We start from the raw sequence: 288358 nt of genomic DNA on the forward strand, positions 1-288358 counted from the left end.
TTATGCATATCACTTGGGAAGACAGGTGAACTAATACCAGTTTACTGGAAGAAGCAAAGACCACCAGTTTCGAAGCAGTGATTCTTCAACATCAGCTTCGTTGGACTGGTCATGTTGTGCGGATGCCTGATTATTGTCTTCCAAAGCAACTACTCTATTCTGAACTTAAAAATGGAAAGTGTAATACTGGTGATCAACGAAAGAGATTAAAAGACTCTCAAGGCAAATCTTTTTTTAAATGTAGTATGAACACCAACAACTGGGAAACACTGGCCTGCGAGCACTCCAATTGGAGCACACCCTTAACCAAAGGTGTCATGGCCTTTGAAGACACTCAGACGCAGGACGAAAGGGAGAAATGTGCTAAGAGGAAGGCACGCTTGGCAAACCCTCACCGTGAACAACTCTCGCCCGGAAACCTATGTCCCCACTGTGGAAGGACGTGTGGATCCAGATTTCACTTCCACAGTCACTTACGGACTCACTGTTAAGACTGTGTTCATACTTGGGTGTGAGTGATCGCCAGAGGAGGAGGAAGAAGAAGAAGGAAGGAAGAAATGCTATAAACAGAGTTGACATGACAACAAATGCCTGGCCATAATGATCAGGATAGCTTTAGATGCAGCAGAAATCTGTATCCCATCTTGGATCACCTTACAAACCGCAGCTACATTACGCTACCTCCTAAACATTTATTTGCTGGCATAGTGGTTAAGTTGAGCTATAGTGTTACAATTAGAAATGACTTGGTTTGGAATGATGCTTCTAATTTCCACAATAATTTCCATGAAGCCCCGCTGTCAGTCAGTGTGGGCAGTGCTGAGCTAGATAGACCAATGGTCCGGCTCGATAGGCTGTTCCCTATGTTCCATTAAAAATCCAGGTAGCCTTGGAGCAGGGGTCAGCAAGGCTTACCTTGCCTGAGCCGGTTCACTGCTGTGGAGCCCCCTCCATGGGCTGGATTGCGGGTGCACGTGAGCGCACAACGCCCACGATTTTTGGCATCTGCGCAAACGTGATTTCTGGCACCGCTCTGTGAGTCCCCACACCACGCTGCACTGGTTTAGCGCAGCGCATGGGGACTCGCCGAGTGGGTGGCTCGGTTCAGGGGCCAGTAAAACGACCCCCCTGGGCAGCTTGTGGCCCATGGGCCTTAGGTTGCCGACCGCTGCCTTGGAGGCTTATGCCCAGCTCTGGCTGCTTTGCCAGTTTATGGCCTTTCTTAGATTGAATGGTTGTTCTCAAACAGATTTATAAACCACTGCACTTCATAAAGCTGTTGAAGCACTATACTGTACATGATTATAATAATAAGAAAGCACAAAAAAAACAACAACAAAAGCAATCCAACCAACTGCATAAACAATAAAAACCATCCCTACAGACTCCAAAAACGGCAAAACAATTCCATCAGATATAAAATAGTCCATAAATGATTGAGTTAACACCTCAGGAAAAACCTGCTTAACCCCCCCCCCCAAATGTCTTAAAGTAGGTGCTTAAGCATCATGACACTAGGCACCTGTCTGATTTTGGCTGCTAATTGATTCCAGAGAGGTGGAGTTGTAGCACTACCTGATTTCTAGTACAGGCTCAGCACACTGCTAGAGCAGATGGTGCTGTCAGAAGTGCCCCATCTGAAGAATACAGTTGCTGGAGAGGAATGTAGTGGGAGAGGCAGCCCCTTAAACAACTCAAGTTGTTTGGGATTTTAAATACTGAAAGCAAAACCTTGAACCCAGACAACAACCTAGCTGTTGCATTTTGCACCAGCTGCAGCTTCCAGGTTAAGCCAAATAAATGGTATATTAACAACCAGCTGATAGCTATCACAGACTAGGGGATCGAGGGTGGACATTGTTTTTTAGGGATGGACACACCACCGCCTCTTTCAAAATAGCGGGCACCACCCCATCACATAACAATGCATTTATGCTATTTTAAATTAACCATAAGTTTTCCATCCTCTGATTACCTCCATGTTAGGCTGTTGGAATGCATTCTACATGGGGCTGCGCTTGAAAACAGTCCAGAGGTTACAGATGCAGAATGTGACGACGAGGGTGCTAATGGGAGCTTCTGGTTGCTGGCTGCCAGTGACATTTCAGGCCTGATTTAAAGTGGTTATTATGACATATTGCTCCCAAATATGTCATACTTGTTTAAGACCTGCAGCGGAAGCCCTCTTGGTGGTTCCTCCATGGAGTGAGGTTCACATTATAGGGGCCTAGAGGTGTACTTTATTTATTATGGCCCTGCAGGTGTAGATGGCAGGTAAAATATCCACTTCTTTATCCAGGTTTTTGAGGAGGGATGAAGTGCATAGTGCATGGGTAGTCAAACTAAGGCCCAGGGGCTGGATCCGGCCCAGTCACCTTCTAAATCCTGCCTGTGGACAGTCTGGGAATCAGCGTGTTTTTACATGAGTAGAATGTGTGCTTTTATTTAAAATGCATCTCTGGGTTATTTGTGGGGCATAGGAATTCGTTCATTCCCCCCCCCCCCAAAAAAATATAGTCCGCCCCCCCCCCCAGGTCTGAGGGACAGTGGACCGGCCTCCTGCTGAAACAGTTTGCTGACCCCTGGCATAGTGTTTTGTTTTCACTTCTGCTGCCTGTTTTGTTTGGTGGTGGTTATAAATTGTGTGATGCTGATTGTTTTTGTTTTTTTATTGTTAGTTGTGATTCTATTTTAATGGTACAGTGGTACCTCGACTTACGAAGACGATCCGTTCCGCGGCCGTCTTCGTAAGTCGAGGTCTTCGGGTGTCGAAGCACCGCTTCTGCGCATGCGCTGACCACACGTGCTGCTTTGCACAGGTGCAGAACGCGCGCACGGCGAAAAAACTTCCGGGGTTGTCAACTTCGGAAGTCGAAGCATTAGGTTGTCGAGGTACCACTGTATTGATGTCCTGGGACACTTGAGTAAAGGGATGGACTACCTCAAATAAATAAAATTAAATAAAATTAAGTAATTTGACTTTGGTTGCATCACATCATGCCAGACAGCAGAATGCTCTAATTACAAGTTGTTGTTGTTGTTGTTGTTGTTGTTGTTGTTAATGCTCTTCTACTGTCAGGCTATCTGCTTATTCTGTATGATCTCACATTATTTGCTGGCTCTCAGGAAAGCCATTACCGGTAGAAGACTTTCTCTGAGGGTGCTTGCAGATGCTGGATCCTTTTTCTGTCATGTCTTTTCAGTTGTAAGCTTTAGGACAGGGGTTGTCTTACTCTTGATCTATGCAAGTCACCCTGGGAGCCCTTTTCAGCTTTAATATAAAATAAATGCATACATTTCCAGGGGTACTTTAAAAAAACAATAACCTATAGGGCACTTCAAGACCAGAATGTCGAACTACTCCAAATCAGGTGTCTATACTGTTACATTTCCCATACTGAAATCACTTCAGGCATACCTGCATTGTAAACAAACCAGTTTAACAATTATTTCTTCTCACCAGGTGATGCACAGAACTATAGCAAAGGAGAGTCCCTCACCTCTCCAGGCAGTCTCTGCCATTGCTGAGCAATTCTTACCATTGGGATGTACCCACCCCTCCATGTTAAGCTAAAATCTGCCTCTCAGAAATGTTCACCAACTATTTCCAGTCCCACTCTCTGGAGCAACAGACAGCTAAACTCTATCCCCAGTATTGCCTGCTGTAATGTTGTGTATTAGAGATTCAGTGTTATAAACTGAGATGTGAAAGCTTGGAGCTAAATGGTACCTTAAACCTAGGTTATGGGCACAACAACAGAATGTCAAGGCGTACTTTTTAAATAACAAGGATACAAAGCTGAAAATGAATGACCTGCAGCTAAAAGAATATGTTCATTTTTCACATGGTCTATTCCTTCCCCTGCCCACCCCCCTAATATTCTTAAGAGGGTCTCTTCTCCAGTCTTCAGAGAGTAGCTGGAAGTGGGGAGGCAGAGAAAGGTCCTCCTTTCCTTCTACTCTGCAGTTTTAATCTGAAATCCTAGGTGCAGTACTGCGCCCAGAGCTCAGAAACTGCTCATGTTAATGAAATTCCCTGTTGCAAAATGCACCTAGATGAACAATGGGAGTTTCGAACACTGCAGAGATTGTATTTCACTGCTTTTCCTAACAGTAGCAGACAGAGCCATCTGTCATGAATTAGTCTACTCTCTTTTCAAGCACCTAAGGTGGCAGCTAAGTTATTTATGCTGTCTTCCTGTTGCTTGCTCTGAATTGACTGTTGATAAATTTAATCAGTTTATGACCCTGAGTATCATGAGATACACTATATTTTTCATTCCCTCCATGTGCAACTATCAGGCGTAGGTATTTGCATTGAGATCAGGGTGCTGGGGAGGTAGAGATTAACCCTTTCCTTCTAGACAGCTTTCCTGATTAAAATTACCCCATCTCCCAGAAGCTGCTGTTTCCCCCTGAAGGATGAAACATGAAAAGTTTGTGTTACCTGAAGGCTGCAAATTTATACACATAGTACTAGGGTTAAGCCCATTTAAAATCAGTGGTATTTTACTTCTGAGTAAACATACTTGGATCCAAGCTGATTGTTGGGTCCCTTTGGAGCAATTGCTGCCTCTGAGACTGAGTGCCACTCCGATTAGAATTCCAGCATTTGCTGCAGAATGCTGAGCACCTAGCAAGCGCCTATCATGCTTCACTAACAAATTAAGCAGAAGTGCCATTCTACTCCCCCCCTCCTTTCAAACAATTATTTTTGTTTGTTCGTATGCATGTTTCCTTGAAATATTTTGTCACTCTTTGTGCTATAAACCGCGTTTGTGGTTACACAAAGCCTTTGCCAGCAACAGCCTGTTCTGTTGTGCACCACTGCAGTTTATTTCCAATTTGATGCCAGGGGCAATGAACTATTAAGAGGGTTAGAGAAAGCCCTAAGAAATGTGCTCTGGGTGATAAGGGTGATGTATTGTATTCACAGAAGGAGTGATGAATTGTGCAATGGCACAGCCTGCGCTCCTGTGTGCAGGGCTTAGTTCTGAGTAACAGAGAACACAACAGAGGCAGCAAAACTGAAAGGCAGCACTCATACTTCACAGCCGAGAGAAACATAATACCCCATTGCTTGCTTGCTTGTGTGTGTACTTTGGAGGGTATGGTTCCGTGCTAGAATTACATACAGGTCTTAATCACTTTAGGAGGTTTGGAGTAGGGGTCTCCAATGTGGCATTTATGACCACACATGCAGTAGTAGTAATTACTACTACTACTACTATTTGTACCCTACCTATCTGATTGGGTTGCCTCAACCACTCTGGGTAGCTTCCTGCATATAAATAATAATAATAAAACATTAAAAACTTTCCTATACAGGGCTGCCTTCAGATGTCTTCTAAAGGTTGTATTTGTCTCCTTGACATCTGATGGAAGGGTGTTCCACAGGGTGGGCACCACTACCGTTAAGCCCCTCTGCCTACTCTCTCCCTGCAACGTCACTTCTCGCAGTGAGGGAACTGCCAGAAGGCCCTTGGAGCTAGATCTCAAGTGTCCAGGCTGAATGACGGGGGTGGAGATGTTCCTTCCACTTTCCTCCATCCCTGCTACAGCAGCAAGTCTGGTTTGGCCTCATAGCAGTCAGACCAGCCCCGTCTCTTTTCATGATGTGGAGTTGGAGATATTACTACTATCCCTCTGCTGCAGAGGTGGGGAACCTCTGGCTCTCTAGCTGGTATTAAGATTACAACTCCCATCATCCCTGACCATTTGTCATAGACTAAAAGGATCATAGAGCTGTAGAGCTGGAAGGGACTTGAAGGGTTGTCTCATCCAACTCCCTGCAGTGCAGGAATTGTAACTAAAGGATCCTTGACAGATGACTATCCAACCTCCAATGAAGGGGAGTCCATCACCTTCCATGGTAGTCCATTCCACTAGTGGTTAGCGCTGATGGGAATTGGAGTCCAGTGATGTCTGGAGGATCCCCAGTCCCTGTTCTCTTTATTAGTACTTGGTGTAAGAAATGCTTGAGAGGTTAGGACGGACTGGATAAACCCAAGGACATATGTGGTCTCAATCTCTCCTTTGCAAAATTCACAGTAAGAACAGCAGGTGGTGCTGCTGGCTTAGCTGGAGTTCACATATGACAGACGTGAGTATTTTCTCTTGTATTCTGTGCCCACAGAGTACAAACAAGAAAGGACAGAGAGGAGCCCTTCCTGGCATCTTTTTGTTTTTCATCATCACAAAACCTGAGTTTTTCCGACTAGCTTCTAGCATTCGTATCCGCCTGAAGCCTATAGAAAGATACAGTTATCTTCTGCCACTGTAACGAAATATCTTGCTAGGAATACTGTATTTCAATGTGTTCTGAGCTTTGCTATTTAATATCTTCCTTGGGGATACTTGAGCAATTTGTAGGGAAAACTCATCATAGTTTGCAATAGCCTCCCTTTGCTCAAAAAGTTCTACGGGCATCTCTGTGTCCCCTCCCCTCCCTACAATAGACCGTATTGGGAGGGTTGCACTCTGTGGCAGCTGTTCACTGCCTCTTCCAGTTGGGATATTTAAGACTAGGGATTGCTGCAATGATTGACTGACAGCTGTAGGAGTAGATAGAGAGGAACAGTTGGAAGAGAGACATGGAGGGATTAAGGCTAGTTCGTATGCTACTGCAGTTGAGGTGGGCATATGTGTGTCTGGGGCAATTAATCCTAGCTGGTGCTTGTAATAAATATATATATTTGGGTACTGTTGGGATTACTAGAGAGTTGGGATCGTGTGCATACTTGTAGGGGTTTGTGAATAAGCATTATAATTTTTGCACAGTGGTGCAGTCTGAAACCAGCTACAGCCAGCCCAGTGCTGAACTATAAAAGGAAGAGAAAAATCAGTCTTCAACCTTGCCTACATACTGATTCAACCTTGAGTGTATGCTGGCACACAGCATGTTCTAGTGCTGATGCTTTAATTTAAGACTCTTGACAGAAAAGGGGGTTCCCACCCCCAACACCTTGCCAAACTCTCAGAAAACTTCACTGCAAATGTTTCAGGTTTTAGAACTAGACTGAGATTATGCATATCTTTGGCACCATGTGTTTTATCCACACTTTATTTTTCACTCTTGATATATATATGTGCTGCTGCTATGTGGTGCTGCCTGCAATTATCCAATGCCCATTTTTATTCTGGGCTCTCCTGGTCTACCTGGTCTCCTGGTCTACCACCACCACAACACTGGCCACATTAGGGGGTTGTTTCTAATTATCTTCTCCTTTGCAAAACATCATTTTAAAAAATCTGCACATGACATGTGTGACCCTGTGTACAAACAAATGTGTGCAGCATTATGACCTCTCAAACTCCTTTAATTATCCAGATAGCTGTACTACTCACTGGGGGGCGAGAAGACAAGGGAGCTGTGTGTAAAACGTAGTTTTGAAATAACAAAAACCAACAATTCTCACATAGACCATATCTGGTAACTATAGTTAATAAAGTGGTAGAACCTAGTAAAACTTGTTGATTTAGTGTGAGAGGGTAGGAAAGGGGCTTAGATGGAGAAATTCATGTCCTGTTTCCCATAGACATTTGATTGGCCATTGTCTTTGGTCTATTACACTTGTAAGGGGGGATGAAGAACACCCCCCCATTGAACAAAGCTATTAAAAACGTACAAATCAGGGCCATAGTGCAAACCCATTCTCTGGAACTGTACCTGTTTTTAATTCAGCAGAATGGTGATGAGGGCAAGCATGAAAATCTACCATCATACCACACAACAGAGGCAGTAATGAGTAGAGAACCATGCCATTTTCACTACCCACTTGACAGGAGCAAGCCCACAATAAATTACACTGAGCAAGTTGGAGTTAACTCTTTATTACCAAAAACAGAATCTGCACAGGAGTGTCAGGCCTAATGAACACAGCATCTCTTTTCTGGCAGGTCTTGCCCCCATGAAGCAGTTGCTGAGACTGAAGGCCCCTGCCTCCCCACAGCTGCCTAAGTCGTCTCCTTCCCAGGGTTTTCCCCAAGCAATCCAAGACTGCGCCTGTGTAAAGCTAACTTCTCTGCCCTCTTCATGCCTCTCCTGGTTCTGGGAGACTTGGAGGAGGGGAGCTTGTTGCAGCAGGAGGGGGAGACACTCATGCCTCTTTGCCTCCCTCCTGTCCTGCTTCAGCTTCTGCTTCTGAGTATGGACCTCTCTCTGCCCCAGACTCCTCCCGCTCACTAAGCCCTGTTACCTCTTCAGCTTCCAACACTTCCTTCCTCCCAGTCTTCTCCCTCTGACCACTCATTGTCGTCCTACCACCAATCTCTTGGCTCTGAGCCTTCTTCTTTTGCGGGTTCCCCAGCTGGTTACACCCACCATTCCTCTCCATCCAACCAATCCATGACACCACTCATAAACCCAACCCATCCTTAAAATTGATTTACTCTGCAAGACACAAATGCACAAATAGTATTTGCATTTACCACAAGATTCAGGTTTCTTTCATTTTAAAATATAAAAACCACACACAATGTTCTTATTCAAATAGATCAGATACAGAATAAAATCAAAAGCCATCAGAATAAAAATAAGTGAAACACAAATTAAGAACTATGCCCATCAATTCTAATATAATGAAAGGTAAATGTGCAAGACAGTTATTTTTTGCTTCAGTGGTTTCTATAAATGTATTTGTGATTGAAGTTGAAGAAAAGAGTATTATGCAAGACGAACACCTACACAAATCCATCCTTTCTGGTATTGGTAGCTATCGTGTTTGTTTCAATCCACAGCAAAGGTATGCAAAACTATTGTTTTGGCTTCCTCCCTTGTAAGCATGCAAAGGATTGCAGCCTTGGTTACATGTAATGCACACAGTGCTCAGTTACAAATGAGTAAAGGGTGATTGACAATTGCCCAATTGCGCAATCAAATCCCCAAATGGTAGTGACAATGGTGCATGATGTTATCTGTAACTAATTGGCTAGTACATAGTGTCTGTTACAGAGAGTTGTTTTCAGTTTAATAGTTCATTTCCTTCTTGCACACTCTTGTCTTTTTTCTAAAGTACGGTTCATCTTTTCTTTGTTTTTTATTCTGCCATTTATATTCCATCTTTCCTCCAAGGAATTTCATATGGTGTGTACATGGTTTTGCCGCCCCCCCCCAATCCTTTTTATCCTCACAAGAAGCCTATGAGAGTCAGGCTGAGACAGTGACTGGCTCAAGGTCACCTAGTAGGGAGTGGTAAACCTGTTGATGACTGTTAACGACTGCAATTGGTCTTGCAGGAAAAGGCAAGAGCTGAGGTGCTAAAGAAAGCTTTATTATGTATAATGAGATAAGAATCCAGTGTCCTTATTCAGACCAGGTCTCTCCATGGTTTCAGACCAGGTCTCTCCTATCAGCCAAACACCCATTCCCACCACCCTTCTGAGTAATACCCCTCCCCACCCTCTGACTATACATAAGGGTCTGGTGACTTCTGTTTCAGTGTATCTGAAGAAGTGTGCTACTGGAAGGAATTTTTTTATTTTGTTTTAGTAGAAAGGACCAACAGAGGAAGTCAGGACTGAAATACAAACTAGGAGCAAGTCAGGAATCAGGGTCAAGATAGAATCAGAACCAAACAATCCACAAACACACCAGAATTCATCACAAAGAGTTTGTGCTCAGTCAGATGCTGCCTGCTGAAGCTCCCAGCAGCTTCTGACACTCATCACTTGATTACTCAATGCTGCGTGACTCAAGCTAAATATGAGAATGCCTCTGCTGAAGAGTATCGAGCTTTAGGCTGCATCAGTTATTAAGCAATGAACTGTATGTGTGAATTCAGCCTCATAGAGCCAGCTCACGTGTTCTGCAGGGAGCCATAGAATGAGCAGACAAATGTTACTGAAGGATATGCATCTACAGCCATAACTTTGGAGAGACTCTCCACTGTGTGTGGTATGAAAGTCCATAGTCGATTCAGAGATTATGGTCCCTGCAGTGATGCTCCCGTGTGGTAGCTAACATTTGTAAATAATTCACTACAAGGCTGGTGCTGTCATGTGGAGCATCTCTATGCCAGTGCCAACAGCTTCCACATAAATATATATTGGGCAGGATAAGGAAAAGAAGCAGAAGAATTGAACCTGTCTTCAGTCTTCCTTGGAACTTACTGAACCCACTAATGAGCTTGAATGACAAATGCCTCCTCTTTATTTTCGGTGGATCATGGTTGCAGAAAAAGGCTACTTGGTGGACCATTTCCTGAGCACCCATTCACACACGGATCTGCATTTGATGACCAGAAACTTAATGGATGCACTGGCTCCTCTTAAAAAAAAAAAAAAGTCTTCTGAGAGGATAGGAAAGCAGTGGTGTTGAACCTGTGATTACAAAGTGTCACAAAGCGATTAAAATGCACGTGTGAACCGGAGCAGACGGCAGAACCGTGCCTGTAATTGTGGACTGAGCTTGCCGCAGGTTTCTCCATCGTGTCCGAAGACCGTGTAACTGGTGTCACTGGGCTTTCCGGAGGTAGGACAAGGTTTCCACCTCCCCATTATAAGACCATCCCCTCTCCTTTCAACTGAAGTGGGGTCTTGCCTTTGGGATGTTCGGCTAACCCAACTGTAAGCTCGAACACGAGGGTGTGTGAGTGTGTCCTGCTCTACAAGTCGCCCCTACAGTCCAGCGGCTTTCGGCAGGCGCTCTTCCTCACCCCCTCCTCGACCCCGGATTTCTACACGCGCCCGCCTGCCCGCACGCGTTTGCCTGCACGTGTCTGTCGCTAGGCTCCCCATCGCCCGCTTGCAGACTGTTGCCGGCGGCGCCCAGTCGCGCGAGCGCACGGCTCCTTTAACGGTGCTGCCATCATCTCCGCCCCTTCTCTTCCCTCGGCGGCACAGCAGCCCCCCTCTCTCCTCCAGGCCCGGGGAAAGGCAAACGGCGGCGAGAGCAGCCCCTGCTGCCTGCTGGAGCCGGCGGCCCGGTGGGGCGCGGCCAGTGCATGAGGGCAGCGGGCGGAGGCGCCGAAGAAGAAGGAGGGGAAGGAGGAGGCGGGGGCGGCGAGTCCCGCCCGCCTGCCCGCCCGGGCACTGGCAGCCCCTGCCGCCGCCGCCGCCTCTCCTTGCCGGGCCCGGGAGGCTGAGGCCGCCGCGTAGCGCCCGGGACATGCGGCCTCTCCAGCCGCAGCCATCGCCGAGGAGACGGAGGACATGAGGCTCCGCAATGGCACCTTCCTCACGCTGCTGCTCGGCTGCCTCTGCGCGCTCTTCTCGCTCTCTTGGTACGGGGCCTTCGGCGGGCACAAAGGTAAGGACGGGACTCGCTCGGAGCCTTGCGGGGAGGGAGCGAGGGAGGGTTCCCGCCTTACGCACTGCGCCTGGCCCGGGAGAAGAGAGGGAGCCCCCACCCCGGGCAGAACCGGAGGGTAAGAGGCAGCATCTCCCCCCGCCCCAGGGGACCCCAAAAGGCCGCCGCCACCTGCTGAGAAGGTCCCCTCCTCGTGCTGGATGAGGCCAGGAGACCCTGACAAGCAACTTAAATATTTTCGAGCTTTGTTGGGGTTGGAGAGGGGAGGCGTCCCCCGAAAACTACCCCCTCCTCCCAGATTCCTTGACACTTACCCAGCACTGCCTCCTCCTCTTCAGGTCTTTCCCACATCCCAAATTGTTGTCTGGTGACAGGTAGGTAGCCGTGTTGGTCTGGATCGAAGTAAAATAAAAAAATTCCTTCAGTAGCACCTTAAAGACCAACTAAGTTTTTATTTTGGTATGAGCTTTCGTGTGCATGCACACTTCTTCAGATACTGTATTGGAAAATGTTGTCTGGTGGTCATTTGTTTTTTCATCAATTCCTCTTCTCTTGCTTCTGACGCAAAAAGGTCCCCTCTTTCTGAGAAAGTGGTGGTCAAGGATTCCCACCTACCCACCACCATTTTTCTCTGTGCCCTCAGAGAGAGTGTGACAAAATCTGTTCTGTGGTTGCCTCCTTGGAACAGGTAGTTGTCTCTCACCCTAGCTCCCTTTGTTTTTGTTTTTTTTACCCTTGTTTTCTTTATGCTGCTCTTGATAGAACAGCTACGACTCCCAGCATTGCCCATTTATACAGGATGTTTTTATGCGTGCCCGTTTTTAACTCTGGGCTGTAGCCAAAGTGGCCAGGCAGGGCATGCAACCCTTGTGTTCAAAATGACCCTGAACTTTGTACTGCTCAAAGTGAACTGAAGGGGAGGAAATGGAGTTCTCCAGTCTTGACCTGTGCTCTTGAAGACTTTTTTGTGTGATATCTGTTAGCTTGCCTGTTGAGGGAAGGCAAGTGGGTTAGCTTGACATTGCATCACTGCTGTCAGTGATCGTTGTATTTATTTAAGGGCTGCCAAGCACTTATCAAATAAAGCAGTGATATGTCGGGTTTGTTCTTATGCTGCTAGTTTTATCCCCCCCCCTATTTACGCATTTAGTGCCTCTTTGCATCCCTCTCTCCACATTCTGCATTTTATCTGAATATTAAGCATTCTCCCCATATCTTCCTCTGTTGGTGTTTTAAATAAAATAAATATAGTTGTAATATTGAACCTCCCCAAAAGCAATCTACCTCTTCTTATGTTTTGGTAAAGTGATGGCTATGGCGCATTAAGGCATGTAAGTAGAACGAGGGACCACATTCGATGCAGGTAGAGCAAGAGACCATGTTGGAGGCATGTTATAAGGTCTTCGAGAACTGCTTCACATGCTACTTTTTGAGACTTGTAGCTTTGTGTTGGAAAGAACACAATAATGTGTTGAATGGTGGCTCAAGTGTTGTTTTTTCACTCTAAAGTGCATATGTTGGGTAGGTAATAGACTATCTGGCAGCTAACTTCATAATGTGAGAGGATGAAAAATATCTGCATCACCACTCACTTGTTTACTTTTCTTGAGGCTACTTCATACATTACTTTTTCATATACAGAAATTGGATCTCTGTATTGGAAAAGGTATTTTCCATATTAAGAAAAAGTGTTTTGTAAAATATAAAGGTCAGTGGCTGACCAGTCAGATATACGGAATTTAATTGGTCACAGTTAGTGTATTGCATATAAAAGTCTTCCCCTATAATCTCAGTGGAACAATAACCCTTGCTCCTTATGCACAATAGGAACAAAATCTATCTTGGAAATGTTGTGCATTGTTGGGGCAGGATGTGAATAAATAAAATAAAACTTATCCCAGACTTTCTTGCTGGGCACTTTGAGGTATGTATGGTATGTATGGTAGTGGCAGTGTTAATAATGACTTGCATGGATAATTACATTAAGAACTTGGGCAAGAATTTATACCTACGATTTTTATCATGGACTATTGCTGGGGTCATTGATAACAGGGAGCTAAGAATCACAATGGTGAACAAAAATAATAAAGGTAGTGCTAGCAATTTTTGTTCTGGAGTAGTAAAAATGGACTTTATGTTGGTGTCTGAGATTTGACCATTTCAGGCACAGTTCATTCTGGCACATCCTCTCATGTTCTTTTCTGTTTCACTTTATGACCTTATATTACACCACATCTGGCAGTAGTGGTTATTTCCAGTGTAACAGCATTAAAAATCAGGATTGCTATACTGTTGTAAACCCAGTCCCAATCCCTATCATAGTTGCAGTGCCACAGTTCTGCAATATTACAGTTGCAGAACAATCCTTGTCCTCAGTTATATGCACCACATTGCTGGCACAGTAGTTCAGACGAGTAGACACATTGCTTCCAAGATGTACCGGTAAGTTTAATGACTGAGGAGGAGGAGTTGTCTGTCAAGATGAAAGTTTAGTTACTGAGGTACACCTGCATCCTGATCCCATTATTAACTACTTATGCTATTGGAATAACAGAACAACATGTTTAAAGAGGTCTATTACGAATGGAGCTTTGGATTTTAGGGTTGGGCTATAACATTATCAGATTACTCACTTTTGTTTTTGTAGAAATATCTAGTTATCTACTTGTCAAAGGGCCTAAGGAATATTCTGTTATGGTCACAAGTATCCCCTTTCTTCTAGTGATCAAGTAGTTATAATTTTGCAACTTGTCTTATTTTCTTCACCACAGAAAACTATTTAAGTGCGGCATAAATCAAATCAACTTTCCTATCAAGTTACAGAGGGAATATCATGCTGGTTGTGCAGTTCACTCCCTTAGTCTTGTTAGCACCGCCACCCACAAGCTAATATATACACCCAGCTCCCATCAGTTATGCTGGAAGAGCAGCAAAAGCAAAACCCTGTTAATGGTTGTAGGACAAGTTTGCCTTGTGAAAGCAATCATTTCTAAAGTAGGTTCTCTCAAGACTAGTACATTTTTATCTATTAGAGAAGAACTGAGAGAGTTTTGTCTTCTTCCTTCACCTAATAATTGATATGATGGTACAGAATATTAACAGAGAGGTAAAAAAAAGAAAAGGTCCTGAAATTAATACATGCATGGAATGCATAAACCAGTGTCAAACAAAAAGGGTCATGATACCTTAAAGGGGGGGGGCACCTCATGAAAAAGAGTGGATTGCTATTGGATCTAGGACTGTATTCTGTCTTTACCTGTCAATAACTCACAGTGTAGACAGCTGCAGTCCTGAAGTAGTTTTGGTCATAAAGAATCCATTGTATATAATATATGGATTGATCAGTGCTTGGAATAGAAAGATTTTCCTTTAGATGCTGCTTAACTGAATAAGAGGCAACAGTTGCCTCTGTCTAGTAAACGTAGTGCTGTTTTGTTTTTTACTGTTAGGAATGTAGGCCACTGTTATGGAGTTAGACCACTGATCCATTTAGCTCAATAGTTGTCCACATTGATTGGCAATGACAGCCCTATCTGGACATGCCTGGGATTGAACCTGGAACCTTCGACATGCAAGTCAGATGCTCTGCCACTGAGCTATAGCCCTAATCTAGTTGTGTGGAATGTGTTTTGTAGAGCTCTGCCAAATCTCACCATCTTCAGTCATCTTACCTGGACTCAGTGTTTCTCTTTGCCACTTTACCCAGCTGTTTATACAACTTCTATTAGCTGGTTTCTCAGCTCTTCATCTCTCGGTAAGCTGAGTGCCCAAAGTATTTTGTTTTCATGAATTCTTCATAATATGGTTAACATTATTATTATTATTATTATTATTATTATTATTATTATTATTATTATTATACTGGCCTACCCAGGATTAGATTTTGCTATCATGTTGCACCTTACATCTCATAACAGCATAAGAGTATCATTTCCCATCACATCACTCATGTTTTCCTTTTTAATAGGATGAAGTATGAGCCTATAACAAGGAAGAGGAACATATGTGTTTAAAAGTGGATCTAGGTGTGCAGAGGATACAGTAGTGCAGTTAGGCAATTTTAGATTATGTTCTTATGGGGACTGTTTTGATAGTAATGGGTGCTCCTACTAGTACTGCTGAAGAGTGCTGTGGAATTTTGCCCCAGGGCCTGTCTAATGGCATCACTGGTGGTGGCATATGCTTAACATTTTAACTTGGTAAAACCTGTGGCTCTTAACCAGGGTGATTGATGTACGCAGCAGAGTACAAGTGCCAGTAAAATACTATGTTATTCCCTTTCCGCATTGATCACATTTGCACTGGGAATACATGCAAGGAAAGGGCATCTGCAAAATCGTTGCCAACAATAATGGGAGCCGCTGATTACGAGGCAGAGCGAATCCATCATGCCGTCAACATCATGTTATCTTTGTGACAGGGGTAGACTGGAAAAGGTGAGGGAAGGACACTCTGCACAATGATTTTCTTTAGCTTTGCCTCCTTTATGGAGCACTCTGCTTTCACAATGCCCCAAAACAAAAGGTGCATACTGTTAATGGACAGTTACAGGCATGAGCTGTTAGTGCTGCTTTGAGGGTAAAGGATGGGGGCAGCTTTGCTAAGCCTGGCCTCTGTCAAACTGCGCTCGGAAGCAACTGCTTAAAGGCATAGCCATTCATGGCTCTTGGTGTTAGTCTGGCAAAGCTAATGGATATTATGTGTTGCCCACTGCTTAGCCTCTTTATTAACTTAGTGTCTCTACTTTTGCTGCTAGTTTCTGCACTTTAAAAGTCATTAGGGCCACATCATCCATCTGTCTCAAGGCTACTTTACTTCCCCTTACCCATTTAAACAATGTGTCTTTGTTACTGCTGTATAATGGGTTTTGGCTTTGTGATGCTTTTGTTACTTGCTTCCTTTGCATTACTCATCAGCTAAAAGGTTCTTTCAGCTGTGGTTTAAATCTCATTAAAACCATTTCCCTACAGATCTTCAGCTAAAGAGATTTGGGGACTGATATCAGTGAAGAAATTCTTTATGGCAGCTATTGCTATTTGGATCCTTTTCTTGAAAATATTGCATACAATCTGTTTTGGCACTCAGCTCTTTTGGACACTTGAAAACATGGGCATGTGACTGTGTGTATGATGACTACAAAAGATAAATGAATATGATTTTCTATTTAAAAAAGAAATGTCACATAGGTAAGCTTACCTACTATACTGAGATGATCCTCCAGATTAAAGGGAGAGTCTTTTCTGCAGTTTATTTTTGTTGTTCACACTATTAATCATCTCCTCTTAACTTCATGTAGCAAAATAACAGCATTTTCTCCCTGCCTCATTATCTAAGGGGGTTAAACTTTCAAGTTTTTCTTTCTTCAAAATATGTGTCTATGGACTATGCTCATATTGACTATTTGCAAATAACAAACAGTGTCTTTATAGGGTTGTGTCTAATGCTTCCTGTGCATGAGCAGAATGGATTTCCACTCTCACAACGGAGACTTCACTTCCCTCTTTCTCCCCCTGCAGCCCTCCCCTGTTTTTTGTTTTAGTCCTTTAGTCGTGTCCGACTCTCCCTGACCCCATGGACCAGAGCACACCAGGCACTCCTGTCTTCCACTGTCTCCTGCAGTTTGGTCAGACTCATGTTGGTAGCTTCGAGAACACTTTCCAACCATCTCGTCCTCAGTCGTCTCATTCTCCTTGTGCCCTCAATCTTTCCCAAAATCAATGTCTTTTCCAGGGAGTCTTCTCTTCTCATGAGGTGGCCAAAGTATTGGAGCCTCAGCTTCAGGATCTGTCCTTCCAATGAGCACCCAGGGCTGATTTCCTTCAGAATGGATAGCAGCTCTCCCCTAAGCACCCTCAAAATATGCTGTGAATAGTTGGGGGACTCTGGAGCAGATTTAGGGGATGTGGGAAGGAGGAAGCCTTGACTTTATAGAAGAATGTAGGAAGTGCCTGCTGGATCAAGCCAATGGCCCATCTAGTCCAGCATCCTGTTCTCACAGTGGCCAACCAGATGCCTGGTATTCAGAAACATTGCCACCTGCAACTAGTAGCCATTATTAGCTCTCTCCTCCATGAATTTAAACACTATCTCGGTTGCATTCCATAGTTTATCTATGTGCTGTGGAGTACTGTCTTTTATCTGTGCTTGAATCTTCCAGCCTTCAGCTTCCGGAGTAGAGCCCCTAAGACAGTTGGATGGCATATAGGGTATGCCTCCTTCCAGCCTTGGAAGCTGCTGCCAAGCTGCTGCCAAACATATTGCTCTGCTTTCCTTTGGACCACATCAGCAAAGCTGAGAAAGTGGGTCTTGTTGTCTGGGCAGCCCAGGACCTCCATACACACTGCCCAGGCTTATGTTGCTAATGTAGTGCTACTAATGTAGTGGTTTGCCTTCACCCCTGGAGGCACTCTCTCCCTCCCTCTCTTTGCACACTGAATCTGTGAAGGAAGCAGAGTTGTTTTCAGCTGAAACCTGCTCATTAGGAAGTTGATGGAAGCCATTTATTTAATAGGCTACCAGGTAGCCTTGACTTCTTCCTGCTGGTTGTAGTGACGGGTATGACTGATGATCTGGAGGTGGGGAAATGCTCTGGTGGCCAAGTAGCAATTAAACCCTTGCACCATTATGTTCCAATGTGGCAGCTGCATTCCACAAAGGAGTGACTCCTTGTCACACCTTCGGAAAAATTTTCAGCAAATTATTTATCTGAATTAGCACCAAGTTCAAACAGAATTTGATCCACTTACCCAATGCAGGCTTATTACCAGCTGGTGATAACTTATACGTATGTCTGTGGCCGTATCTGCTTTTTGTTTAGGCTAACTGTTATACAGGATAACATGAGATTATCCCCCTCCCCCAGTATCCAGTAAAAGAAGGATTGACACAATTACACACAAAATTTAATGTGAAGTTGTTCTGTAAGGATGGTGAAAAATTAACAAATGATGAAGAGAAGGCAAAAATTCCTATTTTGCCCCTGTTTTATTTCCAAAAAGTACATAAGTAGCATAATTGGTATGGGGGTAGGAATTCATTTTAAGATTGATAAGGAGCTGGCCAGGAAGTGCCTAGCTTATTTAAATGAGTGCATATCTTTAAAGCCATATGACTTGTATTTTAAGGAACTTGTTGGTGTACTATCAGGGTCTTTTAAGAAATCCTGGAGAACAGGTACCATGGGGAAGTGTCCCAACTTTCAACGATCTGAGAAACTAACAGACAGGTCAGCCTGACTTTGATATCTAAAAAGGTAATAGAACAGATTATAGAGGAGTCAATTTGTAAGAAATATATAAGCAACTTTAGTGATTAGTAGGAGCCAGCATAACCTCCCTCCCTCCCTCCCTCCCTCCCTCCCTCCCTCCCTCCCTCCCTCCCTCCCTCCCTCCCTCCCTCCCTCCCTCCCTCCTTCTCTTCTTCTTCTTGCCAGCATGACTTTCTCAAGAATAAAGTCTGTCAGACTAATTTATTTTTATCATGTAGATTGTAGGAATGCAATGATTGTAATTTGACTTGATTTCAACATGGCATTTGACAAAGCCTCCTTTCGTTTGCAAACTGACTGCATGTGGGCCACATGATAGTACCATCAGGTAGATTCACAGCTGGCTGGAAAACCATACTCAAGAGTGCTCATCAATGGTTCCTCATCAAACAGGGGGGAGGTTGGGTCTAGTAACCTTTAAGCCTTTTACCAATAGGTTAGAAGGCATGTAGAAATCATCATCAAATTTACAGATGACACAAAACTGGGATGGATAGCTAACACCTCAGAAGAAAGTAATACAATGATCTTGATAGAAGGGAAGGCTGGGCTGCAACTAACAAGTTCTGCATCTAGGCAAATTGGATAGGTTGGGGTATATGTGACTTTGCAGTAGTATATGATTTCAGGATTGTAGCAGATGACAAAATTACCATGAGCCAGCCGTGTGATGCAGCTACAAAAATGACTAATGTGATTTTAGGCTGCATTAGTAGAACCTTAGTTTTCACACTAAGAAGGATATAGACAAATTGGAATGGGTTCAGAGATGAGAAACAAAGGTGATCAATAGTATGAAAAACAAATCCTGTGAGATGGTTGAAGGAACTATGTATAAAAATTCCTTCCAGCAGCACCTTAAAGACCAACTAAGTTTTTATTTTGGTCTTTAAGGTGCTGCTGGAAGGATTTTTTTTATTTTGTTTCGACTACGTCAGACCAACACGGCTACCTACCTGTAACTGGAACTAAGTATATTCAACGTGGAGAAGAGAAGACTGAGGGGGAAGATAGGATAGCGCTCTCCAAATATCTGAGAGGCAGTTGGTTAGAATAAGGTAAATACTTTTTCCTTTGATGCCTAAAAGGGGAAGACTTAATTGGCTGAAATTATGGAAAGGTAGATTTTGGTTGTCTTCATGCCAAGAGCAGTTCAACCAATTACCTAGTTGGGTGGTAAGATCTCTTGCTGGAAGCATTGAGACAGAAGCTAAACAGCCATCTGTTGGGGAAGAGGAGGCCAGAATAGATACCCCCTCAATTCTGTGATTCTAATAATTGGTGTTGGCCAGCTAGTTTTGTGCTTTCTTGGTTGGTTAAGCAACTACATTACCTGTACTTGAAAACACACTTTAATTTAAATCCATAGGAAATTAGGAAATTGAAATGATGACAGCATCTGCCCTACACTTCTCCTTTTATTTCTCACCTCATATACCAAAAATATGAAGAAGGCTTGCTTTGTTTTAAGATTTTAATTCAGTAACATTGCAAAGGTGTGTGCCTGCTATTTGGTTCCCTGTATTTTGGAGTGGCAGATTGGGTGACAGAGGTGTTGTCTACTCTTCTGCAGTAAAATTAGAGTTGCTGTATGCATAGAACTTGAGATTTTCTGTGGTGCATCATCACTGAAGGGAATACCTGTTGAATGATTTTTTAAAAAGTGTCTTACTGTTTCCATATTGCATTAACACCCCTCTTTTCTTTTTTTGCTAAGAGTAAAAGTATTTGCTTCTTTTTCCTCCATCTTTAGGTTAGCTAAGCCCGAGTAATCAGCCTTTGGGGTTTTTAAGACAGATTATGCTGAAGTCACTTGTTCCCTTTTAAAAAGTAAAGTTTGAAAACTTCTGGCTTTCTAATAATATAAATATAAAATTTTATCAAATCTCTTTTCCCTGTTAAATTTTTGCTTTGATTCCCTTTTAATTGTTAGTAAACTATTAAGGAGGTCAGGGGAACTGAAAGAACAGAACAAAAGCGGCAATGAAAAAATTATTGAAACCACTTCAAGATGGCATTTCTTATATGTAGTTAATTTTATCCTGCCCACACATATTTCATTGGCATGCTATTTTTCTAATAGAAGATAAATGTTAGTTATGAGATCTCAGCAAATGCTGTTGATTAGTGGTGCTCATCTAACCAAAATAAGGTGTGGGAGATTGTATCCTGGCTTGAAAAATAAGCAAGTGTAAGATGTACAGTGGTACCTCTACTTACGAACAACTCTACTTACGAATGTTTCTACTTACAAATGGAGCTCCGTCCACCATCTTGGATGTGGTTTAGATAGGATTTTTTATACTCACGAATCTTTAGATAGGGTTGCTTCTACTTACGAATATTTTCTCCCAATGCATTCCTATGGGATTCGACTTACAATTTTTTTCAACTTACAAATGTGCGTGCGGAACGCATTAACTTCGTAAGTAGAGGTACCCTGTAGTACCTAAGGAGAAAGGCACATTTCCCCCTCGTAGCAACAGGCATCTCTTGTTGTGATTCTGTTTTTAATTAAAGATCACAGGACATTTCCTTATAATAAGCATTTCAAGGTCCTCTGTTGCAAAATAGGTGTTCTGCTCTTCATCTTGACTATCCAGGAACAATTGTGGCACCCTTTCTTTTCTAGTTACTGTCGAGCCTTGTCTGGAGAGTTTAAAGTGAAATGGTTCTCCTGGGGCTAGCAGTTAACTGGATACCTTTTGGTATTTGTTACACTTTGGCTCAGCATTTGCCAGTATCACAAACATTGCTACTTATCCAACTACAGCTTTCTAAGGAACTTGTAGACTTGGAAGACTCGGAGGGGATGTTTTCTCAACCAAACCTCAACGTGTGCTATGAAGTGCCAACTTAATAAATGAGTATGTTCTGTGTCTCTTGCAAGCACAGGCAGCCACACAAAAAACCCACAAACCTGACAAGCTTAAGTCCCCTGCACACATTAAAGACAATATCTACCCACCTTCAAGAGGCATGCCTTAAGGTCCTTCTCCGCTGCCATTGGTTCCCACAAAATAAAAAATAATTCCTTCCAGTAGCACCTTAGAGACCAACTAAGTTTGTCATTGGTACGAGCTTTCGTGTGCATGCACACTGCAACTATCTAATATAAGTAAGACTTTGTCCCCATTATGTTGGAAAGGCTGTTGGTATTATGGTTCTTTTTTCATGCATGGTGGGCCTGCAATACAGTGCAAAACTCTGAGAAAAGATTTGTTTGCGTAATAAGCTTGGAATGAATGCCCAACCAATCCTTATGCCTATTATTGCTGGAAATTGACACAAACCCAGTGATCAAGCACGAGGACCTACTGTTATTTTGTTGACAGCAGCATGACTGGCTGAATCAGAACCACCAGTGGAGACCTGGGCTAATTATGTCTGAAGCATGGATTTCAGGCCAATCTTGGAGCCTCTTGCTCCTTAATTGGCTATGAATCAATTTTGATATGGTCATCTATTCTTTGGTTGCTACATCTTCCAAGTTAACTGGACAGCATGGTATCTGAAAAGCTTTCCTTTCCAAAATATGACATTGACCAGGGGTTGATCTACAAATATCCACCAAAATTAGGTTGGAAAGTCTTTGTGGTACTGTGCAATTTTGCAGTTTTAAATGGGGTGCGTGTGTTTGTGTCACATTTTGAACATTCCTCCATGTAAAATAAACCTTAGCTTTCTCCTTAATGTGCTAGTTTGGGCTGAGTGGGTGGTTTGATGGTGGTTGTTTCACATGGGTAAGCTTAAAAATTGCTGTCTCTCGGCTGCAGCAGTTTAGTCTTAGAATTACTAATTTTGCTGGGTGTCAAGCTTAACTGTTTGGTATGAAGACTTGCTGCAAACATTTTCACCATGGTGTTGGCTTACCAAAACCTGCATGTGAATGTTGACTTACGACATGTGCCAGATTGTCTTAGAGTCATGTTTCACTAATCCCGGCTTAAAACCAACCCTTTTATAACTCATTTTCCCACATCTCAGATGGAACTATCCCTTTCAGAAACAGGGGTGGGGAGCGACTAATGTTGTTTGCTCAGCCTGTTTGGAAGTTTTACTTTGGCATTTGGTATTATTTGTATAGCTTTTTGAACCAACAGCAACTACATACAGGATTACAAAAAATGTAGCCAATGGTTGCCCTGAATAAAAATAAAAAATAAAAAAATAAAAAACCTCATGGCATTTACAAAGGAGGCAAAGAAATAGCTGGGTATTATCTCCTTTTGGAATAATGGTATGACTTTCATAGTGAAATGTTTAATATCCAGTAGAAGAGACCATTGATTTCTGTGCCCATGAGGAAGAGAGTTTATTATTTATGCAGAGTCATTTATAATATAACAGCCTGTGATTTTAGCCCTATTAAAGCGTTCACCTGAAAATGTGTCGAGGGAGGAGCAGAGCAGCACACACTAGCCCTGCCGCCAACATCCCTATCCCCTCGGGGTAAAGAATCAGACCTTTGTGCTCATTGGGTGGAAGAACTGAAACAGGATTCTTTGTGTGCTCAGCTGAATGTGCTTAGAATCCTCCTTACACTTCGGAACTCCAACCATGCAATGTTCCTGATTGCAGGAAGGCTTCTAATAGCATTACACCAAATGTGGGAAGGTCCAGTGGAGCTGGCAGGGCAGGTGCACGTATGGATGTTGGGGGTGGAGGCCTTTCATGCTCACTGCATGCTTTATTCCATCCCCACCCCAATCTCCAAATAGGGCATTTGCTTTGTGAAAAGTGCTAGTATGTGATAAGCGTGCCTAAGGAAAGAACAGTGCAAAAACATAGTCTGATTCAAAATAAGACAGCTTCCTATTGGTCTGTCTGGATTAGTATTGTCCACGCTGACTGGCCACAGCTCTCTAGAGTTTTAGGCAGACAACATTTCCAGCCATGCTCAGAGATACTGGGTATTGAACCAGGGACTTTCTGCATGCAAAGCAGATGCTCTGTCACTGAGCTATGGCTCTTCTCCATGAGCATTAATATGTGCGGCCAAGGTGATGCACAGTGAGCACATATGTATATGTGAAACGAAAAACAACAACTCTGAAGGTCATCTCTGAAGGGAAGCAGCTTTTGGTATTTTCTAAATTGTAGGTCATTGTCTACAAGTTTTGAAATCTGGGTGGCTGTTAATTAATGCACAGATGAACGTGTTCTCCCAGAATACTGAGCTTTGTAGCCACCGTGCATTGAGCACCAAGTGGAACAAGTTTAAAGAGGCTGAGTGGAAAAATGAGTTTGTAACCACAGTCCTTTGGACAAGCTGCAAAAATGTACAATCAGCATGATGTATTGAACCCTTTAGATGAATTAATTCCACTTTGTTCTCAATGCATACCAACTGCAAAAGTCAGACAAATGTCCTTTTCTCCAAATTCCCATGGAAACATGCTTGGCCTGACATTGCACTGTTTACCCTCACCCCCCAAAAGGAGCTGTGGGGCGCCATGCCCAATTCCTTTTATTTTGGGCCTTTGAATATGCTGCAATGGTACATTATATATCTATCCATTGTGCCAAGCCCAGAATTCTTTAGGTGATGTTGAATACTTGACATTATTAATTCTTATTTACAGAGGAGCTGGTTCTATAGCATAAGCATGAATACAATACCAGACTGATGTTCCTGACCAACATACAATCCCTGTGTAAAAGGAACTCTGCAGAATGGAGAATTCTTGCTCCAATATTCTGTGTGATATTATCAGTGCAGCAAATTGATAGAAAAGAGGAGAAACAGTGATAAGCAATATTCACTTCTTCCTACAGTATTCTTATAGATTTCTTCTTGACACTCAGACAACAATTGAGAAAGAAGAATACAGTGGTACCTTGGGTTACAGACGCTTCAGGTTACAGACTCCACTAACCCAGAAAAAGTACCTCGGGTTAAGAACTTTGCTTCAGGATGAGAACAGAAATCGCGCTGCGCAGCGGCAGCAGGAGGCCCCATTAGCTAAAGTGGTACCTCAGGTTAAGAACGGACCTCTAGAACCAATTAAGTTCTCACTTCCGGTCCGTCGCGGCGGAGAGAAGGACGCAAGGATTTCGCGTGCCGAAGTCCCTGGCCTCGCGGAGGGGGGGGAAGTCCGCAGAGCGAGCGGACTCCCCGTAAAAACACCGGGTAGAGAGTCCCGGTGACTCACGCGCCCAGCGGCTGCTCCGTTTTGCGGATCCCCCGCTGCCCGAGAGCTCAGTAGAGCAATCGAGAGCCGGCGGGGTGGAACCGCGGGAGCCATTTTGGGCTATATCTTACCTCCGAGAAGCGAAGCTCCGAGTCCTGACCCGGCAAGCGGCGGATTCTTCCAAACAAAATTAAAGATTTCCATAAAGTAAGTGGAATTTTTGTATTTGGACTTTAAAATCATCAATTGGAAAAATAGGAGAGACTTTAAAGAAACGGAAGTCGGTCTCTTCCTAATGGCAAACCGGGAGGCGCTTTAAATAAACCTAAGCCGAAAGACGAAAAAGTTCCAGGGACGGTGGACCCGAGAGAAAGAAAGACTTTTTTGAACCTTCTCAGCCCCCGTGTCCGGCACCCCTTGAGGTACAGCATTGTTGGGGGGGAAGAGTGCTTTGACAGCTGTCAAAAGCTGTCAAACTGTTAAAAGACCGGGTGGACTTACTGCATTGCTGTGAACAGTAAAAATCGATTGAAAATGAGGTAGAACTATTTAAATTGAAATTAAGAATGGATTGGTGATGGAGTTAAAGACAAAGGGAAAGACCAACCAAGATGGAGCCGATCGTCTAAACAGGAAGGAATTTTCCAGCACCCTTTGCTCCCTACCTCCTGTTCGTCTGCGGTTAAAAGAGCTATGAAAACAAAGTATTCTCGAGCCTTCCAGGAGGCGGTGTTGAACTATCTACAAACATGGGAGGACATTTACAAGGAACGGCAACATCCTAATTTACCATCAGTAGAGGCTGAAGTCCAAGTTCAGGATTTAGAGGACAATTTGGACTTTGAGACTTTTGATTCTGAGTTTGTGTGTGAGGAGAAACAACCTGAGGAGAATTTTGAAGGCGACTTGGACTACAAAAAATATATTTTGGATGATGCAAAGTATGGATTTCAAAAGGAAGAAAAACAAGAAAAGCAAGAAAATGAGAAGCAAAGGGACATGAAGATTAATGGAATTGAAGATCCTGGAGGAGTTAATATGTGGAGCGGTGTTATTCAGGGATGGGAAGAACAGGAGCAGGGGGGAATAAAGGCCTGGAGATGGAATTGGGAAAGAACTGGTGTGGGGTGAAAACTTTAGTTAAAAGGTTTTTTTTTTGTTTTTGAACGACGGTCTTCGAAATCTTGGTTTGTTAACGGAAATGCTGAGCCAATTGGGGGAAAAGACATAGGGAGAGGGGAAGGAGAGTGTAATAAAGTATATGGTTAAGATTTAGTGTAGTGATTTGATGTTAAGGGGGGGGGAACTGAGTTTTCTGGAGGGAGTTAGAAGAATGGCTGAGGAAAGAATTTTTTTTTTAGTTTAATATTAAGTTTTGTGAGTTCAGATAGGTGTCTGGGCAGAGAGCTGCCTACCCTCCTCTCTTTACTTGGAGACACCCAGTGGCAGGGGGTGCTCGGAGAGGAGAGGAGGGGGTGGAAGGAAACCCAGGCACAAAAATGGAACCTTGGAAGTGCTGTGCCTTGCAGGTCCCTTTTGTGGCAGAGGGGGGGCCTGTGGGAGGGCAGCATGGAAAGGGAGGAGGATTGAGTTAATAGCATAAGAATAAGATTTTGAATTGGAATAGAAAACCCGCCACAATTAATTAGAGAAGTTAGGAAAACCAGGAGGAAGAGTATCGAGGAAGTCACAATTATAATGTTAAGATAATAAGAATTTGGGAATTTATTTTTTCCCTACTGTTGTGTGTGTTTGTTTAAATGTGTCTTTTTTTGAAAGAGCTGGGGGGAAGCCAACTCCTAGAGCTCCTCCATCCCTGTCCCTTCAGTGGCAGGGAGGGGATGAGGAGGGAGGGGGGAGGTCAAACCCAACTTATAATGGACCCCCTTTGATTCTCAACGCCCATGGGTCCTACTGGTGGCAGAAGTGGACGGGTGGGTGGAGGGAAATTGAAGGGACAGTGTTATATTGTATGTTTTGTGTGTCTTGTTTGTATAAAAAATTAATAAAATTGTTATATAAAAAAATAGAACCAATTAAGTTCTTAACCCGAGGTATTACTGTAACTCATCATCTGTTGTATGCTGACATCCCAAAAATATTATTTTGGACTGCGTCCAAAGGAGCAGTGCAACCACTGCAAGGATTTCTTCTTGCACAGTGAGATATGCACAGTGGAACTTACAGGAAGGGGTTAACTCCTTTTCAGAAGGGAGGGTCATGTGACAAGAAAATGATTTTTTTTCTCAGTTTCTAGGTGGAAGAGGAGAGAACTTCCCTGCAGGAGAGTCCCTCCTGTACTCTCCATTAGTGGGTACAAGTACTCTTCTCTTTTGAGAAGCATAGTTATTTTTTCTTATTTTCTCCCTCAGGGAAGCCACAGACCCCCTTCCATCAGCTCTTAGTTAGAATTAGGTGGGGAAAACTCACTTCCTTTTCCTCACATACTGAGAGGCAGGGAAGGTAGGCAGGGCCCTCCCTGCCCTGAAATAGATTGTACACAACAGCTGAGGTAGCTGGGACTCTCTTGGGTCTCCCAGGTGTTGTGCCTCTGTTTTCAGCTTCCTGTTCCTCCTGCTGCTTGGAAAGAAGCCTGAATGTCCCATAGGCTTCAGCTGGGGATCATTGGATTCCTGCCTCAACCCTCCCCCAACACACATATCATTGGGACACAGACCAGCAAGCCAAGGCTTATCCATCCATCATCTCTTTCACAGAATATAAACTGTAGATCCGACAGAGGCATCCCCATTTGCCCACCCTTCAAGTTGAACCTGCCCTGGGGTAGCTTTTCATTCTGCACATAGGGTGTATTGAATTTTTGTGGTTTACTCCAGTAATACAGTCAGGACTTCCCACTACTTTCTGTAGCCTTTTCTCATTCCCCCCCTCTTCTGTTGCTTAAAAAGGTAAAGGTAAAGGGACCCCTGACCATTAGGTCCAGTCGTGACCGACTCTGGGGTTGCGCGCTCATCTCGCATTATTGGCCGAGGGAGCCGGCGTATAGCTTCCAGGTCATGTGGCCAGCATGACAAAGCCGCTTCTGGCAAACCAGAGCAGCACATGGAAATGCCGTTTACCTTCCCGCTGTAGCGGTTCCTATTTATCTACTTGCATTTTGACATGCTTTCGAACTGCTAGGTTGGCAGGAGCTGGGACCGAGCAACGGGAGCTCACCCCGTCACAGGGATTCGAACCGCCTCTGATCAGCAAGCCCTAGGCTCAGTGGTTTAACCACAGTGCCACCTGGGTCCCTATTCTGTTGCTTAGGAGTTATCAATTTCCTCATTGCAAATACAGTAGTTATGTTTTTTCAGTTAAGTAAATACTGTATAGATATTCCTCTGGACAAGTTCTTACTGCTATTGTAGTGGCCAAGTCTGGTGACTGGAGGGAGTTTCCCCGTCTCTTCCTGCTAGACAGAGGGAAATATTCTTCTTCTTTTTGTTTGGTCATCTGACTCTATGTCTGCTGAAGAGGCGTTCACTCTTTCCTGTATGCTGCTCTCTCCACTGGCCAGAAGAACATTTCCACCACCCCCCTCTCCTACCCCAGCATGCCCCCTAAATCTGTTCTATGGGGTTTCTCCAACTATTCAGAGCAGATATGTAGAGGGTACAGGGCACATGTGGGAAGAGGGGGGGGGGAGTCCAGTTATTCAAGTGGAGATCTTTGTGCTGATGGGACATACTACCCTTTTACCTTACTACTTGGGTACCACCCTCTGGAATAAAACATTTCCTGTGTTTTCTAATTGCTTGTTCCTTATTTTGCTGTAATATCTATTACTGTAGTTAACATATAGTTCAGGGGAATGTTGCTCTGAGGCAGAGGTCTTCTCAGCCTCCCATTTGCTAAGTCAGACAAGCCTGTCCCCTTTGTGGCATCTTATTTTATCAACTGATAGCCTATTAATATATATTTGCAGGTGTTTTTTCCCCCCTAGTTTGAATTTTTTCTTCTTTTCACATGCTCTCTTCCTTACTATCCAGAATTCCCAGGTAGTTTCTGTGTTTTCCTGTAGATTATTTCTCTTTCAGAGTAGATCTCTACACTTTAATGCAATCATACAGCTCCCATCGACACCAGTCAGCATGAATCGAGATGCTGGAAAGCATCTAATTTTCAGCAGGCTATTGGAATGGGATGCATTATGGGTATAAACTTCCAAAATGTCCTCCCTATGCAACACAGCCTAACAATGAAGTCATAGCCTATAGCTATTCTCACTTGTTCAAATGTGCTCGCCCCCCCCCCACTCTGCTAAAGGAAAGGTCCTGCAGCCTCACCTCTTTTCTCCCTTCACAGGAAGAAACTGATTAAAGAATCCTCACGACCAGCGTCGCAAATGTAATAGAAATTGCACTGGTCAGAGATTAGATTCTTGCAACACTTTTTTTTCCTTGGGGAAAAATGTGAATTTGCAACCAAAAGACCCACAACAAAAATGAGAAAGTAAGCGCCATGGGAAAGGGCCTGACTCTCTTGCTTATGCTACTTGGTAAAGTGCCATGTGTATTGAAGGCACTAGAGTAAAATATATTTAATTTCATAACTGTATGAGTTATATAAATTTATTGCATGTAGGACAAACTCTTGGGTATTTTGGAGTGTATTTAAATTGCAAAGCCACACTCTTGTTGTACCTGAGTGAATTTTATGGAAGGGCATTATACCGTGTAAGTTCCTTCATATTCCCTATTTCTTTCATACAGTGCAGCTTTTTCATAACCTTGCAGTTCTGATACTTTGTGTGTGTGTTATAGCATGTTCTGTGTTGGAGATTATATCTTTTGCTTCCTCCCATGCCTCCCCAAGGAGGCAAATTGCTTACCTTTCTTGGTAACTTTGCTCTATGGTCTTTGACCATAATAAAGATCGATACATTTATATACCGTTTTTCTCTCCCAAGGATCTCAAGGTGTGGTATACAGTGGTACCTCGGGTTTCAGACGCTTTTCAGGTTACCGACTCTGCTAACCCAGAAATAGTACCTTGGGTTAAGAACTTTGCTTCAGGATGGGAACAGAAATTGCGTAGCGGCAGCAGCAGGAGGCCCCATTAGCTAAAGTGGTACCTCAGGTTAAGAACAGTTTCAGTTTAAGAACGGACCTCCAGAACGAATTAAGTTCTTAACCCGAGGTACCGCTGTACATTATTCTCCTCCCCACAACAACAGTGTGGGTAGGTTAGATCAGTGTTTCTCAACCTTTTTTGGGCCACGGCACACTTGTTCCGTGAAAAAAATCACGAGGCACACCACCATTAAAAAAGTTAAAAAATTTAACTCTGTGCCGCCCTATATTATAATTATGACTGTAAGAAACACTTGCCAAATATTGCTTTCCGGCGGGTCAGTGTTGTGTATTGGCGGCCGCCAGGCTCGTTTGCACTGAGCTTTGGGAAAGAGGAGGAGAAATATTGCTTTCCGGCGGGTCAGCGTTATGTATTGGCGGCTGCCAGGCTCGTTTGCACTGAGCTTTGGGAAAGAGGAGGAGAAATATTGCTTTCCGGCGGGTCAGTGTTGTGTATTGGCGGCCGCCAGGCACGTGACAATGCAAATCGCCCTTCTCGTCGCGGCACACCAGCCAGCGTCTCGCGGCACACTAGTGTGCCGCGGAACAGCGGTTGAGAAACGCTGGGTTAGATGGTGAGTTGCCCAAGGTCACCCAGTGAGTTTGTTAGGAACTGTGATTCTCTCACAGGTCTCCTAACAATTCTCAGCACCCTTAACGATCTGCTTATTTGCAAATTGCTTGCCTTTCTTGGTAACTTTGCTCTCTGGTCTTTGACCACAATATAGATTGATTTATACAATATACCATTTTTATCTTCCAAAGCAGTATTCTTTTACTGTTTTAAATGTGTGGTGGAGTTGTGAGCTGAGACTTTATATGTGATCCTGCTGGATCCTGGGTCTTGGCCACACATTATGATAACACTCTCTCCACCAGTTTTATCTACGGTATGGTGTTTATTATTTATTTATTATTATTTTTTGTTCTGCCCTGCTTTTAAGTAGCTCAGGGAGGTATTCATACAGTTTCACCCATCCATTTTATTTGCACAGCAATCCTGTGAGGATAGGCTAAGAGATTGTGAGTGGCTCAAGATCAGCCAGTGGCTGAGCTGAATAGTGAAGAAGAAATTTGAACCAGAGTCTCCCTGTTCTCAGCCTGATGCTGTAACTACTACACTGGTTCTCCCCCTTCCCTCTTATTTGCCAGCAGTAAGCCTATTTCCAGTTCTTCTGCCTTACATAATCCTGATTTTAAATTAAAGCATAACTGTGTAATCTACTGCCATCTTATGTGCTATTAAAACAGTTGTTGTAACAGGAATTAATTAAAGATATGAATGTCTTTAAAACCAGGGTTGGTATTTGCAGATTGATAAAGCCTGCCTTGTTATGTGCCATTCTGTTATGTACCTACTTCTTAGACCACCCACTTTTTTTTTTGGCATCATCTGAATGCAAGTCACTTGACTAAAAAAGAAAAGAAAATAGTGATAGCAAAGCCAATTTTAGCAAAAAGGTTGAGGTTTGTTGAATGAGAAAAATGAAGCCAGTTTAGTATGTGAATGACTTCTGTACGTATAAGGTATTTTTTGTGCCACTTAAATAAGACCTCTGAGGGATGTGCTTCCTATAATTAAATACTAAATTGTGTCATCACCAGGTTCCCCTCCATAAAGCCCTGCAGTTAAAATGAAACCCAGGGCATTTGCTGACACTTTGGTTAATAGGGATATCTAGGTTCTCTATACCTTTCAATATAGTGAAATATTTAAGTGTTTGTTGAATTACTAACACACCTTGAAGGTTATATTGATTTCAAGTTGACTTGTGGGCTGTTGTAGAGAAATCTATGGGAGGAATGCTTACACAGTGTCCATCAGAATTTTAGTGCTTATTTCAGGAGTGTCTAAAAAAACATTCACTGCTTCTGTGGGAGGGGGAGGAAAAGCTGTGCTAACAGTTTTACAAGTAATATTGCAGCTTTCTTTAGTGAAAGGTGAAAGGAACTCGTACTGGAGGATTTAAGGATAATTGGCACCTGTTATCACTCTCGCTCTCTCCTTTCTTTATAGGCTAGCGTAAATCCTGCTATGTAAGACAACTCTCCCACGGCTACAGTTACAGCGTTGTAACATATACTTGTTAAATGGCTTGCACATATTAACGTGAGATATCTTAGATGCACAATATACATGAAACACAAATGTGTGTGGTGTTTTTTTGTAATGGAAAGTAGCCTTGAAAGTTTGCGGTGATGGGTAGAAAAGTGGTGGTAAAAGGTGCTGTTTGCATTCAGTGCAATCCTGTGCATTCTTCTCTTTAGAGATAAGTATAAGTCAGGCATCCCCAAACTGCGGCCCTCCAGATGTTTTGGCCTACAACTCCCATGATCCCTAGCTAACAGGACCAGTGGTCAGGGATGATGGGAATTGTAGTCCAAAACATCTGGAGGGCCGAAGTTTGGGGATGACTGGTATAAGTCCTATTGTGTTTGTGGATAATCCTAGATAAATGGCAAAGTTGCAGCCAGAACCTCCCCACTTCCAAAACAGCAGCAGCAGCAACAACAACAACAAAAACCACCCCTGTGTTTTCATTATGAAGAAGTTCCAAAAGCATGTTTATAAGAATCCCAGAATTCTGGAATCCCGTGGGGGGGGGGGACATAAATGCACATTTAGGATTAAAATGATTAGTAGAAGAAAGTAAACAAATATCCCTTTCCTTACCAGTCTTCCACTCAAAACCTTTTATCTGCTTTTCATTTATCTGCTTTTCATTTTAAAATTTTTTTTGCATAGCTGCCAAGTTTTCCCTTTTCTCGCGAAGAAGCCTATTCAGCATAAGGGAAAATCCCTTTAAAAAAGGGATAACTTGGCAGCTATGATTTTTTTTGGGTTTCATCACCAGCATCTGTGTGTAACATATAACTTGGTCCTTAAATATATAACTTCTCTCCTTCCATGAGAGGCTCAACCAAGTATATTCTCCATTTTCCCACACTCTTTGGTGGTGTTGCTGTCCAAGCCCCACTTACATGAGCAGAGGTTGCATGGCAGCATATCTGGTGGGCTGCTTTCCTTTTCAGTAGTTGCTACATATTTGATAGGCTTGCAGGATTAAGCAAATAAAATGAGATTTGTTTTGCAGTTAATTAATAGATCATGTTACACGTTCCATGTAACAGGAGAGTGCAGTGGAATAAGCTTCTGATAAAATTCCTAGATGGGAAAAGAGAGGCATTCTCTTACTCTAGCCCCACTTTCCCGCTTAAGGGGCTTTAATTGGGATTTGAATTAAAATGAGCCAAACATTGTAAACATGACTATAGAACACCTGTGAGAGGGTCAAATGGTATGTGAGAGGGTCAAATGGTATGGCAAAATATATTTCTGACCCCAAACCATTGTCTGGAAAAATAATTCAGAGGTTGGCCATTCCAGACTTATACTGTAGTCCTTGCCTTAAAGTTTCACCATTTTTTTTCTCCTCCCTCTTGTATATGATGATGCTTGTAAATATTATAGAGCAGTTGTTATGCCCATTTTAATCATGGGCATACATTGAAGTTCGTAACTGGCCACTGTTTTATCTGTATTTATTTATTTATCTATCTGTTTTATCTGTATTTATTTATTCAGCTGTAGAGTCCTCTCATTATTTATTGGTAATAAATAAATACAGTGCTTTTCTTTGTCATGTGATAGGGAAGCTTTTGAGCAGAAGGCATTATAGCTAGCCCTAGAAAGTGTGTAATCTTCATTTGATACAACAGTATAGAGATAATTCCAATCGGGATTGAAGCTACAAGGACAAATAATGCTTGCGCAATCCGCTTATGGTATTCCCAGACATGGATGAAAACTACTAATGGAATAAAGAGGGATCCAGATAATTATCTCAGCTGCATTAACTATCCATCCTTTCAGTAGGTTACTCTTGCTTTTGACACAGTTTCCACAGTCTGGAGTGCTAAACCTGCCTAGATACTTTCAAAATGTAACTGGTTATCTCTTTTTTGAATCATGGAATGGTATTTCAGGAATGGTATTTCTCTTTTGGGTGTTCAGAAGCCTCCACGACTATCTGGCCCCTCTGCTGCTGTCGCCTACAAGCCACCCTGTCTCCTGCTGCTGTGTTAACCATTTATTTGCAGTTTTTTCCCTACTTCTGTGTGCTTATGTTGTTTGCCCCTTTTCTCTCTTTTAGAACTATAGACCATAGACTTGGAAGGGACGCTGAAGAACATATAGTCCAACCCCCTGCAATGCAATCTTGGCATTATCAGCAGCATGCTCTAACCAACTGAGCTATCTTGCTAGTTACGGTATGTCTCAGTTTGTAAGGAAAGGTAGAAGAGTAGGAAGTAGGAACTGCATGGTATTTTCTAAAGAGTGGCAGATTCAAGTTTACAAAATATATGAGTTCAAACCTCCCACTCAGCAATGAGCTCAGTTCAGTTAACACTAACTTGGTCTGCTCCAATCTTTTAGCCTAACCTACTGCACAAGCTAGGGACACAGGTGGTGCTGTGGGTTAAACCACAGAGCCTAGGGCTTGCTGATCAGAAGGTCGGCGGTTCGAATCCCTGCGATGGGGTGAGCTCCCGTTGCTCGGTCCCAGCTCCTGCCAACCTAGCAGTTCGAAAGCACGTCAAAGTGCAAGTGGATAAATAGGTACCACTCCAAGCGGGAAGGTAAACGGTGTTTCCGTGTGCTGCTCTGGTTCGCCAGAAGTGGCTTTGTCATGCTGGCCACATTTACGCCGGCTCCCTCAGCCAATAATGCGAGATGAGCGCGCAACCCCAGAGTCACGACTGGACCTAATGGTCAGGGGTCCCTTTACCTTTACCGCACAAGCTAGGCTATACACCATACATGCCATACAAGGAGTACACCATCCATGCTACCCTGTGTTCCTTTAGGGAAAGTTTAGTATAAAAAACAATAATAATAATATCTTTAAAACTGTGTACTAAGGGAATTGTCATGCATCTAATGTTGGACTTGCTAGCTAAGATTATAGTTTCCTGCTTTTCACCTAAGGTTCAAGTATTGGGATACACAAAGAGAGAAGCTGATAATGGCCTAGTTTGCACGGCATACTAAACCAAACTATAACTTATTGGTATTATGTGAATGTATGGGCTCTCAGAGAGGAGTGGCCGCACTTTGCTCCTCCCTTCTCTTTTCTGCTGTCATCCCGTGCTGAGACATGTAGGTTTGTTTTTGGCTACAGCTCATAGTTACTGAAGAGAGAGCTTAGCTGCAAGTCCTGGTGTACATAGCACACTAAGCCAAACCTTGGCTCAGCGCATTGCAGCATGGGAGCAAAAGGACCAGGGTTGCACACTTCTCTCCGGGAGTATGTGCAGTCCAGGAGAAGATTGTAGTTTGGTTTACCATGTGATATGAGCCAGGCCAATGTGACCCACAAATCATTTGATTATGCAGACAAAAGCTGATTTACACCCTTTAGCAATTTAAGGCTGCAGTCCTTTGAAAAGGTACATGAGAATAAGTCCCTTTGGAGAATACGTGCATGGAGTAGGCTGCATGGTGACGGGAATTCACAATGACTGAGAGTCTGTCTAATAATATGTCATTTCTGGCTTCTCTAGAGACTCAGCATCCCACAATCAATCCATGCACATTTACTCTTAAAAACCCTTTTTGTAGATATCTTTGGGTGCAGAAACCTATATTGGGCATCTCTAATTAAAATGTGACCTGGGAGAGATCTAAATACAGGTGCTGCATTAGAACTGCACACAGCAGAACTGTCATAAACCTTTATGAATATGACTTAATCCACAACTGTCCTTTAGGTTTGGAGACCTAGCATTCAGAAAAGAACAAATGGTTGTGAATGCATCAAAGGGATTCGTTTTAATCTTGTCCCACTTTGCAATGGGAAGCAAAGTTACAGCTGAGTTATGCTGGGCATGTATAGCCAGAAGTGACTCATTGTTGTAAGGGAAACAGAAGTCTGGCCTTCTTCCATGTGGCTCTGCTTCTCTATTCATGCTGGTGGGTTTGAGGGAGGTGGGTTTTTCTATGTGGAGGCAAAATTTCTACCCAGAACCACACATTACTGGCAGTGAGATCATTACAGAATATAAAACACAGGCAAGGAATCGTTTCAACCCACCAGTATGATATAATGGAAATAACGTTGGAGTTCAGATCCTCTGTTCACCCATGAAGCTGACACCTTTCTATCCCTCCCCTGCCACTCTGGTTGGTCTGCTCCCTGTTCTGTCCTAAGCTTACCAAAAGTTGTTGGAAAGGGTTTCCTTTTTATTGTTTGTGTTGTTTTTCAGCGCAGTACATTTGCTACCATGTTACTTACAAGGAAGAGTAATAAACCCATTCCTGACACTGCTTGGTGAGTGTGGAGGAGAAAACGGTGGGCAGATGCTGAGGTCACTCCATTCTCTCCCCACCGACCCACCCAACCTGTTAATGTTGGGAAGAGCAGGGGCTCTGTTTTTGTTCCTCTGATTTATTGGAAACGGTCAGTCCAGGAGTATTACTGGGAGCAGAGTAGCTGAGAGCCAGCTCCAGTCATGAGTTCTCACTCCCATCTTCATTTTCCAGAACATTGGTGGGCCCCAGATGGGAGTCCAGAGGCACCTTGGGCAAACACAGATGGTTGTGGCATCTTTGTCCTGGCTTCCTGCAACAAAGTGACTTCTCTCTCATTTTTAAATGGGATGTTGCCACCTGCCTTTCCTAGTCATTTGGGCGATGCTTGGGCTGGCATGGCCCTAGACCTCTGCCACAAAGCCCAGGGCTAACAGCATCACTGCTCTTCCCTCTTCCAACCCATCCCCACCCCCACTTACTGGATTTATGAATCTAATTGTTTTGTTTCTCTTTTGCTGCAACCAACACATGATTTTGACCTGAGGGTCAATCTCTGCATCCTCCTTACATGAGCAAAGAATGAATAAATATTTCCCTAACAAAAGCTATTTATCAAAAAGTGAGAGCATGGCACAAACACACTGGAGGACTGTGCCAATGTCCAAAATATTTCTGCTTAACAATTAATCTGAATGAGCTCTTGTATAAAACCAGAGAAAGCAATATAAAATACATCCAGATGGGATGAATAAAAAGGCTGGCAGAATTATGGTTGTGAATTCGTACAAGACAGCTTCCAGCAGAGATTCTATTTGTACTCAGTAAATCTCAGAAATATATTAGTAGACATACTAGCAGGGATAAAAAGACAAGGTACCTGGAATTTGGTATTAGTGGGATAGATATAGAAATGGTAGCGATGTCATTTACCTGGAGTGGCTTGTCAAAAACAACATGTAATTTTATTTCAGGCGTAGCTTCATTGGTTTCCTTGGCTATATTCCTGAGCTCATTTATGCATTCATGGTTCCATTTCCAGAGAAGTAGCCGTTTTAGTCAGTCGCAACAAGGACAAAAAAACCCATCTTTTGTCATCTTACAAATGTAATGATTCTATCATGGCATTAGCATTTGTGGACCAAAGCCCCCTTTATCAGACATACAAAGTGAAATTCTAAATTGGCCAGTTTATATTCATTCACGGTGGGATGCAGTGGATTGTTAATCTTTAAGATGCTGCAGGACTTTTGTCATTCTAATAGAAAACAAGAGAAAACAAGAGTTTATAATTGGACTGGAATACTTTTTTAAAATTAACGCTGAGCTTTCCTACACACTTGGTTGTGTGAAACACTTATCTTAAGCTTTTTTTTTTTTACTAGAAACTGTTCATATTTCGTCTGCTATTTTTCAGACTAAGAAAAGTAGGATTTTAGAAATGTTGGGGAGATTTTTCAAGCTATAGGAAAATTCTCATAAAGGTTGTCATAAAGCTGCACAAAACACAAGCTGTTCACTGAACAAAACATAGAAACAGAGTACCAGCATCTATACATGCTACCTGTTCGCCCTTTTTAAATAGTCTTGAGCTTAAACATTTTAAACATCTTATTATATAACATCTCTCTCGATGCAGCTAATCTGGATATACAGTTCGAGGCTTTTGGGGATATGTAGCATAGTCTGAAAGTGCGAATTTTAGTGTTATATAAAAGTGCTTCCTAATCTGTGGCAAAGAAACACTTGGCCTGACCACTTCCATGTGAGAATGGAAAGTATCAGTTTCTTTTCTAGTCATGTGGTTGGAATCGCATGTATGAAATCATGTGAATTCCTGCAGGGCTTCATAATTGGATGAAGTCTTAAAATACCTAAGATTCAAAGGGAATGGTTTGCATGGCTATGAGCTGGGAGATGGGTGGATTATTGTTCCTATTGTTGCTTTTGCTTCTAGGTCTGTCATAGGTGTGGCCTTGCTCTCTCACTTTATTAGAACAGAACAGAACCTTTTAATGTATCTTATCCAAATAGATGTGACCCTTATAAAGGAGCTGTGGGTTGTATCCAGTGATAACCCTACTCAGAGCAGACTCAGTGAAATGGATGGATATGATTAACTTAGGTCTATTAATTTTAATGGCTTTACTTTGTTGAACTTACTGTAATTGGAAACAGCCCATTGTGCTAAACTTGCCATCTGTTTTGAGACCCAGAATCCATCTTCTGTTTTAGGCAACTTTTAATAAAACCCCTTTTTCTAATGCATTGTTTTGATTACCTCATGCTGTTTGGCAGCAACAGGGTGGGTTGCTTGGTTGGTTGCTTGCTTGCTTTTCTTGCATTTACTGAAAGCGGGGCTGGGGAAATGCACCTAATTGTAGTACCCTGAATTCACCACAACACCTGCATAGGCTGGTCAGTTGCAGCAGCCAGATGTCTGCCTTTTAGACATATTTTTAGTGCACTGTTTGGTTAGGATTCATTCTATATCTGAAATAGCGATGACATTTACTGGATTAGAAGAAGCTGTGTGCTGAATATCATGGTGAGCAGAAACAACACAAGGCCTCTGGGGAAAGCAAATGGGGGGATATCCTCAGAGGAATGATAAAAGCTTATAGGATTCCCTAGAGGGAGGCATTAGTGTCTGGTTGTGGCATAGTTTTGCTGAGGCACTTTGACAGCAAGGACTCTTCATAGCCAACTAGATCTCCTCCAACAAGGCTATTGATTTTAGTTGCAGCCTGCTTTGTGGTAGCTGTCCTGTTGGACAGCTGTTACTTGAAAGCCTCTGTTAACTTTCAGTTCACCCCAAGGTTATGGTAAACAAGCTTATTATTGTGGCTTATTGTGGCTTTGTAAAACATAGAGGGATTAAGGAACACAAAGAGATAGTTATAGGTTGCAGAAAAACCTTCAGTTGGCAGAGGTACAGCATGTGAATTTGGCAGGATTTATTTGTTGTTTCTATTTACAACCTTACTGTTGCACTACTCACAAGTACAACCTTGCAGGTGTTTGTGGCCTGGCACTGTGAATGGACACCTCTTGTAGGGACTTAGCAGTGAACTGGCATCATGCATCTGACACTTGGAAGACAACACTATCAGCTTCATGCTCAATGAGGGCTCTTCCCATCTCTGTAATTATAACAGCATTTTTGTCCGCCCCTCCCCTTTTATTAATCACATTGTTTTCGGTTGCTTTTCTGTATGTGTAAGCAGAAGGTCTACAGAAACCATTAATTCAAAAGAGTAAAACCGATTCATTCCAGACAGCACTGTCAGATTTGCAGGGGAAACAAATTGGGAACACAAATAACTAGTTTTGCCTAGATTTAGTTTTTATAATAACAAGGGGGTGGGAGCTAAAAGTGGCGGAGCAAAAACCTCTATATAGGAGTTGTTATTTTTAAAAGAAAAGAAGATTATTTGTTCTTTTTTATTTTTTTATTTAATCTTTTTTTTCAATACAAACATCAACTGCAAAAGACACCTACAACAAAAACCATAATAACAATAATAACACAAGTTGACAATTCAGATTTGAATACACTGATATACCTATGGCTACACCTTTTTAAACAATATTTTCCCACCTCTCTCTCCTCCCCCTACTTCCCACCACTATCCACCTTATCGCTTAAATATTCGTTCCAGATTTCTTCATATTTATCCATTCTTATTTTGCATCGACATGCAATTTGTTCGTATGTAGCTAATCTATCCATATTATCAAACCATGTGCTCAATGGAATCTTTTTGTTGCTCTTCCAACTCATCAAAACAAGTTTTTTTTTTGCTTCTAATATACCAGGTTTTTTAAATCTCCCAGGTTTCCAGAATATAATTTAGAATTAACTTCAGTTCCCCTAAATAACAATTTCTTTTTATTACTCTTACTATAAATATCCTCACCTCACACCAAAATGATCTTATCATCAACATATCATCAATGATCTTATCATCAACATTGAAGAAATTTTTATATTGAAGAAAACAACAGGTAATCAACAGATCAAACATTCACATCATCATACACAAAGAAAAATAAAAAGAAAAGAATATATACAAAACCCAATTCATAACGACTTCTAAATTATTTCCCTTAGGGACTTCCCCGTGTCCCCTATTTAGCGGTTCATTGCCTATCTTTTACATGCAGATTCTATTCATATTTTATATCTATAGTTGCTATTTCTCAATTTTCATTAAACTATCCTTACATTTCAACCTGCAACATACATAATTGCTTATATTTCTCTTCATAATTCAATTTTACAATATTTTTTATAATATATTCTAAATTTGGTCCATTCCTCTTTTATCTTCTCTTCTCCCTGATCGCGCAATCTTCCGGTCAGGTCAGCGAGTTCCATATAGTCCAACATTTTCATTTGCCACTCCTCTAATGTCGGTATCTTTGGTGTCTTCCAATATTTTGCTAATAATATTCTGGCTGCCGTTGTGGCATATTAAAACAGATTGGTATCCTTAATCGGTAATTCTTTTCCCACCATGCCCAATAGAAAGGATTCTGGTTTTTTAATAAACGTGTTTTTCAACATCCTTTTCAATTCATTATAAATCATTTCCCAGAAAGCCTTTACCAATGGGCAGGTCCACCACATATGAAAAAAAGTTCCTTCCGCTTTTTTACATTTCCAACACTTATTATCCTGATTATGGTGTATCTTAGCAAGTTTTACAGGTGTTAAATACCATCTATAAAACATTTTCATCATATATTCTCTTAAGGCCGTACAGGCGGTAAATTTCATATTCTTCTTCCATAATCTTTCCCAATCATCCATCATAATATTGTGTCCCACATCCTTTGCCCAATCTATCATAACTTTCTTTGTCGATTCATCTTTCAATTGCCACTGAAGCAACAAATTATACATTCTTGAAAGATTCTTTGTCTTTGATTCTAATAACTCTGTCTGCAACTTGGACTTTTCTAAGGAAAAACCATTTTTCTTATCCACTTTATACAATTCATTTATCTGGTGGTATTGGAGCCAGTCATCTAACTTACTTTTTAATTGCTCATACGTCTTTAATTTTAATTGGTCTCCTTCCTCCACCAGAATATCTCTATATTTTGGCCATCTGGTCCCCATATTTACCCTCTTCCGGGCCTTAGCTTCCAATGGTGAAATCCAAAGGGGGTTTTTTTTTCTAACAAATCTTTATATTTATTCCATACGTTTATCAACGATTTCCTAATTATATGATTTTTAAATCCCTTATGACTTTTTGCCATGTCATACCACAAATACGCATGCCATCCACATACATTATTAAAGCCTTCCAGGTCTAATATCTCTGAATTTTCTAAAAGGCACCATTCTTTCAACCAGCAAAAAGTTGCTGCTTCATAATAAATCCTTAGATCTGGTAGGGAAAAGCCTCCTCTTTCTTTACTGTCTGTAAGATCAGAAAAGTATTGCTGTGGGATGAAAGGGTTAAAGAACTTCACCATAACAGCACTTTCTGCAGTCTTCAACTAAAAAAACAACAATATGAATAAATTATATTTACTTATCTGCTGCCCCATATTTAGCTTGACTCAGAGTTGGGCTCCATCCTGACGAAACACAATTTCCCCAACCTGCATTTGCTGAAATGTAGGGACTCATTTGCACAGGAGGGTTAGCAGAGATAGTGGTGCTTAACCTCTTCTATTCCTGTCAATTATCTATTGTAAATCCACCCATTAGACATTTCCCCTGCTGGACTTAATTCTGGTCTTGGAGCCTAGCTATTGATCAATACAGAAACCCAGGGTGCATTTGCAGGGAAGCATTGGTGGGTCTGTTGACTCTCCTTTACGAGGGAAACAAGTCTGGCTCCAGCATCAGGTTCATTGTGAGAGACACATAGAGATGTCCATCCCTTTTATGTCCTTGCTCTAAAGTCTCCGACTTGCAAGTAGCAAATTGTAGGGAAGAGGGCAGGGTTGGGGTTCACATACCTGAGCTGATCACAATGCAGAAATGGGCCCGTACTGCCTTCCTAGGCTATGGAAAGGTAGCACAGCGTCTCAGTATTTTGGATGGCACAGAAATGCAAATCCATGGCTAAATGGGAGCAATATAATACATATGTTACCTGAGCTGTTAGCATCTGTCTACAGCTGTCTGCACTCTGATTTGGGCAATGAAGCTCAGAATTGCAAGTTTAGGAAGATGTATTTTCGTCTCTTCTCCCCTAATCCTGGAATGCCTTTGGTCTCCAAAATTCCCCAGCCATTCGTATTTGCCAAGTGGATGGACAGGAAAGAAGGGAAGGCTTAAGTGCATGGAGTGTGAGCATCAGATGTGCTGCAGAAGTTTCCTTAGTTCCCACAATGAATGCCCCATTAATTCCCCACTCCACCCAGAAACACTTTCATGCTGTCTTTGGTTTCTAAACATACAACACTTATGCCAAAGAATTTAAAATAGTTCTCTCTACTTAAAAACCTTAAAATACTGACACACTGGCTCTTCCATTTAATGCCTCCTCCCTTAGGTTTTGTGGTCTGATTTGAGGTTGGGGTGGAGGCAGCGGCCATTAAAACTCTGATGGCGGTGTTTTGTTTTAAAGACCGTATTTTGAGACATCATGTTTTTGTTTGGCTGGGGGCTGAAATACCAGTTGAGGTTTTGGGTTTGTGAAGCAGGTTTGCATTTTGGGAGTTAATGTTCACAGAAAGCGGGCAAGAAGCAATTTCAGTGGGGGGTGGGGCTGACAGTGCTTTGGTGCTAGTGCAACCTGTTTATTTAGTGCATATAAGTCCTGCAATGCCTGTTGTCTTTGTCCATGGAGTTTTCTTGGCAGGGATACTGGAGTGGCTTGCCAGTTCCTTCTCCAGGTGGATCACATTTAGTCGAAACTCTCAGCTATGACCTGTCCATCTTGGGTGGCCCTGCATGGCATAGCTCATAGCTTCTCTGAGTTATTCAAGCCCCTTCGCCACGACAAGGCATTGATCCATCAAACCTAGACAGCATCTTAAAAAGCAGAGACATCACCTTGCCGACAAAGGTCCATATAGTTAAAGCTATGGTTTTCCCAGTAGTGATGTATGGAAGTGAGAGCTGGACCATGAAGAAGGCTGAACGCCGAAGAATTGATGCTTTTGAATGATGGTGCTGGAGGAAACTCTTGAGAGTCCCGTGGACTGCAAGAAGAGTTTCTGAAGGAAATCAGCCCTGAGTGCTCACTTTGGCCACCTCATGGGAAGAGAAGACTCCCTGGAAAAGACCCTGATGTTGGGAAAGATTGAGGGCACTAGGAGAAGGGGACGACAGAGGACGAGATGGTTGGACAGTGTTCTTGAAGCTACGAACATGAGTTTGACCAAACTGCGGGAGGCAGTGGAAGACAGGAGTGCCTGGCGTGCTATGGTCCATGGGGTCACGAAGAGTCGGACACGACTAAACGACTAAACGACAACAACAAGAAGAAGTCCTGCAAGTTTTCAGTGATTTATTTCCATGAGGAAACAGGTGTTCTCTTGAAATTGGGAAGATAAAACCATCCTTGCAGCTTCAGACTGCTTTTGGGACTTGCCTGCTGGTTTTGCTTATGTAGTTGTTCCCTTCCAAACGATCTCTTGCTGCACTGCCTCTGACACCACCTGTTAACATACCCCCAAGGTTCCTTGCAGCCTTCAATATATATATTGGAAATCCTTATTATAACATGTGGGTTACAGTGGTTACCCCACTGTAGTGCTGCCAATAAGCTTTCCTTTGCTGCAAAGGCATCTTATTGCACAATGACTTCAACACATTTTCCTATCTATGATTAATCTGTAACTGGAAAGTTTCACTCTCATGAAACTAATAGCAAATGTTCACAGATATTCTGTGAGTTGGCCTATTTGAGTTGACCTATTAATGAAAGCAAAGTGAAGAAGAGGCAGAAATGCATTCAGCTCCTCTAGCTTTGATTGGTAATAAGAGCCCGCATTTACTGCACCCATGCCATTATTTCCACTTGCTCTTGTTAATTTCCATAGAGTTCGTTTTTATTAGAAGGCCTGCTTTCATGCTTGTTTATAATCCCTTCCAACTGTTCTTCTCTCTTGTCTTCCCCCACCCCTTGTAAAATCCATTTCCATAATGCTACTGGGTATTACACAGATTTGCAGAAGCTCTTAATGCTGATGATGTGGGTGAGAATTTGCATGCCCACTTGGTACATATTTAGACTCAGAATTAACGCAAATGGCTATATTTCTTGCCAATAAAATATCCTGAACAAAGGAAAAATCAGAAATCATAATGGAGCTCATTTATTGATTTGCAAACTCTAAGCACCACAGAAACATTATGTCCCTGGACTTATTGGTGCAGAAATGTTAATAACTCCAAATCGCTAAGACTTTGATTATCTTGGCCACGTTCCAGGGAGCTACTTCTTTTAGGTGTGTCCTTGTGTACAACTAGAGGGGTTTTTGATTCTGTTTTAATTGGACAACAAACATTCATGTGCTTTTAAGGCTTTCCTGAGTTTCAAAAGCAGTTTGCTACACTATTGAGATAAAAGTCCTGTTTTTTTCTGATTTTAAGAAATACAGATTCAAAGCCATGTGGGCATGTGTAGCTTATTTTGTAGTTCTCTAGATTATGTGTGGTTTTTTCCCCTTATTCTGTAACATAAATTTACTCTTGCAAACTATTTAACAGATTTGGTTGGCTCAAACAGCTACAGCTTAAAAGGTGTTAGCACCAATCAGCTTGATAAGTTTTTTTTTGCCATATAACTTCAGTTATTTGTCCTGATGAAATATGTAAAGTGGGGTAAAGGAAGAGCAGGGTCAACGCTTGTTATTTTGCAGTACCCTCCACCCCCCCCCAAACCCGTCAAGATTGACCTTCAGAGCATTTGAACTTGGATTCCTCTAATCTTGATATTGAGCTTTTGAAGAAGCTTTTTCAAATGCTTCTCCAAATGCCCAAGGACTAAAAAAATGACTCATTTTACTGAAACCTTAACATTGCATAACTTTAGTGAGTTCTTTTTGGGGAGCAGAAAGTGCCAAATATTTGAGAAAAAGAAAAGTGTTACCTTAATTCTACCCTCAGTGTTTATACTTTCATATGAAAGTTTATTTCATTTTAAGCCTGGAATCTGAAAGCACAAATGATATGAGAAATGTTATAAAAAAAGTCTAGTTGGTTTTTTTAAAAAAATGTTTTATAAACACACACAGTTGCAGTCAATATTGATGCAAGTTTTGAAAAGACTATTGTAATCAGTTAGGAGTGCTCTTTGTTCAGATGAAGGAGTGCTTCACCTAATGAGACTGTCTGACTTCCTACATGACTTTTGCTTTTATATAGGAAATTTATGTGCATGCTGTCAGTATAATGAGCACACGTCTCTCTCACTTCAGTGCAACAGCAGAAAACCATTTGTGTGCTAATTGTATGTGACAGGGAATGTATAACTTCCTACACAAAAGTAATATCAGCATGCATATATGTGTGTGTGTTTGTACACACACACACACACACACACAAAATCTTATCTCCTGTCCTACTGCCTATGCACAACAATTAAAAATCACAATATCATGTTTAAAAGATACATTTACATAAAAAATACAATAAAATACAACAAAGGCAGGGACTGCCAATAAAACACAACCTCTGAATAAAACACCAGGCATTTAGCTGGCAAAAGCCTCCCAGAATAGAAGTGTCTTCACCAATCAGACAGTATAACAACTTCCGCCTTGTGCGAAATGGCCCTGAGATGGTGGCTCTGCAGTTACTTGCGCTACTAAATTCTAGCCAGAGGCATATGTGTCTGACGAGACAGATGTTCCCATAGAATAAATCCATAGTTGTACAAGAAACTTGGTTATATCAAGGTTCTGTGGTTTCTTTCCTCCTTGGGTATATTCAGATTCTGCCAAAACAATCTTTTAAAGTTGGCTGTGGCATCTACTGATCTTATTGGTGAAAAATTATATTGAAGAGTTGTATTCATTTTCCGTGCTTCCACATTTGTACATAATAAAAGTTAGCTAGCTTGCTAGCTTGAAACCTGTAAATTGTAAAATAATTTGTATTTGTATAGATGGGATTATTTGTCAATATTGCTGACCTGTCAATATTGCAGTTATTTATTTATTTTTTACAGAATTACCACCTTCTGAGGTAGTCCATTCCACTGTCAAACTGGTCTCACTGCCAGAAAGTTCTTCCTAATGATTCGTCAGAATCTCATTTTCCTGTAATTTAGATCCATGGGTTCAGTTCCTACTCTCTGGAGCAGTAGAAAAGCTTGCTTCATTTTCCATGTGACAGCCCTTCAGATATTTGAAGGTGGCTATCATGCTACCTCCCGGTCTTTTTCTTCTCCAGATATCCAACTCCCTCAACAGTTCCTCATATGGCTTGGTTTCCACACCCTTCACCATCTTGGTTGCCCTCCTCTGAGCATGTTCCAGCTTGTCAATATTCTTTTCAAATTGTGGTGCCCAGAGCTGGCCACAGACCTCCAGGTGGGGGTCTGACCAAGGTACTATTACTTCCACTGATATGGGCACTTTACTCATGTTGACTCATGTTGCAAGTTCACCGGAGTTTAAACAGGATTTGTGTAAGCAAGGAAAGTTCCTCTTGTGGCCATTCTGCAGTGAAGCAGGGCAATATGAGGACTTGTTTTGAGACAAGCTTCTAATAGTTCACCATCATATACTGGGACATGGAAACAGGACTCTTTTGCATGATTGTCACAGACAAAAAAGTGAAAGCAGGATTTATGGGCTTAACAAAATAGAACACAATGTACAGGATACTGTTCATAGAGGAACAAAGGGGGAAATGCAATTACGTGCTGGTGATGGTAACATAACTAACAGATGTTTGCCAGCTGAAAACAAAGCTTTGTTGTTGTTTAGTCGTGTCCGACTCTTCGTGACCCCATGGACCATAGCACGCCAGGCACTCCTGTCTTGCACTGCCTCCCTCAGTTTGGTCAAACTCATGTTCGTAGCTTTGAGAACACTGTCCAACCATCTCGTTCCTTAAGAATGGATAGGTTTGATCTTCTTGCAGTCCATGGGACTCTCAAGAGTCTCCTCCAGCACCATAATTCAAAAGCATCAATTCTTCGGCGATCAGCCTTCTTTATGGTCCAGCTCTCACTTCCATACATCACTACTGGGAAAACCATAGCTTTAACTATACGGACCTTTGTCGGCAAGGTGATGTCTCTGCTTTTTAAGATGCTGTCTAGGTTTGTCATTGCTTTTCTCCCAAGAAGCAGGCGTCTTTTAATTTCGTGACTGCTGTCACCATCTGCAGTGATCAAGGAGCCCAAGAAAGTAAAATCTCTCACTGCCTTCATTTCTTCCCCTTCTATTTGCCAGGAGGTGATGGGACCAGTGGCCATGATCTTGGTTTTTTTGATGTTGAGCTTCAGACCATATTTTGCGCTCTCCTCTTTCACCCTCATTAAAATGTTCTTTAATTCCTCCTCACTTTCTGCCATCAAGGTTGTGTCATCTGCATATCTGAGGTTGTTGATATTTCTTCCGGCAATCTTAATTCCGGCTTGGGATTCATCTAGTCCAGTCTTTCGCATGATGCAGCCTTTCGCATCATGCATCATGCGAAAACAAAGCTACCAGTCAATTATGCATGCAGTGCATAGTTGCCCACAAAGACCATCTGTGGATTGGCCAAATTTCAGTGAAGCATAGAAAACACAGTTCTTTTCTATCTCAAGCCCTTTGGGGATTTTAGCACCTTCTTATGCCTGTACTGGGTCGACTGTTTGGGCCAAATGTTTTTCTGTGTTAGTAAATTTTCAGGTACTGTAAAACGTAAAATTTTAAACTGTGTTTTGTATCCCAAATATCATTTCTTGATCATGCACCAACTGTAGTCTTCCAGCTGGCTTCAAGAGCAGTTTATACCAAGCAGGTTTGCACAGTCCATGCTTAAAGCATGGAAGGAGAAAGTAGGCAAACTGTCCCCAACCCCATTCCTACTGACCCCCCTGGCTCATCACCCACTATTCCATCACGCAGCCCAAAACTTCCAAATAAAAACTTGGCAAGCCAAAGGCCTATACCGCCTAACAGACCTCTATGAAAACAACAAACCCATATCAACACAAGAAATACAAGACAAACTAGGGGACACCCAAATACCCTAGCTAACACACCATCAACTACACGTCTACCTGAACAACCCAGCAGTAAAAACAGCAGCCACTAGGCTTTGACCACCTTTGAAAACCTTCTCTTGACAGCAGAGGGACACAGCAAGGGGATGGTATCCACAATAGACAAAATGTGCTCCACAATCCCACAACCCCCCTCAACACATTAAAAAAAACCAATGGGAGCATGACATAGGCTATGAAATAAATCCTACCCAATGGACTAAAATGTGGTCTAAACCTCCCTTTAAATCCATCTCAGCCAAATGTAGGGAACTCTCTTTGAATCTTACTTATAGATAGCACCTAACACCATGGAAATTGGCACTGATTGGTGCTGGTGTTCCTCATTTTGGTGAGGAACCTCACCAAAATCCTGGAGAGGCTGCACCTCCACAGGCATGTAGCTCCACATGTGATGGGATTGCCCCCAAATCCAACCCTTTTGGACGGCAGTCCTACAAGAAATATGCAAAATAGCAAGGCACCCCAGAACTAGCCCTATTGAATATTTTCCAAGTCGCTCACTCACACTATAAAGAGCTTATAACCCACCTACTCTCAGCAGCCAGAAGCATTGTAGCTAGACACTGGAGAGACCTGTCAGGAGTGAAGCTGGACCACTGGTACCAAATTGTATGTGAAACAGCATTACTAGAAAAGGTAACCGACAGACTGAAACTGACACAGAGACAAATAAAGGAGGAAGTTTTCACCCTGGTATGGCTCCCTTTTCTTACACACAAAGCCCAACAAAACAACAACTAGAATCCACTGACAGCATATGAATCAAAATGGCTAGCTTGGTCCAACAACCCCTCCCCCTCCTCACACACAAAAACACATCTCACTGCAGTCAACTAAAGGCAACCAAGCATGCCCTGAGCTCCCCGCTCAACATTCTATCACTGCCAATGAAAACTAATAAATGAATAGAAAGAGAACCTACCCAAGTGACACTGACACAAAAAACTTCACACATGCCCCAAGTAAAAGAATGCAAGTTTACCACCATCCCTCTCTCTACACCACTCTTGTACCCCAACCTTATGCTGCATGCAACATTTATGTTTCACATTGAATGAAACTGATCTGTAGAAAAGACTCTATGACCTGAAAATGGAGACAACGCATGTGCTTTTGTAACCCAAGAAAATCCTTAATAAAAAATTATTGATTGATTGATTGGGTTTAATTAACAAAAATAATATTATACAAACAAGTATACCAAGTTTTCTCATGTCATTTGTATATCACAAAAATAGCATAATAAATATGGGAAAATATCTACAATATATGTTTCGTTATTTGTCGTCAATGTACAGCTAGCTGTTTATACGGGATATGATATCCTTTGTGTCTTCCTGACACCACTGGTGGAGGAAGGGGTGTGTGGTGGGTGCGGTCCGGCCTGGGTGTCATCCCTGAGGGGGGTGACATCACCACGACTCCCCCCCTGGGATGCTTGCCTCGCCCCATGGGTGGCTTGTCCCACCCCCATGGATGGCTAGCCCTGTTCCTGGGTGCACAGCATGGGTTCCAGAGCAGCTAGATTCGCCTCTGTCTGACACTGGCCAGCTTTGCTTTGTTGCGAAATAATTGTGTTTTGCTATAGAAGCATTTCCATACTGTGTGCAAGTTGCTTCTAGCCAGGCCCGGCTCTAGGTGCAGTCCCGGTGGCGCTGGGCCGGCAAGGGGGGGCGTGCGGAAACCATGCTGCACGCTGCGAGGGCGGGGGCGCCGGAGCGATCTCCGCGCCTCAGCGCCAGGGCGCCCGACCTGCTTGAGAAGGCCCTGCTTCTAGCATCACTTATAAACTCAGAATAAGGCATAATTTACTGCCCATCCAGATTGGAATGGCTATGAAAATAAGAGAAAATATAAACTTGCAAACTTGTCTATGAATTTTGTCGGTTATGATTGTACATGTATGCCAAAGAACACTAATTTCAAATCGTTGTGTTTTCTCTTTCTGGCTAATTTGAAACTGCTTGGAAGACTCACTCAAGTATCTTAGATGCTCTAACTGATTGGTAGGATCCGTATAATTACCGAACTTTTAAATTTACCTCTGCATTACCAAGAATTCAGGTGGCACAGAATTATTAATCTGAGAGTATATACAAGTACTGAAATAATTTTTTGTGTGAGGAGGAATTATATCTGTTTAATACTTTCTAGTGTATGTTGATTAAGAGATCTTTTGAAATGATTGACTTGCACTTTTAAATAATGTATTTTTGCTCGTGGGAAATCGCAATTATAGATAAATTGCAAAGGGAAGAATTTTTGCTTCTTTGAAAACCTTCCTTCTATTTTTAATGGTTGTCTGGTGAATTCATTAGTCTGCAGGATGCCAAGTGGTGTGCAGTACTTTGCAAAAATAAAAATGCTTTCTGATGTGTATAGTAGCTTTTAAATAGAAGATTAACAAGAATGTTAGCTTTACATTAGTTAAGAAGCAGCTGAGAAGTGAGACTTTTAAACAAGTCACAAATGTCAGCTACTCATTTTAAAACTTTGCTCTAATTTGAAATTTGTGTAGAAAGTGGGATTTAAACCTTGCTGTTTCTCATATGTCTTTATGAAAAGACTTTTCCTATGGTGTTGGTTAACTATAGTTCATTGGGTTTAACCATCTTTTATATATCTCTGGACTGCTTAATTAGATCCTACACACCTTCCTTCACCTCCAGCCCAAAGTAGCACTGGGTCCTCATCAGATTCACAACTCCTCTCTTTTAGCAATTGCAGTGAGTCATGCTGAACACTTACTGTTTAAAATAGGACTATTACGATTGCACCATGCAGAATTGCTTATGTTCTCTTTTTTGGTAACCAACAGGCATTCATTAACTTAGGAATCCATCCTTTCTATTATGTTATTTTTAGATGTTGATTATCTGCCCCCCCTTCCCCATAATATGTTCTGTTGTTTATTCCCAGCATGTTTTATTCCCCAATCAAATGAGAACATAGAAACAAAAACAAAACTCCTGTTTTGTACAGAACAGAGAAAATTCTTAGGAAGCTTTATTTGTGCTGCACGCCTTGAATAATTAGTCTGTTAATGAAGTAGCTCTATCGTGGGGGGGGGGCTTAGAGCAAAAATCCACAATAAAAGGGAGGAGAGCCTTAAACCGTGTGGATCTGCTTTCCTAATATTGGCCTAGTGAAGGCTTAAAGCTGTCAAGACAATTGCTTAGGCTGGTGGTTGCCAAACTTCCCCCCACCCCACAGACCACTTGAACATTGCTGAGGGTCTTGGTGGAGCAGTTAATGGTTTTCCTAACTGTTGTAGCAATTGTAGTGTGCTGTGCTAGATGCTGTAAGATTTTTCATTGCTTTTTCCATACATGCTGTGGACCACCTGTATGAAGCTCATGGACCACAATTTGGGAACCCCTGGCTTAGGTTAGCCTTCTCCAGCCTGGTGTTGTTGGACTACAACTCCCATCAGCAAGCATAGCCCAATGGTCAGGGATGGTGGAAGTATTAATTGTATTTATTTCACAAAATTTTTATACCACTTGATTGCAAGAAAAGCCCTAAGCAGTTTATGAAAATAGGTAAACTAATCACCAAAACATCTGGATGACACCAGGTTGGGAAAAGCTGAATAGGCATCCCTGAGCTTGCACCGACTCCTTGCCGTCTCTCCCCTCTCCCTTGTATCGTGATGTTACAACTGCGCTAGTGTTTTGCTAATCATAGTTAGCACCAAATGACAGTTTGCAAACCAGGTTAGAAATAGGATGCTACAAAAAACACTTGTGCAGACACGATAGTAGCCATCATTAGCTCCAAGACTGAAATGGAGTGGAGTGGTGTGGTGCTGTGGATCGCCTCCCAAGGGTTAGGCAGTCAGCTGGCATCACATCTGTACTGAACTTCTTTGAATGTAAGCCATAATCGGTTTAAATTACTGATGGGGGGGGCAGCTGGGTGGTGCGGAGCGCCGGGTTGGTAGGAGGGCGCTGTGCGGCAAAGCCGCGCGTAAACCACCAGCCACAGGCAGAAACGGGGTGGGGTGGGGGCGCCGGAGCGATCGGCACACCATGGCGCCCAGGCGCCCGACCTGCTTAAGACGGCCCTGAGGAGAGGTCTACATCAGAACCGGGACACAGGTGGAGCTGTGGTCTAAACCACTGATCGGAAGGTTGGCGGTTCGAATCCCTGTGGTGGGGTGAGCTCCTGTTGCTCTGTCTGAGCTCCTGTCAACCTAGCATTTCGAAAGCATGCCAGTGCAAGTAGATAAATAGGTACCGCTGTGGTGGGAAGGTAAACAGCGTTTCCGTGCGCTCTGGTTTCTGTCACAGTGTCCCGTTGTGCCAGAAGCGGTTTAGTCATGCTGGCCACATGACCCAGAAAGCTGTCTGTGGACAAACTCCAGCTCCCTCAGCCTGAAAGTGAGATGAACGCTGCAACCCAATAGTTGCCTTTGATTGGACTTAACCATAACATCAGAACCAGCTGTAAAGGCCTCAGACACACTCTGACATTAGCTCAGGCATACTCCACTCTTTTGCGTTTACTCTTAAAAATTAAAAAAATAGCTGCCTTGTGAAGGCTTGCTTCACAAAAAGGCAGCGTGGAAACAACATATTCTCAGAGAAGAAGTCACGTTCATCTTGCTACGTAAGGGCTTTCTTCCCCCACCCCCACCCCCTTGTCTAAAAAAAAAAGGGCACTTGTGATAAGATTGCCCCCTTGTTTCTGTAAGCAGCAGGTCAGAGATGGCACAGATTATTATCCATCACAATGTTGCATCTGTCAGCTGTGCGCTCCAGCAAGCCTCTTCCTCCTGGCAACTGCCTTGGGCCCCAGACACAGGATGTTTCACTGCAGGAAGATTCCTGTTCCTCCCTTACCATATGGTATGGTGCTTTAGTGTTGGTCTTATGAGCGTTTCAAGAGACTGAGCTATGTGAATCAGCTGGTCTCTGAATGATCATGTGCAAAATTATTATTACATTTTCTCAATTTTTTTTAAAAAATCTGATGTGCAGCATTTACTTTTTAACTGTGAGCTTTGGGTGAACATGGTATGTAATGGGGAGGGGTGTCTTATGGCTAAGCTTTAATTTAGATATATATGAGAACTTTTAAAGGTGCATGCTGAGCCACAAGTGCCATTTGGATTATGAATGACATTGCAGCCTCGTGGAATTAACTGGACACAGGTTGCATTTTTTAAAAGTTCAGAAGGATTATATCATCATAATTCAGGTTGCAGGATGATTCAGGTAAATCATCGTGTCTTCAGGTTGCAAGAAATGAGATTCCTACTAAGATCTTTCTGGCAGTTTGAAAGCAGAACAGACTCCCTCGAGGGGTGGCGGACTCTCCTTCTATGGCTGCCTGTCATGTATGAGCTAGCTGAGATTCCTGCATTGCAGGGGATTGGACTAGATCAGGGGTCAGCAACCTTTTTCAGTCTTAGGCCGGTCCACCGTCCGTGTGGGGGGCCACACTATATTTTGAATGAGTAGCATAAATATTATTTAGATGCTGTGTGAGTAAATCTATATAGTTATAGTGGCTGCAGTCCCTATGCACATCTAAATATTATTCAAGGTCAAATCTTATTTTCAAATCCTAATTGTAAGGGAGCTTTTTTTTTTTAAGCTGGCAGGAGAAGGGTGCAAAAAAAAAATTGCAGCAAGAAGGGGAGAGTCCAGGGGATAAAAGAGGAAAAAATGAAGGGGTGCCTGCTGTTATAGTCAACTCTTGATATCTTAAGCACATGTGCTAACCCTTGGCCTCTTTCTTTAAAAAAAATAAATAGCAGCATGCAGTGGGTTTGGTAAAAATGGTCATCCCTTGTAAGTCACTGCTTTTGTCTCTTATTAAATGTTTCCCAGATATGTATTCCTATTTCATTTCAAGTTTTCAATTTATTTATACTAGTCTAGAAAGTTTTTAATAATTAGCTGAAATTCTTAGTATTTTCACAGGAGCCATTTCTTGATGGTAGCCATTAAGGTGCACCAGAACTAGCTAATTATTGGGATCTCTTCAGGTTGTTACATGAAGTGGAAAGGCACATTTATTGGATTTCAGGGCCCTAAAGCACTTATTTCAAGGGTATTTCTGTCATCTTAGGCAGGGTCTCTCCTTGATCCCACTGGTGCTATCCATCTAGGCTCTGCCGGATTGTTTTGTAAATGGTTCAGTGCAGTAATACATTTGCCAAGTGGTGCTGTGGCTGTAGATATTTTGGTCAGTGTTTGCTTTGAAATTCAAGGCAGTAAAAGCTGAGTAGCAAATGTGCCAGGTTGCAAAACTTGGCACAGACCCCAAAGTGTAGGTTTTCAAGTCAGTACAGTTTGTTCATTAGCTGGCAAAATACTTTGTCTGATGTGTTCCAGCATAGATCTGGCATGTATGAACTATTTCTCAAACTAGTTTATTTTATGGTTGTAGCATTGTGTTCTGGCATATCATTTACAGCATCAGGTTGGAAACTATTCCTGAAATCCCGCTCAACAACACATTTCCTCAAACTTTCTCCACATTTGGCCTCAGAACAATCCCATTCTGAGTTGCGCTGAGACTGATTTTCTGTTATTTACATTATGTCTACTAGGAAACATGCTTCCTGCCCCATATATTTGGTTAGTATTGTCATCTTACCTTTCACAAACAAAAGATAAATATTTGTATTAACTAAACAGACAGGCATCAATATGGTGAGTGTGTGGTTAAAAGTGGGAAACTGTCTTTCATGCATCTATCACTGCTATAAGTGGCATACGTAGCAAACAACTGAACCCCAAATGATTCAGTTTTGATCTCTTAATGTGTCTCTATAGTCTGCATCCTCGTGTGTACAGCATAGGGTGTTGGTACTTATTTCATCTCCCAACCTGGAAATGCCAGAGATTGAATTTGGGACCCTTCTACCGAGCTATGGCCCTTCACCAAAGTACTTGCATGCTTTTAATACCCTCATAGGGAGAGACCTAAGGAAGGCTAAAGATTGCTCCACATTTCAAAATTAGATTAGGGGAAACTAAGAGTATTTCATAAGAAGGCCTGCCTCTGACTATTAGAATGATGGTTTTAGCTGTTTCTTTGTTTCTTTCTGGCTTTTGTAGGTGGGGGAGACATTGTCTGAATCATATTTTTACAGCCTTTGTGCTAGCTTGAGAACTGATTGCGTTTAATGAAAGGGCTGGTGCTGTGCTGTTTTATTATTTAACAGGTTTTATTTATGTATCTGGTTTTAATTCTATTAATGTTTAATTGTTTTTAATGATTGCTTTCTCTATGTTTTAAGCGATTCTTGATTTTATCTGTAAGCAACCTTGAGTCCCATCAGGGGAAAAGGTGGGGGTATGCATAAATATAATGATCATCATCATCATCTTTCACAATTAAGGGACTACTTATAAATTGCTTGTTCTGTCTTCACAGGCTAAAATTGTTTGGGGTTTGGGGAGAGACAGAGACAGGAAATTGGGAGCAAAGTAGCTCTGAGTCTTACAAATCAGAAGCATTAAAACCAGATACAGTTTCACATTTGAAATTTCCAGCTAATGAAAGGGAATCTCTCCGATGTTGCCTCAGTTTTCTAGGTTAATGAGCAGTGCCACTTTCTGATGAAACAGGCAGATCATAAATGACCAATAATCAGTGACATTTCTCTTCCTACTGCACCTGTGGTGGGGGAATTGGCTTCTTTTTAAACCACTGAATAGTGACTTCTATTCATCTTCCAGGTTTTATGTAAAATATTTGGAAGCAAAAGTTAAATTGCACGTTGCTTTCCTTAACTGCGCTGGGCTGCTCCAGAATTATAACATGGGTATGTTTAGACCAGGCATCCCCAAACTCCGGCCCTCCAGATGTTTTGGACTACAATCCCCATCATCCCTGACCACTGGTCCTGTTAGCTAGGGATCATGGGAGTTGTAGGCCAAAACATCTGGAGGGCCGCAGTTTGGGGATGCCTGGTTTAGACAGTGCTTAAAGGCTTGACTTGCCACAATTTTTCCTCCCTTGGGATGAGCAAGACCTCCAACAGGCATACAGTACTACTGTTTTGAGCAAGATTTCCTCTTCAGACTCTAAATTGGATCAATTCGCTGAAAATGATGTGGAATAATATGGAGGCATCTTTCCACCTGCAATATGTGAATTCTTCCTATTTGTGTACATGCTGTGTATAATTATGAAATAGTGATAGTCAGAGATTTATTAATATGAGAACGCTATGTCAAATGGTTAATCACAAAACATTATATCTTATTGTTCAGGTGTGGGGAACATCCAGTCCTCAGGCTTAATTAGGCCCACTGCAGCATTTTAGCCAAACCACACTCACCTGACTTGATATTGTTGCAATTTATTACCCACTTTTCACCCAGAGGTCAGTGGGCAGGGGAAAAAGTGACTGGGCCAAAAGTGACTTCAGAAACATTGTGTACATGCCTTCTGGAGAGCCAGAGATCACCTGATTGGCAGGACCTCAAAGTACTGTGCAAGAAGCTGTCAAACTTGGCTTGTGGGGAGTAGGAGCGATATGGATCTGGCCCATCAGATGCATCCAACTCCCCTTCCACCTGGTATATCTGGTCCTTATTTTAAACTCTGAAAGCAGTGGTAGGTCTGTGGATATCCTCAGTTTTAAACTTATTTGGAACCTCAGTAAGCCTATTTTTTTCTCTGCATCAGGGTGGAGAGCCTGTACCCTTCTCCCACCCTTGGCCATTGGCCATACTTCCTGGGGCTGATGGCAGTTGGAGGCCAACCATGTATGGAGGGCCACAGGTCCCTCCCTCTTACTCTGTGCTGAGCACATCCTCTGGGATTGGACAGGAGGGCCATCAATAACATAAGCATTCAAGGAACCATTTCTTGTTGCACTCTGTTGAATCCTACTCACGTGTCTAGTTGTAGGTTCCTGCCCCCTACTTTGTGTTCTGGGTCTCTGCATCATATTGTGTGTTTGGCCTTTATTTTGGTAGTTAGCTTGAAAGTATTCTGGTTCTCTGAACAGGTTGAACCCATGTTCATTCTTACAACTAGTGTGGAGGTCAGTTTCACATCTTGCTCCTGGAAAGGCCTGTTCCCTTAAGCCTTGACCTTGGCACTTCTGAACAGTTGTTATCTGTTGCAGCTTGTAGGGTCCAAAGGAGGAAAGGGCTTGGCTTTACAGAGAGATTGTTGGATCATGTAAAGGCTGGCCTTTAGACAGCGCAAGAATGGGGTTTAAGAGATTTTCTGCAGAATATAAAAAGCCATTTGATGGTTCTGTACAGTATCTGTACTGTTGCACTCAGGTAACGAATACCTTGAAAATATGACTCTGTTGGTGAGTTTGTGAGTCGGCAATGGGCAAGCCAAGCATACATCTGCCGTGAAAAACCGCAACCTTTGCTACAGCTTTATTTCTGCCCAAGTGCCTTCTTATGCTCCATCAGTGTAAATTCTGTGGAGGAGCAATCTCTCTGATTTCTGTGCCAGCAGGATCTGAGCAGGGTCATCTTCCAGTCTTCACTCATTGCTGATTTTAAGACGGGGAGGGAGGGACTGAGCCAGAAGCCTTTTGTAGATAAAAGTCAGAGCTGGGGGAGCAGCTGCTTGTCCATCACTGCCTTCTGGGTATGTCCTGCTGAAAATAATATGAATTTGACTTTGCCTGCAGTGTACTTCTAGCTAATCAGAAGCATGGTTTACATATAGGACACTCAGGGAATTGCCTAACAGCCTGCTAATTAAATACTCGCTCCATCCATTGATTTTGTTTTCCCAAGAGCTGCCTTGTGCCATCTGTCTAAGGGGGCAGTCTGAGGTCCTGTATCCTTCCCTTAATTATTCATGCAGGTCTGTTCGGAAGCAGCTGGCAGTTCGGATGCAGCTGGAGAGAGGTGCCTTGCAGATCTGACATTTGAGCCTCTCCTGACCTGGCCATGAGGTGATGGTCGCAAGAATACTGGTTCTGTAGTCTTCATGCATTTTTTCCCCATTACAGATCCTTTGGCCTGGAATTTTAATTTAGCCCTTTTATTACTTTTCCATTCTCTTTAAATTGGTCGCTGCTGGAATTCCAGTTTGTACACAATACATCAGGAGTGTGGGAAACAATCCAGAGAGGGTTTTTTTCCCCTTCATGTTTTGTATGTGTGTGGAGAGGCTATTTTTGCGTCTTTCTGGTGGCTGGTCTCAGGAACACTGGTTGCTATAGTAATATTAATAATAACATCACTTAGCATTGTGAAATACCATTTGAATGTTTGAGATGAGGTTAAACTTAGGATTAATTTATCATTCCTGGTTTCAAATATAGCCCTGAGGCGGGCACACACACACTCCTACACAAAAAAACCCCTTTGGTTTAGCAAAGTGACGTTTCCTGTAATTGCTGGGTCTGAAAGGGCAAGCCAGAACAGTATTTCCATGACACAGTAAGTTCTCCCTGTTTCCTTAAATGGCATGTTTTAAAATGGTGTTCACTTCCTCAGGATAGGTAAAACATGAACTTAACACCTGGGAAATTAGGAATATCAAATTAGTTAGCATTGGTTATTTTCTGAAATGTTTTTGAGGTCTTATTCAAAATGCCAGGATGTGCTTGGCAGGGCACAGACCCACTAATGTGACCTTTACTCCAAACGAAGTAGATCAGCCCACACATGAAGACTCATAAGCAAACAAAACTCAAGACGATGGGGAGGGGGTTATAGATCTCTGTGGTATTTATCCACTTACTTGGAATGCTAAAAAAAATGACATGCTCATCCTGTTGTGTTTTCACTTGCAAATTCTCAGTGGACATGCCAGTAGGCTAACCCTCCCTCCCACCTTAGAGTGTGTGTGTATGAGCCAATTTCTGACACACTATACTACTTCTTCAAACAAATTACTCCCTTAGCTATTCTACATATATGATCACAGTGAAGCAGAAGAAACTACTGGTAGTCACTGCTTCCCTCTGTTTTCCTTAGTAGGTATTCTAACAAAATGGGCAATTCTATGTATTGCATAGCAAGCTTCCAGCTCAAGGTGACTTTCGAAGGAATCCAGTTTATATATAAACCATTTAACAGTGACTTTGCTCTCGGCTACTTCTAAATTTATCTGTACTCCTGCCCAAAGGCATTAACCATGAATGCAGGTGCGAATGTTTAGAGGTGTGTAGGACCCAAATGAGCGTATTGAACTGAGTAATATACTTCTAGTTAAATCAAAAGTGTTCCCCCCCTTCCAAACCAGTCAGAGGAGGAGGGTGCTCCCTCTTCCCTGCCTCCCCCTCTCCACATGGAACCAATTTGTCTGCGCTACAGAAATCCTTCCTTTTTCAGCAAAATAATAATAATCAGCATTTTTTCTTTTGTGCAGGTGATGTTGTGGATATCTATCAGCGAGAGTTCCTAGCGTTAAGAGACCGCTTGCATGCTGCAGAACAGGAGAGCCTCAAGCGATCGAAGGAGCTGAACCTAGTCCTGGATGAGATAAAGCGAGCCATCTCTGAGAAGCAGGCCCTGAGGGATATAAACCGGACGTGGAGCAGCTTATCTGGTAAATCTGGCTTTAACAAGGATGAGCTCATGATACACTGAAGCTGCAGAGAAGAAGCTTCTCCACAGATCATCAGATAGACAGGCATGCCTTTCCACAGGGAGCAGGTCACTTGGATGTTTTGTTGAGCATATATAGACTGAAACTATTATTGGTAGGGCCAGTGTGAGTGGCATTAAGACAGTTCCCTTCACCTATAACAGGCACGTCCAACAGGTAGATCGTGATCTACCGGTAGATCACTGGACGTCTGTGGTAGATCACTGGTAGATTACTGGCTCCCCCCAAAGAAGCTCAACAACTTTGGCTCCCTTAATAAAAGCTCAACATTTTTGCCCTGAACCCCAAAGAAACGGGGCTTTCTTCCCCCTAAAAAAAGCCTTTGACAAAAAAAACCTTTGACAACTTTGACATGAACCCCTAAAAAATGGGCCTTCCTCCTTCCTGAAAAAAGCTCAACAATTTTGACCTGAACACCCCAAAAAGGGGTAGATCACTGCCAGTTTTTAACTCTGTGAGTAGATCACAGTCTCTTGGGAGTTGGCCACCCCTGACCTATAATATCAAACCCTCACTATGTATGTGATGTGAATATGATGGGGGAAAGGTTGGAAATCCAGTAAAAACATATACTGTAGTAATCTTCAACTCACCAGCTACTGTCACATGGTATGTGAAATATCTGTGAAAGTTATACTTCTATGCGCTTAAACTTTGGCAACCGACTTACTTGTCTCCTCCTGCTTATGAGTCTGGTCCCTAATGAATTGCCTCAAATATCATTCCTCGCACCCACTTGCGCAGTTGTGCTTTCAAATGGCCTGACTGCCTGCTTCTTTCTTTTGCAATTATCCTAGCTTCCCATAGGCCAAGGACGGGGAACCTGAGACTCTCCAAGTATGTTGAATTACAGTTCCCACCTTCCCTGACCATTGGCTATGGTAGCTGGAGCCAGAGCCTGACAACATCTGGAGAGCCAAAGGTTCATCATTTCTGCTTTGGGCAACCTTGTAAATGTTGCTTCCTTCTGCTGTGAAAGCCCATTCTTGCCTTCATAGGCTACAATGGTAGCAGAGGCAGCCTGCAGAAGATGGCCTTCAGTGCTCCATAGTGGTGATTGCATAAGCACGTCAGAGGGGCTGAATGTGGAATTTTTTCCTTTTCATTATTTATAAAAATTCATGAATGTAATCAAGAGGGATGTATAATATAAATACCATTTCTAAAATAAAAGTTTCAATACAGCTGCTTTTAAACAACACTTTACTACCCTGAACAAAGTGGTTTTTTAATGACTTGTTGGAGTTTCTGATCACTAGTGTGTTCAGTCTCCACAAATAGCACAGATTTAGTACAAATGGGACAAAATTAGGTCCTTGAGATTTGGTAAGAGCGCAGAAATACCAGGTGCAAATTTAGGCCTTTTTGCCAAAGGTTTAAGTTTTATTCTTCTCTCAATTGACTTGGGTGTGTGCTTAACTGTCTTGAGCCTTAAATAATTCCTGCTAAACTTAATGGGATTATTGGGTACAAGTGAAAAAGATTGGACTGATTAACCCAAGTTAAGTGATCATCTCAGCTGGCCAGATGGTGCTATGAGTGGGCATGCCCCTCAAGCTTAACAATCTCCCTCCTTCCTCATTATAACATTGGGGGAAATGTCAGAACGTTCCTCTTTCATTCTCTCAAACAGATGAAACAAAGCTGAAACTCTGGAATATCACTAACAAGAATGTGCTGCATCTCCCCACCATCTTCCATCATTTGCCTCATTTGCTGTCCAAGGAGAACAGCCTGCAGCCGGCTGTCCATGTTGGACAGGGACGTACCGGAGGTAAGTGGATGCCATGGACTTCTTGTTGCTCTTTAGGCCACTTCCCTTCCAACTCTTCCCCCATGCCTACTGTTTCCCATACCTAACTGGGAATTATCAAATGACAAGCTAAGGATGCATAAGTTGGGACTGATTTACATGTTACAGCTGCTGCCATACCTAGGCCGCTTCCTGTGGTGGCCATTTTTGAGAAGCCGGACAGTTGTTTGGCCAGCTTCTGATACGGTTGAGATGGTGCTTCCATGGAAAATAGCTTCCTTTTAACCTGCCAAGGGTATGTATGGACATGAACTTCCCGTCCTTCTCATTCTGTTTGTGTGCACAAGCCAGCAGAGGCTGAAGGAAGCTCCTGAAAATGGTCTGGCAGGCAGTTTGCTTTGCTAGAGTCTCTCCTTCAGTTATGTGAACTGTTCCTTCTGCGCTTATCTCATTATACACCACTTTGTGGCACAGATGGCCAAGATGACCTGCACAGGCTGAGCACGAGTGCTGTGTACCTTCCATTCAGAAACTGTCTTAGGGGTATATTGCCAAGGCTATATTATTTTAAGAGACAATGCTTTACTGCATAAAGGAAGGATCCCCACATTGCACCTTCAGGTACCCCTGCTGGTGTCTGCAAAGCCCCCTCAATTTTCAAAATGTTTTAAATTTAGTTGTTTTATTTTAGGATGAGGTTGTTTCATCAGGAGTTACCTTTCTTTTGGAAGGAGGGTGTTGCCTGCCTTTATTATTATTATGTTGTTGTTGTTGTTGTTGTTGTTTTGACATTTAGGTATGTGCATCACCAGGTTTTCTTCTGTGAAATGGGTATTTTATGGTACCCACAACAGTTTCTTAGATTTGCAAGTGTGCCCACTGGCCTAAAAAGATTGTGGGGGCCCTGGTATAGTGTGTCTTTTGAGGATCTGGTTAAGCTAAGCCAGGCATCCCCAAACTTCGGCCCTCCAGATGTTTTGGACTACAATTCCCATCATCCCTGACCACTGGTCCTGTTAGCTAGGGATCATGGGAGTTGTAGGCCAAAACATCTGGAGGGCCGCAGTTTGGGGATGCCTGAGCGAAGCCTTTGTTAGAACAAACCCAATCCTCCAGAAGGTAAAATACTTGTTACATCTCTACTTTTGATTCCCTCAAGTCTTGTTCTAGCAATGTAGGGCAGATTCTGCTTCCTCAGTCAAAAGCAATATGGTGTAAGAGGACTCTCTGCCAGCTTACAATCCCTGGATAGCCACGGTGGCCACTGCTACACATCCATCTATACTGTGTTTGCGGGTATTAGTTCATTCTCCAGCAGAAACGGCTACTGGGTGGTGCAGAAGCGCTTTGCTAGCTTTCTGGAATGTGGGTCACTGTTGCTTACCGGGAGTGGGAGGGACAAGGTGGCCGGGAGGTTGGTTTGGTGCAAACGTAGTGGCAGGATTACCATATTTCACCCACTAGTGCATTTGCACTATGCCCATCTTCCTGCTGTCTTGCCCCTCCTGCCCCCCCCCACGTGAACAATGACGATCAGTGATCAGCCTGCCATAAAGCTCTTGATGTCCTGTTTGACAAGCTACCTTCATTATCCAGAATATATGGAGAACTTTGCTGAAAACAAGTAGAAAAGGAAATTGAGGTGTGAAGTATGACATGAGAAAGTGTTGTGTTTTTTTTAAGCAAGCTAACTTTAACTATATTTTTGTTCTGCTCACTTACAGTATCGATAGTGATGGGGATCCCTAGTGTCAAGCGGGAGGTGCATTCCTATCTTACAGATACCCTAAACTCTCTGATCTCAGAGCTCAACCAGCAGGAAAAGGAAGACACTGTCATTGTTGTCATGATTGCAGAGGTAAAGTTATCATCTCACCTCCGAATCCAGCTTTGATAACTCCGTATCCCTTTATTGTCCATCTGACAGGGACTTGATGCTGATCCAGGAGCCAGCATGTAGTCATGAAACAGCAGGATGTCTCTCTCCACATGGCTGCGGGCCAACCTCTCCTTTGGCACAGGGAGATAAGTCTAACCTCAGGCTGCTGTCCGACAAGGATCATCGGGCACATCCCGCCAATGGGGCCCAGCGGGCTGTTTCCAGTGTGAAACAATGCTTGGATGCACTCAGCTGTAGAGGGTCAATATGTTAGCAGAAGGCTGCATGGCTGTTGCCAAGAAGGCACTTGTGTATGTCTCTTTAATTTAAATTGCACTCAGCTTGTTGACCTTTGCTCCAGCAGAATGCTAGGCAGCTGTTCTAAAAAAAGGGGGCCTGGTTCAAAATTGCCTTAAGGGTGTTCTTTCAGGATCCTGTGCATTTGCTGCCAGCCCCTGCTAGAGATCCCAAAAAGAACCTTAACTGAAAAATGCATAGCGCAGCCTATGCATTTTGCTGTGCTAAATGCCTCTCACCATAACCAGCTTCTGGATTGAGAGCTAGGATGACCTTTGCACATTAATCCACTGTGGCCACTTTTTGTCTCAGGGTTTGTGTGTGTATATACAGTATTTCTTTCATGTAGCAGTCCCATTGGGAATATTTGTTTCAAGCTTGAAACAAATTAGTTTTTCTTTCTTTCCAGAAATCCTTTCTGCAAAAATAGCCTTCAGTAGCAAATTATTTCTAAAAGAACAGCAGCCCTTAATGACTCCTTTACTGATTCCCTTTTTCAGCATTTATTGATGGTATTTTTTGTATGTGGAATTCCTTCCCACTTTGCAATTAAGCAGAAGAAAATGGCTGCATTTGAGGAGCAAATGGCTTCTTATCCTAAAACGGGAGATACAGTACTTTGCTTAGCAGAAAGGAGAACTCAAGGGCTGCTTCACATCAGGCCCAGTACAGAATATACTCCAGCAAATGGTGAGGCTCTGGAGCCCAGGAGGAGGCACTGCTGGTGTTGTTGCCACCATACCTTATGTGGCTCAGCTGTATGGCAACAGGAACAGTGCTAGGGCAAATAAACTGAGTGGAGTGCCAGAACTGTGCAGCATGCTTTAACTCACTGACTGCTGCAGACATGGGCAGGCAGTCTACCCACAGTGGGGGAAGGGCAGCCACCAGTAGGGGACCATTGAGACCATCTTGCCCAAATTTCCCCCAAGACTGGAAGTTGGGCCTGCTTCACATATATATATATATTTTAACACTTAAGTTGATCTGTAATGTATCAAGGGGTGTCTGAGTCTCTCTTGCATTTCATGCGTGCACTGGAAAGCCTCTGTGTGCCTTTGTTTCTTGTTTTGGATAAGATACTCATGCTGTCCTTTTCTTACTGCCTGGATACATGTTTTTCTTCTTCAAAGAAAAAAAATGGCATGTCAAATAATTTTAAGGAGCTTGATTGGCACGCTTTGTTTGCCTGCAGACCACACATTTTAATGTCTCCATCTTAGCTTTTAGCCAATGTTTGTGCATCTTCTGAGAATTTTAAGGAGATAGTGAACTTGAAATAGCTAATGGGTTGTATTTCAGGTTGCCCAGAGTGGAACTCCACTAACTGCCCCATTAGGCATAAGAGGGGGATGCAATTTTTGCTGACTTCCCCATGCCTCTGCACCCCCTTTTTCTCCCCCAGTTCTGCTCTGGACAGTTAGAGAACACTCTGGAAAAGCATGGAAAGTGGCACTAGGGGCTGCCGGGAGGGGGTGCTTAAATTGGTGAACATCACCTCTACTCCCCCCCCCTTTTCTGCATGAGGCTCTGCTAAAACAAAGTCACTTCCACAAATGAAAGAAGAATATCATTATATATGTATTTTGAATGTGTGAGGAAATTTGAAGATATGTTGCTCACCAAGAGACCACGGTCACATCCACACCCTACACTCGCAGAGCTAACATTCCCAGCATTCTTGACAATCTAGGATTCTTTCTTTGGGGCAGGGGGAACCTATGGCTGCTAAAGTGGTGTCCGGGTGCTTTAAGGCACAACTGAAATGGAATAGGCAGAGTTCCTCTAAATTGGGTGTCTGATGAGGAAGTGCCTTACAGAGCAAGGCAAGGTGGCATTTCCTGAAGGCACATGTGCGCATCTCATTTTCTGGTGCCAAGTTCTGAGGCAGTTATTGGAGCAGATGCGTGTTGCACCCATTTATGAAGAACATAAAGCACCTTGTCTTCATTTTGCTTAGATCAGAAACCACTCCTTGTTTGGGAAACGGAAAGCATCCTTGGATTCTTCCCACCTCCCCTCCAAATGTACTTTTATTGTTCTCTTAACATTGTTTCCAAGATGGTTCTGATCTTGGGCATAAAATCCTGACCTTTCATTCATTCGTTATTTTGTTTTGTTGCCAGATCTCACTTTTCAAATTGCCTTATCTTGCTATTAGGAGTCCGTTGAGAATGTAAACGCATACTGCATCTTCTAGAGTAGGAAATGTAAAAATAAAGTGTATCTGGCAGCCCTTGGCAACAGGACAAGCATGTTGGCATAAGTAGGGCTAGTAAGCATGATCTCTGAGGTACAGAATATGCATATTGACAACTTCTTAAATCTGCCTGTGCTTATTGACTTATCCTCTTCAATTTTCCTTTGCAGACAGATCCACAGTATACAACAGGAGTGGCAGAAAATATCAAAGGCCTGTAAGCAGCATTCTTTCATCCTTTATTAATATTGCATTCACCTTAGGAAAAATACCAATTTTTACCTTTAATTAAAAAATGAGAACAAAAGTTGTTGTTTTTTTACATGTTATGTTTTCCTCCTGAGGAAGGTTTTTCTTTCTTTTTTTTGCTAAGCCTATGCATTGAGTTTGCATGCTGGTTAAGCTTTAATTTTCCCTCCCCTGTTAAAACCAGTTGTGAGTCTGCATCAGTCATGCCATCCATTTATTTCCCGTTTGTTTCTTAGACTATCAGGAGAGTCGTTATTTTGGAACAGCAGCATGTGCTATATGCTGCCTTTGGCCTGTATTTACGTTACTTGTGGGCTCCATGTCAGTTAACTGCTGCCTTAAGAGTTACAGTGGTCCTGGGCAGACAGTTCTTGTTATCTTCATTCTACAGCCTGTTCACAGCAGGAGAAGCGGCTGCTTGCCAGCAACACAGACCTCAAACCAAAATAAGGCTTAGTTCCAACATCAATATCCCTGCCATGATGTCCTTTGCTGCATTAGGGTTATATTCTGTCTCCCTGCTGCTCCTACCAGGTCTGCATCTGATTTCTCCAGAGCTCTATGTCAACCTAATAGTTATTTTCCATCTCAAAGCATTCTGTGGGTTTTCCTTTTGCAGTGTCAGGGTTTTCTCATCAATAAGTTGCTCAGGGCGTTTTCTGGGGTTTTTAAGGATTTGGATGGGAGGCTCTGCTGTATTTTTTATTTTACTGTTAATGATTAGCAAGTTTGTAGAAGACACTGGGCAGGAATTAGTAGCACCAGTGCTCAGAGGACAGAAGATTTAGAAGATAATAGTCCCCGACTTCATTACTACTTCTGCATTCTGCACGTTGCCTATTAATAACAGCAGCTAAGATCAAGACCTGGAAAAAAAGGATGTGACCTACTAGCTAAAGTTTTGCTCCCTGAGCTGCACAGGTGATGAGAGAAGGCTCTTGTAATAGCTAAGGTGGGAGTCATTGTGTTTCCAGTGCTGATGAAGAGTCCGTGGCTTATGTGGAGCCTGGCAAACTCCTTTCAGCTCTGGACAAGACCACACAATTAACAAGTCATTATAGGGTCGACTGTGTAATGGACCCTGTGATGAAATGGATGGACATTGTCTCTATCAAATGCCTCAAATGTTTCCCTTTTATCAGTTTAGCAGTTTGATTTCTAAACACATGCACACACACGCATGCACGCACACAAATGGCTTGCTTTATCTCCCTTAAACTGAACAGGCAGAACCATGTGGGGAGGGGAAACACAGTGGTGGCAAATGCTATCTTCAGTTCAGATGGCTTAGAGGAAAAAGCAATTGCTCCTGTATCAAGAGAACAGCATTCCCAATTAGAAGCCACAGTTCAGATATTGCAGAAAGAAGATTAATTGAAAGGAACACAAGGTTGTCAACAGGAAATGTTGAAGGAGCCCAGCCATCAGATACAGTAATAACAACACATTAAAAATAAAAACTAAATGCAGTTTTTAAACGTTCTAAAAACAGTTACAAACACTCTCAACCAGCTCCTACTCCAACACTGGCTGGTGGTCAGGGATGAGGGCAGTTGGGAGTCCCAACAACATCAGGAGGGCTACAGGCCCCACATCCATGAACTACTAGGGGGAGGAACTGGTACCCAGTTGTCGTTTGTAACAATCAGGACATTTAGCACGTAATACGTAAAAATTCACAGTAAATGAACAAGCAGAGAGACAAGCCCTCATACTGAGCAGCATTCAAAAGTAATGTTCGTGTAAGAATGGGGCACGAGTGTGGTAGGGAAATCTAACTTCACCTTCTACCAGCTGCTGTGAGGTACAGTATTTGAGAAATCCAAAGCAGGGGGTGAGCTTTTCAAAATGGCAACAATTCCCCCTGCTGCTGTTTCTTCTGTTTTAAAATAGAACCTGAAAGCACAGTAGCTCCTGTGGAGGTTTTCTTCCACAGACCTTTTAATGTTGTCCTGCCCTGTGGTGTGCCATGATTTTCAGGCTATTAATCGCTTGTGTTAGGTTGCATTCTCCTCTCTGCAGAAAGTGAAAGCTTCTTCCTTAACTCCCCCCCCCCCCGCCTCCTTCACAGGTTCCCCAATGAAATACATTCTGGTCTTCTAGAAGTTATTTCACCTTCTCCACACTTCTACCCAGACTTCTCTCGTCTCCGGGAATCCTTTGGCGACCCCAAGGAAAGGGTCAGGTAAGAGAGAAGCTGCTGGCACTCTGTGTTTGTCCAGTCCCCCCCCCCAAGCATGGCTTTGTAAGAGAAGAAAACAGGCATTTAAAGGGAGCAAGTAGAGGTTGTTGGCTGTTGAATGGCCTGTACTTCTTTTCAAAAATGTATTTGCCTAAGCAAGCTGCTCAAATTGTGTACAGCGCTGTTTCTTTTTTCTTGTGACTCCAATGCAATGCGTGCCTTAGAGCTAGTGCCATTATTCACACAATTGCTAATCATGTGACAGCTCTTTTCATTTAACATAAGCAGCAGCTGTGGCAAAGGGTGGGTGGGGGGACAACCTTTGCTCCCACTGCAGTTCTGATCCAGATGTTGTCCCCTCCCATGGCTATTTGCATCAGGAAGGAAACTCCCACTGGCACCCACAGGAAAAAAAATTCTTAATGCAAATAGCAGCCAGAAGAGGGGTGGATAGAAAGCTGCCTTATGCCGATTCAAGACTGTTGTTGGTCCATATTGCTTACACTGCGTGGCAGCAGCGCTCTGGGAATTCAGACCAAGGACATTCCCAGCCCTGCCTGGCTCCAGTGATTGAACCTGGAACTTTTTGCATGCAAAGCAGGTGCTCTGTCACTGAGCTATGGCCCTTCCACACGAAAGTAGGGACTGTGGCAAGGACAAAGGGTTAAATTTCTTACTCTCCCCTGTCTCCTCATGCTGCAGTTACAATCTGGACTGAACCGCCTCCCATGACTGCTGTGTTACTTAGATTTTTAAAACTACACGTTGTTCCCATGAATAACAACAGATGTCGTTTGGTCCTAAAATCACCTAGAGTCCAAGCTAGAATGATAGCTATGCACTCAGAATAGATCTGGAACTCATTATGGTCTCAGAATGAGAGTGTACCGGATTCTGAATTCCCTGCTGAACTTGTGTTTTTCTCCATTGAAAGCACCTGCTGCCTGCCAGCAATGGAACAACTTTCTGCCTTGTGTGCCATTATAGTCTTTCTCTATTTTATAGGTGGAGGACTAAACAGAACCTAGATTATTGCTTTCTAATGATGTATGCACAGTCCAAAGGCATCTATTATGTCCAGGTAAGTTAAACATTGGCTAAAGTATAGATTCTGTTGCTCCCAGCAAGGAACATTTTGTCTGGGTCCTTGATCAAACACAAAAGTATGTGTGGGAAGCCTGTGTTTTAGAAGGGGGGGAGGGTACATACAGTAGACCATGTTGTTCATTATTTTGATCTGGTTCTTATGCGTTGCATTGAAACTATTAATTTTAACTCTGTCTCGTTCTTGGGTAAGACCTTGGTGTTCTAAAAGCAGTTGGCCAGATGAATTTTGCTAAGATTTAGATGGGGAAATGATCACCTTAACCTCCACAAGATTTAAGGAAGGGCCATAGTTAAGGGGCAGAGCATTTGCTTTGAATGCAGAAGGTCCCGGGTTCAGTTCCTGGCAGGGACAGGCTCCTGGCTGCCGGTCTGTGTTGACAGCACTGAGCCCGATGGATCAGTGGTCTGACTCGGTATAAGATAGCTTCATATGTTCCTATATCCTGAGTTAGCTGGAGTGGTAGAATGGGGCATTTTGTTTTTGTTTTTTAAAAAAACAGCATTTCAGCTTTGACATTATGTGGTCTTGATTTGGTAGCCTAACTTTGGAATCAGCATATTGCTGCTGGTACTTTATTACGTAACATGACTTATGATAGCAGGGTCTATTTCTAATGTTTGCCTGCTTCCAATGGCTAGAAAAACAAGATCCGTGTTTGATTATGGGAACAGGTCTTTTCTTGTATAATGCTGGCATGCCTGGAGCTAATTGACCATTACTAATTGAGTATTATTCATTATTTTAGTTCGCTTAGGAAAAACAGGAAACTGCTGGAAGATTTTGTCTTCCTTATTAAAATCCTGTCCCTGGCTAGAGGTTTCTTCCTCCCATGTTTCTTCCTACATGTTGTAGGGTAAATAAATAAATAATAAATAAATAAATTTTTATTTATACCCCGCCCTCCCCAGTCAAAAACCGGGCTCAGGGCGGCTGACACCAACAGAACCACAATAAAACATAAAAACAATTAATTAAAATACAGATTAAAATACAGTATTAAAATTTAAAGTGCAGCCTCATAGAGTTTTTCTTCAGCAGAGTGCATGATCTGTCACGAGTACTGGCATCTCCCGCTGTTTGTCTTGTAGCTGGAAGATGATATTGTAGCCAAGCCAAACTATCTCAGCACAATGAAGAACTTTGCTCTGCAGCAGCCATCAGAGGAATGGATGATCCTGGAGTTCTCCCAGCTTGGGTTTATTGGTAAGGCTCCCTTCAACATAACACCAACAGCACCTTCAGGTGCATTTTGCTTAGGGGAGAAACCTCTCCCAGCGGCGTGTGCTTCAGTGTTGTGCCTAACTCTGCCTGCAGGAGAAAGAAAAGCACCACCCATGTTTTCAGTTGTGCTTCTTTTGGCACGAATGGAACACAGAGTTGTGACAGTTGCACTCTGGCTTCCTCCAAACTCAACGCAGAACAGAAAGATCATACAGCAAAGCCAGCCACCTCTAGTTTCACATTGCTTTTTTGTGTGACACAAATGTTTTATTGATGTGGATTGTTAAGCAGGCCAAGTGTCTTAAGAGGCTCTAATTACTAGTTGGGAGGAGCAGCTGGTTCATGTGCATGCTTGTCTTGTGGAGATGGAAAGAGAGAGGCGTTAAGCAGCCTTGTATAGGGAAGTTTTTAATGTTTGATGTCTTAAAGGTAAAGGGACCCCTGACCATTAGGTCCAGTCGTGACCGACTCTGGGGTTGCGCGCTCATCTCGCATTATTGGCCGAGGGAGCCGGCGTATCGCTTCCAGGTCATGTGGCCAGCATGACAAAGCCGCTTCTGGCAAACCAGAGCAGCACATGGAAACGCCGTTTCCCTTCCCGCTATAGCGGTTCCTATTTATCTACTTGCATTTTGACGTGCTTTCGAACTGCTAGGTTGGCAGGAGCTGGGACCAAGCAACGGGAGCTCACCCCGTCACAGGGATTCGAACCGCCGACCTTCTAGTCAGCAAGCCCTAGGCTCAGTGGTTTAACCACAGCGCCACCTGGGTCCTTACTGTGTTTTAATTTGTTGAAAGCCACCCAGAGTGGCTGGGGCAACCCAGTCAGATGGGTGGCATATAAATTTATTATTACTACTACTATGATGTTAAAACAGCAGAGATCTTTCGCTGTTTACAGGTGGAAAAAACCTAGTCTGTCCTACTACTCCTATTTGGGTGGCAACAATATTGGAAGGGATATGGGGGCACTGAATGCAACTCAATCAGGAACTGGAAAGGTGGCTTTGAATGAAGCCTAACAGGAAATGTTGCTTCAAACCTACATTCCATTTAAGGAGCAGAGCAGACATGGCTCATGGACAAACAAAATAATAATAATAATAATAATAATAATAATAATAATAATAATAGCATTAGTAGTCTACCTTTCCTTCAAGGAACTCAAGGTAGCTTACATAGTTGTCCTCCCCATTTTTTTCTCACAACAACTCTGTGAAGTAGGTTGGGCTGCGAGAATAAGTGGCCCAAGGTCACCCAGTAAGCTTTATGGCTGAGTAGGTATTTGAACCCTGGTCTCCCACGTCCTAGTTCAACACTCCAACTGGTACGCCACACTGGTTCTCTATAACTTAATCAAGGTTGGGTTAAGAAGTTTCCTCCTCATTCATTCATTTGCAGTGTTTCTGTCCCACTTTTCAATATCACCTGGGCCAGGGAGAGGGCTTTTCACTATACTGCTGCAGCAAGTGAGAACGCCCTGCTCTGAGTGGGTGCTTATCTTGAAACAACAAATGGTACCTCAAGCAGGATCTTATTGGCAGACCATTAAAGCACAAGGTGTGTGTTCGTTAGGTTCATTTGTAAGGAAAAATAAAAACTGTTTCCAAAAGTTGTAGGAAGCAGATCTATTGCACTCTTCAAATGCAGGAATGGCTGGCTGGCTGACCTCTGGTCCTGCAGATGTTGCTGAGCTACATCTCCAGCCCCAGGCAGTGAGTGTGGCCAATCATTAGGGATGATGGATGTCATAGTTCAGCAACATCTGTAGGGCCACAAGTTAGCCACCACTGCTTCGATACTACATTTCTCCCTAGAATAGCACATACTGATTTTTAGGCTGTGCCACAGCAAATACAGTCCACTCTTATAAAGCCCTCACTGATATGAGGCATTAACTTTATTTACACTGTCTGACCTCCTGTGAGGGGGGTCAGAACATGTAGCAAAATTTACTTCTGGCTCGCAGACCACTGTTTGGAGAATAGACTGGCCCCTGAGAGTTGGCCTGAAGTAACGGCCATATGTAAGGGGTTAGCAGTGTGCCAGTATTAGATTCTGCTAATTGGCTAAGCATCAGCAGGCTGAATGCCTTTTTAAAAAGAAGTTCACACCTGTAGAGAACACTTCAGGGCAGGCACCCCCAAACTCGGCCCACCAGATGTTTTGTGACTACAATTCCCACCATCCCTGACCACTGGTCCTGTTAGCTAGGGAAGATGGGAGTTGTAGTCCCAAAACATCTGGAGGGCCGAGGTTGGGGATGCCTGCTCCAGGGCAAGGAAAGGGTTGTTTCTCTGATCCAACATGCATTTCTATTTTTTTTCTCTTCTCCACACTTTCAGGGAAGATGTTCAAGTCTTTGGATCTCAGTCTTATTGTGGAATTCATACTCATGTTCTATAAGGACAAGCCCATAGACTGGCTCCTGGATCATATCCTCTGGGTAAAAGTCTGCAACCCAGAGAAAGATGCAGTAAGTTAACCCCAAATTAGTTCTAACTTATGCAGATGTGCCTTTTAATGAAATGATACTGAAATTATGCAGAGATTCTGCAGTGGGTCTTTTTTTTAAGTCTCTTGAGTCTCTTTTATATTCTCTTTTACATTAAATTAAAAACTGAATTCTGTAAAGGATGGAATCACTTGTGGAGATGTTAAGGAATACTGGGTGTTGGTATTGGCTGGAGGGGATACAATTTGTGGTTCCTAATAGCTATTACAAGTCACAGGACTCCTCCCTCTGGCATGCTGTGAGAGAGTTCCTGGCACTGGAGAGAGATGGGCTGGTTTGCATTGCTTTGATGCAAAATGCTCTCCAATAAAAACCACATCAAATAGTTTGGGTAATGAAGTAATTCTTGCAACTGGATGCAAGGTAGTCAGGAGAGAGCCATTTGCCTGTGACATCATACTTAATGGTTGCTTATTCTTAAGAGACATTTAGTACCCAGAGTAAGACTCGGCTACTGCCTATCTCCTTGCCTGGTTCCAATCCATCTTTAGCACCCACATGTAGCCTTTTCTGGAACAAAGCTTGTTCACTCACCCCCGAGCACTTAATGCTCAGGAAAGACCAGCAGTTGCCACAGAAAGAAATATCTACTTGCCAAAAGAGACACTTTGCTTCCCCTGCAGCTGAGGCTGACTAGCACCTGGTTTGCTGGGTGGATAGTGATTTTCCTTGGGCTGGGATTTGCCTTGTGGTTTGCTTTGTGTCAAAATAATGAGGTGTTGCTGGTGTTCATCTTGTTTACAAGGCCTTGAACTAGAACATAGTTTCAATGTCACTGTGCATCCACCTTTGCTTGCCTTCCCCTTCCAAATTCCCTCCTCCTGCCCCCTGGTATGCTTTCCAGGGGATCCTGAGAGCATCTAAATCACTGTCTATTTTAAAATGTAACCTAGTTCCAGCATAGATTTCTGGCTCCCACTCCTGCTGCTTGCCTGATTAACTCTGCACAACAGTCTTTTAAACCAGACTTGCTCTTGTAAATCCTGCTGTGTAGAATCAAATTGGTGACTTGTAGGATTTGTCTCCTTGATTGAAAGTTTGCCTGACCTGAGGTTTAGTGGTGAAATGCTTTGCCTGATCTGAATATCTCTTCCTTTTGTCTGAAAACCAACTTTTAGAGTTCCCCCGCTGTAGCTGCTTTCATTAGCTGCATTGGTAACAACAATAAGAAGGCACAAGGCAGAAAGTGGAACCGCTCTTGACTGCTGTGTCCCACTTAACATCAGGCAGGAATGAGCCCTTTGCTAGCTGCATTCAGGAATTCTCTCATGAATGGAGCCAGGTTTTTAATTTTCTAAAGTAATGAGAGCTGGATTAGGGATTATTTTAGAGCAGGGCTACAGGGAATATGCCTGCAATGCCAAGTGTTGCAGGTAGTACAAATGGTTTTGGAAAGCAACCTGTGTCCGTGAGAGAGGGCTGCCTCAAGGGGCCCCTTCTTACACATATTAGGTAGACTGCTGTATTGGCAGTGGAACCACAGGTGACTGCCATTCCAAAAACGTGCGAGTTCTCGGTTTTAAAAAGGCCTACCCAGTGGGATTTGTGAGTTCTGTTGTTGTTGTTTTCTGTTATATTTGTTTAATAATTTCCTAGCTAAAGATTTAGCACCTCACATTGATAAAAATGTACATCCAGACCACCACTTCTTGGGACCAGCCATAAAGTATGCCACGCCTCAAGAAACGAGGTGGGAATGCAAACATGTGACAGACAGGATTTTTGTAGGGGACAAAAATGGGACAGGGGTAGGTGATGCCTTTAAAAAAGATCAGAGAGTGACATGGTGGTTTGGGCACATTTCATTTTGCTTTGTCTTTTGCTGTCCTAGTCCTCCTAATGGTTGCACATTTTCCTTCACATAAAATTGCAGGCTAAGATTTTAAATATGTTTTCCTTAATAAATGCTGGCATCAGGCAATCACACCTTTTATAAACCCGTTTGCCATTTGCCTCATGAAAGGGAGGCAGGGCAGGGCAGTGGGGAATGACCTTGGGAAAAGATAATAAAATAGTATTCTTAAGTGGGCAGCTTTTACTTATTCTAAGAGAAATTAGCAACTTAAATTAACAAGGTGAATTGGCGCAAGGGTTCAGCGGCATACAGCTACAGACATTTAAAAGAGAAAAAAGCCTCTAGTGATGCAAGGAGGAGGGGTCGATAATGAGTAGACAAGAAGAGAAACAGCTTCAGACTTGCATCTAGACAAGTTTTGTGTTTCAGGAAGGTGGTGGTAGAAGTGAAAGTGGTATTGGGCACAGTTTATACCTCCTTTTCACAGTACTACAGTATAAGTAAAATAGTCTGTGCATGCACCAACTTCAAAAGCTTATTTGCTCAGCGCTCAGTTTCTCCTTCATGCCTGTGTGTCTCTATTCTTCATAAGTCTCCTATGTGCAGCATATTTTCATTCACAAATGTATTCTCAAACTCTCCCAGGTGACAGAGTTGGGTAGAGGATTTTTTTATTTTTTAAGAAAAAGTGCCACAGATTTGCTTGCTACCCATCTAGAGTTGTGCAGAATTTTATCTTTTACAAACTGGTGGTAGAAACAGGAAGTGGCTCAGTTTCCTCTTAGCTGTGTTGAGACAAAATGAGACAGTTGCAATGGACACCAGCAAAACAGTATTTTATGAACAGACAATACAAACATATGAAGTTGGGAGGAAGGCCCATGATTTATCCCGGCAGCTACTTAATTAATTTAACAGTGCTATGGTCCATGGGGTCACGAAGAGTCGGACACGACTAAACGACTAAACAACAACAACAAATGGCACATTCATGAGACTCCCTACACCAAGCAGAAGGTCATGGTGTCCAGATGCCCAAAGCTGCCTCCTTCCCGCCTCCTTCCCATTCCCTGACTCTAGCAGGTTGCTAGAGATCAACAATACATTGCTGTTCAGGCTCCATATAAACAACCAAGCATGTATCAACAAAACGAAAGGCAAACATGTGTGCACAAGTTTATATATTTATTCTAATCATTGTGTTCCTAGTGAGATCCTAACACATCCAACCTCTCTTAGAGTTGAGTCTAGCAGCCTGGCTCAGTTGAAATCCAATTAAAGAAAACATTCCTGAGCTGTACTTCATTCTGACTGGGGCAAATGGCTCACTAGTGGTGACACCAGAATTGAGCTGGACTGCTGGTCTCAATCCATATCCATCATCTTTTAAACATTTTTAAGAAGTTGAAATACCAGTCAAGGGAAGATAGTTGTCCACTTGGAACTAGACCTTCATACCAACTTTGATGTAGATGAAGGCATACCTAAGTGTTTTAAGTGTGGCAGAAACATTTTTATACACACATTTGCTTCATTCTGAGATATTTGTTTTCAGGGTAGTAAATATGTATTCAAAATACTTTCACAACACTTAGGCTGTGTACACACTATACCTTTAAAGCATGTTCAAAGCACATTCTATATCTCAAAGAATTCTGGGCATGGTTGTTTGTAATTCTGTGTAGGGTAAATCACAGGGCCAAGAATTCTTTGAGGGATAGAATGTGTTTTGAATGTGCTTTAAATGCAATAGGAGCACTTCAAAGTACAGTCGAACAGAATCCGTTCTGGAAGTCTGTTCGACTTCCAAAACATTTGGAAACCAAATTGCAGCTTCTGATTGGCTGCAGGAAGCTTCTGCAGCCATTTGAAGCCGCAGAAGCCCCATTGGACGTTCAGCTTCCAAAAATAGTTTGCAAACCGGAACAGTCACTTCTGGGTTTGTAGTGTTCGGGAGCCAGAACGTTTTGAGCATTTGAGTTTGTGGTGTTTGGGAGCCAGAACATTTGACAATTTTTCCGGGTCATGTGGCCAGCATTACTAAGCTGCTTCTGGCGAAACCAGAGCAGTGCATGGAAACGCCGTTTACCTTCCTGCTGGAGCGGTACCTATTTATCTACTTGCACTTTGATTTGCTTTCAGACTGCTAGGTTGGCAGGAGCTGGGACCGAGCAACGGAAGCTCACCCCGTCATGGGGATTTGAACCGCTGACCTTCCGATCGGCAAGCCCTAGGCTCAGTGGTTTAGACCACAGCGCCACCCGCGTGCCTACCCCTGCTCTAGTGGGAGTCATTAGCTGAATCCCACCCATTGTGTGTACACAGCCTTAGACTGAAGACGGAAATAGCAGCTTAAGTGTGGTTTGGACATGCCTTCTTGGAAGCCACTGCTTTCACACTTACAGTTGAAATGTAATTGTGTCCCTAATGGCAAACTTGACTGAAAGTGGTTAACCAACCTATTTCCTACTTTGTACTTTCTCCTAAGTGTGAAGCACAAATCTTGATTTATTATTATTATTATTATTATTATTTATTTTAGAAACATTGTGACAGACAGAAGGCAAACCTGAGGATACGCTTCAAGCCCTCACTCTTCCAGCACGTAGGAACCCACTCCTCCCTCGCTGGTAAAATACAGAAGCTGAAAGTGAGTATGTGAGGTCATAGGACTGGGAAACTGCATCTCTATGCATTGGGCAAATATATATGTAAAATGTGATAAGTTTTCAAATAAGTGTAGCAGTTTAGGCAGGGAAAGCAGGTGCTTTCAATGCAGGTGTCTTCCCTAGGGAAGAGAGGTCAGTTGTGCTTCTTCTGCAGAGTGGGAGTGGATGCTTCACTGACAGAGTATGAAAGAAATTGTTAATGGCTTGGAAGCAAAGGGGAGGCATCGGGGTCAGGAGCCAAGGGAACTGGAGCATGGCAGGTATCAACTCTGATTAATAGCTGCTAGCCAGCATTCAGTAGCTATGTGTTGCAGTAGCTTTAAAAGCCTCATATCAGCAGTGTTCTTTGGAAAGTGACTCTGGGCAGAGGACGGGAACTCCATGCAAATATTTGACTGTAAAACTTGGGCATCATGACACATTTGAGAGTTGTACTAGTTTCAGTGAGCTCTACTAAAACTAATCTAAAGGTCCAGTTCTAGGATTCTTAAGTTTATCTCTCTCGCTCTTACTTCACACAGATTTTGGTTCTCTTAAGTCCCCCCACCCCTCCCTCCCTCCCTCCCTCCCTCCCTTTTCCAAGGAGAGGACTCAGGAGAGAGGGGTATTGCCAGAGGGATCACAGAAATAGGGAGTTTTGAGGATAGATTTGAAGACAGAGTGAGAAGGGCAATGTTGCATAGATGTTCTTGGAAGGGCGTTCCAGGCATGTGGGGCAATGTGAGAGAAAGGGCAGACAGAAGTTGGGGTGGGGTGGGAGGAAGGGAGTTTGAAGAGCAACAGTTATGCAAACTAATATTTGCTTATTTGTCTGTTTCTCATTGTTTTATGTATACCCCTTATAGATTTATTGATTTTTGATTAAGAGTATTATATATATTTTTCTAAACAAAAATAATAATAAACAGTCTTAATCAGGAATATATTGACATCCAAGCGTGGAAAGAAAAGGGGAGCCAAGGCTATGGAGTGCTTTTGAAGATAAGAGTGAGGGCTTTGTGCTGGATCGCAGGGTGGACGGGAGGGCCATTGCTGACGTTTAAAGAGAGGCATGACATCATCTGAGAGACTGGAGGGATGAGAGAGGTGAATGATAGACATGAGGGGCCTGAGCAGTGGTACAACAGAAGCCAAGCAAGGAAAAGGTACAAAGGCAGGAGATGACTGGATTGTGAACCAGAGTTTCTTGCTGAGGTGTATTTTCACAATGTGCAGGCAGAAGTGACATGGCTTTGGTGATGGACTGAATACACAGAGGGAGAGAACAAGAGATAAAGCTAAGTTTTTGTGAAGCCCGAACAGCAGCCTGGATGGTGATGAGATGATGAAGAGTGAGGCTAGGGAGGAAAGATTTAAAGCCCCCTTAATTAAACCAGCCCCCCCCCCCCACTGCCCATGCATTAGTATAGCAGTATTTCCATAAAAGTGCAATGGGAGTAGGAAACACAGTTTTATATAGTTTAAATTGTTTTGCTTTTACCTTGCATGTTGAGGACAAAGATTTTGGAAAGCAAGCACTCCGAAAAGAACACGTCAACCCTCCTGCAGAAGTTAGCACCAGCCTGAAAACCTACCAGCACTTCTCCTTGGAGAAAGCGTATCTGAGGGAAGATTTCTTTTGGGCATTTACCCCCACGGCGGGTGACTTCATACGCTTTCGCTTCTTTAAGCCCCTACGCATTGAACGGTGAGTATGTGGGGATTTGTGGGGGGAGGTTAGCTTGACATTTAAAAGTCACTCATCCCCTCTCCCCTGTGGTAGAACAAGAGTTCATCTGAAAGGCAGGTTGCATCTCATCCACTCATCGCCCTGCTTCTCCCACATACGGCCTTTTAGCTTTCAGTTCTGCCTGCACAGCCTTACAGATAGTAAGCTAAAGCAAAGATGAAATTAATTGGCTTATTCAGTTACAAAGGGAATTCTACCCAAGTCTCAGTGGCGCCCAAGTCACCTAGAGCCCATCCTGCTTTCTAATAGGGTATGCTTAATTAGGTTTTGTTCCGATACCATTGTGAATCATGTGCAGTCAAGATTTGAGTGCTTTCATGAAAGTGTGTTTTGCCTCATTCTGATACCTCTAAGAAATATTCATCTGCAATAGGAATGTGGCTCTCCAGATGTAACTAGACTCCAAATCCCATCAGTCCCAGCCATTGATATGAGGCTCATGAGCGGGAGAATTCTGTTGCACTTATGTCTTGGTTGTGAGTTTCCCATAGGCACTGGGCATTGGGCTGGCCAATTATGAAAACATAATGATAGGCCAAGCAGGGCTTTTGTGGTCCCGCGGTCTCTAGAGGGCCACAAGTTGCCATTCCAGGGGAGGAATTTAACGTAGTGCTGAGTTTATTGCGTCAGCTTGCCAGACAGAATGATCTCCCCTCTCCTTCCCCCATGTGCTAGTCTAGGGGTTCCCCTAACACACACACCCCAGACAATTTAGGAAGGTGGTGGGAGGTGAGAGGGGGAAAAGTCCTATTGTGCTAGCAGAAGAATCTTGCACTGGCTTCTACTTGCAGAACTCATGAACTGAATCTGGCCCCTGGTTTGCAACTTAAATCATGTGCAGGAATTATGGGGAAAATTGAATGTGGTATGCAGAAGTCCATTTGTTTGTCTGTTAAATTTCCCTGAGCATTTAATGTCCGGGGTGGGTGGGTGGGTGTTCCCCCTCTCCCTCTTGATTTGTTAACATGGGAACATCTTGGGTGTGTGGCTTTATCCTTCCCAGAATCCGTTCAGGAAGCACAAGAAGTCACTTCTTACGTTTCCAGCATCATAGGAGAAGATAATTGCACTTCTTACTGATATTCATATGCGATGGAGTGCTTAATTTGCAAGCGCAATCAAACAATCAATCCATAATTAGTTGTTTGTGCACTTTGAGCCATCTTTCTCTCAAAGGAGGCTTTCTGTGGGAGGAGAGGCCCCTGTTGGGTGAGCTTATGCCTGGTGGGGTCCTTCTGTGTTCCATCCCCTATGAAGCTGTGCATTCATTGCTGGTTCCTGCCCCACAGGTTTTTCTTCCGCAGTGGCAATATTGAACACCCTGAAGACAAGCTCTTCAACACAACTGTGGAAGTGTTACCTTTTGACGTAAGTTTACTGAGCTTACCATAGGAGTTCGTGTGAGGTGGGAGACCAAGGTTTAGGAGATTATAACCCAGATTTTTGTTACTTTGTGGTTGGATTCCATGAGAAGAATATGTATGGGGTAGGGTTACCAGACGTCCCCGTTTCCTGGGGACAGCCCCCAGATTTGCAACTCTGTCCCCAGAAAAATTCCACCCCCAGAATGTCTCCGGATTTCATTAAATGTCCCCGGGAAATGTGGCAGGGGCAGCAGTGGCGGAGCAAGACGGGTGCAGCGCACTCCGGGTGCCATCCTGATGAGGCTGTGCAGGGCTTTGCCGGCACCACCAGGAAAGCGGAGCTCAACCCTCTTCCCCCAGGCTTGGGGTATGCTTGGGAGTTGGGGGGGTGCCGGCACTCCCAGCTGATGATCCCACCAAGCTTGATCTGAGCCAGGTGGAGCCTGGGAGTTCTCTCTTCACCATCAGAAGGCTCTTCTTTTTTTAAAAAAAAAATTGCCTCCTCCTCTTCTGCCTGCAGCAGCTGCCGATTGGAGCCTCCCGGGTCCCAAAGGCACAAGCATTCTTAATGGTTTCTGTCTTCCATGACTCTTTTTTTAAAAGTCAGGAGAGAGTAAACGGGGAGATTGGGTGGTGGGGTAAGCCCTGCACCCTCCGTGCAAGTTGCAGAAGGGAAACAGAAGTTGGCTGGCACTACTGCGTAAAGTCTTGGTTTGCTGGGAAGCATGCTGGCCTGCTGGAAATAAATAAAACTAATCTTGGATCCCGAAAAGGGCTTTGGAAACAGAGTGCATAGTAGTAGGTTAGAGGAAGTTGTCTGGGAATTCGGGGTTCTGGGGTTTCTCAAGAGTGGGGAGATACCTCTGCAGAGGACATGTGGCCTTGTGGTTAGAGCAAAGGCACCTTATTGTCCATTGTTCAGGAAGTAGCAGTGGGGTGAGAAGGGGAGAGCTCTGCAGAGCTGGAGCAGAACCCTGAATTCAGAAGGGCATTATGGGTAAGAATGGGCGCAGCATTAAAACTGCTGGCACGTTTGCAAAGCTAAGCAGGGTCTGGTATGGTTTCAGATTGAATGGGGAGCCTTGTATTGAGATTCCTGCATTGTATAACTGTATTCTGAGAAAACGCAGAATACCAATTAGAGGGCCTCTTGGGAAGGAGCTTGGGGCTCTGCTAGCAATTTATGTGGATGGATGTCAGTGTAATATCTGTGGGAGGAGGCATTTATGAATTTTAGCAATAAAAAAATAGTATACTTTTATATGTCAAATCAGCAGAATTTCCATTTCACAGCTATCCAGCAGGTACAAAAGCCAACTCAAGCTGAAATTGTTGTGTTGGTGGAAGCAGTGTCATAACTACTGGGGGAGAGGGGCTAGCTGGGTTTTTTGCCCCAGATGAAGCCTCCGAAGAGGGGGGTGGGCATTCAGGCCCCCTGCCTATGTGTGTATGTCATAGCTGCCAAGTTATCCCTTTTTTAAAGGGATGCTGAATAGGCTTCCTCGCGAGAAAAGGGAAAACTTGGCAGCTATGGTGTATGTACACAAATGTGTGTGCCAAACTGGGTCTTTGACCCAGGTGAAATAAAGTCTCCTTTCGCCCCTGGATGGAAGTGGTGCTTCTAAATGACAGGAATATAATACTACACCAGGGCAAAACTTCCTGTCCATAGCTCGGTTTAATGTGGATTGTGAACCCCTTGTGCCTCCTTTAATTATGGTTAATAAAGCATGAAATTAAAAAAAAAAAGTGTCCCCGGATTCACTGAAAAAAATCTGGTAACCACGGTATGGGGTCAAGGGGCTTAGCAATGGAAGCTTCTGAGAAGCCTGTGCCACCTAATCTGAATTCAAATTCTAATTCCTGAGGCATTATTCCAAAACCTAGCAGCAAGCCTGCTTATTCATTCTCTATTTAAAGTACAGTACCTGTGGCAGGAAAAAGGTAGTCCTTACAAGGTATATTTTAATAGACTTATTTTTTGGGGGGGGGGTCCTTGAAAGCATAGAGGAGGTCTTCCAGCAACCCAGTATGCTAGAGTAATTCTGTGTCTCTGAAAAAGTAAACATTGCCTGATGTTTTATGACCATAGTGGTTTAAACTGTACCCGCAGCAGGCTGCCTAAATCCTTCTTGCTGGCTTTTTGCAAAGATTGTTTCTTTTCCTGCACAGAGTCTCCAGTCAGATAAGGAAGCCCTGCAGGAGGGAAGAGCGACAGCATTCAAGTACCACAGGACATCTGACGGCTACATACAGATAGGTAAATTGCTGGTTCAAGGCAAACAGCAGCCTGCTGGTTGTGGATAATGCACTGTGGTATGTTGCTGTTCAGATAACACAATTACGCAGAGAGTGATTGCATGGAAGGTTTCAGGGGTGCGAGACAAACTTATCTTGAATTAATTAGCACACACCCCCACCCCACCCTTGACCTGGAATTTAGAGTGAAAGTCATTCACTCAGAACACACATGACATTTTTGTCATTTTTCCAAGGGTTAGAATTTGCATATGTCTTCGTTTTAAAGACTTTGCTGAGGTGGACTTTCCTGGCTAACACTGTGCAAATGCAAATGTTGACAACACTGCAGAGGTCAAGAAGTACGGATAAACCTGAAGGACGGAAAGAACAGCTTGATTATACAGTTAATCTCAAATTGTTCTTTGGGGCAGTAAAAAAAAGAAATGAAATGAAATGAAAAGTGTTTTTCTCTTTAGTTCTCTTCTTAAGCACATTGATGTGTGGAATCAGTGGAGCCTGTTCCCATGTGTTGTCTTTTTATGATTGGAGCTTTGGCGCTCTGTGGCAGAAACCATTTACTGATCCTGCTGCTCTTTCTGGGCAGCTTCCAGCATCATCTCCTTTGCCTACTTGCTTTCTGAAAACAATTGCAGGAACTAGGGGAACAAATGGTTACAGGTTTACATCTTCCTGCCTGTAGGAATGGTGTCTTGTTGGGTACTTGTGGGTCTGAAACCCTACTCTGAGCACTTTCCACATGTGCCAGCCAGTGGGTGTGTCTTGGTTGTTTGTTACCAGTTGTTGTTGGGGTTTTTTAACAAGTCGAAAACCATGCTAGGGGTTGGACTTAGATTACGCACTTCTGGCCCCAGTACGGTAACTTTCAGATCTCACTGAGTGTCTGTTTGTCTGGGATTGGGGGAAGGAGGACATGGAAGAGGGATGTTTTGTATTTGAAAAGTTGCAATACCTCCAATGAATAAGCAAAAGCAAAAGGGAGCAGAAACTGTAACATCAGAAGTGGTCCTCAGCCTATGCATTTATGTTGTGTGAATCAGAGAATTCCTTGATTGTTGAGAGGCACAAGCTATAGCTGAGGAAGTATCGTAGCTGCACCTTGTAAGCAATCTGCACATTCTTGTTGCTAGAATGGCTTAAGCCTCATTGAACACCAGGTCTGAGGCTGTGTACACATTAGTGGCTTAAAATGAAGCAAAGTCATTCTTCCTTGCCACTTTTCCAAGTCCTATTTGCATATTTCTGTACACACCAGAGGTATGTCTTCACCCAAAGTGCATTAGCTGTTTGGTTTTGCTGTGCCTTCAAACCCCATTTATGAAGCTGTGATCTGCACATGCCCAGCCCAGAGGGTTTGCAGTCCTCTTGAAAACAGGCTGTTTTGGAATTTGAATATGATTTATGAGTACAAAATACATATGCTATACAGTACATATCAATGGGAACTAAGTCCACAGGTATATTCAGTTGTCTCTCTCTCTAAAAATGTCCTTGAGTAGGTATCCAGTCATTTCCTGGCCACTGCTCACTTGTAATTTAAAGCCTCATTGAAGTGGCCTTTGGGGAACGTTAAGAGAAATAAGGTGAGTGGGAAGGGTTTAAGTCAGGCATCCCAAAACTGCGGCCCTCCAGATGTTTTGGCCTACAACTCCCATGATCCCTAGCTAACAGGACCAGTGGTCGGGGAAGATGGGAATTGTAGTCCAAAACATCTGGAGGGCCGAAGTTTGGGGATGCCTGGTTTAAGTGGTGGCAGGAAAAATGGAGACTCTAGCAGTGCAGGAAAGGCTTTGCAGAATTTGGTGGACTTTTGAAGGCAGAGGAGGTAACTAGCTGGATAAGACAGGAAGTGCTTTTCCAGGCCTAGGAAACTCCATGATAGCTGCAGCAGGAGAGGGCAGCCAAAGTTGTATGGTGTCACAATGTCCTTGTGCAAAACAGGGAAAGCAAGGAGAGAAGCAGAGGCAAATAAGAGTCTGCATTCCATGCCAGAGCTAGAAGCTTGGATTTGATATGCAAAACAGCAGGGTACCAGTGTTGACTTGAGGAGAGAGGTGACATGATTGCACAGGGTGTGACAGGTGGGTGGAGAAATTTTACCAAAGGTGTTTCTAGTTGACACGAGAAAGGAAAGACTGCAGGCATATTGATCAGGACAAAAAGTTACAGTAGACTTGGAGAGAGAGGAACTGATAGCAAATGATAATTGTAGCAGAGAAATTGTAGCAGAGAGAAAATAATTGATTTGGGAGATGTTGAAGAGGAAAAAAAGGCAATGCATGGTAATGGCTGGGATAGCAGAAAGAGAGGCAAGAAGATTTTTCCCAGCTGTTTTAAGATGGCGGCTCATTTCATGCAGGCATAGATTTCAAGAGTACATTATATCCATACATAGCTTCAGTTAGCAAGGGCAAATATGTGGATCAATAGCTATTTCCCCTTAAAATGTGCAGAAGTAGGGACAGTCCTTTACCAGATGCCAGGGGCGTAGAAAGGGGGGGCGGTGGGGACGGACCGCCCCGGACGCCCTCACTGAGGGGGGTGACATTTGGCGCACCGCCCACCCGCAACTCCCAAGCCTACCCCGAACCTTCAGGGTAAGGAGGGGAGCTGTGCCGCTTTACCGGCGGCATTCCACCCTTCCCCCTTCGTTTTGACAGCTTGGGGGAGGCTTGGATATCACGGGTGGGTGGCGCACCGAATGTCTGCCATGGGCAGCTTGCTCTGCCCCCAGCTGCAGGGTGCGCACACCGCTTCTGGCTCCTGAGCAGCTGTCCTGTGCCTGGGAGGGCACCCCCCTTGGGAGTGCGCCCACCCTGGGCAGCACAGCCATATACTCCGCCGCCAGATGCCACTTCTATGCAGTGTTAAGAACAATTTATTTAATAGTTTTGTAGAGTTACAGAAACATATGCAACTACACAAATGCCTGGAAGCAATAAAATAACATGCAGATGAAACTAACAAATTGATTGCATGAAAGTTTGTGTCCTTCACAATTGCCATTGGGGCAAACCAAAGCGCTGTGTTGTATGTACATACAAGCTTATGCCTTGCATGTAAAAGGCCCCAGGTTCAATCCTTCCATCACCAGTTAGCAAGGATCAGGTAGCAGGTAAAAGGCCTGTGATTCTGGAGAGTCACCATATATACGTGTGTGTGTGTGTGTGTGTGTGTGTGTGTGTGTGTGTGTGTGAAGGTTCACATGTATTTTTTATTCTCGTTTCTGTGCCAAAGTACAAGATGTGAGGAATAAAGTGGCTCTTACATTATGAACGGCAGGTAGCAGTGTCTATGAGGATTAGAGCCCTGCAAAAAAAGCATAACAACTAGGAAATTGTGCTACAAATTGAGAAATCCCTCCTTCAAATATCACCCCTGTCATTTTGGCGAACTGCTCTTCTCTCAGCCTCAGCCACATGGCACAAGACTGACTCTGATTTGCAGGCTTGTGGCAAGTATGGCAAGAGAGCATACACGAAGAACACGAAGTGTTAGAAAGTGCAAGTACAAGGGGACACGGTGAAGTTTGTAAAATTATGCATGGCATGGAGAAAGTGGATATAGAAAAGTGTTTCTCCCTCTCTCGTAACACCAGAACTCATGGGCATTTGATGATGCTGAATGTTGGAAGAGTCGGGACAGATGAAAGAAAGTCCTTGTTCACACAGTGCCTAGTAAACTATGGAACTCACTGCCACAGGAGGCAGTGATGGCCATCAACTTGGACATCTTTAAAAGATTAGACAAATTAATGGAGGGCAAGGCTATCAGTGGCTAACAGACATTCTACCTTCACTGTCAGAGGCAGCGTGCCTCTGATTACCAGTTTCTGGGTAATGCAGATGGGCAGAGTGCTGTTGCTCTCTCAAGTTCCACACAGGTATGTGATTGGCCCGTGAGAACAGGATGCTGGACTAGATGGGTCCTGGGTCCAGCAGGCTCTTCTGATTTTCCTAGGATTCCTAATGACCTTTCAGGATACTCCTTTCCTTTCCTTCCCCCTCCAGATTTCCATTTACATCAACAACAGGCAGTGCTTTTTTCAGCAGGAACTCTGCAGAACTCAGTTCTGGCACCTCTTTTTCTAGAAAAAAAAAGCACTGACAACTGGCACTCTCCATGTGCCATCTTAGATGGGAGGTTACATGTGTGTGTAGGGGCACCCCCTTTGTTATGGATAGTGCCATTTTCATTACATAAGGATCAGTACACAGAGAATGAATTCACTATTTGTGTGTGAGAGAGAATGAGAGTGAGAGATTATAATATATGATAAAGCAGTGCCACCTACTGGACAGCTGCAGCTTTGCAAAGCATAAAAACATGGAACTAAATATATATATAAAAATGGAACTAAGTACTTCGTCTAGCATCTGCCTTGTCAAGCGCCTGTTCCATCAAACATCCGCGGCAAACCCAGAAGTACTGGCATGGGTTACTGCCGGGTTCGCCGCATACGCAGAAGCACAAACCGCTCCATGCACAGCACTTTGTCCATTGTCCTGGGCTCCGGAACGGATCCCGGTCGCAAGACGAGGTACTACTGTAATCCTTTAAGTTTCTTCAGGGGAGGGAAGAATTGAAGTTTGCTGCCATTCACACCACAACCTAGTGTAGTGGTATTGTTTGGTGGTCTGTAACTGTCATGGTTATGTCTTGTTTGGATATTGCTTCCACCTCCAGAAAGCTATTATTTGGGGACCACTAGTATGGAGGTCAAACATTGTGCCCCCTCATCATGTAATGTATTAAGATTAAGATTTCTCAAGAACTCTTTTTAAAAGCAGATGTCAATAGCCACATCCTTCCTCTTGGGCAATATGGTATTTTCTTTCAGAAAAAAAAACTTTGTATGTCTACAGAGCATAACTCATTCACAAAGTCATTCTTACTACTACATGGTTGTTAGCTCTGTTAAAAAGGGAAGAGGCCAGTGTGTAAAAATTAGGCAGGAGCGGAAGCCAAACCCAGGAGGCTGCCTGCATTTGAAACATCTACACTGAGCTAGCAGGAGGTTCATCACTTGGTCATCACTAAATATTCAGGTGTGTGGCATTTTAATGTTAACATGACCACGCCAGGCTTGCTGTACATATTTTGGGTGATAAGCGGCCCATGACAGAGAGTAACCCTGCAGCAAGTAGGGCAATAATATTGTGTGACATGCTCATCACTTGAAAATCCAGTCATGCGAATTCACACAAGGCGTGGTTTTTATAAACCGGGTCAGCTTGTAGAACAGTGGGTAGGAAATGTTTCCTCGTGAGCACATTCCCCTACAGCCAGTCACGTAAACTGAAAAGAGGAGTTTGTTTTAGGTAGCTCCACTGACTTCTCTGAAAGAGGGAGATGGTGGCTTAGGAGCCACAGCAGTTACCATGACTGACTGCATTTCACATTGCAAGCAGCACCCCTTTGTTTGAGCACAGGGGCTCCAGTGCATGCCCTGACATTTCTAGGCATGACTGCATATGCTGGAGCCAGCCTGCAGAAATTACCCCCGTTTCACCATGGAGAGCTGAGCGTGCAGTGGTGGTGCTGCCACTAAGAGGAACTGAGAGTTGTCCTGAAGTTTATTTTCTTTGTCCATTGTGCAGGCTCTTTTTCAAAGGGCATTGCTGAAGGAGAAGTGGACCCTTCCTTTGGGCCTCTGGAAGCAATACGGCTAACCATCCAGACTGACTCTCCTGTATGGATCATCTTGAGCGAGGTAATATGTTTTCCTGGGAAAAACTCCTTTGTAAGGGTGGTGATTACAGCAGCTCCCACTTAACCTTTCCGCCAACTGATCTGTCTAGCCGGGACAGGGAAAGAAAGTTCTTGAAAGATACAGTGCCCGTTTAGGGCCATTGCCTGCAATGCCCCAGACAATTCTATCTGGGGCACAGTGGGGAATTTTAAAATTGCAGCTTGTAATTGCCAGGAGCTGAGCACAGATGCCAGTTGGCAATGCTACCTGCCGGGGATTCTCTGGGTCTTTCCCCAGGCATGCATTTGGTAAGTAACCACAGTAATTGACCACAGTCCTCCATAGAGACAGGCTTAGCTTCCTGACAACCACCTTCACAGGAGCAGTCCCCCACCCACCACAACTCAAGAGACCTACCTCCCAAAGCCAGAAAGGAGAATGTATGTTGCTTAGAAGATAAAACACACTTTGGTGCTCAGATGAACAGGAGTGGTTTGCTTATTTGGTTGTTGCATCGGGCTTGTGAGGTGATGCAAACGGATTTGATGAAGTAGAAGCTTGGTAATCAGATCCTCTAGACCAGGCTTCCTCAACCTCAGCCCTCCAGATGTTTTGAGACTACAATTCCCACCATCCCTGACCACTGGTCCTGTTAGCTAGGGATGATGGGAGTTGTAGTTCCAAAACATCTGGAGGGCCGAGTTTGCCTATGCCTGCTCTAGACAGCAGTTGCACCCGCCTGCAACTGTGATTTTATGTGTTAACTGTGAAATCCCCCCCCCTATTTCCAACAGAGATTTCATGCTGTGATTTGCTTCAGGTACAGTTGTCCAGAAGAGACAGAACTCTTTTCTCTTGCACTTGGCATTAATTAATAGGGCAATATTCTAGAGGAGAAAAAACAGATTTGCCAAGCTGTGACCTTTTTCTGTTGTTTTGCTAATCCATGTACTTTCAGATATTCCTGAAGAAAGCTGACTGAACTTCAAGACACAGGGATAATGCACAACATGGCTGTCAGCTCTTCCCCTCTTCTTCCTCTTGTCTATGAAACTGCAGACACAGCAGATTAGGAGCAGCCTAGTAAAAGGTGCCTGCTGAAGGGCACCTGCTGCTCCCAGAACAGGAAGAAAATGTTGGTGAAACTTGGCAGGGCCTTAAGGGATGCTGGACCACGTTTACTGGGAGAAGAGAAGCATTTTTTTATGCACAGGTGCTGGACTGAATTTAAAAAATGAAGCACTAGTGCTGGCCTATCTTGGATCCAGCTGCTGCAGCTGCAAAAAGAGGACCTTGGAGACTAACTTTCTGTGTAAAAGATTTGTTCTCCCCCCCCTTCCTTTGAGCAAGGACCACACACACTATTCCCATGCCTCTTCCTCTCTCCCCACCCCTCCCCCACCCCTGGCCCCTTGGGTGTTGATTCCTGAATGTATCACTAAAGGGTGCATTTAGAAATACGGGTTTAAGGACTATGAAGGCTAACTGCGAGGGCAGCTCAACTGTCAAGTGAAGCACTGGCGCATTTTGGGAGGAAAGCAGACTGCACCTCCGGCCCCATGTGTGTAAGTAAAAGCAGTTGCTCCAGACTAAAGCTGAGGATTAAATACGAGGGGTAACTGGTCTGAGGTGGGAGGGAAGGGAAGGGATGTATGGAGGGGACAGAATGGCAGGGAAATGAAAAACCACACTGTGCCTGCCAGGGTTGTACATGTGCCCTTCATACAATAAGAGTTCCTGTTGAAGTCTCCAGTGTCTTCATGCCTTGAGAATGAGTGCTAAAGTCCATCCTTTTAAATCCATATCTGTTATTTACTGGTTGGTGTGAATTTTGGAGAAAAATAAACCATGTAGGCCAGTCCTCAAATGGTAGGGATTAGAGTAATTTAAAAGAAGAAAAAAACCAATGTCTCTAGCTATACACTGGAATGCGTTATACTACTTTAATGTGCTGTATTTTTTATTATTGGATACATTTGATTTTTAAGTATATCTATATAAAATATATATATTAAAATGTGCACTGTAAAATTTTATTTTACTGGCTCTTTCATTAATTAGGAAAGTCAGAAAGGCAAAGTGTGATTTTATAGGGCTATTAAAAGTATGACATGTTTTCTGTACAGACATAGCTAAGACAGATTTTGCAATGGGGAAGATTTCTATTTAAACCAAAACCTACAGACACTTCCTCTACACAGCAACCTATTTAACACACTAGCCCTTAACATCATCAAACTGCATGTTCTCCTCCTTTATCACAGGTATTCTCCATGTGATGTGATGATCCATTAGTGAACTCACAATGGTAGTAGGTTCCCTTTGACGGATAGCACTATGCACAAATGAAAGCAAAAGGGTGCAAAATAGTTGTGACCAAATCAAAGACCACCTTCCCACAGGCACCGAAGCTCACCACTGAGGCGTAAATAAAAACTGTTGTGGTTTCCAAGAGGGGGGACTAACTGGAGCACAAAGTACAGCCATTTTGCATGGAGGAAGGTCCTACTTTGCCTGAGATATTGGAGAGTTGCAGCCACACCGAATACATAACTGAGTTAAATGTACCTATTGTATAAGGCAGCCACACGTAAGCAAAGGTAAAGGTTGATAGAACACCTCAAAGGGGGGGGGGCGGAAGAGAAGCTCCAAAACAATCTGAAATTCAACAACATCGGAAAGACCACAGGTTAGCCCTCACTCTTACCAGAGATACTGAGTTCTTGCTTTGGACAGGAATTCAGTATTGAGTTCACAGCTTGGTTATGATAGATACTGTTTAGAAACCATCATGTTGGAGCAGAGTTTCTGAGAAGCAAACCGGGCTGGCATCTCAGAGCTCACTGATGACTCCCAAAACTTGCCGTCACATATAAATGTTACTCTAAATCTCTTGCTCACTCCTACCAGTTGAAGTTGACCCAATGTCACTTTTAATGTAAAAGCTGTTGCAACCACAACACAGCTAAGAAAATGTACTGTCACAAACTTGCTTTTTTTTTTTAAAAAAAAGAAAGATGTACAATCATTTTAATTTAAAGAAATGAAATGAAATGAATGTTGGAATGAAAGTTGAAACCTATGGTGTCATAAGCAGGATAATTTACCAGCAGAAGGGCACTAGACGCTGACTCAGAAGCTCACTTCAGGAATAAAAAATGTGGGTGTGCCAATAGACAAGGAGCCCTGTGACAGACAGGCCGATAAGAATGCAAAGAACTCCAGCACTGAGGTACAAGGGTGTGAGTCTGTGGGGAGGAACAAGAACACAAGATGCTAGTTACTATTAGGATCGGGTAGTCAGTTGTGATACTTATTACAAGCTTCTCTTGCGTAATGATTTCCATGGTAATATGACAAATGGATATTAATATGCAATTAGTTTGAAAGTATAGAAAAGTTTTAGCTCATGTGTTCTATTTGTTAAATCTGGTTTTAAATCTTTTTCATATTTATTTGGACCATTCTGATGACAGACAACAAACAGAATTTCAACAAATAGAAAGTTTTCCATATAACCCAGGATCCTGTTGGAACTGGGAACCAAGCGGGACCAGTATGGGATGTAACCATACAGTTACTTACAGGACTTATGAAGCTCCTATCCTGTGACACCCTTCCTGTTCTCTCTCCTAAGAAAGTCATCAGTCAAGTCCAAGCCCCGCCCCCTATAATGATTGCAGGGCAATTATCTCCTGCCATGGGACATCCTTAAGCTGAGCTGCCAGTACTAGACCACATGCAATGATACACCTGTGGAACAGCAGGATTGTGGGGGTTTTCAAAGAGGTTTTTGTAAAAAGGAGATCAAGAATGTGAGCTACCTGTGGTTGCTAGAGCATTTTCTTTTACCTAGCTCTCAGTAAAGTGGTCAGTCTGTTTGTGGGGTGTAGTTGGAGCTCACAGGTTTAAATGCACCTCTGCATCAAGAAACAACAACACATGCCTACACATAGAAATCTAGATGCCAGGAAAACGGTAATGCCCCTGATACTTAGTTTTCTGTAAGTAAGGAATGTTTTTGGTATGGAAGAGCACTCAGTTCTGTATGCCTGCCCCCCTTCAGTAGCCTGAAGGGATACAAGGTTAGGCTGCCATCAAGACTGCAGATGCCAGCTAATATCCGGAGGTGGCAGAGAGGCACTTGCCTATTTGAGAGACTGGCACACTGAAAAACACAGAGCATTGTGCTTAAAACAACTCACCTTCCTTGAGCACATCGTGCATATCCACTAAAGTACTGATAGCGAGCAATCAGATAAAGAACCCCACAGCATGCAGCCAAAACTATAGGAAGAGACAATCAAAGTAGTTATTATGGAACAGGGGTCCCCAGACTTACCGGCGTTTGGGCCGGTTCCCACCGCGCCGATCGCGCGGCGGGCCGGAGGGCGGGGGAGCGCGTGCCTGTGCGGGCCGGCGGGCGGGGGAGTGTGCGCCCGTGCGCATGCGCATGGGCAGCGCGCTTCCAGGGTGGGAAAAGCGCCGAAAATCCGTTGTGCGCATGCGCGTGGGCCTCCCCCGACCCGGAAGTGCACCAGAAATGAGTTCTTCCGGGTCGGGAGAGGCCCATACGCATGCGCACAAAGGATTTTCGGCGCTTTTTTCCCAACCCGGAAGAGCGCTGCCGCGCTGCGCGCCGTAAGAGCGGGCGTCGTGCGTCGACGCAGGCCAGATTGGCAGACTAATTGGGCCGCATCCGGCCCCCGGGCCGTAGTCTGGGGACCCCTGTTATGTAAAGTCTCTGGAAGATTGACCCTACTTTCAAACAAAAAACCCATCAAAAGCTTACACTTACAGTTCCCGCTCTTAAGCACTATGCTACTGCAACTCACAAGATACATCCAAGCATCCAAAGTTATGCAGAAGTCCACATCCATCAGTTATTTGGACGAGGGAACCAAAGCAAAGCAGGAGGCCTTTAGTCTGAGGTCACAACAGCCCCTGCATTAGCCTTACCTTAATAGTGAAAACAACTATTTACCACACCATCACTACTTGAAAGCATTTTGTGCTATTGTGCCACAATAAATTTGTCAGTGTTTAAGTTGCCACAGGACTCGTTTTTGCTGTGACTTAAGCATTAAAATAAGCTTCCGAAGTCTTCCAAATGAATCAGCACCAACGTGGACGGTCATAGCACCTCCCAGCTAGAGGTCAGAGGAGAAGGATTCTACTTAGCCCTCCCCCTGACAGCATAGTGACTTTTCTGAAACTTTAAACATTTTCCCCCTAGGCTACCACAACCAAAGGGAATTTGGGGAGAAAGGACTTGCTACATGGATTGGGCCATTATGTCACATGCTACACAAAAAAGAAGTGGCTCAAATGAGCATTTGTTTTCACCCTAACTTTCACAAACTTGCAAGCAAAACTGAGGGTAAAAACATGTTAGAGTGGCTTCACACATTACATGTGGCAGACACAACTGCTGTACATTCACCACTGCTTCCTGCAGCAAGCAAGTCAAGTACAGACAGGATACTGACATCTTAAATCCCCTGTGTGCCTGTATCTCTGATTGGGCCATGACTTACAGGTTATATTAGCCACACTTTGCAGTGAAAGACACCTGCAGCAATCATGTTTACCATGAATGTGTGTGCAAGCGACAGAGTGTGCATGTGTGTGTGTGTGTGTGTGTATGTGTGTGTGTGTGAGAGAGAGAGAGAGAGAGCACATGTGTCTGCACATGAGAGACATAGAGCATCTGTGTGCAGCCAACATCATCCCAGTGGAATGAGGCCCTGAGTGGCCACCCATCACATCACGTGATCTTCAGAAGCAAAATAAGTTGCCCACTTCTAACCTGAAGCATGAAGCCACCTCATTTAAAGAGCAGAAGACTTGAACCCTTTGCTCAAAATATGCAATAATGTTAGCATAGGGTGAAATCCAACAGAACACTTCAATGTCTTGTTCCACCAGCACGATTTCTACTTGCCCAAGAGAAAGTTCTCCCTCTCTCCTACTCCCACACAGACAGGGAAGAGGGGTGGGGGGAAGTCCCATTGCACAAGCAGAACTCTTGGACTGACATGACACGGCAGCTGAGTGCCACCCTTTATGTAGCAACAAACATCATTTTGCAGCTGTGTAAGTAGCGCAGCGGCAGCAGCTTAGCTGACAAAAACGTTTTAGGCTTTTCACATTAAGAGTTTTATGAAGTAAGGTTTGCTTTTTACCTTGATGGGAAAAGACTCCAGCCACCCATAAGAGTGAAAGAAATATTGGGAAGTATTCAGTGCAGTTTGCTCTAAACAAAACAAAGAAGAAAATTAATTAATTTGTAGTTTGGGGATAGGGAGATGACACACAACGATCACAGAGACTTAGACCCTGGATAATATCCCACCTAACCAGCTTATTGAATGACTGGATTTATCATGAAGCACCCCACACACAATATCCTTATCTCCAACCCGCAACACTATGGTCTAGTTCACACTGCAGAGAATGGACCCGTGTCTGGGCTGTACCACTTTGTAAGACATTTTACATGACTGAATGTCCCTGCAAACAAAACTCTTCCCTGAGATGAGGATGTCAGAGAGAAGGCTGGAATAGAACCTTTCTCCCCTGACCTCTAGCTAGAAGGTGAAAGTCGGTACCAATTCATTTGGAATATCTAAAACAGGCATCCCCAAACTGCGGCCCTCCAGATGTTCTCGCCTACAACTCCCATGATCCCTAGCTAACAGGACCAGTGGTCAGGGAAGATGGGAATTGTAGTCCAAAACATATGGAGGGCCGAAGTTTGGGGATGCCTGATCTAAAAGGCTTATCTTAATGCTTCCTTGACATTTCATGAGGCAAATGCAAGGTTCTGACATGCTCAATCACTGCAATGAACATGACAAGGGAGAAGAATCCACGTACTATCTGATTGTGGCCATACTACTCTGGTACTTGGCGGGTGAGGAACGGCAGCAAGGTACTCCTGTTGAATGCAGAGAATCTAAGATTTTCGTTAAAAAGGAACAAAGAAGTTCTTTCTATTGCTGAGAGATACTGAAAATACAGGGGAAATTTTGTGCTATGTAATTCACTATGCTTATATACTGCCAAAAATGTGCCTTGTGTTACATTTAAGGGGAAAAAACATCAATGGGCTCACATTCAAAAATTCAACAAATGGGAGACAAGCGAAGAACTGGGTGGGGGGTAGCAAAGGAGACAGATATAGTCAACTATATACAGTCATACCTCGGTTTACGTACGCTTCGGTTTGAGTACTTTCAGTTTATGTACTCCACGGACCCGTCTGGAATGGATTAATCCACTTTCCATTACTTTCAATGGGAAAGCTCGCTTCAGGTTAAGTACAGACTTCCGGAACCAATTGTGTACTTAAACCGAGGTACCACTGTACAGTGATGCACATACTTAGGCTTAGATGCAGTTTGGTCAAAGGAGGTTGTGCCAAAGCATTCATGGAAAAGAAGAGGTGAAATTTGAAGGAACAGCTGGCACCCTACAGGGCAGCAAGGGGGAAAGGGTAGAGTCATTTGAGAGAAGAGCTTCAGAGGTAAGAAGAGTGGAGGTTGTGAACGGGGAACTTCAGAGCAGCCAAGAAAAAGCATAGGTCCCAATGCCTTTTTTGGGGGGGGGGGGGAGAGAGAGAGACTCTACTTCCTTCATTCCCAGAAGTGTGTACTGATGCATCCTCTCTGCTCTGTAACCAGTTACTGATCCAAAAGAGGAACTTGCTTATTGTTCTGTGAAGTCTTATGTATGCTGTGTTGACTGGATTACTTCTGCCTGCATGCTTGCCACTCTCAAGGAACTCTGAAAGGTTAGCGTGATGGGATGAAATAAAAGAGGCGGGGGCAAGGACTGCTTGGAGGCTTTCAAGAGAAAGGATGAAGAGGTCACGCTGGATGTAAGAGCAGACAGGAAGCCAAGAGGGAAGAGATCTAAGCAGTGGTATCACGGAACTGCAACATTAACAGAGGTGGATATAGTTGCCATTGGAGAGCTGAATAAAGAATAAGGGAACTGAGGTGGAGAAGAACACAAGGTTTATTTAATTGTTTTAAATCTCATACTGTGGCTCAATGGAGCCCATGGGACAAGGCACTGCAGAAATATGAAACAGTCCCAACAAAATATATATAAAACAGAACATATAATAAAATGAAATGGCTATTAAAATCCATTAGAAACCATTCAAAACAGCAGGACAAAAAAACCCAAAATCTGATTAGCCACCATCTCCAACCAGTGCTCTTAAGGTACATTACAGAGCAGGAATCTCAGCGTATAGGTGCCACCACACACTAGGCCCTGCACGCCCTGCCCCTTATTTCAGTCAGCCAGATCTTGGATAAGGTTGGCATGTGGGAATGGGCACTTGTTTCCCCAATGTATTCTAGAGTTTAGCTCATTTCATGTTTGAAATTGCCCAGAAAAAGATAGGGCGCCAAAGAATTTATATTGGCCCAGGTAGTATCTGCTTCCTCTGCACTGTATCCATCAGAGAGACATACTTTGAACTTACTGAAGTTTCTATTCAGTCTTCAGAAAGACAGGCTGATGTAAAGTTATGTTACAGTAGTCCAATCTGGTGATTGCCAATACACGCATCAATCATTAAAAATCTGAATAGGATACAGCTGGACACAGTAGAGCCCATTTAATTTTAAATGACACACGTGTGTCTGTTTATGAACAGATGTGGGTGGACTGATGCTTATTTTTAGAATGGTAAAGTCTGCAGGCGGCTACATTCAGCTGAGAGGCAAATTACATATTGTACTGCAGCTGTGTACAATAAAGGCCCATGGTCCTCTTTGCTCTCATAAAACTCCCACTGGAGAGAAAAAATTCATTGGAGAAGTGAAAGCTACTTTGCTTTTCCTCTGAAAATGGCGGGTAGCAGGTTTTGCCCACAACTGTGTTCCAGGTACATGTTTTCTTCACAAAAATGGGTCTGGAACCCAGAGGGAGGGTTTAGAGGGAAATGGAAACATTCAATAAGGGAAGCCGTCCATTTCTCCCTGTCCTTTCTTCAAAGCAAATTGTCCCCTCCTACCTTGAACTTTGAAGATACAGGGCTGTCTGTGTGAAGTACAGACTGCTCTTAAGTAGTTATCATTTCAGTATAAAAACAGCAGCATCTTCTCTGATAGAACTTACCCCCCCCCATATATTTTGTGACTTTCCATGGGAACACATGGGTTTATGACCATCACTGTTAGTCTATGGCAAGCTTTACTACCTTTAAAATGAATGTGTTAATTGGAACCCACAACAAGGTATTCACATTTCTGCAGAATTTAAAAGCTCTACTCCTGCAGTTGGAGCATCTCCTAAATGAAAAGCCGAGAGGTGGGAGTGAGGAGAAGAGAGAGAGAAAATGCATAATAATAATAATCCCTTTTTTAAATACAGTGGTACTTCAGGTTACAAATGCTTCGGGTTACAAATGCTTCAGGTTACAGACTCCACTAACCCGGAAGTAGTACCTCGGGTTAAGAACTTATTTCAGGATGAGAACAGAAATTGCGTGGCGGCGGCAGCGGGAGGCCCCATTAGCTAAAGTGGTACCTCAGGTTAAGAACAGTTTCAGATTAAGAACGGACCTCTGGAACGAATTAAGTTCTTAACCAGAGGTACCACTGTACATTGAATGCAGGCTGTCACGATGTCTTTGCGAAATTCTAAAAGCAATTTTAGCATCTTCTTTGAAAGTGTCAGTTAGAAACCAGAGTAGGTGGTCAAATGAGTTGTGCAAAGGTGAGTGGGTAGGAATCCTCTGCTAAACAATCCTCTGCCTCCCAGTCACAGAATTCAGAATTCCCTGCCATCAGAATTCAGCTGCATGCTGGCCAAAATGCTACCCAAGGAACAAAATAATAAGGGCCACAAAATCACTTCAATGCCAAACATTCACTGAACTGCAGAAAACTCAAGACTATTTGTTCCACAAATGTTGCAATATATGGAAGGTTTGGTGTTTAAACTCAGTGATCTTGTAGCCACATCACACAGACATGAAGCCAGTGAGTATAATACACGGTTGTCACACAACTACGGCAAGAAGTAGTATATGAAGAGTCTGAAGAGCAAAGTGTATGTGGTTGCACCTCATCGGTGCCAACAAGCATGTCAGTGTCTCTTAAACTGGTCAAAGGTTTCATCAAAATGTCTTTGCCTATTCTCACATTGGCCAACCACATGCCTGTGGAAAACCCCCAAACAATACAACAGCATCTCCTGTTGCTGCAACTCTCTTCTAAGAATTTTTTGAACACAATGTTTGGAGATGATGCTTTGCCAGTCTATGCAGCCCGCTGGAGAGACTGAAACGGGGATGGAGGAAGTATGTGGTTGGTTAACACCCTGATCACATAAAACATGTGTACACAGAATTACAGCTGCTGGTGCCAATAGAAGTTGGTTCTAAGTATAGTTTAGGAACTAAGTATACGACTGTAACGGTAACCAATGTCACCACGTGACTGGAAGTATGCCGTTGCCAGACATGCCTACTTGGAGTAATCTAGATTCACATCTCCAGGGGTGGGAAGCTGGGATAAAATTAAATTATAGAGAGGGGTGGCATGGAAGGGAAAGAGGAAGCAGGTGAACTTACTGAGCTCTAAAGATCCTTTCAAATTCTGGTGGACCTGAAGTCACAGGAGGAGAGACTTTGCACTTCCGCCGAACGTAGATCACCTGCATGGCAAAATAGGCTGGATGGGAAGTAAAACAAGGAGGAAAGAGAAGCCAGTTATTTCACCCAATGAAGCACAATGGGTTCTCTATTGTTTTTAAAATTATGTTTATTACACTCAACAACAACCAATAGCAGCTAGTTGCACGATGGATGATAAGCAGCATGCCCATAGTTTGCTCATCTGCACTGGCAAGCACCATTCATGTTTCACTTGCAAGAGTAATAAACAAAAGTCTCATTCATTACAGAATCATCCATTTGCAAACTATGGTAACCTTTAGTCTCTTCATCCTGGTCTCGCCTTCCTCTCAACAGCAATAAAGGTGCCTGCAAAATTCTAAAACTGTGCAGCCAAAAACCCACAATTCTCAGCAAGAGGCTTAAACTGTGCAATCTGAGCAGATTTATGTTGTTGATTAGTGTCCATACTTCATTTTGGGTGCACAGTTCTGCTTTGGGTTGCTTTAGAACACTTGATATCAAGGGAATAAGGGTAAAGGCGCTAAAACAGAAATGGGTATAGATCCCGCATGAAAACCCATAACTCAGAGGAAGAGCCATTATAGTCTGTGGCAGCAAACAAACAAGAGGGACAGACACCTTGTGGCTCCTAAAAATGATTCCTATCTTTTATGTACTTGTATATCACTTTTTATCAAAAGTGATGGCAAAGCGGGGTTGCATTAAAAAATAAAGTATAATTATAATTCACAATTAAGATAGCAGTAAAATATCAACAACCTCATTATCAATAGTAAAACCACAAAATCAGAACTATAAAACAAAAACAGACTCAAGGCTCAAAAACAGGCTAACCAGTGCCACCAAAAACTAGGAAAAGAAACAAGTAAAATTTCCACTGAACAGGGAGGTCCAACAGACAGGTGGCCAGGCATGCCTCCAGAAGGAGAGTCTCCAGAACTGGGGCACCACTACCAAACTGGAGCCATGTGGCTTTCCTCCCCCAACTCCATACACATCTTAACTGGAATGATGCTCTTTTAATAACCTCTCCATCTTATGCTCCAACTGCTCACCCTTGGCTGAGAGACACAAATGTTATTATGGCATGAGATTTCATGAAATAGGAGTCCACTTCTTCAGATGCATGCAGTTGTAAAAGGGGGACACTGTTGGAGTTCAATGGCAGTGAAATGCAAAAAGATAGCTTGCCAACTGAAGATTATGCTTCATGTACCTGACAAAGTGGATTCTAGGCTAGAAAAAGGTTATCCCAGGGATTGGGAACTTGTGGCCCTCCAGATGTTGCTGAACTACAACTCCCATCATTCCAGACCACTAGCCATGCCAAGTGAAGATGATGGGAGCTGGAGTCCAAGAACATCTTGGGCTACAGCTTCTCCATCCGGAGTTTGTGCCACAATTAATCTGTTAGACTTCAAGGGGCCACAAAACTGTTGTTTTTGTCCCTAATACCCAAACCATTTTCACATTTTTAAACATTTAATTGAAACATCCTGTACATTTTCTTTCCAAACAGTGAAAGCTACAAAAATGACAACATTTAAATTAACGTTTTGATTCCACTACACCTACCCTAATCAAGAGGTGAAAACTTGAGATATAAACTTGATTATTAAGAAAAATGGTTGACTGTATAACATCTCCCTCTCCCTTTTCATCTTCATAAATGGAATTAGCACCGTCATCAGATCAGTTCTTGAATGATAGTCTCTAGCAGGCTTCCTCAAGCTCGGCCCTCCAGATATTTTGAGACTACAATTCCCATCATCCCTGACCACTAGTCCTGCTAGCTAGGGATCATGGGAGTTGTGGGCCAAAAACATCTGGAGGGCTGAGGTTGAGGAAGCCTGGTCTCTAGTAAGGAGTGAAATTATAATTCAGCAGCCCCTCAAGGCCATTAAATTAAGCAAGGAATCAAGCCAATGAGGCCATCGCTTCTTAGAAACACAACCACACACATTTGCTCCTAGCTGCCCTTAGCCTAGCATTGTAGCTTATCCTAACACAAGAAGGCCAATAAAATCAAGACTTGAGTCCTGCACTGTGAAGTGACAGCCAGCCATGCTCTTTCCCAAGATACCCATTCCATCTCCTGCCCACCCCCCACACCCGCATTTTCCATTTCTCTACCAACTTATACACAGAATTGTATGGTCTCTGGGATTGCTCAGTCCACATTGCACTGTCAAGTGACAACCATGGAGGGCAGTCAAAACATAATGACTGGAGAACTAGGTGGCTAAAGGGCTGAATGTATTTAATAGTGAAAACTTTAACAGCAATTGCTATACACCCTGGTACTTCGCTTTTAGAAAAAGAGATGCCAGAGCTCAACCCTGCCCAGGAAAAGGATACACACACACACACACACACACACACACACAACTCTGAACTGGAAGGTCTTCTTTTTTTATTTGTACATTTAATTTGGCATGTGTATGGCCTGCACCAGAACCTCTAAGCAGCGTACGAAAACACAGAGAATCATTATTATATCTCAAAAACAACCACCAAACCCCTCTGTTAAACAAAACTATTCATAAAAGAAAATTCCTCATACCACAAGAAAAAGTAGTGAACCCAGCAAACAAAAACCATCAGTTAAAAGAGGTTAACTTTTAAGTTAACTTTTAAGACAAAACACATCCTGAAATTACTGAAAAATTTGGAGGGGGGGGGGACGCATTTCCCTGCTCTCAAAAAGACTTCACAAAAAGGACAGTCAGCCAGGTCTCCCAGGAGGGAGCATTTCATAGATATGGGAAGAGAAAGCCTTCATCCCTAACATATGGAGACCATGAAGGATGTTCCCTCTGCACCTGATCAAAGGTGAAGCCCAGGCACTATAAACATGGTCTTTAGCTCTCTGACTTAAAGATGCCAACATCAAGGTGACAAGGAGAAAGCAATACAGGTAAGAATTCAGCCCAGGTAGCAATGGTGGTTTGAAGAGAGCCTGGCAGAGGTTGCCAACGCCCAGGGAAAACTAACTTCCACCCTTGTTATGATTTTGCTCCATTTTCATCTCAGCAAAGATCTAACCGCAGAATCATGCATCGCGTAAAGAAAAATATTAAAGGTTTGCTCACTTATTAAAAACATGTTGTGGGAGAACTGAGTGAAAACTTGGTTTGTTTCTTAGCAAGTTGCTTCCTGTTGCACCCTGCTTTACTTTCTGAGAGGCATTTCTCGACATCACAACTGCCCCTTATCCCCCAATGATTTCGCTCCATTCTCCATCTCAGTGCTGACTGCTTTCTTTTAAGTGCTTAGGAACTGTGCCCTTGCAGCATAACACCTTGACAGCGGGGCGGGCATTGAATCTATTTCTCCTAGATTATATTAATTTTATGTCCTTTTTTTTTTATTCCAGCACTCTGCCTCTCTTACGTTGCCTTGTTCAGATTCAGTCTTCCTCTCCAAAACATCTCTTGGTAATGCTTAGCTCATTTCTCTGGCCACTTTCATCTCTTCCATTATCATCTCCTCAGGCTTTTAGTGTGACTTTTATTCATGCTCCAGCGTTTTTATCTTACTGCATGCTCTAGACCAGGGGTGTCAAACTCAAATTCATCGGGGGCCGCATCAGCAGTTTGGTCACCCTCAAAGGGCCGGATGTATCTGTAGGACTATGTGTCCACTCTTTATTAACATAAATTATTGTCACTGCATTCAATTATTACTGTTTTTGTAATAATGTAAGTAATAACTAGCTCTGAAAGCAGAAACATAGTCAGAATAATGGCAAGTAGATATTCAAATGTACAATTATTGTACAATTTATTGAAAAATGATTTTTGGTAACTGCACTGGGTGGTGGAGGCTCGCTAGGGTTTCATGCAGGACCTTTGCAGAGCTTGCAAGCAGCCCTGCAAAGGTCCTGCATGAAATGTTGGGGATCTTTCTGCATGCAGGACAGATGTTCTGCCAGTGAGCCACCACCCTTCACCAAAGGGACTGGCTGAGGTTGACTCACTGAAGCTGCTCTCCTGGTTCCAGGGTTTAAGGGCCAGAAGTATAAAGCAGCATCCTATGTTTCTGAGGAGAGGGAGAGGGAGGGGAGGAAGGAAGGAAGGAAGGAAGGAAGGAAGGAAGGAAGGAAGGAAGGAAGGAAGGAAGGAAGGAAGGAAGGAAGGAAGGAAGGAAGGAAAGAGGGAGTGGGAGGGAGAGGGGAAGGAAGTAAGGAAGGAAAGAGGGGAGAGAAAGAAGAGTAGGAAATAAGGAAGGGAATAAAGAAGGAAAGAAAAAGAAAGAGGGAGAAAAGACGGAAAGGGAGAAAGAAGGAAGGAAGTAGAGAGGGAAAGAAAGAATAAGAATGAGGGAGAGGAAGAAAGTTGGTAAGGACGGAAGGAAGAAAGGAAGGAAGAAAGGAAGAAAGGAAGAAAGAAAAGAGGGAGCAGGAGGGAGAGAGGAAGGAAAGAGGTGAGAGAAAGAAGAGTAGGAAAGAAGGAATAAAGAAGGAAAGAGAAAGAGGGAGAGAAGACAGAGATAAAGAAGGAAGGAAGGAAGGAAGGAGAGGGAAAGAAAGAATAAGAACGAGAGAGAGGAAGAAAGAAAGGGAAGGGGGGTGGGTCGCCGCCTTGATTCAGCGCCAGAAAAGAGCGCAAAGGGACCCAGGGGCAAAAAGCATTTCCCCGGCCCCAGCTGTTTGTCGGCGCTTTGTTGGCGCGGCGCTTCAGCAGCAAGGTCCCACTGCTGGGTCCCGCTGGCTGGGGCGCTCGGCGGGCCACATGATGAGGTCTGGCGGGCCGGATTTGGCCCCCGGGCCTTGTCTTTGACACCCGTGCTCTAGACTTTTTTTTACAAATTACTTCTTCACTTTGTGCCTACTCTCACTCTGTTTTCTCTACTATGTCTTTCAACTCCCCTTTCCCAATTTGACTCCTCAATCTCTCAGCTCTCTTATTTCTCCACATACCTTGCATCTCTCATTCATATGGCTGCATGCTGCCCTAATCTCTAAGCGGTGTGAAATTCCAGGGGTTAAAGGTGCTTACCTTTGTGTTTCCTTTGAAATGAGGGACTCGGGAGACTGTGGTGTCCTTATGATAAAAGGCTTATTTACACATACTGTATATACAACCTGAGCCTACGATGGAGGGGTTCACAGCATTATCACCCCAAGAGGATCTTGCTTCCCTCAAAGCCACAGCCTTGGATTCCAACAGAAATCAGGCATGGCTATGTCTCCCAGATGCCCAACCTGCAACCTGCCAGCATCTAGCTTCTAGCTCACATAATTCAACTCTCAACTCTGGCCTTTGTCTTTCTAACTCTGACTTCCTTTGTCACCTTAATGGCCCATGCTTAGAGGACCATTACTTTACCAGGAAACTAGCCTAGCTGTTTCAGGAATTGAATAAACCAATATTTACGGTATTAACTGTGAGTGCCTTTAAGGAATACCTACTTAAGTTGCTGCACAAAGCACTCTATAAGACCGGCATTCCTCAGCTGACTTTCATTTTTCTCTGCCTCCACGCCCACTGACTTATTCCAGAAAAGAAAGGGACAGATTTATTAATTGACTAAGGATTTGTCAGGTTTTAACGGGAAAGCCAAAATGATAGAGAATATGACTCATATTAGCCTGGGTACTGCCTTTCCAAGGTAAAGATAAGATCGCACTGGCTTCCTGCACAAACGCTTAATTATTTTTGTTTCAGTGGAGAGGGAGCATAATTTCCTCTATTTCTGAAAAGTTCCTTAAGATGCCAAAACAGTCACAGCCATGCATAAATTGGAGGTATCAGCAAATGCGGAGGAACCCCAAAGTTTGCAGAAGTACCACAAAAGAAAAAAAATAAACTCATGAAATAAAAATAAACTCATGAAAGTTTGTAAGTGAAGCATCCACTCCTGCTCTGCATGTTATCCCCTCATATGAAGACCCCACTTGGATGAACAGGTGTTTTTTTTTTTTTTAAGGGTAAGACAGTTCCCAGCATATCACCAGAACAGACTTTCAGATATTATACATCAGCACACAATAAACACACCACTCTAGCTGACATATTTAATTGGCCAAGCTGTCAATTTAGAAATTAAAAACAAATCTCACTATCAGTTTATACCACAACTAAAGGGTTGGGTTTTTTGTTTTTTTGGAACAGGCTGCTATCTATCAAGTCCGCATTAAAGTCTCTTTATATTGTTGCCAGATTTGAACAGTCTTGATCATTATTCTTTCCCCTGCTCATTATGCAAAAAGAAGCTATGCAAAGTTGATTTGAGTGCCTTTTATGTATTAATCTGCCGTTGCATATGAAATTGTTAGGATGCAATAGGGACACTTTACATTCCATGTACCTCACTTTATGCAGTATTTTGCTCTAACTCCTAGAGACAGAGATTTAAATCATCTTGTTACTACTCAAGGTTTCCCATGAGAGAAGCCTAAATTCCCTAGCAAATTATCTCTTTTATTTAGTTCAGTTAATCTTGACCCTTCTTACAATTTTGTTTCTTTAGGCAATTGTTGGCATTCTAATGAACAAACGTTTTTAAAAGTTCTTTACACCATTATCAACATTGCAAGTATGGCTTTACAATCCAGTTTCCATTCCCTGCCACTCTAAAATAGAAGGCAAGATTTGCAAGTCAATTATATTTTTAGACTTTAAAGTTCATCTTTTTCTCCCAACAGCCACATCAATGGTGCATACCGTATTTCCTATTTAACTTGGGAGATCTTATTTGGCTCATACTGCCTAAAAAGAGGTATTAAACCTGTCTCTAATAGTAGTGGCATATTCCTTACCTTGTTCCAAGACTCCCAGGACAGTAACAGTGGCCAGCAAGGCTATCTGATGCAGCATGCTGGATCTTGAAACTGCGAGACAAAAGTGAGACAGCTACAAAGCTACACAGACTTTGAAGCTATGACTTCTCTGCTCCTTAATATATGCCCACAGTAGCCGTCAATATAATCAGACAGCACAACCCTCCATTTCCTCTTCCAAAGGGCTGGTTAGTTAACTCACTGCTTGCTGGATGGTTATGACTTGATCCCGTCAACAGTGGTACTGTTGAAACAGCCTGAGCTTCATTTACCTATTCAATAGCAGGGGTGGCCAACTTCCAAGAGACTGCGATCTATTCATAGTTAAAAACTGGCAGTGATCTACCCCCTTTTGGGGGGTTCAGGTCGAGGTGGCTGAGCTTTTTTTTTAGGAAGCAAAGCCATCCATGTTTTGGGGGGTTCAGGCCAAGGTTGAGTGGTTTTTTAGGAAGGAAAGCCCTGTTTTGGGGGCTTCAGGGCAAAGATGTAGAGCTTTTTTAGGGGAGCCAAAGTTGCTGAGCTTTTTGGGGGGAGCCAGTGATCTACCACAGACATCCAGTGATCTACTGGTAGATCACAATCTACCAGTTGGACATGCCTGAATTGTTAAGATGTGGCACTTCACAATGGCTGAATACCTAGCCTTTTACAATAAGCACTATATGCACCACTTCAGCCATGGTATGATAGGAATTAGTGATCTTTTCTTTTCTTAAATGTCATTCAGTTTTGAGGCCAAAGATTTCTTTTTGAACATTTACTTGCTCACTAGTGAAATACTGAACCAATGTGACAGCAGATGAGCACTTCAATGACCAACCTTTGTTTTCTTGCTTGCTAACGCAATGAAAATTAGAAACCGAGTGCTTTTGGACCAAAGCAAAAACACAGCATATACACATTTGATTAAACAGATATAGTCACACTGCTTCCTTCCTATGAATGACTTGTGAACAGGTGAGAATGAGTGATATCTTGTGAACACAGGTGCATTTACACACACAGTTTAATCCAACTTGGCCTCTGGACAGTCATCTCAGATTGACTCACATCCCAAAGTTGGTTAGGTCTTCCTTTTCTAATTATACTGGCTGTGCCTGTTAAAAGAATAATGTGTTTAATATATTTAGGTATGCAGGGTTTTTCTTAAGAAGTCAATACAACATACCGTATTTCCTGGTCTAGGCCATTGTGGGTCTGTTTCTTTTCCCTTCCTGATCCCTTTGTCTGAAAGGCAGCATTGGCTGCTGGGCCCATTTCACGTCTTATGGGGCCTTGGGCAGGACCTTCTGGTGGCAATGACAGGCAGAAGCAACAGTGCCCCAACTACTGCTCTGAGCACTATTAGCTAGTCACCATCATAAATGCCCCACAACTTAGAGCAGGATGAGAATCCTGTGGCCCTCCAAATGTTCTTGGACTCCAACTTCTATTTGCCCTAGCCAGCACCCCTGCTCTGCCCACCAGTGAACTACTGGGCTCCTTTCAAGGTGTTAGCATCAGTGTATCAAGTCCTAAATGACTTGGAACCAGAGTGCTTAAAAAAGCCCCTCCATCAATATCAACTATCTTGGGACCTACAATCAACAGGGGAAGCCCTGTTGGTGCTGCCTGCTTTGTGGAGAAGACAACAGTGGATCAGCAGGTTTGCTCGCTGCCACTTTGGGCCATCTTCCTTATCATTGCTCTGCTCCTCCTGCATCCTAATTTGGGCGGTGGCAGAAGCAGCAGGAGTGGATCTCCAGGCTAGACAGGAGGAGGAGAGGCGGGGAGCAGTGGTTCCAACCAGCCAGATTGGGGATATGGCCTTCTACTGGACATGGGGTACTTCAATTAGCGCCTCATTGGCTAGAGGCTCAATGCACTTATTCAGCTTCCTGTTGACAATTTCACCAAAAAGGTACTTGTGCTCCTTTGAACTTTGCTGTCCTGGACTGTTTACATGGATCTTGTTTTATGAGTTATTGTGAATTATCCAGAAATGGGCATCTTTCCTGTCTGTTTATTTGGGAAACATAGGGTTAACTTGTGAAGCCTGATCTGCCCTGAGTAAAGGCAGTAGAATTGTCCTGCAGATGTCAAATATGGTACATCTCTTGCTTAAGGGAGGAAAAATCTGAAAGCTGTAAGCTTTCTGGAACCTATAACCCAAGATCAGTATAAGAAACAGCTTTGTAAGCCTGGGAGAAAGGTAAACAAAGTGCTGCTACTCAAAAGTAAGATTCTTCTGAATAATTTCTTCAAGAATATTATTTAATCTTTTCGCTATTATTTTAGTAAAAATTTTATAATCACTATTTAGGAGTGAAATTGGTCTATAGTTGCCTGGGATGTCCAAATCTGCTTGTGGCTTCGGTATTAATGTTATCTGAGCTTCTTTCCATGATTGAGGTATACTACCTCTTTGGAGAATCAAATTCATTAAATCTTTTAACGGATTTAATAATGCTTCTTGTAGCTCCTTATAAAATTCTATTGGGAGCCCATCCGGGCCTGGGGTTTTCCCTTTTTTCATATCTTTAATTACATTTGTTATTTCCAAGATTGTTATTTCATTGTTTAATTGGCTTAATTTTTCTTTTGAGATCTTTGGTAATTTATATTTCTTTAGAAAATCGTCAATTTGTTGGGGGGAATTTTCTTCTTTTTGATATAAAATTTCATAATATTTTTGAAAGATTTTTAAAATTTCTTCGGTTTTATATATATAATTTCCTTCTGATTTAATTCTATTTATTATTTTTTCATTTTTCCTTTTTTTTATTTGCCAAATTAATAATTTGCCAGGTTTGTTGGCCCATTCAAAGTTTTTATATTTCCAATATTGCAATTGTCGTTCCAATTCTTGATCAATTAGATTTTCAAATTGCATTCTCAATATTTTAACTTCTTGTTCTAACGTTTTATTATACTTTTTATATAGAAGGTTTTGCTTTTTCTTTATCTCTAGCAAGAGTTTTTCTTTGTTTTGTTCTCTGACTTTTGTAATTTTGGCCCCTTGTGCAATAAAATAACCCCGCATTACCGCCTTTGCTGCATCCCAAACAACTAGTGGGTCAACTCCACTATTATTATTAAGTTTGAAATATTCCTTTAATCTTTCTATTGCTTCCTGAGTGATCTTATCATTATTTAATAAAAAAACATTTAACCTCCATTGTCTGTCTTTTTGGTCATTTTTTAATATCATAGTAACCGGGTTGTGGTCTGATAGGATATTTGGACCTATTTCGGATTTTTGAGTCCTTGATGACAATTCTTTCGGGATCCATATTGAATCTATTCTACTCGCAGAGTGGTGTCGGGCGGATATGTGTGTATATTCTTTTTTTAACGGGTTTTTAAACCTCCATACATCTATTAGGTTTAAATTTCCCATTATCTCCATGAATTTTTTTGGTAATTTTGTCTTATTTGTACCTTTCTTTGTACTATTTCTATCTAGTTCTGGGTCAATGACTCCGTTCATATCGCCCATTATTATTATTTTTTGTCCCATATAATTCATCAGATGGCTCTCTAATTTTTTCAAATATTCCATCTTGCTCCCATTAGGTATATAGATGCCCACCCAGTACCAGTGTTCTCCTTCTATCATCGTTCTTACTATTACCGTTCTACCTTCTCTATCTGACCATATCATCTCTGGATTCCATTTATTTTTAATATAGATTACAACTCCTTTTTTTTTCTTCCTATCAGCTGCTATAAACTCTTTTCCTAACTTTTCATTTTTCAAAACTCTCATATGTTTTTTATTAATATGTGTCTCTTGGAGACATATGATGTCCCAATTTTTCTTCTTTAATATATGTTCCACTTTGTTCCTTTTTTTTTGTTATTTAAACCGTTCACATTCCATGAAATCACTCTCAAATTCATATTTATTAATCGTTACTTATTACTTTAAAAAGAGGTAGAAAAAGAGAAGAGAAAAGAAAAGGGAAAAGGCAAAAGAAGAAAAGAAAAGGTAATTACAATTAGTTCTAGATCAGGTAGGGTTTATAAAGGGAAGATATGCTAAAGATAATATCAGAACAGTGGTAAATATTCTGGAATGTTTAGAGGACAGAAGAGATAAAAAAGCAGCCCTTCTTTCCATTGATGCGGAAAAAGCCTTCGATAGGGTCTCATGGCTTTTTATGACAAAAACATTAGATAGTTTAAATTTAGGAAAGAAAATGGATAACGTAATCAAGGCAATATATAAAACGCAAGAAGCCAGAATATCTATAAATGGCAAATTAACAGACAAATTTAACATTATGAGGGGCACCAGACAGGGATGCCCCCTATCTCCAATTCTTTTTATAATTACTTTAGAAATTCTATTAAAAAATATAAGAGAAGAAGAGAAAATTAAAGGAATTGTAATTGGAAGGAAAAAATTTAAAGTAAAAGCGTTTGCCGATGATGTAATAATAACTACTGAAGACCCTGTCGAGGGCATCCCCGCAGCAATGGAAAAGATAAGAGAATTTGGAGATCTAGCTGGCTTTAAAATAAATCTTGAAAAATCAAAACTCTTAGTGAAAAATTTGGAGGGGAAAGAAAAAATAGAACTTCAAGAAAAAACTGGACTAAAAATAGTAAAAAAAATAAAATACCTGGGAATTCAAACAACTGTAAAAGGAATCGACTTAATACAAGAAAATTATAAGGAGATTTGGAAAACAATCAAACAAAAGCTAGAGGTATGGAATAAGTTGAAATTGTCTATATTGGGGAGAATATCAGTAATTAAAATGTTTGTGACCTCAAAGATGAATTATTTGTTTCAAAATTTACCTATATTAGGGGATCAGAAAAAAATATTCAAAGATTGGAAAAAGGACATCGCTAAATTTGTTTGGAACGGAAAGAAACCTAGAGTAAGATACAAAATTATGATAGATTCTAGACAGAGAGGGGGGTATGGTCTACCAGATTTAGAAAGTTACCATGACGCGGCAGCGATATGGTGGATTAAAGAATGGATTCAACTTAAAGATACTGACCTATTAGACCTGGAGGGACAAGGGCTGGGATTCGGCTGGCATCATTATATGTTAAAGGAAAAAATAGTTAAAAGGAATACTTTCATGTATAACATCATTCGAAAATCGCTATACTTAACATGGCAGAAATATAGAAGATATTTCGAGCCCAATACACCCTGGTGGATTTCACCATTAGAGGTAGTTGCGGTGAGGAGAAGGAACATGGAATCAAACTGGCCGACATACAAAGAGTTATTAATTCAAAAAGACGGGAATTGGCAGTAAAAAGAATATTCGGAAATAAAGGGATTATTAAACACTTGGCTAGAATATTTTCAAATAAATCAAAGGCTACAAATTGACAAAAAAATAGGATTTAATAAAGAACCATCCAAATTAGAAGAAATATTATTGGTGAATAAAGATAAATTTATATCAAATTTATATCAAATCATTTTAAAATGGAAAACAGAGGAGGAAATGACCAAAGATTATATGATAAAATGGAGCCAAGACATAGGACAACCAATAATAATGAAGGATTGGGAAAGTCTTTGGAAAAGAGATCTTTATTTCACACCAAATTACGATTTGAGAGAAAATATATTAAAGATGCAAAGCAGATGGTATATTACACCAATTAAAATGGCCAGATTCTACCCGGGGTCAAGCAACATCTGCTGGAAATGCAACCAAGAAGTAGGAACTAACATACATATGTGGTGGAATTGTAAGATAATCAGGGTGTATTGGGATTCGATTTATAAGGAATTAAAGAAAATGTTGAAGTACTCATTTAAGAAATGCCCGAAACTATTCCTTTTGGGGATGATGCCCAATGATATCAAACCCAGTGATAGATGCTGTGTCAGCTATGCGGTAGCCGCTGCGAGAATACTAATTGCAAAAAACTGGAAAACCACAAGCGCCCCCAGCAAAGAAGAATGGCAAGGAAAACTTCTTAACTATTATAATTTGGCGATAAAACACGATGAAATCAGTAGTAAAAAAAACAAAGAATCCAAAAGTAATTGGAAACCATTTCTAAATTATTTGCAAAAAAAGTTAGAAATTCCACAAATTTTTTTGGATATTTAAAGGGCTCTTTAATAAATAAAGCTAGCAAACAAGGATATAAAGAAAATTTAAATGAAATTATGTAACATCATAAAACCGTAAAGTAAGGTATGCAGAACAACCAAAAGGAATAGTGGGATGAGTTTAGAAACGGTTGTGAAGTCAACGGGTGGGTTAGGGGGGGGAGGGATTTGAGGGGATATAATCGGGTGAGAACGGAATAAGAACAATGTAACTATTAGATGCATTACTCATTTTATGGTATTGACTGTATATAATAAAGTTTTCTATAAAAAAAAAAAAGTAAGATTCTTCTTACCCTTTTTCTTGCAGAATAGGTGGCCATCACATGCTCTTTCTCTCATTTTATTTCCAGAGGACCATCTCCCCACACCTAGTTGCCAGAGATGTCATGTAATTGTGGGTCCAAATGATCAGCAATCAATGCCTTCCACAGCCTTGGTATGTCTGTTTTGTAGTTGCAGCCATTCTCCTGTTATGACCTTCCTCAACCACTCCTCGAATGTCACCCAGGGCTGTACAGTGGTACCTCAGGTTACAAATACCTCGGGTTACAAACACTTCAGGTTACAGACTCCGCTAACCCGGAAGTAGTACCTTGGGTTAAGAACTTTACCTCAGGATGAGAACAGAAATCGTGTGGCGGCGGCGGCGCAGCAGCAGCAGGAGGCCCCATTAGGTAAAGTGGTTCCTCAGTTTAAGAACGGTTTCAGGTTAAGAACAGACCTCCGGAACGAATTACCTAGGTTCATAACCAGAGGCACCACTGTACCTTGTGAAGCATGTTGTTTCCACCATGTAGGGTGATTGGGCTGTCAGGTTTACTTCCTAGTAATTCTTCTGTTTATTTAAAATGTTTATAAACCAGGCATCCCCAAACTTCGGCCCTCCAGATGTTTTGGACTACAATTCCCATCATCCCTGACCGCTGGTCCTGTTAGCTAGGGATCATGGGAGTTGTAGGCCAAAACATCTGGAGGGCCGCAGGTTGGGGATGCCTGTTATGAACCATCATTCCTCCAAAGGAATTCAGGGCAATGTACATCAAACAAAAAATTGTAATACTAAAAAGGAATAGCAGCAACTCATTAAAACACCAATTCAAATATTCCTGCTGAGGCTTAAATGTCCCACCATCAATCTACGAAACTATGGAAAAATAGAAATAGAAAGTTTACATCTTTAGACCAACAATAATGGCATACATTTGTAGGAGAATCATTCCAAAGATTGAGTCCTACCAAGGAGGCCTTTCTATATACAACCACCCTCCCCAAAATCCAAGTGGGAACTACAAGAAGAACTGCTCCACGGACATTGACCTATCAGTACAGCAGCATACATGGTTAAATGAATCCAACTTGCTGCTTCTGCTCCCCCAAAATAAACATTCCTATCTGGATTCTGAGCTCCAAGAGCTCCACATTGGCACAAATGCCTTGACCTCCAAAATAAAACTTGTGCAACTCTTGCCATTCTCTGCACTACTCCAGACCCCCATCAGTCCTTCCAAGTAACTCACTTTCTGGATTCTGAGCTCCAAGAGCTCCACATTGGCACAAATGCCTTGACCTCCAAAATAAAACTTGTGCAACTCTTGCCATTCTCTGCACTACTCCAGACCCCCATCAGTCCTTCCAAGTAACTCACTTTCTATATCTGCTCCAGCAGCCAAGATTTTCCCCTCACTCACTTCCACCAGCTGTCTCAGGCCACACATCAACAGTCATAAGCAAGCTGTTCACAATGCATTTTTCAGGTATTATGAATGCCTTGATAGATTATCACAGTAAGAAAATACTGCACACAGATTGGCAAAATGAGTGCCAAGCACAAGTCAAGCCCTGTGGAACGCCCTCCCATCGGAGGTCAAGGAGATAAACAACTACCTGACATTTAGAAAACACCTAAAGGCAGCCCTGTTTAGGGAAGTTTTTAATCTGTGATATTTTAATGTATTTTGCTATTTGTTGGAAGCCGCCCAGAGTGGTGGTGGAAACCCAGCCAGATGGGCGGGGTATAAATAATAATAATAATAATAATAATAATAATAATAATAATAATTAATAATAATAATAATAATAGTAAAACAAAATCCAGGGAATGCAAATCACAATTCTTATTCGAAAAGGCCTTTTCAAGAGTGGTCTTTGTTTGTGTGCTCTCATGCATGTGCGGAGGAAGGAAATGTAAAAACAAATCATCAGATGGTATTGATGATGCAGGGATAGATTTTCAAATAGCAAATCTGCAGTAAAAGAAAAAACAAAAACCTGTATTGAAGATTATACTTGAATACAAATCTTCCTTTTTTGAAATGTCTGATGTACTTTCTTAAAGCACTTCTTGAAGCTTATAGCAATGTCAAAACTTTAGATATCTCATAGAAATAGGAGGCAATGTCAAAATCAGAGTAAACCCATTGATTTAAACAAGTCTGCTCTAAGTATGACTAATACTGGATGTTACCCACTGTGTAGTTTAACTGGAGGCAAGTGAAGAACACAACTTATTTGAAAGTTATTTTCATATTAAAATCCTCCTGCTCCATTTTTCCCCACTAAAGGAGCTGATAAAAAATGGAATTTGCAGGTGTATTCAAATTACATTTGCTTAGAAATCCCACAGGATTCAATAATGCAGCTCAAGAAAGTATGCAGATGACTACAGTCTTTTTCTGCAAGCCCTGTGCACTGAGGGATGGAAGTGAAACAAGAACTTGTGTCTTGCTTGCTCATCCGTGAACCATCTTCTAGGCCAGGCACGTCCAACAGGGGGATTGTGATCTACCAGTAGATCACTGGATGTCTGTGGTAGATCACTGACACCCCTAAAAAACGTTCACCCAAAATTTTCCTCCTCCCTAAAAAAAAGCTGATCTATGACCTGAAGCCCTAAACAAAAATGGGCCTCCCTCCCTCCTAAAAGAAGCTCAACAAGTTTGACCTAAACCAAAACAGGGCTTCCCTTCCTTAAAAAAACTAAACAGCTTTGACCTGAACCCCCCAAAAGGGGGTAGATCACTCCCAGTTTTTAACTCTGTGAGTAGACCAGAGTCTCTTGGGAGTTGGCCATCCCTGTTCTAGGCCATCTAGGGTGCAGGTCTGATATCAGAATACTATCAAAAATCTGTGGCAACTAAGGCAAGATTTTCCAGGGCGTTTATAATGCTTTCTCCCTAGGAAATACAAAAGAAATTCAAAAATGTGTGTGTGAAAAACTGACCCAGTATCCTCCTGAGTTTAAAATCTACTTTAGATTTTTTTAACCTCAGTTGAAACACATTCCAAAATAATTCTAAAAGACATGACACCTGTGAGGATTATTCCATTTTTCATGGATCAATAACTTAAGATGGCAGAACATACTAGAGTCAGGCTCTCTGTACAACACCCTGCAGCTAACTCTAAAGCCATGAACTCTAGAAAAACCCGCACATGTGCTTTTTAGCAAGTGGATCCATGGCAAATGGGGCTATAAAGTCTCTTCTGAATGCCAAAGGACAAGTTGCTACTCCACAACTTCTTGTTGTGATTCTCATGATGGTCTTTAAGGCACGGCAGCCCAACCTTTCTTAAACTCCTTCCCAGCTCTGTCAAGTTTGTGGCCAGTATGTTGCACCCCTCTTCCACCACCAGAAAAAGCGGCTCTTTTTAGCATCTTGCACTGTGGGTGTTTAAAACCATAAGAGAAACACACAGCTAAAAGTTGCATCTCTACTGGCCTCCTAATTGAATATACAACTGGTGGCTGAACAAAGTTTGGCAAATCATTTAGCAAGACCCTAAGTGAGAAACTGATGCAAAAGGTTATTGATACAGTAGAGCAGCGGTGGGAAATCTCATGCCTATGGGCCAAAATCCAGGCTCCCTATCTGATCCTTAAAGACTCTCCACAGACCACAAGACTCTCTGCTAAGACCATGCTATTCGCCAGCCCTATTCTACCCCACCCCACCCTACCCCAAAGTGCCTGTTTGGAATGTATCCATCTCTTGGTTGGCTAAATGGAGAGATGGATGTGGGTGCAGATGTAGAGAAACACCTGACTTCTGAACGGCTGGGATGCAGCTTAGAGGTACATCTGTTGCTCCGCTCACTTTGGTCTCTGGCCCTACCCACCAGTTGCATACAGCCCCTGGTTGCCCAGGAAGGAAGGGGAAATGCCCTAGGAATGAAAAAGGTTTTTGGCTGAGGGAGCCGGCATACAGCTTCCAGGTCATGTGGCCAGCATGACAAAGCCGCTTCTGGCGAACCAGAGCAGCACATGGAAACGCCGTTTACCTTCCCACTGTTTATCTACTTGCACTTTGACGTGCTATCGAACTGCTAGGTTGCCAGGAGCAGGGACCAAGCGACAGGAGCTTGAATCCCATCGCAGGGATTCGAACCACTGGCCTTCTGATCGGCAAGCCCACAGCGCCATCTGCAGGGGGGGGGAGTAGACCCCGTTTAAACTTCTCCATCCAGCCCAGCATCCTGATGGGAATGGGAATTGCAGCTTCTCCAGTCAATCAGATCAACAGTCATTTGATGAGCATGGAGGGGGCAATAACCGCTCCTCCTTAGCTGGTCTGCACAGATCAGCTGAGGAGTGGGAGCTCCGTGTGGCTGGGTCCATTCTGTGTGTGTACATGCAGGTGATGACATCCATCACTGGCATACAGACCCAGGCGAGTTAACCAAGGGTGAAAGTGGCCCTCAAGCCAAAGGAGGTTAGCAACCCCTTATCTAATAATTGCACATCTTTGTAGAGTGACTACAAAACACACAATTAAGTATCTGAAATGGAACAGTCTATTTTCCCCCCTGATACTGCATCAATTAAGGGTTCAGACTAGAATATGAATATTCTGTAACCACAAAAAAGATTAAAATAGACTCTCGAGCTAAAGGCATAATTGATTTCTGCAAAAGATCTGCACTAGAACTGTGAAAATTGCTGATTCAGCTTGGATGGACTGATAGAAGTCAGAAATACTTTATTTTTGTTCTGATGCAAAACATGATTCTTCAGTTTGAAAGGGGAAACAGATAAAAGTTACTTACCATGCAAAGCGCTGGCTGCTATCATTCTGTGGTCTCTGCATTTGTCATGCAAACCGGTAGCCTACAAAGCTGAGTTTTCTTGGTAAGGAGCAGAAGAACATTTTATGTAAAAGAGCAACACACAATTGTACATGGGATTTTACTCTAACCTATACACAATAGCAACAGCATAGTTAGGACCTCCTCACCATTAACATTTTAGGTGTATAGTAATCCCTCATTTTATGTGCATTTGAATTATGCAATTTCAACAATATGAAGTTGAAGGTGGCCTGTTTGAAATTGTACAAGTCACAAGCAAGGTTGAGAGCTTAAAGGTTCTTTTTGCACCACGTAATCCCAAGCAGACCTGGCACAAACGAGCTTTTAAGATGCACACCATGCTTTGTGGGAGTACTTGGATGTCTCGCTCTCTCCCTCACCCATTAGCCATAGAGTGACTCCGAGGGTTTGAGAGTATATGCAATTTTTCATGTATACTGTACATGGAACACTTGAAACTGAGCCTATGCATAAAGTAAGGGATTATTGTACTTAATAATTGGGGTTCTCCCAGACTTTTATCAATTCTGGATGATTCACCCGCTGCACTGCCATCTCGAGAAAGCAGATATTGCCACAATAATTCATGCCCTATTTGCAGGAAGACTAGATTACTGATAACACGTACTATGTGGGGCTGCTTTTGAAGACTGTCTAAAAGCTTCAGCTGGTGAAAAACGCAGCTGTCCAGTTGCTTGGAATATTTAATTGTGATTCTGTACTGCTACTGTTATTACTTTTAAAGCCCTAAATGGCTTGGGACCAGGGAGACCCATATGAATTTTCCTGACCTTGAAGACCCAGTGCTGAGGGACCACTAACATGGTCTATCAGGCTGGCAGGTACAAACGATATACTTTAAGGTGGTTAAGTAAATAAAAAGAGGCGGGCCAATTGTTATGGCACTCCCTCCTGTGGGAAGTGTGCTTATTGCTGCTGTTTGTGAAATTACTTTCCCCCATTATTTTATGATGGGAACTGCCTTGAAAGGGCTATATAGCCCTGAAAGGCATTACACAAATGCCTACATAAATAAAACATGAAGCAAGAATGTAAACAAATATACATCATACAGGTTAACTCCTGTACGTAGCAATCCCGGAGTTTGCCTCTTCAAAATGAATGAAATGGCCCTTAAAGAGCTTAGAGCAACACACCACCTTCAGATATATATATGAATGAGATGTTTTCCAATATACAAATCTATTGAACATTTTCATTTCCTCTGTGATTAACAAAACCTAAGGGGGTGAATGCCTACAAGCATCAAAAAGGCCAACAATTCAAAATGGTGAAAAATAGCTTGTTTCCTATATAACTCCTCTTCAAAATGGTGAAAAATAGCTTCTTTCCTATATAACAACTCTTCATGTTAAAGGGTACCAAAATGTGATCAGAAATAAATGGGTAATGTTTGTAAAAGCTTTTCTACCTATTGTTGAAATACTAAACAACAACAACAACAATGGTCTTGACTTTCAAACATATTTTAGTTCTGTCTTTCAATATTAGGGTTAGTTCAAGAAAAGGGAGAGAGTTAAGTTTGTTTTCTGCCAGATAAAAGGAACCAGAATTTTTAAAAATCAGTCTCCACAGCAAAGCTAAACTATATGTAGTTCAGGTGATGCTACAGAAAACACAACTATTTGTTTAATACACTAGCAAAATATTTATTTTTTTATAATGATGTAACAGAAGTGAAATATTTCTTTTTGGTGTGCCACAGTAATTGTAGTTAAAGAAAATAAATGGATTAATGGGCTCTTTATACATTTCAATGACAAAAAAGGTTAGCATCAAATTTGAACTGTTCATTTAAACAAGTGAAATATTTATCATAACCACCCCCGACCCACATACACACACACACACACACACATTATATATATATATTTATATATATATTTAAAGAATTATAGTTTTAAAATCTATAAAAAGTAAAAAATATACACTCAGATCTAATTCTTATTCAATCTTTAATATAAAACTGTAAACATTTATTTACACACAAAAAATGTGTAGTATAGAAAACTGAGCACCCTTTTCGATTCAGTTGTAGGGGGTTTGGAAGGCAGTGGATGTTGAACACCTTTTCACCTGTCCATGACCACAGTATATAAATAAAGCTGAGGCAGCAGGCTAAGTAAAGCTCAGGGGAGCCACATCTTATTGCTCTAAAGCTGCAGCAAATGGAAAGCTCAAGTAAATATTCATTTATGAACTGCTACAAGCGGCTGAAGGGCAGCACTGAGCCCTTCCCCACCAAGCCTCCATACTCAATTATGACTGCCAAAAATATTCTAGGCCATTCTGCTTAAAACTGAACAAAGTTAAACAATGTATGTCCACATCTGAAAAAGACATTAGCATTTTACTGGACATCAAAATCTGATTGCAGCATTAGAAATACAAGAGGTTTCATTTTCTTTTGACACAAATTATGTTTAGGAAATCCAACTAGAATTTATTATTATTTAATTCCTTAAAACCTGCTATTTTTCAGTGGGCCTGAGGGAGAGAAAAAAATCAGCAGAACCCAGACAATTAAAAAACTATGAGGCTCCAAACACCTCCAATAAGAAAAGGAAGGCACGCTGGTACAAAATTTCCAAACTGTTTATAAGCAAAGTTCAATTATTTCCATACCTAACCCCTCTCCCTGCCCCTGCATGTGTTCCCTGGCCAAAAAAATCTACAGCGATTAAAACATTTTCTGGTGACATTTTGGACCAATTTTTTAAATAAACTGAGCTCACAAACAATTTCACTCAATCGTTGACTTGTGGAAAATATTAGTAAATTTAACTCTAATTTACTTATATTATCAGTCATACCAATGCTTCATTCATTAAAATGATCCGCCTCTTAGAAAATGGTGTTTTAAAAATATACAAACAATGCGATTTGCTTCAGTTTGGACATTCAGCAGTGAAATCATTCATCAACATGCAGCTTCCACAATTTAACCCCCATCAACAGTCCATCAAGATACAATACAAAAATCTGCTTAGCATGGCATACATAACTCGCTCATGAGTAGCAAGCATATAAAACAGACCTAATATCCATGTGTAATTTGGGAAAAGATTAAATAAAAGTAGTGTTAAAGCGGATTTTTTTTCCAAAGTGCACATCTGAGAAAAACACTGCAGATACAGTAAAATATTTCCTTCCTATGGTTCAACTGTTGTATCCCTTATCTTTTTCCCTGTCTAAAATATCCTAAACTCAAATCTTCACACTTTTCTTGTGTAGAGATGCTCCTGAATAGGCCTGAAGAAAATTCTTTGATTCTCAGTGACAGGTGTGATGAATTAAGGAGGTAAACAGTCCTGTTCATTAAAGAACAAAACCAGACTCAGAGTAGGGAACAGAGGTATCTGTGCATCTAAAACAACTTTCAAATTTATTACCTTTATAAATGAAAGGTTAAGGCAAAAGGTGGTTTGTTGGCAAGTAGAAGAATTTTTGGTAACCTGTTAAGAACAATTCTCTCTTTTCCTTGCCCTGCATGGGACCATCCCAACATATGTATGAAGGGGTCTCCATGAACCATGATGAAATAGCAGCATCTGCTTCACTGGAGATTAGTCTACATATTTCTAAAGAGATTAAATCACTAAAAAAATCCCCAAAAATATGGGGGCTCTCACAATGGAAGAACCTTTAATAAAGTATTACGCTTCCCCGGGCTCTCTGTGCCATTATTGCAAAGTTTTTCAGGTTAGTAACAGTTTCCAAGGCACAAAACTTCCTTCACTTGCTTGACCAGAGTAACAGTAACAGATCCTGTTCTTATTGGTACAGCATATGTGTGGCAACAAAAAATTGCTAATTATAAATGCCCTCTGAATCCAAGAGAAGAAATAAGCTGTGATCAACCCAACGTTCTCATTTAATGGATGCTAAAAGGGAGATAGAAAAAGTGCACACTTGATTTTAAGCTGATTCTCCGATAAAAAAAAATCATCAAAAAACCAAGAGCTCAGTCTTCCCCCACAGCAGAGTGCAAATTGCTTAGCTTAGTAAGCCATAAGATATTTACGAATGAGGTTCCCAGTTTAGGGCTCTAGCAACCTACTGCTGGACAAGTTTTAACACTCAATGATCTTCAGCACAGAAAGCCATCAGCTATTATTACTGTGAACTCTCATATCTTGCTTGCCAAGTATCACTAGGGACTAGAAGAACGACTTCTCAAACTAGAGTAGATTTTTCAAAGAAAGTGTTGCACAATCTTTCCTTCAGAAAAAGGTTGCAGAGTGTTAACTTTCACTACTTTGCAGGTCAAGTTAGAATCAAGAAGCCTGTCAAGTACTAGTTGTAGAAACGATTGCCTTAACACTGAGTATTTTGAGTTTTCCTTGCTGGCTTACTTTCTGCATCACCACAGCATGGTTCGCATTTAAACCTTCAACTGAAAAACACTGTTAAAATTGAAACTTCTGAAGGGCTGGCTGGGATGCAGACCAAACTGACCAGGACTGTTTCCATTAGCAGTGTTCCAGACCCAGTACAAAAATGAGAATGTTATATCCTATCAAATTGGGGCATACTTCTCATGCTGTTAGACCCAGAAGGGAGCAGCTCCAATACATTCCCACTAGTGCCTGTGAATCTTCTCAATTCCACAGGTATTTGGTCCAAAGATCGTTGTAATTAAAAATAAAAGATTTTGGGGGGAGGATCCCCAAACTTCTTTTTAATGATTCCCTAACAACTCATCCAAGTCATTCATCCATTCTTCTGAAGTCCTGTTTTTCAACAAAGTGTCTATAAGATCTGTATCCCCCGTTAAGTTCGGCAGTCCATTCCCACCAGATGGGTTGCTATAGGCAAAGGGCAGTTCCTGACTTGGTGTCCTCACTGGATAACCTTGACTACAATGCAGATTGGCTCTGTTAGGCAATTGCTGATTTTGATTCTGGCTGAAAGACGTCATATCTGGGACAGCTTGATTCATGCCTGGCAAGACCTGCTGTGATGGGACTGCCTGCTGGGTAGGAGGGTTCGTCCTCTGCTGGGCACTTATAGATGACAACATCTGTCCAGAGACAGCAGAGTTCATGGACGTCATTGGCCTGCTGGTGTTGAGGCTTACCTGAGGCATTCCTTGCGCAAACTGTTGATTGGTCAACTTTAGGTGAGTCTGCTGCATATGGAAAGTGGAGTTGGCAGTAAATGTCCCTAAACCACTGTTCCCTTGTGCCTGGTTGTTCATATTTGACATACCTTGGTGCTGCCATGATTGATTTTGGACCCCAATAGATGTTGGCATCCTTGCCATTTGTGGCTTGGATAAATTGGGATTCAGTGCTCCTTTACTGTGCTGCTGAGAAATGCTGGCAGTTCCTAGGGTGCTCTGTCCATATCCAGCAGGAAGAGCAGTGCCCTGTGCCAAACTGGGTTGTCTTTGCATTTGTGGCTGTCCATTGGCACTTGGATTTGCATGCTGTGGAACCATCTGTGTCATACCAGATGCCATGTTGTACAAGGTACCTCGCTGAATGCTCTGCAAACCAGGATACTGAGTTACTCCTCGATCTTGCTGATTGCTGCTTGAGGAGACAGAACTGTGTCCTGGGCCAATCTGGATCATATTCTGAGTCTGAGAAAACATGCGTGGACTACTGGAGTTAGACTGGCCTAAATTATTTACCCCTGCCATCGCTGGAGATGAGCCTATAACACAAAAGGAGAGTTTCAACGTTTATAAAAACTAACCAGAACATATCCTCAATTTAGATGCAACATTACACATATACTGCAGCATTTTGTAGGTGTATTTAGGACTCATTGCATTGAACCTTGAGAAGTGCCAGCAGAAGGTGACTTTCCTGTCACTGCTACCTCCCCCCAGCAGCCCCATGGAAAAACCTCTCTTAAGGGTTAGGGGATCCTCTTGAATAGGGTGGTATTTGCAGGGGGATGAGGGCAATCACTAAAATTGGGTGGAGGTACCTTTCACACATCACAAAGCTAGCAGCTAATAACAGGAATAAGTACTGTTTATTAAACAGAATATTATGGTGCAAGGGCAGAATCATGACTGTCACCTATGTACTGTTCCAAATAAAACTATCTGAGCTGGCTGCTTAAATTTAATGCAAGCATAGGGTTGATTGATACCATCACACATGAGCCAAGCCACTCCTGACCGTGCATGTGCCCAAACAAGACAGTGTTATTGTAAACTGGATGATACATGGATAAAATCACAACAGCGGCTATTTTCTCAGCTGCTGCAACAACAGTAATTAGGCAAAATTACTAGAACACTGGGAGCACAACTTTGGTTGTATCAGAGAATGAAGAAGCTCTGAGACCAGGGCAACCTGTACCATTATATATGTGTCTACTTCATTAGTGCTGCTATAAAGTCTATAGCGAGGCAGAGGCTGTAAGGCAGACCAGGAACACTCTGCAAGTCTTGTTAACTGCCAAACAAGGGCAAGGAAAAAGAAAACAACAATGCATGAGTTCTGCAATACAGGGGGTGAATTCAAATGAACCACTGATGTGGAAACCTCTGTCCTCATTCACAGCTGTCACTTGCACATACTGAAAAGCTAGCCTAGACAGAGCCAATCTGTGTTGGAAATTTACACTGAATATGCACTAGCATGAAAATTACCATCACCACATGCAAAAATATGCCAATCCAGTTTGTCTCATCTGCCACTACCCTAGTACTGAACCCTCCCAAAATTAACATACTTGATTTAATTGATAGATAGCAAGTAAGGAAGATGATCAGCTTACGTTTCTCTTTAGCAGTGCTACCAATACTGAGAAAAAATAAAATGCATCATTTGCACACTTCACAGTAGGAGTGATTCCTCTGTAACTTGTATGGATGCAATAGTTTGTTTGTTTTTTTAAAAAGGCCAAGCACTTAAACCCAGAGCATAAGATTATGAATTAGGGCAATAAAAGAACATTTTAAAGTTAACCAATGAACAAATCCATAGAAGCTGAAGACACTTTGCTTTTGCATACACCTCTCCTGCTTTCCAGCTAGTCTTTCACAAATCAATCCCATGGTCCTATTTACCTGTGAACTGTTGTTGATAAGGATTCTGTGTCTGGTCTTGGTATTGAGGGGGTGGTCGTGTTAGATGCCTCTGGAGCTGTTGCTGTTGTTCCTGATGATGCCTTTGCTTTTCCTAAAACAGGGCAGATGCAAAGCTGTAAGAACACACGGCCTAAACTTTGCCATAAACAAGCAATGGTGTATATAGGTTGATTGCTGTCTCAAGCAGTCTACAATCACGTTAATAACATCATTAAAACAATTACAGTGGTGCCTCGCTTAACGAATACCCTGCTTAACGAAATTTCCGCTTAACGAAAGGTTTTCTCTAGTGGAGGTTGCCTCGCTAGACGAATTCGTTTTACGAAAAATTCGTCTAGCGAATCGCGGTTTCCCATAGGAATGCATTGAAATTTAATTAATGCGTTCCTATGGGCAAAAAAAAATTCGGGGAAAAATCAATGCATTCCTATGGGATTCGCTAGACGAATTTTTCGTCATAAGAAAAGACCCATGGAACGAATTAAATTCGTCTAGCGAGGCACCACTGTACAGAAAAATGCTACTGCTTAGTATGTAAGAAAATCAAGGCTAATGTATAGAGTAAAATAAACAGCAGAATATATCACAGAAGGTGTTAGAAAGGGAGTCATATCTATAAAACAATGAGCTTCACTCAATAATAAACTGACATTCCAACTAGGCAAACTGCCTAGAAGAATTTGAGAACAGTTAAGCCTTTTTATCTAAAACAGAAGGGAATGTAGAATAACAGATTTTGCCTTCCACTGGAGTTCTTCACAGATTTTTGTACTGTAGTTCCTCGCTAGTAAACATGCTCCAAAGTCAAGGAAACGGGGTATTTTGAGGGACTCTACATCCACATTGCAATGCCTCCTCTCAAATAAATGTATTAAAGGGGAAGAATAGTGAGACATTTTAATCCTGAGGAGGTTCATTCATTATGTTCAAGTACAGTGGAAACATTCCTTTGGGATTCCAGCAATACATTGCTGTACCGTCACTTTAAATAAATATGGTAGTACAGTATACCAGAACCATTTTTACACTGCACTGTGGGGACTAGAGAACAGGATCTGGCCAGATCTCCCCCATCTCTCACAGAAACAATTTAGCAAGTGGGCAGCACTGCCCTCCGGCCCATTACCTGATGTCACAATGTCATCAGAACATTTTTTTCCCCATAAGGTCTGAAATCAAACTGCAACAAAGTGCCTTTCAAAACATTTCACAAGATGTGACAATCTTCTCATCAATGGGTTTTGCAAAGCACTTTGCAAGAGGCTTATCAAGCCCTGACAATCAGCTGATAGGCGGGTCTTGCCAAGTGCTTTGTAGAGCTACTAAATACTTTGTTTAGGCAAGCTTATCCAGACATGTAGAAGCTGCTGAGTGTTTTAATTTCATTTTAGCTTATTGATTTTAATTATTTTTGAATGTTCTTGATACTTGTTTTTAACTGATCTTACTAATAGTTATTGTTTTATTCTTTTTGTAAACCAGTTTGAGGTGTTATTACAATCCTTTTTTTCTAAAGATTTTTTTATTTTTGCAAAACTTGGGAATCCATTTAGGTCTGCTGTGTGTGCGGGGGAGGGGCTACCATTTTGGTTGCGTAAGAATTCATATTTACCTCTGTGCTTTGTCAGGAGCTAATGAAAGATACCGTGTTTCTCCGAAAATAAGCCATACCCCAAAAATAAGCCATAGTGATAAGCAGTTTAACCTTGTAGGTTAAACTGTACCATACTTAATAAAAAAAATAAGACATCCCCTGAAAATAAGCCACCATGTGCTTTTTTTTGAGAAGAAATAAACATAAGACGGTGTCTTATTTTTGGAGAAACACGGTATCAGTGAGAGGAGAAAGGTGGTATGCGACTCTTCCTCTGTAATACGTGACTGTAATCCCCTCCATTTTTGTTTGTTTGCTTGTGGAGCAGGAAGTCTTCAGTATTATCAACAGGCAGAACTGAACTGCTCTTAAACAATCAGCATAACATGCACCTTGGCTTCAGCAAAACCTTATTTAATATAATCAGGTAACAGGAAGGAGTTAAAGTCCATCAAAATAATAAGACAAATACAAAAAGGAAAAGTTACACTTATTCTGATGTCCCCTACCTGTTCAGCAATTAGTTGTCTCTGCCCCATTATAAACTGTTTCTGTTGTTCCATTAACAGTTGTTTTTGTTGCTGTTCCCTCTGTTTCTGCTGATCTAGTAGCATTTGGTGCTGCTTCATTACAGCTGCTTGCTGCTGGCTGTTGAGATAGGCTGGATTGCCATGGTTACCTGCCATGGAAACACTGGGTGACTGTGCATTCACACCAGAGCCGGGAACAGAAACAGGAATGCGAGGAACACCAGCAGAAGGATTTTGATCCTACAAAAGCAAACACAAAAATTAGATGGATAGCCTGGAATTCAGTTTCGGAACACATGATTAAATCTATGGTTCTGCTTCTGATGGAGGACTCATCATATATTCATAGCTATCTGCCAAGAAGTGATACTCAACGTAATTTTAGTTTTGATTGAATTTTACTTTTAGTTTTGATTGAAATCCACTCTCTTATTATGATGCCACCATTGTGCAAAAGCACAAACCAGACTGGAGAAACAGAGAGACATACTGTATTTCCACACATTATAAAGTGGGTGAGGAAGTACAGGTCACAGTCCCTCTTCACCACCTGTGGGGGCCACTTACAAAAAAAAAATAGGTGTGGCTTTCACTGCACAAACACACACACACACACAACACATATCTCACACAACACGTGTGGGTGGGTGGATGCGCACAGACATACACACACACTCTCTCCCCCATTCTTTCCTCTTTTAGCAATTAGGCTTTTTCAAGCCCAATGGCTGGAGGAGGACTGCAGCAGCAGCAGCAGCAGCAGCAGAGGGCAGCACAAAGATCACCCTTTCAAAAAGGTTTTAAAAGTGACTGCTGCTTTCAGCAACTATTACAATGTAGCAAAGAAGATAAATGAAAGTAAGCCTGTCTAACAAAAATCTTCTTTAAATTAAATGCCACTTCTGAAGAGGCAGCAATCATGCATACTAACGGTGATATTGAAACAAAACCACACAATGAAGTCAGAGTCTGTTAATGTCTAGTGAGTGGTAAGCAAAGATCCATGAAATGGCTGCATGGAGCAGCAACCATCCAGTGACAGGATTCAATGAACCTCATTGTGTGAAGAAGCACAAAGGGCTTTTATAACCAAGAGGATTCATTAAATACAGCACTGAACAGAAACACAGCACACATACTTTCCAATAATAAGGAAAAGAAATGGAATTCCTCTATGGGTTGTGCTCTCACTGGGGGAAAACCCCAACATTCTGATGCAGCTTAACAGTACCCACTATAATATATGTGCTCTGGTACCCCTAAAGTAGGCCACTTTTGTAATATAACTTACATTACACTGTAATAACAGTTGTATTATTCATTAAGGAGGTGGAAGCATTCTTTAAGTAAATTTCTGATTGGCTTTTTAGACAACTTGTACCAGAGATGGAATGTATCTCCTCACTGGTCAAAACAGTTATCCATCTTCATTAAGAGGCCTGTTTTTTCTGGCTCTAGGTTCCCATAAATACAGTATGTGATGTTCAATCCTTACCCTTGGATGATTTCAAGGAAATGAAGACTAATAAAGCCGTATAGGCCAGGCATCCCCAAACTGCGGCCCTCCAGATGTTTTGGCCTACAACTCCCATGATCCCTAGCTAACAGGACCAGTGGTCGGGGAAGATGGGAATTGTAGTCCAAAACATCTGGAGGGCCGAAGTTTGGGGATGCCTGGTATAGGCAGTGTTAGAAACTGAGATATGAAAGCTAAGAGCTAAATGGCATCTTAAACCTAGGTTATGGGCACCGCCGCAATGGAGTGTCTAGGCATGCTTTTTTTATAAAAATACAAAGCTAAAAATGAATGAATTGCAGCTAAAATCTTATGTTCATTTTTCACATGGTCTAGTCCTCATCTTAAAGGGACCCCTGACCATTAGGCCCAGTCGTGACCGACTCTGGGGTTGCGGCGCTCATCTCGCGTTATTGGCCAAGGGAGCCGGCATACAGCTTCCAGGTCATGTGGTCAGCAGCACACAGAGAGAAACGCCATTTACCTTCCCGCTGTAGCGGTACCTACTTATCTACTTGCACTTTGACCTGCTTTCGAACTGCTAGGTTGGCAGGAGCTGGGACCGAGCAATGAGAGCTCACCCCGTCGCGGGGATTCGAACCACCGACCTTCTGATCGGCAAGCCCTAGGCTCTGTGGTTTAACCCACAGCACCACCCGCATCCCTTTTAGTCCTCATCTTAAGACTGCATAAAACAAAACCATACTTCCCCTGCCCACTCCCCTAATATTCTTATGATGGTCCCTTTTCCAGTCTTCAGAGTAACTAGTAATATCTCATAAGAAACTTCAATCCTAGTCACACCTATGCAAACAAAAAATAATCAGAGCAGTGAAAAGATCTCCTAAAATTTAAATAGATCCTATTTATCAGATCTTCAAGAACTGTACCCCCGTCTTTATAAAGATCACTGCTGTGACTATTTTGGAACAGAAATAGTATATTATCATGGCATTTATCTTTTCAGAGAATATGAAAAACAGTATGTTTCTTTCTCAATTAAGACTGTTGCTATTTGTCATGTCCACTGTACTATTTTACATTAAGCTCTAAAATATGCACCTTACAATGGAACTACTTTGCATGGCTGCTCTGCTTATTCAGCCCTCCTCCTTTACTACGGTATTATCAAACCTTCTACTTCAAGCACTTACCTGGCTGTGTGGCCCTAGAGGTCTATAAGCAGTATTTCCAGACTTCTTCATTACAAACATCCCATTCTGCTCATCGCTCATATGAGGCAGAGTGGGTTGCTGACGCTGCTGCATGTATGCCAACATTGGAGACTTGTTCTGTCCAGATACTGTAACTCCTTGACCGCATTCTTTGTAATGTGAAAGAGGTTTCGTATTCCCATAGTCTAGCACAGAGTTTTGACTAGATACAGAGTTCTGGTTTAAGCTGTTTGGCTGATGGCTTAACATATTTCCACCATGATAATTAACTCCAGCCCTCGGAGAACTCTTGTTTGGCATACTAGACATCATGAGTTTCTGGTTATTGAAGTCCTGTTGGTAAACTGAAGGGCTAGTGGGATTTTCCATAGTGTATGAAACAGTTAATGGACTGTGTGAAGGTCCAGACTGCTGCCAGCTAGGAATCTGGTTGGGTTGATGGACTTGCTGTTGGTTCTGCAACAGCTGATCTCTCTTCTGCTTAGCAGCTATCTGCTGAAGCTGTTTAGCAGATGACATCTCTTTGGCACCCCCTGAACTTTGACCAGATAACATTGAACTAGGAAGAGGCCTCTGAACATTCTGAGACTGGCTTGATGGCTGCATCATGGACTGGTTGGAATTTTGAGTTACTGACTGACTGGAAGGCTGAATCATAGTTTGAGAATTACTAACTGATGGAGAAGTAGCACTAACAGAAGAGGTACCAATGAACGTTGTGCCAGCAGAAGTAGATCTGACTTGTGGGGATCCCATCTGCTCTTGTTCAAAGTCTGCTGGGGAAAATTCAGTCTTGATAATGATGTCCTGTGGTAATGGAGTTTGTGCAGCTGAATTTGAAGCATCGACATCCTTCTTTTCCTCAAAGTCTTCTGTAAATAGATCTTTCATATCCTCATCAGGCACGGATCTGTTAAGTTCATCAATGAGCTCCTTCCACTCTTGCTCATTAAGGTTAAGATCAGACATCAAATTATTCTGAGATATTGAACTTCCTGGTCCCGTAATCATACAAGGAAGGTCATCTGGTTCTTGTTTAAGCTCCTTGTTAATAACCATAGCAAAGGGGTCATCAGCATCACTGTTGCCATTCAGCTGAAGGTTAGAGTCTGGCAGACACTTTTTGTTGATGCCATCTAGACCCATGGAATGTTTTCCATTAAGCTGTAAGGTGTCTCCACCAGAAGATTTGCTGTCAAGCTGGTGGAGAGGTGATGCAGGAGGGATTCCATTAGAGGAGCCACTCAATCCAACAAGACCATCATCATGACGCAATTTCTTGGGAACAGAAAACATGTCCCCATAGCCATTCTGCTGGTCGCCATTCTGCGGTGAAACGGAACTACTATCGAGTTTCCTTTTGACTGTTTCATGAAGCTGCTGAAAGAGAGACAGTTCTAAATTAGTTTTATGCCTCACACCGTGTGCCATTTTGGTTTTTTAAGTCTAGCAATCATTATTTTAGCTACCATGCATCACAGTTGAAAAATCACAGGGGAATAAAATCCCCTTTTCTTTAACTATTTAAAACCATGCGATTTAAAAACCTGTTTGCTTTGGAGTTACTAAAATGCAACAAGACTTGCATCTTGTTTGATATCTTTCCCCCACATCCCCCTCAACAATGCTTTGTTTGCCTGGGCTCAGCCTCCAACACCATTATGAAGTATAACCTGGGAACTCAGTGAAAAGTCTGAGAGCATCTGAAGTTACAGAAATGCTGAAGCAGCTTTAGACCTGATCAATCCCTTGGATGGGAGAGCACTGGAAGCCCCATATAATTAAATAAAATAATTATACATAAATGTTTTTAGAACTTACGAACAATGTACCTGTTAACTCTAAAGGGCTAATGCTGCAAAAGAGCACTGTACATGCAACTCCTACAGGGCTGGCCTGCATTGCAACACAAGGCAGCCATGCAACAGCTGTCCAACAATTTGCGTCTCTCTTTGCCCTTCTACTCAAACAATTACTCACGCTTTTACAGTAGAATATACAGTTGTAATAGCACTTCACCAGCACAGCAGGTCATGGCAGCACAAAGCTCACCATGGAGCAAACAAGCCATAGGTGATACAGTTTGACCCAAAAAAAGTTGACTGAGGATAATTGCTACTCACCAGTCTAGTAGCAAGCTGCATTATGCTCCTCAGAAAATTCGCCACTCAATCAACCTATGTTTTTATGACTAATAGGCAAGCATTTACAAATCTACACTTTAACTTCCAACTTTAAAAAGGAAGAGAAATGATTCAGAGTAGATAATATTCCTCTTCAGAATTTTATTATAATAAGTGTGTGGGGGGGGTATTACAAATTTGCAGAGCAGACTAGTGTTCCAAGAAATATAAAAATCTTAACAGAAGCACTTACAGCTCTGTCCACCTCAAAAGACTGGGCTCAGAACTTCTGAGGCAAACATACCGTGTTTCTCCTAAAACAAGACATGCCTATAAAATAAGCCATGGCACGATTTCCATGCGTTGAAAAAATATAAGACATACCCCGAAAATAAGCCGTAGTGCTACTTGGTGAAGAGGACAAAAGTGGCATTTGCGGTGGAGAGGAGAGGAAGGCACGAAGAAGAAAAGAGGAGCGATTAAAGACGCCTCGTGAATGACCTCCGTGTGCGTCTCTTTTTCTCCCCCTGTGCGCGTCTCTTTCTCTCCCCCGTGCGTCTCTGTCTCTCTCTCTCTCTCTCTCTCTCTCTCTCTCTCTCACACACACACACACACACACACACAGAGCCCACCTCTCGCTTCCCCCCACCTTTTCCCCCTTCCATTCTACCGGTATGTGCCCAGCCATGAGTTGCCTGTTGATTTCCTCTTGATGGCCGAGACAGAGAGCGAGGCAGGCAAACTGCAGCTACGGTAGGAAAGTAGCAAGCAGCAAGCTCTCGCAGACACGTGGGTGGTTTTTTTAAAACTGACATCCCCTCCCTTCTCGTTTTGCCGAGAGACCCAGACAACTTGCATTCCTAGGCTTCAAAGGTTATGCATATGAAAGAGGAGATTAAGGAGATAGATAAAGACAACTTCCTATTATCACCTTGCCTTTGTCCTGAAAGGTAGAAACCTTATGGTCTGGGCATCAAAGGAAAGTACTTAACAGCTATTTGATAAAGCCAATTGTGATCTCAGGCAGCATCTGGCTAATCAGTCCTGAGAGAGAGAAACGTGATTTCTGTTGTACAGCATCTGTAAAATTCATATAAAAAATCATTTCCCTGTTATGACCCAGCCCCCGAATAAGACATACCTTGAAAATAAGCCATAGTGTGTTTTTTTGAAGAAAAATAAATATAAGACGTGTCTTATTTTAGGAGAAACACGGTACTTGGTACACTCTAACCATTAAAACATTGCTGATTAAGAATTGGCGAAACAGGGCCTTGTCCTGGGATTTTTTCACTGGAATTTATTTTTATTTGCCTCATTATCATACTGGAATTGATTCCTATTTGAATTCATCTTATCATTACATAAATAAAACCTTTTGAAGACTTACTTGAAATCCATCTTCCTCCTTTAACATTCAACCCTTCCTCCTGAGGTAAGGTGTAATTTTATACCAGTTTATTTCAGGTAGCCCCAAACCAGAGAGGATTGTATTTATTGCAAAACATTATATAACAGCAATGGAAGGTTGCACTCAAATCTCATCAACTGACCAATGAAATTGGCTTAATCAGCAAAACATTATATAACAGCAATGGAAGGTTGCACTCAAATCTCATCAACTGACCAATGAAATTGGCTTAATCAGCAGGAAATTGAATTCCATACTCCCTAGGTCTCGACCCCCATTTTACCCCCTTGTGGACATTTTAGCCTCTCCAGCATGTAACAAATAATCCGTAGAACTTCACTGGAAATTATTGTCTGCATGTTTTGGAATTGCTGCACCATTAAATCTATTTAGAAAAAGTAGCAAAACCAATTTAACTTTGTTTCCAAAACTAGAATTCTCATTCAAACTTCTTCATTCAGGAACATATGTGCATAATGTGGGTACTTTTTTTATAAAAAAACTACTATTTAATGGAATGAGTAGCAAAACAAGATGTGGTACAGTTCTGGATGACACAATGTATACCTCTATTTAATAATTGCTTTAAGGACGTTCTAAAATTCTCTATAAGAGGCCTAGTTATATGGCACAACAGGGAATGCAGAGAAATTCTGTGGAATTTGGCAAGCGTATCTAGCTGTGTTCTTTAACTGATTATTAAACTCTTATCCAATTTTCACCTATATGCTATGTCAGTCCTCCCCTACCCCTTTTCCTTTTGTTATTGTTTTATTCCTCCAGTGGATCAAATATTTTCCCCATTTAAAGTCAACTACCTTCAGTTGGAGAGAACTTTTGGGTTCAAGAGCAGAATACAACCATATGAAATAAGAACTAAGGAGATACTGAACTTCCTGCATTTTCAATTATCATATTATTTGCATTTTGGTGACCCTCCTGTCCATCAATAAAGTATTACTACCTTTAATTTTCCAAACCCATGCAACAGTATTTTCAGTGAAATGCATATAAGAACGTGTAACTCTGCATTACTTTCAGTTGCTGTTAGATTTTCAGAGGCAGACCACATTGCTGACCTACTCCACACAATTTGCAAAATCAACTTTTGCTATGTATTTTCATTTCCTTAGTCATATCTGACTATAAACTAACTGGTCTATGTTCCTATATCACAAGATGATAAATCTACTAGTGAAGATTGTCTTCCCATAGCAATTGCATTCAACGATCCATGCTCTGTTCATGAGCTATGATGCAATTTCTTATTTTGTGGTGCCCCCTAGATGTAACTAAAGGAAACTGCAAATTGTTTAGCCCTTCAAGTCCACAATGTCTTATTTGTTCTCTGGTACTATCCTCAAACTACAATATTAATAAATACAGTGGTACCTCGAGTTACAAATGTTTCAGGTTACAAACTCCGCTAACCTGGAAGAGTTACCTCAAGCTGAGAACTTTGCCCAGGATGAGAATGGAAATCGTGTGCCGGTAGCACAGTGGCAGCAAGAGGCCCCATTAGCAAAAGCACACTTCTAGTTAAGAATAGTTTCAGGTTAAGAACGGACCTCCGGAACAAATTAAGTTCGTAACTAGAGGTACCACTGTACTCTCTTCTCCCATGAATCAGTTGTAAAAAAAGATTTTCTACCAATTTTTAAGGTAATTGAATCTTACCTACTACAATGCCTACCTTGGCATAAGAACAAGAGATGTGACATCTAATATATTAACAGACTGTTTCTGCTATAAGCTTTTGTGGACTACTACCCACTACACACACAGAAACAAAGAAAAAAACAATGAGGCTAAGTGGCCATAAATTCAGTCTGTAGCAGGACTGTTGTTTTCTCTGCAGCAAGCTAACATGGCTACTCCTCTGGAAGATGTTATGTCTATAGAGTCCGAGTTGCATTCAACACTGTGCAAGGAGATTTCCACCTGCACAATGAGATTTCCCCCTCTTCTCACTGTGTGCTCCAAAATCTGATCTGGAGGGTGCATGGGGGGCTGGAAGGAGAGGAGGGAAGTTCCACTGTGGTCTGCTGGGTGAGCAGAACAGCAGAATTGGATACAATCTACATACTGCTAAAGAGCTTTAGCATACAAAATACTGTAGAAAAATGCTGTACAGTACTGTATACATATTAGAAGAGAAAATGAAAACCTGTGCCTATCCTAAGTAAACCTGCCCTAAGAAGATAAAAACTATTTTAAAAAATAGCCTGTGTGTTAAGTGGTAGGGGGAAAGTTCTATTGTCAGAGTCCTCTAAAAAAGAAGCAAAGTCTGTCAATATGTATTTTCTAACTCTGCGTTGTAAAGAGCCTTCATTTTTTTGTTATCATACAAAACTGCAGTGAGTCACTGAAATATTGGAGATTTGTACTGATATGCGTTCTTTGTGAGCAGCCTGCACTAATTTGAAATGCAACCGTTGATCTAAAGGGACATGTTATACAAAATCATTTTTCTACTTGAATATCACTTTAGTGCAATAAATACTGCACTTTAACATTGGGACAAATGCATATTATCTGCTTTGCTAGGTACAAAAAGCTTACAAAGATTCTTACTGCATGTGCCCATATGTAGAATAAAGAGATACATGTGCCCTTGTCACAACTTACACTTTAGTTTTCCAACTTGATACTGCCATCTGGATGTGAAAACCATCTTGTGTTAAGTGGCTTTGAGGAAGCATCTTAGGTCAAACTTTTCTGGGACAAGTGACTTCTTAACTTTGATTTTCAAGCCAGTTCACATGGCGCATTTTCCACCTTATTGTAACAAACAATTGTATATTCACTCTAGTTCTAGTGGCTGCTTTTGTGAGCTGGGATTTTTGTGCCACTTTACTAACTTTTTAGACCTTCACAACTTGTCACCTGCCAGGTGCTCATCAATCCCACTGTATTGCAGTCCCAGTCAGACAGCCAAAAACAAGAACTTGAGGCTCCTGACACACTGCCAAACATGTCCATATTTAGGTTTGTGGGTTGTATAAGCCTGATTTAAACATCATATTACTGTAGTAATGAAAGAAACTGTACATGTCCAAGTTTTCCCTTCACTATAACTCCTGAAACGAAATCTATTTCAAATTATACAGGTACAAGTATAGAGTGAACTCACCTGCAATAATCTCACTTAAGAATGAGCTACTGTATAATCCTATATAATAAAGTGCAAGTGTCTCTGCGTCCAAATTCCCTGTGTCCCTGTGTCCGCGCTACTGCGCATGTACCCCACGGGCACAGGGATTGGATGCAGAGACTGCACGCACACACGTGCGCGCTCTCCCCACCCCCACCTACCGTTTCCCTGCGGCCGCCAACCGCTGCTCCCAGCCGGACTGAGTGTTGGCGGCGGCGGCGGCGGGGGGGAGAGTGCGCGCGTGTGCGTCCAGCAAGGACAGGTCCCGGGGTTTGGAGAAGCGCTGCGCAAGCGCTTCTCCGAACCCCGGGATGTCTCCTTCCTGTCGGCAGCTGGGGGAGAGGAAGGAAGGAGGAGAAAGGGCTGCTTTCTCCTCCTTCGTTCCTGTCCCCCTGCCACCGACAACAAGGACAGGTCCCGGAGTTCGGAGAAGCGCTGCGCAAGCGCTTCTCCGAACCCCGGGATGTTCTAGCGCCCGTTTACTCAACGGGCTGAATTACACTAGTAATAAATAAAGCTTATACCGGTACACTAGTAGCAAACTCATTCTCTAGGGCTGGTCTGTATGTAGCGAAAAAATACCATTCACCCACAAGAGGGTGCTATCAGCTTACTTGAGGGGACCCCCCCAACAAGGCTGACAAAAACACTCTCCAAAAACACACAATAAGGACTGAGCATCCTCAGTGGCTACAAAATACTATAAGCTGGATGCAGGTCAGCAGCAGAAAGGAGAATTCTGGGAAAAGAAATGGCTGCCTGGTACTCTAAATGGGAGCACTCCACACTGTTGTGGTTCTCATTTGTTTTTCAATGTTACAAAACTATATCACTGCAAACTTAACACAGACAAACAAAGAATGCGATAGTGCTTCACTCTTAATTATTCTCAGTTTAACCAGAATACTGTGAACATCACGATAGTGTTCTATGACTTTGCACATGCATGCTTTGTGTTCCATTCTTTAAGAATCATGTATTTGGCAGTCTACAAAAAATGGGCAAAATCTACACTACCATGTACAACTCTCTCAAAAGAGCAGTTTACAACAGCTTGGCAAGTGAGTCAGATAGCAGCCCCACCAAAGTATGTCAAGGCAAGAAAAACCTGTTCTAAGATGAAAATTCAAAGGAGAGCAAACAACTGAAAAATAATTCAATACTAACTGCCAAGATACTACATCATTTTGATCAGTTTAAGGGATGCCAGACAATTGCACTGAATTAAAAATTAATGAAATTATTGTTCTAGCAATATGTGTATATTTAACACCCTGATAAGTCTTTCTTAAAAAAAATTCTGTTCTCTGCTTTCTGAACAGAATAAAAAGGGAAATACTGGACAATTTGTCTGCAGAACAATAAAAATGTATTCATCTGCTAATGACAGTGTTCATAATTCCTTTATTTCCTACAAGAGTCAATTACAATTACTATTATTATTTATTGAATTTATATACCACCCTATACCCAGGGGTCTCAGGGCAGTTCACAATATGAATTATCTCCCCTGATCAAATGTTATTTGATCTACAATAGAGATCAACAGTTTTCTAAAATATTGTAAATATAAAATATTTTAAAATACTTATTTCTATATTCTACATATTTCAGTTAACAGCACTGAAATATAAGCAGATTCAGAACCATGTTAACAATTTGTTCCCAATGCACAAACACACAACGACCTATCTGAAGGAAAAATCAAATTTGAACGAACTTTAATGATAGAGCCTTTATTCCTGAGCTCAACCTATTAGTGAAGTACCATGTATAAGACTAGAAAATAATGTCAAAAATTAGGGAGTGTCTTATACTCTGGACCATCTCCCCCTATTTTCTTAAACCTGAGTCCCCCAAAATAGGGGGTGTCTTGTACATGGGGTCGCCTAATAGACGGAAAAATATGGTAATTCACAGCTACAGTAGAAACTTTTTTTTTCTAAATCAGAACTTCTGTGACTTGTAAATCAAAATGCTAGCCAGTCCACCTCTTTTAAAGTCGAACAGCATTACTAGTTGCTCTGAGTGCTTTATATCTCAGAAAACACCATTACAGTAAGATGAAATGAGACTTGCGAGAAGACAGCATTAAACTGCCAATAGCATACAGACCAGTAAACAACACCCTACCTCAACTTGTTGTGCAACAAGTTATTCAGCTTGTTAGCAGAAACTTCTATGCAAGCACTGAAAGCAATTGTGGGTGTACAGTAATCCCACAGAAAGGTCTGCAGTCATCCCAACTCCATACCTTGCATTACCTCAGGCAGCCAAAGCAGATCTTAGGCATGCCTGGAAGGCAACTATCACAGGCTTACAGACAATGTAACTGTTATCAGTACTGTCCTGTCTCTAATCAATCACAAAATCTCCAAATCAGGGTGGATACAACTGCTCGGGGCAGTGGCACTGCCTGCAAAAATTCTGGGTCCTAAGTACACCTATGTATACCAAACCTGAACTACAGAAGTGAGGAAGGTCAATGACGGACCTCTGATGAGAATAAACCACAGAAGCATGTAGATACACTATTTTGTTGGTAATTGTCTACATGTAAAAGGGAGAACATTAATTTCAGAACACACAACAGGATCATCCACTGTTAGGGAATTTTATAGGGGGGGCACCCAAACGAGGCTTCATTTGGGAATCAAGATTGGCACTAATGCCCTCAAGGGGACCCCATTTGATCCTACAACACCACTCTAGTATCGCACCAACACGAACCCCCTCAAGATCAAGCCCTGAGTAATAAAGGCTCCCTTTCCTACCCCTTCTCTGTTGCCTGAGACTCTATGTAACCATATTTCTTTATGAATGAATACAGTGTATCTTTATTTCTAAATGAAACCCCCTTTTTCTACTCTGGCCAAGGGCTCTCAGGGATGCAGGGAACAGCCATAATCCCTTAAGCAAGAGGTCAGGTAGCCAGGGTGGTGGTGCTCTGCATATCCATAATCCATTCAAGTACCATCTCCTGCCATTCCCAACCCTCCGAAGCCAGAGGCAATACTCACACCTGGACCCATTGTTTTTCCCCACCAGGTACTCAAGGATCCCCTCCCAGATACTTACTGGGACTTGCTTAACAATGTCCTGGGACATCATGCATTGTTACCTTATGCTAATCCTGCTTACCTCCTGTTTACCTGTATGCTAATGCCCCTTGCACCTTCCCCTTTTCTGACGTTTTACCCTGTCACAAGTGATGTATGTATAATGCTTTCGATGTGCATTATGGGATGGTGGTGGGAAGTTTTAAAAGTTCTTGCAGCCCTGTTCATGGTGTTCAGTCTGGCATTGAACCTGCTGCGCAGTAATAAACCTTGCTGTTTGCTCCGGATCATGGCTGGACTCCTTCCTTTTATACTCCGCAACGACCACAGGCCCTTGCCTGATGAGCTGGGTGGCTGAGCATTCTCGCACCCAGAATTTTGCCCTAACATCCTCATTGCAGGAGTACTTTAATTAAAGCTTTTAAATGTTTCAGTGCACTAATAAGCAATAAAAAGCAAACAGTGTTCTTGATGACAACATACACCTCTTGTCTGCAAGTGATGCAAAGTTGTCAGTACCAACAATAGTACGAGGAAAGGATATATACTGGCTAAATTTTTAAAAGGTGCTCACAATCTTAATAAACACAGAACATAATTTCCATAGGGTTCAACCCTAATGTGCTCAGTGGAGCTCCGCTGGCACTTGCAGCCACTTGTGTGCCTTGAAAAGCTGTTTCAGAGTGAGGAGGAAGTTTAACCCATACTATATGGTCACATTCTGTATGGTCAAACTGTTCAAAAGCAAGCATAAAGTTGTTATTATCCACCCTTCACCCTAACGTCTCAGGGCGAGTTACAACAATTAAAACAATGTTAAAAACAGTTAGTCAATAGAAGGTCATTAAGAGGTGTATTGAGGCTTTTCGTACCCTTTTGCTTTCCTTTTGGCAAAAGGGTTACATAGATGTCAACACTTGAAAATAATCAGGAGATGTGGTAATTCAAAACCAGAAGGTTTAAGGGAAAATACTAGAGCAGGGTGGTCCAATGCATGGCCCTCGAAGCCTTTTTTGGTAGCCCTCAACAACATTTGATGCCCCCCAAGCCCTCATGCAGATGTGCTGTCCTCCTAGGTAAGCAAGGCACTGAATTCTGGGACTCGCTTACCTAGCTTTGGAAAGGCAGCGTGAGAGCTACAGGGTATATGTGAAATATTGGCATATTCCTGTAGAGTGTACAGGAAATAGATGGTCCTCAGGGTCCCTTCTAACTCTATGGAAGATTCAATTGCTCTGCTTAACACTTATTTTTCTGACAATAAAGGGTGGAACCCAACATTGCTACTAGAGCAGGCATGTCCAAAGTCCATTTTGGGGGGCATAATCCGGCCCCCAGCCTGTTTTATCCAGCCCCTGGATTTATTGGGATCAAATCCTGAAAAAGCTCAACAACTTCAATCCTAAAACAACAACTTTGGTTGACCCTCGCACACGTTCACTTCATCAAATCTGGCCCTCTTTGAAAAAAGTTTGGGCACCCCTGTACTAGAGCAACAAGGAATCACCTTCTTCTACCCCCTGCAGCTCCACACCTGCACACCCCAAAATGTTTTCTTGCGGTCTCCCAAACCTACAAAGCAGTTTTTTAGAGTGTGTGAGGATTGCAGCGGTAAAAGAGGGAAGTGAGCTCCAGTTGTGTGAGTGGAAATCTGTTCTGTTCACGCACTGACAGCATTGGATACAATTCAAAATATGTATAAAACAGAAAGCTATACAGTTATGTTTTATGTTCTTAGCCATTTTCCTTTCTGAAGTGTGTATTTTAAAATTTACATTTTGAAATGCAACATGAAGTTTAAAGTATCAAGGAATCTACCAATCTCTACTTACAAAGTTTTGAACAACCTTCTGTCTGGGACACATACCATTTAAGACATTGTCTTAAATCACAGGGCCTTCTTACACCTCACTGCCAGAAAAAGATTAAAGTGACCCATCCTTCTGACTATGTCCTAGTTCTGTCCAGCCAAATTCTAAAACAGACAAATGACTAATAGGACAGACAACTCCTGACTCTACCAGATGCAAAGATCACAACCTAAAATGTCATAGAAAGGGTTACCTGGTTTGTTCCTTTTCTCATTCCCTAGCTTACTAAGGGTATCAGTATCATTTTAGATGCATCTTTCAGATGTGTTGTTAACCATACTGACCTAAATAGCCTGGCAATTCACTTTAACTTTACCAACATACTGTAGTTAATTTTCTTTGTTTTCAATATTTAAAAATCACAGTGAACTCAGGCACAGAAATTCAAGATTAGATATGTCAATCTCTTGTATCAAGAATAAATAGCAATATATTACAAGGAATGTAAGAGGTTTAAATTTTTACTTTCATTTTTCTAGCCAAATATTCAGTGACCAATAAAGAGAATACGGTACTTCTTCCTTCCCACTTAATCTTACCCACTGGAGACTTGCCAATAGCCACTGGTGACAAAACTGAAGCATAGATTAGTAACATTTTATCTACCCTAAAGGAAGATGGCACATAGTTTTTAAAATGTTCATTTTGTAGGAAAAAATAACACGTTTCAGTGTCAGAGGCAGTATATCTATAAATACCAGCTTCTGGGATTCACAAGTAGGGACCGCACTGCTGCACCAAGATCCTGCCTGCAGGCTTCCCATAGGCTTGGACACTGAAGAGAGGATGTAGGATTTAATGGGCCTTGCTTATGAAAAAGTGCTACAGCTCTATCATTAATGCATTTGTACAAATGCACTTGGGAGATAGCTTAGATGATTATTTTAAAAGAACTAGAGGAGGAACCAAGTCCAGTGCTTTGCTAGAAAATTAATGTATTGTACATTGGGGGGGGGGAATCACTGGATAATACCCAACCATATTGTTCCTGCTGTAATTAATTTGGTTTTTGTATTTAAATGATAAAATATTACACCTAAAGAAAGGCGCAATGTTGGAAACAATATGCCCTTTGGATACAATCCGATGTATGGTTGCTTATTTTGACTTAGGGACCATCTACAACAGGCATCCCCAAACTGCGGCCCTCCAGATGTTTTGGCCTACAACTCCCATGATCCCTAGGTAACAGGACCAGTGGTCAGGGATGATGGGAATTGTAGTCCAAAACATCTGGAGGGCCGAAGTTTGGGGATGCCTGATCTACAACTAATAACAGAAGCAAGCAACTTTCCCCAAGGCATGTCCTTCTCTTCAAGGCTGCTGAAATGCAACTCAAATTACAATGTTAATTAATAAATTCTAATAATCCATTAGAAATACATAAACATTCAACCCTTACTTAAGATAATGAAAATATGTTTATGTGATGTCTCTGAGTCTTTACCCATCCTTTCACAGACCTATAATATAAAGCACAAGTAAGGGTACGAGGAAAAATTTGAAAACTAAACTCCCAACAAATTTATAGTATTCTACCTCTCCACTGTATCTGGAATTATACTTCACTATTTCAACACAAAAGTTACCATCAGAAAGTACAGTATATCTTCCAATTCCAATAGGAGTCCAAAATTTTGATACTTATTTGGGAGAGGCCACAGCACAGTGATTTGCCTGTCTATAAGTCCCAGGTTTAAATACTGGTGAAATAATCACAGAAGTTAAGACTAAGAAAGGCCTCTACTTCAGACCTTGAAGCACTGGTGCTAGACTGAATAGACAGTTGCAGCTTCATTTTATTTTTTAGTTGTGATCAAAAGCAGCATTCAAAATTTGCCAGGCACCAGGCACATTTGCAACCTGGCTATCGGCCACTTGCAACCAAGTGAAGATGCCCGTGTGCCAGGATGGCACCTGATGTCTCCAGCATCTGGAGTGCATGCCTGGGCATCCTTGGATCTTGACTGTTTTTACACACTAGCAATTCTATCCACTATATTTTATCTGCACAATCAGAATGAATTTCAGGAGCCAGAAAGTTATATTGAAAATTATTACTTTTGAGCTGTCTAACCCCAAAATAGCAACTAGCCATTCTGTTTTGGCAAAGGTAGAAGGTAAAGGGACCCCTTGTATCAAGGGACCCCTGACCGTTAGGTCCAGTCACGGATGACTCTGGGGTTGCGGCGCTCATCTCGCTTTACTGGCCGAGGGAGCTGGCGCACAGCTTCCGGGTCATGTGGCCAGCATGACTAAGCCGCTTCTGGCGAAGCAGAGCAGCACATGGAAACACCTTCCCTATTTATCTACTTGCACTTTGAAGTGCTTTCGAACTGCTAGGAGGACAGGAGCAGGGACCGAGCAACAGGAGCTCACCCTGTTGTGGGGATTCTAACCGCCAACCTTCTGATCGGCAAGCCCTAGGCTCTGTGGTTTAGACCACAGCGCAACCCGCATCTGTTACTTTGCAAAGGTAGCCCTGGTTTAAAGAGCCATTTGGCGCCTAGCTTATATATCTAAGTTTCTAACACTGGATCAACAGCAAGCAAACCTAAACTCAAAGGCATAATCTCAAAGTGAACATGAAACATAGTCACCTACAGCTGTTTGGGACTACCACAGGGTCTAGGACTTGCTGATCAGAAGGTTGGCGGTTCAAATCCCCGTGATGGGGTGAGCTCCAGTTGCTTGGTCCCAGCTCTTGTTAACCTAGCAGTTCGAAAGCACGCCAAAGTGCAAGTAGATAAATAGGTACCGCTCCGGCGGGAAGGTAAATGGTGTTTCCATGTGCTGCTCTGGTTCACCAGAAGCGGCTTAGTCATGTTGACCACATGACCTGGAAGCTGTACGCTGGCTCCCTCGGCCAATAGAGCGAGATGAGCGTCACAACCCCAGGGTCGGTCACAACTTTTACCTTTACCCTTTTACAGGGAAGACAGGTATCATCTTTACATCTTTAAACCCACAGTAGGAAAAGGCATAAGCAATCTTCTTTATTTTCCATAAACTCATACGCATGATGTGATGGATTGAGTCATTGGACCAATATGCTTAGAAAACCAACAAACAGGTTCCACTATATGGAGTAAAATTCTCAATTTCTGTGGATGCAGACATTCCATGCCGGTCTCCAAGTTGGTCCCTAAACCCCCATAAAAAACTTTTCATACTGAAGCTCCCCCTCTGTTACATAGCCAGTATGGCAGGGACTAGGCCAGTTGCTCACACACAGCATAACCTATCAGACAATGTTGCTGTGAAAATAAAAACAGTGTCTCCCATGTGAACCACTCTAAGATCCTCGAAGAAAAAAACAATATATAAATGGGAGAAATACGGTCCTTATTTTTTTACTGCCAAACGACTATCTGCACAGGCTTGTTACACTGGGCATGATCAGAGAGCTTCAAGAACATTTCACCAACTTTCCTGCCTGCCTGGATGGATGGATCATTCTAATGCCACAATTCGCTGTAAAACCAGGATATAGCAACGCTAAAGGAAGTAAAGAATCGCATTACCCTTTATTTTGCTCATAACAGAACTGGAAGCCTACCATTTCTTACTTTTCCTACATACTTTTCTAGAGATCCCCGCTTTTTCTTTAATCACTATTTATATATGTTCGCTGCCTTAATAAGCTGGAAGAGACGAGACTATATTTTTAGGATAGATAGAATCAGGAGAGCAAACAATCAAGTTTCTCTTTCATGCACAGCTGGAGCGGCCCGGGGGAGATGGAAACAAACATCCTCTTATCTTGTTCTGAATATGAGGAACTCGAGCTCGGAGGGAGGCCTCAAACCTCTCCAGCCTTATTAAAGCAAAGTTCACGCCAAGCCACGACTCCTTTCTGACCACCGGCCTCAGTGTTCACGGCCCTACAGGTCCTTTTCAAGGGGTGGCGCGGATTCCCCCGGGGAAAGCCCAAACCAACCCAGGGGCCCGCCAGCTGGGACCTTACCGCGATGAGGGCGCTGCTCCGGCCGTGCTGATGCTGCTGCTCACCGCCCGCGGTGTCGGCGTCCAGGCCATTGACTCCAGGCCTGTCGGTAGGAGCGGAGGTAGAGGCAGAGGAGCCCATGGAGCCCGGGGCCGGAGCAGGGGGAGGCGGCTGGGACGGGGCGGCCGGCGGAGCGGCTGCCGGGGGAGGCAGAGGTGGCTGGCGGTGCTTCCCGGCCCGCTTGGCCTTGGCCTGCAAGCAGCGCTGGTGGAGGGCGATGGTCTGCTGGCGCTCCAGCTCCAGCCGCTCCGGGGACACGGCCTGGTAGCGGGACTCGCAGGCGCTGTGGTGCCGCCGGCACAGCTCGATCCGCCGGCGGAGCCGCTCCATCACCGCGCTGTGTCGCGGAACCACGAACTCCGCCATGGGGCAGGGGGGCAGGACCATGAGCCGAGGGCGAGAAAGGCAACACGAGACCAGGCGGCCGCTTCACTCCGCCATGGCTGGCGGCCAGAGACACCGGGCAGCCCTCACAGCCTCGGCTCTCTTCCCCTGTAGTCGTCGTCGTCCTTCTCCTCCTCCTTCGCTGCCGCCACCCTTTAAAGGCCGGGGCCTCCCCGCTTCCTGCCAGGAGCCTGGCGACGCGCCGCCGACTTTCCCTCGCTCCTGCCCCGACCCCAGCTCAGGCCCGGAGCCACCCAAGCCTCCCGTTTTCCATTGTTATCCGCGCCTCTGTCGCCGCCATCTTGAAATTGTTTCACCCCTTTTCCTCCCTCCACTCCCCCGCCGAGCCAGCCCCAGCGAAGAAGGCGGAGGAGTTTCCTATGTGGTGCCTGACGTCACGGCCCCCACACTCATTGCTCACGGGGTTTAACAGACACCAGGGGAAGCCTATCGGAAGCGAGACCGGAAGAGGGGGGGTGAAAACGCGAGGCAGAGCTCCCTTTCCCCCTCCCCTCCTCCTCTGATCTCCTCTTTTCCCCTCCCCCACGCCACCCCGCCCTTGCCGGAAGTGGGTAAAGGGCGGGGCTTTAGGTGTGATTAAAAGGTGATAGCTGAAACTTTGCTGCTGCTCCGCCAACCAAGGAAGGGAGAGATGGTGAAGTATTTGAAAGAGTGACTTAGTGGTAGTCTCCTTGGCCGGAAAAAAGAAGCAACAACTCGTGACTTAATGGAGTATTATACAAAGCTTAAGGCCAAGATTAAAAATGTAGAATTCTCGCCCACAATTCATTTAAAGCAAAATGCCTACCATTTTAGGGTTGAGGCTTTTGATGCATAGTAAAAGCAGCACACAATCTCTGTAGGCTCTATGCCTCTGTCGATACAGCAGGACACGACAATTTAATCAACTGCCCACCCCAATTATTCTTGAGAACATAAGAATCCTGCTGGATGAGCCCAGTGGGCCCATCAAGTCCAGCACAGCCTATTGGATGGCTGTGTGGGAAACCCACGCGCAAGACTCGAGGATAAGAACACTCCAAACCCCCCTGCACCGCAACTGTCTCATTTCTGCCCCCTGCAGTGAAGAAGGGCATACTTTTGTGCAGCTGTATGGGTCTGATAGGTTTACCGTCTAAAAACTTCATTAATTGGGAAATACGGTGGTTCGACTTCAACACACAAATGAAAACACAGCTACCAGCAGCAAAAACATTTCTTTTGTGTAGGCTCTGGAAATTAGGAAGCTGTAGTCACAGAAGCAAACAAACAAGATCTTCTGACTTCTTTTATGAAGTAGTTTTATCAAGTCATTTTACCATTTAGGCAACACTGCCCCACCTCTGTCTCACACACACCCCGGCTAAAACCAAGGAATGTAAAAGATTGAACTAGACTCACTAGAACAAGGTACCAGACTAGAGCGAGGAAAAAGCAAACTTCGGAGTGAAAACACGTGAATGTTTTAAAGATCTGGTCAGATTTTCAGTTAAGCATTGAAAGCCACAAACTCTGGAACACTACACAAAATAATGGCCTAGAAGTGTTGAGCTTTAATTAAACCTATAAGATAATTGGACAAAATAAAACAACTTACTCCCAGACTAGTCAGTTACCTCGTTTGGGGGGGGGGCAACTTCACATTAACATCTCAAATGTCTTTGAAGGTGTGGTGTGATTGCTTTGATGTGACCCAGCAATGAAATCTTACAAATACAAATTAGTTACTTACAGTTTTCAGGCAATTTCATCTGTAGCCAGTTCTACAAAGGTTATGGGAGTTTAAAATCCTACCATGTCCACAACTGCTAATGCTAAAACAAATCAATCTTTAAAAACCTATATGAACAAGCCAAGCCACTGTATTTTGATGACCAGGATTGAAAGCAAGGTGCAATTTAGAACTATTCCATTTTTATAATTTAACAGTTCAGTTTTCTTTTTTCTTTTTTCAAATAATTTTTATTGGGTTTTACATAAAAAAAAGAAAATAGAAAAATACAAAAAATATAAAGCGATATCAGATCTTATACCCCAAAATTCTTCACATATAAGTGACAATAATATAAAAAAGAAAGAAAAAAGATTAAAAAAAGAAAGAAAAAGAAACCAAAATTAATAATCATACTACACAACTTCAAATCTAAACATTTCGGACTTCCTCATTCCCCCTTCTTGAGTTCTAAATAATTCACTAACTCTTGCAGTTTCCAATTCTAAACTCACATTCTTTATTCCAAATTATTTCTTTTTAACTATTAACCCTTCACACTTCACATTGCTATTTTTTACCTAATATTCACTACCCTTTACCCAAAAATATTCAAACTTAACTATCAAAATCTTTTAAAGGTAAAGGTAAAGGGACCCCTGACCATTAGGTCCAGTCGTGACCGACTCTGGGGTTGCGCGCTCATCTCGCATTATTGGCCGAGGGAGCCGGCGTATAGCTTCCAGGTCATGTGGCCAGCATGACAAAGCCAGTTCTGGCGAACCAGAGCAGCACACGGAAACGCCGTTTACCTTCCCGCTGTAGCGGTTCCTATTTATCTACTTGCATTTTGATGTGCTTTCGAACTGCTAGGTTGGCAGGAGCTGGGACCAAGCAACGGGAGCTCACCCCGTCACAGGGATTCGAACCGCCGACCTTCTGATCAGCAAGCCCTAGGCTCAGTGGTTTAACCACAGCGCCACCTGAAAGCCCCGTATTATTCCCACCCAAAAAAACTAGGCCTACCCCCCTTTCCTTGGAATCGGTGTCTCCAGAGATTTCAGCCAGTCCTTAATACATTCTGAATTTTTTAATCAGCCAATACAATGTAATAGAATTCTCCCTCACCCTACACCTGTTCTGTCCCAAACTAAATTTTGCCGAACCCTTTCCCCCCTCTTCTGTATTTCCCACACTTTGTTTGTTTCAGTTTTCTTAATCCAAACAAGAGGATGCTATTCGTGAAACGTTGCAATTCAGAGATTTTAAGACAGTTAAACCTGGGCTCAAGGTATTTCAGTAGCACATATGAGAATGGAGTACATTTTACTGTTGTGCCTTTTGTACGACAGTAATGTCTTCCAGTTCGTACTTATTTTGTCTCTGGAAATCTTTGCCCCAAGAAACCTAGATTTTTCTTCAGCATTTGCTGAATCCTCTGCCCTTAGATTAGCTGAACTTTAAAAGATAAAAAATATAGCAGACTAGACAGTACAAAAATGGTGATTTAAGTTTCTTTATTAATCAGAGCAAGCTTACATTTGTTTATAACTTAACCAATATATTTATATGCATACCGCATCTTTAGATTTTTTTAATAACAGTCAGGACTTTTTAAAGAAAGTCACAGTCTTGTTTACCAACACTTAAGGGGTTTGCATCTGAAACTTGTATGGAGGCAATACTGGCATTTAGAAAACTATAGTGAAGAGAAGGCAGCAGGGTGCCAAGAAATTAGTCTAGCACCATATTTACTGCCACAGATTAAGTGGAACCAAGCACTGAAGATCCAAGATACCTTTCCCCATTCATGGCTGATTGCACGAGACTCCAGGCATCTGCAACATCCACATCTCAGTGGATTTTAACATCAGCATTTTAAAATTTAAGCAAGTTTGCAGTGTTAATATCCTATGAAAAACAACTTTTTCATTGTATAGCATTACCTTGCTTAAAATAATCTACCTTTTACTCAACACACTAATACAGATAGATTTGAAGTTGCTCGAATGCAGTTTTATCTTTTACATAAAAAAAAGTCAGATAAGTAGTCTTACATCCCATTAACCTTGAAGTCATCCTCTTTGAAGGGGACCTTTTCCTTTAGAAGTCTTATCAAGGTACCAATGCAGTTTTAGGATTCAGCTCCTTCCTCACTATAAATTCATCTGTGTTGGCAATAAAGGATTTCCTACAGCTGAACATTTTCTTCAAACAAACAAAAATAATCATCCTCCAAGTCAGATAGAATAAGAGCCTCAAATTACTTGGAAACTTCAACTTACTCCATAATATGCAAATTCGTGCTTTAATCTGAAATTGTTGATGGGACAACCCTCTCTTCTTGTGTGGAATATTTATTAATATGGGTTCACAATTACACACTAGGCTCAAAGTCTTTAAGTAGTACATTTAAAACAACTGATAAAAATGATGTAGTGCTTTGCAAATTTCACTGATATAAAAAAAAGCCAAAAGATGCATACAGGCATATTCTGAAGAGGTCCTACAAATGCCAAAAATATATTACTTTTAGCTCCAAATTAAGGATTGCCTGATGACTTTCATCAGAAAAGGAAATTAAAAATTAACTTCCCTCACAGTCTGGAGAAAGAGGAACACACCAGAAATAAAGAATAACTTAGATTGTTCACAAGACACACAGCATTAAATAAAGTATGTTACAATTAGCACAAACTGAGGTGTTGAATGGGGCACTGCAAGTCAAGCATGTGAGGGGAAAAAGACAGAAGAGGCAGCTACAGAAGCAATTTCTTTTCATCAGCTGCCTAAACAACTAAAAGGAGTTAATTAAGCCTGTGAGCTCTGTAGCCTCCAATGAGAATAGCAACACTATTGTGGAAAAACAAACAAACCAGGTGCCAGGAAGCATAGCTGAAAAGCATATATGCAAAATTGAATGTGAAAATCATACCTTAAAGAAGCAAAACCTCTGTGACTTTGAGAACCTCTTATCCACACATAAAAATCTGGAGTGTTTCTATTCAGTGCACATACAGTAGTTTTGCCCACAAGCTTAAATGGAGAGCAAGAGGTGGCAATACATTTACTTTCTTCCCAACCCCCTAGTCTTCCAATACAACAGCACAGAATTACATTTTATCTTTAGAGGCAGAGTGTGTATTCCACAAAAAAGGGATTACAATTGCTAGATACAAAATGCAACACATTTTTTAAAAATTTATTCAGCTGGAATTGGAACCCCCTACATTAACAATATAGTTTGATACATGAAGAGCAAATTGAGTCTCAAAATGGTACATATACCCAGGAAGCTTTCACATGCTCCTTCCTTGGCCACAAAATACTGACATCTGCTTTTGGTGCAAATCTTTAGATTGGCTTGCCTTTGCTTCATCTCTGCGCATGAATGTACATACAATGGCAATAATGAGAATGTTAGCAACACTGTACTATCCACAGTGTTTGGACCCCAGAAAGTAGTTCTACCTTTGAGATTAAAAACACACATCACAAACAGATTTAATGAACTGAGCATATGCATTCTATAGCAGCTAAGCTGCATTCTGAACAAACTGCATAGCAGCAGCAGAAGCTAGAACAGGAGGAATTAGTTTTAAAACCATGGGGGATTGTTTTTAAAAACAAAAAAACCTAACACCATGAAAATAAATTCTATACTGAAAAGAATTCCAAGGCCTAAATCCAGTCTGTCTTAGTAACCTAAACCAGAACTTACTCTCAAATTCAAGTTGATTATGAATACTGTTTTTACTGGGCAGTACCCATGACTAATATATATATTTCATGGCCTCATTATGGCCTTCCTCCAATAAGAAGGAAAGTTATTTAAGCACTTGACAATAGTTTCTTGAAATAGATTTGAGCTCTCTCTATCCTATCTGACTGAAGTATAAATTTTAATGTAACTGACCAGCATACTTTGACATGATCAAACTAAGGGAACTGTGATGTATGTTCATTTTGGTAAAATAAAAAATAAAAATAAGAAAAATAAACATATAAAAATTGTATACCAAGCAATTTTCTAAGGTTTGCTGTTCATTTCCATTGATAGATTAATACATTAAGTTGAGCCAAGGTTTTGAGACTGGCAATTCTATCATTCTATTCAAAAACAAATTATTCAAAACAAAAAAATGTTAGTTATTGTAACATTCCAGAAATTCTTAGCTGGGTTGTGTTAAATGCATTCTTTTTCTACAGGAATACTCTATTTAAAAACACAATTGCGAATATTTTACTGCTAACACTCATTTACACTGCAGAGCATTTGACAGGAACCTGTGGATGGTGAAGTCTGAGGTGTTTTTTTTATTTGAGTTTCAGCAAAAGGTATCCAAGGTCCTCTCCCAAAACCAGGTTGGGGAAAATTAATCAGATCAAGTTTTTAGGATATTTCAATCTCTTCTTGGTTTTCTGTTTCTGGGGGATCTATTCACAGTTTCTTCCTCCTATAAAGGTAAAAGAACACAACTCTTACATAAATATGAAGTCACTTCCTGTGCTCCATTTCCTCTTAGCCTTAAAAGGAATGAGAAAGTATCTTTGAAGTTATTCACTGGGATTTGAACAAAACATTAGGAAGAACTTCCAGAATATATGAACTGTTCAACAGTGGAAAAGCCCATCTTAAAAGGTACTAGACTCTTGGTTTGAGGTTTTTAAAAACAGGTTAGATGGTCATCTATTATTATTTATTGAATTTGTCAGTTCCTTTTATCTTGCCCAGGACATTCCAAAGTGACTCACTAATGAACAGACATACAGACAACACTTCCACATGAATACATTAAAACCAAGAAGAAGAAGAAAACATTTAAAGCTTATGTTCAATTGAACTGTAATGCCTTCCCCCGGGGGGGGGGGAACTGAGCAGCTGTTATTGGTTGGCATAATGTCTATGATAGTGGATTATCCAACAGAAAGCAGGCATAGAAGAAAGTTGTCCAATCACCTTAAAATAGTGGTTCTTCATCTTTTTTGTGTGATGCTGTAGTGCTGGATTTCCTGTACTAGCGAGCAGGATGCACTAGATAAAGGATGCAGAATCTGTGGGCTTCTAGATATTGCTGGACTACAGCTCCCATGACCATTGGGGCTGATGGGTGTTAAGAGTCCAACGACATCTAGAGGGCCATGAATTCTTCAACCCTGGACAAGGATCCACTTATTTAAACTACAATACTCATATCAACAGTACTGTCTTTATCTCGTTCGCACAAGTTTTTCAATATTTATTTGAAGGTTACATTGGCTTTTCAGAATTCACAAAACTGATTCTACAGGTTATGAAGTGAAATGATCCCATCAACTGATGGCACTGAGGTTGTAATTCAAATTTAGGAAGCACTGCATTGCTGGCTGCTCTTATAAACAGGTTACCACCTCCAGGCTTGCTCTAGTGCAACACTTTGCAATTTAAAAAAACCCCTTACCTCTGTAATAGGTTTGCTATCTTCTTCGTCTTCCTCTTCTTCTTCCTCCTCCTCTTCTTCCTCCTCCTCCTCTTGACTAGCACTTCCAGCATCACCATCACCTCTCTGCTTTTCTTCTGAAGTGTGTAAAAAGGTTTTATTACACCATGGATACTTTTGTTTTCTGCTGACTACTCTCCAATTCAACATTAGGCTTCAATTTTTAAAATATGTAACTTTATAAGGATAAAGCTTTAGTGATTTTGGGACTAGTGAATATCATCAACTTTGCTTACCTGGCTTTTCTTCATGTATTTCTTCTGCTTCTGCTTCTCCCTTGTCTTTTTCCTCCACTTTCTCTTCCTCATTTACATCTGGCTGAGGAGCATCAGTCTTTTTATACTCTGCAGCACTTGGCTGTTTCTGAAACAGTTGTAGGAATTCCACAAGTAAGTTTCTCAGAGACTATTAACTTCCAATTCCAATCCTACTCAACATACTTTTGAAACCAGTTATTTTCAAAGCACACACCTTTCCAGAGCAGCAGAAGAGGACAACAAGAAACACAGGCAGAGCCACAGTAAGGATGTAGACTACCCAAAGCCAGGGACGCTCTTCAGCAGCTGCCATCATCTGACCCACAACACCGGGCTGGAAGACAAATCAAAATCTATGAAGTTCTGTGTACTTAGCAGTGATCATGAGGCAATATAGCTGCCCAAGAGATCTAACAATCACCCAACCATGGAATTCTGTCCCCCCTCCAAGCCAAAAAGCCCAGGTAAACCCAGAAAAGAAGCTATGTGATCTGTCCAATCACACCTCCCCATTATTCAGCCAACCAGCAAAAGGTAAACAAAGAAGTAAAAAATGCTCTCTATTCAAATGTCTGAATCTGCAACGTACATAGCAAGGTTTGGGTACCAATTCCTCATGTTTCAATATGAACTTTCGCATAGGGAACATTTGTAAAGTGGGATCTGTGTGTTTATTAACTCAGAAAAGACATACAAATCTGTTAATGAGAAAAAGAACAGAAAGAGGTTTGGAGTACGTTGTCAGCAGTATGCTGATGACACTCAGCTCTATTTCTCCTTTATATCTGCAGGTGAGGCAGTGGAAGTGCTGGACCGGTATCTTGCCTCAATAATGGACCAGATGAGAGCCAACAAACTGAAACTCAATCTAGATAAGACTGAGGCACTAGGTTGTTCCCTAGACTGGATGGGTGGGAGATCACCTGTTCTTGATGGGGTTACACTTCCTCTGAAAGAGCAGGTTTATAGTTTGGAGGTACTCCTGGATCCTTTGATGTCACTTGAGGTTCAGGTGGCCTCAGTGGCACAGCTTTGGCTGGGGGTCCAGCTAAACTGGACAGGGATAGCCCAACTACTGTTGTCTATGCTCTGGTAATCTCAAGGTTAGATAACTGCAATGCGTTATGCATAGGGCTGCGTCTGAAAACAGTTTGGAAACTTCAGCTAGTGCAGAATTCAACGGCCAGGTTGCTCACCAAAGTAAGACGGTTTGAGCATATTACACTGATCCTGGTCCGACTGCACTGGCTACCAATTAGTTTCCGGGCCCAATTCAAAGTGCTTGTTTTGACCTATAAAGCCTTAAAGCGGCTCAGGACTGCAACACATCAATGACCACCTCTTTCCATATGAAGCTACTCAGATCGTGACAAGAGCTCTGGAGGGTGGCAACATGAGAACTGGCTCCCCGTCTGTGGAATGCTCTCCAAAGGGAGGTTCACCTGGAACCTTCATTATACACCTTTAGACACCAGGCAAAAATGTTTCTCTTTAACCAAGCCTTTGGTTGATTGACATCCTATGCCCTTTTAAAATGTGTTGGAGGGGTTATCAGGTTGTGCTTGTTTTTATTTTGATTATGTATTTTGTGTTTTTATATTCAGATTTTACCCTGAAACCTGTGGGTATAGGGCACTATACAAATTTAACTAAATAACAACATTTGGATTCTAGTCTCTGCTATCCTGCCTGTTGTCAGAAACGAAGCTTTTATTTCTCACCTCAGCAGCGCCATCAGCTGCCTTCTTCAAACCCCATCCATCATTACCCCAGTCATCTGCCACTGCCCGATCTGTACAGATTATGAAATTATCAAATAATATGTCAGAGGTCATAGACCATAACTCGAGCCCAAGAGCAGCAAAGGGGGTCATCCTGAAAGGTTCCAAGTCTTCAAAGAAATCTGGGTTTGGAATCTTTCTTGGCTTCCAGATGCCCTGATGAAGAAACAGAACAATTATAACACAAGAATTCATTTTAATGACCTTTCAGAGATTCCTGAACAGATTAGAATATTTCATTTTATTCTTGGCTTATATTCACAATCTTGTTGAACATCTATATAGACAATGTACTATTGTTTCCCTTCATTTCTTGTTTTGCTATTTTCCCCACTTCTGCAGCAGGTGTCTGTCCACAGAGCAATGGCAGAGCGCATGCTGTGTATGGGGAAAATCCCAGGTTCAGCTTTTCAACATCTGGAGGGCTGAAGTTTGGGGATGCCTGGTCTAGATCCTGTAGATAGAAACTCTCTTATATGGAGATAGACCACAGGTCTAAATTCAAATAAGGACTTTGTGTGTGTATGTATGTATGTATGTATGTATGTATGTATGTATGTATGTATGTATGTGTTGTTGTTTTTTAACCCACTTAGCTTCCTTTCCTGGAAAATTCAGGCACACATCACTAAAACATTGTTGGAAGTATTTTAGTTCTATCCTGCTCTTACACTACAACATGTAACGGCTGTATTTGCAAATAATGATACCCCAAGCTAGTTTAGCCAAAATGTACCCTGAAACAGAGTATGAAATATAATTTGTAATACTAGATATTTTACCTGGTAGTTAGGGTTATCGATCATGGGTGGTTTCCATTTGCCTTTATAGTTGGGATTGTCAATTGTGGGACGTTGCCAAGCACCACAACCAGGGGCAGATTCACATTTGGGATTTGCAATCTGAGGTGCCTCCCACTCTCCATCCATATCTTCATCCCTGAAAAAGGTAACACTGTTTTAGGACTCCATTTATTTTTTTAACAAGAAATTTAAAAGGTCTCTGACCTATGGTAGAAATTTTGAACTAGAAATAATCATCAGTGTTGAAAATCAAAATGATTACACCAATTATGCTAGAATTCCTTACCTTAGCATAATCAAATAAATTCAAAGTTTAAGCAAACCCATTTTACAATCAACTTGTGTCAACAATTCAGAAAATGCTTAATTTAGCTTATTTCCACTATTTAAAGACCACCTTTTGCCAATATACACTGTTTAATAAAATGAAAACACAGAAGTGAAAACCTATGTTCATTAAAAAGCACAGCATAAGCACATTAAACTCGAACAGCAACATACACCTCTGATCCAGAGCAAGCTAATCAAATCCACTGCAAAGCCTGGGTGAACAGAACTCTTTTCCCATGACAATGGAAACACATCAACTAGACAGCCAATTGTGCCTCCAGGGAATGAGTCCTAAAGGCAGGGAACAACCCTGAAGAAGGCTCAACCATTGAGGGAATGGAATAAAGCCTCCTACACTGAACTCAAAGCCCAGGAAGGCTGGTATGCAAAGAGGTGCTCCATCAGATTTCACCAACAGCATTCTGCACTAGCTGCAATTTCCGTAAGCGTTCATCAAGGATAGCCCTACAAACAGCACATTAGAGTAGTTGAGATAGGTGGCTGCCAGAGCATGCAAGACTGTGGCGAGCCTATCCCAAACCAGGAATGACGGTAGCCAACAAACCAGCTACTCCTCGCCACTGAAGCTACTTGGGCCTCCAATTAGTAAGACGACTCAAGTAGCATTCCCAGGCTATGAACCTACTCTTTCAAGGAGGAGTCAGACTTAATCCAGAACAGGCCACTAATTTCCCAGATCTGGAGCTACTGCAGAAATAAGTTACAGCAATAGCTTGACTGGGACTACAACACTTTCAGAGTTACTCTGACTAGATCTACCTGCAGGTTAGTATTTCCCTCCACCAAGTTATCAAATGAGCAACCTAGAGTAATTTTTGCCTTTACATGCAGCCAGTAAATTCAGGCAGAAGGCTATATTCAGCCAACACTCACTTCCTCTCATATAACATCCACCAGTAAGGACATGTAAACTCCTACCCCCAAGTTACCACTCAACAATAGGCAAGCCATGTGTCTCACTCTGCCTCACTGCCTGCATCAGGTAACCAAATGCCCAATTCCAACACCACTGCCACCTCTAAACATATACTGTATACTGTATATTCTACCCATACGGTCTAGCAAACCACCCACTAACAATGCCTCTAAGCTGGTGAGATACAAGTAATGTTACAAAGCTTATAGGTTTTGATCAACTACTAAATTCCTCTTATACTCTGTGTTTTCTCTCACCCTAGCTAACACAAAATTTGGTAATAAATGAAATTTCACAACTTGCTTGCACCTTTCTTTGTGTAAGGAACACAATGCTGATCACACTATCTGTAAAGCCATTCACATTTATCTTTTTTTCTTGATTAATCTTATCAACAGCTGCTTAGAGCAATCTCTTCATCGGGCAAAGTCTTAAAGCTGTTATGCAACCTCCAGCTTTGATTGAACAATAGACTTTGATTACATCAACTTGTGCATTTGAAAGAAAGTCTTTTAAGAAACAAATCCAAGAACTTCTGGCTTTGGACAGTCAGGGCAAGAAGTCTCGAGTCTACTATAATCAAATAATAATTCAGATCCAAACTCCTGAACTCCTCATTCTGTTTTCTTTGTGTTGTTCATCTAAAAGAATTCCAATTGTAACCATGACTAGATGGGCTGGAACTAACTATGCGTCATGTCTTCCAGCAGTGGTCATATATACAGTAATAGCTTACAGATCACAATAACATCAACCTGCCCATTTGCTGACTATCTGGACTATCTGGACCAGTAGCTATGGTCTTTCATGTGCCATATTTCAATGATCAAGTTCACTATGACCATCACTCCATTTCATTTCAGTCAAAGAAACAGTACAGACCAACGGTCCATGCAATCCAGCCTTCCCCTGTAGTCCAGAAGAGCTGCTGGGCAGCAGTTTGGGGAACGCTGGACTAAGCAGAAGTTTCCCAGAAAAGCCATAGTGGCACATTAAGGCAACAGCTCTCACCTGCTTTTGAAAGGGGGCAAACAAGCCAAGTGTCTGTCTTTGACCAGTAACAGAATTGTATTTTTCAATCAGTGAAAAAATGAACCTGAACACACAGAATATACTGAAGTACATCAGGCCATGTTCCACACATACAACTAGATGCCAAGTAGATAGATATATTAAACACAAACAGGAGTTACTGAAATGCTCACAAAAAACCCTATTTTAAAGATCACCACCAGACTTACTATTTTAGTTTGAAGACACTGCAAAGTTGAATCAGTGTTAACTTACCAATCTTCTGGTTTCTCTGCATCAGGATCAGCAACATATTCTGGTTCATCATCTAGCCAACCTTCTGGCTTCACAGCATCCTCATCTGGAATTTTAGCAGGAGCATCCTCATCCCTAAAAGATGGACGAAACCATTAACATTTTCAGGAAGCATGTTGCTCTAGACCTGTAGATCTTGGAAGCTTCTCCGACATTTCTGGGTGCAACTCAATGTGTGAATCACCTTAATGTCCCCAACAATTTAAAAGAAGGGTATCTTTGATCCTGCGCATCTCTTGTGGTCAGCTGGAGAGACCCACCTGCATGACCACAGCTGGTAACAAGAGAAGGGTCATAAAGACTTCTTTAGGCAAGCTTTGGTTTGCCTTCTGTTTAGTCTTTCATTTTCAAGTTATTTCACCCTGTTATATCTTTTACAATTGTAATAATTGTGATGTTACTGTATCATATGATTTTTTAGGGTATCATGAGCTATTTGGAGCACTGTGACAGAGCATGAGAAGTATGGTTAACAAAATAAGGCCTTGCTACTAGAGAACACCAGCTGTCCTCCATTTTGTCCCCACTCTCAACTTGTTCCTCGAGTCTCCAGTTGTCTGTAGCTAGCCAGGAGAGGGTGTGCCTGAAGCACCAGCCACCGCCATCTACTGACAGGGATCATCCTGGCTCTCTCTATCTGGGGCTAAGGAGCTCTTTTAAAAGGTAAAGGACCCCTGACCGTTAAGTCCAGCCACGAATGACTCTGGGGTTGCGGCGCTCATAGCGCTTTACTGGCCGAGGGAGCCAACACTTGTCTGCAGACAGTTCTCCCCCCCACCCCGGGTCATGTGGCCGGCATGACTAAGCCGCTTCTGGTGAACCAGAGCAGCACACGGAAACACCATTTACCTTCCCGCCGGAGCGGTACCTATTTATCTACTTGCACTCTGACGTGCTTTCAAACTGCTAGGTTAGCAGGAGCTGGGACCGAACAACAGAAGCTCATCCCGTCACAGGGATTCGAACCGCCGACCTTCCGATCGGCAAGCCCTAGGCTCAATGGTTTAGACCACAGCGCCACCTGCGTCCCAAGGAACTCTTAGATACATAAGATGCAAAGCAGATTATGTACTAATGCAACCAGGACATGCTTTAATTAATTAATTGACTATTCAGAGCCATGAGTTTTGGTGTGTCTTCCCAACTTACATCTAACACCCATATTCAGGGTCAAGTACAATTCACAGTCACCCTCCTTCCTCTTTTGTTCATCAGGAGAAAGAAAAACCTATTAGTTGCCCTTCCCTCCTCAGAAAAGTAGGCAAAAATCAAGGAGGCTCCAAAAAATCTGTGACGAAGACTTTCACCTCTTCACAAAAAAACAAAAAAGAAGAAGTGACTGATCCACTGGGACCAAGCCAGGCCAAACAAGCTCATGAACAAGTTAACAGGTTGGCAGCTGGACTAAATGCTATGGTTTTTTTTACTATCTCTCTCACTTTGCTAAGGATTGGGAAGCAACACAGAAGAATTGGCCTTGCAAAAGTGCTGAAAACTACCTTCCAAGTTATGTCATCAGCAAGTGAGAGTATAGCAGTGTTACAGATGGCGACATGAGAGGTAAAATGTGGTGCCATAAACCTGGTTCTTCCAGTCTCTAGCAACAGCACAGACTGCAGAAAAGACACAGACTTCAGCTGATTTGTGAATGAATCTGCAGAACAATAGTCAGACTAACTCCCCTCAGCCCATTTCTAACCTTCCTGAGGTTCAACCACAATCAAGTCTCTGCCCAATCCTCATACAGATAAATGGGAGTGGAATTAAGGATTACCTAGAAAACCAGAGAATACGCTAGAAAAACTACACTCCAGTTACTTCCCTTTATGCTTCTTTTCATGCCGCTCTCGGAAAAAGCTGTTGTAGCAAGCTTCTCCCAAGGTTCCTTAAATTTCACTGGCTACTCACCAATCATCTGGTTTAACAGCATCTGGGTCTGGAATCTTAGCTCTCTCATCCCAATCCTCTGGTTTCTGGTCATTTGGGTCCTCTATCTCTCGTGGCGGATTCACAGCAGGGGTCATATCAGAAAGAAGATTCCCACTGTTTACAACAGTTTGATCAACCAGGATTTCAAAGCTGTTGTCTGGGTTCAGAACTAGTAGAATGACCAAGGAAAACAAAGTTAACTTGAATACTTTTGAGAAGAACCTATAAAAATATAGGTTCAAGAAGGTCCATATCCCTACTTTATAGTCTACTCTTCTCCTGCAGGAAGTTGTTCTATCATTAAAGGTTTCTTACACAGGAAATAAAATAAAAAACTCTTCACTTCCTGCTTTACAATACATTCCATTGTTGCAAACAGCCTCTCCCACATTCCATAAAAGCCGTCTGCACTAGACTTTCACAAAGAAATCCAAATATGTGCTTGCTTTACCCAGAGTATATAGATGAGTCTTCTTATCAGTAAAGTAGTTCTTCAAATCAGCATTAGGACGCTTTGCATGCTTCTCCTCATACATGCCCGTTTTGGGGCTCTTGTGCCGGAAGATGAAGTGCAATTTATAGTCTTCTCCACATTTGTCAGGGCCAAACATGATGGTATAGGGAGTCTTGTCATGGAATTGATCCTTAAAAATATAAATATGGCCCAAGCTTCAAACACACAGCATAAGTTAACTTTCAGGACAAGCTCCTAAGCTACATCTTATGAACACTTTGATTCTACAAATCTAGAAATCAATAACCTCTGTATAAGCAGACTTGCGTCAACCAAAATTGTAAAAGTCTAAAAAATAATACTTTCCTTGTTAGGAGTATTAATAGTGCAATTCAGGAACCTGAAGTTTCAAAAACTGCTGTTAACACTGCACCAACCGACTCATAAGTCAGGGGTGCTTAGTCAAAAAGTGAAATTCATGCTGTAACAGATTAGCCCCAGGATGGAAGATTTATTACACCCTGGATTAGAGTTAATCCACCTCCAGTTTAACTAACAGCGCATCTTTAGGAGGCGGACGGTGCCCGGTTTAAAAAGGAGGGAATAACCGTTTTGGCAGTTGGAAGAGGGGGAGTGTGGTGACGAGGAGGGAAGAAGAAGGGTGTGGGGCCAGGATAGTGGTGGTTTAGGTTAGGCTTAGGATAACTTGAAGTTAAAGTCGGACAGAGTTAATGTATAACTGTAACTAAGCTCATAAACGTATGCATCGTTAAGAAAAGAAAAATCTATGTTCTCAAGGGAGGGAATCATCTTCTTTTTATGCCAAAGAGTATTGTCTTGGTTATCCCAGCAGCGTATTAAAACTCACAGAGGTGGAGACTCAGAAAAGGGCAAAACTTACCTAAGGAAGAGGGGATAGTTTGTGTCCTAGAGTCACACAGGAAGGGCAGTATGCTGAAAACCTAGAGTGCCACAAGTTTGCCAGGGTGATATGGCAGATTGATACAGTGGGGATCTGAGTTGAGGGAGTCCCTGTTCTGTGGGCAAGAGGTTGTTCATTCAAATAGCCCTGTTTGTGAGATCAGGCCACGAAAGTTGGAATTAGACTCTCTTTACTGAGAAGCCCAGAATTGAGGGGTTTATTTAAGATGTAAGGAATTGAGTGGGGATTGCTTTACCCCTGTACCCTTTCGCCTCATAATCTATTGGGAACATCGGCGAGGGGATTTGTCGCACATGCTACCAATTCAAGGGCATTTTTCATGGTATTAGCATATGAGATGTATGAAATGTGCCATCTAAAGTAATCCAAAAGGCAAGGAATTAATAATTTTTCAGCAAACACATACTTGGTAGACCACAGAAATCATGAGAATAATGATAGACCCACAAACTGCTCTAACTGTAGATAAGTAGGCCAGCAGACTACTCTTACAGCCACAACTAGTCCTTGAACATTACTCAGTTTGGAAGTGAAGTCCAAAGGTGTGCTCACGTTACTGCCTTAGAGTGCAGTGACATTCTCCCTCCCCCGCCCATGCACTTCTTAGCTCTCCCCCCACCCACCCGCCCAGATGTTCACATCAATGTGGCTTCATTACTGTCAGGTTCTCTGTTTGTGTACACACCAGGGGACACTGAGGGTGGGAAGGTGGGGATTTATTTACTCTATGCAAAGAAAGGTGTGCACACCTTAGCCACAGACAAATTAGGAATGACATAAGGATTCCAAACAGTCTGAAGCTGGTTGGAGAAACAATGCATCAAATACAGTGGTACCTCGGTTTGCGAACGCAATCCGTTCTGCGCAGACGTCTGCTCGCCGAGGTATTCGCTTGCTGAAGGCACGCTTCTGCACGTGCACGAAGCACCGATAGAGCGCTTCTGCGCACGCATCGCGCTGCGCAGATCACTTCTGCACATGCGCAAGCTGCACAGATCGTGTCTGCGCATCCGACGCCGCGGAACCCGGATGTAAACACTTCCGGGTCCGCAGCGTTCGTAAATGGAGGTAGTCATAAACCGAGGTTTCACTGTAGTAGTATTTTATAACAAAGTACAGGATATGTATTTTGGATAAAAATCATAACCCAGCACTGGAAACACAGTGAGTGCACAGTAAAGATAGGTGTGGATACAGCCCAATACACATTAGGAGCTAAAACTCAGAAGGCAACAGCTGTATGAATGAAACTGGAAGACAGTCCGCACATCACTTACCAGGTTCAGCTCATGAGTTTTAGAAAGCAGCTTTACATAAGCACCACCACACTCAATTCCATTCTGGAAGTTGACTTCATACCTAAGATAGTTTGGAATATAAAATAATACTCTCATTTAAAAAAGAAAAACCACCTTATTCCTGAAGACAATGAGTCATTTCAAACAACCACCACATCCTCCTTTCACAACTGAGGCGGCATTCTCCTCGTCTCACCCCATATACTTCAATTCTTTCTTTGGTGCAACTCAATTCAGAAATGGAACCCCACTTTGAAGCCATCTTTTTCAATTCTGGCTTGCCACAAATCATAATTTTTCCAATTCATGTATCACAGCAGATACCAAATGAAAGCACCAAATGAAAGACAGATCTAGAGTGGAAACCCGAAGCAAGTCCCCAACTGCCAAACCATAGTTTGAACATTACAAGTGAAGCAAGCTTATAGGCCAGATTGTGAGGAAGGAAAGACATTTCGAGTTTGGTTATGAAAAAAAGCCTATGGCAGTTTCTATCCATTGTACAGAATCGTCGGATTTTGCTGTGAACTGGCAGAACCTGCTTCCACAGAGCTCAGTCTTTATAGGCCTATATACAATACAGTGGGTGCATTTCCACAAAGTGCATTTCCACTGAACTTAACTGCTCAGTGTACACACCCATTCATTGCTAGAGAGAGAATAAAAAGGGTCACTTACTGTACAATGAGGGACTTGGAGTCAAAGACAAAGGGTCTGGTGAGTTTGGCAGAGATTGCATGATGCTTAGCTCGAGAAACCAGCACAAGTCCTTTATCCCCTGGTAGTTTAGTATCCTTCATTTCCTGCACTTCCCATTTGCCTATTAAGAAACAAGACAACACATCAGGATGCCCATTGCTGTTTTAATACTCTATTCATAAGAAATCACACACATACACATGTCATTTCTACTCACCATATTTACATAAGCAGCCAAAATTTCATTGCACAAAATATCTACCACTTTTAGAACCCATATGCACAATTCAGCTACCACTGACTGCAATAAACTACAGCTCTAGTTTATGAGAAAATACAACATTCCACAACACACAAGGAACTTTGCTCAGGAGAGCCACACATCCACAACACCGCCTAACTGCAACCTAACAATAAACAAGATTCTATATGCATTAAAATGAAATTGTTAGAATCAGGTATGTGCCAAGTATTATGCAGTGTGTTTTTCACATGAGTGCTGTTGAATAGTTCACAGAAATGTTTAAATGCTCTCCCAGGACTCTGGCCCAGATCTCACTGATGCAGTAAATCTGTATCAGGTCTGTACAGTTTTGCAGGTGGGGGCTCATTTGACTGAGTGTTCTTCCATGCAAAAAAAAACATTTCTTCCACAGAGAAAAACGTTTTAGGAATAAGGCTAGATGGTTTCTATGTGCAAAATGTTTCTTGGTTTTTTTTTTAATCGGGATGCATGCAATCACAGTCCAGATGTAGATTTATCACCTCCGTGAAAACTAAGCCACTAGTGCCACAGAAAGACAAAGGTTTAATAGAGATTTAGCCACATTTGAATATTAGAATTGTAGAGATGGAAGGAACCACAAGGATCATCTAGTCCAGCCCCCCACGGTGCAGGAATTTTTTCTCCAACGTGGGACTCGAACCCACAACTCTGAGATTAAGATCTATTACCCACCCTTCACCATAAGGTCCCATGGCATATGATAACACTATAATCAATTGTTATAAAAACACATAAAACAGTTCTAAACAAAAATATCACCCAGTCCTGGGAGGAGTCTGGGCCAGTTAAAGTAGTTGTGCTTAGCTACGGTACTAACCCCAGTCACAGTGAAGACCAAGCAAAGCATTATACTCACCATCGTATTTGGCTATTTCATCATCTATATCATCCTTTTTAGCTTTAGACAGAACCCACCTAAAATTTAAAAACAGTTGTTTTTTGTTTTTTATTTAAAGCATTTCCCACCCCCACTCTTCAGCTGAAAAAGTTCCCAGAGTGGCTACCAAGTGATCATTAACAAGCAAGCCAGTCCCTGGCTTCAGGTTTACAGTCTAAAAGACATAGCAAAAAAGGAGAAGGGGGGAAAGAAGGGTAAAGGAAAACAAGCAAATTGAGGCACCAGATATGAGAGCGTTGCATAGCTTAAATGTGTTTAAACACCTTTTTATCTTCTGTAATTACATAATTTAGTGAATTAGTATGTCTTGCAACAAATTCAATAAACATGCATATTACCAAATGTCCATCATTTGAAATATTTACGCCTAAGAACTTGCAACTGAATGACTCACTGCTAACAAACTGCTGTCTCTGTGATTGGTGCACTATACCTAAGATATACTTTGGCAGAGATGCAAGGCAGGGCCTTCTGTTTCAACACCTAGGCTTTGAAATGCCATGCCCTAAGACACACATCTTCAACCTTTTCAGACCCAGGACCTGCTTTTAATCCGCACATGGATCTGACAACCCGCTTCTTAATCTTTTACCATGTACCTGCATGGTGATGCACTGTGATTATTTGTTGCTGCCAAGTACCTGTGTACATTTTGCTTTGACTTTGTTTACAATTGCTTTTTCGTTATGTGAGCCCCACTGAATTACTCATACTGAGGCAAAAAGGATATAAATGTTTTTTAATGCACACAACAGAAACATCTCTCTTGTAAATCTACTAACACCTCTTGGGCTTAAACTTACCCTTCTAAAGTTCCTTTATCGAAGTTCTCAGCAAAATAAACGTCTCCTGTTGGGACTGGGGCCTTATAGGTAACCTGATTGAGAAAGATGTCCGATATATCTTGATAAGTGATATCTTGAACAATATTATAAACCAATTCATATTATTTGTGATCAAGTAGAATTGACAAATATGCTGGAGATGTCTGCCTTGGGCTCAATTTTCATGTTCCTTCTGCCTTAAAGATCTAGGAGCCCAGAAGGCAAACATGAGAGAGAGCTAGGCATACAGTCATACCTCGTGTTGCGTTAGGTTCATGTTGCCTCTTTTCAGCTTGCGAACGCGGCAAACCTGGAAGTTCCAGGTTTTGCTGTGGGTGCAAGCGCAGAAGCGTTCTGCACACTTCGCACATGTGCAGAAGCGCTCTATAACGCTCCACGCTTGCACGGAAGTGCTGCTCTAGTTGCGAACTTTTCGGGGTGCAAACGGCTCCCCGGAATGGATCGTGTCCGCAACTAGAGGTACCACGGTACATCACAAAGCTATGCTGCATTGCTATAATATCTTGGTATAGTTCTATGATGGCGACATAAACTGTTTCCAAGCATAACTAACTCCAATGTATACATTGTGCTACTTTCCCACTGGTATCATCTGTATCAGATTCACATGTCGACAAAGCCTGCTCTGTCCAATTTCCATATTAATCTGCACAAAACTGGATTTAAACAGATGTTTTTGAATGTGTTCTCACTAAATATGCATTTCTAAGCATATATGCATTTTTATATGCAGTCTGGTTCATTTTTAGGCCCAACAACTACATCACACAAGGATAACTTTCTTCTGATCCACACAGTCATCCAGAAGACATTGAATGGATCAGTTCAAACTACAACTCAGAAGAACAAGTTCCCCAAGCATTCCTATTTACTAACACCACAGCATTCAATGTAGTGCCTGCCAGATATAGCAGACTACAACTCCCATCATTCCTTACCTTTTGCTATTTTGTCTGAGGCTGTTGGGAGATGCAGTCCAAAACAAACAGATAGCACCACATGGGCATTCCTTACACTACACCCATGCAAACAGCACAAAGCTTTAAACAACCAGAGAAGCTTCTCTGAACTGTGCAGCAACTTAAACTGGAATGCAGAAATTTTCAACATCTTTTCAGAGAGCAAGTTCTAGCAGCCAAAGGAAAGCAACAACTTACAAGTGCACCCCACTCAGATAATGGGCAGGTTAAAATTAGAATTATCGCTAGAAAGCTGCAGACCTGGTCCAATCATCAGAATGAGGGAACTTGCTAATAATTTCTTTCTGGAGATCTACACTTGAATTAAGTATTCAAACAAACCTTAGGGAGTGGGGGTGGAGTGCTTGCTTCATGCTTCAACTCTTCTACCTCTTCAACGCCATCATCAAGGTCATCTTCAATATCTATTACGTCGTCGTCATCATGATCGTGAGTTTCATGTGCCAGGATAGCAGAGGCTCCAGCTAACAGCAATGCTGCACACAGCAACCACTTCTGCTTCATGGTCTATGCATAAAGGTAAAAAATGAGCATGAGATATCACGCCTACCAGCAAAGGAAAGGGCTAATCAACATAAAACAACATATATGCACACTATTAGGCATATGCTATCAAAACGGTTCTCTGTTCATCACTAGGTCCCAGCCAATACATGCACAAAAATGCTATTTAATGGTGTAGACCTGTGGTTTTCAACCTTTATGAGTCCCTGGTTCCCTTGACCGATTACTCCCCTATGGGATACCTGGTAAAATTCTGTGTTGTTTCGTAATTTAGCAGTTTTGCCTATCATTTTTTTAAGGCTTATAGTTTGAACAGTAGAGCTTTGAAAAGACTTTTAAAAATTGTGAGTCATTCATTGCCCTGCTAAATGTTGTTTTTGTAAGGTGGCACCCAGTAAAATAAAACTGAAACAGGATTATTAAACAGCCCCAACTGGCAGCAACTTAGGTAATGGAAATGAAAAGGCTCTCTTCACATACTCTGAGACACCCTTCCCCTTTGATTACGACATCAGGCGTCCCAAGGGTGGACCACAAATATCAGGAAGGAGAGGCTACTGTATCCAAACAACAACCCCTCCCCCAAGTAAGGGGCTGTTGCCATAGGACACAGCACACAGAACTCCCACCCAAGAGGAAACAGGAAGCAGTCCCCATAGCAACCACCCCCTTCCTTATTTGGCTTTTAAGGTCACTGAGGAACTCTGCCTTGCCATGTTCTAACTCCTGACTGGCTTCTTCACTAGCTCAAGCTTCTCGCCATGGTTCCCATGCTGAAAACACATGCTTCCAGTATGAAATGGTTACTTCTGGCGTGTAATAGTGACATAGACAAGCACAGGAGGAGGACAAAGGTAAAGTAGCAGTGCTGGTTCCATGGAGACACAACTTCCTTTTAATACTACTACAGGAGCTCCTCCCCATCCTTTCACTTCAAATAATGAAGAGATTTATCACAAGCAAACAAGTAAAACTTGTAGAGAGGCTTGCAAAAGCAAATGCAGTATGAATGAGTCAGAACTAGCAGGAAAACACCATACTAGAAACAAGCAAATCAATTTATCTAAGTTTCATAACTGAAAGCCTTTTTTAAAAAACAAACAAAAAAGCTTTCGGTGGCTGTTCCATTCTTATGAGCAAACCTGCATTTTATACAAAGTTCCGTTTTGTCTTCTTTTCATGTTTTGGTTTCATGCTATTATTGTCATAGATGTAGACACAAGTCAAGTGCAAAATGCTTACATTGATATTCTGTGAACAGAGACAGAGGGAGACACTGGTTAAATGTTCTTACCTCTGGGCCAATGAAAATCTCTGCCTACTGCTACATAAACATTTCATGAACACTGCCTGCATTCCTTTCCAACCTTCAGGGGTGACTAGTTTCTTTTTTTGTCCAAGGGCAGTATTCAATGATGGCCAACCTCAGTGGACCACTACAAGCCAGATGCACATGGCCAAACAGAAAGCAGACACCCACCTACACACTCCCATATATACAATACACATTGCCACACTAGCAACATCAATAGCTGCAAGGAATTTCCCCAGCACTTGTTTCCACCATGCTCCCTTGCTCCACTGAGAGTAGCAACAGCAGTTATAGTTAAAAGCACAGATAGCAGAGCAGTGGTGAATCTCTCTTCCTCCAGCTTCCCTGTGATGGCACAGAACAGCCTGCTACCATTGAGAGCAGATTGGGGTGCTGAGAATAGGCTGGTGTGCCTTTTGAAAATGGCTTGGTGAGTCAAATAAGGCCAACCAATTCACTACCCCTGCATTACAAGAACTATGAAAAGTAACCTTTTACTAAATAAAGACAAATGTTTATAGGATATGTCTGCATGGCAGTATGCATCACCTAGAGGAGCTTTTTGGAATATAAAAAGGATTGCACGTTGCCCATGTGGTGCAAAGAGTGCTGGATTCATTCTGGGAGATGTGTATTCAAATCCCCCCTCAGCCATGAAATTCAGTGGGTGACCTTGGCCAGGCACAGCCTTTCAGTCCAACTTCTACCTCATAGGGTTGTGTGAGCATAAAATAAGTTGGGAGAAGAACCATGAGCACTACTTTGACCTCCTTGGAGGAAAGATGGGATATAAACTAATTCTTCGGTCATATCTCTACAATTCCAGAAAAGAGGGCCATTAAAAAGCATGACAAATATCATACATAGGAGAGAATAGGACATTAGTACACCTCTCCCCCAAACCAGAACTTTAAAATTCACCCCTACATGGTTAAGGAACAAGGAAGCTAATATTTGGTGCACATTTATTAGCCCACCACATATTAGAAGATTTTAAAATGACACATTTTTGCACTCAGCCCAAATTTGGAAGTGATGGGTAAGACACGTATGGGACTTGGCATCTTTCACGTATGGGGCTTGGCATCTTTCCCATTAGCCAGTCATGTCCAGCAACAAACAGCTCCTTCCAACTCCACATTCTGGAGGGAACAGCCTAGATGTTGATCATTTCACCAAGTGTTAGGGAACAGAAGAGACTGAGATTGCCATGCACCCTCATGTATCTTATATCATACATCTGTTAAGATTTCTAGTGTTCTAAACTATTTCCAGAGCCGCCTATTATTATTATTATTATTATTATTATTATTATTATTATTAATTTGTATACTACCCTATACTCACAGGTGTCAGCTGAAAAGGGGGGTGGGAATCCAATACTTCCTAAGAGGTCCAAAATCAAGCACAAAGGAAGCTACAGACATATGCTTGCAGACCGGTTCACTGGAATGACAACATTTTTGTTTATATAATACTGTACATACAAAGATGCTTGGGACACAGTCTTATCCCAAAATGTTTAGCCTACTCCCACATTAGTGAGAATTCTGCTACAGAGAAAGCTGTAATATACAAAATCCAAGACCTTAGTACTATGGAAGTCTGGGTCTTTCTTAGGTCTTGCAGTCAAAACTTGGACATGACCCCAACATTCTAGCACAAAGCAAGCCAAATTGTAGAGGTGATATAATCCTAGGGGTGTACAATTTTTGTTGCCTCTTCATTCAGACTATGTATTATATGGAGGGGGGGGGAGAACATCCAAAAATGGATAGCTGAGATGCACATGTGCTTCCAGAATGCAAGTACGTAGCTCAAGTACATTCTACAGGACAGTGATGCTTAGCTAGAGTCAATACCTGAACTGAAACTGCATAGAGGACAACCTGAGAGTACGCTGGAGATTTCTGTCTTTTAAAGGTATTCTGCTACACTCCCTTCATATTCTGATTTGTGGATATTACTACCAAGTGTTTATTTTCCTATCTACGATAGTCCTGCTGATTAATTTGGCTTTCCAGCAAATTCTGCTTTGTAAACAGATTGTTTCTACCATGATGAGCATTTGTCGCCTGCAGAAGAAAAGCAAATTAGTCTGCTCTAGTGGTAACCAACACTTCTGTCCTTCTGCCATTAGAAAAATAGCCTTATAAGCAAAAAGAACCAAAGCCTACACAGCAAGCAGGTTAATTTGCTTTTAGCATTTAATTTAGGGTACTAACTATAAAGTGGATCAGGGTATGTGTAGATCCTACAGAACTAGAGGTAATTGACAGTTTTAATTTGAGTGATAGAACCTTTCTCTTCAGAATCAATATGCCTCTGAATATCAAATGCTGAGGATAAATAGGAAAGGGGTAGCCTTCACATTCTGATTCTAAGTATGCCATAGGCACATGGCTGGCTGTTGGTGGGAAAATAAGCCAATTCTTATGAGAGAGTTTCCAAGAAGAATTCTTGGCTTTTTTTTTTTTACAACTGTTTAGGGAAGTTCATCTCCTACTTGGCAAACACTGGAAGTTTTAGAATACATACATGGATATTTAACATCCAAGTTGCCCCTTTTCTATATATCGTCTACAACTTGTCTTGAAGCAATTAAAGCAAATACTATTATGTTGTGCACACCAAGCACTAATTGTTAAAGGTTATTAAGAGTACATGGGAAAGCCTTTGCACATTGCTTTATCTGTTCTTTTGAGAAAAGCTGCATGTTGGAACTTCTGGTGTGGCGCCATCACGGTCGGATCAGGGGAAAGCTGCTCCGAGCCACCCAGTTGGGCTCGAGCAGGTCCATTCACGGCAGAAGGGAAGGAGGAGGCAATTCGGCGACAGCTACAGTTCACAGCTACTGAAGAGAGTACAGTTGTTGGTATCGGAATGTGTGTATTACCACTCACAGAAATAGAATGTGAAGTTAGTAACACACTGGGAGGTTTTATGCTGAGAACAGTGTGATAAAATAGAGCAACATAAAGTACTTTGACATAATATGAAACCAGGAGGCAGAAGAAAACAGCTGGACAGATTTATCTTCTTCGAATCCAAATTTTCCTATTCTAAATGCAAGCCCACATACAAAATCACATTCCTCCCCAATATACAGTTCAATACGGTATCTCACAGGGGTGTCGTTTTTTAGTCTTTATTTCCGAACCAGGTTTTCCAACACAGTGGTCAAAATGCATGCTTTTCTACTCAACTATTTTATGCTATGAACCTCCCTGAGATCTATGGATGGAGAGTGGTATACAAATTTAATAAATAAATGAATAAAATATTAAGGGGCTATTACCTTATCTGCCCTAGTCCTAGTAAAATAAAAATTATAACACTTCTGACATTATTATTATTAAACCCATATAATTCTCTCATATAACTCTCCCCTTTATTTAAATTTGGTGCAGCAGTAGTGAGTCGGTTAAAATTGTTTTAGAGGCCAGATTTTACCCAGTACTAATAATGCCTAACCCCTTACCCAGGGTTACAGAGGATATTAGGTTCCACATTAGGTGTATTTCTTAGATCAAACTAGGCTGACTAGCAGGAAGAGATTTTATTCAAGTTTGCATTCCACTGAACTAGCAAGTTATCAATATTTTAAATCCATGGTTCACTAACTGTGACCTGAGCCTCAATAAATAAATAAATAAATAAAAGTGGCCAGCATTCAAAATTCACCAGGCGCCAGGTACATTTTGCACCTGGCTATCGGCCACTTGTGACCAAGTGAAGATGCCCAGGCACCATGGATGTTGCCTGAGATCTCCACCATCTGGAGTTACATACCTGGGGATCATTGGATCTGGACTGTTCTTACACACTAGCAACACATCCTGTACAATTCTATCCATTGTATTTTATCTGCACAATCAGAATGAATTTCAGGAACCAAAAAGTCCTATTGAAAAATGTCTTCTGAGCTGTCTGGCCCAAAAATGGCAACTAGGCATTCCATTTTGGCGACTGTAACAATGGTTTAAGGAGCCATTTGGCACCTAGCTTATATATCTGAGTTTTTCACAAACAAAAAAGGAGAGATACACATAATCTATTTTAAGATGGGGCTTCATTCTTGAGGTGCCACAGAGGGCCTCCAAAATGCAAATTCCAAGCCACTGTTCTTCCTTCCAGCTTTGGAGCCTGCAGCAACAGTCTTGAAGGAGAGCAGCAGCCCTTAGAACTACATCAAAGAAGATTAGAAGGGTGCCAATAGCAGCTGCCCCGTGTTGTCTCCTAAGTGAGAGGGCAAGAAGGGAAAATTAGCTTGAGCGTGCACTGCTTTGGACCACAAACTTCTATGTGCAAAGCAGTGCATCAAAAATTACTTACATGTGGCCTCTAAGCACAGCACTTACTTAAAATGGGTCTCCCCAGGGCAAAAACCCATATTGACCAACGCCTGAAGGACATCGAACTGCAGAATAATCTGGCCTCTATTAAGAAATTTAGTTCCTGGTACGCTTTTATGCCCCCCCTCCCACTTTGACTCTCGGGCACCATATCTGTCTAACCTAATTATCCCAAAATTTAGACGGGCCTTTACGCTGGCCAGACTAAATATGTTACCCTCAGCTGTTCTCGAAGGTAGATACCAAAAAATTCCAATCGAGAACCGGCTCTGCCCCTGTGGATCCGGCTACGGAGAGACTGTGTCACACGTTCTCTTGTCTTGCTCCCTATACGTATAAAGATCTGAGGGATGAGACCATCTGAGGGATGAGACCATCTGCCATCCCGGGCCGCTCACTCCTAGCTCACCAGAACAGCTCGATAACAGAGAAGGTTGCCAGATTTATTGAGAGAGCAATGAGACTGAGAGCCGCTATTTGAATGATAGCAGTGTAGGCACCCGGATTCCCCGTCTAGGATTTTATTAGTATTATTATTATCATTTTATTTATGTTAAATTTTAATGAATGAGATTATTAGCTTATTTTTATTTATTACCCCCTGCTTATTTGGTTATTATTATATTTCTCCTTGTCCTGACAATCCCCCTGAGGCCATATTCACAATCTTTCAATTTGGCTGGGCCCTACACTTAACTGGCCCGGAACAATCTACCAGAGAGAAGGTCGCCGCCCATGGGACAGAGGGACATCGATGAATGATAACCCAGCTTTTACCCTGGGTTTTAATAGGTTTAATAGGTAACCATATATGTAATGTATTTTTGTTAGTGTTTGTCCTTTTGATGCTATGGCCTGTCGGCTACGCAAATAAAGTTTGATTTGATTTGAATCTAACCACACACACAAAAAAAAGCTTGAGTGTGCACAGTGGGGCAGCAATGTAGGAAGGCAATGAAGTCAGACTCACCCACTGTATGTCTCTTACATATAAATCAGCTTTTAGTTATTTTAGGACACCACACCCACCAGCTACTTAACTCCATACCAAATAAAGGCAGTGAATCGTGTTTAAGGCAACACCTAAACCTCTCTTAACATATACAATATAGGAAATTTCTTTCGTTTTCAGTTCAACATAACTGCAACAAAATAGAAACAAGTAATTGTTACTATTTGTGCCAATACAATACCCCAATACTTCCCCCCTTAGTATTGTGTGAAATGCAGTAAGTTACTACACTAAAGCAAACTGATAACTTTCATGTGCATGTTACGGTATCCATTTGAAGTTCAAGGCCTCTATAGTTTAGAGCATTCCTTACCCTCCCTTTGCAGTTCACCTTTGTCCTCTTTCTGCTTTCACATGGCACATTGCAAAATTATCACTTCCTTCTTTACACCAGACAGGACTTTTGCCCTTATCTTCTTTGGCTACCCAATTCCAGTAAAAAAATAATAATCACATTCACACAACTGTTGCCAGTAATCTATATTAAGTACAAGCCAGTCTTAAGACTTGATTTTAACTTCAATTATTTTATGTTGCACATTTCCCTGCCCACGCAATTATTTCCAGAGTTATGTGTCCTAGGAGACCTGGTACTCTGCATAAGTAGTTCAGCACTAAAATACGGTAGTTTATATTCCAGTATTGCGAATGCCCACTAGAAAATATACAGCAACAAAATGTGCAAAACCGTTCCCAAGTCATCAATCCATTCAAACGTCATCATACATGACTTGTACTCCATTTTATTAAACTAGCCTGTGCCAAATCCACTCCCATGCCCCGTGTTCTTTCCTCACGTGAAAAAGTGCCAGAAAATACTGTAGTCACAAAGTCACGCATATTCTTTAGACCCAACAGGGGGCAGGGAGGGCTCCTGCGGTGAGGCCGCGCCACCTCTCCCACAACCGTCACATTTCTCCCATCTTCCTTTTCTGATATTCAAGAATACGCGACGTGAGAAACTGTGGGCTCTTTCGACGCCCCGTGTCCCAGCCCAGTCGGAGGAGGCGCCCCCCCACAAAAAAAACTCAAAGGAATGACCGCGCAGACCTACGGTACCAAGTGATTAGTCATACCGCGCATGTGCTACTCGCGAGCAGGTCTCACGGCGTTGCCACAGCGGTCCGCATGACCTAACGGGGAAGGCCCGACTACCCCACTCGCGGTGCGCCTGCGACACCTCTCCTTCCTCTACACCCCCAACACAAAAAAGAGAGGAAACCCCAGCAGGCCAGGCCTGGCTGCTCCTGGAGGGCCCTTGCCAAAAAATAAAATAAAAAAGACTCAACCGCCCAGACCTTGCGGACCCATCGTATCAATACCTACCCCAGAACCTGGCCAGACACTTAGCCTTACTGGCCCCCTCCCCCGTCACTCTCATCTCACCTCTTTTAAGCCCCATGGCCCACTCCCCCCCCCACATGCAATGGTACAACGCACCCCTCACCGCCCTCCCTGGGGTCAACGTGCCCCCCTCCAGAGTCCCGGCATTCTCTCCGCGGGCGAGTGAGGGGCTGCCCACCCAAATGCTTCTTCTATTCCACCCTGTCGGATTCGAAGGATTATTTCTTTTTTGAGGGGGTGGGGGACAGACTGGAACGCTCACCTCTCAACGCACCCCACCCGCCGAAGCACTCGGTCGTAGTAGCCCCAGCGGCTGCTGTCACGTGCCCCTCAGGAGAGTCAGTGAGTGAGAGAGAGAGAGAGAGTCGCCGCCGCCAGCCGCCCACCCACTCCGCCGCCTCTCTTCCCAGCCCGAGCTCCGCCTCCGACGCTCGGGTGCTTCCCTACCCCATTGATTCCGGCGGGTACTAACTTCCCGCCCTTGGATTCACGCCTGGATCCTATTGGCCGGGAGGGCATGTCACTTACCGAGGCTCTCGCCTTTAGCCACGTCCCTACGGCGCTGCCCTTCGTGGAGCGTCCCCATTGGCTCCCTCGTCTTGGCAGGAAGAGCCCGCGGATTGGGCGACAGAGGCGGGGAAGGCGGAGTGTCGCGTGAATCGGGATCCCGATTCATTCTTTAAAGAGACAGCGGGCTTGCTTGGAGGGAGGGGCTTTTGCGTGGGGGGGGGTGTAGTCTCGCGCGTCGTTCCGAGAGCTCCGGAGCGAGGCGTAGTTTGGTGCGCCTTTTGAAAATGGGCACCGAGCGTTTCCGTAGGCAGCGGCAGGGAGGTGTTCTTTGAAAGTGGAAAGACTGTGAGGGAGGCGGCAGTGAACTGTAACTCAGCCCTTGTTCAGCCTGCAGTATGTAAGGCCTCGCTCATGCGCTATAGGACGGAACCGGCATTACTACAGGTGCCACAAAATACCAGCATTTGTAAGAACTCTGGCAACGCCTGCACCTTGGAACTCCCTGCCTATCGAGCTCAAGCAGGCACCTTCACTGCACTATTTGTTGGCGCCTGCTAAAAATATTCTTGTTTAGACAAGCTTACCCAGATGCATAAAAAAGTTGAGGTAATTTTAATCTGCATTAGTTTTAAAGGAGATGTGTGAATTTTTTCTTGATTTTATTGTTTTATCTTTTGAGAACTGCTTTGAGGGTTTCCCCACACACAATCAAGCGGAGTATAAATTTTACATAAATAAATCCATATAACGGTGTACAAAATGCACACATACAAAATTATTGTGTACCTTTGGGGCAGTTTCATCCACCTCTGTCTTTTAATTATTTTTTTATATTTTATTTTCATAAATGGACCAGCATCAGACAGTATTAATGCATAAATTTCATGGATTACAGTCATACCTCGGGTTAAGTACGCTCCAGGTTGCATACTTTCAGGTTAAGTAAACACTTCCGGGTTCCGCCGTGTGTGCATGCGCAGAATCGTTCTGCGCGTGTGCGCAGAAGCGCTCTGTCGGCCCTTCGCGCGTGCGCGCTATCACCACTCGGGTTAAGTACTTTTTGGGGTGCGAACCAATTAAGTACTTAACCTGAGGTACCACTTCTGGTGAACTGCTTCTGGTGAACGACTCTAGCCCAAGAAAGCTTATCCTATATAATAATGTCCAAGATGTCCCTGCGTCCAAGCCGTCCCGTGTGTCCCTGGGTCACTGCGCATGTGCCCCAGGGATACAGGGATTGGACAGCAGAGACTGCGCGGGCGCACTCTCCCCCCCCTCTGCCTCCTCCAACCGCCGCTCCTGCCGGACACCGCCTCACTGCAGGGCACGTCAGGGAAGCGAGGGTGGAGGCCGGTGAAGGCCTCCTCACAACCCTCCCTGGCCGTGAGGAGCGGCGGTTGGAGGAGGCAGGGGGGGGGAGAGTGTGCGCGTCCTTCCTGTCGGCGGCTGGGGGAGAGGAACGGAGGAGGAGAACGCAGTGCTTTCTCCTCCTCCGTTCCTGTCCCCCTGCCGCCAACAGCAAGGACAGGTCCCAGGGTTCGGAGAAGCGCTGCGCAAGCGCTTCTCCGAACCCTGGGATGTCTTCTTCCTGTCGGCGGCTGCGGGAGAGGAACGGAGGAGGAGAAAGCGCTGCGTTCTCCTCCTCCGTTCCTGTCCCCCTGCCGCCGACAGCAAGGACAGGTCCCAGGGTTCGGAGAAGCGCTGCGCAAGCGCTTCTCCGAACCCTGGGATGTCTTCCTGTCGGCAGCTGCGGGAGAGGAACGGAGGAGGAGAACGCAGCGCTTTCTCCTCCTCCGTTCCTGTCCCCCTGCCGCCGACAGCAAGGACAGGTCCCAGGGTTCGGAGAAGCGCTGCACAAGCGCCTCTCCGAACTCCAGGATGTTCTAGCGCCCGTTATTAAACGGGCTGAAATACACTAGTTCCATAATAAACTGGTTAATCTTTAAGCATACATATAGATATGGCTCCAAGGAAAATTACTAGTATAGCTTTACAATTTTTCTGTTTGGTATCTGCTCAGTTTTGAAGGAAAGATAAGTCAAACATCCATTTCAAGTGGGCAAACCAAGGAGAGCTCTCTTTGGGATACCTGAATACCCCACCTTCACGCCAGATGGCACTGTTCACAAAGGCACTGTCATTGAACAAGGTACATTGAACCAGTCCTTGAACCAAGTATCATTGGCACAGTTGAACTTTTTTGTTTTGTAATTTGGGTGTATCCAGATTTGACATGATAAGCTGATAATCACATGAGGAGCTAGTTTAAGAAACAGTGTCTTACCTGCTCTTCTTGTTTAGCACCCACATTTTTTTTATGCACTTCAGACAAATCAGATTTTCTTAACTGAAGTACTGCATCCTGCTGTTTGTGTCAAAACTAAAAAACAGACTACGCATGTCACCCAGCTTCCTGTTGGAATTTTCATTGGAAGCTTTGTTAGGGGCAAAAACATAATGTCTCTTATTGTAAGTCAACAAAAGCAGGAGGCTTCTGAAGCCAGTCAAGTTCTAGACTTGGACTGGGTTGGAGGTCTTGGATTATGGAATTTGGCCTGGAAATCGAAAAACAGCTGCTGACAGAAAGTGGATAATAATTTTAATCACAGCATTTTAAAGCACGTTTAATAAGCCTGAGGCTCAAACAATTTATGATTTGTTATACAAATCTATTTATTTAACCAATGTTATCCCACCATTTCAGTAGTCCTGCAATGACAAAGTAGTTATTACAATTTTTTCTTCAGGGGTGGGGGGATATTTTAGCAGTGCTTCCAGAAGACTGTGATAAGGATAAGGTGGGTAGCAGCAGGCATACTGATTCAGTGTGCTTAGTATGTGTGCAAGATATATGAGACCTTTGCCAATTCTCATGGTGGTCACTATTAGATTGAAACACAGACGCGAAGATTAAAGGCATTAGGAATATGTGGTGTAGTCAAAACAAGGAGTTACCTAGAACTTGTTTTGCAAAACCTTGAATAAACCTGAAAGTTTATTTTGTAATGTTTAGTTAAACATTGTGCAACCAACCATGGGCATAGCCAAGATTTTGGGGTGGGGGGTGGGGCACAGTTTGAGAATACTCACATGGCCCATCAACAGACATTCAAACCCTATACCTCATGCTAATACTTGCCACTGGTACTAACGTATGTTTGTGCGGATTAAATTTGCAGGCTTTAATTAATCAACCAAAGCTTTGCATGGATATGTTTATCAAATATTTTAAGAACCAGTATAAACAAATACATAGCTTAGCAGGTCTCGAGTAAATCTAGCAGAGTTGAAATATATAAGAGTTTTTAATAGATAACAAATTGGATGATTAAAAAGATGTGGAATACGCGGAGTAGTAGAAAAGCAAAGGAACCAGGAAAAGGGTGGAAGGGAAGTCATATGGTATATGTATATATGCTGTATTTGGTACGAAGTTGTAAGTGGGATAGGGGGAGGCGGAGGGGGGGTTCTGTTTTTGAAAATGCAAACAGAAATTCAAACCCTATCCCTCTCATGCGAATACTTGGCACTGGTATACTAATGTGTGGATTAAATCTGCAGCCTTTAATTAATCAACCAAAACTTTAAGCACAGATTCAACCCTGCTTGATTATTAGGTGTGGCTGAAAACAAGCAAAACTTAAGTAATTTTACATACCTGAAGGACTGCCATTCTACAGGCTGTACAGATATCCTAGACTGAAGCTCCCTGAAGGGATAGCTTATTTGGTAGATCATGAGACTGTTGATCTCAGGGTACTGGGTTCCACATTGGGCAAAAAGATTCCTGCATTGCAGGTGATTGGACTGGATGACCCTAGTGGACCCTTCTAATTGTCCCTGCCATGTGGACCCTAGTAAAGGTAAAGGTAAAGGGACCCCTGACCATTAGGTCCAGTCGTGACCGACTCTGGGGTTGCGCGCTCATCTCGCATTATTGGCCGAGGGAGCCGGCGTATAGCTTCCAGGTCATGTGGCCAGCATGACAAAGCCGCTTCTGGCAAACCAGAGCAGCACATGGAAACGCCGTTTACCTTCCGGCTGTAGCGGTTCCTATTTATCTACTTGCATTTTGACGTGCTTTCGAACTGCTAGGTTGGCAGGAGCTGGGACCAAGCAACGGGAGCTCACCCCGTCACAGGGATTCGAACCGCCAACCTTCTGATCAGCAAGCCCTAGGCTTAGTGGTTTATCCACAGCGCCACCTGGGTCCCAATTCTACAATTCTATTATTCTAATGTGTTGAAGACCTTCTAGGTAGAAAAATGCCAGGTGAGTATCATTAAAAATAATAATAATAGGTTGGTGTATGCACAATTCATATGTATAAACATTCCTTCTAGACATTTTTCCTACCTATTGTTTTCTTATACTAACGTATACATTGAAAATCCATTTAATAAACTTTTAAAGAGGTAATTGGTGAACAGCCCCAGCATATAGGAGTCATGTGAGTCATCTCTTATTTTAGCAGTCCTTTTAGCATTAAACATTAAATATTATGTAAACAAAATAAGTTAACAAAAATGTATATTTTTAACAAAATTTAATAATTTTAACAAAAATGTATATTTAATGTAGATCAGTCTACATCCCAATCCCAAAGAAGGGCAGTGCCAAAGAATGCTCCAACTACCGCACAATTGCACTCATTTCATACGCTAGCAAGGTTATGCTTAAAATTCTACAAAGCAGGCTTAAGCAGTATGTGGACCAACAACTCCCAGAAGTGCAAGCTGGATTTCAAAGGGGCTGAGGAACTAGAGACCAAATTGAAAACATGCGCTGGATTATGGAGAAAGCTAGAGAGTTCCAGAAAAACATCTACTTCTGCTTCATTGACTACGCAAAAGCCTTTGACTGTGTTGACCACAGCAAACTATGGCAAGTTCTTAAAGAAACTAGTGGAATTCAGCCCGTTTAAAAACGGGCGCTAGAGCGCGTGTCTCGGCAGAAGCCGGGGCCGTGGCGCCACCTCCTCGGCCAGGACACCATGGGCGCCGCTAGGAAAAGGAGAGGTGTCGGGGCTCAGGCAGCCAAGGGGCGGAAAGGAGGCGGCGGTGGGTGGATCCCAGGGCCAGCGAGCCTACTCCTCCTCTTCCAGCAGCCAGCCAGAGGCTATGGCGACGCCCGTGAGGAGCCGCGAGGGGCGGCCGGAGCTGCCGGCTCCTGCTGCTGCTGCTGGAGGAGGAGGAGGAGGAAGGAAGGAGCCCGGAGCTCGAGGCGGCCTCCCCGGCGGCCCCCTCGGCTTGACGCCCGCCGCCTCGGCCCGGGCCGCCCTCCTCAGCCCGCCGCCTCCTCAGCTGCACATGGCAGCGGTGACTCTGTCGCTTTCCCGGTGTCTCTGCCGCTTCCCCGGTGTCTCCGGCCCAAGTCCTGGCGCCGCTGCCTGGCCCGAAGGAGCCTCCGCCGGGGCGAAGGCAAGCGAGGCGCTGAGTTGCGGCTCTCTTTCCCCGGCGCCGCTTCCTGCCTTTGCCCCCGGCCCAAGAGGCGGCAGTTCCTGGCGGCTGCTTGCCGTCATGTCCCACCAGACCGGCATCCAAGGTACTGAGCCCCTTGGTCTGCTGGTCGTAGGGGGGGAAGGGGGCTAAAGCAGCCTCCTCCTCCTCCTCGCTCTTTAGCGCAAGCACACTGAGGCGCTTGTCCGGCCGGGAGCGGCAGTTGGCAGAGGGGTGGGGGGGGAGAGCGTGTGCGTGTGTGTGTACGTCGTCTCTGCTGTCCAATCCCTGTGTCCCTGGGGCCCATGCGCAGTAACCCAGGGACACACGGGACAACTGGACGCAGGGACAACTTGGACATTATTATATAGGATGGGAGTGTCACCTCATCTGTCTCCTGAGAAATCTCTATGTGGGACAAGAAGCTACAGTTAGAACTGGATATGGAATAACTGACTGGTTCAAAATTGGGAAAGGAGTACGACAAGGTTGTATATTGTCTCCCTGCTTATTTAACTTATATGCAGAATTCATCATGCGAAAGGCTGGACTGGATGAATCCCAAGCCGGAATTAAGATTGCCAGAAGAAATATCAACAACCTCAGATATGCTGATGACACAACCTTGACGGCAGAAAATGAGGAGGAATTAAAGAACCATTTAATGAGGATGGAAGAGGAGAGCGCAAAATATGGTCTGAAGCTCAACATCAAAAAAACTAAGATCATGGCCACTGGTCCCATCAGCTCCTGGCAAATAGAAGGGGAAGAAATTGAGGCAGTGAGAGATTTTACTGTCTTGGGTTACATGATCACTGCAGATGGCGACAGCAGTCACGAAATTAAAAGACACCTTCTTCTTGGGAGAAAAGCAATGACAAACCTAGACAGCATCTTAAAAAGCAGAGACATAATCTTGCCGACAAAGGTCCGTATAGTTAAAGCTATGGTTTTCCCAGTAGTGATGTATGGAAGTGAGAGCTGGACCATAAAGAAGGCTGATCGCCGAAGAATTGATGCTTTTGAATTAGGGTGCTGGAGGAGACTTGAGAGTCCCATGGACTGCAAGAAGATCAAACCTATCCATTCTGAAGGAAATCAGCCCTGAGTGCTCACTGGAAGGACAGATCCTGAAGCTGAGGCTCCAATACTTTGGCCACCTCATGAGAAGAGAAGACTCCCTGGAAAAGACCCTGATGTTGGGAAAGATGGAGGGCACAAGGAAAAGGGGACGACAGAGGATGAGATGGTTGGACAGTGTTCTCGAAGCTATGAACATGAGTCTGACCAAACTGCGGGAGGCAGTAGAAGACAGGAGTGCCTGGCGTGCTTTGGTCCATGGGGTCACGAAGAGTTGGACACGACTAAACGACTAAACAACAACATTTTAATTCACCCCACATCATGAAACTTTTGGTTCCCCCCCCCTTAAAACAATAGTCCCTATGGGATTGTATCCATAAGCCATACTCAGAATAAAGCCACTCAAATCAATGGAGTTATGTTACCCATGTCCATTGATTTTAATGGATCTACTTTTAGTATGATTTAGCTGGATACAGCCTATCGCTTTTAAGTTTCAGCTTTAATGGGCAAAATGTGTGTTTTTGCCTCCAGAGTCACTATACTTTTATAAGCACAAAGCAGGTAATATATTCACAAATTAACTTTTAGTAAGCATCCAATTTACAAACAATAGCAATTTATACTCTACTATCAAGAGTGTTGAAGGCCTAATGAAATATCCTGAATCCTAGAGCTATAATTTCACAAGAATACAGGTCAGTATCTTGGATGCAGTGCATGTCATACTGAGCATCAATGTATTTCCCAGCATGTGAACAAATAGCCTGTGACAAGTGTGTGAAAAAAGCCTGCCATGAAACCCCAAAGTAGCAATGGAAATGAGTCTACTTGAAGCTACTCTTTGTGATGCAGATGTGTTACACAGGTTGCCATAGTAGCTGCATCCATAACAAAAGGGAGCCAGCTGCAGGGCAGAAGTAGGTCAGACTGGTCTAAATAATACTCACTTTGATCAGAAAAAGCACATCCAGATCAGTGAGGGAAAGAAGAGGAGAGATGGGAAGGCTAGAGACAAGAGTTAAGGATAGAAACCTATGATGTTTAAAAAAGAGAGAGAAAGAGAAAAGGTTTCTTGTTCTTTTCAGTCCAAGAAACAAATTCAGAGGCAACCTTTTAACTGGACATTCGTATTAAGTTTGTCTTAAGACGGATCTTAAACAGTGTGCAATTGGGTAGTAAACGGCTCAACTCCATTTTGTTTCTAGAGGGTCTAAATCCTCTCACAGTTAACAACCCAATGCAATGCACAGTTTACTTGAAGCATATCTGACTAAATTTAATGGGACTTCCTCCCAGGTGAGTGTGCACAGGTTTGCACTCCAATTCTCTTCTGACCCACTTTGGTCTGTGACCAAAAGATTTAGGCTCTAACTAGCTCTGACAGTGATTTGACTTTTGCGTAAGATTTCTAAGCATTCCCAAATAAATATAAAGTGTGGGTTGTACGTGATCTAAAGCAGAGAAGCGTCAGTCAGGAGCTATGGTTTTGTCCAAAAGCTGCTTTGCCTTGACCAGTTTTCTCCAAATGGGGCTTGCTTATAAGGAAGGGAATCCTAGGGCTCCTTCAGACAACCTGTTTATCCAGCATTCATCCTGATTTGGTAGCACAAAGCTTTCACAATGCTTAGACAATGCCTGGTCTTTGTTGTGTATTTTGTTCTGAATTGTTTATGGGGAACTTATATGATATTGAGCTTTCATTCTGATTTGCTTGTGGGGTGTTTACACATCTTCCCATTAATAATTTGTTCATCCACACTTTGCCCATTTCTTTCCAAACTGAAAAGTATTGATTTTTTAAAAATGGATTTGTCATGCTAGGGTGACTTCAGTCCACTTTGATTATGCAAAACTAAAGCTCCTACAAATTACTGAGAATGGTATTCAACTGAGGCCCAGTCTCCACTAAACATTAAAAGTATACTTATTGCCCATGCCACTTTAATCAATCATGACTTTCCTCCAAAGAATCCTGGGAAGTGTAGTTTTTTAAGGGTGCTGAGAGTTATTAGGGAATCCCCAATCTCCTCAAAGAGCTACAGTTCCCAAAGTGATTTAACAATCTCTCTTCCCAGGGAAATCTAAGAATTGTAGTACTGAGAAGCACATAGGGAGTCTCCTAATAACTCTCAGCATCCTTAGCAAACTACAGTTCCCGGGATTCTTTGGGGGAAGACATGACTGCTCAAAGTGGCATGATACCACAGATGAGTTTTACTCAGAGTATACTTCTTAAATTAATGGGCCTGACTTAATAATGTTAATTAATTTCAATGGGTCTACTCTACTCCATCCTGGTCTAACACTAAAGAAGATCCTTAAGGCCATGTAGGCAGCTGGAGTGACCAGTTCAGAGCTCCATGCATACTGAAATCCACATACGGTAGAGAAAACAAAGGTTACAACATGACCCATTTCATCTCAAGGTAGGAAATGATGACATGGGCTTAGCCTGATAGAACAGCTTTCTCTATAGTTTAACCTCTTCATGCGCTAGTTATATTCAGACATGCTGGAATCCTACAGATTGTTCTCTGGCTTACTCCATACATTTCCTAATAATGACCTTTAAAGTCCATATACCTTGAAGTAGTTGCATGAAAGCTACTATGTTGTATGAAGTTGATTTTCAAAATGAATGTACTGTAGCTTCAGAGAGTTGGGACCTTATAACATGCTTTAAGCTTCTCAACTAAGTATCTTAAGGAATATACAGAAAGATTAAAGATATATGCAGGAAATATACTCAAAGAACATATTAATTGCTATATTTGCACAATACATCCTTGTGTCAAATATGAACCAGCAGCCTGCATTTAAAAAAAATAAAAACTAAATTTTGCATTTTCAAAAATACATCTAACAGGAAACCCCCCTCCTGTCCAGACAATCCAATAATGTTATTTTTTTCCTGTTAGGTAAGTAATAGGTAAGTTTGTAAATACTTCAGCCATTCATTTTGATCTCTCTGTTCAGATCAAGAGTATCTTGCATGTCTTCCTAACAGGTTATTCCAACGTGAACCATTTGTTGATAGCGACGAGTGGCAATACAGCAATCCTGTCTTTTCTAGCATGTTGAATAAACGTATGCCAAACTGTTCCAAAGTCCTCCTTGCCTTTTATATTCTGCAGTGCTCAAAGTTGTTTTGTCAGTTTCTCCATTCGGGCTACATTCCATACTCGACCCCACCATGTCTCTAAATTCAGGTTGGTAGCCGTCTTCCACTGTTGGGTAGTTACGGTAGCTACTAGCCGCAATCATCAAGGAGGTTAGGAAGTCTTTGAACATTAAATCTATACTGTCACCAGTAATGAACAGGTTATTGTGCAAATGTCCAATGTATTGATTAATGAATTAATTCTGAGTACTTTGCCCACTACAGGTGCCATATATGTAAATAGTTAACTCACCAGTTTGTTTTAATCAGCACAAGCTAAACACTGAGCTGATTGCTGACAGCAGTGAAGCACAGATATGCACATCAGGGTGTCTACTGCCTACAAAAATATGATTGGCCAAAGTAAGAAAAGTAATTGTGAGACACTGCAAACCACATGATGACATGAGGCAATCAACATGATGTCAGGCAGAATTTTTGCATGTTACTGAAAAAGCAACAAACAGATTATTTCCCATGCCCAACTTGTTCATTTCTGAGGTGTCAACAGAAGCAAAAAATTAAGTGACTGGTGAGCAGAGTATTTTGAGAAACGGAAGAAAATGTTTTTTTAATGGCTGGTGGGTGACCTGCCTCCATATGTTTGTTAGAAAGCCTTTTAATAGGTGTGGCAAGGTTGTGACTGGTTAAATTAGGAGAAGTGCCTCAGATAAAACAATGCATCCTTATTAAACTGAGATCCAAATTGCAGGCTGTAGCCAATGTTAGCCCTACTCAGAGTAGACCCATTGAAATATTGGCTAACATAAGTGAATAGAATATAGTTGACTTCAACCCTGCATTTCTTTAATATTTCCCTTAATCTTATTCCGCTGGTGCGTACATGTGCTAACTTCAGCAGCTCCTATGACTGCACTGAGTTCCACAGAATGCTGTACAGTGGGAAGACTGAATCTCTTCACACCCACCAGAGTAGCTCACTGGTCCTATTGCCATGAAATGACATGCCAGGTGTTGTTGGACTCCATGAGCCATACATTGACATTTGTGTCAAGCTCACCAAGGTCTTGGCCCTAGTGCCAGTTGGCTTTCTTAGGGCTGGGGGGAGGCAAGTAAAGGGAAAAATTAATTTGTATGACTTTCTTCATTGCGGAAATGATCCAGGTCAGACTCATTTAACTTTTAAAATAAATTATCCAATGGGGTAAATGGTCTTCTCATGCTGCTACTAGGATCCATGTTCCAAATTCTATCAAGTTGTTGCATGGAGGTGCTAGTGATTTGAGCAACGGCAATCCTTCAAGTCAATGTTCTATTTTACATCAATCCCTTGCTGTTGTTTACGTGGAATAGGACTTAGGCAAGGAAAAGGCGGGGGGGGATGGGAAGGTGCTGGTGATGTGACAATGGCACTGCCAGCCAGTGTGAAGCTGGGTGGTTATATGACTGCTATCTGTACAGGTAGTCATTAATAACATCACCCACTGATACTTGAGAGGAGATAGGTCAATGGCAGGGATGAAGAATCTTATTTATAATACTTCTATACCTGCCTCTCACCATAAGGTCCCAGGGCAGGTTACAATATAATTACATAATTAAAAAACAAGTAAAACAGTTTATTCAATGAGAAAAACAAGCCAAACAAAAATCCAAACAAAAGCAGCACTGTACTGTATAGACACTGTGAGTCACACAGAAATACTTGGAGTACAACATCCATTATCCCTACTGTGTTTCTGGACTACAGTTTCCATTATCCCTGACCATTGGGCATTCTGGCTGGAGCTGATACGGGCTGGAGTCCAACAACAGCTGGAAGCCCACAGGTTCCCCATCTCCCCATTGCAATACACCGGATAATAGTCATTCTCTTCCCCCTGATGGTTCTGTAAGGGAAGGAGCTGGAGGGTCCTCTAAACAGATACTTCTCAGCATCCTTACTAAACTACAATTCCCATAATTATTAGGAGGAAGCCATGCATGCTAAACTGGTATGAAACCAAAGTACAGTGGTACCTCGCTGTAACTGTGAGATATACTTACCGGTATGCCCCACCCCCACCCTGTAATATTGGTGGCAGGCACTAGTTGAATAAAATGTACTGTAATCCCACTGTATTTCCTCAGGTGCTGGAGCATAAACTTTACACAACCCAAATACCAAATAGTGTTGTTGTGTTTACTCAATTTGTCCAAAATGAAATGGGGGCCACCATAAGGAAAATATGTATTTCACAAGCAATTGCTAACTTGGGGATCTTATTTCTATTACCAAAAGGACTGCCTCTTTCCACATGCTTATGACTAGGTATGATCCTCAATGAAGGGATGTCTGTGGGTCTCTCTACTCCCTGATGCTAGACGAGACATGATACGACTTGGGGTAGGTCCTCTTTCATTGCGGTGCTCCACATTTAGAACTTGCTTCCCAAAGGAAGTATTAAATTTTTGGCTGAAGACTTTTAAAAATGTGCCCAGGCTTTTAAATAGGTTAAGGTTGACTGATGGGTCAACCTGACTTTTTTTTTTTTTTAAAAAAAAGGGATTATATTAATCATTATCAATAATGCATCCCTTGGGAGGTTGTATACCAGAAAAACAATATATAAATTATTCAGATAAACAAATAAAAACTACTCTGAAAATTTATTATTCCAAAAATGAAACCACCTGGTTGTAAATATTAAGATCACAACAGCAAAAATAAGTGTTTCTGTAAAAAATTATTTAAATCAAGTCTTATTGACTAGTGATTTAAATCAAGTCTTATTGACTAGTGATTTAAATCAAGACTTACTAACTAGCGATTTAAATCGCGAATTAAATCGATTTGATTTAAATCAAATCTACCCAGGGTGTAATTATATCCCCTTCCGCTAGGAGGGGCAACATTTCGTTAAAAGGCCCAATGGCGAATAATAAATAAAAACACACCCACCCCTTCTGCCCTGGTGTGCATAAACCAGAAGGGCTTAGGAAGTGGCAGGTTCTACACCACGGAAGCTCCTCACTATCACTTTAGTATTGCACTGTTTTGCAATAGTTGCCCTAACAGTTTATCTCCCTGTCATTCCTCCCCTCAATGTCATAGTGTGATATTGACTTTCTGCTTCTTGTTGGTTGTTGTTTTTTCATTTTAGCAATGCCATATACTGTAATGTCTCTGCGCCTCTGTAATACTGCACATGTTGGCTTTCTGTTCCAGAACTTTCTTCTGTAGGACTCTTATTGACATCCTCCATCCCTAGCTCTCCTCATCATGGAAACCATTTCTCAAATTCTGCAGGATGTGCGTGATTACTGGGCTGATCATTTTTCTCAAAGATTTCTACCCAGGCGGCCAACACTTCGCCAAACAACCTCTTTGTCCACTTACTATCTGTTGGACTACAAAACCCGGCAAGCTGAACTAGGGATGGATTACGGCCCTCCAAGTACTCAGCTGAACAAAGTCAAGTTTGTCTTCCAGGAGGGTGCGTGGCAGGGTGACGGTGTCCCTCCGCAGATGCCCTTACTACAGTTATATTCCTCTTCCTCTCATCATGATAAGGAATCACCTAACAAGGCCCTGAAGAAAGCAAACAAAGCTCTACTGGAAGAGAACAATTACTTGAAGCTGCAGCTTGAGCTGTTAATGGACATGCTGACAGAGACCACAGCACGACTACACTCAGTGGAGAAAAAGCTGGACATGACTTCATGGCACCCAAAGATTAGGAAGCCAAGCAAGGTGCTGATGCTCCGGTCTTAATAAACATCTTGGACCCAAGACCAGAGAGAATTGTATTTCTGAAGAAGTTTGCCTTCCCATGACCAGACATTAAATAAAATCTTGAAGAAAATGATTTTGTAATGGATTTTGTTTGATGGATCAATAATTTTTATTGTTCCATTCCCTGGGATAGCACATGGTTTTTATATTTTGATTGAAGGATCATAACTGAAACAAGCCACAAATATACCTGATCTCTTTTTCCTACTTACAATATCCTTGATAGAGCCCGCCTCTTAAAAGCCAACTTACATCTGTGATTCAAAATATCCTAGCCCATTATATGTTACCCCAACTGACAGGCTATATTTCACGGCTATCACTGAAATAATTCTACCGCTGAATTATAGTATTCTCTCCCATCCATCTCACACTTCATTTCTATGTACTGCAATGTGTAATCACAGAAGTCCAGAGCTATCAGAAACAATACATGAACTGCATTATAATGAACTGCATGATACTGTTTTTGACTGATTACTTGGATGAGATAGAATTGCTTGTGAAACTCCTTGAGCTGCTGGAAGACAATGCTACACCAATTTGGGCAGGGTGGGGGGAGAGAGAAATCAGACTGTCATCTCCCCAGTGCAAAGGGAGAAATCATGTGGGGCTTGGGGCATGGTAGGGAATAAATGGAAGTTAGCTGGAATCTTATGCTTACTGGTGGCTGGTGTTACCTCCAAGAATGAAATGTCACACATGCAAAAGAGGCAACATAATTTAAATTGTCTGAATGAAGTCAATGGAGAGCCACATACAACCAAATCTGACCTTTACCCTCCCTTTCCACCCCCACAGCAACACCAGAGGACAGGACTCCTAGTAATTCAGTGGTCAGTTACAGCACAGCAGCATGGATGCAGCAGGAGAACATTTTAATGTATCAAAATGTGCAGTGTGGGTAGAGAACTGGGAGTAAGAAGTGGGAACCATTTTTGATTGGGCCCTTTGCAAAAAGGTAGCAGCTTGCACAACTAACAAGCACACATAACATGATCATCATGGGCATAGCCAAGGGGGAGGGCTGCCCAAGTCAATCAATAAAAAAACTTAACTGAGGTTCTAACATGAAGCCTCACCCCCCCCCCAACATAAATCCTGGATACACCGATGATGATGATGATGATGATAGGCAGATAGCACCCTAACCTAAAACACTTACTTGTCAGCAACAATAGACCACAGAGCAGGCACACAAACATTGGACCAATATTTCTTAGGCAACACACGATTACAAAACACCATGTCAGCCACAACATCAAGGGTTCAATCTGCTCATCTTCCAATGCGATATCGGTCAGCAATGCCTTTCTGCATTCTCTATGGAACAAACAGGCCGGTAAAATTATTACAGATCAGAAAGGGTGGTCTTTGGATATTCTGAGTTTAAAGGGGGGGCATTCTTGAACAGAATAATTTCAGAGGGAGTGTGAAACAACAGGACTACAATTTCTTAATAAATCTAATCCTAATGTCTGTAGCCTGAATCAAGATAATGGGTTTTATCCCACTACATGTGTTAATTAGTTTTTCAGTGCCGGGATGTGCATGTTACCATGAATGCTGCTTGGAACAGCATGGTCATGCCTCCATGACCTTCTAGCAGCCCCACCAAGTCCAATGGGCACCAACCACCACTGACTAGGGGCCTCAAAAACTGAAAGTGGCCCAGGTCTCCTTGAGAGGGCCTAGCTACAGCATGTGTAGTAAACCCAGTAGTTGGGCTGCTCCATTTCTAAACATTCCATATAAAGGCAGGCAGATACGGCTGTTGAGTTGGCCCAGGAGAAAAGAACGAGCTGTGAAATCCACTTTTCTTGGCAGAATTGCTACAGAAGAAACTTTCACAAATATATAAATCCAAATCTAATCAGTAACACGACAGTGCACATCAATATTTTATTATAATTTACTCAAAAGCTCTTCCCCCACTTTGGTCTTTGTGACAACTGCTTCTCTTTTTTACCCTCATCCCTGGGGTTATACAACATTTCACTGGAAACGTTCTTACTTGGAAAATTATATGTTGATACTTAAAACTTATCTTTTGCTGACTTGGCTCCGAGCAGTGGCCTCTGCCTCTTTGCCATTTCAGATAAGTAGCAGCTTTTATCAAATAATCTGCAGCTGTTTTAAATGATATTAGGGTTGCTCTTTGCAATGAACGGAATGGGTATATGACAAAGTTGCTGAAAGCCAGAAGGTGAAGCTGGAGGACAGTGCCAGTTCCCTCAACATTCAAGGCTGTATTTCAGATATATTTTCCGATCTGTGGTTCTGTTAATGTTTTTCAGAAACGGCTAACATCCCCTCCCCTCTCAGACTGGTACAGTATGCAAAATTCAATATGCTTCGTTTTATATTTTCTTCATTATTCATTATTCATTATTCATCATGCCTTGTTGATACAAATGGATAAACAGATTGTTGCAGTTTATTTAGAAGAAAAACTGGCCAAAGACATGTAGAAATCCAGTTTATCTTTCAGATAATCAGACAACTTCTAATATAATTCATCACTGCCATTAGTCCCTTTGGATATATATATTTTTAAAAAAATAGGGGGATTATCCAGCCAAAATTAAGCACTCTTTAGGTTGGAAGTAAGTCTAAGTGAAGTCTAATTATTCAGCCTTATGTGCAGGCAAATCAACAGCTAGAAGTATGCATCATAAGCAGGGAGTTCCAGAATGTAAGAGCTGTCATGCTAATGGAACCAATATTTTAGCCTACTTCACTTTGCTATAATATTCAGCTTGATAAAAAGTTCTGGAGACTCAAAAACTTTTGTTACATTTTGGTTCATCGTAATACTTCCAAATAACCCCTAGCTATGAAAGCAAATGTATATCACCGGTACCTCTTCCCCTCCTTCGCTGATTTAGTGGGTTTGTTCTTTAAGAAAATGTTTTTTTATGTGGCTCACAGATAATTGGTAAATAGCACCATAGGAGTCATCATCAAAATCATCATCATCGTCATCTCTGCTGTTAAATAAGCTTTGTTTCTGCACATCTCTGCTCCACTGCCCTATATACAGCTCTCTGCCCTATATAGCAGTTTAGAGACTCACACCTCACATGAGGGATACTAAGAAGCAAAGTAAAACTCATACTAGGCTAATAATTTACCTCTTATGTCCCAGCTCCTGCCAACCTAGCAGTTCGAAAGCACGTCAAAGTGCAAGTAGATAAATAGGTACCGCTCCAGCGGGAAGGTAAATGGCATTTCTGTGAGCTGCTCTGGTTCGCCAGAAGCGGCTTAGTCATGCTGGCCACATGACCCCGAAGCTGTACGCCAGCTCCCTCGGCTAGTAAAGCGAGATGAGCGCCGCAACCCCAGAGTCATCTGCGACTGGACCTAATGGTCAGGGGTCCCTTTACCTTTACCTTTATGCCTTAAAATGCTTTCATTTTCTAATCTTCTGTGACTGGCATGGATAGTTGCCCAGCCAAATTTTTTAAAAATAAGGAATAAGAATAAGAATAAATTATTTATACCCTGCCCATCTGGCTTGGTTTTCCCAGCCACTCTGGTCGGCTCCCACAAAAATATTAAGCAGAATAAAACTTCAAACATTAAAAACTTCCCTAAACAGATGTCTTCTAAAAATAGTTGTTTATTTCCTTGACATCTGGTGGGAGGGCGCCACCACCAAGAAGGCCCTCTGCTGGACCTCAGTGTCTGGGCTGAATGATGGGGGTAGAGTTGCTCCTTCAGGTATACTGGGCCGAAGCCATTTAGGGCTTTAAAGCTCAGCACCAACACTTTGAATTGTGCTCGGAAACGTACTGGGAGCCAATGTAGGTGTTTCAGGACCAGTGTTATATGGTCTTGGCGGCCACTCTCAGACACCAGTCTAGCTGCCGCATTCTGGATTAGTTGCAGTTTCCGGGTCACCATCAAAGGTATGTAGAGCACATTGCACCATGTAGAGCGCATTGCAGTAGTCCAAGTGGGAGATAACTAGAGCATGGGGGAGAGGACGGAACCCTGAGGCATCCCACACCCAGGGGTCTGAAAACTCATCCCCCAACATCACTTTCTGAATGTTTTTTAAAAGTAATATCTGCTATCAAACTCTGCTTAGATAGAATATTTTGCACCTAATATGTCTGACAAGTGCGCTGATGGGACAGCCTTTTAAAATATTAAAGTAAGTGAAAGCTTTTTAATATAAAAAAGCAAAACAATAAAACATCAGCCTGAGTACAATGAATTCAACCTCTGACTTCTCATACCGGTACTTGCTAGGAATCATGGCTATATCATATACCATCTGAGTCTCTCCAGAATGAGCTCTGCATGATCAGAGGAGAGATACATCCTACCCTGTTTGATGTGTAAGAAAAAGAAGAACCATATATTCACAGAGTTGTCCTATTTTTCCCCACTATATCTTTCTCCCTGATGATAATGCTACCCGCCACATGAAGAAAACCTGCATGGTATACTTTCCTACCATCTTCCAATGCTTTGCTCTCTTCATAAGTGCTGCTACTAGGAGGTGCAGCCACCAGGTCTTTGCAAAGAATTGACCTCCGCTTACATTATTTTACCTGCTGAATTCTTTAAGAGATAACCCTAAGATTGCAATCCCATACAAACTTACTTAGCAGTAAGGCCCACTGAAATTCATGTAACTTACTGCCTGCCAAACATACACCAGGTGAAATCAGTGGAAGTCTTTAAAAGCAGATAGACAAACGTTTTGTCGGTTTAACCTTTGGATGATACATTCACTTGTTAAAGTAGGAGGATTGCTAAGAGAAACCAGACTTTTCTGCAAGTGGACAAACTTGGACTTTAAACTTTAGTGCTCTACTATGCCAGCTCAGAGCTAGGATCAAGAGATAATTGGCTGTATGTAACAGAGATGGGGGAAGGGGGATAAGGCTGAAATCAATGTGCTAGTGAACAGATTGTGTGTCAGGTGTGGAACGTTGGGAAAAGGTGAAATTTATTTGCCACATTTCTATCCCACTTCGTCTCCAATGAGCTCAAGGTGGCACACATGGTTCTCCTCCTCTCTTTTTTATATTCACAACAACACTGTGGGGTAGTTTAGGCTGAAAGGCTTTGACTGGCCCCAGTGAGCCTCATGGCTGAGCAGGGATTTTAACCCTAGTCTTCTACCCTAGCCCAACACTGGAAGCTAAATTGAGGGGGAAATACCTGGCTCCCCTGCGCCAAGGACATACCATCCAACATTTCTCGGATGAAAATAGGGACGTCCCATTCCATAATGATAATTTTACTATTTTTAACCCACACATCTTACTGGGTTGCCCCAGCCACTCTGGGCAGCTTCCAACATACATAGAAACATAGTTAAAACATTAAACATTTTTAAAAAACCACTTCCCTTTACAGGGCTGCCTTCAGATGGCTCGGTGGGGTTGGAAATTCCATACCCTCCAACATTTCTCCAATGAAAATAGGGACAACCTAAGGAAAAGTGGGATATTCCGGGATCAAATCAAAAACATGGACATCATAAAATAGGGACACTTGGAGGGTCTGCAAGGATACTACTGACTGCCCTTCGTTGGGCCCTCTCTATTAAAGTCTGTAAAGACTCTTCAGATCATCTCTTGGAGCAGAACCACCAGCGGAGATAAGGATGCGGAGTTATTATGTGACGGAGTAATAACGCCCAAAGGATTCTAGCTGCTACAAGATAGGGGGCTCGATCCACAGCTCCAGCCTAAGCGTGTTCACTTCCCTAGCGCGTTCTGCGGCGTTCACTTCTTCCTCGGGAGGATCAGGGACTGCAGCCCTGGGGTGGTCGATACAGTAGGTCTCCTTCCACTCCCACCTGCCCCACAGACCCCTACCCTTGAAGTTACAAAAGAGCCTTGTCGCTTTAACGGGGGGCAAGGCATGGGGAAGACGCTGCCCCTCCGGCTCCTCTGTAGCCAAGCGATTGGTTGGTTCCGCTGGACGGGAATGGGGAGGGGTTACTTAATCTGATGTCACAAGCCTACAAGTGGGGGGAAGGAGTTATTTATAGAGGCGGAGAGCAACTGCGAGGAAGCCTGGTGAGTCTGAGAGAGGCGCGCGCGGTCGGATTCGGCTTTTTCTCAAAAACACAATCTTCCTTAATTTGAGGTGCGCTATGGGGAAGGGGGGGGGAGAGAAGGAAGCAACGTTCCGGCTGGGGAAGCCGGACGAGGGCTTTTTTTTTTTTACCACCTCTCGTGTTCTTCCTTCATTGTTTTAGCGCCACGCTCGGTTGATCGACGCCGCCTTGATCGTCGCCGAGCGAAAGACAGACTTGCGCGCGAACACGCACACACAAAAAGAACAGAAAAAAGGCCCGACGCGATGGATCCTTGCCACACTGAAGAAACTGGCCCAGAGATCCCCGGCCTGGGTGAGTGGGCGCCGCCAACTGGCAAGGAGGCGGCGGCGGAAGGAATCCGCGGCTGTTAAGGCCGTTGCTGCTGCTGCTGCGGCTTTCGAGCGCTGGCGCAGATCGGGGGAGGGGAGGGGCTTCGGCGCAGACTCCTTGGTCCTCCGCTCTGCCGTCCTGTGTAAGTGCAACGAGGCTCCCTCATCCCTCCCTTTCTAGGCCTCTCGCCGCCACCAGCCTCCCCAGTGGGGAAAGCGGCGGGAGCGCGCCCTTCGCTTTCCCGGCCCTCTCCGTTCATATGCTTTCTGCCTTCCCCCTTTTCTCTTCCCTTTCTTCTCTCTCCTCTCCCCCCCCCACTTCTCTCCTTTGACCACGTCCTGCCTCCGCCATTGTGGTGGGTGTTGCCCAATCTGCGCGCTCGGCAGCCATTCTGGGGCCTAGGCGGCAGTTGAGGCTGTAGAGCCGCGCTTGGAGGCCGCCGCCGAAGGAAACGGCTGGAATCAGCCCGGCCGTTGGTCGCCTTTCTCCCGCCTCTCTTCCTCCCCACCCCCCACGTCGGGCCCTTATTTACTTATAGTGAGGCGATGGCAGGGAACTAGGACTGCGGCGGGGGGGAGGATCGCGCTGTAAATAGAAGGGGGAGGGTAAGAGAAGAGCCGTTTCGAGTGGAAATCCCCGAAATGGAGGGTAGCGCGACACGTGACCGACGGCGGTTCGGAGACTGGTCGGGCGTCGCGCGACGTGGGTTGAACTTGTATCAGTCCTCCGCCCCCCTCTCCCACCGCGCGTCTCCTTGCACAAAGCACCGCGCTGTTTGCTCCGCGGCTTGTATGCTGAAGATGGCCGTGCCATGTGTTGCTGGCACGCTTGGAAAATAAAAATAATAGCCTCTCCGACATCTTAATCGAGCTATAAAGAATTTGTTGCAATACAGGCGGTGCTGGGTTCCGTGTTTTATGGCGCACGTGGCAGTGGCTCTTTAGCAAGATATCAGATTCCTTCCTCTCTTCAATTAGGGAACTAGCAATAGGCTCAACTAGCCAAGAGGTCCTTTACTTAGAAGTATATTAATTACTCTGCTTCATCTACCTAAGCAAACGTGAGGAGTAAGACCTTTATAGAAAAACACCAATCAAACTTAAAAGGAAAACTTGTCTTTCTGTATAAATAAATTCCTCTGTACTGTATTTTATATACAGTAGTCTCACTCCAGAGCACTGTTGAACTTTTGAGTTGCTTCTAAGATAAAGATTACATTTCATGGTTCTAAGCTATTTGTTTTCCTCCATAATCTCATACAACCCCCACAAAAAAACCCTGCTAGTCTTAAATCTTGACATTTCTCAACCTGCCAGTTCTTACATTATGAACCCCTGTGACTAAGGGGTGTACTGATAAGAATATGCTTTGAATGCACCAAAGTGGGCTCATGCTGGTGAGAGATCTGATCTGTATCAATTTAGTTCCTGAAAGCACATGGCCAATAGTACTTGTGAATGTAGTGGCCTTATTCTCTTGGAGAAAACATTTGCTGCAGTCAAGTTCTGGCATTCACAAAGGTTTTATTTACAAAATGTTTATTCTACTTAAAACATGCGATATACACAAAACAAGTTATCTGAACATAACTTTCAAGTAAGCTTTTTAGACACTTCCAGTAATGAGTAGAATTTCTTCTAAGTTGTATACTTGAGCAAGATGCACAAATTCTCTCATTTTACCTCAGAGAAACTCAGACCACAAGATGAGTTGGTTCTGAAAATATTCCCAGTGTCTTGAATAACTTTTTACATCTATGTATTAAAGCTTTTCTTTTCTGCTGGGTAGCAACCTTTCACCTTATGTCCATACAAATAAAGCAGGGACTGTTTACTGTACAAAGTTACACACTAGATAAAATGGCACTTCTCCAAATATCCTCCTAGACTGGTATTTTTAGTTGCTAAGTTGTCAAAAAAGCCTTGACCTGTAAAAACAAGATACGTGAATGAGGTATTGAAAATAATTCTGATCAAAACCCTAGGGCCAAACCAGGTGTTAAACATTTGCATCTGGGTTTGTCTATAAAATGTCCATGGAGGTCACTTTAAAAATTGACACATAAGGAAGAAAGCTAGCTAATAATGTTTACCATTCTGCACATTAGATAATCTAACCTGTAGCAGACAACTTTCATGGCAACAGTCTAATACAATGAGTTGGAAATTCGAACCTTAATTTAATGGTATTTGATTCATGTGTAAAACACTAGTCAAGCTTTACTGCAAGAGATAGTGTTAATATTTGCACAGGCAATCTCAACAAATCACTTTAAATATATCTGCTTCAGTTTAACTGTAGTTGGCAAACCTGACATCCACAAATATTAGCATTTAACTGGATTGCACAGAACTGTAAATTTTGGATAGGCAAATTTGATGACAATAGGAACAGCTAAGGTTTAAACCAGGGGTCAGCAAACTTTCAGCAGGGGGCTGGTCCACTGTTCCTTGGGGGGGGGGCTGGACTATATTTTTAAAAGAAAAAAATAAGAGGTAGATTGAGCTAAATCAGAAGCACGTGGGCTTTAAAAAACATAGGATGGAAGATACTTACTTTTTCCAATAAGTATTCTTGTTTTATTTCATCATTTTTGAAATCATCATTAACATCTAAAACCAAAACTGGTATGTCTCTAAGATTGTCAAAATCCACCCTACAAAACAAAATCCACAATGTTCAGTTTTGTCATACATTTAATGTTTACTTGGAAGAAATCTCAATTAACTTGAAAATAAGGCATCTCAATAACATCCCATTTGTTAACCTGTCAGTTTCTAAACTCATGTTTATGGAATTTGTGGCTTAAACTTCGAGTCAAGTTAGGGTTGCACCTGCATCTCCTAAAGACATGCACCAGCAAGCACCAAAAAACACTTTTAGAAGTATGTAGCCACTGTGTTGCAAGAGAACACTTTTTGCCATTTCAGTATGGCATTCTTTAAGTTACTTTTAAGAAAAAGTGGTAGTAATTGAATGAGCTAAACATAATCTAGTAACAACTGATTGCAGTGATGATAAAAATGGAAGGTTTCTTGTTGTGTGGGGCAAAACTAGTGTCAAAGCTATGAGAGTTCCTTACTTCATTGTCTTCTCATAAAGCCAGGTTTCATGTTTATAGTGAAGGTTTTCTAGATATTCCAGTGGAATTCCTTCTTCTTCTTCTCTGCCTCTATGGCGTAGCCTCTCCATGCATTTCTGTAATTTTTAATGTCACAATATAACATTTAGCAGGCTGAATTGTTACTATGAAAAGTTCTCACATATATCTAATCTCTATCTGTGGTGAATTGCTGTAAATTTATATCTACTTAGACTTGTATACTTTATATGCCATGTTTCTCCGAAAATAAGCCATACCCCGAAAATAAGCCACTGTGTGGTGTTTTTTTTTTAGGAAAAATAAATATAAGACGGTGTCTTATTTTTGGAGAAACATGGTATATCTAAAATGAGTGCTACCTAATCATCAGTGTTGGACTTTGAAACATACCTGAAGTGGAACTACTTAGGTATACTAGCTTCTTAAACTTGAATCAGAACTTTTCAATTAGCTTAAACACTGCCTAATACTTTGATTCAAAGCATGCCGACTTGGAAGCAAGTGTGATAAACTCAATTTGCTCCCAACTACATAGGCTTAGGACTCCAGCCTTCTTAATGCTTAGTAAACTTAAGAAAATGGATTGTAGACTCTTAACAATGCTTTAGTTTAAATGGATATCGTACAAATAAGAGTGTTTAAAAGGACTACATAAGTCCATTGTTGTCTCTCGGCAACAGTGTTTATGTGGATTCTGTTGACATCAGAATGTCTTGTTAAAAGGCTTGAGATCTAGGTTTACAGTGCTCTAACTGAGCAGGACTGTGCATAAAATCAAGCATCAAGTTGTTGTTCATGAATATTGGACTAAAAGGTAAGATTGTGTATGGTGTTTCAGAACACAACCCCTGTGCAAATGGGGAATTGCCTGTACTTATTCAGTATCAGAGCTCCTAGTTCTGGTACTAGTATTGCATCTAAAACTAGTCAGTTTGGGGAGAAGGAAGCATACCTCAGGTGTAGTCCTGAGGTAGATAATACCATCTAGCTCTAGGCTGGAGTCAAACTGGTTCAGAAGCCATGCATGCCAGTCCTGATAAATTGCCCACTCTGTTTCATTGATATCTCCCGATTCGAATAAGTTGGAGGCAAACACATACCTGTAATAGAAAAGGCTTTTAAATGCAAATTGATACTGTGTACTTGAAGAGATTCAGAATGCTACTATTGATCACAGCTGCTATATACCAGAAATAGGTGTTTTTTGGACATCATCATTCCTGACAATTAGCCATGGCACCCTGTTGCTGATGAAGTCAACATCTGCAGGCCCACAGGTTCCCCACATGAAAGCAAATCCACTGAACTCAGTGGGTCTTTCACTGTACTGTTTACATTTAAAATGACTTTTGGATGCATATTTCATATTTTATTTTAGCAAGGTGTATGTAAAGTTGCCCCTTAATGCTACAATATCTATTTCTGTAAATGTATGCATGTGCTTACCTATCACTGTAGACTGATCTCTCAAAAAACTGTACAGGATGTTCTGCTTCAAGTAACTTGGCAGAAATTGGTTTTAATTGTGCTTTAACTCTACTCAAACAGGCATAAGTCTGGAATGTATAAGCCCATCTTGTAGGTTTGTTGTATAACATCTGAAGGAGATTTCCACCACTCTTTTGAGATGTTGAAAGTTCCTGATAATGATAAAAAAAGTCTGTCAGTAATCTTGTCACTTGGTCGTTAGACATACTGTATCTGCTGCGAAAGTAAAACAAAGCATCTAGTGTAACCTAAGAAGCATAAAGCATTGCTAAGTTACATTGACAATTTCAACATTTGTGGTATTGCAACATCTAGCACTAGAGGGCCAGCATGCTTACTTACTTCAGACTCATTTTCAGTTGTCTGGATGTTGCACCACTTGGCAATTGGTTCAGGAATTATTTCCCACTCATCACTGTTTCTTGCTAGTAGTTGGACAAATGTGGACTTCCCTGCAGCTGTTAAGAAAATTCAGCTCTTATTGGGATGAGGCATTGGTAGTATAATACAGAGAGACACTGGCCTTTCCAGAAGCTGGGGTATTAAAACACTTGCAAGGCTAGGCTGTTCTGCTGGTCCTATGAATCCTATTTACCCATTCCTCACCAAGCTCCTGATTTGGAATGCATTTATAACGTTGTGTAACTTTGTTTTCAATTCCCAAATGACAAAATATTGTGTGTTGTGTGGAAGGTATGAGGGCAGAAAATACTTGGAGAAGTATTGGGAGTATGTATTGAGTATGAGAAGCTCCAGGTTTTTATGGCTTTATTATTCTTGCACCCTTTTCATTGAAGCCTGCTGTATGACTTGGCTGTTTCAATCCAGACCTTTGCAGTGACTTGTCTTAAAAACTGTTTTTGCTACCATTATTTATTGAGGCATTCTAATATTATATAAGCGGATGTTCCATAAGCATATACTGTGAATCTATTCAGTAAATAGATAACAAGGACAGCCCTGAGCGTTGTTTTTAGCAGAGGTAACAGTGGATGCTCGCTTGCAAGTCACAGGCGAACACAGCACTGTCCTTATCAGTGTTTAGGCGCCAGCGCCTTAAATCCCACCATATCAATGTCCGTCTCCCTAGCTGTAATTTGGCGCGGAAGACCTGCTACTGGCACAAAAGGAAAAAGAGCACTCCACTGCCGTCCCAATAGCCCTGTCTTTATAAATAGGAAGCCCTTCTTGAAGCAAAGGCTTCATTTTTACCACCGTTAATTTACAGGAGTTAGTTTTTTAAAAGGCAGACACCAAAGTTCAGACATTCCTATCAAGCAAACATAGGCGGGTCCACGGCCAGGCACTTACCGATATTGCCTTCAATGGCGATTTTCTTCAGGCGTTTCTGGAAGCTGCGGTCCAACGCACTGGGTCTGACGCAGGGGCGCTTGGCTGGGGGATACATGGCGAGCGGTCTTTGTTTGCCAGGCTTCAGAAAGGAACTGAGGCGAGCTCTTCCCGCGCCTTCGCGTCTCCTCAAGAATCCCGCCTGCGCTCAGCCAATCCATAGCGGCGGCCCGCCTCTGCTTTTTCTCCTGTCCCGCCCTCTTGGCTCTGCTGCCAAGGAGAGCTCGACCCTTCACTCCCGCGCTCTGGAAACTTGCCGCCCGCCCTTCTTATAGGGAGACGCGGTTGAAGTTGCTTCTTGCAGTCCTCACCCCTATGTGGCAGCAGGATCGCTGCAAATCCGCCGTTGTCTTGCCGCGTGTCTCCCCTTTCACAAAGTGCCTCTGGCACTCGCAATTTCAGGTTGGATTTTTGTTTCGGCTGTATTATTGGGGGCTTTGCAATTGCTACCTATGTTGTAGTAAAATCGCAATTTCCATGAATTAGGGAACCAGAATGTTCCATAAGCAGAATTGGGCGCACGAGGTCGTGTGGAATCGGGTTAAAGTGGAAAGAGGTTAGTTCCCCTATCATCAAGGGAGTGGCATTAAAGTAAATACTCTCTAAAAGCATGTAAGGAATCGTTAGGTTTGTGTAGCCCCCAGCATATTTTCTAAGGTACTTTTAGCGCCATTTGTGTTCCTGTGCCATTTTGAGTTGGAAGCTGCTAATTATACCGACATTGTACATTAGTCTTATACTGGTATAGCTTGCGGTGCCGTTGGTGCTGTCTTGAGCGAAATGTGGTGATTTATTGGTGCTGCCATGTTTGATGGCCATTTCTGTATGCGTTGAAAGCACGTATAACATGGATGACTCCTCCGCTGGATTATGCAATGAAGGGTATGGGCCTAGTGTTGCTTGTAAGGGCAAATCAAAAGAGCGAACTTGGGGGAGGGGGTTGGCTTTGTTCTTCGGCGCATGCGCATGAGCGGGGATTGAGCTGGGCGGGCGAAGCGGGACGAGAGCAGTATCGGTTGTTGAGGGAGGGGGCGGCGGAATCCTACCAACTTGGTTTTACTCGGAAGTAAATGCCATTAAGTTCACTAAGGGCGTTCTCCCAAATAAAAGCGCACAGCGATTGGTAGCCTTAGACTCGCAGCGGGGAGGGGGCGGGGAAGTTTTATTTCTGCTACGAGTCATGCGCAACTGGCGCTTGTATTTTTGGCGCGGGGGAGGGATTGGCATGCAACGCAGCGCATGCGCCGGGTGGGGGTGTGCGCGCACGCGCCGTGTGCTGCATTTTCGGCCACGCCGCGCAAGAAGCAGGTGAGCCCCCTCGTAGTTTTGTAGCCGTTTGTTCTGTCCCAGTTCGGGTTCCGCGAGTATTTTTTGCTTCGACTAGTGAGGGGCCTCTCTGCGCAGCCGGTTCTTCGGACTGCTGTCGACGACCGAGGCCTGTTTTTTCTGAGGCGGCGCCAGGGCTCGGCCGAGCGGAAACGCAAGCTCTCCGTCGGCGCCATTTCATAAGTGAACCTAGAGCGCGTCGCCGCCGCCGCCGCCCGGCCTACTTGGTTCGCAGAGGCGAAGTGACCCTAAAACCCGCCCGCGGGGGACCAGCATTTAGGTTTGCCATGTGTACGTGGGGAAGATACTTGAGAAATGGGGAAGAGGGAGGGCGAGCGGCGAGTTTGGGCGGCCGAGTTGCTCCGTTGCCGATCTTCTGCCCCACTCAGTGTGGCGACGTCTTTGTTTGCCCCGTAGCAACAGAAGGTGAAACTGAGACCACGCTCACTTCCAGCATGATGTTAAACACCGAAGGCGGCGAGGGGTACGTCGTGAAAGTGCGAGGGTTGCCTTGGTCCTGCTCCGCAGATGAGGTGCAGAGGTTTTTCTCCGGTAAGAGCCGTTCGCGTGTCTGCCTCTCTCTCTCTCTCTCTCTCTCTCTCTCTCTCTCTCTCTCTCTCTCTCTCTCTCTCTCTCTCTCTCTCTCTCTCTCTCTCTCTCTCTCTCTCTCCCCCCCCCCCCAACCGTCTTCATGGAACAGACTCCTTCCCTTACTCACTGTAGTGAAAGGTAAACAAGCTGTAGAGTTGTTGTTTTTCTCCATGCCCTTCCAACAACTTCTGTGTTGCAGGTTAGATGAAATCTAGAACTCTGAATTAGAAAAGGAGTAACGTGAACAATTAAGTACTTTCCCCTCTGGTAATAGGGGAAGCTCCCTTCAAGGATATAACAGTTCACAATTTAGGCTCCAATCCTAACCCCACTTACCTGGGAGTAAACATCATTGGATTCAGTAGGACTTACTTTTGAGTAGACATGGTTAGGTTAGATTTGTGCTGTTTAGAGTTTACTTCAAATAGTATTAAGGACTACAATGCTTAAAACGGCAAAAAAGTGAGAATGACAGCTCATGGTAATGAGAACAGAAATAAAGAAAGATCACAAGGTTGTTTCTTTAATCTTTAATCTTCTACCCTTGGGCAGGAGATACAGAAGTATAATTCATACCAACAGGCTAAAAAACAGTTTCTATCTGTGGGCTGTTAGGCTGCTGAATGGAAAATAATATAGCGCAACTGACTTTAGGGGTTGGTGTGTTGTGCGACAAGCACACAGTGCAATGAGATCGAGTGTTTGTGTGTTGGGGGGGGGCTCGGTTAATTTCATTGTACACAGGTTGTACATTGACAATAAAGGTATTTCCTCTGTCGCTTTCCACCCCCATAATATTATTATGGCTAAGTTAATTTTGCTTTTGTTCTTTTTTTGAAGTAACACATATAATTACATAAATAATATATTTTGTACTGCAGGATGAAACTGTTTACTTGAAAGAACCTTATTGACTTCTACTGATATTTCAAGGGAACACTTCAGATTGTAGCCTTACAAGCCAAGCCTTTGCATAGTTAGAAGTCCTTGATGAAGTTAGTGGTGCTTCTGTCAGTGTGTTCAACTTGTTCTTCCGCTCTTTCTTAGAATGCAAAATACTAAATGGATCTTCAGGGGTCCGTTTTATCTACACAAGGGAAGGAAGACCAAGTGGAGAAGCATTTGTTGAACTGGAGACCGAAGAAGATGTGAAGCTGGCATTGAAAAAAGACAGAGAAACAATGGGACACAGATATGTTGAAGGTTTGGATTGAATTGACATAGTAACTGACTTAAGTAGCTCTTCGGTTGGGTGGAGCTTAGATGCATGGTTATTCTTCTGTGTGTACGTAAATGTGAACCTGTTCTCCAAATGAATGTCGTGCATTGACCTTTTTGTGCCATGTTCCAAAATTCATTAATTCTAAGTGCCTCTTGCAGTCTTCAAGTCAAACAACGTTGAAATGGATTGGGTTCTGAAGCATACTGGTCCTAACAGCCCTGATACTGCTAATGATGGTTTTGTACGTCTTAGAGGACTTCCATTTGGTTGTAGCAAGGAAGAAATTGTTCAGTTTTTCTCAGGTATGTGGGGTATAAGTTCTAGCTATAGCTGTATTGGTAAAGATTAGAATTGCAATGGCACTGAAGTGATGTCTAGCCAACTAATAAATAATCCTTGAATGGCCAATTCTGTATGTTTATGCTTTAGGTGTTTTTAAAGACAGACACAATAGTTTAAATTATTTGATAATTTGAGAACTGCCTCTAAAACCTGATCTAGCAAGTAAAACTTTATTCCAGTCTAACCCTGCAAAGGTTTAAGGATTAACTAATCATTAAACCATAAAGTAAAGATTGGAAGCAAAGTTGCCATTTTAACTCTTCCACTCCACTCAGCCAAGCATTTAGAATGCTTTCTTAAATTTGAGTGTCTAGAATAAGGTTATTGAATAAATGTTATAACTGTAGTTTGGTTGAATGGATGGAAGGAAACGCTCACATGTGTAGTAGAACCTCTTTATGACATGTAAAAGGAATACAGAAAATAAGTATTTGTCTGATAGGTTTTAAAATATTTGCTTCAAGATTTGGTATGTCATAAAGTAATTTGCTTTGTTAAAACTATTGAAACTGAAATGTTAAAGCAAATGGAAGTGAGCGTTACATCAGAATGTTTGGAATATATTGCAGTAGTCCAGATAAGTGTGAATGTACTCTGATGAATTGTGATGAACCGATCAACTTGCATAGTATTAGATTTCTGTTGAAATATCTTTTCCTAAGTTGTTTTTTCTTCATAAAACTTAATATGTATATACAGTGTCTTGAAATGAAGTGTTTATGAAAATGCAAATCTTTGATTTTGTTACTAGATCTGTTAAATATTTTGCATGAAATTATCTTTGAGTTTAATTTGATTCTTGTTAAGATCTAGAATTGACCATGATATATTTTTAGAGGAATTTTAATTGTTAAATTGAATTTATTAGTAAATTGCTGCTTTTAATGTATTTTATGCAAGCAGGCTGAGTTAAGAATCTTTTAAATAGTATGTAATAAGTGTTTCTTGTTGACATGTTTCTTTTATAGTGTTTAATAGTATGGTTTACTGATTCTGAAATTTATAAAGTATAACTTCTGGTGTATTTTAAAGCTATAAGAAAATCATGATTGGGCTTGTGATGTTAATATTACCCCCCTACTGGGGTTATTTGTCCTTGGGTTGAAGGGTTGGAAATCGTGCCAAATGGGATAACATTGCCGGTGGACTTCCAGGGGAGGAGTACGGGGGAGGCCTTCGTGCAGTTTGCTTCACAGGAAATAGCTGAAAAGGCTCTAAAGAAACACAAGGAAAGAATAGGGCACAGGTGGGGATGGATGGTTGGTTGGATATGTCGCTCTTCTTATGGTAAACTGTTATTAAATCCATATTCTCTCTTCTTAAGTGCTCACCTCACAACATGTAATTTCATGCCCTACTAACACCCCCAATTTTACAATGAAACATTAATTTTTGTTATGTTTGTGCAAACTGGCTGTGAAAGGCTAGTTCAGCTACCCTTCCCTAGACCTCTCAAAACTGTTCATTCTGAACAAGTTTAAATAATGCTTAAGGAAGTTGAGAGATTATGGCTTTAAATATTTCCAATAGCACCATTTATGCCTCTAGCTCTAAAGACACTTAGCATTTTATTACCATAAGAAAATGTGATTACTAAACTTGTTCTATATATATTTTCTTGTATAATTTTTCACAAACACATAATTTCCGAAAATGTCACAAAGGGATTTATTCTAAGTTTTGTGACGTATTAATTGAAGCATGCACCTTTTTTGCATTTGCTAATTTGCCATGCAAATACATAGGATGGGCTCATGAGCACACAGTGCTTTTTGGAATGTATTGATGGATTAGAATTCTGGCGGAGGCTGGATTTCTAACCCTCTTGCATCTTGCCATATGAGCAAAATATGGGTGCTGTTGAGTGGACATTTGTCCCTCCAGTTCTGATTCTTCAGAAGCTTAAACTAGTTTGCTCTCCCTAACCCTTAAGGTTGGGATATCTTAATGAGCAACCTCAAACTGATTTACTGAATATGCCTTGGATTATTTTCTATGACTAAATGTAAAAATTCTGGCTTAAAATTGCCAGTTCCAAGGCTGTGGTATTGTAATGTATTATATTGTATAACCTAATATGCAATTACTATTTTTTTTAAAAAAACTCAACTAGTTCTATGTGTGTGAACCTTTTAGGTACATTGAAATCTTCAAGAGTAGCAGAGCAGAAGTGCGCACTCATTATGATCCTCCTCGCAAGCTTATGGCCATGCAGAGGCCAGGTCCATATGACCGGCCGGGCGTGGGAAGAGGCTACAACAGCCTTGGTAGAGGAAGTGGTTTTGAAAGAATGAGACGTGGTGCATACGGAGGAGGTAAATATATAGAGCTTTCTTATTAAAAAACTAATAGTTCTGTTGGAAGATAATTTTCAACATACTCTAAATTGTGGGTTGCAGGTTATGGTGGCTATGATGATTATAATGGATATAATGATGGCTATGGCTTTGGATCAGATCGATTTGGAAGAGGTAAGAATTCTTGATTAGGGCAATTGAGGAAACTTGTCCTACATACAAAAGATTTAGAATGGACTGTTTCCACAGGGATGTCAGACCACAGATATGGGGATGGATCCTCTACTTTCCAAAGCACAACTGGTCACTGTGTGCACATGAGAGGATTACCTTACAGAGCTACAGAGAACGACATTTACAATGTAAGCGACTGTCTTGACATTTTTATTTGGATGATGTGTTGCTGCAGAACATTGCCTGAGAAATTTTCATTGAGTTAATGACTGTTTCTTTTCTACCTAGTTCTTCTCGCCTCTTAATCCTGTAAGAGTACACATTGAAATTGGGCCTGATGGTCGAGTAACAGGAGAGGCAGATGTTGAGTTCGCTACTCATGAGGATGCTGTTGCTGCAATGTCCAAAGACAAAGCAAATATGCGTAAGTTATAGCTCCCCTGCAGATGTATGCAGGGGAATGAATCTGTTTACTATACTGGCTTTGCTTTTGTTAACATTGTGGTAACTTGGTGAGAGAGTGATGTTCACTAGTGCTTGTGAAGTGCACAGCATTGAACAGCCTTCAAGTTTTGCATCAAGTTCTTTGTACTGTGCATGAGGTAAGTTGAACTGTTTGTGTTCAGAGCATTGCTATTTTTTTGTTTCCTTAGAACACCGATATGTAGAACTCTTCTTGAATTCCACAGCTGGAGGAAGTGGTGGTGCATATGGCAGTCAAATGATGGGAGCAATGGGTATGTGTAAGCAATTCAGTTTCATGTTCTGCTGATGTTTAACAAAACTGGCTAATTTTTACAGTTCTGTTTATTCTCAGTGGCCTAAAACTAATATTCAACATTCTGTCTTAATCACAGTCAAGGAAACGGAAGGGGTAGTTCAAGATTGGAACACGAACACATTGGCAGGTATATAAACCTTTTTGGTCTACATTTTGACAATTAGGCTGTTAAATAAAAACTGCATGTGTGAAAGGTAGTATGAGTGATTTCCAGGGTGCAGAGTGGTAACATTGGGTGTTTGGGGGTACAGTTCTCTACCTACGGCAGTCACTTCTGGGAAGGTGAGGGTAGGGATGTTGAACAGAAGGTAGAATTAAACTGGCAGTGATTATACCACAATGGTGGTTCCTCTTATTGGATGTCCTGCTAACTTGAATATCTGGTTTTCGGTAAAACCAAATTATAAAACTTAAGAAGCTGTACTTTACAAGATACAATTAAGTTGAAAAATGAAAACTTCCATATCCTCAATTGCAAAAGAGTTTTGCAGAGATGTGAAATGGGTTACCAGCTGTATTTTGCATTTAGTTTGTCCATACATGTAGAAGGTGTTTTGTGTCAGGTGCAGGTTTCCTAGTCACAGCTTGGAAAGGCTTAACTTCTTTTGGCAACTCGCCTGAGCTGTTTAGAGCTACTTATACAAAAGGGTTTGTGTTGTCTGTTAGCCACATAATGAAGGCTATGCTCTATATTGCCAAATGCTACTTCAGATTACGTCAATAAGTTTGAAATGAATGATTGGCCAAGAAATAAAAGTTTCATGGGGGGGGGCACCCTCCTGCTTCTAATTCAATTGTTCATATAATTTGAAAACTCAGGTGCTATAAGAATCTATAAATTGCTTATCTACAAATTCCTGAGTGAAGAGCAAATTGGGAAGAATCTTCTCATATTAGAGTAGGTAGCATGTAGGCATATGCTTTTTGTAGGTTGTGATGATAGCCAAGTTCTTAACATGTGTGTCCTTAACTTGAAAGGAAGTCAATCCAGTTATGGTGGTCCAGCTAACCAGCAGTTGAGTGGGGGCTATGGAGGAGGCTATGGTGGTCAAAGCAGCATGAGTGGATATGGTAAGGTGTTTTTATTTGTCTTGGATCTGTTATGTAATTAGCTATCCACCTAATGCAAGGATCAACTTGTCTTGAAAATAAAATAAAATAAAATATTATATTGTCCAAATTCTTGGTTTCAGCTAGAAAATCAGTCTAGATGAGCGAGCAGGAAAAGCTTTCAGTGACTAGATTTTAAAAAACACACGTAAAAGATGTTGGGTGATGCAGAGCTGGATCCAGTCTATATGAAGCTAGCCTGCCACTTCCATTGTGTGATAGTACAGAATATAAAGCAATGTTATAAAGGTTAACTTTGGGTAAGGGAAATGTGGTGCCATGTGTGTGACTGCACTTCTTCACTGAATTGTCTTATTTGTTATCTGTCTTAGGCAACCAGAGTGCAATGAACAGCAGCTACTACAGCAGCGGGAATCGTGCATCCATGGGAGTCAATGGCATGGCTGGAATGTCTAACATGTCCAACATGAGTGGGGGCTGGGGAATGTAACTGGTCTAATTTTTGGTCAACTTTTTTTAAGAAAACAAACTAAGTTTAACAGTTTTGCAATACAAGCTTGTGATTTATGCTTTACTTGTAAGTGAAATCAGGATCATTTTAAAACATTCAGGTTCAGTATTTTTGAATATGCTGAAACATTCATTAGGATATAAGTCAAGTAAAGAAGTTCCTGTTAAACAATTTTCAGCTTTTTTCCAGTTTTTGTTGTAGGAGTGTATTTGAGCAGTAAGCGTATTTAGGTTAAAGCTGTTTCAATTATGTTAAATGTTGCTCTTATACCATATAACACCAGATGCTGTTTTCAGAGCATGTCCAAGAACATGCTTTTTTTGTACAAACAAGATATAGGAGCTATGTTGGAATCTCAAAAGTGAACATTTGGCATGTTAGTTCTAGTTTTTTCTTTTTAATATCTTGTAAGGCACATTTAAGCTTTTTAAGTTAATGGGGAAATGTGAGACGCAATACGGCTACCTTTAGGATTTTGGTCTTGGTGTTCGTATGAAATCTGAGGCCTTGACTTAATCTTTCATTGTATTGTGATTTACTTTTAGGTGTTTGCGCTTAAGTGAAAATTGTTAAAATAAAACTTCCTTTTAAAAACTGGAACCCCTCTTGATTTGAAATGAGCACTGTATTGCCAGCAGAAATTGGTGCACTAATTGCTGCCACCAGTTTAGTAGTTTCATCCAGCAGCAGAAATACTCAGACTTTTCAATAACCACTGAAACGGAGTTGACTAAGAATGTAAACTCATGCTGAAGAGCAGTCATTACCCACCACTATTCACTATTTACTTATTATTTAAAATAGCTGGATGTTCTGGTTAGCTTGTGTAGATTTAGGGAACAGGGAACTACTTGGGGTGCCTCTCCATTCCCACATGTGCCTGTGTCACATGACTGCTGTTACCTATAAACTGGTGTAGACCAACTTAAGCCTCCTGGTTTCCATTCAGGTTTAAGGGCTACACAGGGTTGTCTCCAATGAAGTCATCCTGTTACAAGAGGAGCTTGTGCTAACGGGAGGGTCCCATCTCCCCATAACAGTCACAACCAGTTTGCTCTGGAGGTTGGGAAAATCCCCAGAAGAGATGTTTACAGGTGGAAGTCCTGCTAATGGAGATCATCACTGCATACACCACTGTTTCACATTTCTTTGAACTTTCACCACCTTGTAAGCAAGTTTTGCCATATGAATTTTTGCACATGGTTGAAGTCACTGTTAAATCTGAATTGCAAGAAACTTTCAAATATTGATGAACTTGTTTAATTGCATTTAAGTCTTTATTGCGTAATCACTACTTTGTAGGTGCTTTAGAAACACTATATACTCTTATTTACTTCTGAAGTAAAGGCACATTCTTTATACATTACTTAAAAAATTATTCCATAGGGACTAAGATTGACATTTTCCCTTTAACATATAAATCTAGAGGAATTTTTTAAGTGGAACTGTTACAATAGGTAGAGGGATTAAAGTGTTGAGAAAAGTAATGTATTTTAGAGGTCAAATGTACAAATGTTGAAGTACAAAGTTAAATACAAACAATAGCTTTTTACATCTTAAAAACAAAACCAGAAGTATGACCGCATCTCAAGATTTCAGCACATTGAGCACATTTAGGGTTATCTCTGGCACCTGATTCTATGCATTCAGTTATTTCTGTAAGCCCAATTTGTATAAATTAAACCTGTCCCATTCTATCATGGGAAACAGTACCATAAGAAAGCTTGCGTGAAACATACTGGTGGCATTTAGATTCCCAATAAAGCCAATGAAACATTTGGTTCATTCTCTGTCTTAAATGATTTTCCTGTAGACAAGCAAATGTCTTAGGAAGAAGATGAACATCTCTGAAGCAGTAAAGTGTGGCAAGTATCACAAACCCGTACAGGCTTTGGATAGGATGGAAGTGCAAGTTCATTGCTGGAACAAGTGTTGCAAAATATGTCACCGCAGTTTCGACAGTGGTGCTGCAAAGGTAGTGAAAATACAGTATTAGGACTATAAGCAAAAGCAATTCTTAAATATAGGCTCCAAATCAAAGGAAGCTGTCAGGAAGTCTCACTAAGATTAATGGAAATAAAGTCAGACTTCATTCCTGAAGTGTTACAAAAAATGAGTTTGGGCTCAAATTGGGCTGAAATCAAAGGAGAGTACAGTGGTGCCTCGCTAGACGAAATTAATTCGTTCCACTGGTCTTATAGCAGAAAATTCGTCTAGCGAATCCCATAGGAATGCATTGATTTTTTTTTGGATTTTTTTTGCCCATAGGAACGCATTAATTGAATTTCAATGCATTCCTATGGGAAACCGCGATTCGCTAGACAAATTTTTCGTAAAACGCATTCGTCTAGCGAGGCAACCTCCGCTCGAAAAATCCTTTCGTTAAGCGGAAATTTCGTTAAGCAGGGCATTCGTTAAGCGAGACACCACTGTACTGGTAAGTGGTCAAGTTGCTAATTTTACTACTGGATTGTTTTAAGGAGGAGCTGTTCCTTTTGTACAGGTCTGTACATTAAGATAATTCAGTCGAGGAAATAATACCTCAGGGTTTTTTTCTCACAGTGGCACTCCAATTTTGATATACTTTCCCCAGAAGCTCACTTAGTATCAGGTCTTTGATACAAAAACAATAGTATTCACCAAGTACTTGTTTGCTGATGCATGTCTCAACATGCATCTGGGGACATTACAAACCTAAATTCCACAGGGTGGGAAAAGCAATTATTAACGGATGTGCTTCAAGGCTCAGATTTACTTTTTCTGTACTTTCATCCCTGATGCTCCTTTTTGCTGTCTATAAAGGGAGGTCATGTTTTAGAAATTGCTCTCCCAGGCAAGTCTCCCAGATACATGGATTAATTCAGAATTTTACCAGGAGGCTTATTAGCCCTTTATATTACCTTTCTTCTTGAAATGGAAAATTCCTTCTCACATTGTTTACAGTGGGTTGCTTCGTCATCTTTTAGCCATGTATGACCCTAAAACAAAATGAATTATTTTAATATATAGCTTCTCATGTAAGGCACCAGTGAACTGTAGGCTTCAAAGAGGCTGAATGGTTGTCTAAGCTACATTGGCCTAGCCATAGCATCAATTATATCTAGCATTCCCCCCTCCCTGCCTTACAAAAGGGGGGAAAATAAGCTGGTACCCTATCCACACTTAACTGGGTGTAAGTGCCAATCGAACATAATGGGACTTGGTTTCTGAATAAGCATCCAAAGGACTATATGTTATGTAACTGGTAGTGTTCATTCAGACTACAGCAGGTATCCTCAAACTTTGGCCCTCCAGATGTTTTGGACTACAATTCCCATTTTCCCCGACCACTGGTCCTGTTAGCTAGGGATCATGGGAGCTGTAGCCCAAAACATCTGGAGGGCTGAAGTTTGGGGATGTCTGGACTAGAGCATGCCATGTTTAGAGAACAACAAAAAATGAAGGTATTTAAAAGCTGTTACCACAACAAGTTTGAAAATGCTACACTCCTGATAAATGAAGCAAATTATCCCATGCTAGCAGGGACAGAGATGCAAACAATGAATCAGCAGCAGCAGCCATCACCACAACCAGCTTGCTAATGAATGCCAGAATGCTGTTAAAGCTGCAATACCTTTAATGCTTTATTCACTTCTTTAATATCTTCCATCTTAAGCTTAGATCTAGAAAAAATAATAAAATTAATAGCAACATTTTACACTTGTATTGTGCTTTACAGTATTCAGAGGACACCACATACACTATTGTGATCCTTAAAATAACCCCAGCAAGGTCCATTATTATCATCATCACACTACAGATGGAGTGGGGCTAGTGAAGAGTGAAATAAAGGTAAAGGTAAAGGGACCCCTGACCATTAGGTCCAGTCGTGACCGACTCTGGGGTTGTGCGCTCATCTCGCATTATTGGCCGAGGGAGCCGGTGTACAGCTTCCAGGTCATGTGGCCAGCATGACAAAGCCGCTTCTGGCGAACCAGAGCAGCATACGGAAATGACGTTTACCTTCCCGCTGTAGCGGTCCCTATTTATCTACTTGTACTTTGACGTGCTTTCGAACTGCTAGGTTGGCAGGAGCTGGGACTGAGCAACGGGAGCTCACCCTGTCGCAGGGATTCGAACTGCCGACCTTCTGATCAGCAAGCCCTAGGCTCTGCGGTTTAACCCACAGCGCCACTTGGTGAGTTCATGGCAGAGGAGTGTTTCAAACCAGTGACTTCTAATTCGTAGCTCATCCTCTTACTGATAAGCTCTCAGACTGGTGAAATGTTTCTAGATTTAAGGGACCAAAAAGTTGCCTTGAACCACCCATATTTCCATCCCAGTAGCATGTTTCTGAATCACTTGCTCCCTATGCAGCATCTTACAAACTTTTAATAGCAACATCCTCTGTAGTCTTTCGCGCTGTGCAATAGCAAGGTTTTCTCCCCCTCTCGTAATATTAGGAACCTGGGGCCATCCAATGAAACAATAATGTAAGATTTAGGAAGACAAAATGAGGTGCTGCTTATTCATAGCTAAAATAATGGAATTTGCTCCCACAAAGGAGCAACTTGGATGACTAAAAGACAAATTCATGGCTAAAGCTATCAATAGCTGCTAACCATGATGGTTATGTTCTACCTCCAACCCTAGGGATCGTATGCCTCTGAATGCCAATTGCCTGGAACTGCAAGCAGGGTGAGAGCGTTCACACTCAGATCCTGCTTGTGGGCTTCCCATAGGCATCTGTTTGGCCACTGAGAATAGGAAGCTGGACCAGATGGGCCTTTGATCCAGCAGGTCTGTAAATTATGTTTGAAATTTGGAGTCACATGGTGTGCATCCTGTTTATAGATGCGCCTCTGCAGTTTGCTGCAGAAAACAGTGGTGTAGCTGTGACAAAATAACTGCCATATAGTGGCAGTGGGGTGAGGTAGCATGCTTTAGTTGAGATTCCTGCATTGCGGGGGGTTGGACTAGATGACCCTTGGCGTCCCTACCAACTCTACAATTCTATTATTCTTCTCTTACACAAGTTAACTCAATAATGCAACCTCTCTGGGAATGAGAGATGAACAGAATGGGGCCCAATATCAGAACATGCTTACTGGCTAAGGTGAAGCCCCATTTCTTGGAGGGCTTGCTCCTGTTCTTCACAGACCTTTTCCAATTGCTGCTTCTCTTCCTGCAGTTTTCGCAACTCCTATAAAACAAAACACAAAAAAGGCTATATAATTTTTATTAGGGAATTCCTCCTCCTCTGCTATTTGAACTTGACTAATAAGATCTCAATCTTATCACTTTTGGGTGAAGGAGAGAAAAACTGTACCTGCCATTTGTATAAATGTATTAACTTGCTATTAAGGCAATGAATGGTTGACTTCACCTTAACCATTAAGAACAACATTCCAATATGTCGAAAAAACCTGTGGGTGGAAAGGCTCCTAGTCTTAGCCATGGCATTGTTGCCAAAAGACAGGCTTTACTCAGCCTAAGGAGGATGCTCACTTGATCATTTGCTGATCAGAGAAAGAATAGTTCTTCCCTGGTGGTTAAGTGTTCTTGAACCAGTAGCTTGCAACAACCCCTGTACCCTTAAAGGAGAGAATCTGCCACGTTACATACTAGTAAGGCACCCAAGTTATTTCCCCATGTTTCCTAACATGCATTCTCCAAGTTGATGCCCTACAGAGGTTCTGGACTACAGCATTTGGTCTGGCTGTGATTTGGGTTTCCAGCTCACTTACCCTTTTTAACCCTTCCACTTGCTGCAGTTCTGTTTTTAGCAAAGCTGTAGTGTCCTTCTCTTGATGCAGCTGATGTTGCAGAGTCTGCCGCTGCTCTTTCTCAGATTTTAATTCTCTCTCAAGAGTTAAGCTTTTTAAAATTCAGAGACCAAACAAACACCAAGTTAGAAACAAAACTTGTTTAACAGCAGTGTTTACTTCGCTAGAAATTTTTGAAATAATTATGGGAGTGGGGTGAAGTAGCATGCTCATGATGCCACAAGGGAGGAGTTTTGAATTTCTGTGTAGATAGTGGGTATCACTTGGAAGACAGGCAAACTAATGCCAGTGTACTGGAAGAAGCAAAGATCACCAGGGTCAAAGCAATGATTCTTCAACATCAACTTTGTCGGACTGGTCATGTTTGGATGCCTGATTATCATCTTCAAAAGCAACTACTCTATTCTGAACTTAAAAATGGACAGTGTAATGGTGGTGATCAACAAAAGAAGTTTATAGACTCTTCTCAAGGCAAATCTTAAAAAATGTAGTATACTGGTAAACACCGACAATTGGGAAACACTGGTCTGCAAGCACTCCAATTGGAGAACAACCTTTGCCAAAGGTGTTATGGACTTTGAATACACTCAAACTCGGGACGAAAGGGAGAAATGAGCTAAGAGGAAGGCAGGTTTGGCAAATCCTAACAATGATCAACTCCTGCCCGGAAATCTATGCCCCCACTGTGGTAGGATGTGCGGATCCAGAACTGGCCTCCACGGTCACCTTCTGACACCGTTAAGACCGTGTTCATGGAAGACAAACTTACTCGATTACAAGTGATCGCCAAAGAAGATGTAGAAGAAAAGCTTGTGGAAAGGGGTAGACACTGACTATCCTGCTTTTGCCTCTCCCTAGCAGCCCCAGAGATGTCTATGAAGATAGGGGGCCCCTGAAAATGGGGCGGGCTGTGGCATGGGAGGGAGTGATCCCTGCAAATTTGAGCAGAGGGAATTTTCACAAGCAAAATTCCAACTCATGCAAGGCCTCTATGTCCACTTTTAAGGAATTGCTCCCTTACCCCTCCCCCCCTCCCCACCACATATAGCAGGGGGATCCAACCTGCAGAAGCTTATCTGGGGCTTCCAGGGGGATAAGCAGATGGGAAAGCCTGCTTCTGCCCACCCCTTTCCACTGGCTCTTCACTGGATCCAACTGGGTGGCTGGGATCCAGAGAACTACTTTAGGCATGTGAGTTTCTGGGTGATGTTTTCTTTTAACAGCACACCCTCACTTTGGAACGTCTCTGTTTCACGAGTCATTTGCCATGTTTCTTGAGCTGAGCGCTGCTAAGAAATCCAAATTCATAGGCTCCTTTGGGACATGCATGAAAATAGCTATGCAGTTCTTCACTTCTTTAGTCCCAGCCAATAAGAGTGACAGCAAGTTCAGCCAGGCCCTGCCTTTAGTAACTATAGGCACAATCAATCTGAAGGAAATACGAAATGACAGTTCAAAACGATCACAGCTCTCATATTAGAAAGTTTAGTGCAAACTAATTTGCTACGCTGATGCATCATTAGCTTTGTGGCTAGCTGATTTTGTGAGGCATTTAAGCTGTGAATTAAACACCCTGTTTCCAGGAAAACCAAGAACAAACAATACATAACACAAGGTTACCACTTGTTATCCAGCTGGATTAGCTGCTGCTTTAAGGTCACAATTTTGCCACCCAGTTCTTGTTTCAGTTTGACATTTTTTTCTTCTGCAACCTGCCTGGCCTTTTCTGCATGCTGCAATCTAAAAAAGAAGAAAAAAGATACATGCACACAAGCTTCATAGAACTATAGTAAGTTTTCCCTCTTGCCAAAGCTACCACCTTTGAACACACCCTTATCATGCATTAACATGTTATATTATGCACAAACATTTCATACCATGTCAGTAGCTACAGCAGCGTAGGTAGGTCAGCCTTCAGCACTCTGGCCCACAAGGGTCTGCCTAAGTTATCCTGTCTAGCAAGGAGACAGATGTTCACAAGTCCTAGCCTGAGCTTGGGGAAGTTGAGCAATAAACTTATGTCTTCAGCTCCTAAGGAGACCACCAGCAGCTTCAGTGAATGGTCCTAACAGCTATTTAAGCCCCATTTGCCCTGAGGGAGCGAAGGAGAAGAGGCAGCCAGGCAGCTCATGCCATCAGCTCCTGAAGTGACCATCAAGTGACCTAAGAGAATCCTGTTCTATGCTTTTAAACTGTTGTTTTAGTATGTTAAAAGCATAAATCACCTTAGGGTGAATTGGCAGAAATGTGGCATATACATTGAACAATTCTCTTAAAAGTACAACTTGCCTTTCCCTCTTGCAAATTCATCAGTTTTCCATTCTGCCCAAGGGCATCCCAAGCCTCCACTGCATATAATAATAATAATTTTTTATTTATACCCCACCCATCTGGCTGGGTTTCGCCAGCCACTCTCTTCCTTTCCCTCCCCTGATTTTTCCCACCATACTGAACTTTCTCACATGTCTGCCTTATCCTTCTTCAGCATCTAGCACAGGGGTGAGGAACCTCAGGTCCAGGGGCTGAATTAAGCCCTCCTGGGCTTTCTACATGGCCCTTGGGAGTCTGGCCATGCCACTCCTGATCACAATTACAGGGAATAGGTCAGTGGTCCATGTCTTCCCTAGAAACATGTTGTGCCTATGAAAAGAAACTAATGTGGACTTTGGAAAACATTAAAAATTTGGGAACTAGGCAGGTCACAGCTAATCAGGCCTATGGAAGGGATTACCTGCCCTCCATCTGCTTGACAGAAGACATCATTTGGTCCGTTTTGCCTTCAAAGGATGATATTGCTTCACTTTTCTGCTGCAATGAACCTTCTGCATTCTGGAAGGAAAGAATCAAACTGCTCACTGCAAAATTGTTCTGCGATTACAAAACCCAAACCACCCCAGGGCCATATATGATTAGCTTAGTAATGAAACAGGTCAGAAAGATACTTCATCATGTCTCCCTCTTCATACTGAGTTTTTCCCCTGCTTCAAAAGGCAGAGAATAAAGTTGCCTCACTACTGTAATGCTAGAACAAGCAACCTGGAAGCAAGAATCAATTGGCTTAACCTGGGGACCTGAGAATAGATTAATTAGCTTCGTCCTTGGAAAAGCCCTGCGTTATAGCACAGGGGTGGCCTGTGTGCAGCCCTCCATGTATGTTTGGACTTTAACTCCCATCATTCCTGACTGCTGGCCATGCTGATATGGTGGAGTTATGGTCCCCAACACAGGAGGTCACCACATTGGCTACCCTTGATGTAGGATCACTATTGTGGTCAGGTTTATAAATGGGGAACTGAAAATGAGAGTGGCCTGCCCAAGCCCACACATTCTTCCTTCACCTTATACATTGGCTTCAGTGGAGAGATCCTGGTTTATTTAAACCAGAGTTCCCCAGTGCATCCAAATGAACCAAAGCGAGCGTGGCAGGAAGAGTGCATACAGACCTGATGTTCATTCCTAGAGTCATAAACCATGGCCCTCTGTCTCAGCTGCATATACCTTCTGGTTCAGTTATATAGCAGTTTCGTACATTAATTTTTATTGTGGGGATTTGTCACCCTGTTAAGTACAATGTCAGGATTCTGAGTAGACACAACTAACCTTGCATGAATATACATTTTGGGTGGAATTTAACATTGCACTCTTGGTAGTTGGAACAATCCCCCCTTTTCTCCCCCTGCGCTCTGTTTAGAGTGGGGATACTCATGGCACACCTTGACTCAATTAGGGTGCGTGTTTGGAGGGATCCCCATTGCCCAAGCAGAAGTCCTTTTGCAGGGCTTCCACTGGCAGGGCTGGTAAAATGAATCCTGCCCTTTTCCATGTACTCAATGATGTATAGTGAGCACAACATTCATTCACATTCTTAGTGTCTGGAAGAAAAATAAAACTTAAGAGTAAGGGCCTCTTCACATGATGCAGTTGAAAGGCAGAAGATTGCTTAGTTAAACATTCTTTAGCCATGGCAGCCTTTCCATAGGAGCCAAAGGAACTTCCCGGGAAAACATGGCCCTTGATCTCCCTCTAATCAGCTTAGTTTTTCAGTCACTTGTTTTGGGCAGGAGGTCTGAAGATTGCAAGGCCTGTGTCCATCTCTGCTTATTGTTTGGATGATAGATAGTATTAAGGGTCAGTGAGAGAATCCCATTAATCTTTTTTTCCTTCTCTGAGATGCCTTAAAAGTATGTGAGAGACTCACATGGTTTGTATATAGCCATAGGATGGGGGCTCTGCACAATGTGATTTCCTTGCACTAATTTGGCTTTAGCCTTTGGGAGGCTGTGGCATATTAAACTTCATTTCCAATGTCTAATTATCAGAATGCACTGTACACATTTAAAGTGTTATGCTCATACCTAGTGAATAGGTTGCTTCTCCATTTACTTAACAAATTTACCTGAGATTTATTAAACATCTGCAAATTGATAGCTTTAACTTCCTCCAGCTGCTGGCGAAGGGCCACCAAAGTGTCCTGTTTTTCATGAGTATCTTTCTCCAGGAGCTTCATAGCAATTTCCATTTCTGTTTTCATTCCAATCTGCAGCTCCAGCTCTTTTTCCAGCTCCTTTAAAAATAAAATTCAAATCTGCATAAATAACAAATATTTTCTGTTGAGCTATGTAAAACCTGACCCATGTGAACTTGTGTTTTTATAGATTGTGTTACAATGGCTGGAATCAAAAGAACCTGAAGGTTGCTTCTGAAAGCATGCTGACACTATTCTGCACCGCCCGCCCCCCCAGTAGTCCCCACCCCCAGCATCCAGGCAAGCTTGCTACAATGGTGCATACAGAAATCGAACAAACAATGATTCACTCCAGTTAATGAATTATGGTGTTTCACCGTTCGGATTCTTTTCTCCTCTTTCAGTTGCTTCCAGACATCACTGTACATTTCATCCAGGCCTTGCCTTGACTGCTTGTATGTTTCCAGTTCAACTTTGGTGTCCTGTTTTGTTACCTATAAAAAAAGGGTTATTTGAGAAATCAACCTGTTGGTAGATTAGAGTAGGTAAGTTTCTCACAAGAGAAATTATGCTTATTTAGAAGTGATTTTATATCTACAGATGTTATTAACCACAGGAAAATATGTGTCTCATATTATTGTTGTTTTATTAATTTATGAATTGTCCTGAATATATAAAACAATCTACCTGGAAAAGCCTGTTGCAACAAAAATGTTTTCAATTGTTTCTAAAAGCTACAAATACAGAGTGCCTGTTGTATTTCAACGAAGATGTTCCCCGAAACAGAGGCAGCCACACTGAAAGTCCTTCTGCAGGCTCCTGGTATTTTAGGGACTTAAAGGAGACTCTCCTGCACAAAGTGACCTACAGAGGTATGCTAATGTTTAAATGAAAAACAAGCTCCTAGGTGGACCTTCACACATATCAGCTACATACTGTATCTGACCTCGACATGCTTTTCGCTTCGTTCACGGATTAGTTCATTTTCTTGCTTCAGCTCCTGCTGCTCTTCCTGAAGTGCCCTGATCCGATCAGTTGCTGCTGCCAGCTGACAAACAGAGGAGGGTGTGAGAAGAGAGAAGACAAACCACCATGCATCAGCTGGATGAATATTTAAAAATATCCCATTCAACTGCAGCCTGAAATTAAGACCAGGCAAGCTCATATTTCATAATTCAGTCACTAAGGTGACACATAACTGTTTTTTTAAAATTCCAAGACAGAAACTGGCAAGTTTTTTTCTGTTGATGAACATTCCTTTCAGAAAGGACGCATGAGAGGGAAAACTTCTCAGACTTAAAATGGTTAAGTCCTTCTTCGTCCAGACACTGTGCAAGCGCTGTAGCTCAATGGCAGAGCACTTGCCTCTCTAGGTAGAGATGAGAAAAGCTCTCCTCTGAAACGCTGAAGACTTGCTACTAGTCAGCGTCAGCAACACTAAGCTAGATGGAGCAATGGTCTAACTTGGTATAGAAGCAGCTTCCTATGTTCCATGTACCTTTAAATTGCATACGAGAGGAAATGAACTCTCTGGCTCTCCTCACCATGACCTTTCCAGTTTCCCAATTCATATTAGTTTTGCTCTGCTTGTTTGATAAGATTCACAGTTTCAAGAAGGTAGTCACTTCAAAATTTTCAAAAAGGAGCAGGCACCAGTAGTGACTGAAATAAACTTGAGCACCACAAACCTCTTCCTGGAGCTTTGAATTGGTCTTCTCTAGGCACTCTATCTTGGTCTGCAGATCTCCAACAGTGCAACTGTGACAAAAAGATTACCAAGACCTGCTTAACATTAGCCACTCAAAAAATGTCAACTGTTGAAGGGAAGTCTAAGTAACCAAGAATTATTCTGGTTTTTTTGCCCCCCCCCCCAAAAAAACACTTAGTGCTCGCAGTTTAAGAAAATTAATGAAAAATATGATAGTATGCAAAATAATATAATTGGATTGTAAATATGGGGGTTTAAAGTGAGGGAGTTACAAGGCTAGCAGAACAAGGTGATAGAAGAGCAAGATTGTACAGTTGTACCTTGATTTGCAACCGTCTTGGATTACAACCACTTTGGATTACAACCACGTCAAACCCGGAAGTCCGTGTCCCTTTTTTTGGATTACAACCCATTTTTTTTATTACAACACTTTTTTGGGGGCCCCATTGGCGAAAGCACGCCTTGGGTTACAACCTGTTTTGGTTTACAACCGGACCTCTGGAACGGATTATGGTTGTTAACCAAGGTACCACTGTACGAAGGGGCAGGTCCCTCTGAAGGAATAAGCATGAAAAGCTTTTTACAATAGTATAGCACTCCTTAAACTGCTGCCGTAGCTAAAGCTGTGATCTTAAACATGGGGGAGGGGAAAGGTACAGGGGGAAATCAAGTTTTCACCAAGGAAGCCTACCTTAGATGGCGGTTAAGTTCTTCTACATAATGTTTCTGATCAAGCACAGCAGTAATGCCTCCATCTCTGATATTGAAATAAAGATGGTATTTTAAAGCATGGCTCATTCTCTCAAGTGCAAAATTTATATTAGAGACATTCCACAATGGCAGCCATATAGGTTCTCTTGCAGCAAAAACAACAGGAGCTTTGTGGAATCTTAAAGACTAATAAATGCATTATGGAAAATGTCTTTTTGTGGACTATAGTCAGTTTGCCACAAGACCTGTCATGTTATATTAGAGGAAAGCTATCATACAAGAAGCTACATGTGCATTATATATGCAAGTGCTCTTCCTTTATTAAGACACCAGTTTGGTGTCAACAAGATGTGCAGCTAGATTTAAAAAAAAATGATAGGGGACAATTGACTCCAAGGGATTAAAATCAGCCCCACAAGGTCAAATTGCAGCTGCACCCAAAATAGAGATGCTAAGAAAAACCATTACCAATATGAAAAGGTAGTTAGCACATCAATGTGTAAAGACACAAAGAAACTGGGTTTTTAAAAATGAATTCTCCACACAGTTAAGAGCAGGTAAAAAGCACGGTTTTAAAAGCTCAGTCAGAAAAGCACCCAGGACTGCAATGGATGCAGTTTTAATGCATTGTTATGAATTATACATGTTATACAAATATAAAATGTACAGGTTTTCTATGCAGCTCATCCAGGTTCCCCAGTTAGCAGAGCATAGCTCCTTCAGTCCCCATTAGTTCAACAAGACAGGTGTGTAGGACCTGTGTGTAGAAATAGGGGATGGGTAGAGGATGCCTGCCCTTAAAATCAAATTTGTGTGGAACTGGAGGGAAGGCTGCTGAAGCCAGAATTAGCATGTTTGATCCTCTATATATTTCCTCTGCCCTATTTTTTTTGTCAATAGCCTTTCTATATTCCATTTCTCCCACTCCTCTCGAGAACTAAAGAAATCCCTAAATATGGGCTCATCTACATTAAATAAAAATTCTATTAAACAATGATTAGGAACATAAATTCAACCTTACATACTCTTTGCTATTGTCACTGTTTTGTGTATCTTTAAGGTACAGGGAAAAATCAATCACTGCAACCTGAAAAGACAAAAAAGATTTATTTACAATTGAATTAAGTGCCTCAACAGGATTAGCTATGCTTTACTTATTTTCATACCTCTCCTTCACATTCTAATAAATGAGTTTTAAGGGAATAAAGCACAGGAGGCCAACTTTTTTCAACCTGGGGGGATGCATTCATCCTTGACCAACCCTCCATGGGGTGCACCAGCCAGTGCTGGGTGTGGTCACCCCACAAAATAGAAAGTACAGCAAGTGCTTTTGGAAATGATACTCATAGGGACTCAGTTCACACGGAAAGACATAGCACAGTAGGAGGCTCTCTCCCATATGGCAGTGAGTAGGGACAAGTGGTAGAAATCAGATGTCCAACCTTGAATGAGCAGAATTGCTTCTGCTTGCTTAATGCCACCATATGACCCCCTGGCTTCAAGACAGATTTAGACTACTTGGATAACATAGGCCTGAACTAACAAAACACAAGTTATTCCTGGTCTACGGGGTTGTTTGTGAATATTAAATATCACTCCTAAGTTTACCTGGGTGTCCAAATCTTCTCCTTTTAAGCAGAGATTTGCATCAATGACATTCAGTCCCACAAGCAGACCTATGATCACAGCTCCTTCCTCTTCCATCATTAAGGCATCAGGCTCATAAAATTCACTAGGAAAGAAAACAGATAATTTAATAACTATTGTGGGGGGTACTGTATTATCCACCCAATTAAGAACAATTGAGCTCAGTCCTTCCTATCAACTTTATGGTCAGAATACAAGCACTAGGCTGAATTCAGATTAAAAAAATAATAGTAACAGAAGGGAGATAATGCAAGCTGGCTTTCTCCCTCACCCCCATACCCTGCACCCTACCCCGTGCAACAGCAGCCTCTGAAAATCTTCTCTCAAGGGCTGGGAGACACTGGGGTGGGCTGAGGACTACCAGCCCCCTTTCCATAGGCTTTTCTCTGGATCAAACTCATTTACTTTAGATACTTCCCTGTGTGGCAAGATGTGTTATTCCAGAATAATAATAATATTAATAAATTCAAAAGATACCTCAATAGATTCTTGTGGTCCAGGAGTACTTTCAGGTAGTCTGCCAGTTTCTTTTGCATCACAGCAAGATAAAGCCAAGCTCTGCCTCTTCCAATTGGGGTCCTACAATTCCATAAGGACACCAGGTGTCAAACATGCCATGGGCGTACCCAGGAAGGGGCAGGGGGGGCAGCTGTCCCCCAGAAGCAAAAAAATAAAAATAAATGCTGCACCTCGCTCCAACTTTCCCCACCAAGCCTCTTCACAGACGCCAGCAATGAGGGAGGGAGAGGGTCTCTAACCACCCCCACCCGCCCTTCATCTCCGCTCCGGAAAGCGTGAAGAAAGGAGGACCCCGCTCCGCTCCCACGGCACACCTTCTTTGCCAAGTGCCACTCGCGGCCACGGCCGGGAAGGAAACGGCACACAAAGGGAAGGCAAGCCGGAGCCCCCCCCTCCAGCCAGCGCCATCTATGCGCATGTTGCGCCCGCCCCGCCCCGACAAGAGAGATCCAAGGAGGAGCCGTGAGTAAGGTGGCAGAGGCTCCCCTAAGACTGCCCCCCCGAAAGATCGCAGAGCACTTCAGGCGGCGGCGGGAGTGCTAATCCCCATTCCCGTCCTCCTCCTCCCTTCCAGACACCTTTACCATGGCTTGCCCCCCCCCCCTAGTTTTGATCCTGGGTACGCCCCTGAAACATGCTATCCACTTGGTATATAAAAATGCATCTGATGTTTCTGTAGTTTACCATGAGTACCTATTTCCTGCAGCAGATAACTGTTTATTATATGGGCCAGATAAAAAACATTTAGGCCTACACATTTATTCATTGCCTTTCCTTTAACTGATTAATTAGTGAATTACCAATTAATATAAGTACTGTAATACCCAGGGCGTTTTTTTCCTGGGGGTTTGCATACCCCTAAACATTTTGTGAATCTAAGTTTGGCCTCATTGAGGGGCAGTATTTCAATATGAATAGGAAAATGAGAGTACCCCTAAACATTTTTTTAGAAAAAAAGCACTGGAAATACCTTATTACAGAAGATTTGGAAAGAACATTTAAGTAAAGGGAATATATCATGAAATTCTACTCTTATTGATCCAGAGCAGATTCCAACGCATAGTTAGCAGAGAAAAATCTTAAACACTTTGCAGGATTCCAAAAGAAGAAGAAGAAGAAGAAGAAGAAGACTAGAGGCAATTAATATTTCATCCAGTAGAGCTTTACTGCTACTGAAGGCAAATGAGCATAATGGTCACAAATCCAATACATTCAGGATTGGCACTGTCCATAAGAAATCCAGTTGCAGCAGACTTAACTTAAACTTACAATAACCTATAAGAAGTCTAAACCTTAACACTAAGCATACTATGTACAGAACACTACACCAGTAGGAAAAGAGATAGAAAGAGAAAAAGTGAAACTCAGGCTCCTTCTAGCCTTTTTTTTATGGTCAGCATGACCTTGACAGAAGAGATAAAAGAACCAGTTTAAGCCAGCTGTACTCATGAACCTTCCTTTCCTTTCTGTTTCCTTTCACACAGAGAAGCTTCCAGAACCCTCTTGAATTAATTAGAATAGGTAAAATCACTATGGACTGCAAGAAGATCAAACCTCTCCATTCTGAAGGAAATCAGCCCTGAGCGCTCACTGGAAGGACAGATTGTGAAGCTGAGGCTCCAATACTTTGGCCACCTCATGAGAAGAGAAGACTCCCTGGAAAAGACCCTGATGTTGGGAAAGATTGAGGGCACTAGGAGAAGGGGACGACAGAGGACGAGATGGTTGGACAGTGTTCTCGAAGCTACGAACATGAGTTTGACCAAACTGCGGGAGGCAGTGCAAGACAGGAGTGCCTGGTGTCCTATGGTCCATGGGGTCACGAAGAGTCAGACACGACTAAACGACTAAACAACAAAATCACTACTTATCAGATCAATACTTTCTATACTTAGAAATACAAACTGACAAATATGGACTAACAGTTGATTACTGGGAAAGTCATATGGGCAAGTCTAGATAGTTAATATAAAAGCAGGTCCTACTGAGATCAATATGTCTTTTCCCCAGTACCTACTTTAATGTTTCTCTCTGGCATCTAACACCTGTTGAAAACCCATTGCTCTGAATTGGCACAACAATTCTTATAAAGAAAGAAACCTGTAAAATTTTTGACAGTCTTAAATGTAAAACGTTATTGGTGAAAGCATTAAATGACAGGAAAATGTAGCTAAATTGTCACTGTGTACAACAATAGCATTAGCATTGAAAAGCCCCATCAATGAAGGATAATTTCAGTGAAACTTTCCCCATCTTTTAACTTGAAATTAGCCCATCATCTTGTTAACAAATCAACCCATAAAATATTATGAAGGTACATGAATACTATTAGCAACCTCATTCCTTATAACAATTTGTTCCCTTAACCTCAACCTGAATCTTTAAAAACTCACTTTAACTCTGGCAGATTTCTGACACTTGTTGCTAAATCTGATGCTTCTGGACAAAGTTTCTCCACCATCTCTAGAGGTCCAAAAAACGATTTGTTCTGCCCAATGAAACTCTTCTTAGCTAGATAAAAGGGAGGCAATGGAAAGGAAATAACGTTGTTTTATTTCAGTTTAATGTGTGTAAAGTAAAAAGGTTCACAACAGTTAAATGAACATAAAGCAAATGTCAAACAGAGAAAGCACACTTAACAAGGGAAGGAGTAGGCATCACTAAACATAGTGGAACTTAATTCTAAGTAAACATGGATATGCTTGCATAATTATGGTATTTTCACACCTCACATTCAGGCTACAATTCTGCATACACATACCTGGAAGTAAAACCAACTGAACACAGTATGACAATACTTTCAAGTAATAGATGATTGTGCTATGAAGTTTTTTTTTAGGAAAACGACCCCCCAACTTTGCATTCTGCAATTTTATTGTAAAACCTCTGTGGCTAGATTGAACATTTAGTTTAAAATGGCAGTCTATCTCTGTCAAGCATTCGCTACATTCACACTTGCAGACAAGTAGCAAGAGGAAGGGTTCAGAGTCATCTTAAGTGCCACACACAACAATGCTCTCAGTGCTATTAAACTTGTTCCATTTCTCATCCTACAGAGTTCTAGAACAAGGTCTGTAAGTGGTCCAGCAGATGGGCATTACCTTCCTTTAATGTCACTTCTGTTTCCTTAGTAAGAATCAAATTGATGAATTAATCAGGCTATGAATTCCACTTCAAACACATAATTCCTTTTTGCTTTATCTATTACTCCTTCTAAGCATTTTCTCATGACACAAACCACACATTTTTAAATGACTTCTAGAAATATCTGGTGGTTAGCCTGCTTATGTGCCCTGTTAAAGCAAAGATCCACATCAATTAAAATACTCTTACAATGCAATCTTATATATGTCTATTTAGAATTCAGTGGGGGATACTCCCAGATAAACTGGTTAAAGCTGCAAGACTATAATCAAAGGCACATACATAAAAAGATAAGAAAAATATACTATTTGAAACCACAAGGCAAAACCAATACTGGAAGGAAGCTCACCTTTAAGTCCATGCTTGAGACAGTGTTCCATCACAACAAAGAACTGTTGCAGGGGAGGGAAGTCTGAATCAAGGGTCCGGCCCAAACTCAGAGCTGACTGGATTAACACTTTAACACTCAATTTCATCATGTTCATGAGATTTGAACGTTCTTCCATCATGTGGAATTTGGCTGCTGAACAAATGTAGATACACATACATATCAGAAAAGAAACTGAAGTAAGATTGGTAGACTTATTCTCAAAACATCAAACCCCACAAAACACCATCTTGCTTCATAGTTTAGCACAACAGAAATATTCCAGAGGTGGTGGTGGAGGAGAAAAGAGGTAATAGAAAAACCAAAACAATCCAAGATTTGTTCCGTTCATATATCAGGAGCTATATATACACCTCTCTTGTTAAGACAGTGAATGTTCATGAAACAGATGCACTCTAAAAAGGGTTGAAATGATGCAGTTAGGTGTGTGTGTGTGAGAGAGAGAGAGAGAGGGAGAGAGGGAGAGAGAGAGAGAGAGAGAGAGAGAGAGAGAGAGAGAGAGAGAGAGAGAGAGAGAGAGAGAGAGAGAGAGAGATTTAACAAACCAGAGCAATAACAAACCTTTAACGTCTAAAATACCCACAAGCATTAAAACACACTGGTTATTCCCATTCCAATCTGTGTTAAAAAGAAAGCAGCCAAAACATTTTGGTGCAATGTTTTAATTCTATTTTGTGTCTTGTATGAGAATGACAGCCCTAGTTATGCCCAAATACACACAGAAGAGCTCATAAGGATGGTGACACAGAGAGAAACACACATCTGCCAGTCAGACTAAAAGGGAAGCCCCCACGGATTCTGCCTTGGTACGACCCGCATTCTGCAGTGAAAAGGAAAGCATCTTAACTTCACAGGGAGAAGGATCAGAGCAGCGAGATCAACGCTGGAAGGAGGGGAGCAGAGCAATAGCCGCTTCCGAGCATGTTGTGCCTTCTGCTCTCCTCTGTAGTCTCTTTCTGGCTCACACAAATACACCTGCATTTTGGCAACTCAGTGTTAATAAGCTTCCCGCAATGTGGGTTCCCCAGGGAGGCTCCCACCCAGCACCATACGGCCCCTTAGCAGAGGCCCCGATAACCCCCCTCCCCCGCTTAATTCCCCATTGGTATCTCACCTTCACCTGGCGTTACCAGAGCAACACTTCCCTCCCCCTCAAAATCCAAAGAGAGACCCTTCATTGGTTAAAGGCACCCAAGCCGCTGATCGCCTTCCTGCAAGCCAATCGGGACACCCGGTGCACAAGCCGGTGTCTCGGATTGGCCACAGCCAGCGACCTGCCTTCCCATCTTCCGACCGTCCAGGAAATGGTTTTAAGGCCCAGCCGCTACCGCAGCCCTCATTGGGCAAACGGGGAAAAGAGGCTTTGGGCAGAAGCGAAGCGACACTGTAAACAAGGGAGGGGTGGCGCCATTTTAGTTGTCTGGTCGCTGTTACTTTCTTAAAGGCCTCTTCCTCTCGTCGCGGGAATTCAAACGCGAGGATAATAGTACTGTAGTGTGTTTTTCCACTTGCGTGTATTTTCCCCCTGTAGCAAATGCTGATCCCCCACTCACCTCAGCGTCATGCAAAAAGCTTAGGTGGCTGACAAATATAACCTCCTTTTTCAAGACGCTGCTAGACAATTTCATGTGTTTCAACTAGGGAAAAGGCTTGAGATTGAAATAAAATTTGAACTGTTGTCAGCAAGGTAACACTAGAATTCAAATAAAAGTCAAGACCTCAAGAATAATTAACAGTACAATTTCAGCCACATAAGTGGTTTTTTAAAAAAATTTAAACGAACCACTTCGTTTCTGTTAGGCACTTAGCAAAGCTATTTCAGTGTCAGCTCCTGGGACTATAAGGGATATATAATGATGTTTCGTAATTATATTGCAGTCTTGTACAGTATTAGCTATGTGTTCCTAATGACACATTGGTATATGGTCAAATTTCTGGTGAATGAAGTGAACACAAGTTATGTGAAGCTGAAAGAATTCCTACTGAATTTACTACGTGTATCTGATGAAGTTTGCATGCACATGAAAGCTCATACCAAAATTAAAACTTAGTTGGTCTTTAAGGTGCTACTGAAGGATTTTTTTTTTGTTTCGACTCAGACCAACACGGCTACCTACCTGTAACTTACGACGTTAGGGTTATGGTACTAAGGTGCTTAGGTAGCCTACTTTGCCTGCAGTGTGGCTAGGCAGAAGCAAAGCATTCTGAACTTAATGTGGTTTTTGCAAGCTATTGGAGTTGTAAAAATGGATCATTCACTATTTTTAGGCTTAAAATTAAAAATGTCAAGAGTTCTGGTTTGCAAAACTCCAGCAGGGAAGCCAATGAATTGATAGCCACCAACGGATTGATACTAAAAAATAAAATAAATTCCTTCCAGCAGCACCTTAGAGACCAACTAAGTTTGTCATTGGTATGAGCTTTCGTGTGCATGCACACTTCTTCAGATACTAAAAATCTATGCACGTTTACCCAGAAGCAGGTTCCACTGAGTTCAATGGGTGCTTTCTTTCAGATGGGAGCATAAAACTGCAAACTTGAATCAGAAGTAAAGCCCCTTGCAATGGCTGGGGTGTTTTGTTATATTTGAGAGACAATTCCTTAAATGAAGACTATTTTAGAGCATTTGAGATAATTTCAGTTGCATTTAATTTAGAACTGAGAGTCATAGCCAGCTTTAAGCATAAAGGCAATTTATGTATACAAACTGAAACATTTAACAGTAGTAGTTCATATAGAACTATATATAATTGATAACTATTAAAAGTGTAAGATACTTCTAAAATTGATAAAAGTATACATATATTGCTTTCTCAAACATGAATAGTCTGATCTTAAGTGTGTATTCATACACAACTCCCTATTGAGTTCACTGTAGCTTCCTTCAAAATAAGTGTGGGTAGGTTTGCAGACTTGTTTATTTATTAGAGTATTTACAAACCACCAACTCATTAAAAATATTGTGGTGGTGTATAATAAAATCATTAAAACATCAAAAAAAATCTAAAACCATAAAATACAGAACAAAGGACCAACAACCTTAGCCAGAAACAACTTGAGTTGCTTTCATTGGAGCTTCTTTCTAAGTAAGCATGCCCAGCAGCCTCAAACTCACAATAAAACATTTCACAGATACAATAATCTGCCAGCAGTTATCCTTCAGCAGTTTACAGTGGCAGAATAGATCAATGGTAAAAAGTGTGAATGTACAAGCAACGATGAGAGGTTTTTATCTTTTATTTTCTTGATGGTAATTCTGAAACTCTCAGTTAACTGTAATTGTGCAGAAATCAGTGAGGGAATATTTCATTTGCATTGTCACTTTTTATTGCCATAAATTCCAACTGTGTTAGTTTAAGGTAAAGGTAAAGGTACCCGTTAGGTCCAGTTGCAGATGACTCGGGTTGTGCACCCATCTCGCTCTATAGGCCGAGGGAGCCGGCATTTGTCCACAGACAGCTTCCGGGTCATGTGGCCAGCATGACCAAGCCGCTTCTGGCGGACTAGAGTGGTGCATGGAAACGCCGTTTACCTTCCCGCCAGAGTGGTACCTATTTATCTACATGCACTTTGACGAGCTTTCAAACTGCTAGGTGGGCAGGAGCTGGGACTGAACAACAGGAGCTCACCACGTCGCAGGGATTCGAACCGCCGACCTTCCGATTGGCAAGCCCTACAGTGGTCCTCAACCCCCGGGCCACGGACCGGTACCGGTCCGTGGATCAATTGGTACCGGGCCGCCCAAGGAACATTAAATACAATTAAATTAAGATTATTAAATCAAAACAATCTAAATAAAATATAAACAATCAATGTCCACCCCTCAGCGGGCCGCGAAACAATCAACGTCCCCCCCTCAGCGGGCCGCAGTAAAATTATCAAACGTTGACTGGTCTGCGGCGATAAAAAGGTTGGGGAGCACTTTAGACCACAGCGCCACCTGCGTCCGGGTGTATTTGTAGGTATTTATATTTAGTTGGAGTGAATTTTTCCATGCCCTTATTGCCTTCTATTTCTCCAACATATTTTACACCAAAATACGGTGTAAAATACGATAAAAAATACGGTGTCTTAAAAAAACCTGAAGGTTGTAACTAATGTTAGTCATACTCAGTGTAGAACCATTAAAAATGACAGCCATGACTAACTTCGGTCCCTTCATTTCAGTGGGTTTACTCCAAGTTGAACTTCAATCGATACAACCCTAACAAGATTATTTTCATTCTTTCAGTACCACAATATTCTGTTTTTGCCATAACACAGATTAACACAACTGTTCATACAAATCCTGCATCCCAGTGTTGGAAAATTGTTCTAAGTTCCAGGACTAAATGTTTAATCAGATTTCCAGTCCTTTGCAGGAATAGAAGAATGATAAAACAGCCCAATGAGACTTATTCTCAAGTGGTGGACATACTGTGCACAGTTGTTTGGGAGTAAACCCCAAATAACGCAGTGGGGCTTGCCATTGAGTAAACATGCACACAAAAGAGCATTAGTAATTTGCAACACATTTGGGTCTCCTAATTTTCCTACATAACTAGCTTGATAGTACAGTGGTACCTCGGTTTGCAAACGCAATCCGTTCCGCGGAGGCGTTCGCTCACCGAAGGCACGCTTCTGTGTGTGTGTGAAGCGCCAACAGAGCTGTCCTGCGCACACACACTCTGCGCAGATCGCTTCTGCGCATGCGCGAGCTACGCAGATCATGTCTGCGCATCCGACGGTGCGGAACCCGGATGTAAACATTTCCGGGTTCGCAGCATTCACAAACAGAGGTTTTCGTAAATGGAGGTAGGCATAAACCGAGGTTCCACTGTAACAGCTCTCTCTCACAGAACTGATATCTTGTTCCCTTCCAATTAATTTAAGAGTTACATTTCTACACTAGGATATCCCTTTTTCTTTACTCTTAGAGTGATTTTCTTCCTACTGGAATTTGATAATACTCCAAATATTATATATAAGTCTGCTAAAGGTAAAAAAAAGGTAAAGGACCCCTGGAGTAAGCTACACTTGACATCCACCAGCCTTTATTTAGAAATTTATGGACTTTTAATAATGGATGAAAACATTCTGGTTGCCTAGATTTAGTAGTTACAACTTTATGCTCGTATTTCTACACAATTATGTTTTTATATATTCCTCTAAGTCATTGTCACCTGATATAGGCAATCGATGCAAGGAATATTTCATTTCATTTTTCAACTGAACTAAACTCTCCAGGAGAAAACAACCTAACTTAAAAACACAGAATTATAGAACTGTAGAGTTGGAAGGTACCCCAAGGGTTATTTAGTTCAACCACCTGCAATGCAAAAATTAAAATACTAAAACAGATTATAATTTCCTCAGTTTTCCAAACATCTATACATCAGTGTAATAGATAGACAAAAGAAATGTTGATGCACTTCAGAATAAATAAAATGCAGTCTACTATTACTGTTTTATCTTTTGCAAACCTCTTTTTGATTTTCTACAATCAAATGGTGTATCAATTTTATCAAACAAACAAACAAACAGTTTGCTAGCGTTTAGTCCTTGAATCTATAATCTATTTTCAGTTCCACACCTCTAGAACGTGTGAAGATGAACTCTGAGCATGCTGTTGTTTGCATCCGTCTGTTTTGAGAGGCAATGGAAGCATGCACCATCAAACTGTTGGGAGGGTTACAGCATTTGCTGTGCCTGTAGAAACCAGTATGGGAGGGACATGTTTTATTGCAGCAGGGAGAGATGAAGGTGCCTGGTTTTGCTGCTATAGGTGTGCCATGGCATTTCTTTTCTCTGCACTCCTCACAGCAGCCACTTCTCCCCTGGTTGCTGCTGTGGATACATGTGGATACTATGGTAGTCTGCAAGAGATTCCCACATGGCAGGGTTAATGTTGCCAGCCTTCACATCACACTTGCAGACATCTTTGTAACACAGAGTTGGTCTGCCAGCAGGCCTAGTGCCTGAAGCCAGCTTCCTGTAAAACACATCCTTGGGGATCCTGACATCTTTCATTCTGTGTACATGACCAAGCCAGCATAGACCTCATTGAGAAACTGTGAAAAAACTTGCAATGTGTGCATAGAAAAGCACATTTTTGTTTGAGACTGTCCTGCTATGGGATGCCCCAAATCATCCTGACACAGTGCATGTGGAAGGCATTGAAGTGTTGCTCCAGGCAGGTGTTAAGTTGCCCATCACTCATTTCCATAAAGCAGCATGCTCAACATTCAAGCCTGGTCACTAGCATCACATTTTCCCATATCCTTTTGGGGAGACAAGCCATTGCTGTAGCTGCTGTACCAATATACTTGTCTAGCTCTGCATCAATGGACAGCTTGCTGGTTATGGTGGAGTCCAGGTAGACAAAATCATCTACCACCTCAAGCGTGCGGTCACCAATGCTGATGTGTGGAGTGCTGGCAATGTCTTGACCCAAGATGTCGGTCTTCGTAAGGCTGATGGTAAGGCCTAACTCCTTGCAGGCTTGGACAAAATGGTTGATGAGTCTCTGTAGAGTTGCCTTGCAGTGCACTGTCAAGGCTGCTTCATCTGCAAACAAAATTTAGTGGATGAGAACCCGCCACAGTTTTTTTTTTTGGCATGGAGATGTGACAGATTGAACAGACACCCCATCACTCCTTGAATGGAAGTACACACCATCTTCAGTCAAACAGAAGGCATAGGAGACCAACAGGGAGAAGAATATGTCAAAGAGAGTTGGAGTGAGAGCACAGCCCTGTTTCACACCAGTATTAATAGAGAAGGCATCCGAGGTTGAACTGTCATACTGAATGGTGCCACACATGTTCTCATGGAAGGACATGATAATCCTGTAGAGCTTAGATGGGCACCCTATCTTGTTGACCCATGTGAAGAGTCCTTTCTGGCTGATGAGGTCAAAGGCCTTCATCAAGTCTATGAAGGCAATGTACATGGGGCATTCCTACTCTCTGCATTTTTCTGGTGCAGTAAGAAAATCATGTTGACTGTTGACCTCTGAGCTCTAACGCCTCATTGTGACTCAAGATAGACCCTATCAGCAAGTGACTGTAATCTGTTGAGAACTACATGGCTGAATGCTTCCCCCAAAGTACTCAACACTGTACTGTTACAGTCATTGCGGTCACGTTTGTTCTTGTAGAAGGTCACACATGTCTTGTGGCACAGATCCCGTTCCCCAACACTGCAAGAGAAGGCCGTGGAGTTGAGGCATGCTTTCAGCACTTCTGTTGGAATTCCATTCTGTCCTAGGGCTTCCCCATATACCTGAGACAGGCAGAGCCTGGACGCTGTCAACTGCTGTGTCGAAGACCATGTTTTCCTATGAGTACAGTTCTTGATAGTTTTTAGTGGTGCAGTTTTTTCTGCTGTTGGTTCAAAGCCTTTCTTCATGCCTTCGTATATTTTGCAAGTACATACTGCAAGTACATACGGCCACTGTCAGCAGCAAACTGAATGCTCCGACACAGCTTTAGCCAGTAGTCATTGGCACATCACCTGTCAATCCTCTGGGCATTGTTCCTTGCGCTTCTCAGTGCAGCAAGCATCTTCTTGCAGGGGGCACACTTTTAGTTCACAACAGCCTTGCGTTTTGCAGTGGTAACAGGCTCCATGTTCTTAACGCTGGCCTCAAACCAGTCAGGGATCTGCTGCTCTCTGCTGTGCAGAGTGGCTTTTCTGTATCTGTGACACCAAGTACAAAGCCTCAGTCTGGAATTCGGGGGAAGTGTTCCTAGGTCAATCAAACGTAAGTATATACGAAGAGACCTGCTGGATAAAAACAAAGCCTATCTGCCTCCTATACTGGAGGCAATAAATAGCCATCATGACTAGCAGCTGTTGATAATGCTTTAAAAAGGGGGTGGGGGTAGGTAGCAGAATCATCGATGGAAGGTAACACTATCTAAGTCTGTGACCATCACCAGCTCTTTTGGTAGCAAATCCCAGAATAGAAGGTGCCTGAAGAGGTACTTCCTTTTGCCTGCCCTGAATCTTTGTAGAATGTGGCCCAGGGTTCTAACATGATGATGTTAGACGGGGTGGGGGATGGGGTGGGGTGTCGACGACGACGGACTTTTCTCACTCTGCTTCTGGCATGGAGAACCGCAGCTCCCATCAGCACAAGCGGCCAGGGATGATGGGAGTTGTAGTTTAGCAACATCTGGAAAGTGGCAGGTTTCCTCACACCACGTGCGTTTTATACGCTTTCTATCATGCCCCCCCAAAATAAAAGGGGGGACATAAAGGTATCCATCGTATGCAGGCACCCTTGACTTAAGCCTAGCCACCAAATATTTATGTTTATATTGGGTCACACTGTAAGAAAGTATTCCCTCCGCCGGGCGACCAACGCTTCCGCCCCCCACCGGCAGTTTAGGAAATAAAACCACTTGCTGCTTCTTCGCACTCCTACCGCCACCCCCTAATAAAATAAAATAAATTCAATATCACAAGCAAAAAGCATGGCCCTACTTGGGTTGGCTGGGCTGTCATTGCTGAGCGGTTTGGACACGAGTCCTACCAAGGCTGCGGACTTCAGGGCGCTCCCATAGCCGGCTGCTAAGTTTTCCGAGGCTTTCTTGGCCAGCGAGAGGATGGGAGCCGGCCACCGCGAGTCCTCGGCCGGCCTCTCTTTGCCGCCGCCCCTCAGCTCAGGCGCGCTGCTGGGGGTCCGTGCGGCGGCGGCGGCTTCGCATCCCTCGCTCTCTCCCGCGGCGGGAGCAGCAGGTACTACTTCGCAACTCTGCCCTCCTTCAGCCATCTTTGCTGGGTCATATGACGCGAGTCAGGAGCCCTTGGGCCTCGGCAACTTCTTCCTGTCCCTCTCGGGTCCCTCTCGCTGGCTTCCTCGCCCACAGCCCTGGTGGGGCTGCTCTGCCCTGTCGCCGAGGGAGGAACTTGGGCGGGCTTACTTCTGAGGAAGCGCCCCTTTCGCGCGCGCAAAGCGAAGCCGACTTTTACCTCAGGAACTTCGCTCCCTTGGGCTCGTTTGACATGGGATTCCCGCGCTGTCAGGCCGCAACCCAGCACTCACCTGGCACTGAGAAAAACTTGCTTTTCCGAGTCGACTCGTGGAAGAGCAGGGTCTGGGGCTGCTGCTTTTGCTTAGGGGAAGGAAAGCCAGGAGTCCCACCGACCTGAGTTTAAAAGCTTGCAGGCTTCCCAGGTGGGCAGCTTCTGTGCAAAGGGCGGGGTGGACAAAAGTCGTTTTTCGAGAGATAAGAACTACCTTGCAGACTGACCAGGTCAAGGTCCATCCAGTGTAACACCGTCTCCAAAGGCCCAGACCCAAGAAAGACTGGGTGAAATACCATAACTTCTGCCCTTTGCCCCCAGCATCTAGTAAGAAAGAAGTTGGAAGCTTTCAGTTTGGGATGGATCTCTCCCTCTGATGCTCTTTAAAAAGCATCTAAATCAAAGGCCATCACTAGTCTTGAAACGATTCATTTTGCGGGATGAATTCAAGCACCGTACCAGAAAGTTTGTGCAATTAAAGCGGACACTTCCAGATGCTTGCTGTTTTGGGACAGGATTCAATCACATACTGGCAAATTCAGGTTGCACAGTTAACACTGATTTTGAGATCTTGCACAATAAACCCCCTTCCCCCCAAGTTCAGACTTTATGAAATAAGGGAAGTGCCCAGAAAATGTAATGGGAAGTGTGGGATAAAAATTGCTTGGTATAGCATTTATGCAAACAAATCAATAAATAGTCAAATGTCATTTATCCTCCATGCATGTTGAATGAATGTTCAATAAACAGGGCATCTGAAAGTGAACACTAGCATAACAAAACTGCTTTTTTCTTTAAAGGAACTTTAAAGAAAGTGCAGTTAGGAAAGTGACAGGAAAATGCACTGAAAAGCGTAGGATGAATGAATGATTAACAGGAAGACATGTACATGTAAGTACTGTACTGTACCATGCAAACAAATCAGGATAAATGCTTAGTAAAGATTGGACATAGTCTAATCACTGGGGTAAGCAAATCAGGATGAATGCTGAATAAATTGCTGGCTTGGGGGCCTAGCTTGGACTTCAGTGCTGTTCCAAGCACTGTATCATGAACCATGAGCTTTCACTGCCACCTAGTGGGTTGTTCTGGTAAATTACACTGTCTAGGGAACTACTGTACTGTACAGTACTCATTTTGGAAACGAGCAAAAAGTGGAGGGGTTTGCAATAAAATACAGTATTGAAATGGATTCTGTGGTTGAACCCTTAATGACTTGCATGCCACCAATCAATGACCAAGCAATAAAGCTGTGAAGCATGAGATTTCAATGCCTTTCATGTGTCCTCTGCTGAAACCTAAACAAAAAGGCACTGAGGTTTCTATATAATTAACTCTTTGTGGGTGGACCGTACTCATACCACTACAATGATCTCATCTACCTGGATGAAGGGGCTAGTCCAGGACAGTCTAACATTTCATACCAAGTGGGCTGCAAGAGTACTTCAATACAGAACCTGCAGGCTGCACACTGCCTAGTCACGGGGTGGGGGTGTTGAGGCCCAAATCTGAGGCACCCCAGCCCTTAATGTTGCTTTCCTGAAGCCTGGTAAGTGAGGTACTGTACAGGACTTTGGGAAGGAGGCACAAGGTTTTGGCAGGGTCCTAGAGCCCCCATCTCTTTCCCAAAGCTGGGAAGGTGCTACCTAGGCTTTGGGAAGGATAGGGAGGACTCTAGAATGCTCTGGTTTGCCAGAAGCGCCTCAACCCCAGAGTCGTCCACGACTGGACCTAACGGTCAGGGGTACCTTAACCTTTATCTTTACGACCCTGTCAGAGCCCTTACACCTCCTTCCCAAAGCCCAGCACCTCGCTTACCCAGCTTTGGGAAGGCAGCATGGGAGCTGTGTGGGGCATCAAATGTTGCTGAGGGTCACCAGAAAAAGCCTCAAGGGCTGCATGCAGTCTTCGGGACACATGTTGGGGCCCCCTGGCCTCGTCAGTCACACCTCAGCCTTCAGAAAATAAAAGCTCTAACCATTTGAATGCATTTAGCCAGGGTTTATATGGAAAAAAGCAAACCCCCCCCCAATGAGGTTGTCCCATGAGAAAATAGAGAGGTTTTTTCTCCAGTAAACTGCTACCACATTTGCAAAGCTAAGCAGGTTTGCAAACTGGTTTTAAATTGGGCGGGGGACTGTGTGTTGAGATTCCCTCATCGCAGGGGGTTGGGCTAGATGACCCTTGGGGTACCTTCCAATTCTATAATTCCATGATTCTATGTGTTTTAATTCACATCTAATTTATTTTTAACTGGTTGCCTTTAGAAACAACTTTAAGTTTGCTAAATCTTTCTATTGTTTACTGTTGTTATATGCTACGCAGATGTATCATTTTTATGGTGGATTTTATTGTCGTTGGGCAGTGTGTGTGTGTGTGTGTGTATATATACATATACATATACATATACATATACATATACATATACATATACATATACATATACATATACATATATATATATATATATATATATATATATATATATATATATATATGAGAGAGAGAGAGAGACATATTTTGTATGGTCACAAAACACACCAATGTGTAGTAAGAACATACGAAGAGTCCTGCCAGATGAGACCAAAGAACTATCTCAGCCAGGTTCTTGTTCTCACAGTGGCTTACCAGATACCTATGGAAGCCTGCAAGCAGGATCTGACAGCAAAAGGCCCCTCCTTACTTGCAATTCCCAGCATATAGTATTCAAAGGCATTCTGCCTCTCACAGCAAAGGTATCTCATAACCACCATTGCTAGTATCCATGGATAAGATAACCATAAACTCCATTAATTTGTCGAATCCTCTTTTAAAGCCATCCAGCTAACTACGATGTATGATGTGAAATTCCATAGTTTAATTATGCCTTGTGTAAAGAAGTGTTTTCTTCCACCAGTCCTCAATCATCCAACATTGGCTGGATAGTCCAGAGTTATTGTATTAGGAGAGAGAGACACATTTTGGCAGCTGGTCCTTACTGACACCATTTTATTAATAACAAATACCAACCTTTTCTCTTTCTAATTTCATTCAATGCCTTCTCTGACCCTTTCTCCTCAGAGGAGGGAGACCTACCTTTCTTCTTCTTGCCCCCACAAACTTCTCTATCTCTGCCAACATTTATTTGGCATTCAAGGAGTTGCTGGTGCTGGCATCAGTCCAGCCAAAAGGCTATGTATGGCATGGCAAGGGGAAGGAGGGCATGGGGCAGGCACCTTAAATTGAGGCCCACCAGGAGGTCCCAGTCCACTGCTTGCTCTAGGTGGAAAACCCCCAAATGTTGCAACCTTTCTTCATAGTGGAGTTTTCATAGTAATTGCTATTCCAATAGAAACTGATGGACAAGTGCAAACTATTACTGTCAGCCCCTCTCATTCGTAATTTTTGGCTGTAAAGGCAATTTTATTTAAGGGAAAGTTATAAAAGTCTAATATTTTAAAAAGCTGGTTCCTGAGTTTGGTTGCATTCAAGCATGACCAAGAAGTACTCAGTTTCAGCCCGGGGGGGGGGGGGAGAATGTGTTCCTCGTGCCAGAGAGTGGGATTACTGTACTATGGCGAGTACAGGGGCAGATTTAACTCCATCCACCTTAATATATCTACTTACCTTCTCTGATATACGTGAATGGCTGCCATTCATTCCTATAGGAAGGTTTCTATGGGCTGTACGTGGAGGTGACACTGCTGTGTCGTCCCAAAAATGAATAAACCACAGGCTCAGCTGGCTTCCACCCAGGTATTCCATGGCCAGTCAGTGTATATTAACTTTTCTTTATGAATCTGATATCTTAAAGACTGCTATTCCTACTGAATCTATTGTTAGCCCAATAAAAGTCCCCTAGATTCCCTCCCTCTCTCAAAGATTGGTTCAGAAATGTGACAACTGCTTGTCCTTAACTGTTTTTGCTCACCATAACTTCAAAGTGTCAAAAGTATCTCTTCAGATAAATTTCAATTTGGCTACTCTTTCATCTTTAAGGCTTGGTCCTGGTTTCCTAGAGATTTTGCTTTCCCTCTATTTTTATACAACTTTTCCAGATATTAAAATTTGCACACGAAAGGCATTTAATCATCTAAATGCTGAGAGACAGACTATGACACAACCAACTTACTTCCCGCAGACTTAGATTTCCACCACAAAAATCAGACACCTGAGATTCTGGCTTGTTTGAAGTGAAAGTTTCAGAGTTTCAGATTAGAAGAGAAAAGATTATATATGTTGCAGGGTTCTCCTCCAAGCTTCAAAAGGATGGGGAACTTGTTGCTGCACAAAGATACCTTCCATTCACATGGAACATCCTTTTTGAAGTGCTGATTTATTTGTTTGTTTGTTTGTTCTGCTCAGGGGATGGTTATCTTCTATACTAATATAAGGAACAGCCAAGGGACTGTGGGGATGCGATAAGAAGTTCTTATGAAAAGTTCTACTTTAAAGCTGGACAACAGCTGTGACTGATGTCTTGAGTGCCTCTGGGTGAGGCAAACTGTTGGGGAAGGAAAATGAGTTTGGACCAAACTCTGAGTGGAGCGGGGGCTCCAAATTAGAACAGTTGAAGGGCGGGGGGGGGGGAGGGAGGAAGAATCCAGATGTTCTCTTCATTATTTTCCTAATCTACACCTTCTCACTCTTACACCATCATTGGTTGTTGATTGCTCTGGTGGTAAAAAGGATCTGTATCCCAGGATCTCACCTTTCATCCTTCTGCTGTGTGTATTTCTTTCAAAAAGTAGCAGCGGCGGGGGGAACGACAGCTGCATTTGCATTGAACAGCAACTTTACCATTCTGTGAATCTTATCACGCATCTGGAGCAGATGTATTAGTGGCCAGTGTGTGGAGGGGGTGGCGTTGCTTACCTGGCTTCCCAACACCACACATCATTGCCTGTGCCAACCCTGCTTGTCACGATTGGCAAAATGTTCGTCAATATAGTCATTCCAAAATTCACTGATTTGGGATGCCATGATTGATTCTTGCCCAAAGTTTGGCATCAGGTCTCTGGCTAGCATTAGCTTCATCTCAGAAGAACTTTTTGTGCAGACAACCGGGATTTAGTGTTACCTCGGTGAACATCAGTGAAAGATTAGCCCAATGAAAAGTATCATGAAGTAGAAAGTGATTTCCTAACTACCACTCACAAAGCACTGATTTTCATGGCAAACCAAGGAATATATTAATATTTTTTTTTTTTAAAAAAATTGTTCTATGTACGCTGCTTAGAGATTCTTTGATAAAGTGGCTTGTACATTCTTCCAGACAAACAATAGATTATTGGATTAATCTGTTTCCTATAATGATGGATCATAGTGCTTTCCAATAGATGTCACTGTAGCACTTCCTTACTCATATTGGAAATCTGCACTTCACAGAATAGGCTTTACTTGCTCAGACCTCTAGCAAATCCACTATACAACTGCTTAGTAAAACCACACCATCTTCAAAGGCTAATTCCCCTGACACATCTCAGGAGATTACTAAAAACAACCTTAGTTTATTAAGGCAGTGTTTCTCAACCACTGTTCCGTGGCACACTAGTGTGCCGCGAGATGTTGCCTGGTGTGCCGTGGGAGAATTACTTTATATATAGTCAATATAGGCACAGAGTTAATTTTTTTAACATTTTCTAATGGTGGTGTGCCTCGTGATTTTTTTCATGAAACAAGTGTGCCTTTGCCCAAAAAAGGTTGAGAAACACTGTATTAAGGCACATTCTTAGATCACAGGGAAAGAATGGAGTAAAATAATGCTCACCATTAACTCCCCGCCATATAGTACATAGGATACACTTCCTTCTAATTTTCCTCATAAATAATATTTAACAGAAGAGTAAAAAAAAAAGTATTTTATTTTATTTTTAAAAGGGGAGGCGGAACACTAAATGAAGCCAATAGAATCTTAATGCTATGAAAATATATATCCCCCTACATTTTCAGATACTTGCTCCAAGTTGCAAGTATCAAGAAATTCAAATATTTGGCAGTTACAGGTAGGTGTGTGGTGTTGGTCTGAGTCGAAGCAAAATAAAAAACTCCTTCAGTAGTGTCAGAGGGCCTGATATGGCTACTCTAGAGTAACGACTCCAGCATGGTCTTTTAAGGCTTTTATTAAGTGCTGATTATTTACAGTGTTCAGAGCAGTAAAAATGCATCCTTAAGGTGAGGTGTCAGAACCTCCGACACCACTTCCTGACTCTCCGCTGGAGGCAGAGCTCTCCTTACTCTCTCCAGCGCTTGGGGATGGGCTGGAACTTAAGATGGGAGGGACTTCCCTGTATCCCTTGTCCCTCACAAGTAGCACCTTAAAGACCAACTAAGTTTTTATTTTGGTATGAGCTTTCGTGTGCATGCAAGAATATGTGTCCTCTCCAAAGCATTTGCTTGGCTAATAGAAAATAAGCAGACAGATACCAAACCCTTTTAAAGCTCATCTCATTCAATGCAACCCTGCTGAATATGCTGTGCTGTTGTGATGAGTCCCAACTCTGTAGGAAGCCACAACAGAGAAGTTTGTCTCAGAGGGAAAGATGGAAACATTTGTCTAAGGGGAGCTGCTTTAGTCAAGAATCCTGTGCTGTTCATTGGGAAGGTAAAACATTAAGAAAACACTGCTTAATGAGATAATTTGGGAGGGGATACTATATTTGGGAGTGAAGTGATATTATAAAGCACACAGGTAAACCTGGAATTTCCACCGCCCCAAAAAATTTCCAGTGATTTTATTTGAAAGTAGTTTAGGTCTCATGTTTTGTTAAAGAATGGTCAACATGCTTTTCTGTCTTTCTGCTGCCACTGAAGTGGTATGGGCACACATTCACTCCAAAAGGGCCTCTCTTCATTTGCCCAATAATAGGGTCACAAATGCTTGTAGGGTTGCTATTTGTCCTCTTTTTTTATGGGCAGAGTCATCAAGCAATCCATAGTTAAAAGTAGATGTTGGCAAATGTGTCCTCTTTTTTGCTCTTCAAAATATGGCAACCCTATTTATGCTTCCACCCTCTACTACTTTGCAGCTGGAGCAACGGACGCTATAAATTCTGCTACTTCTCTTAAATTCTCACTTTTAAAAAAAAGCCTCCTGATGATTTATGGGAGAATCTTGCTTTTTGACCTTAAAAGAAACACTAGTCATCGCTTACCTAAGGAGCCTTTAAAGTCCTTATCTCCAGAGACATTGGCTGTACCAGAGGAAGCCATTTTAGGAAATGAATCAGCAGTCTGCCTGACATTTATAGAACTGCCAGAGATGTAATGATTGATACTGGGGTACCTAAACCTACTCTCCTGTACAAAGTTTATCGCTAATCAGAGAGATGTTCCACTGAAAGTTGCTGAGAACTTCAATCTGCCAGCTGCCGCCGATCAGTTTTGCTTTTGGTGATTCAGCTCTTTTTGTAAACCAGGCCTTTAACTGTAGGATGCACAAGATTTGCTTTTAACAGTGCAATCCTATGTCCAGCTGTTCAGAATCAAGTTCTGTTCAATTCAATGGAGTGTTCTCCCAGGTAAGTGTGTAGAGCAGCCTTCCTAAATCTGTGCTCTCCAGATGTTGGATTCCAGTTCTCATCAGCCTCAGACAGCATGACCAATGGTGAGGGATGGTGGAGCTGGAGCCTGAAACGTCTAGAGAGGGTTCCAGCCCTATTTATAAAGAGAGAGTTAAGTGGTTTTGGCAAGAGTTAGTAACCAATGAGTAATTACCGGTATTACAGTTGCCAAATGCCCTTTAAATAAAGCAACCTGAGGGAGCACCCCAAATTAGGGAAGGAGCGCATATTACATGTCTTACAGGTAACAACATATAGTTACATGTCTTACAGGTAACTATAAACAGTAAAGATTTATGGGCTTTTACTAGGGTTGCCAGGCCAAGCTCTGAGAGGCCTTTTACTAGGTGTGTTGCATTTTTTGTTTTTTATTTACCACTGGGATTACTGTGAAAGGGAAAGCCATGCCAGGTGAGATTCTCGCTACTATGCATCTCCTAAAGTTGTAGTTCTCAAACTTTTTTCACTGGGCCATACTTTCAGAATAAAAATTTGCTTGCACCACATCAATTTTTTCTTGATAAAATAATACACTGGAAAACACAACGATACTAGCAGTGCTTGATTTATAACTTAGAGCACAACTACTTTATCATATGATCATGGGACATCCAGAAAGTATAAAACAGTATAAAGCAATAGAGTATAAAAAGTATAAAAGTATAAAACAATACAGCTAATGATTCATAAGAACATGAATCATTTCCAAAATATAAGTATAAATGAGCCTTTTACATAAGTACTTTAAGCATGTATACAAACTCTGTGAGAGGTGTGAGCTTGCTTTTGCTGGGTAATTTTATTCGGTCTCATTTTAGACCAGGGGTCCCCAGACTACGGTCCGCGGGCCAGATGCGGCCCAATTGGCCTCCCAATCCGGCCCGCGACGACCCCCACCGCCCTCTGCCGCCGCCCGCTCTTGCGGCATGCTGCACGGCGGCGCCATTCCAAATCTGAAAAAAATCGCTGAAAATCGTTTCTGCGCATGCGTATGGGCCTCTCCCGACCCAGAAGAGGTCATTTCCGGTGCACTTCCGGGTTGGGGGAGGTGCACTTCCGGGTCGGGGAGGCCCATACACATGCGCACAAACAATTTTCGGCGATTTTTTTCGGCCTGGAAGCGCGCCACCGCGCCAGTAAATGGGTGTGCGCATGTGCACTGGTGCGCACTCCCCCGCCCTCCGGCCCACTGCACGTGCACTCCCCCGCCCTGCAGCCCGCCGCGCAATCGGCGCGGCGGGCACCAGCCCAAAGGCAGGTAAGTCTGGGGACCCCTGTTTTAGACAAACAAATTTCTTCAACACAAATAATCTTTTCTCTTTTCTGATCTTTCATATTTGTCAGTTGAAAATCCCTGCTCAGTCATGGAGAACTGTAGAATAGCAAATGCTTTGAAGGGAGGGGTAGATACTCTTTCTGGTGTGTGTGTGTGTGTGTGTGTGTGTGTGTGTGTGTGTGTGTGTGTGTGGAGAGAGAGAAAGAGAGAAAGAGAGTGCTATTGATATGATACCATACTTCACTGAAATGTTTAAATGTTTCTTTGTTTGCACTTGAATCTTCTGTCTGTACTTGCCAGCTTCTCCTGTTACACCAGTGTGGCTTGCCACACCCTTTGATAATCACTGTAATGCACAGGGTTCAAGGGCTAGATTGTTTGGCGGAGAATCGTGCCAATCCCACTTCTTTCTTTCTCTGAGTGATTTTTTTCATCTAGGCCCAGGCATATGCTTTGAACTGATGGTCTGGAGACTTTCCTATAGACAGAATTGTCACCTTTGGAACAGTTCCTGGGTCTTTCCAACACAGAAATATAACAAGTGGAGCTTTTTCTTGCCTGGATATAAGCCTTGAGAGAGGCACACTCCCACCACTTCAGCTCCGATGCAATCCACGTTTCCATGCTGCTTCATTAGTCTGTAGGTAACTGAGCCAATGCTGCTTCTTTCATTTGTTTATTTTATTGCTCCTTCTGGGATCACAAATAAGAATATCCAGGCCAGGGGTGGAGAATCTGTTCCTTCAGATGTTGAACTACAGCTCCCATTGCCCCTGACCATTGGCTGCGGCAGAAACCAACAATATATGGAGGGCCACAGTTTCCTGTTCCTGTAGTAGGCAACAGTCTTTCCCCCAGTGCTGTTTTTTTTCTGAGTAAGAGCCTCATATGTTAAATGCCAGTGTGTGAGCCTGCCTGTTGAAGGCACACAAAGAAGGGTGGTTATAAGGTTTAGGAGCCCTAGTCTGGGCTGCAGAAGCCACTTGTCAATTCCACCATGGCAGTGAGTCCAGCAAACAGTTGGATTCTAGCCATGTTTACCTGTTGGGAAGTCCTACTGGATTAAGTGGGACTTTCTTCTAAAAATAAACAAGTGTATACATCTGGTCAAAGTATGTAACGTGTGAAGTTTTCAGAGGTCTACTAGAAAATGGAAGAAATGGCTAACTATTTACAGCTGGGGTGGGGAGCCTCAGGCCTAAAGGCTAAAGCAGCCCTCCAGGCCTCTCTTTCTGGCCCTTGGGGACTGTTCCAGGGCCCTCCTTGAGTGCTGTTGTCTGGCTAGAATGCATGCTTGCACTGTAGCAATTCCTCTTGGGCTGGATGGAGAAATGCATGTGGGGTGCGACGAACCCGGGCGTTGCCACCAATTAATGCGACAATCCCGGCGCTGTCACTAAACTTGCGATGATCCCACCTAACATGTGCGGATCCCACCAAATATGCGATGTGCCTCCCTTTTTACCACTAGCAGAGTGTCGAAGGAAATTGGTTATTTCACAAACAACCCACTAATCCTTCTTCCTCCCAAACAAACTGCCTGTTTATGTTTGGGGTCTGCTGGTAATCGAAGTGCAGTTCCAGTTCTCACAATAACGTGGCTCAGTATCCCTATTAACTCCCAGCAAGTGTATCCGGAACCAACTGGTGCCCACAGTAAGGATTCCCTTTCACCTAAGGTTCACCTCAGCAGCCGATTGCCCTAGCAACCCTTGCTACTTTGTGGCACCTTTTCCCTGGCACTCGCTTTCCCTGTGCGTGACCTTGAGGTTTAAACTATTTTCCTGCTCCTCAGGTTTAGTCTCGCCTCCTCTCTGCAGTCACCACCCTTTTGAGTTAGGATACGTTGCTGGAATAACAAGGCACATCCGTTTTTAACATAACATTTAAGAAAGCTTTATTCAACTAGAGGACATGTAAAATCATAGCTGCCAAGTTATCCCTTTTTTACAGGGATTTTCCCTTATGCTGAATAGGCTTCCTCGCGAGAAAAGTGAAAACTTGGCAGCTATGGTAAAATTCATTATGGTTTCATGCGTAATAAGCTCTTAGATCATATTCTTAGTTACATACAACACTGGCTGGATAATATAGTTCTAGTAAACTTCTCAAAACACATTAATATCCACTACCACCCACACGCTCCCGCTCCCCAAACCCTCTCAACTCTATCAACTCTATCAACTGAAATAACTGCTCCCCATTCCCTTTAAGCTTGTGGCAGTCCCGCCCCTCAGGAATGGAATGCATCACTCAACTAGGAGGTTGGGTTTAACGCTTAACACCAGGGGCGTACCCAGGATCAAAACTAGGGGGGGCAAGGGGGGCCAAGGCACGGGAGGGGAGGGGCCACAAAGTGGGAACGTGGGCGGGGCTACGGAGCAGATTGCTGGAGGCCGCGAAAGAGCAGCTACGCGGGCAGGGCCATCTTAAGCCTATCCCACGCCCTCCCCCCGTTATAGAAAAAATCCCTTAAATTTCCACAAAGGACTTGCTCTAAAATCTCCGGCAGTCGGTGCCCTCCCCCTCCCCCTCCCTAATTTTGGTCATTGCTGTAGCAGCCGAGAATAAGGGGCAGGGCCAGGTCTGAAAACAACAACAATTTTTTTTATTTTGAAAACAACAGTAACTGCTGGGGAGTTGGAATGCGTGCACACACACACCCCTTGGGGCAGGGGCAGGCCTTTAAAAATTAGGTTCACATGGCTCCTAATAAACTGCTACCAAGGCGCGTTCTCCTCGCTGAAGAACTCGTACTGCAGCAGCGGCGCCTGCATCCTGCCCGTGCCGTCCCGCGCCCTGTGAGGGGAAGCGGCAGAAGTCACTTCTGGGGCTGAGCCACTGGGCTTTGTTCTGGGGCCTGAAGCGGCGGCCGTGGGCGACACCCAAAACTGGAGGAGGGCAGAAGCAGCAGCGGGAGCCACCGGGGTGGTGACTGCTGCTGCAGCAGCGATGGCGATGGCAGAGGGACCTGGCGCCGGAGGGGCGGCAGCGACATCCCTTGCCTGCTCGCTCGCAGCCCGGCCCAGCCTTCCCTCACTCAGCCCCAAGGTTGGCCTGGGACAAGGCCTCCAGTGGCGACGGGACTTGTGCCTTCCAGCAAGCGAGTGAGCAGGGGAAGGAGGAGGAGCCGGGAGGGAGGTCCCTCCCACGCCCTGCGAGGCCGCCCCCCTGGTCGTCAGCTCAGCGACCTTGCAGAGAGCGCCCCCAAAGCTCTGGTCAGGCCTGCCAGCCAAGAAACCTGAGCAGGGAGGCTCTCTTCCTATCTGGGCGGGAAGCGAGAGAAGAGGCGGTGGCCTCTGTGCTCTTTTTACACGGTGGTGGGGACGGGAGGCGCTGAAGAGCTGTCTGGTGGCCGCAGCGCACGCACCCAGCCCGGGTCTAGAGACGGCCCTGGCCGCAGCAGCCGAGCCCACTCCTGGGACCCGGGACCACATTTCCCGCTCCTGCCGGCCCCAGCCAGCAAGCCAGCCAGCTGCCGGCTCTCCTCTCGCAGTCCCTTTCTCCTCTTTCTCGTCGTCACTCAATGGACTCTCCCGTGCGCAGCAGAGGTCTGGGCCGGTTTCTAGGGGGGGCAGCTGCACCCCCCTGCCCCATGGTGCTTAACCATGCTTAACACCCTGGAGTTCTATTGCAAGCCAGCCCACTCCGCCACATGGGGCATGGGTAAATGTAAATACCTCTGCCTTTCATTGTACAAAGGTCAGAGTCACACTTTTTGCTGCACCCACTTTTGCCTCTGGACCTGCCCACCACTGACTTGTGACCCCCGGAAGGTTTCCTATAAGGGAAAGTGGCCCTTGATATGAAAAAAGCTTCCCCACCTCTGGGTGAGATAAAATTACATTGATTCCCCTTCAGGAAGAAGAACTGTTAACAGTTATAATTGTTTTTGCATACTTTGGACTAGTTTTTGCTGATGTGGTTGTTTCTTTTTCTCCTTGTCTTGTGTTTTACTTTGCTTGTTTATTTGTTTTAGCTCTTACTGCGTTTCCCTCTCCCCCCATTCATTAAACTGTTCTTCTATTGTACAGAGGAACATGAGGTGTCAAGTATTCTTTGTTTTTGCATCCTCAAAGGTAGTAACAGTTAATAAAGCCCTGAAGTATTTGATAAGAAAGGGATATAAATATAGATTAAACACACAAATTAAATGCAATAGTTTTAAAAATGTGACACATCTTTGGTTAGCAGCCATGAAAATTACTAAACAGGACTTAAATAGCCCTCATAAGGAACTCAGCATGATTCCATTGATGCAAAAATAAACATGTTGTGAATTACGGGAGAAAATTAAATATTTTTGTTAAGCCAAGAAAATGCAAAGCACATTCCTAAAATGATTTCAAACACCACAAGGACGGAAAATAAATAAAGATGAAACTGTACGGACACAATCCAGCCAAATTTCAGCACCTTTCAGTCCCATTGATTTTAACTGGATTTAAGGACTCTGCTGAGATCTGGGTTTCTATGCTATGGAGAATAACCCACAGGGGCCCTGCTGGGATGAGAATGTTGGCAACTCATCCCTATTCCTCTGCTTGGCTTCCAGAATCCCAACTCCAGCTCTGCTGCTGGCCACCATAGCCAACAGCTGTTGTTTATTGGTGCTGTCGATGAGCAGATAGGGATCCCATCCCCACCCTGCTTCTCATTCTTCTTAGCCGGCTTTAGGATAGGACTTGGAATGGAGATCATTGTAAACGTCAGTGTGGTTTAGTGGTTGTGTTGGACCATGGCTAGTAAGGCCTGGGTTCAAATACCCCCTAAGGCCACATTGCTTTCCTTGGACTAGTCACACACACACAGCCTAACCTACTTCACATTTGTTGTAAAGACAAAATGCATAGAGCACGGGTGTCAAACACAAGGCCCGGGGGCCAAATCCGGCCCGCCAGACCTCGTCATGTGGCCCGCCGAGCGCCCCAGCCAGCGGGACCCAGCAGCGGGACCTTGCTGCTGAAGCGCCGCGACAACAAAGCGACGACAAACAGCTGGGGCCGGGGGGGTAGAAAGGCGGCCGGAGCAGCGCCGCACGGAGAGTCCCGAGCCTCTGGGACGCAGCAGTGCTCTGTAGCACTTTGAATCCTCCTCCTCCTGCCACGGCTCGGTGCCTGGAAACGGCTGCTGCTGCTGCTGCTGCTGAAGCACAGACAAAGCACCCAGCAGCGCCGCGTGGAGGAGGAGGAGGATTCAAAGTGCTACAGAGCACTGCTGCGTCCCAGAGGCTCGGGACTCTCCGCACGGCGTTGCCGGGCACCGACCCGGCAAGCCGCTGCCTCCTCCTCCTCCTCTTGCCTCACCTCCTCCTCCTCCTGCCGCGGCTCAGCCTCACGAACGTGCAACTCTGAGGCTTTACGCACTTCTCCTAAAACAGACACCCGCTGCCTCACGCTGCACGGGAAATGCTTTTTGCCCCTGGGTCCCTTCGCGCTCTTTTCTGGCACTGAATCAAGGCGGCGACCCCCCCTTCCCTTTCTTTCTTCCTCTCTCTCGTTCTTATTCTTTCTTTCCCTCTCCTTCCTTCCTTCTTTATCTCTGTCTTCTCTCCCTCTTTTTCTTTCCTTCTTTATTCCTTCTTTCCTACTCTTCTTTCTCTGACCTCTTTCCTTCCTCTCTCCCTCCTGCTCCCTCTTTTCTTCCTTCCTTCCTTCCTTCCTTCCTTCCTTCCTTCTTTCCTTCCTTTCTTCCTTCTGTCCTTCCCATCTTTCTTCCTCTCCCTCATTCTTATTCTTTCTTTCCCTCTACTTCCTCTTTCTTTTTCTTTCCTTCTTTATTCCCTTCCTTATTTCCTACTCTTCTTTCTCTCCCCTCTTTCCTTCCTTCCTCTCTCCCTCCCACTCCTCCCTCCCTCCCTCCCTCTCCCTCTCCCTCTCCCCAGAAACATAGGGTGCTGCTTTATACTTCTGGCCCTTAAACCCTGGAACCAGGAGAGCAGCTCCAGTGAGTCAACCTCAGCCAGTCCCTTTGGTGAAGGGTGGTGGCTCACTGGCAGAACATCTGTTCTGCATGCAGAAGGACCCCAGCATCTCCAGGTACTAGTAGCTCTGCAAAGGTCCTGCATGAAACCCTAGTGAGCCTCCACCACCCAGTGCAGTTACCAAAAATCATTTTTCAATAAATTGTACAATAATTGTACATTTGAATATCTACTTGCCATTATTCTGACTATGTTTCTGCTTTCAGAGCTAGTTATTACTTACATTATTACAAAAAACAGTAATAATTGAATGCAGTGACAATAATTTATGATAATAAAGAGTGGACACATAGTCCTACAGATACAACCGGCCCTTTGAAGGTGACCGAACTGCTGATGCGGCCCCCGATAAATTTGAGTTTGACACCCCTGGCATAGAGAATAATGATATGCATCGCTAGAGGGCTAAGCCCCACAACTTTTGTGATGGCACCCAGATCTCCTGCCCCTCCCTTCTAAGTTGTATTAAACTTTTTTTTAATACCTGAAGCAGCGTCTCCACCCCTGTCATTCTACCAGGACACTGAGGTCCAGCGCCGAGGGCCTACTGCCGGTTCCCTCCCTGTGAGATGCGAGGTTACGGGGAATCAGGCAGAGAGCCTGCTTGATAGTAGCACCTGCCCTGTGGAATACCCTCCCATCAGATGTCAAGGAAATCAACAACTACCTGCTTTTAGAAGGCATCTGAAGGCAGCCCTGTTTAGGAATTTTTTAAAAAAATGTTTGATGTTTTATTCTGTTTTTAATCTGTTGGGAGCCAGACAGAGTGGCTGGGGAAACCCAGCGGAATGGGCAGGGTATAAATATATTATTATTATTATTATTATTATTATTATTATTATTATTATTATTAGGTTGCAGGTTCGAGCCCTGTAAGGGACAGCTGCATATTCCTGAATTGCAGGTTGGACTAGATGATCCTCAGGGTCCCTTCCAACTCTATTAATCTGTGGTTGCTAAAAAGCACCCATTGCTTATCAGAGGCTCAGGAGCCTCCCCTCTTCACCAGATAAATATATCTCTGTACCTGAAAATACATGAATTTGTAACATCAGAATGATACATACTTTTGTTGCAAAGAGAAGGTGTATCAGCTTTGGAATGATTTCTAGGTTCTTATCCCAAATGCATCCCCCACCTCTCCCCTGTCTCAAATTGATTATAATTTCACCATTAGATTTTATGCCACTGCTTGAGTCATTTGTGCAGCTCAGTGCTTCCAAACATGAATTTCAACAGCTTGCCAGAGGTTCTCGTGTATAGTTTTGCTTGATAGACAGTGATTTTCAATAACACATCAGGCCAGTGCCTCCACATCCTGATGTTCCTGGCTTAACAAGGTCTTCCATAATATCTGATGGTCTGAATCAGTTCTGCTTCTTTTATTATATTTGACCAGGGTATAAACTGGAACAATAAGTGAACAATACTGAAGCTTTTGATTTCTCACCCTCAATACTTTTTTTAAAGCAGCAAATAAACCCTGTTTTTTTAAAATCTATTTTATAAAGTACAACAATATAAATGGCATTATTTTTTATTTACAAATTCAGTTCACGTAAACCACAGGCTTAGTCAGATGAGTACCTTCAACCCTGAGGTTTTTATATTTTCAGGAAAAACAAATAAATTTACTTTCAGTGTCCTGTATTAGTTTTATGGTCTTGTGTTCTTTCTTACACACTTCAGTGCGCCAAACTGCCTTCAAGTGAAGTTTTTTTTTTTGGGGGGGGGAATGTGTATTCTTCATACATGCTGCAAGAAAATGTTGTCACAGTGACTAGGCAGATATTTCCAGAAACCGAGAAATGGAATGTGTAAAATGTTCTGGAATTAATAGGATGAAGAGAAAATGAAAAGATGACATGACATTGAATCTCAACAGCTGGATACCAATTACTATTCTCACTCTCAAGCAAACAGAGCAACTCGGTGGAGGTATCCTTCTTGGCCCACTTCAGGCAGGCAATTTAATTAGTGATCTTTTCTCACTTTCAAATAGCAGAATAATTTTTTTTAAAAAAAGAAGTGTCACCTGAGATAGGAAAATCTCAGCCTTCATTTCAGAGAGGGCATTGCCACTCTTCATTATTTTCCACTTTCATTTTTATAAAATTACACCTGTCTCACCCTTTGATAAATGCAATAGCTTTTATCTTTTATATATGGCCCTAAGAGGAACCTCAAACATAAAAGGGATTCTCTTGACTATGGAAATAGCCTTAAAGAGCCTAGATTAGAAGCAGCAAAGTGAAAATAGACATTATGGAACCAATTACCCTTTGTTTCTTGCTACTTGGGTGGTAAGGTCACAAGCTGGCGTCTGTGTCGGCTTCTTTTACAGAAAGGTGGTTGTGAACTAGGATGCAGCTACAGCTTCTTCCATGTAAGTCTTCTCGTTATCCTGACACCAATCCTTCCTCCTTACCTACAGGAGGTTTGTTTGTTTTTGCTTGCGTTTTTGAGGAGATAATGATGGGTGAGATGTCTGGGGAAGAAGCAGGGCAAGAGGGGCTTAGGCTACATTTTTACTGAATATCTATTTTAAAAACCGATAGATGGTTCTCACCATCGGTCCAGAAGGAAAAGATGCAGTCTGCCTTTCCCCACTGGTTGTTGCTGAAGGCATGCTCACAGTATTGCTATGGTTTTGTGAGTGCCAGACTCCTCTAAATCCCTGGACCCAGTAAGTGCTAGAATTTAATCAAGGCTTGCTTCTCCCATAACCACAGAGTTGGATTCAAGAAGACATCAGCCATAGTTGCCCCCCTCTCTTGAGCTTTCCACTTTCCATCTTGGTGACATCACTCCTAACCTTTCAACTCTAAACTGTGGCAGTATTTGTTGTGATGGGAGGCTCTACCCATTCACCGTCTCTCACAAGCCCTTTGGTGCTTTGTTCTTATAATTGCCCATCTGCGATCCATGTATGCATTTACTCCCTACTGTGGACACAGCCAACGAAATCTCCAAACTGCCAGCATAGCTGCCAAGTTTTCCCTTTTCTTGCGAGGAAGCCTATTCAGCATAAGGGAATTTCCCTTTAAAAAAAGGGAGAACTTGACAGCTATGACTGCCAGGCAATGCACTGCCACAAGGGCCTGAAATATGGAAGGAGGAGGAAGGCCTTGAAGGAGGATTGTGAAGGATGTGAGGTAGTTTGGGAGCCATTGGTGACTACAGTAGCTGGCAGGCTTCCTTCTCTGTGATTCTTCATTAAGACACAAGTTATGAACTGGGGCTAAGCGGATTTAAGTTTAAATGTTGAGTTACGATGCTCACTGCTTCTCTTCTTAGTTCTTGCTTTAGCTTCTTATGTAAAAGGTTTTGTTCAAAAACAACCCAGACAGCCAGGAAGCTCTACAAAGAAAGAAGAGTGTGAGAAGCACGACCAGTGGGAAGGAGAAATAAATGAGAAATGCACAAAGTGAAAATACTAAAGGGTTTAGATGCCATTGTACTAGTCAGCCTTTTATTATTTGCTTTGGAAAAAAGTATAATTAAAGAAAAGAAAGAACTGAACAAAAATCTGTTTCAGTGGCTTGGCTCGGATGTTCCATTTGATTGTGGAGACTTGGACTGCTAATTTGCTACAGAGATTCTTTGTGATCTTTTTTGTCAAAAAAGGGTGGTTGTTGAAAGACTAGTATTTCCTTTGCCTATAAAGATGAAAGGCATATTTATTTATGTATTTTAATTTCCCAGAATTGTTGCTTTAAAGTGGGATAGCATTTACCTACCGCAGCATAAGCTGTGGCATAGCACCAGCCACTGCCACATTTCTCCATAAGTTCCGATGGCATTGGCTCACTTGGTTACAAACCTTTATTTTCTACTTTACTATTAAATAGGAGCAGGTTCTTTGTGCCTCGAGCAACAGCATGCCAGAGATAAATTCTGGTGCAGCTTTCTCTAGCACCCAATGTTGTTAAAGGCGCAGGCATCCTGCCAGAAAAAAAGGTTGGTCGGTGCACACCATGAATAGTATCCTCAACATATTTCTATTGCTAACTCTATTGCTAACACTTTAATTAATGTGTGTTACCACGTCTGGAAATTATGCTTTCCCTTCCTTTCAGTGCAATAATATAATCTCCAGTGGGGAGAAACAATCTGCCTTCTCATCTCTGGCTTGCCTACTTTAGATGGTGGCCTGTCACAGGACTCTGATGCAACTCCAATATTATAAATATGGTAATGGTGCGAAAGTATGCTTTTGTTGTTGTTTAGTTGTTTAGTCGTGTCCAACTCTTCGTGACCCCATGGACCATAGTATGCCAGGCACTCCTGTCTTCCACTGCCTCCCACAGTTTTGGTCAAAATATGTTAGTTTCCTTTAATGGAGCCCCACCCCCATTTCCTTCCTTCACTATCTCTGTTCTCTGGTAGGTGGACAGATTCAAGAGAGGACAGAGCTCCTGCACCTTTAGCTGTGTAGTGCTTTAAAAAAATCTGGACACACTACTGTACTCTCTAGCCACCAACTTGGATGGCTTTAAAAGAGGATTAGACAAATTCAAGGAGGACAAGGCTATCAACTGCTACTAGCAGCAATGGTTTTGCTCTACCTCCACTTTGAAGCCAGTATGTCTCCGAAAGCCAATTGCTGGGAATCGCAGATAGACAGGGTGCTGTTACGCTCAGGTCCCGCTTGTGGATTTACCATAGGCATCTGGTTGGGCATTGTGAGAAGAGGTCGGGGGAACTAGATTGGCTGATCCGGCAAGCTCTTATGTTCGCCACCCTCCAGCATCTACTGCCTGAGGGAGGTGCCTCACTCTGCCAGTTGTTAGAGCTGGCTCTGCACTCCTGTGGTTTTACTGTCTGTGAATCAGAAATCCTCCCCTTGGCCCCCAGCAACTCAATTTGTTGCCTGTGACTCTGGTAACTCACTTTGCTTTCTTGTTTTGGAGTCAAGTGGTTGCCAAGTAACTTAGCTGACCCAGAGGTTGTTAGGAGGAGTAGCTTAGCGATTGCAGCACCTGTGCAAATGGACATGACAGTGACACAGTTATTGCTGGATGAGCGCTATGAGTTAATAATGGATTTAAATCTTTCCATGTTTATTATTATTTTTTGCTTTTTTAATGTTAGGTTGCTTTTGAGTTGTTGTTGTTTTTAAACTAAGCAACAAACAAACAACAACAACAACAACAATAATAATAATAATAATAATAATAGAGAATGGAGGATGGAGCCAAAATTGCAGGGAGGAGGCAAGAAGCAAGTTTGGGGATGAGGAGGGGGTGTGCCACAACACCCCTGACCTAGCAGGAGACTTCTGTAGTAGGGTGGATGTTATCCTTTTCACTTGCTGCCTTGGAGTTACTAAAAGCAAATTGATTGTAAATGGAATAAACTATAGATGAAACTCATCGGTCAAAGAAACAAGAGGAATATTTTCTGGTGTCATAAGAATTTCTTAGTGATCTGTAATACATTGGGTTGTATCCAGTGCAATTATCCTGTTAGCACAAATACTTCCTCTTCTTCCCCACCCCCCACCCCGAGGCCCCCAAATCTGTTTGTGTTTTTGCACAACACTCTGGAGCAGATTGTAGGAGAACACCAGGAAAGGGAGAGGAAGTCCCATTGCATAGGCAGAAGTCTTTGCACCAACAAGACAACTTAGCTGCTTAAGGCCTAAAGTAAGTGTGTGTGTGTGTGTGTGTGTGTGTGTGTGTGTGTGTGCGCGCGTGCTTGTCAAAGATTTTTGAAAAACAAAAGCTATATTTCCTTTTTATTATTAATGTAAGCCAGCCAGAAGAGCCCCTTTTTCTTTCCACACAGAAAATTAATGTCACAAGTCTTTATCTACTTATACCCTACCGTTCTGCTTATCAGCTCTCAATGTCATCTGCATAATGACAAAGTACAATGAGCAACAAACCCCAGCAAAAACAATAAGCAAAACTCTGTAATTCTAAAAACAACAAAAATATAAACATAAAGGCTTAAAAACGGCAGTAAAAAAATTAAAACACAACCCAACACCCATTACAAGTTGGGCAGAATATGAAGGTCTTTAAGGAAGTTGTTGACATGAGTCTGACCAAACTGTGGGAGGCAGTGGAAGACAGGAGTGCCTGGCATGCTCTGGTCCATGGGGTCACAAAGAGTTGGACACGCCTGAATGACTAAACAACAAGAAGGAAGTTGTTAAAGTTAACAGGAATTGGACCAAGTAGGCTTCCATAGAAAAGGAGTTCCACTGGTGCTGTGTCACTACAGAGAAGGCCTTGTTGCACATAGAGAAAGAAAGAGTACACAATGCTATTTTTCTAGAAAAAGAGATGCCAGAATTCACCATGAACGCAATGGTGCCCATCTGACAGATGCCGGAAATGAGTTTCAGTGAGTTCTGGCTGAAAAAAAAAGCCCTGAAATTTTCACCAAAGCCTTAAATCTGAAACATAATTTAGATTTGATTCAGTAGGCCTGAGGGTGAAATTTGACAAGGCACATGAATATCCCCCCAGTTTTGTTGTTTTGTTAAACTGAAATGCAGCTGCAATTTTTGTATGTTTGTCTCTGTGCAAATCCGATCAGAGACACATTTTGGGTGTGTGGGTGTGTGTGCTGTGGAAACCCTTCCCCGTGGCCCATCTTTCTGAATAAAATTGCCTTGTTGCTTTTCTCAGGAGAAATACAAGGAAGTATATTTTCTTCTACAGATTTTTTTAAGGGAAGGGGTGAGGATAGTGATGGCAGCCCACAGGAAACAGTGAAGAACTGCTTACTCCTGCGTACTGCTACTCCAGCCACATCTCAGCCCTTTCTAGCTGTACTTCAGCTTTATAAAAAATCAGGAGGCTCCTCACACATTTCCTGTGTCTTGTCTGGTTTGGCTCTGACAATGAAGTTTGGTTTGGGATGTGATCAGAATGCATTATGTATTTGAAAAGCTGCTCACAGCATCTCACCCCAATACCAATCTCTTTCCATGCTCACACAGCATTGTTTAAATATCTTATCAATGTGTTGAACCAGCATGATCTTGCTTGCTTTTAAGATTTAGTGTGAACTGGGATATGCATTCTGGAGCACGACCTGGTTTGCCAGGTGCTGGGGGCAATACTTTGCAGTGGCTCACCTCCTTCTGAGAGGGCATGCTACAAAAAGTTCTGTTGGGGGACTTTCCCCCCTCCCTTTCCTTGTGGGAATTATCCTGTGCATCTGAATACCAGTTGCCATAAACTACTGGAGGAGAGAGTGCTCTTGTGCCTGTGTCCTGTTTGCAGGTTTTCCACAGGCATTTGGTTGTCTACTGTGAGAATAGGATGCTGGACAAAGATGGGCCATTGGCTTAATCCAGGCATCCCCAAACTGCGGCCCTCCAGATGTTTTGGCCTACAACTCCCATGATCCCTAGCTAACAGGACCAGTGGTCAGGGATGATGGGAATTGTAGTCCAAAACGTCTGGAGGGCCGAAGTTTGGGGATGCCTGGCTTAATCCAGCAGGCTCTGCATGTGTTTTGTATTACCATAGGGTTCCTAGCTATTTAAATTTATCTCCCTTACTCTTAAGCATTTATTTTGAAGCCTTTGGAAACTAATCTGTGGATGTGGAGTAAGTTGTCTGCAGTATACTGATGAGGTGAAGCAGTTACTGTAGTTGGTTCCATTAAGTTATTGGTGCATTTTAAAACATTCCCAAAGAGCCATGGAATCCAGGGCAGTGTAGAATGGAGATGAATTAAAATTATCCACACCAAAATACTAAAAGCCCACCAAAAATAATATATGAAGAAAATAAAAGACAGCATTATACTGTGTAAAGTTTTGGTTACCTACACCTTAAAATGATATTATAGAGCTGGGAAAGGTTCAGAAAAAGGCAAATAAAAGGATCAAGAGACTGGAGCATCTCTGTGAAAAGAAGTTATAACATTTGAGCTTTTTAGTTTAGAAAAAAGAAGAAGAGTATGGTGGGGGGCATGATAGAGGTGTATAATATGTATGTTTTGGAAAAAGTGGTAGGGTAGAAAACTCTGGGTTGTTTGTTTTTTTAAACATGTTGTAATACTAGAACCCAGAGCCATTCAATTTGCTGATTGTTGGAAGATTCAGGACAGACAAAAAAAAGATTCTTACAGAGCATAGTTCAGCTATGGGATTCACTTCTTCAGGAGGCAGTGATCGCCACAAACTTGAATAGTTTTAAAAGAGGACTGGACAAGTTCATGGAGGATAAGCCTATCAGTGACTACTAACCATGATGGTGTTGGCTCTGCTCTACCTCCACTGTCAGAGGCAACATGCCTCTGAATACTAGGAATCAGGGGTGTCATCTCCTAGGGGCTGAGCCCTTTTGCTCCCCCCCTCAATATTTTAGGGAGGGAGCCAGGCCGCCGCCATGTTCAAATGGGGTGAAGCAGGCCAAGCACAGAGCTAGTGTGGCACGACTTCAGTGGCCGGCTCATTCTTTTCTTCCTCCTGCAGTGGAGGGGAAGGAGCGGGAAGCAGCTGGTGGTGGCAGGAGGAGGAGGAGCCGTGGCCATTGGAGCTGCTGTGCTGCCGCCACTTTTGACTCCTCCTGGTGCCATCTTGACGTCACACGGAGCACAGTCATTGGTCATTGTGACAATAGGCTGCTTTTCTGGATGGGCCATTGACCCAGGGGCATCTTAAGGTTATCTGGCGCCGTGGTGCAGGGATCCCTCAGGCGCCCCCCTCCCTATGGGCGGACAGCACCTCTCCCTCGGGCACCTCTGCAGCCCACCTCGCTCCCCCCCACCGCCATGGCGCCCTTCTGTTTCTTGCCCGCCGCAGGCAAGACCGATGATGGTGACGCCATCAGGCATTTGCGCTCCACCAGGCAGGGGCAGGTGCGGCAGGCAGCCAGAGGGGATGGCCCGATGGGCGGGGATGCTGCCAGCTGTGCTCCGCCTGCTCAGCAGAAGTGGCTGTGTGGCGCTGCCGTCCAGGGAGCCCTGGCTGCTGCGCCGAGGGGAGGCTCGCAGCCGGCTTCTCCGCAACGGCGCCCACAGCCCGAGAAGAGGTGGGCGAGGGCGGCGCTGCTGGCGGGGCTTGAGGCAGCTCCTCCCGCAGGGCCCTCTAGTGCCCTCCAGAACTTGCCGCCGTGGTGCCTTGCGCCAGTAGCCTCTATGGCTAAGACGCCCCTGCTTTGACCTAATCTAGCAAGGCAATTTTCATGTTGTTGTTGTTGCTTAATTATTCCAAAATATATTTTAGGCAATCTTCTGCTGAAATGGGGTTTATAATATTGTTAATAAATAAATCCAGGCCAGCAGTTATTGCTAACCAGGAAAGGTTTGGCGTGGGGAATGGATCACAGCAGTATGAAGCTCAGCCCTGTGAATTAGTGCAGTCATAACCAACCATTGCTGCTATTTACACAAACCTTTGCTGCCTAGATTTACATAAGTCTGGCTAGTCTCCGTAGCCAATCAATATGGTATGGAGCCTAGCAAGTCAGTAAAGCTAACTAGAGTGAAGAGGCAAACTTCCGCTAAGCAAACTGCATCTAATGCAATGTAGGAGGAAGGAAATGGAGCAAAATTATCGATGAGGATGAAAGGAATTTCTACAACTCGCAGCATATCTTTTCCCCTCTTGAGCAATTTTGAGAAAAAGGAAAAGTGAAGAAATGCAGGCCATGGTGGGGTAGGGGCAGCCAAATCCACAATCATTCTGTGGCAGGCTTCCTCAACCTCGACCCTCCAGATGTTTTGAGACTATAATTCCCATCATCCCAGACCACTGGTCCTGCTAGCTAGGGATCATGGGAGTTGTAGGCCAAAAACATCTAGAGCGCTGAGGTTGAAGAGGCCTGTTCTGTGGCCTCTGGTCTTCAACGCAGTGCCCAGAGAGACCACCTACGTTACCCACAAAGCCTTTCCAGCTGCAGTCTCAGCCTTGACTAGGCCAATCAGGGACACAGCGCCAGAGTCTGTGTTGGAATGTGCTAAAACAATGGATTGCTTGTATTTAACTTCTTTCATATGCTTCCACATTTTATTGCAGTTTTAAATTATGGATATCCCAGTGTTTTAATTGGATTGTTTCATTGTGTGCTTTATTATGGAAGCTTACATTAAATTTGTGGAACTGTTTTTAAAAATATTTTATTAGCCAGTTACCAGTAGAAGCCTGTTTTGGCATTAAGTAGTTGATAATAATAATAATAATAATAATAATAATAATAATAATAATAATAATGTAAATAACATAATAAAATATTTCCCACTGTCTCTATCTTAATCACCTCAACATTGCAGATAATTGTTTTAAAATGGTGGTCAAATCTAGTCAGTGCTAGACTAGGATTCCCATATTTCAAAAAGTAAAATTCCTGACACCAGCAAAGTTGTTGAGCTTTTAAGAAAAGCACCAAAATTGTTGAGACCTGATTTGGCAAAATTCCCCTGACGCCATTTTTACATCCGAAAACCAAGACATGGCAGGATTTTTCCTGACATATGGCAAGCCTATTAGACAAAGAAGAAGAAGAAAGGGGGGGGGGAGAGGAGGGATCTACACCAGGCCCAGTATCAACAATAGCAGGCATATAGAGGTGAGTGAGAGATAGACAGCAAGGTCTATCATATGGCAGATCCTCCAAGTGTCTCTATTTTCCAGATTTACAGAAGCCATCCTGGTTTCTGATTTGATCCTGGAATGCCCCACTTTCCCTTAGATACGTCCCTATTTTCATCGTATAAATGTTGGAGGGCATGGTTGGACATCCCTATTTTAATTGGTCATGGATTTATGTGACCCTTGAGCTAAGGAGATAAAACCTTTAGAAGACATCTGAAGGCAGCCCTGTATAGGGAAGTTTTTTGATGTTTATGTTTTTATATATTTTGGAAGCTGCCCAGAGTGGTTAGGGCAACCCAGTCAGATGGGTGGAGTATAAATACTAGTAGTAAAATGTCCCTGTTTTCATTGGAGAAATGTTGGAGGGTATGATATGGACAATCAGCCAAATAAATATAAGGGAGGTACTAGCTGGATGGGATGCAGGGATGCAGCCTACTCCAGCTGGGCTAGGTTTCAGTCTCTGAACTTGGCTGGGGCCAGACCGCACAACAGAGTACTCTGCAAGCTCAGGTTCAAAACATAATAGCACCAAGCAGTAACAAGGTGAGCCCCATAGCAGAGTCAACATGAAGCTAAGATCAAGTACAAGAGAGCAGTTCCCTAAGTCAAATGCAATCCAGTGGCAGAGTCATGGGGCAGAGACACTAGGAAAACTGCAGGCACAAAGAGTGGAAAAGGCATATGTTGTTCCAGTAACTACCAGATTTCAACTGAAGGTTTATATATCCTGGCCTCCAACATCCTGCCCCAAACCAGCTTCAGAGGCTTAAAGCTGCTTGCCGGGATCCCTTTACTGTTGAGTGCAGTTATTCCTAAACTGCCCTTTACTCTTGAGGAGTGTGGTGATACTGAGCTCTCAGGAACCAGCCAGCTGCTTGAGCCTGAACCTTCTGATACTCATACACATGGAGGTTGTGTGGTGTGTTGCTCCTGTGAATAAGGGTTCTTTACCCATAGGATCTAGGTGCTGGGAATAGTTCCTTTAGTAGAATAAAAGCCAATAAACATCTTGATAGCACCCCACTTTTAGACGTGGATAGGGGAATCGCCAACTGAGCATCCACATGCAATTTGAAAATAATCATTTGTAGCTTTGGAAGATTCCCCAAAGCTGAGCAGTGTAAAGCCATGTGGTGGAGTGGGTAGGCTGGGGAGATTGGAAATTAAGCCCCTGGACACAACCATCTCTGATATAAGAGGTTTTTAAGGAAATTTAGTAAGGAGATCAGAATTTAACAGGCGTTTAAACGATGGAAAAACAAAATATCCCAAAGAGCACACAGCAAAATTCATTCACACTAGCTTGGTGTTCTAGCCTATAGTCACTGGTTACAGACCATTTAGTAAAAATAAAATAAAATTCCAAGCTGTCTTGAAGCCACGCTGGATGCTGACCCACTTTATTCTTTAAGAACAAAGGGGATATTGATGAAGGAATAAGGAGGGCTCAAACTTTGCTCTTCCTCTAAGCATTGCTAATATATTTGAGCTCTTGTTTCTCCAAAGAGCAGGAACTGACTAGCTGAGAAGCTTCACACTCCAGATTATAGCAAAACCAGAAAGGGGCAGAAAATTGGCTTATTTTGCTACGAGGCACTGAACCATCACATCTCCGGTTACAGAATGTCAGGCTTGATGGCGCTGAACCTTCACAAGGAAATCAGCAATGTTTCTCAGCCATGATGAAAATACTTTACTCAGTTGAGAACAAAGCTACAGGTGTCTGAAAGGTGTGAAGCTCAATACCACCCAGAAAAAGAGACCTGTACAGTATTTGCATGCCAGTATTCAAGCAAGGGCTGCTAGAAAGAAGGCTAGAAAAAGGTTCTCTTGACCTGTTTTTGTATAGAATGGGTGGTGTAGATGGCTGTAGCAGTAGCAGCAGGTATGGTAGTGGTGGGAGTGGCGGCAGGGCAAGGCAGCACTTCCTGTTTTACCTCTAGCAGCAAAACAGGACATGGCACCCCTGCTACAGAGCAACATGTGGACTCTAGTCTTTGTTGACACTTTGGCTGAGGGAGAAGGGAAAGGAGGGCTGAGCCACTCTGGAAGATTGCAAAGGCCTCATTCCATAACTTTCTTGTGGCTGTGTGGTTAGAAAGATGCTCTCAGTTGAATGGAAAGCCTGCCTTTTATTCTGTTGAAATTACTGTTGTTCTCAAGTAAGGATAGGTGAATTGGTCTATTCCAGTCTTTCTCAGTTTCTCAACTTTAAAGGCCAGTTCTCCACATTTCCACATCATTTTGCTTTTTTTTAAAGGCTTCATGAAAATTCACCAGCATTTTAGTGCAAAAGTACTGTATCCCAAAATGGGCATCTTTGTAAGCCTAGATTTTGTCTAATATACACATTTTTACAAAGCATAAGCTTAATAACATAATGCATTTTTGTTACCATTTTCATTCCTTATGCACATTTTACCTTTGCATGTGAGTTTTTGTACACATTGCTTGGCTGGAGAACGGCACTGCAAAACTGAGAGAAGTGTGAATTTTGGAGGAGGGTTGTGATTCAGTCCACATATTGTTTCACCTTTAAATATGTGCTGAACCAAATTTCTCCCCCACCTTCCTCTTCTTGAGTTCAGACTCCCATTTGTCAGAGGTGGAAACGAACCTTCCACCTCTTGCCTGTGGCATCACCATTTCCCACTAAGCTGCTGCTGGCCACCTCACAGTGCTGCTTCCTATGAGGTTTTCGGTGGAGTCTACACACTCACTCACTCACATGCCTCTGCCCTTGCCTCTCCCTTGCAGTAGGCTTACATGGATACCCCTACACATCTAAACATGTGTATGCAATAGTTTTCTTTCTTTCTTTTTTTCTTTCTTTCTTTCTTTCTTTCTCTTTCTTTCTTTCTTTCTTTCTTGACGTGGCTTTTCCAATACAAGCAATCTCTCAAAGTAGCTTACAAACATTGAGAATCAAAACATTGATAAAAAAATTACAGCTAGGGCAGAGGTGAACCAGGGTTGAGGAATCTGTTTTCTTCCAGATGTTGCTGGACTACAGCTCTCAGCAACCCTGACCACTGGCCACACTGGCTGAGGCTGATTAATTCGGAATCTAACAACATTTGGAGCACCAGAGCATCTTGACGCCCTGTCAGTATTCCCACATGGTAAGAAAAGGCAATTGCTCTTCCATGTTATCTCATTTCAATGTTTTGAATTTTTGTAATTTGCTCTTAGCTGTTACTAAGGTGGAGAGGAAAACAAACACAAATTAATTCACTGATATACTGACACTGACGCACACACACACACACACACACACACACACACACACACAGCCTCCCTAGTGATGTCTGTTTTAAACCAGCCAGGAGACAACCTGTTGGGATCACATAAGTGGAGACCTTGAATATGTCTCAAGAATTGTACTGGGGCAGGAGCTTAAATTTATCCCTCAGAACTACTCGCTAGCATGGAAAGTTCCTGAAGTCTATAATTTAGAGAGGAAATAGGCGAGGCACAAAGTATATGAGGACACTTTAAAAAATGTGTTGCAGAGAAGAGTTTACGTGGCAAGTGTAACATTGGGCAAAAGGCCAGAGAATCACAGTCCTTTTAAGGTCTTAGTTATTGGATGAATTTTTGCATTCATTTAATAAGTGATGCTTGAAAACAATTATTTCAGACACTTGACACAGATATTTGCTTTAAATTTCACAAACACATACTTCAAATTTTGTAAATGCATGCAAATACTGGTGAGCTTCCAAACTGTTTTTTAAAAGCACTTTAACAACCACATCTCTCCTTCCTCTGCAAATTTATAGGCTTTCTCTGGATAACGCTTTCATCTGCTCTTCAAGCCAGATGTTAGAAACAAAATGTACCAGATAGTTGACCTTTATTCCCCTCCTCACTTCACCCATTTAAATAAATATTTTGAGAGAAAGAGGGGGGTGGTTATAAGCCAGAGTAATCAGAGGACCAAAAAATACCATAAAGAGTGTTTATGGCCCTAAGATTATACATTTACTACTTCAGAATTTAAAAGTGCTTCTCAAATTGTAGTTTTATCTTTGGTTGTAGTAAATTACTGTTCAGGCATTGGAAAGGCATATCTGCATATTTCACAGTCAATAAAAAGCCAATAGCTGAGGATTAAGTACAGAGGGTGCAGTCTAGAGTCCCATATGCTGTAGATTGTAGACTGTCCACGTACACACTCATGTACTCATGAAAGACTGCAAGAAAAGAGAAGCAGTTAGTATATTTCTCCAGCAGGAGGCTCATGGCATAAGCCAAAAGACTAACACCAGTACCCCTCCACACCACTCTTAGGTGGGAAACGTGGGCTTATTCCTGTCTCAACAGGTGACTCTCAGTATCTACTTAACATGGGGTCTAAACTGCATCAAGTAACTTCATTAATGTAAAACCCTGGCATAGTGAGAAGGCTTTTTAGACTTCCATAATAACCACAAAAGAAAAACAGCCTTAGTTATCTTAGTGTGTGCTTGTGTGTGTAGCAGTTCACCTCACACTTATTTATTTATCTGAGAACATGGTAAGGTAAGGTAAAGGACCCCTGGACAGTTAAGTCTAGTTGAATTCAACTATAGGGTGCGGTGCTCATCTTCACTTTCAGGCCAAGAGAGCCAGGGTTTGTCTACAGACAGTTTTCTGGGTAATGTGGCCTGCATGACTATACCGCTTCTGGAAGCCAGAGCACATGGAAACACTGTTTACCTTCCCACCCCAGTGGTACCTATTTATCTATTTGCACTGGTATGCTTTTGAACTGCTAGGTTGGCAGAAGTTCGGACAGAGTAATGGGAGCTCACTCTGCCACGCGGATTTGAACCGTCAACCTTCCAACCCTTTACCTTTACCTGAGAACATGAATCAGTTAAAAAAACTACAATATGCAAACCTTTATATTCACAATAGGAGGGAAAGGAGAGGAAAAAGGGAGAAAGAAAGAAATCAATTAGCAAACCCAGCCAATTTCAGCATTAGAATAACAGCAAAGTGTCACTGAAATAAGATGTAAAAATAAGCCGTTTGCTTGCACAGACAAGCACAAACCCCACTTTTCCCTCTCTACCTGAAGTCAAATGCAGTTGACAAGACGCAAACAAAACCACCAAAAAAGAAAAGAAAAAAAGAAAGACTCACCCTTTATATGACTGAGGCTGACAGCAGAGGGACTCTGGAAGATACCATGTCATGAAGAGGTCAGTTCCATAGGCTATTGGAATTGGACCTTCAGTGTTGCAACCCCTTCACTGAGAACTCCTTCCCATCACATCTGCTGTCTTTTCAGCACTTGTTGAAGATGCCTGTTAAATGGAATTGAAGCAGAGGCTCATGATGACAAGCAGGAATGAAGGAAGAACCCCTTGAATTTTGAGGATGACCATGCTGCTTATAAACATTTAGCTCCTCTGAATTATATTTGCTGGTTCTGAACTTAAATTTCATTTTATACTGTTATAGTAGAGTGGCAATTAAATAAGAAGGTTTAGGCCACTACCCAAATCTCCTTTAGTCTGGGTTGTGGGTTGAGCAGCAGCTTCCCTCTGCTCACTTCTGCCATTTCAGCTGGTCTCCTTCTGGCCATCAGAATGAGTGTGCAGCTGGCCCCTGGTGATATCCCCACCAGCTGAGCACCAAAGTAGAGCACTCTGAGGGTGGCAAGGAGACAGAGCTGAGCCAAGATCCACTGGATCCAGAGATGATCTCAAAGCTGCCACCAATCAGCAATGGGATTGTTCTGATCGCTTCCTATCTTCTGCTGCTTGTAAACAGCCAGACTGCAGATGTCACAGTGGCCCTGCCACTCTGCAGTGCCCCAGTGATAGCAGCAGTGAGTTAGGATTGTTCTGTTAATTGTTCTGATGGTTGAGGCCATTTAAAACGTTGAGGTCCTCCCTTGATTTTCTGCCTACCCTTCTTCAGATGGCCAGCTACAGAAATATTTCACACACCTGGATGAGAAAATATTTCCATGAAATGCTATTGAACGACACCCACCAACACGGGAGTGCCCGCTCAAGGCCCACACTCATTTAATTAAGCAAATGAAGTAAACAATCTGTTGTCAAAATGGTGCTTCATTGTTGGCTAAGCAGAGAACAAATTGTTCTGCCTTCAGGGTTTTGGCTTTGAGGTTGTTTTTTTGGCAAGCTTATTCTAACGTGGAGTTTTTTCTTTTTTTAAAATTACCCTTCCCTGATCATGTCTCAAGTGTATTTGATTTTAATTCTTTTGGTTTTTTTTTATAAAAAAAAACAGCCTTAGAATAAGTTAACAAAAGCTCTGAAAATTAAAGGGAGAAGAGCAAGTACTTCATTACACAGCACATGGAATTCACTCCCACAAGATGTAGTGATGATCACCTACTTTAAGAGGCGCTAAGACAAGAACATGGAGGATTAGGCAATTGATGGCTACTAGTCATACTCATTATATACTAGCCAGTAGTGGCTGGCAGGACAGCATGGGAGAGCTGCATTGCTTCTCTCTAAGTGGGGCTGCCTTTCTGATCTGGCTTCCCAATGCCACCTATTGCTGCCAGTTACTGAGGGTGGTGGAGGAGAGGAATTACAGTGCGGGAGGCATCATTTGGAGCGGCAGATTGGCTCTGCTGCTGCTCCCACTCCAGCAATGAAAGTGGGAATGCATGTGATCGCCCCAATATCATCACTAGCACAAATCATAATGAATGTGAAATACTGTAGGGGCCCAGTGTTGCCTAATATTTGGAGCACTTTGCTCTCTTTTGATTACTCTAATGACGGGGACCGACGTGCATCCTTACTCTCCAAGGCAGGCATCCCCAAACTGCGGCCCTCCAGATGTTTTGGCCTACAACTCTCATGATCCCTCGCTAAGAGGACCAGTGGTCAGAGATTATGGGAATTGTAGTCCAAAACATCTGGAGGGCCAAAGTATGGGGATGCCTGCTCCAAGGTTTCGGACAGGGGTCTTTTTGAATTACCTTTTGTAGTCTCAAAGCATGTGGTCTGTCACTGTAACTTGTTCACTTCCCAATTTACTTGGGAGGGACAGGCATTCGGCATGTGTTCTGCAACACTTTCCAAACCTATTGTCAGTGCCAGAGGCTGAGATCTGGTGAGGACTGGCTAAAATTTAATTCTGTAGATTCAGATCTCTGCCAACAGGTGAGTTATTTAATTGTTGAATGGAACCAACAGGCCAAACTAGAATGCTAAATACATCTCTGTATTTAACATGCATGATTTTATAATGCAAATAGCTTTTGGAGGTGACACTTATCATGATCTCAGTAGATTATGGGAGATGTGCACACATGCACAAAAAACCATATAGTGTTCATTAAACCTTTTCCTTCTTGAGGTCAAGGATTCAAAGGACCCAATAATGAGAAAAAGAGAAGCCAATCAATATATTGCTAAAAGCCTGATGGAGACTTGAATGGTTTCTTGTGTGCCATTATATTTCTACGTAACATTTGCCGAGTAAAAGTCATTGCCCAAGAGGCACCAAATTTATTGACACACACTAAGATGAAAATTAGCTGAAAAGAGTCTGGCACAAAGAAAATAAACTCACTTTGGAACAGACTGTGTTGAAGGGGGCTGAACCTTTTCAAAGAAATTAATACTCTTCAAAGATATTGCATCCAAGAGCTGAGCCAGGCAGGGATCATATCAAAGTGTTATCCACTAAATCCTCAGTCAGAACCTCACATTTCCCCCTATATGAGATACTGTGGGAAACATACTGGGAATTAGTTGAGGTCCTCCTGGGGAAATGTGTAGGACTTCTGAAACAACCCCTTAGGATAAGGATGGGGAACCTTTGCCCCCCCCCCCGTTGTTGCTGGACCACATCTCCCATCATCCCTATGGCATCCAACATCTTGAAGGCCATAGGGTTACCTACTGCTGCATGTTTTCTCAGAACTAAGTCTCATTGAGTTCAATGGAGCTTATTCCTAGGCAAATGTGTACAGTATAGGATTGCAGTATTAGCGAGCTCTATGGCTGAGCAGGGATTTGAACCCATGTAATTGTGTCTGGTCCTAGCCTCACAATTACACCACAACAGAGATGGCTGAATGTGTCAGTTTGAGTTAACTCATTTTCTATTTTTTCCAGTCTTAAATTTGGTTCTCCACATTTCTGCAGCAATTTCATTTTTTTTTAAAAAAATCCTTATGAAAATTCATTAGCATTTTAGTGCTAATTTCTCTGAATAAGCACATTGTTTGTATTGCGTTTTGACTAACAGAAACATTTAAACAATTTCTCCTAATGCAATGATTTCAGGGATACGTTCATTTTTATGAACAATTTCCCCCAAATACCTGCATTTTTATAAACATTATTTGGTTGGAAAACTGCATCACCAGGTTTGGCTAAGTGTGAATTTTGAAGGATAGCTGTATTATGATTTGTGTTTTCTTTTGGAAAGTGAAGTTTAAAGGCAAAGGTAGATTTGCCTTTAAACATACATGGAATCAAATCTCTCTTCCATCCCTCCTCTGCAGTTGGTCTCACCTTCTTGTATGGGCTCTTTCTGGAATTATTACATTTTCCCTGTTAAGTGATAGGATCAACCTGACAACTGTGCTTGTCAGAACTAATTTTGCCTTTTAAGTGATATGATCAGCCTTACCACTGTGCTTGTTAGAACTAATTCCACTATCCCTTCTCATATCTAGTTGTGTTTACAAATGAAATGAGTTTTGCTGTTTGCACATGGAGGCTTTGTTTCTTTTGTTTTTTGTTTTTGCCTTTGATATTCTGGGTTGCTTTTGCATTGCTGTCTCACATGGTGCTGTATTAAAAGTCTGACTGGTGGCATACAAATGCCCATACAATCTGTTTGCCTGTAGGGATGAATACAGTACTAACTTTAAAATATGTTGCACCACAGGCACAATCTAACCCTTGCCTCCACACCAGTAACCTTGTGGTGTAGTGGTTAGAGTGTCGGACTAGGACTGTGGAAGCCCAGGGTTCAAATCCCCACTTGGCCATGAAGCAAATTGGGTGAACTTGGGCCCGTCACTGCCTCTTATCGTAATCTACCTTACAGAGTTGCTGTGAGGATTCAGTGAGGAGGGGAGAACCATGTACCCTATCTTGAGCTGCATGGGAGAAAAAGGTGGGATATAAATAAACAAAATAAATAAATAAATGTAGATTGTCCCTCAAAGGAAGCATGAACCACAAAAAGCAAAAGCCAATCATATTCTATGTAAAAAATAAGGGGAGGGACTTCACATTTTGCACCAAAGAAATCCAAATTCTGTACTCACAAACTTCCTCGTTACCTCTCCATTCCTATTCTTGTAATCTTTGTTCTACAGAAGAGCTTATTATTATGCATCATCACTCTTTCCCCTGCCTTGTCATTCTGCTTACTTCCTTTGAATCACTGATGACCATTTGTTGGCTTTTTCCTTCTTTTTGTTTGTTATCTCCTGTAGGAATAAACTGCTACAAGCCTACTGAAGAACACCCTGCATGGGAAACTCTCATAGCTCAAGAAAAGCATATGTGCCCACCCTCTGTACTTTCCAGAAACAACTGAAGACAAGCTTCAGTTAAGTGAAGCTGGGTGAAAATGTCCCTGCCTTAGTTGTTCATTTCGTATCATTTTAAAACCTATTTTCAGTTTGGCTTTTGTACTGTATAAACAGCTCTCTTAGCTGTTTTGATTACACTGCTGTAAATCGCCTTGAGACATACAGTATATGTAAAAGGCAGTTTTCAGTTTCTTCATCATCTACAGATGATAGGAAAGAAAACTTATGAAAGACAATCATCACCACTATGGCATCCAGGCTAGGGAAGGGTCTGTAGCTCTGTGTCAATACAGAAAGTACCAAGTTCAGTCCCAGGAAACACCCCTGGGCCCCCTCCGAAACCCTGGAGAGATACTGCCCATAGCAATACTGAGCTAAAGCCTTTGCATGTGATTTACACGTAAGCAAAGTGATGTGTAAGATCCACAGCAGCAAAGCTTGCACAGTTGCCTTGTATAGCAACGGAAGGGAGGAAAACAATATATAGTTTTTACCTTTACCTGTCCTAAATCCAAACAGCGCTGTCAATGTGCAAGAACCAACTAATTGCTTCCATAACAAGTTATTGATCAAACTGTTTACTTGCTGAGAGTGATGCAGTAACACGTAGACAAAACAGGGAGGGGAAAGATGACTCCAAAGGCTATGTACAGCAAAAGATTCCTTCCTTTTCACACCCCACACATCTAGTGATTCTGTCTCATTGTTCTAAAACTGCATGGTTATTTTTTAACTGTGTATGTAAGTTGCCTAGAGATGTAACAAATGATTGATAATAAAATTATTACTACTGATAACAACGATAAATGGCAAAGGCTGCTCTTTTCTGAAAGACTTCATATATTTTGCGTAATGGAGATGAAAGTGCACATAAGTTTGCATTTTAAAAGTGATTTCTTAATTATTTCATTATTTCTAAAAGTAGCAGGAAGTGAGACTCCTAATCTGCAAGCAATAATAGGGTTTCCCACAAGGGGGTGTTATAGGAACTTGAACATACTGTACTGATTGCTGTGGTTAATACATAATGTGTGAATGGGTACTGTAATGCAAGTAGACAGCCACGTGTCATAAGAATTATGTGAAATGTCAGTCTCCTTTTTCAGTCTAGCTGCTTCACTGTTCTGCGGGCACCATTTGAAGCTGTGTGGAAGCTTACGTATGCTTCCTTTTACAGAGGGGTAAAGTCTCTTGCAGCAAAAACAACAAAGCATTATGTGACATCTTAAAGACTCACAAATGCATTGTGGCAAAAGGTTTTGTGAATTGCAGTCTACTTCATGGGATGTATGAAGTGTTATCCTGGGTTGCAGATACATTTATACATTGGGGGCAGATTGCAAATACAGTACAGTGGTACCTCGGGTTACAAACACCTCGGGTTACAAACTCTTTGGGTTACAAACTCCGCTAACCCGGAATTAGTACCTTGGGTTACAAACTTTACCCCAAGATGAGAATGGAAATCACGTGGCGGCAGCAGCAGGAGGCCCCATTAGCGAAAGTACGCCTCAGGTTAAGAACAGTTTCGGGTTAAGAACAGATCTCCGGAACGAATTAAGTTTGTAACCTGAGGTACCACTGTAGTGAGGTCAGACCGAAATGAGATGCAGAAAAGTATGGGCAGTGATAACTATGTATTTAAGAGTGGCCATTGCAAAAACTCTGCTGTCCTGTGAGTGCTGCATATGTAGCAGTGACCTGCACTTTTATAAAATCCGAAGCTAGAGTATTGTACCTGTGCCATGCAGGAGTGGTCTGGAATGTACTAATGGCTGTTGTGACATCACAGGTGCAAATGGATGTGTTCAGTTGTGTTGGTGCTGAGATGTACCAAGGGTCTGATTCAGTATAAGGCAGTTCTTATGTTTTTTCCCATACCAACCTGCCTGCACCTTAAGAGCTGTAGGGGAAGCTCTATTGGTGGTTCACACATGCAGTTGGACTATAGTTTGGGGATCCAGGGCAGGGCTTTCCTCTGTAGTGGCCCCATGCCTATGGAATGGCCTCCCCTCACAGGTGTATCACACGTCAACTTGGCTCTCCTTCCATCAGAAACTCTTTTTCTATGTCTTTTTGGATAGGTGATGTGCATAGGGGCTGAGACTGTTCTGTTTCGCTCCTGCCTTGTGGTTTTTGAGATTTATTGTAATTTTAATGAGACATTGCTCTATTTTGTTTTGGTTTTCAAATATTGCTGATGCTTATTTTTCAATATTAATGGACCTTCCAGCCTGGGATCTTCAGCTGAAGGGCAAATCATAAATGCTTTTAATAAATAAATCAGCATATAAATAAATTGTTTGAAAAAATATACTAAACTGAAGAGATCAAATGCAATCAAAGTTCTGGGGTGTGAAAGAGAAAGCAGAACCAAATTCCAGAAAAAGTTGGAAAGATTGAGAGTATTTACGTGCATTGTTATAAGAAACACATGAAATTTAATTATTTGGTTTCAAGCAAGTTTTGAAGTACTGATTGGGTCTTATTTTTAAATGGAAATGATTAAATACATTTTTTCCCAGGACTTTTACATGATTAATGTAATGGGCTGATCTTTTCCGCGAATGTATAATAAATACCAACCATGGTTGCTGCACAGTATATGGAGAGCCTTATTGCTGCAGTGCTTTATGAAATTATTCTTTGGGAAATTATAGCAGCTCGATGAATAATTCAGAGGGAAGAATAAAACAAAATCTAATAAACTCTGTTTATGATTGAACTTTGACATTAATTCAGTAATGTGTATATATAACTTCCATGTTATTTTAAAATATGGTTTTTCTAATCTAAATATAATTGTTGTAAAGTCACTTGTTTATGGTGAATGGCAATGCTGATAAGAATACGTACCAAACAAAATGGAATAAAGTATTATTAGGAAAGAAATGCATGGCTGCCACACAAAAGATTCCTGTAGGTGTGGGCATGTCTCATAAGAGTCTGCAGGGCCGGCTCTAGGGGTAAGCTGGGTGGCGCGGGGCACCGGGTCGGCAGGGGGGCGCTGTGCAGCAAAGCCGCGCGGAAACCACGCTGCGCCCACCCACCAGCCGCGGGGAGAAACGGGGCGGGGGCGCCGGGGCGATCTGAGCACCACGGCGCCAGGGCTCCCGACCTGCTTAAGATGGCCCTGAGAGTCTGATTCTCCTTTCCCTTGAACAGCATTCCTCAGGAATGTCTGGTGGTCAGACTCCATGTTGAAATGGCCCTTGTGTGCCTTGGCTAGTGTCACAGGTACTGTTTGGGGCATATCACGTCCTCCCTACAAGGGAAGGCACGCGTTGCAGTGGGTCCTGGCAATCAGGCCTAGGTGTTGGGGCGGGGAGTTTTGGAGCAGCCACAACACCCTATTGGTGGTCTCTCTGACGGGGTGCAATTGGGCTAAGGGCATGCCACTCTTCTCGGGTCACTGTGCATCAAAACACCCGCCCACCTCTCCCTAATTTTAGGGATTGCGCTTGACCTTGCTATGCCGTCGTGTGTTGCCAGCTCTTGGGGCTGGGGCACGGCAGGAATTTTTCCCACTTGGCTGATTGGCTGCCGCCTCTTGGGTTTTGCCTGCTGCGTAGTAAATCGTCACAACTTGTAAGGTTGGCGGATAGGCTCTGGTTCATGCTGATAGGGGTGGCAGGATGCCTAGCCAACCCTATCCATAAGTGGAATCCTGGGACTTCTGGTTGGTCTTCCCCAAGCGGGGTTGTGCCCCTCTCCAGAGTTCAGGGGCACATCTGGGGGAACCATGGGCCAGGCTGCGCGAGGGCCCCTGTCCCAGATGTTCGCCTAGGCTGACTCATGGTGCGCCCAGAGTCAGCGCTACTTTAGGTAGCTTTGGAACCAGAGCCTATGCAACCACTCACTTGATTTGTAATCAATAAAGTTGTGACCTAAATTCTGCCAAAAACCAAACCAAAATTTGAGTCCTGTCTGAATTTATTTCTAGGCCAGGTTAAAGGGTCTCCACACGCAACTACAGGGGGGTTGGCAGCATCTGAAACACAGATGCCCTTCACAGACAGGTAGCTAGGGGCTTCTTTTACACGTAGGGAGAGTAAATGGTTCCCACCCTAGCTAGAGCCTTCCATTAATCAGAACTGTGTTAGAAATCAAGATATGAAAGCTAGGAGCTAAATGGCACCTTAAACCTAGGTTATGAGCGCAACAACGAAATCTCTAGGGATGCTTTTTTTATAACAAGAATAAAAAAAGGTAAAGGACCTTTGACAGTTAAGTCCAGTCGCAGACGACTCTGGGGTTACAGTGCTCATCTCGCTTTACAGGCCGAGGGAGCTGACGTTTGTCCGCAGACAGTTTTTCCAGGTCATGTGGCCAGCATGACTAAGCCGCTTCTGGCGCAACGGAACACCAAAAACAGAGTAGCACATGGAAACGCTATTTACCTTCCCGCCGGAGTGGTACCTATTTATCTACTTGCACTTTTTTTGGCATGCTTTCGAACTGTTAGTGTCAGGTTTAGCACTTCTCCCACACAAGACACGGAACACTGGCAGTTAAGTAGCTGAGGTTTATTTCTCAATAACAGGTTTACAGCAGTCCAAGCTTCCACAACTCATTGTTCGCCATCGGAGTCAGTTGACTTGACTGGCCTCTGACCCCTCCCAAGACCAGATATACACCGTGTCCTCCCCTGCCTCCTGCTGGCCCGCCTCTGTTCTAATTGCTTGCTCCGCCTCCTACTTCTTGGCGACTCAGGTGCAGCCAATTCCTCTTCCTCTGGTGATTCCTCTCTGCTGGGCGTGTCCCTGACAGCTAGGTTAGCAGGAGCTGGGACCGAGCAATGGGAGCTCACCCAGTCACGGGGATTCTAACCACCGACCTTCTGATCGGTAAGCCCAAGAGGCTTAGTGGTTTAGACCACAGTGCCCCCTGCACTGAAAATGAATAAACTGCAGCTAAAATATGTTCATTTTTCACATGGTCTAGTCCGTCTCCTGCCCACCCCTCTAATATTCTTAAGAGGCTCTCTTGTTCAGTCTTCAGAGAGTAGCTGAAAGTGGGGAGGCAGAAAAAAGGTCCTCTTTTCCTTCCCCTGCAGTTTTAATCTAAAATCTTAGGCTCAGTACTGCACCCAGAGCTCAGAAACTGCTCTCGCTAATGAAATTCCCTGTTGCACAGTGCGCCTAGAACAATGGGAGTTTCAAACATTGAATCAGGCAGTACTTCTTCACACAGTGCACAGTGGTTGCACTATGGAATTAGCCAGCATAAGCTGTAGTGACGGCCATCAACTTGGATGGCTTAAAAAAAAAGGATTCATGTACTATCTCCAGCATTGGAGGCAATGTGGGGAGAATACTGTTGTGCTCATAATCTGAATACTGGCTCCCCATAGGCACCTGGTGGGTCACTATGAGAACAGGATGATGGACTACATAGCCTTTGGTCTGATCCAGCAAGGATCTTCTTATGTTCTCAAATAACTATCAAGCTAACCTTGATGGTACAGTGATTCCATCATTGTAGGAGATGATACTGACCTGCTCATCCTGCAATGCAAGACATTACCTTTTTCACCAGAGCCAAAGAAAGGACAGGTCCTAAAGTCTTGGAACATTAGTAGGTCAACAGCATTTCAGTGAAAAAGATACGGAGACTCTTGTACTAATTGCAGATGGCATCCTTCCAGGCTTTATATACTTGGAGATGACTTCAGTGTACTGTACTGACATTGCTAATCACTCAGTAGTGCATTTAAAAATCAAACATTGCTCTTTCATCACCAAGACCTTTTTTTGGATACAAATCTATGGTACAATTGTATTTGGAGTGCTGTGTGCAGTTCTGGCCATCTCATCTCAGAAAAGGATATTGTAGAGTTGGAAATGTTCAGAAAGGGGCAACCAAAATTATGAAGGGGATGGAGTGACTCCCTTATGAAGAAAGGTTGCAGTGTCTGGGACTTTTTAGCTTAGAGAAAAGGTGAGTATGGTATATAAAATTATGCATGCCATGGAGAAAGTGGATAGAGAAAAGTTTTTCCTCCACCTCTCATAACGTTAGAAGTCATGGACATCCAATGAAGCTGAATGTTGGAAGTTTTAGGACAGATAAGAGAAAGTACTTCTTCACGCAGTGCATAGTTAAACTATGGACCATTGCTGCAGCTGTTGAAAGAGCTCTCTGAAGCCTCTCCGGTGCTTCACCTAAAATAGCAATGGATGGACATTCTTGCAAGGTATTTTCTGTGAGAGTGGCTAGCTCTTCACCATCTGTATACCCTGAGCAAGCGCCTCCAACACCTGCTGCTATGAAATACCACAGTTTGAGGGTGTATTATCAGGTACAGGCTTAGATTGGGAAGGACGTTTCAAGCATGAATGGTAGTGAATAGGAATGGAAGGAACTTGATGGCATGTTGAACCTGATCATGACATATCTTCTACCTGCACAACTCCTGAAAGTAGTCACATGCAGCTGCAGAAAAAAAGGACCTGGGTGCATAGTATTATGCAAAGTGTGTAAAGCCAGAGACTATTTGAATACTAACAATGGTGTTGTCATGGAGCAAGAAGATTATGACAGTGATTGTCAACATCAACAGGTGCTAATGCAAGATTAGCTTTAGAAGCATTAGAGATTTATGTTTTGTTTTTCATAATTGTGCTGATAATAAAGAGACACAAATGACCCCATTAAATGTTTAAAATGTTTACCAAAAACAAGGGACTAATTTGATCCCATAGAAGCAGACATATTACAATGCCAAGGGAAGGCTACTTGTCAGCCATTTTTGATAACAACTGAGGATGAAAAACACCCATTTTGCATCAGGTGGAATATTGCAACTTTTGGAACATAGTTCCTTATATTTGTCTGATTCTTCTCTCAAAAACTAATTTCTTTTGCAATTATTTTAAAGTTCAGACTGTTTCTACTGGACTAGGAGGCACTTTTAACATCAAGGTTGAAAAAGTCCTAAGTCAAAGACCATGCTGTGCAGGTAGAATTAGTCATACTGTGCTCTGGATTATGATAATTTTGAAAATTGCATTCAATATATTTTATATAAGTTCTTGGTGGCTTGAGAACTGGATGATAGAAAAGATAAATGCAAGGAAAGAAACCTGCCTTTGGGGAATGAAATTTAAGGTCTTGTTCACACAATTATTTTTTTGTCTTAATCCTTTCTGTGACCTTGTTTTTCACAAAACAGGTGAGGGTCTGTGAAGATTAATTAGTCAACATCACAGTTTCAGTCATTGCTCAGTTTTGCTGTAGCCACGAAGTATTGATTGGCTTTGACACTTTCTAGGGACAGCATTATACATTTTAGAGGAAGCAAGTGCTCAAATTATGTAATCATTCTAAGAAGGCACAGGAGCAGGCCTGGCTGGGGATTTCCAGGTAAGTTGGCATGCCTAGCCTATAAAGATTGCAATGGTAAAAGAGGAAATTCAGCAGATAAAGCATACATCATCACAGCCCCCTAAAACTTCCTCCTCCTTTTCTCCCCTCAGCCACTGTACACCTCAGAAATATTCCCACCTCCCATGCCTCTGAAATTATTTTTACTCAACTTCTATAATTTCTTCTCCCTGTCACCTGTCACACCTAGCTTCTAATCTGTGGGCCTATTTGAAATGTTAACTCTTCAAGGCTGAGATCTGTTCTGCAAAATGCCAGTCTTTTCTCAAACATTTAACTCATTCAAAATAAGACTCTTCTTATCCTTTCTGCCCCAGATTTGGCATTGTCTTCAAGCCTTCCTCTCCTACACTGCCAAGTTCCAAATCAATCCAGTGACCCATTTGCAAACTAGAGACGGTAGAACCCTTAATTTCTCATAATAATGGTGGGATGAATTTCAGCTGACTCACACTTCTCTTAACACATGTGGCCCCATAATAAATAATAATAAATAAACAAAACTCCATACCTTTCTCTTTGCCTTTCCCACCACCTGCACCATCAGTGGAATGTGATTCAGCTGACTCAACCATGACTGCGACATCATAGAATCATGGTTGGAAGGGACCCCAAGGGTCATAGAATCATAGAATCATAGAATCATAGAATCATAGAGTTGGAAGAGACCACAAGGGCCATCCAGTCCAACCCCCTGCCAAGCAGGAAACACCATCAAAGCATTCCTGACAGATGGCTGTCAAGCCTCTGCTTAAAGACCTCCAAAGAAGGAGACTCCACCACACTCCTTGGCAGCAAATTCCACTGCCGAACAGCTCTTACTGTCAGGAAGTTCTTCCTAATGTTTAGGTGGAATTTTCTTTCTTGTAGTTTGAATCCATTGCTCCGTGTCCGCTTCTCTGGAGCAGCAGAAAACAACCTTTCTCCCTCCTCTATATGACATCCTTTTATATATTTGAACATGGTTATCATATCACCCCTTAACCTTCTCTTCTCCAGGCTAAACATACCCAGCTCCCTAAGCCGTTCCTCATAAGGCATCGTTTCCAGGCCTTTGACCATTTTGGTTGCCCTCTTCTGGACACGTTCCAGCTTGTCAGTATCCTTCTTGAACTGTGGTGCCCAGAACTGGACACAGTACTCCAGGTGAGGTCTGACCAGAGCAGAATACAGTGGTACTACTTCCCTTGATCTAGATGCTATACTCCTATTGATGCAGCCCAGAATTGCATTGGCTTTTTTAGCTGCTGCATCACACTGCTGACTCATGTCAAGTTTGTGGTCTACCAAGACTCCTAGATCCTTTTCACATGTACTGCTCTCAAGCCAGGTGTCTCCCATCCTGTATTTGTGCCTTTCATTTTTTTTGCCCAAGTGTAGTACTTTACATTTCTCCTTGTTAAAATTCATCTTGTTTGCTTTGGCCCAGTTGTCTAATCTGTTAAGGTCATTCTGAAGTGTGATCCTGTCCTCTGGGGTGTTAGCCACCCCTCCCAATTTGGTGTCATCTGCAAACTTGCTCAGGATGCCCTCAAGCCCATCATCCAAGTCATTGATAAAGATGTTGAACAAGACTGGGCCCAAGACAGAACCCTGTGGCACCCCACTAGTCACTACTCTCCAGGATGAGGAGGAGCCATTGATGAGCACCCTTTGGGTTCGGTCAGTAAGCCAGTTACAAATCCACTGAATGGTAGCATTGTCTAGCCCACATTTTACCAGCTTCTTTACAAGAATATCATGGGGCACCTTGTCAAAGGCCTTGCTGAAATCAAGATAGGCTACATCCACAGCGTTCCCTTCATCTACCAGGCTTGTAATTCTGTCAAAAAATGAGATCAGATTAGTCTGACATGACTTATTTTTCAGGAACCCATGCTGACTTTTAGTGATCACAGAGTTTCTAGGTGCTCACAGACTGTTTGCTTAATGATCTGCTCTAGAATCTTTCCTGGTATTGATGTCAGGCTGACTGGGCGGTAATTGTTTGGGTCCTCTCTTTCCCCCTTTTTGAAAATAGGGACAACATTTGCCCTCCTCCAGTCTGCTGGAACTTCACCTGTTCTCCAGGAATTTTCAAAGATTATTGCCAGTGGTTCTGAAATCACCTCTGCCAGTTCTTTTAATACTCTTGGATGTAGTTCATCTGGCCCTGGAGACTTGAATACATCTAAACTAGCCAAGTATTCTTGTACTACCTCCTTACTTATTCTGGGCTGTGTTTCCCCTGCTGAATCATCTGCTCCATATTCTTCAGGTCGGGCGTTGTTTTCTTTCTTGGAGAAGACTGAGGCAAAGAAGGCATTGAGGAGTTCTGCCCTTTCTCTGTCCCCTGTTTGCGTTTCACCATCTTCTCCTCTGAGTGACCCCACTGTTTCCTTGTTTTTCCTTTTGCTACGGACATACCCATAAAAGCCCTTTTTGTTGCTTTTAACCTCTCTGGCGAGCCTGAGTTCATTCTGTGCTTTAGCTTTTCTGACTTTGCCTCTACACGTGCTGGCTATATGTTTGAATTCCTCTCTGGAGATTTCCCCCCTTTTCCATTTTTTGTACATATCCCTTTTAAATCTTAACTCAGTCAAAAGTTCTTTAGATAGCCAGCCTGGCTTCTTTAGGCACCTTCCATGTTTCCGTCTCATTGGTATTGCCTGAAGTTGTGCTTTTAATATCTCCCTTTTAACAAACTCCCAACCATCATGAACTCCCTTCCCTTTTAGTATTACTGTCCATGGGATTTCACCCAGCGTTTCCCTAAGTTTTCCGAAGTCGGCTTTCTTAAAGTCTAGAATTTGGACCTTAGTATGCTTGGTTGCTCCTTTCCGCTGGATAATAAACTCCAGAAGAGCATGGTCACTCCCACCTAATGATCCTGCCACTTCTACCCCACTAACCAAGTCATCACTATTGGTTAGGACCAGATCTAAAATGGCTGATCCTATTGTTGCTTCTCCCACTTTCTGGACAATGAAGTTGTCTGCAAGGCCAGTGAGGAATCTAGTCCGATCCTCTGCAATGCAGGAATCTCAGCTAAAGCATCCATGACAGATGGCTATCCAACCTCTGCTTGAAAACCTCCAAGGAAGGAGAGTCCACCACATCTCATGGGAGTCTGTTCCACTGCTGAACAGCTCTTACCAGTGTGGTGTAGTGGTTAAGGATAGTAGACTTGTAATCTGGGGAACCGGGTTTGCGTCTCCGCTCCTCCACATGCAGCTGCTAGGTGACCTTGGGCTAGTCACACTTCTCTGAAGTCTCTCAGCCCCACCCACCTCACAGGGTGTCTGTTGTGGGGGAGGAGGGGAAAGGAGATTGTTAGCCGCTTTGAGACTCCTTCGAGTAGTGATAAAGCGGGATATCAAATCCAAACTACTCCTCCTCCTCTTCTTCTTCTTCTTCTTCCTGTCAGAAAGTTTTTCCAAATGTTTAGTTGGAATCTCCTTTCTTGCAACTTGAAGCCATTGGTTTGAGTCCTACCGTCCAGAGCAGGAGAAAACAAGCATGCTCCCTCTTAAAGACTTTATACAATAATGGGCTCAGGACAGAACCTTGTGGCACCCCACTTGTCGCTTAATGACGAGGAACCATTAATGAGTACTCTCTGGGTTCGGTCAGTCAACCATCTACAAATCCACCTAACAGTTACCTCGTTCAACCCACATTTTAACAGCTTCCTCGCGAGAATATAATGGAGGATTTTGTCAAAAGCCTTACTGAAATCAAGATACACTATGTCCACAGCATTTCCCTGATCCACCAAGTTTGTAATTCCATCAAAAAAAGAAATCAGATTGGTCTGGCATGACTTATTTTTGAGAAACCCATGTTGGATCTTAGTAATCACAGCTGACTTTGTGGCAGCTGTGTTGTGTCATGAGAACATAAGAAGTTCTCACAGTGGCCAACCAAAACCTGCTGGCATCAGCACTCTCCAAACCTGCTATTCCAGCAACTGGTATTCAGAGACAAATCCAGGTTTCATTATAAGAATGATTATCAGACACCATGCACTGTAACTTTGTATCTTAGCTCTCTAATTCTTTACATCAATCTAAAATTTTGAATGATGACCGACTCCCCCACCCCACCCCGCTACACAAATATGGAAATTTGAAAATGCCTGCAAATATATCCAAACCTAATTTCATTCTGTTTTCCCATCTTACTTTGGGGCTTTGCACATTTAATTTCTTTCACTCTGCTGGAGAATTAATGTTTATTTCACTGAGCTGAGGGAATAAGCTTGGTTATTAGAGAAGGACCTGACATAAATGAAAATGCAGCATAATGCTGGGGAGGAACTGGTTGACTTTCTGAAATTGGAACTAGAGAACTCAGCCCAAGCTGGTAGGGAAATGCTATCTGCTCTAAACTTTTATTTCCTTCTCTTTAAAGGAAAGGTTGGCTTTGTGAAGTTCTAGCCAGTTCTTTTTATTGAAAGAAAGACAAGTAATAGATTAGAAATCACATCATGTTGGTTTTCTTTTGGTCTTCCTGTGGGTTAACCAATAGCAAATATAAGGAGGTTAACATAGGCTCATTTTGTTTTAAAAGAATCCAGGGAATAAAATTGCTTTTCTTGGAAAATACATAGTTTTAATTGTCTGAAGGCTCATTTTGTGCCTGTATTAAAGTACTGGATTGTCCATTTATGGTACTATCTTATCACACCTAGGAACTTGATGTTCCTCTTGTGGCAGAATTGTTGTTGTTGTTGCTTAGAGCTCTCCATCCCCATCAGGAGGAAGACGTTGCAATACAAATCCTGGTCAGCCTGCTCTTGTATTGTTCAGCATTGTGCCAGTCTCCTAAGAATTGTAGCATTTCTATGAGAGTTTCACAATGTTTGTGGGATTTGCACCATACCATATCAACACTGAATCCTTCTCTGTACTGAAGAGTACAGACACATTTCATGAAGGATTTGGAAAGCTACGACAGTATTTGGTAGCAATGTGTGACAACTGACTAGTTGGATGCTGTGGTTAAACTCACTGGGCAAATCAGATGCACCACTGGATAAAACATCACTTGATGTTTCAGGGGTTGCATTGGAAAATCACAAAGACCATTGTTATTTTGAGTCCTGTGGGCCCCTTAAGGGATTAATTCTGCCTATTCTGCTTTCTCACAGCAAGTTATATGCTGAGATGGTACTGTGTGGGAATTTTAATCTTTAAACTGGTTTAAGCAGGGACTCGTGGTGACTGCTGTAGGGATAATCTGCTAGTGTTGGGGCTATCCATGTTGCTTGCTTGCCATATATAAATGAGGAAATGTCAAGGCCACAGCTGTATCAAGACCAATGATCCAGTAGGGATCTTCATTATTTTTTTTAAAATGAATGAAAATGTCCATCTGGGTGGCTGCAAAATCTTGTATCATTTTTACAGTGGTTCCCTGCTGCCTCTTCCTTGCTATCTTGATATAACAAACTGTAACAGCTATTGTTTAGTTGGCATTTTGGGAAGATCACTGGAGCAATGCAGATATAATTATTTGTGGATGATGTGACTCTGAATATACAATCAACTTCATAGAATCAAAGAACTGTAGAATTGGAAGGGGCCCTAATGGACATCTAGTCCAAACCCCTTTTTTTGACACTCTGTTTTTCTCATGGAAGTGCACTTATCAGCACAATAAATAATAGTATTAAGTTCTGAATAAGAGCCTCATTTCTGTTAGAGTAATATAAGACTGATTCTGGCTGCCTTGGCAGTTGACAAAAAGCTCCCTTTTTGTAGCTTCACTAGGAATTTGCAGCATCTGTATGGTACACATGGGACCAGTTAGCTACAAAAGAGGCTTCTTAATGTTAGATAAAGGGTGAAATGATGGGTCCACATCTGTTTCATAGGCACAAGCTTGGGTGACATTATAAACGGAAAAGGCCACCAAGCTTTTGTTGATTGCGCTCCTCTCTCTGGAAATATTGCTCTATACAGAAACAAAGCTAAAATGTATGTAAATCACACTTAGAGGATCTTTAAAAAATGCATTTTACCTTATTATAATGCCACATGCTGTCTTTGCCAGATGCCTTGGGGCTATGTGTACCAGGATACATATCTATTCTAGAACTTAATGGCATTTATAAAGTACTTTCAGCACCCTTGAAAAAGGCCACTTAAAAAGTAAAACAAAAAACATAACACTGCCCACTAGAGATACAATCAGTAGTAGCACATAAATGTAGGTGTCTAATGACAAAATCCTAAACATTTTACTTGGAAGAATAGCCCACTTTTCATGGCTTTTCATGGTGTCTTTGGCCATAGGGATCAGGTCTTCTTGACAGTGACACCTAGACTGTAGAACTCCTTTGACCAAGAGGCATATTGGGCCTTTTCTCTTGCCTTTCTCTGGCAGATGGCAAAAACCCCACATTTTTTCTAAGTTGTTTGTGAAAACTGGAATTGATCCAGCCCCTAATGTTTGTCAGTCTCCTGTTCTGTTTGAAATGCTTGTACTTCAGCCTGTTCTTTTGATGTTATGGGCTGTCTTTTTTTCTATAGTATGCTTATGTCTTTTAAGCTATTTGTACACTGCTTTGGAAGCCTCTGGCCCAACCTGCAGTACAGTATTAAAATACATTTGCCAATTCTCACCGTTGCTCTGTGCCTGGCTTCCTCTGGAACTTTTCACCCTCCATCTCTCAGCAGCTTTTCCTGGCTGATGTGTGGTGTCAGGCCCACACATTTTCAGCTTCCTTTCATTCTTGAAGTCAGGAAGAAAACACTACCGCTTCAGCAGGCAACGTTTTCAACACATGAAATCTGTTTTCCCAGGTGCTCGGCTACATGGAGGTTCTCATCACTGTGCCATTTGAATGTGCATGATTAAAATCTTTTAAGTTATAGATGATCTTCCAAACTCCTCAATATCTTATCCTCCCATAGACTGATATTTATATAATCTCTTCCGAGCACTAATAGAGAGGCAAAGTTAGCTCAGCATGTTTATTTGTCTTGTGGCTTATGCAATCTGTATTCACTCCCTCCCTTTCCAACCACCTCAAAAGAAGGTTCTCTCTCTTTCTCCTCCTTGACAAAAGGTGCTGTTCATAGCAGCCAGAGATAGACTTCTAACAGCTAAAAATTAGCAGGATAGCATCTGAAGGGAAAATTCACATAGAATACAACAGCTCGAGACCCGACTGTGAACCTAGAGAAACACAGGTCAATAAAATAAAATACTGCAGGTCGTAAAGGAAGCTGTGTGGTAGTGTTTTCCCTAAACATGTTAGATAAGAGCTGCTGCATGAAGCGGCAGAATGGATATGATGAGTACTGACTGTACAGTGAAGTTTCAGGGATGGAGGGAAGGAAAAGCAGTGCTTTAATGGCAAAGAGGTAAATGTCTCTCAGGACCTTTTGCAGTTTCCTCCCTCAAGGGCCGCACAGGGCACAGGGCTCCCCCTAGCAATTGGCAGAGTGCCTGATTATTGAGATGAAATTTTGTCTGCAGCTAATAATTGCAGTCACGGGCAGGACCTTCACTCAGTGCCATTGTCTCAATCTACAATATATCTCCTGAGAACTGAGCTCTCAGACTAACAACCCACATCTGGTCTGAAAGATGGCACAGAGAGCTACCCTTGCTAAGTGGCACCCTGGACAAGTTCTGAGTGGGGCTCCATGGTCAAAACTTTCATATTGCTGTAAAACTATTCTTTGATTGTACCACTTCAGATTGTTGTAGAGGGAGAACGCATGAGCGAATGGCCACTAAGAGCAGATTTCTGTGTGCATTGAAGTATTCTCCGTCAGCCATGTAATTCCCCACTTGCAAAATGGTAGACTCTGGGAGCAGTTTTACTATGCAGTAAGCTGGTTTTTGAGGGAGCTTAAGCTGTACATAAAAGCACATCAATGTGCAAGTAGATAAATAGGAACCGCTACAGCGGGAAGGTAGACGGCGTTTCCATGTGCTGCTCTGGTTTGCCAGAAGTGGCTTTGCCATGCTGGCCACATGACCTGGAAGCTGTACGCCGGCTCCCTCGGCCAATAATGCGAGATGAGCGCACAACCCCAGAGTCAGTCACGACTGGACCTAATGGTCAGGGGTCTCTTTACCTTTACTTTTTAAAGCTGTACATAAGGATGCAGTGGGCTAAACCACACTGCCTAGGGCTTGCTGATCAGAAGGTTGGCGATTCGAATCCCCGCGACAGGATGAGCTCCTGTTGCTCGGTCCCTGCTCCTGCCAGCAATTCGAAAGCATGTCAAGTGCAAGTAGATAAATAAGTACTTCTCCGACAGGAAGGTATACAGTGTTTCCGTGCGCTGTTCTGGTTTGCCGGAAGCGGCTTAGTCATGCTGGCCACATGACTCGGAAGCTGTCTGCGGACAAACGCCAGCTCCCTTGGCCATTAAAGTGAGATGAGCGCTGCAACCTCAGAGTCATCCGCAACTGGACTTAACGATCAGGGGTCCCTTTACCTTTAAGCTGTACATATGTGGATGAATCTGACTGTTAGTTGTAGAATTGTTGATATGTGCATGACTTTAGGGGTTACTTGACACAAAGGGCCATTCCAGACTGCTGTTTTGTTGCAGGTGTAGTCTGCAGCATATTCTTGACACAGAGGCAGGTTTAGGGGAGCACGTTCGGTCCGGTCACACTGGAAACGGAGCCCCCAGGGCACTGCAGGAGATGCTACGACTATGATTTAGAATGGAGTGCAAGAGGCAGGGGGCAGTGTTAGAAACTGAGATATGAAAGCTAGGAGTTAAATGGCACCTTAAACCTAGGTTATGGGTGCAACAACAAAATGTCTAGGCATTTTTTTAATAAGAAGAATACAAAGCTGAAAATGAATGAACTTCAGCTTAAATGTTATGATCATTTTTCACATGGTCTAATATTTCCCCTGCCCACCCCCCTAATATTCTTAAGAGGGTCTCTTCTCCATTCTTCAAAGAGTAGTGGAAGGGGGGAGGCAGAAAAAGGTCCTCCTTTCCTTCCACTCTGCAGTTTTTTCTCAGGCTCAGTACTGCACCCAGAGCTCAGAAACTGCTTGCACTAATGAAATTCCATGTCACAAAATACACCTAGAACAATTGGAGTTTCGAACACAGGTGGGGGGCACCAAATTTTGGCATTGCCCAGGGTGGCACTGAAATTTGAGATCTCAAGGTTTGTCACTGTTTGTCATAATAATAGTGCGTTAGTGGTGGACTTACTCTGTTTTATCAGTAGTTCTGTGAGGGTGCTCCAAAGCTAGCATATTATTGCTGTCCAGAGGAGCTATAGTGTAATAAAAACGGAAGGAAAATATACCTGAACATTTGTGGTATAAAAAGTCACAGGAGTTTAGCAGGAAGTTACATCTGGTTGGTCTTGTGGAATGAAAAATGTTGAACGAGATGGACACTTGGTCTGATCCTGCCACTGCACTTCTTGTGTTCTTAAGATAGGC

At 42.7% G+C, this 288358-nt stretch overlaps 8 protein-coding genes and 1 long non-coding RNA gene across 24 annotated transcripts; 4 read left to right on the plus strand and 5 right to left on the minus strand.

The window, feature by feature from the left end:
- Positions 1 to 10857: 10857 nt before the first annotated feature.
- On the plus strand, positions 10858 to 90603 carry MGAT4B (alpha-1,3-mannosyl-glycoprotein 4-beta-N-acetylglucosaminyltransferase B). Of its 2 annotated transcripts, none has more exons than XM_035105634.2 (15): positions 10858 to 11248; positions 59560 to 59739; positions 61433 to 61573; positions 63277 to 63410; positions 66099 to 66145; positions 68249 to 68362; positions 69365 to 69440; positions 70556 to 70670; positions 73034 to 73164; positions 77541 to 77648; positions 79155 to 79354; positions 80686 to 80764; positions 82933 to 83020; positions 88620 to 88732; positions 89670 to 90603. In XM_035105634.2, the coding sequence occupies exons 1-15, from the start codon at positions 11152 to 11154 to the stop codon at positions 89691 to 89693; spliced, it is 1647 nt and encodes a 548-aa protein (XP_034961525.1). In that variant the 5' UTR covers positions 10858 to 11151; the 3' UTR covers positions 89694 to 90603. The 2 variants fall into 2 exon arrangements, with proteins under 2 accessions (XP_034961525.1, XP_034961526.1); XM_035105635.2 differs by having other exon boundaries at positions 10859 to 11248; positions 79161 to 79354.
- A 1037-nt stretch (positions 90604 to 91640) lies between these two features.
- LTC4S (leukotriene C4 synthase) lies at positions 91641 to 106243 on the minus strand. The gene is made up of 5 exons (XM_035105636.2): positions 106138 to 106243; positions 99309 to 99408; positions 94897 to 94967; positions 92917 to 92998; positions 91641 to 91959 (listed from the first exon to the last, which is right to left on the minus strand). The coding sequence occupies exons 1-5, from the start codon at positions 106193 to 106195 to the stop codon at positions 91857 to 91859; spliced, it is 414 nt and encodes a 137-aa protein (XP_034961527.1). The 5' UTR covers positions 106196 to 106243; the 3' UTR covers positions 91641 to 91856.
- A 7519-nt stretch (positions 106244 to 113762) lies between these two features.
- MAML1 (mastermind like transcriptional coactivator 1) lies at positions 113763 to 145608 on the minus strand. 2 transcript variants are annotated; one of them, XM_035105633.2, is made up of 5 exons: positions 144801 to 145608; positions 129195 to 130592; positions 126504 to 126764; positions 124380 to 124491; positions 113763 to 123007 (listed from the first exon to the last, which is right to left on the minus strand). In XM_035105633.2, the coding sequence occupies exons 1-5, from the start codon at positions 145224 to 145226 to the stop codon at positions 122028 to 122030; spliced, it is 3177 nt and encodes a 1058-aa protein (XP_034961524.1). In that variant the 5' UTR covers positions 145227 to 145608; the 3' UTR covers positions 113763 to 122027. The 2 variants fall into 2 exon arrangements, with proteins under 2 accessions (XP_034961524.1, XP_034961523.1); XM_035105632.2 differs by having other exon boundaries at positions 129195 to 130595.
- A 2826-nt stretch (positions 145609 to 148434) lies between these two features.
- Positions 148435 to 175114, minus strand: CANX (calnexin). Its single transcript, XM_035105631.2, has 15 exons — positions 174970 to 175114; positions 166502 to 166687; positions 165159 to 165232; positions 164314 to 164372; positions 163151 to 163292; positions 162452 to 162533; positions 160229 to 160421; positions 159757 to 159946; positions 157810 to 157923; positions 155235 to 155391; positions 154393 to 154608; positions 152886 to 153005; positions 152651 to 152777; positions 152376 to 152491; positions 148435 to 151391 (listed from the first exon to the last, which is right to left on the minus strand). Exons 2-15 carry the CDS (start codon positions 166682 to 166684, stop codon positions 151338 to 151340), a joined length of 1827 nt encoding a protein of 608 aa, XP_034961522.1. The 5' UTR covers positions 166685 to 166687; positions 174970 to 175114; the 3' UTR covers positions 148435 to 151337.
- Positions 175115 to 188091: 12977 nt separating this feature from the next.
- CBY3 (chibby family member 3) lies at positions 188092 to 188616 on the plus strand. Its single transcript, XM_035108032.1, has one exon. The coding sequence runs from the start codon at positions 188125 to 188127 to the stop codon at positions 188614 to 188616; it is 492 nt and encodes a 163-aa protein (XP_034963923.1). The 5' UTR covers positions 188092 to 188124.
- A 5909-nt stretch (positions 188617 to 194525) lies between these two features.
- On the plus strand, positions 194526 to 209884 carry HNRNPH1 (heterogeneous nuclear ribonucleoprotein H1). 7 transcript variants are annotated; one of them, XM_035105622.2, is made up of 14 exons: positions 194526 to 194681; positions 194864 to 195016; positions 202719 to 202853; positions 203940 to 204095; positions 204273 to 204416; positions 205564 to 205702; positions 206593 to 206771; positions 206856 to 206927; positions 206985 to 207115; positions 207216 to 207351; positions 207581 to 207664; positions 207785 to 207835; positions 208687 to 208779; positions 209151 to 209884. In XM_035105622.2, the coding sequence occupies exons 2-14, from the start codon at positions 194968 to 194970 to the stop codon at positions 209267 to 209269; spliced, it is 1488 nt and encodes a 495-aa protein (XP_034961513.1). In that variant the 5' UTR covers positions 194526 to 194681; positions 194864 to 194967; the 3' UTR covers positions 209270 to 209884. The 7 variants fall into 7 exon arrangements, with proteins under 7 accessions (XP_034961513.1, XP_034961512.1, XP_034961515.1 ...); XM_035105621.2 differs by having other exon boundaries at positions 194641 to 194751; XM_035105624.2 differs by having other exon boundaries at positions 194641 to 194751; positions 207003 to 207115.
- On the minus strand, positions 196546 to 201128 carry LOC118080404 (deoxycytidine kinase 2). Of its 2 annotated transcripts, XM_035105629.2 has the most exons (7): positions 200937 to 201128; positions 199968 to 200083; positions 199584 to 199777; positions 199090 to 199237; positions 198117 to 198232; positions 197591 to 197690; positions 196546 to 196961 (listed from the first exon to the last, which is right to left on the minus strand). In XM_035105629.2, exons 1-7 carry the CDS (start codon positions 201031 to 201033, stop codon positions 196938 to 196940), a joined length of 795 nt encoding a protein of 264 aa, XP_034961520.1. In that variant the 5' UTR covers positions 201034 to 201128; the 3' UTR covers positions 196546 to 196937. The 2 variants fall into 2 exon arrangements, with proteins under 2 accessions (XP_034961520.1, XP_034961519.1); XM_035105628.2 differs by lacking the exon at positions 196546 to 196961 and having other exon boundaries at positions 197501 to 197690.
- An 854-nt stretch (positions 209885 to 210738) lies between the features above and the next one.
- Positions 210739 to 236544, minus strand: RUFY1 (RUN and FYVE domain containing 1). Of its 7 annotated transcripts, none has more exons than XM_060271646.1 (19): positions 236156 to 236276; positions 228752 to 234183; positions 227599 to 227772; positions 226499 to 226616; positions 224064 to 224165; positions 223548 to 223671; positions 222965 to 223026; positions 221920 to 221985; positions 221209 to 221278; positions 220467 to 220568; positions 219898 to 220014; positions 219452 to 219619; positions 217787 to 217884; positions 216676 to 216795; positions 215017 to 215146; positions 214378 to 214472; positions 212904 to 212952; positions 212191 to 212268; positions 210739 to 211257 (listed from the first exon to the last, which is right to left on the minus strand). In XM_060271646.1, the coding sequence occupies exons 2-19, from the start codon at positions 228813 to 228815 to the stop codon at positions 211117 to 211119; spliced, it is 1878 nt and encodes a 625-aa protein (XP_060127629.1). In that variant the 5' UTR covers positions 228816 to 234183; positions 236156 to 236276; the 3' UTR covers positions 210739 to 211116. The 7 variants fall into 7 exon arrangements, with proteins under 7 accessions (XP_060127629.1, XP_060127628.1, XP_060127627.1 ...); XM_060271645.1 differs by having other exon boundaries at positions 236107 to 236235; XM_060271644.1 differs by lacking the exon at positions 228752 to 234183 and having other exon boundaries at positions 227599 to 227769; positions 236107 to 236544.
- A 216-nt stretch (positions 236545 to 236760) lies between these two features.
- LOC132591726 (uncharacterized) lies at positions 236761 to 272478 on the plus strand. Its single transcript, XR_009557138.1, has 3 exons — positions 236761 to 237540; positions 265013 to 265138; positions 271453 to 272478. It is a non-coding gene; the product is annotated as an uncharacterized LOC132591726 (long non-coding RNA).
- Positions 272479 to 288358: the final 15880 nt, after the last annotated feature.

The sequence above is a fragment of the Zootoca vivipara genome, chromosome 2, assembly GCF_963506605.1.
Source record: "Zootoca vivipara chromosome 2, rZooViv1.1, whole genome shotgun sequence".
Lineage (NCBI taxonomy): Eukaryota > Metazoa > Chordata > Lepidosauria > Squamata > Lacertidae > Zootoca > Zootoca vivipara.

What these genes read in the sequence shown, in the direction of transcription:
- MGAT4B (XM_035105634.2), top strand. Translation starts at nt 11,152, where the DNA reads ATGAGGCTCCGCAATGGCACCTTCCTCACGCTGCTGCTCGGCTGCCTC. An exon ending in GACGTGGAGCAGCTTATCTG is followed by an intron (nt 59,740 to 61,432) that starts GTAAATCTGGCT and finishes TCTCTCAAACAG; the next exon opens with ATGAAACAAAGCTGAAACTC. An exon ending in TGACGGCTACATACAGATAG is followed by an intron (nt 83,021 to 88,619) that starts GTAAATTGCTGG and finishes TCCATTGTGCAG; the next exon opens with GCTCTTTTTCAAAGGGCATT.
- LTC4S (XM_035105636.2), bottom strand. Translation starts at nt 106,195, where the DNA reads ATGCTGCATCAGATAGCCTTGCTGGCCACTGTTACTGTCCTGGGAGTC. An exon ending in GAAAGGATCTTTAGAGCTCA is followed by an intron (nt 94,968 to 99,308) that starts GTAAGTTCACCT and finishes TGTTTTGTTTAG; the next exon opens with AGCAAACTGCACTGAATACT. An exon ending in GCACGATGTGCTCAAGGAAG is followed by an intron (nt 91,960 to 92,916) that starts GTGAGTTGTTTT and finishes TCCTCCCCACAG; the next exon opens with ACTCACACCCTTGTACCTCA.
- MAML1 (XM_035105632.2), bottom strand. Translation starts at nt 145,226, where the DNA reads ATGGTCCTGCCCCCCTGCCCCATGGCGGAGTTCGTGGTTCCGCGACAC. An exon ending in GGAGCAGCGCCCTCATCGCG is followed by an intron (nt 130,596 to 144,800) that starts GTAAGGTCCCAG and finishes TCTCTCTTTCAG; the next exon opens with CAGCTTCATGAAACAGTCAA. An exon ending in GACAACTAATTGCTGAACAG is followed by an intron (nt 124,492 to 126,503) that starts GTAGGGGACATC and finishes GCCCTGTTTTAG; the next exon opens with GAAAAGCAAAGGCATCATCA.
- CANX (XM_035105631.2), bottom strand. Translation starts at nt 166,684, where the DNA reads ATGAAGCAGAAGTGGTTGCTGTGTGCAGCATTGCTGTTAGCTGGAGCC. An exon ending in TCTTCTGCTGCTCTGGAAAG is followed by an intron (nt 152,778 to 152,885) that starts GTGTGTGCTTTG and finishes CAACTGTTTCAG; the next exon opens with AAACAGCCAAGTGCTGCAGA. An exon ending in AATACATGAAGAAAAGCCAG is followed by an intron (nt 152,492 to 152,650) that starts GTAAGCAAAGTT and finishes TACACACTTCAG; the next exon opens with AAGAAAAGCAGAGAGGTGAT.
- CBY3 (XM_035108032.1), top strand. Translation starts at nt 188,125, where the DNA reads ATGGAAACCATTTCTCAAATTCTGCAGGATGTGCGTGATTACTGGGCT.
- HNRNPH1 (XM_035105622.2), top strand. Translation starts at nt 194,968, where the DNA reads ATGGATCCTTGCCACACTGAAGAAACTGGCCCAGAGATCCCCGGCCTG. An exon ending in GGGACACAGATATGTTGAAG is followed by an intron (nt 204,096 to 204,272) that starts GTTTGGATTGAA and finishes TGCCTCTTGCAG; the next exon opens with TCTTCAAGTCAAACAACGTT. An exon ending in GAACACGAACACATTGGCAG is followed by an intron (nt 207,836 to 208,686) that starts GTATATAAACCT and finishes TTAACTTGAAAG; the next exon opens with GAAGTCAATCCAGTTATGGT.
- LOC118080404 (XM_035105628.2), bottom strand. Translation starts at nt 201,033, where the DNA reads ATGTATCCCCCAGCCAAGCGCCCCTGCGTCAGACCCAGTGCGTTGGAC. An exon ending in CAACTGAAAATGAGTCTGAA is followed by an intron (nt 199,778 to 199,967) that starts GTAAGTAAGCAT and finishes TATCATTATCAG; the next exon opens with GAACTTTCAACATCTCAAAA. An exon ending in CTTTATGAGAAGACAATGAA is followed by an intron (nt 197,691 to 198,116) that starts GTAAGGAACTCT and finishes TTTGTTTTGTAG; the next exon opens with GGTGGATTTTGACAATCTTA.
- RUFY1 (XM_035105614.2), bottom strand. Translation starts at nt 236,395, where the DNA reads ATGGCTGAAGGAGGGCAGAGTTGCGAAGTAGTACCTGCTGCTCCCGCC. An exon ending in GAGAAGATTTGGACACCCAG is followed by an intron (nt 223,027 to 223,547) that starts GTAAACTTAGGA and finishes TTGTCTTTTCAG; the next exon opens with GTTGCAGTGATTGATTTTTC. An exon ending in AGGAGAAAAGAATCCGAACG is followed by an intron (nt 219,620 to 219,897) that starts GTGAAACACCAT and finishes TTATTTTTAAAG; the next exon opens with GAGCTGGAAAAAGAGCTGGA.